At 42.6% G+C, this 218,663-nt stretch overlaps 2 protein-coding genes across 9 annotated transcripts; one reads left to right on the top strand and one right to left on the bottom strand.

The window, feature by feature from the left end:
* The first annotated feature begins 26,877 nt into the window (after window positions 1-26,877).
* DZIP1 (DAZ interacting zinc finger protein 1) lies at window positions 26,878-79,905 on the top strand. Of its 6 annotated transcripts, none has more exons than XM_030856898.3 (23): window positions 26,878-27,143; window positions 28,136-28,233; window positions 28,696-28,805; window positions 29,337-29,568; window positions 29,681-30,235; window positions 35,981-36,065; window positions 38,879-39,003; window positions 41,373-41,534; window positions 44,299-44,436; window positions 46,148-46,210; window positions 53,910-54,050; window positions 54,498-54,546; window positions 56,032-56,088; window positions 58,579-58,635; window positions 64,230-64,289; window positions 68,937-69,076; window positions 72,207-72,369; window positions 72,660-72,789; window positions 73,513-73,566; window positions 75,154-75,347; window positions 76,505-76,635; window positions 77,846-78,020; window positions 79,546-79,905. In XM_030856898.3, exons 4-23 carry the CDS (start codon window positions 29,566-29,568, stop codon window positions 79,620-79,622), a joined length of 2,559 nt encoding a protein of 852 aa, XP_030712758.2. In that variant the 5' UTR covers window positions 26,878-27,143; window positions 28,136-28,233; window positions 28,696-28,805; window positions 29,337-29,565; the 3' UTR covers window positions 79,623-79,905. The 6 variants fall into 6 exon arrangements, with proteins under 6 accessions (XP_030712758.2, XP_030712757.2, XP_060143746.1 ...); XM_030856897.3 differs by having other exon boundaries at window positions 38,876-39,003; XM_060287763.2 differs by having other exon boundaries at window positions 28,592-28,805; window positions 38,876-39,003.
* Window positions 79,906-82,742: 2,837 nt separating this feature from the next.
* On the bottom strand, window positions 82,743-182,566 carry CLDN10 (claudin 10). 3 transcript variants are annotated; one of them, XM_030856624.3, is made up of 5 exons: window positions 182,353-182,566; window positions 98,316-98,477; window positions 98,146-98,227; window positions 84,272-84,379; window positions 82,743-83,043 (listed from the first exon to the last, which is right to left on the bottom strand). In XM_030856624.3, the coding sequence occupies exons 1-5, from the start codon at window positions 182,564-182,566 to the stop codon at window positions 82,923-82,925; spliced, it is 687 nt and encodes a 228-aa protein (XP_030712484.1). In that variant the 3' UTR covers window positions 82,743-82,922. The 3 variants fall into 3 exon arrangements, with proteins under 3 accessions (XP_030712484.1, XP_030712483.1, XP_060144027.1); XM_030856623.3 differs by lacking the exon at window positions 182,353-182,566 and adding an exon at window positions 104,731-104,969; XM_060288044.2 differs by lacking the exons at window positions 84,272-84,379; window positions 182,353-182,566 and adding an exon at window positions 104,731-104,969.
* Between the last annotated feature and the right edge of the window lie 36,097 nt (window positions 182,567-218,663).

Raw genomic sequence — 218,663 nt, 5'->3', positions numbered from 1 at the left:
CCCGCGCGCTGGGTCGGCGAGGAGGAGGATGTCAGCAATCCGAGGTTTTCCAGCGTGCTGTTTGGGAAAAGGTGAATCCGCCGCTTCCGCAGTGAGAAGCCAAACCTGGCCCCAGGAAGTCTGTGGGGGTGGATCGGGGAACAGGACAAGTGGCAGAGCCTACTACCTCCCTCAGAGAGTCTCGGAACCTACACGGACCGCCCTGAAGAGCGGTGGCGAAACGATCAGGAGAAGCTCGGGCTCAGTAAAGTAGGGTGAGCCGATGGAGCCGGGAGCATGTCAGGACAACCAGGTACATTAGGGACCTAAGGGAGGTAAGTGAGAATGGCATGGAAGATTGGGACCCATTCCCTGACTGTCCAGTGGACCAGCGTGTCCAGAAAAAGAGCAATTCTGGAAGATTCTGTGCAGAAGAAACCAGGGAAGCACAGCAGCTAAGAGAGCAAAGGGCTCTTGAGAGTGCAGCCAACGTCAACTATAAGGAAAAAAAGAGAGACGTGTTAGGACGGATCTTGTATCTTGTGCTCAACAGAGGAAACTCAACAAGGTAAAATTCAAGTTACACAATTTGGCATTAAACTTGTTCACCGCCACTTCCTCCGGCGTCCTCAACGCAACGCACACTATGCACCAGCGATGTTTCACATGGGATGAAACAGTAATGCCTTTCTGTGTTAAGCGCTGTCAAGGGCAAACTTATTACTTTACCAGTGAGTATGCATTTGCTATCTTGGTGCTACTGCACACTTTAGAACTCATGAATGATAAATGGCACAGTGAATTCGTTATTTCCTAAAAATACACTCAGGAGGGTAAAAGCTTTCTAAGCTTTTATTCCAGAGGGAAGTAAGCAAAGGAAATGGTTTGGAGAAAGGGAAAACAAACAAAAAACTGAGTCCCTTAGTAGTTGTGGTGGAAAGCAGTGTAACATAATGTGAAGAGCAGAGGATTCAGATCCAAGAAATGTAGTTCCCCACCACAGTTGTTATCTAGGTTATCTTCATCTGTAAAGTGGGTATGATACTGATGGCCTCAAAGGTTTGTTTTGAGGTTTCATGAAGTGGGTAAAAATGCTTGTAAATTATAAAGTATTATACAAATGTTACTTATCCTTCTAACAAGAGCAAATCATGAGACTCCTCTTTGGATTTTTTTTTTTTTTGGTTTGTCCTTTTCCTTATCGACTATCACAAGGTGGTGTTAGTGAAAAAACAGCAATGATTTCAGTGTCTACAAGTAGTGAAGACATCATCCAGATGAGGTACCGTTGCCAAGGCAGCCAACATTGCTGATCAAAATGGAGAAAGTATTGTAAACAAATACTACTACACCATGAATTATCACCAGAATGCTGCCTGTGATTCTGGTCCTAAGGAATAAGCAGTGCTAAAGAAGTTCTAAGGATGGAAATTAAAAATGATTAACGAGAGGACAGACCTTGTGCTATAGATAATAAAAATAACAAGGGCCTTCATTGTTGAGTGATTTTGGAAATTCATTGATCAAATTGCATAGCCATGAATCCTAAAGTCTTAAAACTAGGATTTACAAAGTATCTCTTGAAAGAGATAATTTTACAACAAAGAAGGAAACATTTTAAACAGCAATAAGTGTACAGTGTTAAAATTATCCTTATATGTATAAAATGCTTAGGAATGTTTTCTCCAATGTTCATCTGGGCATAGTTTTCACCTGATCACTCTTGCCAATAAAACCAAAGTAATCCAGTGATTGTAGAGAAAATTATAAATATTGTTTGCATTTATCAACATTTATGCAGTCCTTTTTATTTTTATTTATTTATTTTTAAAATATTTTATGTATGTATGTATTTGTTTATTTGGCTGCACCGGGTCTTAGTTGCAGCACACGGGATCTTTAGTTGTGGCATGTGTGTGAGATCTACTTCCCTGGCCAGGGATCAAACCCAGGCCCCCTGCATTGGGAGCGCAGAGTCTTAGCCACTGGACCACCAGGGAAGTCCTGCAGTCCTTTTAAAATTAAGCATAAACACCATACTGTAATTGATAGAACCTATTCATTATGATAGTAAAAGACAAAATAATGGTAGAATATTTAAATTGCACTATATGCAAAACCAGCAATATTATATAATTTATAATATATAAAAATATATTGATCTAAGTTTATTGACCAGAAAAATAATTTTGGTAGAGAGTAGTGGACAGATCTAGAACACATTTTTTGGAGGAAAGGAGATCAGATTTCCTGATGGATTAGCTCTGGGGAGAAGTAAATGTTCAAAAGCAAATATGATATTTATAACATCTTTTTGCACCACATTAAAAACAAAATAGGTAACATTATAAAGAACATAATGAATGCTGAAGTATACATCCTTCTGCATTTATCCTTATGAACTTGTGCTTTCATTTCTATAAAAGGGATTTCTAAAAGTGGGATTGCTTTGTCAAAGAATGTGTACACTTAACAATTTAAGATGAGGACGTCCCTGGCGGTCCAGTGGTTAAGACTCTGTGCTTCCACTGAAGGGGGCACGGTTGGATCCCTGATCAGGGAACTAAGATCCCCCCCATGCCGTGCTATGCAGTCAAAAAATTAAAAATAAATAAATAAATAAAAATTTAAGATGATTGTCAGATTATTTTCCCTAAAAGTCAGGGTAATTTGTATTCCTAACAACTATTTATCTCCTCACATACTCACCATCACTAGATATAACTGATTTTCATAGTTCTTGACAAGCTGATGGTAAAAAATCTCCCTTCTAAGTCAAGTTTACTACTTGATTGCAGGGATTTGGGAGATCTGATCAAACTTTGGTGTTCTCATGTAAAAATTTGGCTTTAAAACCATGTCCTGTCTTCTGTCTGCTTGTCCACCCATTTATGTTAGTAGGCTTCTGGCCACATCAGTCTCTGCTTCCTTCATCACATCATTTTCTCTTGCTTTTGACCTTCTTCTGTCTTGTAAGGATCTTTGTAATTAATTATTTAGGGCCCACTTGGATAATCCAGGATATTCTCTCCCTGCAAGATCCTCAATTTAGTCACATCTGCAAAATCCCTTTTGCCATAAAAGAGAACATTGCTGGGGGATCAGAATGTCGATATCTTCAGCAGGAACACTATTCAGCTTAACATGGTACTCCCCCCACTTAAGGAGATAGACCTTAAGTCCCCTCTCCCTTGAATGTGGGCTGGACTTAATGACTAACTTTTAAAGACTAGAGTGTGGAAAGCGGAGAGTGGAGTAACTTTACAGTGGAGAAACTGGCAAACACTACCTTGGCCAGGTGGTCAAGGTAAACATTACCAATATTAAGTTATATTGATCCCATGTAACCCCCTGATATGAGGTTCTGAGAAGGACACTTCACTTCTGTGATGTTCTTTCCATTCTATAACCTAGTCTAAATATGAAAAAAATTCACATAAACCAAAATTGAGGGACAGTCTATAAAATACCTGATCAGTACTCCTCAAAACTTAACAGACCAGAGGAAACTAAGGAGACATGATGACTGACAGGTCTGTCTTAAACCACATCCAGAAATAAAAAATGGATGTTACTGGGAAAACTACTGAAGTCCAGATAAAGTCTCAAGTTTAGTTAATAGTAATGGGCCATTATTAACTTTCTTAGTTTTGACAAATGTACAGTGATTGTATGTAAGATGTTGGCAATAGGAGAATAAATGAGGAGTGTTTAGGACTGCTCTGTAGTATCCTTGCAGCTTTACTCTAAAATTATTTCAAAAATAAAAGTTTACTTAATTGTAAAGGGCCTGAGTATTTTTAAATCAACTGTAATGAGTTTTTCTGCATCTGAACTTCCTTTTCCTTGAAGGAGAAAGAGAATTAGTACTTTACAGAAATAGTTTCTTAGTTGTCTGAAACCAGCTCCTCTCTTTTCTTTCCTGTTTTTCCTCTTTTCCCTTCACTTGGGAAATTGTTGATTACTTGATTTAAAATCTGTTATGTACACACTCTAGGAATATTCTAGTCCAGATAATCAAAATATCTATAAGAAAAAGTTCATTAACTGTACTTTTTGTTTTTAAAATATGAACAAGTACATGTAAATGATAGCCTGTGTTAAAATAATTATTAGATAAATTTTTGAAGCATAACTTAAAGATTCTTTAACATTGGTTCTGGAATACAAGGTTTTAAATTGTATTTTTTTTTTTGGCCGTACCCAGGCCTCTCACTGTTGTGGCCTCTCCCGTTGCAGAGCACAGGCTCCGGACGCGCAGGCTCAGCGGCAATGGCTCACGGGCCCAGCCACTCCACGGCATGTGGGATCTTCCCAGACCGGGGCACAAACCCGTGTCCCCTGCATCGGCAGGCAGACTCTCAACCACTGCGCCACCAGGGAAGCCCTAAATTGTATTTTTAAAGGTTCATGTACTATTTCTGATAAATAGGTGAATCTTTGGACAATTGGGATGAGTTAATATTGATTTAAAGACAGCTCTATGTCCATCCTCATGTTCACTGCAGCATTATTTACAACAGTCAAGACATGGAAACAACCTAAGTGTCCATCAGCAGATGAATGGATAAAGAAAATGTGGTATATATATACACACACAATCGACTAGTATTCATCTATGAAAAAGAAGGAAATCCTGCCATTTGAGACAACATGAATGGACCCTGAGGTCATTATGTTAAGTGAAATATCAGACAGAAAAAGACAAATACTACACGATCTCACTTATATATGGAATCTAAAAAACCAAACCCATAGATACAACAAACAGGGAATTCCCTAGTGGTCCAGTGGTTAGGACTCCTCAGTTCCACTGCTGGGGGCCCAGGTTCAATCCCTGTTCAGGAACTAAGATCCCGCAAGCCACGTGGTATGGCCAAAAAAAAAAAAGACCAAAGAACAAACTAGTGGCTGCCAGAGATGTGGGAAGGGGAGGGTTGCGAAATAGATGAAGGTGGTCAAAAGGTACAAACTTCCAGTTATGAGATAAATAAGTCCTGGGGATGTAATGTACAGCATGGTGACTATAGTTAACAACACTGTATTGTATATTTGAAAGCTGCTAAGAGAGTACACTTAAAAGTTCTCATTATAAAGAAGAAAATTGTAAATATATATGGTGATGAAAGTTAACTAAACTTACTGTGGTAATCATTTTGCAACATACACATATACCAAATCATTATGTTGAGCACCTAAAACTAATACAATGCTATATGTCAAATTATATCTCAATAAAAAAAGAGACAGGGGCTTCCCTGGTGGCGCAGTGGTTGAGAGTCCGCCTGCCGATGCAGGGGACACGGGTTCGTGCTCCGACCCGGGAGCATCCCACATGCCGCGGAGCGGCTGGGCCCGTGAGCCATGGCCGCTGAGCCTGCGCGTCCGGAGCCTGTGCTCCGCAACGGGAGAGGCCACAACAGTGAGAGGCCCACGTACCACAAAAAAAAAAAAAAAAAAGAGAGAGAGACAGGGACTTCCCTGGTGGCGCAGTGGTTAAGAATCCACCTGCCAACGCAGGGGACACGTGCACAAGCCCTGGTCCGTGAAGATCCCACATGCCGCAGAGCAACTAAGCCCGCGAGCCACAGCTACTGAGCCTGCGCTCTAGAGCCCAAGAGCCACAACTACTGAAGCCCGCGCACCTAGAGCCCGTGCTCCGCAACAAGAGAAGCCACCGCAATGAGAAGCCCGTGCACCACAATGAAGAGTAGTCCCCACTTGCCACAACGAGAGAAAGCCCATGCACAGCAACAAAGACCTAATGCAGTCAAAAAATAAATAAATGAATAAAAATTGTTTTTTAATGCCAACCAAAAAGTACTGAGCTAGGTTATCAGGTATGATGCATTAAAAAAAAGAGAGAGCTCTAGGTCTCCTCCAGATTTTATTTTTAAATATTTATTGATTTATTTATTTATTTGGCTGCACCAGGTCTTAGTTGCAGCATACGGGATCTTTTTCAGCTGTGGCATGTGGGCTCTTAGTTGCAGCATGCGGGATCTAGTTCCCTGACCAGGGATTGAACCTGGGCCCCCTGCATTGGGAGTGTGGAGTCAACCACTGGACCACCAGGGAAGTCCCTGTCTTCTCGAGATTTTACTACAATATTATATTTTATATACAATGGGTAAACTCTTCAAAATTGAAACCTTCTAAATTTCTAAGTTAACTAAATGAAATCATAATAACCAGTCTTGAAAAAGATTTCTTAAGAAATTTCAATAACATAAATCATAAGGGCTTAGTCCTTATTTTCCAGATTCTTACATCTAAATCCAAATATATAACTAATTGCATTAAATTTAAATGTTATAAACACAGTAATTAAAAGAGTGTCAATATGGATATTAAAAAAAATAACATGAATCAACTATAAACGGTCTACAACAAAGGTAAAACTTCACACTGTGGTCAATTAATTTCAACAAGGATGCCAAGACAGTTTAATGGAAAAAATATAGTCACTCCAACAAATGGTGTTGGGACAACTGGATATTTACATGCAAAAGAGTTAAATTGGACCCTTTCCTTAGACCATATACAGAGAATAACTCAAATTACATACACCTAAATGTAAAATCTAAAGCTGTAAAACTCTTACAAGAAAACAGGAGTAAATCTTCCTAATCTTGGGTTGAATAAAACCTTCTTAAAGACAACACCAAAAGCACAAGCACAGAGGAAAAATTAGATAAAGCGAATTCCATGAAAATTTAGAAATTTTGTGCTTCAAAGAACACCATCAAGAAAATGAAGACAGTGCACAGAATTGGAGATTCATTGCAAATCGTATTTGGTAAAGGACTTTATCCAGAATATATAAAGAACTCTTAGAACTCAGGAATAAAAAGACAACCCAATTTTAAAAATGGGCAAAGGATCTGAATAGGCATTTTTTCCAAAGAAGATATAAAAATGACCAATAAGTACATGGTTAGCCACCAGGGAAATGCAAATCAGCATGACAACTTCATACCCACTAGGATGGCTGTAATAGAGATGAGCATTAGCAAGAGTTGGTGAGGGTATGGAAAAATGGGAACACTCACATATTGCTATAGGGAATGTAAAATGGGACAGCCACTTTTAGAAAAGAGTTAGACATCAAAATGTTAAACACAGAGTTACCATGTGACCCAGCAATTCCACTCCTAGGTATATAGTGTAGGGAAATGAAAACATGTTCACACAAAACGTTGTATACAAACATTCCTAGCTATTATATGTTCATAATAGTCAAAACGTGGCAACAGTCCAGGTGTCCAACAAGAGAATGGGCAAACTGTACTAAAAATCATAAAATACTATTTGGCTATAAAAAAGGAATGAAGTATTGATGCATGCTACAACCTGGATTAACCTTGAAAAAGATTATGCTAAGTGAAGGAAGCTGGTCACAAAAGGCCACAAATTGTGTGCTTCCGTGTATGTGAAATGCCCAGGATAGGTAATTCCATACAGGCAGACAAATGAGTGGTAGCCTGGGGCTTGGAGTAAGTATGAATACTAATGGGTATAGGGTTTCTTCTTGGGATGATGAAATTCTAAAATTAGGTAGTGGTAAAGTTTGCACATATCTGTGAATATACCAAAAGCCACTGAGTTACAGACTTTCAATGGGTGAATTTTATCTCACGTGAATTATCACTTTAAAAAAAATTTTAAGGACTTCCCTGGTGGCACAGTGGTTAAGAATCCGCCTGCCAATGCAGGGGACATGGGTGTGACTCCTAGTCTGGGAAGATCCCACATGCTGCAGAGCAACTAAGCCCGTGCGCCACAACTACTGAGCCTGTGCTCTAGAACCGGCGAGCCACAACTACTTAAGCCCGCACGCCCAGAGCCCATGCTCCGCAACAAGTGAAGCCCGCGCACCACAACAAAGAGTAGCCCCCGTTCGCCACAACTAGAAAAAGTCTGTATTCAGCAACGAAGACCCAACGCAGCCTAAAATAAATAAATGAATTTTTTAAAATTACATTCGATGCTTAAAAAAATATTTTTCAAGTAAAGGAATGGAAACACATTTATCATGCAGACAGTCATCAAAAGAAAGCTGGAGTAGGTACCTAAAATAATCAAACCGATAGAAACGGAAGGTAGAATAGTGGTTGCCAAGGGCATGGGGGAGGAAGAAGTGGGGAGTTGTCCAAGAGGTATAGAGTTTCAGTTTTACATGATGAAAAAGTTCTAGAGATCTGTTGCACAACAATGTGAATATACTTGACACTACTGAACTACACACTTAAAAAATGGTTAAGATGGTAAATTTTTTACCACAATTTAAAACTTTTTTTTAGATCTCAGCACAGCTGCAGAAAAACACATCTAGAAAAAGAAAGAAAGCTGGAGTGACCAATGACATTAGTATCAAAGTAGAATTCAAAGCAAAGAAAGAAAAATTATAAGGGATAAAAAGGGACATTACAAAATGATGAAAGGAAAATAGATAACTGAGAACCTGCTGTATAGCACAGGGAACTCCACTCAGCGCTCTGTGGTGACCTAAATGGGAAGGAAATCCAAAACAGAGGGGATATATGTATGCGTACAGCTGATTCACTTTGCTGTACAGCAGAAACTAACACAACATTGTAAAGCAACTATACTCCAATTTTTTTTAAAAAAGTCATGAAGGGATCGAGTCACCAAGAAGACATAACAATTCTACATGAAATACTCCTAACAACAGAGCTTCAAAATATATAAGCAAAAACTAGCAGAACTGAAAGGAGAAAGAGACATTCACAATTTTAGTTGGAGAGGTCAATACTCTGAGTAATACATAGAATGAGTAGACAAAATCAGAAAGGAGGGCTTCCCTGGTGGTGCAGTGGTTGGGAGTCCGCCTCCTGATGCGGGGGACATGGGTTCGTGCCCCGGTCCAGAAGGATCCCATATGCCGCAGAGCGGCTGGGCCCGTGAGCCATGGCCGCTGAGCCTGCACGTCCGGAGCCTGTGCTCCGCGGCGGGAGAGGCCACAGCAGTGAGAGGCCCGCGTACCACAAAAAAAAAAAAAAAAAAAAAAAAAAAAAAAATCAGTACACAAAATGATCATCAGGCAACTCAATTTAATTGACATTTATAGAACAGCTCACCCAATACACTTTCATTAAGTGCACATGAAACATTCACCAAGATAGGTCATAAAACAAACCTTAACCAATTTAAAAGAATTGAAATTATAAAAGAATTAGAAGAATTTAAATTACATAAGGTATGTTCTGTGATCCACGATACAATTAACCTAGAAATCAATTAACAGAAAAGTAGTAGGAAAATCTCCAAATACTTGGAAACAACACACTTTTAAGTACTCCACGGGTCCAAAAGGAAGTCTCAAGGGATACTAGAAAAGATTTTGACTCAAAGAAGAATGAAAATACAACATACCAAACTTTCTGGGTAACAGGTAAAGCACACAAGGTCCAGCGCAGGTCCTGTACAGCTTTCTACAAGTAGTGAGCAACGTATCCAAGCTGTTGTAACTTGCCATAGCATACTAGGTCTTGTGTTTGCCCAGGGATGGAAAGAAAGACCTTGAATCCAGACGTGACATGTTATTTACATCTCCATTGGCTACAGCTAGTGACATGACTCCACATAACTTGAGAGGGATGCCGAAGTTTGTTGGGGCACCCAGCTAATCAATGAGTCCTAGTATATCCATTACGTGAGCAGGACTAACAAGGTTACATGGACCAGGGCAGTAATGGCAAAGGTGGAAGGAAGTGGTAGGATTTGGAATATATTTTGGAGGAAGAGCCCTGATAGATGTCGGGGTGTAAGAAGGGGGGAAGGCAGGAAGGAGGCCTAATTTATGAAAACGAGTAAGTCACTTTAGGAGCCCGACAGAGGAAACAGCAAGGGCAAAGGCTTTGAAATGGAAACAATCTTATGGTGTTTTAGGAATAGAATGCTGAAATGTAATAAACTTAGGGGACAGTAGTATGACATGAGGTCAGGAGGTAGGCAGGAACCAGATCATAGAGTGCCATTTAGGCTGTTAAGGGAGTTTCTTATCTTATTCCATTGTAAATAGGAAGTCACTGGAGGATTTTAAACAAAGGGCTGACATTATTAGATTTAGATTTAAGAGCAATCATGCCAGCTCCTGTATGAACAAAAAGATCTTAGAGGGATAAGCTGTGAGCCAGGTAGGAGGCTGTTGCTGTAGGCCAGGTGAAAGATGACGGTAGCTTGAACTATGGTAACAAGAGATGGAGATGGAGAGAAGCAAACAAATTTGGCATGTATTTTGGTGGTAATAAATGGGATAGATTGGAGTAGGACCAAGTGAGTAATCAGGTTACCTTCATTCAGTTAATTACTGCTTAATTGCAATACCAAAGTATAGCCAAAATATTTTCGATAGCTATTTAGTCTCTGGAAAGACCAACTGGCAATCAGATGCAAACTGTTCACTTGTTGAACCTCTGTTTACAAATTCATAGCAATTATGTGGAAACTAAAACGAGAAAACAAGCAAACAAAAGAACCTTGCTGGAGCCTAAGCAAACATAAGTATTTCCATGGACTAGAAACACCACAAAATCATGTGTAAGCAGAAGCCAGGGGAATGCTAGCCACTGTTTTTGATCTAGGAAGGGACCAAAAGTAATCCAGAGATAGTCTCCTTGTTCTCCTGGGTCCTTGACACCACCAGCAGCAGCTCTGTTACAGCTGCTTGTTTACATGGAATTGTAGAAACCTACGAATGGGGAATCAAGCTGCTCCTGGCTGGCTCTGCAATTTCAGTCTGGAACTGCCAGTATAGGACAGAGTAAGCATAGAGAAAGAAAAAGGGACACACAAGGAAGCAAACAAACAAAACCTGACTTTTCCAAATGGAACTGCAAACTACAACTGCAAAACATATCAAGAATTCTAATGCTAAAAAAGACAGGCAACAAATCAACTGAAATTGAACTCACTTAAGAGGAAGTTAATTGAATAGACTAAGGAGGCTTACAGACATACATAAAGAAATCACATCCATACTTACGAGAAAGAATGGAGGACTTCCCTGGTGGTGCAGTGATTAAGAATCCACCTGCCAATGCAGGGGACACGGGTTCAATCCCTGGTTTAGGAAGATCCCACATGCCTCGGTGCAACTAAGCCCATGAGCCACAATTACTGAAGCCTGCGTTCTAGAGCCTGTGAGCCACAACTACTTAAGCCTGTAGGCCTAGAGCCCGTGCTCCGCAAAGAGAAGCCACCGCAATGAGAAGCCTGCACACTGCAATGAAGAGTAGCCCCCGCTCGCTGCAGCTAGAGAAAGCCTGCGCTCAGCAATGAAGACCAAACGTAGCCAAAAAAATAAATTAATAAAAAAAAAGAATGGAATAAAAATGGCATAAATGGAACAGGTGGTTGTAAAAAGTAATTGTATTAATTGCCTAGGGCTGCCATAATAAATTACCACACACTGGGTGGCTTTATTACGAACCAGGTTGGTTTGCCCACTCACAGAAAGCCAAAACGCTGACACTACTAGGTTTGCCACAAATAATGCATTTGTTCGCAAGCAACCAAGCGAGGAGAGAGAGAACGAATCTCAGACCTGCCTCCCCAAAGGCAAGGAGCTGAGGTATTTTGGGGATAGAGAAGTAGAGTGGTCAGAGGCACGGGGATCGTAGGGAAAGGTGATTGGAAATAAGAAAAAGGTAAGGTAATCATCGTTTTGCACAGGTGTAACTAAGCTATAGGCTTCTTCACTGGGACGCATTTTCAGAAAATGGCGGCCTGTGCATGTTCTGAGGGTGGAGTTTTAGGCCCTGTGACGTCAAAAGTTCACCTAGCAGGGACTTCCCTAGTGGCACAGTGGTTAAGAATCCGCCTGCCAATGCAGGGGACACGGGTTCGAGCCCTGGTCGGGGAAGATACCACATGCCGCAGAGCAACTAAGCGCATGTGCCACAACTACTGAGCCTGTGCTCTAGAGCCCCCAAGCCACAACTACTGAGCCCACGTGCCACAACTATTGAAGCCTGAGCACCTAGAGCCCGTGCTCCCCAACAAGAGAAGCCACAGCAATGAGAAGCCTGCGCACCACAACGAAGAGCAGCCCCCCCCCCCCGCTCACCAAGAGTAGCCCCCACTCACCGCAACTAGAGAAAGCCCGCACACAGCAATGAAGACCCAATGCAGCCAAAAATAAATAAATAAATAATTTTTAAAAATTTCACCTAGCGGACACTGGCACATGCCCTGCTGGAGGGTGGGTGGTCCTAACCAGTCTTAACCGGCTGGACCTAGAACTAGACACAGCTGACTCCAAGTTCCTGAAAAACAACTCAGGCAAACACCTTGTTTAGGCTACGTGCCGCTTGGAGGGCATGCAAGGTTTTTGTAGCAACAATTAAGATGGCCTTGGTCAACGAAGGCAGGTTACAGGTGTAATGGATTTCACCCGTGGCTTCACTTAAAAACAACAAATTTATTCTCTCAGAGCTCTGGAAACTAGAAGACCAAAATCAAGGTGTTGACAGGACCACACTCTCTCTCTGAAGGCTCTAGAAAAGACTCCTTCATTGCTTTTTCCTCATTTCTGATGGCTACCAGCACTCCCTGGCGTTCCTTAGCTTGTAGTTGCAGCATTCTACTCTCTGCCTCCATCTTTGCACGGCATTCTTCTGTGTGTCCTCTCCTTTTCTTCTTGACAAATTACATCTGCAAAGACCCTCTTTCCAAATAGGGCACAGCGTGAGATCTGAGTGGACATGAATTTTGGAGTGATGAGCATGATTTAACCCACAACAATAATTAATAAATAATCTTTGAAATTAAAAGCAGTCCGTAAAATTAAAAAAAGCTTAACACACCATATGTACACACACACACAGCCTAATAGATGGAATAAGCTCTAGAACACAAAGTGAGAGAATTAATATTAGAAGACATTAAAAAACATATCACTATCAGAAACTCTTAGACCAAGCACACACACAACCCTTAGTAAGGACTGGAAACCCTTAGAAAAATATTAGAAAATCTGAGCAAAAATTTAACAAGCTTTATCTAACTCTGTATCTAACAGCTCTATATATGGAGATGATGATCTGTCTAGTAAATAGGAAATTTTTTTACGAGGACTCATGAAACATTTTCAAAAATCTACCAAATACTCATCCACAGAGGCAGTTTTACAAATTCCCAAGAATCATTATTATACGTTTTAAGTTCTCTGACCATAATGCAATTAAATTGAAAGTCAACAATAAACCGATTTTTCCAAGTCCTGGAAACAAAAAATGTATCCGTAAACTACTCATGGTAAAAAAAAAAAATCATTACGAAAAACTACATGATAATGAAAATGCTACATTATCATAATTTGTGGAATACTGCTAAAGCAAATATTGGGGTGGCCAAAAAGTTCATTCGGGTTTTCAGACGATGTTATGGGAAAACCCAAACGAACTTTCTGGCCAACCCAATATTTAGAGGGAAATTCAGAGCCTTAAATGCTTTCAGTTAAAAACCAAAAAAAAAAAAAAAAAAAAGGAGAAAAGAGGAGTTGTACTTAGCTCAGGATGCTAGAAACACTACAGAACAATAATTAAGAAACAGAAAGAAAGAACTAATGAAAAAATGAGCAGAAATTTCTGTGATGGGAGTGGTGAAGAAATATGAAGGATCCAAACCAAAAAGCTAGATATTGAAAGACATTAAAAAATGGACAAAAATAGAGCAAGCTTAAAAAAAGAGAAAAGATGTATATTAGCATTTAAAAGGGGGCACACAACTACAAATATGGTAGAGATGTTTTAATGTGTAAAATAAAACATTGAGTGTCTTTATGCCAATAAATTTGAAAATAGAGATGAAAAGAAAAACAGGATGCCTGAATAAGCCAAGAGCTAGTAAAGAAAATAAATTAGTAATTGTGCATCCCAACCTAAGAACAGCTACCTGGCCCTCACAGATTCGTAATCCCTATCTTATACAAAATATTTCAGAGTATATTTTTTTTCATTAAAATCTCTCCAACTCAGTTTAAAAGGCTTGATGCTAAACCTGGAGAGAAAAGAAAACCATGAAGTTAATTATGAGGGTAGATAAAGCAATCTTAAATGGAATATTCCCAAATCCAATTCATCACTTTAAAAAAAAGATAACCAAGAAGAAGTTATCCAGAGATACAAAACTAGATCAACACTGAAACATCTTTTAATGAAATACATCAAATTAACAGGTGGATGAAAAATCATTTGAACAGATTCAATTCTTAGATAAAATATAGCACTCATTCAGGTTTAAAAGGAAAAATCTCAGCAAAAAAAAAAAAAAAGGAAGCAAACTGCTTTAACTTGGTAATTGGCATTTATCAAAACTTCTATTTTGAGAATCATAGTGTCAGATCAGTATCTCCTTCTTTCCCTCTTGGAAATCACCCAAAGCCACAACAACAAACAAGAAACAGAAAAGCAAGTTACAACGTCAACAAAATGTAGGAGACTGTTGAAACTCCAGTTCCCAAAGTAAGTGGGAGAGATGCCACACAGGAGAGGAATCAGAGAGAGGATGCCTGCTAATGTTCATCTCAAAAAAAGACAGCAAGATACTTCTCCAAGTGTTACCAACCTGGGTTCTTGGACTCTTTAATCAATAAAAATTGATAAAAGGCCAGACTAGGAATTCAGGTGAGGCTTTATTGGGACTTGGGCTGCAGCATGAGAGAGTGAAAGCAAGTAACAGGTGCCCCTGCTCCACTCCCCAAGTGGAGTGGAGCAGGGGCAGATAGCGTGAGGGTGAAGGTGGATCAGGGGGTTGGGTCGAGGGAGGGGTGACGTAGGTGGTGTGCCCACCCCCTTGGTGATGCTGTATGCAGGGGTCATGCGTGGTACCCTGCTTTTGCTCCTGGTACCTCACAAGTGGCCGCTGGGTTTTGGCCTTTTTGTATCTTACTGTTCATACTTTACCCCAACTGTACCATGCATGCAGTTATTTTTAGTCCCTTAGAGTTTCTTTGTATTCGGTTGCTCGCTAAGACATTTGTCCAGGTGCAAGCATTCCAGTAAAGGTTCCCAGGTCCCAGATCCCAGCCTGTCTCAAAAAGTTAGAGGCATGCTCTGTAGTGAAAAACCCGAATATCTTATTTGCAACAAGAAGAATGTGATGCACTGGTTAGGGACAGAATCTACTTAGGACACACTTTGGTTCCAAGAAGCACAAAGTATGGGTCTGAAAGATGATTCACTTATTTATCAATTATCATCTCCAGGAAGCCATTTACTCCATGGCAGAAGAAGAGAGAAACTTGACATGATGAGCAGCTTTGTGGCTACCCGTCTCCATTTGCAGAGAAGAAATAAAAGCTAGATTAATTTATACAAAAACTTGGATCATAAGAAAAATTATGACTAATAGGGAGCACAGCCCAATCTCCTCCTCTGTACAAACTTTCTACAAAAGCAGTTTTAGAAAAACATCACCTTATCCAAAAGTAAGTACAGTTAACCCTTGAACAACGTGAGTTTAAACTGCATGGGTCCTCATATACTTTGGTATTTTTCAATAATAAATACTACAGTACTACTTGACCCGTGGTCGGTTGAATCTGCAGAAGTGGAGGAACCGTGCATATGCAAGGCCAACTGTAAGTTGTACTCAGATTAACTCTCTTCATTGTTCAAAGGTCAACTGTAATCAAAAACAACGGAATCAAATAGCCAATAAGCACCAGAAAAGATACTCAACACGACTGGTCATCAGGGAAATGCAGATTAAAACTATAATGAGATCCCACTACATACCCACCAGAAGGGCTTAACAATGAAAAACGATTGACAATACCGAGTGTTGCAAGCATTTGGAACAACTGAAACTCTCATACATTGCTGGTGGGACTATGAAATGGTACTACCACTTTGAAAACTGGTAATGTGTTAAAAAGCTAAACCTGTATCTACTTGATGAGCTAGCAATTCTACTCCTAGGTATTGATCTTAGAGAAATGAAAACATATGTCCACAAAAAGCCTTGTACAATAATGTTCATTGCAACTTTATTTATAATAGCCACAAACTGAAAATACCTCCTCCATCAAAAGGACAGTGGATTAAAAAAAGCTGTGATAAATTCATTCATATCGAATTAATGATTTTTAAAATGCAAACACATTGTATACTATGTGCAACTTTTTCTGATACGAGGAGCATTCTTTTAATATACAGTTTCAAGTCCTCTTTTATTCTTGGAAAATTTTCTTATATGCTGATTCATTTATTCTTTTCCCTTATTTTCATTTTCTACCATGGGAACTCTGAAATGTGTATATGAATTGCATATTTTTGCCTGTCCTTCACGTCAAGTCTTTTTCTGCCAATCCTTATTTTAATAAACATTTAGAATGGGTCAGTCATTTCTAAACGTTCAATGCTATCAGACAATTGAGCAAAACTTACTTAAGAATAAAGGCCACAGATCAGCAGTTTTAGATATGCAAGAATATTGTTCCTATTAGTCATTTCTGAAGAAGTTTTTTTCTGGATTCATATATCATTATATTTGCCTCCAAGAAAAATAGTCTCATGGGGGCTGCGCTTATAATTAAATCTTTGCCCACCCACTTTGTCACAATCCTAAATTTCAAACCCTCTACCAGATCTGGGTGGATTCATGACTATCAGGGCCCCAGTACAATGATCAAAATTTCATTTAAAAAGAAATGTTTTTAAACATATTTGTTTTTTCTAACTTTTTATTTTAACATACATTAACACTTAAATGTTACAAGGCTATTTTTCCCTTCCTCCACAGTCTCTAGAATTATTTTAAATTCATTTAATGAGACCTGGTTCTGGGAACTGCAGCACCCAACTTCCACAATAAGGAGGTAGTTGAGCGGGAAGAAGCTGGTGCTTGATGACTTTGTGGGCCCACCAAAACAGACCCACACTGCCTCTCTCTGGATTTCCTTTAAAGACAAATTTATATTCTATTTTTTAAAAAGTTACAAAGCTAGTACAAAATATCCTCATAGACGCTTCACCCAGGGTCCCCAACTTGTATATTTGCTTCATCATTCTCCCATTCTCTCTCTGTCTTTCTGTGTCTCTCTCTCTTCTGATCTATCTGGAAGTTGCAGGCATGATGCCGTTTCCCTAAATACTTAAGTGTGTATTTCCTAAAAACAAAAACATTCTCTTACATAACACAATACAGCTATCAAAACTGGGAAAATAGGGGGCTTCCCTGGTGGCGCAGTGGTTGCGAGTCCGCCTGCCGATGCAGGGGACACAGGTTCGTGCCCCGGTCCAGGAGGATCCCGCATGCCGCGGAGCAGCTGGGCCTGTGAGCCATGGCCGCTGAGCTTGCGCGTCCAGAGCCTGTGCTCCGCAACGGGAGAGGCCACAACAGTGAGAGGCCCTCATACCGCAGAAAAAGAAAAAAACTGGGAAAATAATATTGATACAATATTCAATACTTTTGGTAACAGATTCTATCAAAATTTTGCCATTTTCCCTAATAATATCCTTAATAGAAAAGGAAAATCCTAGATCATGAATTATATTCAGTTGTCATATCTTTTAAATTCCCTTAATTTGGAACAATACCTCAATCTTTCCTTGTCTCTTCTGACCTTGTCACTTTTTACGAGTACAGGCCAGCTATTTTGCAGAACGTCGCTCAATTTGGGTTTGCAAATCACTTACAGCAATTTTTTTTTGTACTTGATCTTCCATAAAAGAGGGACATTTTCATTTTCTTAATGAACTTAAAAGGATATTTAAACACATTGGGATGCACTTAATTACTAGATCCTTTCAGAACAGCAACACAGAATGCCTTCTCGGACAGGTTGTTCCATGTCCTACCAAAAATTCAGGTAATCTTATCTCGTCCAGGCTATCCTTGGCCTTCTTCAGGGTGTTCTGATTAGTTTTGCTTTGTTTTTTATCACCTCTTCCCCTGATGGTCTATTGGATCTATTACTGTCATCTCTATCATTGAGCTCAAAGGGCAGCCTGACATGACCATACATCTTAGCTTGGGTGTGGGCAAAATTTTTACCCAGTTACGTCAGCTAAAAAACACTGAATTTGTTACAAAGGCTCTTTCTTGGAAAGCTAGGAAGAAAAGCAAACATTTCCCCCCAAAAGACAGAAAATACATCAACCTAGACATGCTGAAATATTTTGAGCAATCTCATTCTTGCATAATTAAAGTATAGCCATAGATTGGTCTGGATGATAGAAGTTATCCATCAAACAGCTGTGTCCCTTCTCTTTGCCTTAGTGCTATGATGGATGAGTTGCCGCATCAAGCCGCTCCTATGCAAAATTTAAAATTTTATCCTTCTTTGTAGGTCCCGAGTAGCTCTTCCCATCCCTGGTTAACCTTATAGTTCTATAGTAAATTGGATTATTGTTCCCATTATTTGCTTTCCTATAAAAGGATTTACATTCCTGCCTGTAGCCCTGTGACTTTGTGACCTTCTCTGAGCACAGTATACTTCCCTGCCCTATTCTCATTGCGTTTTATAATGTGATTTGCTTCGGCTAATTGAATGTGAGTAAAAGTGACGTGCTTCCCAGCAGAGATTTCAAGAGCCAATGTATGACTTGGCTATTCTGGCAAAAGAAAAGCACGTCCCAGCTAGGGACGTGGGTGCTGTAAGGAGGCCACACGGAGCAAAACCACAACAAACATACAACTCATACGAAACATAAACCGTAGACCTTTCTATCATGAATATGATATTTTGGGGTTGTTTCTTTCTTCAGCATAATCTGGTGAAAGCCAGCTGATACCATTTCTGCTCGCCAGCCACTCTGGAATTACTAGACCGTATATTGGTTCCTGAGATCCATCGTGCCCACTTGGAAAAAAGATTTGATGTGTATGCCTGAGAAAGGGAGATTCTTTTAAAGGGATCAGGGCTAAGGATCAGAAGCAGTTCTTGAATCCTGCTTCCCCTTACCGTTCCAAGTGAAGATAAGATTAGAAGGCAGGAGGAAAAGAGAGGAGGTAAGAGTGAGCAATGGCATGTATCCCTTTAAGGACAGAGAAATTCCTGTGAAAGTGTTTGGTTTTCTATCCTGTTCTAAGCAACAATGACTGTGTTGTCTTATGGAGCTGGTTAGGATCCTAGAATCTGAATGAAGAAAGCTAAGATCGCAGAATCCAAATGGAGAAACTATAGGTGAGGGGCAAAGTGCCTCCCTGGGAGAGAGAAATCCAGATTATTCAAAGGGCTCTAAAGGTGCTGTCTTTTGTTCTGCCTTGTGTGTATCTTCAAATCTTGAATCTTTAGGGAGAGAGAACATTTTGAAGAAAGCACCAGGATGCCCTTCCTAAAGGCCGGATCAGAGAGTAGGTAATAAAGGGGGGAGAGTTGATGTTCTTCATGCTAGATACGTGTATCTTTCACTCTTCCTCTCGGAATAGCTTCCTTTTGGGAATTGACACTCCCCACTCCTGGCAGTTTTGTACCACTGATGGGTTTCTCCATCACAGCTCCTTTTGCTGCCACCTCCACCAGAGGGACCCATCAGAAACATGACCTAAACTAAGTAGGTTCATCACATTCTCTCTCACAGGAATTTGAATCTTGAGCAGAATTTCAAAGGGCTCAAGGTAGATGGGGCTGAATTTTCTTTGTGGCAGTGAGATTGCCCCGAGTTACGTAGAACCCTGGTCCGGGGTTACCCCATGCCTGAGTTACACAGAACCCTGGAGCTCAGCTGGTCACTGTCTTTCATGAGGGCTGATTGTTCACTTTCTCCTTTGATATTATGAGCTATCCAATATCCTGTCAATAACCCCATCCCTTTCAGTTAACAGAATCATTTTCTGTTGTTGACAAGCGAAGAAACTTAACTAATACGGAAATTGGTGCCTGAGAACAAGGGCTCTTGGGAAAATGTGGCATGTTTGGAATTACTTGTTTGGCTAATATGAGGTAAAAGAATGAGACTCCCATTAACATTCACTGGAACAGTTTGTCCACTGAGGTTGAGGCTAAGTAGTGGTTGCCACTGACCAATTTAAAGGGATGAAGAATGCTGGACAACTAGGCATACTGAACTTTTTTCATCTTATGTATAACTTAAAACAAGAGAAAAAGATCAAATCTCAAAACTTCCCCTTGGCAATATTCCAGTTCTTTCTGTGACTTTGATGAAAAGAATCAATTTTTATCTAAAGCTGTAAGACTGTGGACACACAAAACCAAACCCAGAAACGGATTTTATGAGTTGGGTTCACAGTTGTCCTAAGTCTTTTCCTGTGAAGGTTGGAGAACTGATCAGAAGACAGTGGATCCTGACAAATGGAAAGGGTAACAGGTAAGAGGATATGTAAGACTGAATGCAGTGGTTCTCAAAGTGGGGTCCCCAGACTAGTGGCATCAACTGGGAACTTGTTAGAGATGCAAAATTTCTAGCTTCAGCCCAGACCTACTAAATCAGAAACTCTAGGAGTGGGCACAGCTATCTGTGTTCTATCTTCCAGCAGACTCTGATGAAAGTTTGAGAGCAACTGGGGTGGAGGATTTGAAGTCCTCAAACCAGCCTGAAATAACTCCTCACTCTGCTTTCTTTGGCCAAGGAAGCTTTACCACCTTTGTAGGTGAGAACTGATTAGTCCCCTCTCAGGAGCCAAGCCACACTATTGCTATGGCAACTAGAATACAACAAACTTAGCATGGCCTGGGGGGTGGGGAGCATGGGTGAGACAATCCCAAACATCGGTACGGAAGAGTTAGAAACCTAGACATTGTAGGAATTTGCTAATGTATATCTGCCCCAAATTGAGAGAATATGTGTGGGAATAGATTTTTTTTAATAAATTTATTTATTTTATTTATTTATTTTTGTCTGTGTTGCGTCTTTGTTGCGGTGCGTGGGCTTCTCATTGCAGTGGCTTCTCTTGTTGTGGAGCACGGGCTCTAGGAGCGCAGGCTTCCGTAGTTGTGGCACATGGGCTCAGTAGTTGTGGCTCGCAGGCTGTAGAGCGTGGGCTCAGTAGTTGTGGCGCACGGGCTTAGCCGCTCTGCGACATGTGGGATCTTCCTAGACCAGGGCTTGAACCCGTGTCCCCTGCATTGGTAGGCGGATTTTTAACCACTGCGCCACCAGGCAAGTCCTGTGGGAATAGATTTTGAGGTTTCTAGATCAAGGAGCACGGTCCCTATTTTGGATCAGGATGAATGTATAGGTAGATATGGACCCTTCCCAGAGGTTGTGTATGCAGTGTACGACAAGTTGGGGGAAAGACGTCAACATAAATGTTCACTGAACTTTGTCCCACAATCCATTACATTCTCAAAGTCAGAAATCCCTTAACAAGTAGAGGAAGGAATTGAAAGACTTCCAGGAAAAGGGAATAAAGGATTGGATAGTTTATGCTCATCTAGTCCAGGCACCTCCTCACCACATCTTTGATATAAATGTTTATTTTAATAATAAAAAGGGTATCAGTAATGGTTTTACTGTAGGAAGTCGAAGCCTCTCTAGGTAGTTAAAGCTGCAAGGTATTTGCACCCAATTAGATACTTGCAAAATCATGCAAAGGGCTAGAGCAGTGTGGGGTGGGGAGCGGCACCACTGGGACTGTGAAGCTCAGGAGTTTGATCCTCTGATAAAAAAGGCAGCGCAGTCACTGCTGTTTCAACAGCCACTTGACATGTTGAAGGTGATGAGACATGGAATTCAGCTGCTGCCTTTACCCATTGACACTCTGATGCTCATGACCTTGCTAGCCGGCAAAAATTACAGCAGGAAAATCTCTTCTCTTTTCTGTCGTTCAAATCATTCAAGAGTGTGTCTTGGACTTCCCTGGTGGTGCAGTGGTTAGGAATCTGCCTGCCAATGCAGGGGACACAGGTTCGAGCTCTGGTCGGGGAAGATCCCACATGCCGTGGAACAACTAAGCCCGTGCACCACAACTACTGAGCCTGCGCTCTAGAGTCTGTGAGCCACAAGTACTGAGCCCGCGTGCCACAACTACTGAAGCCTGTATGCCTAGAGCCCGTGCTCCGCAACAAAGAGAAGCCACCGCAATGAGAAGCCCGCGCACCCCAACGAAGAGCAGCCCCTGCTCGCCAGAACTAGAGAAAGCCCGCGCGCAGCAACAAAGACCCAACGCAGCCAAAAATAAATAAATTTATTTTTTTTAAAAAAGTGTGTCTAATTGGCAGAAACCAACTGCTTCCAGAATATGAGCTGGAAAGGAGTCTGGTCAGCACGGTTGTTAGCTTCCTCGCTTCTCAGGGCAGGAAGATACATTAAAGGAAGAGGGCTTGAAAGTGCAGTGAACTACAATTCTGTATCCATCTCCTAAGGGAAGTGACTGCTCTTTACAAAAAGCCCTCTCTAGACTTGGAACGCTGGGTGCAAGAGCTGCCATTGAAATGGACTCCCAGATCTCAGGGGGGACGGGAGGAGCCCAAGATGCTTGGGCCCATGTAGAGGCTGTTAACTACCAGAGGTAAAGCCAGCTTGGTAATCCTACCATGGTCATATCAATCAGATTCTGATAAAAACAGTCTGACTCTCCCCCATAAATTAATCAGGGGCTTCAAAGTGTGGCATTTCATCAAACCACAAGTTCTTATCTGGTTTGTAGGGCCCCTCCCATCCTACTACAAACACCAGGACTGAGCCACCTTCCATGAGAGTTAGGTTTGGGTTTTGGTTTTGGTTTTTGAACCCATCTTTCGGACCCTAGTCAGTTCAAGGCAACACGTAAATGGTTCAATTGAATTGTAAATTGAAACTGTCATCAAGTCATTTTCTCTACTTAAGCCACCAGGGAACAATCAAAGAAAGGGAGGTTTTGGTATTGGTTGCGGTGTAGTTTCAAAATACGGCCTCAAAACCTTTGATGCATCCTGCCTTCAAAAGGCAAACCTGATTCCCCTCCCCTTGGGTGTCGGTCAAACTTAGGGACTCACTTCTAATGAGCAAATTTCCCTCTAAGCCCCATTTTCACTGCATCCCACAAATTTTAATAAGTTGTATTATTATTTAGTTCCAAATATTCTAAAATTTCTCTTGAGAGTTCTTCTCTGAAGAAGCGTGTTGGTTAATCTCCAAATATTTGGGGATTTTCCAGCTATCTTTCTGCTACTGATTTCTAGTTTAATTTTACTGTGGTCTGAGAACATATGTTGTATGATTTCTATTCTTTTACATTTGTTAAGATACGTTTGATGGCCCAGAATGTAGTCTATCTTTCTGAACGTTCCATGCAAATTTGAGAAGAACGTGTATTCTCCTGTTGTTGGATGGAGTATTCTATAATTGCCAATTAGATCAGGTTGATTGATAGTACTATTTGGGTGAATTTTGTCCTAACTGATCTATTAATTGTTAAAGAGGGACGTTGAAGTGTCCAAGTATAATTGTGGATTTGTCTATTTCTCTTTCCAGTTCTGTTTTGCCTCATTTATTTTCATACTCCTTTCTTGAGTACATACATGTTAAGGATTATGTCTTCTTGGAACACTGACCCCTTCAACGTTATACAGTATTCCTCTTAGTTCCTAATCATTTTCCTTGTTCTGAGGTCTGCTTTGTCCGAAACTAATACAGCTGCTCCAGATTTCCTTTGATTAGTGATGTATCTTTTTCTATCCCTTTTAAACCATCTAAGTCTTTATATTTGAAGTGAGTTTCTTATATGTAACATACTGTTGGGTCTAATTTTTTTTAATCCACTCTGACAATCTTTTAATCGGTTTATTTAGACCATTCACATCTAAAATGATTATTGATATAATTGGGCTAATGGCTTCCATGTTTGTAACTGTTTTCTATTCATTCTTTCTTCCTTCCTTCCTTTCTTTTCTTTTCACCCTCTTTTCCTGCCTTTTCTGGTTTTAATGGAGCAGTTTATAACATTCCATTTATCTCCTCTCTTAACATATTAATCATACTCCTCTTTTTAATTTTTTAATGGTTGCCCTAGAGTTTGCAATATACATTTACAGCCGCCTGCCAGCAGCATCCTATTTTAAGTTACTCAAAGGAAGCTGAGGCTGAGAAGCCAGATTTGAATTTAGAATTCTTGCACTCAGCCAAGCTCCCAGGCAGCAACTCTTCTCTTTTGTATCCTGGCACCATCCCGACCAGAGAGAGGCCTTGTGTGCCTAAGGGTTATATTTGCCGAACCATATACCTGCGCTATTCAGTACTTCTAAATAGTCTGCTGACTGCGGCCACCCCATGTAGCTAACCATGAGCAATACAGTCCGTCTTTGAGAAGACAGACTTGGAGAAGCAGCCCATACAGGCTCTGAAAGTTGGCGTGGATGGTTTGTGCAGGAAGTTCCAAGGTTCTATGAAGTATGGGCTAGAATGGGAGAGCACAGGCTATGGGAGGACCAGGTCCATTAGCTTCTTGGGCTTTTCTAAAGGGCCAGGCCAGAGTGGAAGCCCTCTTGCCTTAAAAGGCAGTATGGACCCTGACACTCATCTGACTCATGTTTACACAATTTGTGCTTGCTACTCAATTTTTCAAAAGTAAATAATATACTGTCTATATAATATGTAAACAATATAATGTGTCAACTGTATGAAAAAGGGAATGATTTAACCCAAAAGTTAGGACAACTGTTAAGTAGGAGGATGGAAAGGGATATGATTGGGGAGGTACAAAGAGGAGTTTCCAAAATGCTAGGAATGGTTTAAACTGGGGGGGTGGGTATACAAATGTTCACTTGATTATTCTTTAAACTGTACATATATATCTTACACACTTTTCTGTATACTATATATGATATAATAATTATAACTAAAAGACATTAGCCAGGTGATCAAAAACGAAGGGCAGAAACAACATGTATTGTCTGATTTGATACCTTTTAATTACTTTGATTCGAAGTCCACGTTGAATATCTAATCTTTGTTTTACTCCTATAAGACCTGGTAATGTTTAATAATAAATAGATACCATGCTAGCCACCATCCCCAACTGCCTGCCTCAATGTAATTTTCCTTTTGTCACACTTGCTGTTTTCAAACAGGAGAAATGAAAACAAAAATTTGAAATAAATTCAGATATAACACTTTAATTTACTAACTACACAAAATGATCAATAGTAACCAATATTTCTATTTTCCTTTTTTAGGATCATTTCTGTCTTCAAAACCACATACTTATTTGAGCACTTACTATGTGCTCAGTGTGCTAGAACACATCAGGTTCTCATAGTCTGATGCAGGAGACAGATACCTAAATAACTTTAAATTTTTAAATTACCACAGCAACACCCTGCTCAGCTGTGATAACTGGTATAAAAGGTTTGAAAGGGTCAAGAATGTATGATTGCGCTTCCCTGGTGGCCCAGTGGTTAAGAATCTGCCTACCAATGCAAGGGACACAGGTTCGAGCCCTGGTCCGGGAAGATCCCACATGCCGCGGAGCAACTAAGCTTGTGCTCCACAACTACGGAGCCTGAGCTCTAGAGCCCGCAAGCCACAACTACTGAGCCCACATGCCACAGCTACTGAAGCCCGAGTGCCTAGAGCCCGTGCTCCGCAACAAGAGAAGCCTCGACAATGAGAAGCCCATGCACTGCAACAGAGTAGCCCCCGCTCACCGCAACGAGAGAAAGCCCGTGCACCGCAACGAAGACCCAACACAGCCAAAAATAAATAAATAAATAAATAAAATTAAAAAAAAAAAAAGAATGTATGATTGCTGTTATGCCAATGCCAAGGTCAACTGGTTCATCTTATTTCTTCCAATTCTGCATATGTGGCATACTGGTAACACAAATGGTGTATTATCAAATAATGTTAATTAAGTAATTCCTCTAAGGCACGCACACACACACCACAAAGGGCTACAGACTATATAGATTTTGCAAAGCAGTGGCCACACCTCCCTCACATTGCCTGAAATTTCTATCTAGAAATCCTTACCCACACTACTTTAGAGCAGTTTTATGGGATCCTGGATCTTTCCAATTTAAGCATTAAATTGAAATTGGACAAATTTTTAAAAACCTGTTAAGGTTGTCCTAGGTCTTATGATTTTAATTAAAAACTAAAACAAGAAAGGAATTCAACATAAATACTTTTTGAGCTATTACTATTTTTGATGCCTTGTGCTAAATAAAGTAGCCGATAAAGTTAATTCAGTCAAAGAGAAACACAAGGAAAGGCATTTTACAGTAACACATCATCCAACAAAAATTCTGAAGTTACTCCTTTCTAAGTGAAGAACTATTTTGCTACAACAGACAGTAAGATTTTGCAAAAGATGCACTCAAATTTCTCAATCTGGGTCAACCTCGTGGTTGTGAAAATATGTGCATACTTTCTGGATTACGCATTATATGGAATTTTGCCCCATTGTTAGACCGTGTGTTCCAGTTTTAGGTTAAAAAACAGTTACCTTACTCTTGACCCCGGACGTCCCCTCTCCCCCACCGACAAACTTTCTGCCAACAGAGATCCACGACTTTCGTCCTAAAATGGGCATAACCAAAAGAGACACGGAATCTAGATGGATTTAAATCCTTGTGTGCTTCGGCACATGGTCTTTAATCCTGTTTTCCCCGTCACTCAAGCGCAAGGCTGCATGAGATAGCCCTATAAGGTCTCTTGCATCTGCAGACTTCTGCGATTAAAATGCATCTCTTAGAAGGAATTCACAAAACGCCCCTGCCTCTATGGGAAATTAGATAGCTGGGCGTTAGGCTAACCGCAGGGTAGGAGTAAATCTGGTTTCTCTTTGAAAAGTCTTCCTGGGGCGAGCATCCCACGCCAGCAACAGAGCGCGCCCAGGCACCACGTGTCTGCACCAACAGCGGGATTGGCGGAGCGCATTTTCGCGCGGCGGTCTAGACGCGCACGGTCCCGCCCAGCTGCCGGAGGAGCCGGGAAGCAGAGAGAAGAGGCCGGAGGGAGATCGCAGATGGGAGGGGGCGGGAGGGGGGTGGGGGATCCCGAGGCGCCCGTGGCCGGGAATCTGGGAGGGCCTGGAGAGGCGCCAGGCGGTTAGCCTCGCCACAACTTGCCCAGAACAGACAGGCCTCACTCTGCGTCCTGGAAGAAGGAGCTGGCCCGCCGCTTCCCTCCCGGCTGCTCCTCGGCCTCCACAGGCCCGCCCGCGCTAGCAGCGCCCCTGGAGCCTGCGTCCGCAGCTTCGCCCCTGTCCGCCTGCAGCGCCCGGCGCCCGCCCAGAAGCGCGCAGCTGGGGTGAGTCGAGGTCAGGGATGCGCCAGGCGCCCAGGGGAGGCCGGGGCCTCTGGGTGCCCGCGAAGCCGGGCCCTCCTTCCTCTTTTCCCGCTGCGAGCCGAGGCGCTGCAGACCCCGCTGGCCTGGCTGCCGCAGCCCCCCACTCCCCCGTTTGCTTGCCTTCTAAGGGGCGGCGCCGGGACCCCACTGGAGCCTGCGTTCCCCGGCCTTTGTCTTTGTGGGTTCGGCGGTCGTCCCCATGGTGCGCCTGGGGCGGGAGGCGCTGCGCCCGGCTGGGGGCCCTGCAGAGGGAACGGGAAAGCGTGCCCCTTCTTTCCTGTTCCGGCCATCTTGCGACTCAGATTCAGCGGAGGGGCGAAGGTGGCCAGCGGCGCGGCGCTCGCGGCCGGGCGGAGTGGTGGCGGCGAACGGAGATGGGCGCCTCGAGCCCCGCGCGCCTCCTCCCCAGAATGCAGTGGGAGCGCGCGGATAGACCCCCAAGTTTCAAGGGCTTGGACCCAGAGCCCGGGGGCACAGGAAATGTGAGGGAACAGGGGTCAGGAGCTGACGTTTCCTAAGCGCCTAATTCATTCGGATCGTTTTTTTTTTTTTAATTTATTTAATTAATTTATTTTTGTCTGGGTCTTTGTTGCTGCCCCTGGGCTTTCTCTAGTTGCGGCCCGCAGGGGCTGGTCTTCCTTGTGGTGCGCGGGCTTCTCATTGCGGTGGCTTCTCTTGTTGGGGAGCACGGGCTCTAGGCACTCAGGCTTCAATAGTTGCAGCATGCAGGCCCAGTAATTGTGGCCCACGGGCTCTAGAGCACAGGCTCAGTAGTTGTGGCGCACGGGCACGTGGGATCTTCCCGGACCAGGGCTCGAACCCGTGTCCCCTGCATTGGCAAGTGGATTCTTAACCACTGAGCCACGGGGGAAGCCCCTCATTTGGATCATTCTTTATCCACTTGTCCTTTTGGCAAATTCTTAACGCGCCTCTCCGTGCCTGATCTATGCCAGGTGCTGGGGATATAACGGTGAGCAAGAGAGACCACGGCCCTTGTTCCCGCTGATCCTGCAGCCCAGTGGATGGAGTCCAGGGTACATAGACCTGCCAGGTCGGTATCCTGACGTCTATTTCACAGACTGGGAAACTGAAGCCTAGGGCTGCCGTAACTTGTAGGTCAGGCAGCAAGTAAATGGAAGAATCAGACTTTGAAGCTAGATCTTTAAGACTGTCATGCTGGCTGTAGTTAATCGATAATAGCTCTTTTTCTTTCAAAATCCCGTTCAAAATTATTTGGATGCACGGCTTCTATGAAGTCTAATGAAGTGTGTGCTTAGTTTCTGGATGCTTTCCTGTGGGCTTATTTCTAGTTCTCAGTGTCTAGAAAGGGCTAGAAATGTTTGACATTACAAGTTTGCTTCCAGTTACTCTGAACTGTATTTTCGTTTCTTCTGTTCTTTGGGTGTTAGGAGAGACAAAAATTTTCCTGATGGTTGGTCCAAGCAGGGACTCCCCGGTGGACTGAGGAATGGCTGGCTTTTCCTCAGTTCATCCATCTCTATGGTAACCACAGGCAGCTCCCAGAAGACCTCGAGAATGAGAGGCCTGAGGTCTACGAGTTGCTGCTAGAAATAGTTCAGCCTCTCCAGAAAACTGAATGCAGCTGCCACACAAGTTTGTAAGGTAAATACCAGGGCCCTGTAAAGTTCCCCCTCCATATAATTGTCTTTATCTTCACATTTTGAAAAAAAGTATCCTTTTGGAAAGACAAGTAAGGTATTACATATTTGGGGAAGTTCTTTGGTTTGAAATTCTATCCGAATGTTATATCTAGGTGGCCAACCCATTCAGTGAGTTTGGAAAAATGTATATGCCCGGGTAATCAACAAGACAATCAAAATAGAGAACATTTTTTTATTATACCCCAAAGTGTCTTCGTGCCCTTTTGCAGTAGGCCCCCCTCCATCCCATTTAATTTTACATAGATTTGTTGCTTCACGTTTTCTGAGTTGTGCGTGAAAGAGGAGGATGAATGGTTCTTTCTAATCTCAAAAACCTAAGGCGAGGATCAGAGGCTGGCAGCTAGGATGTGGCTCCCCGCGCCTAGACTTGCAAGGTGGTGCCCCGCGAGCCGGCGCTCAGGAAGTGTGCCCTCTCGAGGTGGACCGGTGTGTCCTCGGCTGGCTCACGACGAGTTCTTCTTTGGCCCCGCAGGGCCCTGGGCGCACGCTGACCGCGCGCTGGCCGGCTCGCACTTTGCTCCAGGTCCGCGCCCGTGGCGCTGCCATAACAACGGCCTAGACGCCCAGGCCTTAGGCCGCCGCCGCCGCCGGGACCCGGCCTTCTCCCCGCTCCGAGGGGTGGGGCGGTGGCGGCCCGGGCCGGGTAGACGGGACTACCCCCTCCTCCGAAGCCGGCAGAGGCGGCGGATTTGCTTCCAAGCATGGTAAGAGGCGGCAAGCCGGGGATGCCCGCCTGCCGATGCCGGGCTGGGGCGGCGGGGACTCCACGGAACTCCCAGCCCCCTCCGCCTCCCCCATTCTCTCTCCTTCCCGCAGCCCTTTCAGAAGCACGTCTACTACCCGCTCGCCAACAGCCTGGAGAGACCCGCCTCCGAAGCCGCCGCGGCGGGCGGGGCCGCCATGGCCTGCGGCCCCGCCAGCGCGGCTTCGGGCCCCCTGCCCTTCTTCCAGTTCCGCCCGCGGCTGGAGAACGTGGACTGGCGGCGGCTGAGCGCCATCGACGTGGACAAGGTGGCAGGCGCCGTGGACGTGCTCACGCTGCAGGAGAACATCATGAACATCACCTTCTGCAAGCTGGAGGACGAGAAGTGCCCGCACTGCCAGTCTGGGGTGGACCCGGTGCTGCTGAAGCTCATCCGCCTGGCGCAGCTCACCATCGAGTACCTGCTGCACTCGCAGGAGTTCCTCACCTCGCAGCTGCACAACCTGGAGGAGCGGCTGCGCCTGAGCCTGGCCGAGTGCGAGCAGAGCAAGAAGCTCCTCACCAAGCAGGCCGGCGAGATCAAGTTACTCAAGGAAGAGTGTAAACGCAGGAAAAAGTTGATCTCCACCCAGCAGCTGATGATTGAGGCCAAAGCCAGCTATTACCAGGTGAGAAGCTGCCTTGTGATTACCCAATAAAACCCTCAATTCCTACTGGCTGGGATATTGAGAGTCCTTTCCTACAGCACTGCCTTTTTTTTTTTTTTTTTTTGATTTGTACTCTAAATTAGAAGAAACAGCATATATTTAAGCGAAAGAGTAATTTTAACCAACAGATAACGTGGTTCATTACCTTGTGTAGACTAACATAGGGTTAATAATTAAGTAACGTTGACTGCGGTGCTTTATTGAATTATCTAAAAGCTGGTTGTTTAAGAAACTGTTTCTTCCTCCTAATCGGTGTAATGAAAAATAAACCAGGTACAAATTGCTGTTGAGCTGCGGCCCCAAATGATATGGAATGCTTAAATTTGTGGATTTTTTTTCCTCATTTTTAAATTTTGAAATATTTTTAAATTTACAGAAAGATTACAAATCAGTGCAAAAACTTCCTTACACCAATTATTAACATTTGCCACATTGGCTTTATTTTCTCTGTCTCTGTTTCATACTATTACCTTTGAACCATTTGGCAGTGAGTCGCAGACTCTTAAGTATTTCAATGTGTCTATTTCCTAAGCAGGAGAATACTTGCTGATATAACAATGCTACTTAAAAATGTTTTAAATTTTGCCTTTTTGTTCTTAATCTCCCAACTGTTAGGGGTTAGACATTGAACCCAAGATAAATATTGTCATTTTTGTGTGTAACAGAAATCAGCATATTTATCTTTTTTATTGGTTAGGTAGAAGAAGCAAAGGATGTTTGATGAAGATATCAAAGTAAGCAATAGACTGACAAGATTGATTTCACACCCCTACATTCCAGTCATTTTGACTAAATAGGACTTAAAAGGCCTCAGTGGATTTAGGTAATGGTGGAGCCAAAGCAGGAGTGAATGTGGAGAACTGGGTGTAGGGCTCAGAAAACAGTGAGGTTAATAGTGCTTAAGACTGACCCAACAGGAGCCTTGAGAGAAGTGTACTTAAACTAGGTGAACAGTTGGGAAAGAATGCTGTTAGAAAGTCTTAATGTTCAGCCTTGGGTATACAACCTTTAGGTATAGTCATCCAATGATACCTGATGTTGCTAATTGCCTATATGTTTCATAAATGCTATTTAAAAACTAAATATTTATAAATAGTGCTGAGATGGCTCTTTAAATGTCATTATCGTAAAATGGATAGAATAGGTTCTGTTTAAAACATTAAAGAAAGCTTACCTGGCTTTGGTATTATTCAGTGAAACATTAAAACCTGTAACATAAAAATTGTATGTTTATAAACTTTGTTTGCGTTCTTTTGGTTATCATAAAAATAGCTGTTCGTAAGTAAAGATTTTCAAATGCGAATGATAATATGAGGATTAAAAAAGTAATGGCTCACTTTTATCAAATGAGTGACACCTGCCAACTCTTGGCCACTCAGACTCTGAATGGCGGTGGTAGCTGTACGGTGTGCCCAGGTGTGGCCAAGAAGAGATAGGAATGACCACACCACCTTTTCCTACTTAGTGTAGTACACGTATACTCTGCCCTCTATTAAGTGACTTGCCATTGTCTCTTTATGGAGTTCTTGAGCAGTGAGAGCTTTTAGGGTGACAACTCCGGAGTTAGACTACCTGGGTTTGAATTCCACCTATTCCTCTGTGCAAGTCTTTTAACTTCTAAACCTCAGTTTCCTCATCTGGAAAATGAGAACATTAGTAGTAGGGTTGCTCTGAGAATCCCGTGAGATAATGCAGGTATAGCACGAGGAAAGCTCAGTAAATAGCTTGCAACAAGTGGATGTTGATTTCTGCAGTGGCTTCCCTGTAGTGAGCTGTGGCTACCTGTGACCTATCTCTTTATGAACCCTCAGACCAGAAGGCCAGAGGTCACAGTGCTGAGCTGCTGTGAGAATCAGTGTTTCAGGGAGGGGTAGTCAAAGACTGCTGCTAAGAATAGTTGGGATGTAAGCTAGCAGGGATTCCACGGTGTTATAACCTTTGTTACAGATTTGTAAGCTAGGGATATTTGGCCTATAGTAAAATTTATGGGAAGTCAATTGATTTTGTTTAAATAGTTATTTGACTTTAGTCTGCAGTGTGAATTTTTATTTAAATAGAAACCTCCAACAGCCGGGGAAGTTTGATGGCCATGTGTAAAGGCCAGTGTGTACCAGTGATCTGGCTATCAAATTATTTTTAAAACTTTAAAAATTAAAAAATTCCAGTGGATTATAATAGGACTTAGACTCTAAGAAGACCTTTCATTTTCACAGCTGGAAGACTCAGATTCCTCCCCACACTTCAGCAACACAGATAGATTTTGGAATCTGTCAGTGAATTTCTGTCCCTTGTTCCAATTATTGAGCCCCTTGGAGTTGGAGATGAGTGTTGGGGAGTAGAAAAAGCATGCATTTTGCTGTCAGAGAGACATGGGTCAAACTGTGCAACCAATAAGGCTGCAACTTAACTTTCCTGAGCTTTGATTTCTTCATGGATAAAGTGGTTGCCGTGGAAATTTTTAAAGATAGTGATGTAACAGGGCCTAGCTCTTAGTGGGCATAGTGAAAATCTTTATCTCCTATTCTCCGTCATTGTCTTTGAGAGGTCTTAAAAAACATCTGGAGGAATCAAAAACCTCTATCCTACTCATTTAGGTAAAGGAACCCTGAGTTCTTGTGTTAATTCCATTACACTAAGTATTTTTAAATTTTTAATGATTTTGGATAGAAGTGGTATTAAGACATTTACATGTTTTACATAGCATACAACCTACATGTAGCCAACATTCTGAAACCAAGTACACTGAACATAATTTGACATATTATATCCCTGAGGTTGTCATGGAAAGAGTATCAGATTCCTTTCTATGAATAGTTCATAGTACCTAATTTTTCTTAATTCATTATGTCACTTTCTGTCCTAAAGATGCTTTAAGGGAACTCCTTTGAAAAAGCAGTTTATATCATTCATCTGTATATCAAACATATTTATCATATATTTAAAACTATTTTTTTAAGAAAATGCAAAGGGTTATAGGATAAAGTTTTTACAGCATTTTTTAAAGTTTTATAATTATCTTATTAATGGAGAAATTTGATTCTACATGATGTAGAATTCCTTCCCACCTTCTTACCCTGAAAGGGAACTTTATTATTTCTAAGGCAGAATCTTTGTGCAATAAGTAGGATTCCTGAACCTCCTGCTGTTTTTCATAGTGAAGAATGATCTGACTTTTATTAAGTTTCTAATTACTGTAAGATCTATTATAAAGTATGTTTTAATCCCAGTGATGGTAGATCAGATAGTTTTGGCTTTGGGGCCTGATAGACCAGTTGTTTCAGGTTTCACTAATCCATTCATTTTTTAAAAACTGACTAGTATTCCATGGTGTACATGAATCAGAGTCTGTTAACCTTTTACTTTTGTAGAATATCTTGCCTGGAACCCGTATCTGGCTCTTATGAATAATGCTGCTATAAACATTCACTTGCAGGTTTTTGTGTGAACTTAAGTTTTTTTCTTTTAGAGCAATTTTAGTTTCATTGAGGGGAAGGTACAAAAAGTTTCCATATATCTCCTGCCCCTACACATGCATAGCTTGCCCCATTATCAACAGACCTAAGTATTTCATTTTGGGGGGTGCTAATGTAAATGTTATTACATTTTTAATTTCAGATTCCACTTGTTCATTACTGGTATATAGGAAAGCAGTTGACTTTTGTATATTAACCTCGTATCCTGCAACTTTGCTATACCTGGTTATTAGTTCCAGGAGTTTTTTGGCAGTCCTTTTGGATTTTTTACACAGACGATTATGTCATCTGCAAACAAAGACAGTTCTGTGTCTTCCTTCCCAGTCTGTATATCTTTTAATTTTTTTCTTGCCTTATTACATTAGCAAGGACTTAAAGTGCAATGTTGAAAAGCACACTCAGGGGCAGTGGTTTGCCCTGTATCCTCCCCTCTCTTACAGATCCAAGAAGAGTTGTGGATTTTTCAGCCTGTTCGGCTTTTTCCTTGTTGTTAGGATGGAGTGGCGATTTTCAAGCTCCTTACATGCAGATCCAGAAACCAGAAGTCTATTAACTTTGTTTTGGTATTTTTGTCGTAGAAGTTTCTCATGTTGATGTAGTCAAAATGTCAGTCTTTTCTTTTTGGAGTATGAGCCCCTTCTTACCCTGAGCTCATGAGTCTTCTGTATTATTGCAGTAGTTAAAATACGTATTTTCTATTTTGAGAGATTAAAAGTTACACTTCCGTGTTTCCTCTTCCTTTCCTTTCTCCAGTGCTGTGTGTAGCCCAAGTGCCACACTTACACCCGAGCCAGTGTGGGCAGTCCCTAAACTGTTGTGAGGAAACCAGAACAGTCCTCATGAGCAGAGAAGTCGTAAAAGATGCTGTAAAGATCCTCTGAAATGTAATGCTGAGAAATATGCCATCATGTTAATTTTCTGGGAAGTTAGAACCTAAAGTTTTCTGATGCAATTATACTGATTAAGAGTAAGGCAAAAGCTGAATAGGAGAACATGTAAATAGCACAATAGAGATGAAACAGCAAAATCCAGACTGAGTAACGCTGCAGGACAAATGTTCAGTGTCTTCAGCAAAAGAATTATAAGGAAAAGGAGCTTGGAGGCTCAGCCTATAGACAAAAACAGAATTAAGAGACAAAACAACCAGTTGCAGGATATGACCTTATTTGTATCCTGATTCACAACAAACTGCAAAAATGTTTTCTAAGACAATGTGTGAATTATTGGGGAAAAAATAAACAAACGGTTGGATATTTGTTGATAAATAAGAAATTTTCACATTTTAAAAGGTGGGATAATATTATGATTGTGTTAAAAGAAAGTCCTTTTGGAGATAGATTCTGAAATATTGACAAATGAAATATACAGTATCCAGGACTTACTTCAGAGTAATCCAGGGGGGAGGATATAGATGAAACAAGTTGAATTTTTTGCTTAAAAATTGTGTTAAAGTAGAGAATAGAGATACAGGTAGGATTGATTTTTTTTTTTCCCCAGTAAATTCATTTTAGGAGGCCAAATATTTCTAAGCATGTGCTCAATGATTTTTTAATGCTGGTCTGTAGAGATAAAGCTATGAATAAGAGAGAAAAGAGTTCATGCTCTCAGGAAGCTGACATGCTAGAACCTAGAGGGATTAGGCAGGAGACAATAAGCAAGTGAAGTAAATAAACCTGAAAATATTAACTGGTGAGATGTACAATGATGAAAACAAGACAGTGTGATGGGACAGTGCCTGTCAGGAGGCTCATGCAGGAAGATTTGCTGAGGACGTGCAGCTCAGCCCGAGCGTGGAAGATGCTCTGTAAATGACACCTTGAATGGGAAGGTCTGGGGAAGATTCAGGCAGGGAACCAGCCAATGCAAAGGGTCTGAAGCTGGCTTGCTTGAGGGACAGGAAGAGGCTGGCATGACTGGAGTGTCATGAACAAGTTGATGCTGGCGGGCTGTGAACCACCAGTCTTAACAGGGGCAGCATCAGGGGTTCCCAAAACCACCAAGATGGGCTACTTTAACTGTCAAGAGATGGCTTTCACTGTCCTGTGTTCAGTTTGGGAAGAACACCCTGGTCTTGTATGTCTTTTTAGTTATGCTTTCAGTATCACCTGCCAGGGTGGTAACATTTGGGGGAAATCCCCCAAGAGATAATGCTTCAGGGACCCAAATTTTAATTCAAATTAGGTGGAAGGGCACTTGTTACAGACACTTGGATTTGTTGCTCTCTCCTTTTCAGTGCCGTTTTTGTGACAAGGCCTTTATGAACCAAGCTTTTCTACAAAGTCATATTCAGCGCCGCCACCCTGAAGATTCTCATCTTGGTAAGTCGTGAGCGCTACCTCAAAGATCTGTTCTCTTTCTGGTGCCTTTTTCTTTTTTCAGTGAGACATGGTCCAAAGCATCTCTCAGTCCTTTTAAAAGAAAGCGTCATGGTCCTTGTTCACTCAGTTAGTATTGAGCCCCTACTGTGTGCCATGCACTGCCTTAGGGCTCGGGGATACCATCATAAGCAAGACAGACCCTGTCTGGCTCTCTTACACCCTAATGGGAGGGATGGAGGATTCACATTTAAACAAATGAATGAATGATTCTTTTCAAATGGTGGCAAGTGCAATGAAGAACATAAAGTAGGAGAATGGGATGGAGAGTGACTCCTAGTGACTCTTCATTAAGGAGGCGCTATTTGATCAGAAACCAGAATGGTGCTGGGGTCCCAGCCTGCAGGAAATTTGGGAAATGTATATCCCGGGCAAGGGGAACTCGCACTGTGAGGGTGTGTGAGGAAAAGGCAGGGCACGGCATGTTTGGGGAACAGATAGAAGGTTGGTGGAGCAGGGTGAGCCAGGCAGTGGTGGGTTAGGAGGGACTAGGTCACATAGGGCCTTGAACGCCCTGGGTGGGCATGTGGGTGACTTAATAAGCGTAATGGGAAGCCACTGGAGGATTTTAAGTTGCGGGGACATGATCTGATCTGTACCTTAAAATGACCCCTCTAGCTGCAGTTGGGGAACAGACTGTAGGGGCAGAGGTGGAAGCAGCTGGGAAGGTGAGGAGGCTGCATGATAGCCCAGGTGAGAGAAGATGGCAACTGGACCAGGGCGGCACCAGGGAAGGTGGGAGAAGTGGAGACGGAGAAGGTTTATTCTGAACGCAGAGGCCACAGAGATGTGACTCAACATGAGAGCAAGAGATGAAGCAAAGATGATCCTGGGCTTTTGTCCTATACATTTGGGTGAATGGCTGTCACGTTTCCTGAGGGACAGACCAGGAGTGGAGCAGATAGATTGAGGGAGGAAGGAGAATGGAGAATTTGTGTTGGCCGCGGGTACAACTAAGTCACACGTACAGTTGCCATGCAAGTGGAGATGCTGAGGGTCTGGAGGTCAAAGTGAAGGCCCAGGCTGGAGATAAAACCTGGGAGTCGTTAGCAGAACTGGGCTGGATGAGATCACTTAGAGAAGAGAAGATGGCTAGGGCCAGCCCCACACTAGGAGTTCAGGAGGAGCCCCTGAGGGAGTGAGAAATCACAGTGATGGAGGCAGGAGGGAGTCTGGGAAGTGTGTTGTCATGGAAACCAAGGGGCATGAGTGTTTCAAGAAGGAGACAGTTACACCGAATGATCTTGTGGCACAGAGGAAGAGGAAGACCTAGAATTGACCATTATTGTCACAGTGACTGTTGGTGACCTTGACATGTGACATAATTCAGTGAATTATTGGGGATGAAAGCTGGATTGGAGTGAGCTGGGAATCAGGCAAGGAAGTGGTCATGTCCATTACAGACATTTATTTCAGTAACGTTTGCTGGGAAGGAAAGCTGGGACAGGAGGCAGTGCCTGGAGGGAAATATGAGACCAAGGGGAAATTTTTGTCTTGTTTGAGGTGGGAGATACTAAGATGTGTTTGGGTGCCAGTGTGAATTAACCAGTGTATCGAGGGGGAAATTGAAGAAGCAGGAGATGGGAGGCTTACCATGGAACCAGGTTTCCTACTAATTTAAATGTTCTCAGGAGCAAAGAATGCAAGGTCTGTTTCTCCATGAGCAGATCAAAGCATTCTGCTGATTGCCACAGTAATCCACAGAAGTTCTCATTACAATCTTAAATGTTCTCGGTATCTAGACGTGTGTACTTCTAGCTTGTTACTCAGTGCCTGCTTTCCCCTCCCTTTTGGGCCAGTTTGTTTCCATTCCTGCCTATTTCAGATAAATAGATTTATTCAGGAAACAGCTAAACTTTGCATAAACAATACGAACAGCATAAAATTCCACTTATAAGCCATGGACCGCTGATACAATTTAGCAATGTATTGGAGAAATTGGGAAGATTAAGTATTTTAATTAACCTACCATTCTTCAGTGTGAAACTGACCTTCTTTCTCTTCTGTTTCAGTATCTTATTCTATCGCATACTCGTTTCAGAGAGTATTTCAGACTCTGAAATGAGTATTATTTCTTCAGGTCATCTTTGAGATTCTGACTTTCTACCTTGGTTTCCATACCTTTCATGTCTACACTCACAGACACATGTATATCCATTCAGTCATGTGTACATCTGCATGTAAGTACATGTACATAAGTATTCTTCCCTTCACTTGTTGCTCCCTTTAACGACTTTTCAGTAGTTCGTTTTTGCCCCATGGATGGGTTATGGCCCAAGTTTGCATTTTGAATGCCAGCCTCTGCTTATCTTAGCACAGATGAGGTTCTCAGGAGAGTTCGGTGGGAGCCAGAAGGATGGTGACCGTAGAGATTTCAATACTGTGGTACCTGCCGTGGAAGCTTTTGCTTCCCTTCTCTGACTGAGACAGGCATCTTGAAGAAGAGCCCAGGATTATTCCTTGTACCGTTTTTGCTCCCTGAACGGGCTCTCACCCTATCTATGTAGGATAATCCAACCTCAATCTAGTGGCTGAAAGAATCTGCTAAAAATAATTCAGCGCTCAATAATATGAAGGACTGAAAATAAATATTGAATAGTAGAGAGTAAAAGTTGGCTCATGCGGCATGAAAAAAGTAATATCCCAAGAAAAAGCAGTTTCCTTTGTCTTTGTCTTATCGGTAGGATGTACCCCAAAAGTTTTCAGATAGGTTTTCTAAGAGATGGTATTTTAACGAGGTATTTCTGTTGCAGCAGAGTATAAGACAAGGGCACAGACTGACAAGCTCCAGAATGAGATCGACATGTTGAAGGAGCAGCTGCAGCTCACCAGGTCTCAGCTAGAGGCTGCACAGCATGCCCATGTAGTCAGATTCTCTAAGGTATGCTAAATTCAGAAACACTTATATGTTGGGAAGGATTGGGGTTAATTCCTTGTAAATGTTTGGTAGAATTCACTAGTGAAACCGTCTGGTCCTGAGCTTTTCTTTTTTGGGAGTTTTTTGATTACTGATTCAATCTCCTTACTCATTATTCATCTGTTCAGATTTTCTCTTTCTTCATGATTCAATCTTGGTAGGTTGCATGTCTCTAGGAATTTATTTCTTCTAGATTGTCCAATTGGTTGGCATGCAATTGTTCATAGTAGGCTATCATGATCCTTTGTAATTCTGTAGTATCAGTTGTAATGTCTCCTCTTTCATGTATAATTTCATTTATTTGAGTCCTCTTTCTTTTCTTTATTAGTCTAGCTAAAGGTTTGTCAATTTTGTTTATCTTTTCAAAAAATCAACTCTTAGTTTTTTAAATCTTTTCTATTGTCTTCTTATCCTGTGTTTCATTTATTTCTGCTCTAACCTTTATCATTTCCTTCCTTCTGCTAATTGGGACTTAGTTTGTTCTTTTTTTCTGGTTCTTTGAGGTTTAATGTTAGGTTGCTTATTTGAGATCTATCTTTGTTCTTCATGTAGGCGTTTATAGCTATAAACTTTCCTTTTAGAGCTGCTTTTAATGCATCCCATAAGTTTCGTTATGTTGTGTTTCCATTTTATTTGTCTCAAGATGTTTTTGATTCCCCTTTTGATTTTTCCTTTGATCCGTTAGTCGTTCAGGAATGTGTGTTTAATTTCCAGTTATTTGTGAATTTCAATATTTCCTTCTGTTACTGTTTTCTAGTTTCATAACATTGTGGTCAGAAAAAATACTTGATATAAAGTGAGTCTTCCTGAATTTGTTAATACTTGTTTTATGACCTAATATATGATCTATCCTGGAGGATATTCTGTATGTACTTGAGATGGATGTGTATTCTGCTGTTATTGGGTAGGATGTTCTGCATATCCCTTTTAGGTCCATTTCGTCTATAGTATTGTTCAACTCCTGTGTTTCCTTATTGATTTTCTGTCTGGATTACCCATTGTTGAGAGTGGGGTATTAAAATCCCCCTACTATTATTGTATTGTTGTTTATTTCTCCTTCTCATTCTGTTGGTATTTGCTTTATATATTTTAGGTGCTCCAATGCTTCATGCATATATATTTACAGTTGTTATAGTTTCTTGATGAATTGACCTCTTTATCATTATGTAATGACCTTTTTTTGTCACTTGAGAACTTCCTTTTTTTTTTTTTTTTGCGGTACGCGGGCCTCTCACTGTTGTGGCCTCTCCCGTTGCGGAGCACAGGCTCCAGACACACAGGCTCAACGGCCATGGCTCATGGGCCCAGCCGCTCCGCGGCATGTGGGATCTTCCCGGACCGGGGCACGAACCCGTGTCCCCTGCATCAGCAGGCGGACTCTCAACCACTGCGCCACCAGGGAAGCCCCTTCCGTTTTTAATGTAGGTGCTTACAGTTATAAATTTCCCTCTGAGCACTGATTTGTCTGCTTCCCTTTTTTGGTACGTTGTGCTTTAATTTTTATTCATCCTAAAGTATTTTTGAATTTCCCTAGTGAGGTTTTCTTTGACCCATTGGCTGTTTAAGAGTATATTGTTTAATTTTCATACATTTGTGAATTTTCCAGTTTTCCTTTTGTTAGTGATTTCTGGCCTCATTCTGTTGTGGTTAGAGGAGATACTTTGCATGATATCAACCTTTTAAAATTGAACATCATTTTAAGGCCTAACATATAGTCTATCCTGGTGAATCTTCCATGTGCATTTAACAAGAATGTATATTCTGCTGTTGTTGGGTGCGGTGTTCTGTATGTTTGTTAGGTGGAGTATATTTGTAGTGTAGTTCAGGTCCCCAATTAGGAGAATAAAAATACACAACAGAAGGTCATCCGGAAATCAAAGGCTGATCGGACCAGACCTTGAATTTAGCTTATATAAAAATGTATTTGTGTTTATTAAGGGTGAGATGGGGCCACGCTACCCAAATTGGTATGGTATCAAGAAAGGTTCTTCTCAATAGACTTTTAAAGTATGTTTACATTTTACATATGATTGCATGCCTACTCTACAAGTTCACAGATCATAGAACTTTTGAGACTTTGGGCCTCTGTGTTTGTGCTTTAAGGAATGTAAGGACAAAAGGATGCTGTGTGCTGCCTTTGGTTTAGAAAAATCATTGTGCACAGACCTGCCATTATATGCAGTGTTTTTGCAACCAAGACAAACAGAAGAAGCCTAACTGAAATTTGCAAGTCTAGCTGACCCATCTGAGGTGAAACTATGTCTGTTTATTTACATTTCTGCATACTTGCTTCATACCAGAGCTTTGAAAGCCATGTATTAAATCAATTTCAGGAATATGAAATGCAGAAAACAAAAGAGGAAGAATTTCTGAAGTTATTTGATAGATGGAAGGAAGAAGAAAAGGAGAAACTAGCTGATGAAATGGAAAAAGTCAAGGAAATGTTTATGAAGGAGTTTAAAGAACTAACTTCTAAGAATTCAGCGTTAGAATATGTAAGTATTGGGAGTTCCCTGGTGGTCCAGTGGTTAGGACTCTGAGCTTCCCATGCTGGGGGCACAGGTTTGATCACTGGTTGGGGAACTAAGATCCCACAAGCCACGTGGCTCCACCCGAAAATACCCACAAAAAACGTTGAAAATAGGTAAGTATTAAACCTCGGAGTCTTCCTAGCAATGTTAGAGTTGTGGCCTTGAGAGGTGGCATTAGAGTGGCAGTGTGGCCCATGGATCCAGAAGTTCCTTTGTTGTGCCGTGGCCCAGACACCGCTCCTCCCTGAGAGTCTTGGGAGCTCAAGGCGTACGGAAGAGACAGCAAGTCAGAAGAGTCGTTTCCTTGAGAGTGGGAGCTTTGACCCCAAACCCCAGTGCAGGACACTTGGTACATTTTAGATGGATCAGAGAAGAAGGTCCCTCTTTCTTAGCTGGTTAGGTTTAGATAGCCCCAAACAATAACTCCCTCCCTGAGTTTTAGAGCTTTCCAAAGGAACTTTCCAGAAAGACTGACAGAGATTGCCAATGTGGGAGAAGGAAGCTGACCCAGAAAGACAGAGGGAGAGCCTTTGCCAGGCCCCTTCCTCACCCCAGTCCTAGCAGGTTTGAGTGAGCTGGATGTCGCTAAAGGCAACCTCCACTTCCCCGTGGGAGCAGCCCAGGTCACAGTGAAGCAAAGGAGGCAAGGGAAGAGTCTGGAGCTCCCTCTAGGGGCCAACATGTTTATAAACTAAAATAGAGGGATAGTTTTGGAATACTGCTAAGATCCTTCTCTAAAACGGCCTGAACCCTCTCACAGGGATGGGCAAACTATGACCTGTGACCCAGACCTGACAAACCACCTGATTTTGTATGGCTCTCAAGCTAAGAGAGCTTTTTACACTTTTAAGTGGTTGAAAAAGTCAAAAGAAGAAATATTTCACGACACGTGAAAATGATATGAAGTTTACCTTTCAGTGTCCACAAGTGAAGGTTTTTTGGAACACAGCCATACTCTTTCCTCCACACTTTGTCTCTGGAGCTTTTGTGCTGGAGCCATGGAGTTGAGAGGTTATGACCAAGATCTTCCGTGTCTCCCAAAGTCAAATACTATCTGGCTCTTTACAGAAAAAGTTTGCCAGCCGCTGTCACGTCTTTACAAAGCAAATGTGGCACGAGGTTAACAACTGGTGAAGGGGAAATGGCTCGAACCCATGTCCCCTGCATTGGCAGGCAGATTCTTAACCACTGTACCACTAGAGAAGCCCCATCTATTTTCTTCAAATGGCTTTTTTGAGATGTTTACATATCATACAATTCACCCACTTAAACTGTACAGTTCAGTGGTTTTTACTATGTTCACAGAGTTATGCAACCATCATCACAGTCATTTTAGAACATTTCATCACCCAAAGGAGAAGCCTTGTACCCACTGGCACTCCCTCCCACCCCTGGCAACCACAGGTCTACTTTCTGTCTCTATGCATCTGCCTGTGCTGGACAGTTCATATAAATTAAATCATATAAAATGTGATCTTTTGTGAGTGGCTTCTTTTCACTTAGTATAATGTTTTCAAGATTCATCCACACTGTAGTATGTATCAATATATTTTTTTAATTGCCGAATGATATTTCATTGTATCGATACACCACATTTTATTGATCCATTATTCGATGGACATTTGGGTGGTTTGCCCACTTTGGCTATAGAGCGTTTTAAAAATTATTATTAATAATAGACTATTTTTTGGAATAGTTTTAGGTTTACTGAACAAATAGTACAGAAAGTTCCATATAAATACCCCTCTCCTAACCCTGTACACAGTTTTCCACATTACTAACGTCTTAAATTGGTATCATACATTTGTTACAATTAATGAGCCAATACTGGTACATTAGTATTAACTAAAGTCCATACTTCATTCAGATTTCTTTTGCTTTTACCTAACATCCTTTTTCTGCCCTAGGGTCCTATCCAGGATACCTAAGTACATTTAGTTGTTTCTCTAGGCTCAGGCTTGTTTTTGATGACCTTGACAGTTTTAAGGTGTACTTTTCAGGTATATTGTAGGATGCCCCTCTGTTGGAATTTACCTGATATTCTTCTCATGGTTCGACAGGGTTTATGGGTTTTGGGGAAGAAGTCCTCAGAGATAAAGTACAATTTTCACACGTCATTTCAAGGGTACATACCATCTACATGGTTTATGACTGTTGGTGTTGACCTTGATCACCTGGCTGAGGTAGTATTTGTCAGGTTTCTCCCCACCCCACTGCCCCCCATTCCATACTGTGCTCTTTGGAAGGAAGTCACCTTGTGCAGCCCAGACTTAAGCGGTAGGGGACAATGCTCCCCCATCCTTTTGTTTTTGAAGTTAACATATTACCTTCTGAGGGTATTTACTGCCAGTAACTTTGGGAATAACCTATAAGCAAAGGGTAACATTAAAACCTTATGTCCCTAGTGGTCCCTGGAAGATGCTGGCCTCCTCACATCCTGAGAATCAGCTGCACCCAGTTCCTCTGTTTCTGGCACTGTTGCCTGCCCATTAAAGTTTTAAAGATCGATTATCTGAGATTAGAAAGTTTAGGTTTTCCTTTCCCTTTCTCTCCCAGTGCACGTTCTTTTGTTGGAGGTAATGAAACGGGAAAACCACTGGGAATGAGAAGCAGGAGAGGCCCGGTGAACGTCCAGGAGGATAGTCAGGTGCTCCCCAATTTTGTTCTCTGTGTCAGTCGTATAAAAGTGTGAACATCTCTACCAGTGATTCTGAATTTTATTTTGTAGCAATTGTCAGAAATCCAGAAGTCCAATATGCAGATCAAGTGTAACATAGGCACATTAAAAGATGCACATGAGCTTAAAGAAGAACGTCCTCAGCATCCCCAGGATTTCCAAAATGTGATGCAACTTCTTGATAGTCAGGTATGTAAAAGTGGGTGACTACTTCAGCAGAGACCTGATCTTTCTTGGTGAGGTAATTTACAGTAAGCACCATCTACAAAAAAGTGCCTCTTTCAGTGACGATGAAGGTGACTGATTCTTTTCTCCTTATCTCCTAACACATGTGTAATTCAGAATAGGTGTTCATTCGATACTTACTGATTGACTAATAGATGTGGATACAGAACAGTTGGCAAAGTTGTTTAGTTTTTCCTTGACTAATATCTATTTGAATTGGTTCATATTACCTTAGTAGTTATTTTTCATATTTCAGATGTAGACCCCCTTTCAAAAGGCATAGAAAGGCATATTGAAGCCCTGACGTTTTAGAGCTTAAATATATGGCCGCCTTGGCAAACTGATGGTCTTTTACATTTATCAAATAAATTACAATCATTTGGAAGTGGACCTCAGTAATCAGGACAGCCTTTGTCCTGGCTATTTTGATCACGCTGATTTAGGGGAACTTTTTTTTTTTTTTTAGCCAGGAAACATAGAGATTAAAGCTTATGGATTGAGGATTTTTTCAGAAAGCAATATTATGTCATTTTAAAAGGTAAATGTGTTTTTGAACATGGACTACTGCCACTGCTTCTTGTCTTGCCTCTCTCCCCTCAATCTACCTTTCGTGTTATAGCCAGGGTGATCATGTCACCATCCTGTCTAAAATCCTTCAATGGCTCCCCATCTTTCACAGAACAAAGTCTAGGACCCTTAGCCAGCATTCAGAGTCCCTGGGCATCTGGTCCTGCCATCTCCCACCATTCTTGCCTTTACCTTGACGCCCCAGTAGCCCCAAAGAGCTCCTGGTTCCCAGGACGAGGCAATCTGATTTTGCTTTTTCAGCTTTCTTTGTTATGCACCTTCCAGTTTTCAGGCCCTGACACTTATTCAGCTGGGATGGCATGTCTTCTGGAGAGTCCTCCAGGAGTTCTGGGTTATTGCACTGCCACAGTCCTCCAAGCTGGACCTGATCACGTGCACATTATGTGGGAACCCTCCATTGTATGTCCACCGTTCTTCCGGGCAGGGCAAGCAGGTCCTGTCTCTTAGTTCTCTCCCAGCCTGCCAGCGGCTGCCCAGCGAGGTGCCTGGTATGCGGTAGGGGACCAGGAATTGGGTCCTGAACTGAACTGTTGGCATTTGCTCCCAGCAGGCTGCTGTCTCAGTAGTTGAAGGACCCAGTTATGAAATCCTCAGGTCCCACCTAAATTTCTTTTGTCTCCTTCCTGTGAGCTCTATCAGTTCAGAACCTATGGACCCAGAAACGTTGATGTTTCCTTTTAGCTTCTGAGGTTAACAAACTAGCACCTGTTTTTTTAAATTAAGTTTTATTGGAACACAGCCATACTATTATGTACCGTCTATGACTTCATTTACATATTACTTATGGCTGTTCTCCTACCTAGTGGTAGTGACTGAGTCATCTGGCCCCCAGAGTCTAATATATTTTCTATTAACCCCTTAACAGAAAATGGTTGCTGAACCTTGCCTCAGAGTATAAGATTAAAACCAAGTGCAAGTGTGTTTAAACATTTTTGACTGTATTTATTTACTTTTTTAAATGCCTGCTAAAATTTTACCAAATAGGTGGTTGGGTTTCATAGGTACTCACTAAAAAGGAAGCTTCCGTTTGGAGTAGATGTCATTGTTACAGTTACACTAAATTACTCTTGTTTTACTAATTTTGTAGGAAAGCAAGTGGACAGCTCGAGTTCAGGCTCTTCATCAAGAACACAAGAAAGAGAAGAGCCGGGTAAGATTAAGAAACCAACGACCTATAAAAAGTGGGTCTTTCTGAAAAGAATATTTGCTTTTCTCTATAATAAAGGTAATGTTTATCCACTTAAGACATTTGTGGAGAAATATATAACAAAAATTAAAATTACTCATCATTCCAATACCATAGATAACCAGTGTTACTGCTTTGTTATAATTTCTTTCAATCTTTTTCCTATGCTGTAAATGTTGCGTTTCTATAAGTATAGAAACCCATGCATATAATATGTCTCACAGATTTTGAATTTTGCTTTATATCTATAACTTTATACATTTTTCATTTAATATATCATAAACAGTTTCCTGTGTTTTAAAATATTATTCAAAATCATGATTTTTTAATGGCTCCATGATGATCTCATGGCTGTATCATCAGTTATTTAATCATTTCTCCATTGTTGAATACATGTTTCTAATTTTTAAACATTACAGAGTGGCAGTCTAAATAAGTGTTGAATACAGGCACACCTTATTTTATTGCACTTTGCAGATAATTGCGTTTTTTACAAATTGAAGGTTTGTGGCAACCCTGCATTGTCAGATGATGCATTTTTTAGCAATAAAGTTTTTTGTTTTTAATTTTTATTTATTTTCTCTTTGGCTGTGTTGGGTCTTTGTTGCTGCACGTGGGCTTTTCTCTAGTTGCGGCAAGCAGGGGCTACTCTTGGTTGCGGTGTGCAGGCTTCTCATTGCGGTGGCTTCTCTTGTTGAGCACCAGCTCTAGGCACATGGGCTTCAGTAGTTGTGGCACACAGGCTCAGTAGTTGTGGCTCGCGGGCTCTAGAGTGTAGGCTCAGTAGTTGTGGTGCGTGGGCTTAGTTGCTCCGTGACATGTGGGATCTTCCCGGACCAGGGCTCAAACCCGTGTCCCCTGCATTGGCAGGTGGATTCTTAACTACTGAGCCACCAGGGAAGCCTGCAATAAAGTATTTTAAATTAAGACATATACATTGTTTATTTTAAGACATAACGCTATTGCACACTTAATAGACCACAGTGTAGTGTAAACGTAACTTTTGTATGCACTAGGAAACCAAAAAATTCACGTGATTCGCTTTACTGCTGTGATCTGGAACTGAACACACAGTATCTCTGAGGTCTGCCTATAAAAAGAAGGATTGTTCACATTAAAGTCATTTTAATGAAAACAAAAATGAATTGTAACACCTATTCCTTTTCCGCTGAGTACATCAGAAATTTAAGTGTTAAAATGCTTTTTACAGGGCTTCCCTGATGGCGCAGTGGTTGAGAGTCCGCCTGCCGATGCAGGGGACGCGGGTTCGTGCCCTGGTCCGGGAAGATCCCACATGCCGCGGAGCGGCTGGGCCCGTGAGCCATGGCCGCTGAGCCTGCGCGCCCGGAGCCTGTGCTCCGCAGCGGGAGAGGCTACAACAGTGAGAGGCCCGCGTACCACAAAAAAAAAAAAATGCTTTTACAATAGTGTAAAAAATGTAAAGTAGATTTATTTGGGATTTTAAGACAGGAAAACATCTGTTGATTTTTTCACTTTAAATTGTATGTGTTTTGTAGCCCTTTGTATCCCCTTTTGGGCAAACAACGTAGACTGGGTGGCTCATAAGCAACAGAAATGTATTTCTCATAGTTCTGGTGCTCCAGGAATTGGACAGAGAGCTTGTTAAAGGGGAGTAGTGTCTGGGCTGTGTGTAGATATAACGCCCATGTTTCTTTCTCCAGTCTAAGCCACCCTTCTGAGCTCCAGACGAAGTAGCCAGCTCTGTACTTGACATCTCCACTGCTTCTTACATGTAGCGTGTCCAAAGTGAAGCTCTTGGATTTGTCCCCAGAGGTGTCTTGCTTTTGGCTGATGGTACCCTAGTCCACTCAGATGCACTCCCTCAGCCCCCAGTTCCACGCTATCAGCAGGTCCTGCCGAGTATCTCATATACATGTTCTTCTGGACATTTCTGTTGCTTCCACCCTCCGCTGAGCTCCCACCATTTCCGAGAGGGCCCAGTAACTGGCTTCCCAATTCCAGCCTTTTGCTCGTGTAATCTGCTCTCTGCAGAGCAGCCGAAATAATCTGGCTGTCGGCCACCACCGTGGCCTCATCCTGAACCTCTCTCTGAACCGACTCTCTTTAGCTACGGTGGCCTTCTGGTAATTTGTAGAACGTGTGGCCTTTTTCTCCTTTTACATTTGTTTTCGCTGCTGGGAGGTCCTTCCACTTTTTTAAAAAAAAAAAATTTTTTTAATTTAATTTAATTTTTTTTTATACAGCAGATTCTTATTAGTCATCAGTTTTATACACATCAGTGTATACATGTCAATCCCAATCACCCAATTCATCACACCACCCCCACCCCTGCCTCTTTCCCCCCTTGGTGTCCATACGTTTATTCTTTACATCTGTGTCTCAATTTCTGCCCTGCAAACCGGTTCATCTGTACCATTTTTTCTAGGTTCCATATATATGCATTAATATATGATATTTGTTTTTCTCTTTCTGACTTACTTCACTCTGTATGACAGTCTCTAGGTCCATCCACATCTCTACAAATGACCCAATTTCGTTCCTTTTTATGGCTGAGTAATATTCCATTGTATATATGTACCACATCTTCTTTATCCATTCATCTGTTGATGGGCATTTAGGTTGCTTCCATGACCTGGCTATTGTAAATAGTGCTGCAATGAACATTGGGGTGCATGTGTCTTTTTGAATTATGGTTTTCTCAGGGTATATGCCCGGTAGTGGGATTGCTGCATCATACGGTAATTCTATTTTTAGTTTTTAAGGACCCTCCGTACTGTTTCCACTTGTTCTTTATGTGGCTGTCTCCTTCCCCTCTGATTTGGTTTTCTCTGTTGTGTAGCAAATTACCACAGATTTATTATCTCCCAGTTTCCATGGGATAGGAGTCCAGGCACGGCTTGGCTGGGTTGTCTGCTCGGGGTCTCACAAGCTGCATTCAAGGTGTCAGCTGCGCTGTGGTCTCATCTGGGGCTCCGGGGCCCCTCCCAAGCCCGTTCAGATGATTGGCGATGTGCAGTTCCTTACGGTTAGCCATGGGAGGGAGACCCCCGGCTCCGCCGTTCACAGGCTGGCTGTGACGTCTTCAAGGCCAGTAGGAGAGCATCTCTCTTGCCTTCATTCTCCTCCTTCAAGAGACCTGAAGTCACCCCAAGACCACTCCATCCAGGGAGGTGGTCCCCTCCCGTTATTATCCTCAGCGCTTCACAAGTGTGGCTCTCAGCACTGTTTTAAATACTTTGTTTACTTGTTTATTGTCTGTCTCTTCAACCAGATCACTAGCCCTGTGAGGGAGGGGCTCTGTTTTCTCCTCTGTTGTATTCTCAGCATCCGATAACGTGTCTAAAATGCGGTTGGTGCTTGTTAAACATTTGCTGAAGGAATGCAGAAGGTCGATAGGTGGCCAACAAGGGGATCACACAGCCTTTTTGTGTGTGGATGGGGAGATGCTGATGGTACAGTTCAGAAGAACAGGGTGGAAAGAGGTGTGTATCGGTGTGACGTGATATTTGAAGCAGGTCCTCTTAACCTCTGCCTTGCTGCCTTACTCACCTTTCATGCTTTAGGCACTTAGCCAGGTGAGGAGGGGAACGGCCAGTGACAACTTAGAGGAGTTGCTTTTCTCTAAGAATGTTGAATCTTTCCTTCGAGATGCTGTAAGGCAGTAGTTCCTAACCAGGGACATCCTTCAGAATGACCCGAGGCTCTTCCAAAATACAGGTGTCCAGCTCTCCCCGCTGAAGGCCTGCTTCAGTAGGTAAGTCTGGAACATGCAGAGTTTGGAAACAACAGTAAGAACACCAGCAAACCCCCGACAATTGTGCTTTGGATCCATGGTTTGAACCACGGCTCTTACAGTTTGAAGTTCTATTTTTATTCTTCAGGGTGTTCTTAGAGCATTGGGGTTTAGGGACAGAATTCAGGCCTCCTTCTTAATTGGGGGTGATTTTAGTCCTCGTTCCTTTAAGCCTCTTGTGGGAACGTAAGTCGCCTTCTGGCTGGAATACAGTGTACAGTATAAGTTGTAGAGGTTTACACTTGGCCACTGTGGGTGGTCATAGAGAGGAAGACCGACTGCCAGTGGTTTGGAGGAAGGAGAGGCCTGACCTGCTTGTGAGTGAGGCCCCTCACCCCACGTGCTGGGAGCGTGGAGGTTTTGTGCCACCGCCAGGCTACGCTGCTCCCTTGTCTGTTGGTTTTGCTTGTTCAGAAGCTGCGTGCTTCTTCCTTCATTTCTCTTAAACCCTAACAGAGAGGCAGGTTCAATAAGGTTTAGTAATCTGTGCCTGAGACCAAACTATTAATTATTCCACATGATTGGTGCCTCCTGTTCCTACAATGCACATATTGTATTTCTCTGTTTAAGGGAAGTTGCGTTTGCCAACTTTTTATTGCTTTACCTAGATTCTTGGCAGTCTTTTTTTGGTTTTGTTTTTAAATAACATTGGTAGGAGTTCAAAGGGAACCACAGATAAATGATGGCATGCCCTTTTCCACCCAACAGAAGACTCTTAGAGCTTGGGAGGTTGTAGAATGGTCACGCAGTGGAAGGAGAGGAGGATGGAGTAATGTGGCTGGTAGAGAAAAAGTGGAAAACTTGAAATGGTAGAAGGTCACAAGAAATGAGCTCCAGGGCCACAGGCCTTTTGAAATAGTTTCTGGCTCTCTCTTTCTTAGACTATCACATTTTCTGGTCAATTCTCAATTCCAGTATCAAAATGATGCCATCCCTTAGTTTTTCTTACGTACCCTTTCTGCTTGGGCCCTGCAGTGAGTCCCCATATTGCTGATTCTCAGCCTCCGCCCAGAGCCCTGTACGTTTTTATTGGCTTTTCCTTCTGTTTTCCAACTCCAGATTTCCCAAACTGCTTTTGGGGGTACTCTTCCAGCAGTCTGTAAAAATGTGGGGAAGGTTCCTGACAGTGTCCTCCTGGGGGGAGATTCTTAGCATCCACTGGGATATGTAGGGTTCTTTTTAGTCCTTACTCAGGAAACCCTTTTAACTTGGTTCAACCTATTGTTTGTCCGGCCTTATGTGAGCACAGAGCGCTTCAGAGAGAAGACCCTGCAGTGTATGGATTGAGAGCATTAACTTTTTGTTGTTATTTTATTGTTTTTCTGTTCAATGTAAGTGGATTATTTTTAGAGTAATTTTACGTTCACAGCAACGTTGAGGAGAAAATACACAGCGTTCCCAGATACCCCCTGCCCACCCTGTATGCACAGCCTTCGCCATTATCAACACTCTGCACCGGAGTGGTACACTGGTTACAATTGATGAACCTACACTGACATGTCATTATCCCCCAAAGTCCACAGTTTACATTAGGGTTCCCTCTTGAGTTGTACATTCTATGGATTTTGACAAATGTATAGTGACGTGCAGCCATCATTATGGTCTCATACAGGACACTGACCTAAAAATCCTCTGTGCTCTGCCTGTTCATCCCTCCCTCCCTCCCCTCAACCCCTGATTCTTTTTACTGTCTCCATAATTTTGCCTTTTTCAGAATGTCATATAGTTGGAATCATACAGTATGTAGCCTTCTCAGATTGGCTTCTTTCACTCAACAGTATGCCTTTAAGCTTCCTCCAAGTCTTTTCATGGTTCGGTAGCTCATTTCTTTATAATGTTGAATAACATTCCATTGTTTGTATGGACCACAGCTTATGTATCTCTTCACCTACTGAAGGACACCTTGGTTGCTTCCAGGTTTTGGCAATTATGAATAAAGCTGCTATAGACATCCGTGTACAGTTTTCGTGTGGACATAGGTTTTTGGCTCCTTTGCGTAAATGCCAAGGAGTACAGTTGCTGGATCGTTTGGTAGAAGTATGTTTAGTTTTGTAAGAAACTGCCAGACTGCCTTCCACGTGGCTGTAGCGCTCTGCATCCCCACCAGCAATGGATGAGAGTTCTTGCTGCTCCGCATCCTTGTCAGCATTTGATATTGGCAAGCTCTGGATTTTGGCCATTCTGATAGGTACATTTTTGTTACTTTTTGATTTGGTGATTTCTTTCTTTCTCTCTTTTTTTTTTTTTATTTGCGGTACGTGGGCCTCTCACTGCTGTGGCCTCTCCCATTGCGGAGCACAGGCTCCGGACGTGCAGGCTCAGCAGCCATGGCTCACGGGCCCAGCCGCTCCGCGGCATGTGGGATCCTCCCGGACCGGGGCACAAACCCGTGTCCCATGCATCAGCAGGCGGACTCTCAACCACTGCGCCACCAGGGAAGCCCTTTTCTTTTTTCATTTATTTAAGTTTATTTATTTTTGGCTGTGTTGGATCTTGGTTACTGCGCGCGGGCTTTCTCTAGTTGCGCTGAATGGGGGCTACTCTTCAATGTGGTGCCCGGGCTTCTCACTGCGGTGGCTTCTCTTGTAGCGGAGCACAGGGTCTAGGCGCACGGGCTTCAGTAGTTGTGGCTCGCCGGCTCTAGAGCACAAGCTCAGTAGTTTTGACACATGGGCTTAGTTGCTCCACGGCATGTGGGATCTTCCCGGACCAGGGGTCCAGCCTGTGTCCCCTGCATTGGCAGGTGGATTCTCAACCACTGCACCACCAGGGAAGCCCGCAAGTACAGTTCATTAATGCGTTTCATGACATAGACTAAGTTTGAAAGCGTTGACTTTGAAGACAGGAAAGTTCAAGTCTGGGCTCTTCCCGCTCAAGTTGTCTGCGTTTGGGTCAGCTACTTACCTCTCTAGACTTGAGTTTCCCCATCTGAACAACGAGGTCAAAGCTTGGATCCATGAGGCTGTGGTGTGGATTCAACAAGATGAAATGCTTAACGCAACCTCTACACGTGTTGAGTGTCCGTTAAAAAAAAACCTCGCCAGTTAGGAAATGCTGCTCCAGGCACTCTCTGTGCTTCTCTCAGACACAGTTACCCCCGTTTATTTGACCTGCACATCCCTGTCTCTGTTTCCAGGCCGTAGGCTTGGAATGTCCTTAGTGCCATTTACCAAGGGTATTTTCTCTTCTGTTTAAGCAACTTCCGAAGTTGTTTTAAGAATGTTTCCTTAAATTATTGAAAACAAATTCTTCTTGAATTCTTGTCCAGTATTTGATCTTCCCTGAGGTTAAGTCTCAAAAGATGAATCTGTGCATCTTTGGATCTGTTCTCTGCTTCTCTTCCTTCTGTTCCCTCCCTCTCTCCCTTCCCCCTCCCCCTCCCCCTCCCTCCCTTCCTCTTTTCCTCTACCCCCAACGCCCTCCACCTCCCATTTCTCAGTAAATATTTATTGAGAACCTGCTAAGATCCAGAGACCGTGCTAGTTGCTGGGCATATAAAATAATTCAGGTGGGCTCTCCGGCCCAGGGAGTGCACTTTCCAGCTGGGATGATGCATGTGGATGTGTGAGAACAGTACTGCTTGGGGTTGGAGCTGCTCTGAGGGAGAAGCCTTGATCCTTATCCTTGCTCATCCCTGTGTGATTTCATGTAACGGCTCAGGTTCCCTCCGCTGTTCACATCATCAGTGTTGGCTTTCTTGGGCCATGAGCTCCCTGGGAACAGAGATGAAGCCCAGGACCAGGGCCTTCATACACGGTGATCAGAGGGTTATTCAGTGTGTAGGTAACATAGGCCAGCAAGAAGGTACGGCATGTATATACAAACTGCCAAAAGAAGAAATTTACATGCAGTTTGCAGATGAATGCCTTTCTTCATTGGTTTTTCCAGCTCCTGTCACATATAGAGAAACTTCGAACCTCAATGATAGATGATCTAAATGCAAGTAATGTGTTCTACAAGAAAAGGATAGAAGAGCTAGGGCAGAGGCTCCAGGAGCAGAAGGAGCTGATCATCACTCAGAGACAACAGGTATTTTGGAGTATATATTGGCACCGTTTTTATGTAAACAGTGCAGTTTATCTAAGAACATGTGTTTTTATTTTAGAGCACTTGTAAGATGGATAAGATAAAGAAGATAGAATATTTTTTTCCCTGTGGTTGTTTGTATAAGTAAATAAAATAATGTTTAAAGGTATTTTAAAATACCGTAGAGCAATCAGATTTATTCAGTTAGAATTCAGAATAAATGTGAAGGTAGCTAAAATTTCTTTTTGTAATTCCTTACCAAAAGAAGCAGCTGAATCCAAATGTTGCTTTTATAAAACATTTGCCTCCATGTCGTTAAAGTCCACATGTCCTGTGTCTTTGGAGGATTTAGTGAAAAGGTTCATTTACTGAGTACAGTGTCTGTCCATTATCCAGTATGTCCCTGTCTAGTTCAAACATGGATCACTGAAAGACTGTTCTTCTTTGCAGATTAAAGAGTTTACCAGTAAACCATTAAACAGTGTCAGTGAACCCAGAGGTAAGTGGACCAGGATCCCAGCGCTGGAGGCAAGGCGGGCCTCCCTAACCGTGTGCTGGACTTCAGAAGAATGTTGGGCCGCGATGGTTCATGAGTGCTAAGATGTGCTAAGCTGTGCTAACCACAACCCAGAGAGTTGAAGAATTTTAAATACCTAAACTGTCATAGAATGGTCTCGTATCCTTTTTATCAGAGTATCGTCATGCACATAATACATGCTTAGTAAGTACCTCTGGATGGATGTGCAATAAGACGCCTTATGATTAAAAGTACGGAGTCTGGGGGCAGACCGGGTTCAACTCCCATCTCTGGCACTATGTAACTTTGTGAGTCTCTGCCCCGGTTTCCTCAGCTCTAAAGCTGGAATATCGGTAGTAATTACATCATAGGCTTGTTACAAGGATGACATGGGAGAACATGTATAAAGAGCACCTGTTAAACACTCATGAGTGTTGGCTATCGTTATTAATATTAAGCTCTTAATTATCCTAAAGTGCTGTAGTGGCTTGCTGCACGATTCTGCATTGTGGTAGGCTGGGGTTAAGGGTTTGTTCCAAGTATAGTGGGGGATATACAACCTACTGATGGTAGCAGTGATAGCCATCCACCTCCGTATCATTCAAGAGCTAGTCTAGAAGGGGGGCTGGGAGCCAGAAGTGCAGGGTCTCCCAATACAGCGTAAAGCTTGTCTTTTGCCTGGTTTTCTTCCGAGTGATCCCAGTCTTGGTTCCTGTACATCTCAGGTTATTAAGGCATCTTTGTTTACTTGAGGGATGCCAACTGGGGATTGATAGTGGGTGTTATGAGCTGGGTTTCCTCCCTGTTTCTGGGGGCCATGGGAGATACGCGCATATCTCGGAAATATTGCAGGTTCAGTTCCAGACCACTGCAATTAAGCCAATAATCACAATAAAGTGAGTCACACAAATTTTTTTGGTTTCCCAGTGCATAATAAAAGTTAATGTTTATACTATACTGTAGTCTATTAAGCATACAATAGCATTATGTCTAAAAAAATGCACATACCTTAATTAAAAAATACTGTATTGCTAAAAATGCTAACCATCACCTGACAACGCAGGGTTGCCACAAACCTTCAATTGGTTAAAAATGCAGCATCTTCGAAATACAATAAAGTGCAATAAGATGAGGAATGCCTGGACATTGACCTACACACTTGTTTCCCTCGTTTTGAGATAAAGGTTTGGGAAGGGTGGTGGTTCCCTATAACTTCTCTTGGAATAGTAAGAGTTCAGGTAGTGAGGAATAACTGTATAATTACTTAGACAGCATACACATTTGAAAAATAATTTTAGAAAAAAGTTAGCTTTAAAAGATGTATGTTAAACATCTTTTTTTGGTAAGTCGCTGTATGTTGGTAAATTTCATTGCTTTTTTGGGGGGGAATATTAGGCTATGCACTAGCAAAATATAGCCCATAACTTGTGATTTTTGTTATTAATTTACTTTGTCGTGTTATTTCAGGGAATCCTTTAACCTGGCAAACTTTTGAGTCTAAGCCGACTACCCCAACTGTACCTAGTAAGTTTCTATAATAGGCTCAGGGTTCTAAAGATATTTTTAAAGTGCTAAACCGATACATAACTTCTACTTACTATTTTTAGAGACATGTCTTTGAACATCAGTGTGTTTGGAGATTATGTAATGATCTATTTTGGTTCCCAGATTTGACCTAGTTCTACAACCCAATATTGTAAATATCCGTGTGATTTGGGTTAGCCATACCTGTTACCTTACTATTACCTCATTACCTTACCTGTTAACCTTATTCGCCTAATAAAGGAACAACTAGAAGTTCTTCGGCATCGCTGCAGTTTGTACTCTTGGATTTCCCAAGGTCATACACTGTGACCACATGACTGTGTGTGGTGGCCACCACATTTTGGCATCACTGAGACCCAGTGCTGCAGGGTTTGACGCGATGGTCCCACCAGTCGCTCACTTGAAGTCAGCTCAGCACAGCTGTCTTCCGGAGCTGTCAGGATTTGGCCAGAATCCAAAAAGACATAATCTGTACAGTTCAAAATGGACAGATTGTTTTCTTAATAATAAATAGTTGAAATATTTTTGTTTCCATTCAAGAAAGCATGTGTACAGAATCTGAATAACGGGGGAGAGGGCCTGCACCAAGGCCGGGCACTGAACAACCATTCATATGGGCCCAGGACTTGTGATGATGAAAGGACATTAATGAGCGTGTTCGGGAATTTGGCACAATTGACCGGAAAGGGCTAATTGTTTTAACTGCTCAGCTGCTTCTTGAGGCCTCTTGATGTTGCTTCTGGAAGCTGAAGAGGTTGAGAGGTGCTCAGGAGGAGAGGATAGTTTAAGTGCCAGGAGTAGAGCTGAGGGGAGAACAGAAGCATTTCAGAGAAGTATGGAAATTTAAAAGACTCTCAATTATTATTGTTTATACTTTAATTATACTTAGCACAATATTGGAACAATAAAATAAAACTTTATTTACGGGCTTCCCTGGTGGCGCAGTGGTTGAGAGTCCGCCTGCCGATGCAGGGGACACGGGTTCGTGCCCCGGTCTGGGAAGATCCCACATGCCGCAGAGCGGCTGGGCCCGTGAGCCATGGCCGCTGAGCCTGTGCATCCGGAGCCTGTGCTCCGCAACGGGAGAGGCCACAACAGTGAGAGGCCTGCGTACCGCAAAAAAAAAAAAAACTTTATTTACAAAAACAGGTAGGGGCTGGTATGTCCCACAGGCTGTAGTTTACCAAACCTGGATCTAGATTAGCAAGTTGTAAATGGGTTTGAAGGCCATATTTCCAGAATTGTTAGCCGTTTACCCATAGTTAGGAGTCGAACACTTTCACACTAGCCATTGTAAAGACAAAATTGTATGCCTATAGGGTAGCTGAAATTTGTGGCCAGTATTTTTTAGAATAGGATTAGAATTAAAGATCTAATAAGCTAGGGAAAGAGTCAGTAAACTAATAGATAAATAAATAAATAGTTGAGAGAGGAACCTCAGATAGGAATTGTCAAATATTGGAAGAGAGGCTGTGGAATCTAATTTTCTGAGATAGTTTGAAGTACAGGGTGTTCAGTCTTACTTGAATCAGGTATACCCCTCTCTGGAGGCTGTGGCTGAATTAATGCCTTCTCACGGTGTCTTCCAGCCCAGTGATTGGGGTAGTCTTTTTAATTGGTTTATTGTACATGAATATTCATAGCAGCATTATTCATAATAGCTAAAAAGTGGAAACAACCCAAATGTCCATCAACTAATGAAAAGATAAATAAAACGTTATCTGTCCATACAGTGGAACATTATTTGGCCATAAAAGTACACGCTGATGCTGACGCATGCTACAACATGGATGAACCTTGAAAACACGATGCTAAGTTAAAGAAGCCGATTACAGAGGACCACATATTTAATTGTATGATTCCATTTCTATGAAAGGACCAGAATAAGCAAATCCATAGAGACAGAAAGTAGATCAGTGGTTGCCAGGGGCTGGGGGGAGGGAGAGATGGGGCTAATAGATACGGGTATTTTTGGGAGGTGTACATGTGGTGAGAATGTTCAAGAATTAGATAGTGGTTACAGCTGTGACTGTATTTTTTTAATTTAATTGAAGTATAGTTGACTTACAATGTTGTGTTTAATTTCTGCTGTACAGCAAAGTTACTCAGTTATACATAAATATTCTTTTTCATATTCTTTTCCATTATGGATTATCACAGGGTATTGGATATAGTTAATTCCCTGTGCTATACAGTATGACCTTGTTGTTTATCCATCCTATGTATAATAGTCTGCCTCTTTGACTATGTTAAAACCCACTGAGTTGTATATTTTAAGAGGGTGAATTATATTTCAATAGGCTGTTATTTAGAAATTGGTTTAGGTTAGTCGGTAATATCTTTGTCTTTTGTCCCTCATCGTCTGTATATATCTTGACTAATTCGACGAATATTTGGTTGTCATCATGTTCAGGTGCTGACGCTATAATTACAGAACGCTGTGAGCTTTTTCTTTTTATGCTTTTTCAGTGAATGCCCCAGCCCCACAGACTTTGGATGCTAAGTCAAGTCTAACAATGGCACATGGTAAGTTTCAGCAACGCCTCAGCGTTTTATGTACAGTTTCCACCCTGAGTTAGGTAACTTATTAACTGAAAGTGCTTCTGTGTGGGGTAATTATGCAAACAAAACATTTTGGTGAATGCAAAACGGTTAATGAAACTGCAGTCTTCCTATGTAATGTTACTGTGAACTGATCATACCCACCAGTCGTAAAGTATAAAACGTATCTACTGCTGGGCTCACAGGTACAGATTTTAGCTCTGGGTAGTACTTGGATCATTTATGATATTTGGGGGAAAGTCATAGGTATTGGGTAAGAGGATGACTTTCTACTAGACCAGCCAACCAGCACATGCCACAGGGCATATGTGACTGTTTTTATAACTTTCAATGTGGCAGCAAGTCACCTCTTTTAAACAAACAGTTTCAGTGATTGGTTGGAAAAAAGCTAGAAAAGACATGTGATGGAAACCAAAAGAAAAAAGTAGGAACCACTGGATGGAACTGCCGCCAGGATCCAGTTCTTGGCCCAGGCCACAGACTGGTAATTGTTACTAACATGATCCAGTAGACAGGGTGAATATTTAGGCCACAGACTGGTAATTGTTACTAACATGATCCAGTAGACAGGGTGAATATTTATAGACATGTTTTATTTTTATACAGCTAAGGTGCTAACAGTTTTTATAGTATCTTTTTCATATATTGTTTTCCTAAGATCTGCTGTACATTAAATGAATTAGGATGGGAGGGGGACCACCTTTTTCCTGTCTTACCTACAAATGCTTCTGGAATCTAATGATTACTTCGTTCCACTTTTCTTTTTAGCCTGTTAGTTAGGACTTAAATCCATGGTCCGTCGAGTTGGACTTTTTTGTCTTCATAAATATTTTGGTCCATATATCATGGCCTTTTGTAATTATCGTTTTTACTCACTGACTGACTCATGAAGTGTTTATGGCCCCTTATTTTTTTTCCTAAGATCATTTCAGGTGGATCGGTTCCCTTTGGCATGTGTTTATAATACGTACTGCATAAATTCTTCACATATTGGATGTTATTATTTACAAGTGTTTAGAACATGCAGGGTTTTTTCCTTTGAACCAGTAACAGAGATAAAGTGTGTGTTTGACCTGTAGAAATGTCTTTAATATTGAAGATATGAGAAAATTATCTCCGGCAATTATTCTCTATTCATTTTATTTAGGTCAGGTCTAAAGTCTCTCTGTTGCCTCCTTTTTTAAGGTTGATTTTTTTCCACTCTTTCTGAGATTCTGTTCCCATATAGGTCCATTACAGAGTACTGAATAGAGTTCCCTGTGCTGTTCAGTAGTAGGGTTGATTTTTACAAGGCATTGCTGGCTACTTCTTTTTTGTACCTCAACACGTGTTTTCGTTTCTTTTGTTTCCCACCTTGTTCTTGTGAGCCTCCTATCTGGCATTACACGAGGGCCATATTTTCTTCGTTTTATATTTTTGGTACTCGAAAAAGGACGCATACAGTAGGCATGTAATGCTCTCTGGGGCTGATTCTGTCAGTCCTAGAGCACTGTGTCCTGTGTGGACCCTGGCCTGAATCAGCCATGCCCCCTTGCTGGCATCTGTTGGGATTGAAATGCTCGTTTTAAATGCCAGCCAGACCTGGCACGAGGCCCACAGCCCTTGGATTGGGATCAAAGCTGATTTGTGAGCATCTCAATGGGCAGGGGCAGAGGAGGAGGCTTGGTGGTGGCCCACTGCCTGGCCACCCCCAGCTGTGGCAGCTTCCCCGGGTGCTGGGGGCAGGGGCACAGGGAGGGTTGGTCACGTATCGCACAGCATTAATTAGCCCAACTTCCTCTCTGTCTTTCCCTTTGTTCTATCTCAAAGCTTGATGAGGTCCTTTACCATGAAAAATCTCATGATTCCTCACCGGCTGAGGTTGGGTTCCCTGGGACGCAGACGCCGGGCTGGAGGTTTGCGGGTGCTCTCTGGGCAGTGCTCTCAGACAACACCTGTGAGAGAAGCAGGGTTGGGCGTTAAAGGGATGTTGATCCCATACGCAGCTGCAGCGGAGGCCTCAGCAGGTCTGACCAGGAGCTTTAGAGCTGGGGTGGGCACTTGGGAATTTTCCTGGATCGAGGCCGTCAGTTATAAGACATGGGTTGCCCCTGGGAGGGGGCACGCTCCTTTCAGCTGAGACAAAGCAAAAAGTAGGACCGAAAGGTGGCAGGAAAGCACTGGATGTGAGCTATTGGCGCAGACGAATTGTTTGGCTGAGCATAGAGTATGCAAGAGATTTGAGGGGCTTCCCTGGTGGCGCAGTGGTTGAGAGTCCGCCTGCCGATGCAGGGGACACAGGTTCGTGCCCCGGTCCGGGAAGATCCCACATGCCGCGGAACGGCTGGGCCTGTGAGCCATGGCCGCTGAGCCTGCGCGTCCGGAGCCTGTGCTCCACGACGGGAGAGGCCACAACAGTGAGAGGCCCGCGTACCACAAAAAAAAAAAAAAAAAGAGATTTGAGGGACAGGCTGGTTTAGGTTGTTCACGGCAGCCACTGAGTGCTGGGCTGAAGCTGTTTGGGTCGTCCTTGTGGCATTTTGTAGCGGCTGAACGTTCTGAGGCTGAGCATGGCAGGATTGGAGAGCTGGGCTGCAGGAAGCTTAGCCTGACCGATGCGTTCAAAGAACCTGAGCTGGGAGATCACTTGGGTATGTTAGAAACAGTCTAAGAGATTCCTCACCTAAGAATCGGGTTGTGGTGATGAAACAGAAGGAAGTGGATGTAACAGCTGTTCCATGGGATTGGTGGAAAGGCTGTGCAAGTGATTGGGGGCCGAAGGTGAGAGAAGGCTCAGAACATGATGAGCTCAGGTACTGGGTGGACGGTGGTGTCATTCAGAAAATTCCAGAAGACAAACCCAGCAGCACCCGTAGGGAAGCACTGGGGCTTCGTGGCCAAGAGTCTGGAGTTTGGAAGCAGACAGTCTGGTTTCACGGTTGACTAATGAAACTGTAGGGGCCTAGGTTTACCTTACCTGCCAAATGGGGAGAAGAGTCTTGGCTACTTCAGTGGGCTGCAGTACGCACAGAATGAAGCAAGGCCTTTGGAGCAAAAGCCGCTGAGCAAGCACTGGCTAACCGTTAGCTTCTAGGGTGGGGGTGATGAGGTCCAACAGAGTCAGCCAGTGGAGAGAGGGCTTGGTGAAAGTCTGGGAGTTTTTCTTCTGGAGGTAATGGTGGGAGACCGACATAAGGATTTTTCTGGCGGCCTTGGCAAGTTCGGAGGGGAAACTCAAGCCCCCAAGAGTTTCAGCTCTCACCCTGGAGATCTCAGCTCGGGGCAGGAACTGGAGGCTGGACCTGTGGCTTATAAAGCATGAGAATGGCAGGCCTTCCTTCCCAGTTTGGGACATCAGTCTGCTTTGGGAGCTGGGGTCTGGTCAACCTCACTTCCTCAGCCTTTATTATTATAGGAGCCCAGGTTCAGGAATCTGCCCCTCCTCCGCCCTCTGCATCGCTGCAGGAAATGTCAGATTTTGACAATTAATCCTGACTCGAGAGATAAGTCATAGGATTATCCCTGTAATATAATGATAATAAAATACATATGATGATTTTGTAAAATTTTATAAAACTTTTCCTCATAACTTTATTCTTGTCATTTTCATAAAGTACAATAAAATATAAACCATGTGAATTAAAAAAATGAGATTAGCTTAATCCTCCTAAAACCTGTTTTCAGCAGTTCAAACTAGTAGAATAGTCTGTTTGTATAACTTTATTTTTTAAATTTTTAAATTTTTTATTGAGGTATAGTTGACGTATAACATATTAATTTCAGGTGTACGATATAATGATTTGACATTTGTATATGTTGCAAAATGATCACCACAATAAGTCTAGGGCTTCCCTGGTGGCGCAGTGGTTGAGAGTCCGCCTGCCGATGCAGGGCACGCGGGTTCGCGCCCCGGTCTGGGAAGATCCCACATGCCACGGAGCGGCTGGGCCCGTGAGCCATGGCTGCTGGGCCTGCGCGTCTGGAGCCTGTGCTCCGCAACAGGAGAGGCCACGGCAGTGAGAGGCCCGCGTACCGCAAAAAAATAAGTCTAGTTAACATCCGTTGCCACACATAGGTACACTTTTTTTTTCTTTATTTGTATAACTTTAAAATCTTGATGCTGAATAACAAATATGAAAGCACCTTTTTGGTGTTCAACAGTTGTGTTACGTGTTACATGGAATTACATGCTCCTTTGTGGGGCCATGTTTACATTTCAAAATTAAAGTGGACTCCTATTTACTATAGGCTGTGTTCCGAAAGTTCATTTGAAAGTAGTTTAAAATGCATTTCTCCCATACAGTCAATGTCAGATATGTTGAGTAGATTGCTGAACAAGCTGTAAGAGCCTATTTTTAAACACCTAAATATAATACGTATTTATTTGTATATTCCTATTATATGTGTGTGTATGTGTATATTTGTATATGCCTAAAATAGAGTATCAGAAACACCCTTTAGTAAATCAAAAGCCAGACCTTCAAAGTAGGAGGTAGTAAATCCGAGGTGATACGTGCAAAGCTCTTAGGTCTGTGCCTGGCAGCCCAGTGAGCACGCAGGAATTGTTGCTATCATTAGCCTCCCCACTCGCCCACCCTGGGGTCTGGTGGCAGGATGAAATGACCCCCGTTTTGTGGGAGCAGGTGGAGAGCTCTCTGGGCAGGTGCCCCATGTCAGTCTCCAGGCTGACGATGAGGGGCCCAGGCACCTCCTAAGTCAGACTTTTGGTTGCATTTCATTCTGTGCCTAATGCCTGACTGCTGTGGTTAGTTAGACCTTCAGCTAAAACCTGGAGAACCAAGAAGGAGCTTTCCCTCTGTTGATCGGATGGGGTTTGCTTTATCTGTGCTGCCTGCGGGTTTCCTTGTGTGGGCACAGTGACATTTCCCTGGGAAGTCACCCAGAGGCCTCATCTCCGCCGGCCACTGTTCTGCGGTGGGATTGGGAAAAGCCCATCTTCGTTTCTCATCTCCTCACCTTCACCCTGGTGACTCTCTGGGAGCAGAACTAGGTCTTGAAATGTGGTTTAGGGACTCGAAGGTGTATAAGAATGGGTCTTGGTCCTACTGCTGACCCCAGGATACCTCTCCTTGCCCTTTTACCATTCTGGTCCTTCCACTTAAAGACCCTGGGGCTGGCAAGAAGTGGGAATCCCAAGGCCCTGGGAATTTTTTATCTTTGGAAATTGAATATGTTCAATAATTTTCTATCTAGCCACCTGGTCAAGATGCAAGGAAAATATTTTTAGAGATAAGTGAAGGAGATCTTTTGCAGTTGTGTTCTTGTGCCTTAAAAAAATCATGTCTGGCACTAAGTTGATGAGCAATAAATTTTAACTTTATTATTTAAAATGTAATTTCCTGAGAGTGGAGTTAACAGAAAATACGTAGCAAGGGAAGATACTATGGAAAGGCGACCAGCTTTAACTGGCTGCCTTAATATTTTTTTCCCAGTAAATTCTTGCTATTTTAGGCATGGTTAAACGATATGGAACGATATCTTTCAAAATTGTTTGAAAGGAACTAATTTTACTTTGCTGTCGTCCTATTTGTACTATTCTTATTTTTCCTCATTAATAGAACAGGCATTCTCATCGCACATACTGGAACCAATAGAAGAACTTTCAGAGGAAGAAAAAGGTAACAAAGAGGGGTTATATCTGCATCAATCACATTTAGTTGCTAAAACCCAAGCCTTGGAAGTATGGTTCAGTGGTTTTTACGGTAGTGTATCAAAATGAGGGAAGACATTTAGGTTTGGATTACATTTTCAATCCACATGTAGTATTCTGTCATCCTATTCCCCCAATGTGCTGTTATATTTTTCCCCCACTTTACTGTTTCTTAACATATGAATAAGAAATTTCCTGTGTCAGTGAACTTGAAAAAAGATTTTAAGCCTTTATGTCAATGCAGAGATTTTTTGATCAGATGACAAGTCGACACAGTTGTGTGCCAGGTTATACAAAAATATTCATATCACAGTAGTTATTTCTCATGCCCTGAATCTATGAAATGAATAGGTGAAGTGCCCATTTCAAAAATTGTTTTTAATAACAAGGAAGGCATAATGTCTAAGCCCTGAATGTGGAATATTTACATGCAGAATATCTTAATGGCAGAATTGTTTGGGGAGATAATTAAGATTATTACTGCTTCCTCATCTTATTTGGTAGTAATAATAAAACTTATTTTCTACCAACTAATCTTTGAAGCTTATGAATATTTACATTATTAAGAATATTTTCTAATGCTAGATTTATCCTAAAACAATTATGTTGGAATCAGTTTATCATAATTTTCTCCTTAGTAATAATAATGCTTTACCATATTTCGCTTCTTTAGGAGAAAACAAATTGTTAATATTTACATGGGCTCTGGTTTTGTCATTTTTGTTAGGAAGAGAAGTAAAATTATATGTTCTAGTATGTAAATTCCTGATATTTGTTATAACTGCTTATGTGTTCTCTAGACAGTTTCCAGTTTTTTTATTTGTTTGTTTGTACAAAGCTACAAATTGAGAAGGGACTACGTCAGGCATATCTATAACATCTACATGATGTGTATTTTCATTTTACTTGCATGTAACATGCTTTCTCTCTCCTACATAAGTATCATTTATTGATGTCTGAAACCCAAAATCCCTTATTCTCAGAAGAATCTATGAAATGTATTAGGAGGTTCATAGATAGGGTCCAAAATTTTGAAACTGCAATTGCAAGTCATATAGTTCACACTTATTTAAAAACGAGTCAGCTGGTTTCCAAGAGGAATCCTGATTTGTCCATCATCCCCATTTCAGTTCCAGGTTTCACCCACTGCATATTCTGCCTGTGTTTCTTTTAGAAGTCTACCTGGACCATGTAAGGCATGAGTTAGGGATCGTTGACAGCAAACACCATCATCGGCTGTTGTCACATTTAGGGAGCTGAGTTGGGAAAGAAAATAATCTTTGCCACCCTCCACGCGTTCAGACACAGCTCTGGTGAGGGACGAGAAAGTGCTGAGGACCGCTGAGAACAGCCAAGTCCCAGCGCACTGTCACAGAAACCAGTGACCGCATCTTTCTGGTGCCTCCGTGGAGCCAGCATGCTGGCAGCAGATTGATTGCCATCAATAAATTCCTCAGCTTGTGCTGAGGAAAGTGTCAGCATTTGCAGACAAAGGCCTGTGCAGATAAATCTTAGCAATGGTTTGCAAAAACAGTACAACTTTTTACCAAGAAGTAACTCACATGAGACTGTTTCTTCATCCTTACTTTCTGACAGTTGTGTCGAGACAGACTTGATCTTGCCGTTCTGTAAGATGTTAGAATGTGAGGGCCAGGAGGGATCTTAGGGGCTATTTTATTTTTCAGAAACTTGAAATATGGGGGGATTAGGAGCTTGCTCCAGGTCGTCGAGTTTAATTAGTGACAGTGCTGGAACTAAAGTCCAGGTTTTCTGTTTTCCGTAGTTTAATGCAAAGAACAAAGAGATGGAGGAAGGCAAACTGGTCCAGCCATTGCAGGACTGGCTGGGTCGCCTTTGGGGAAGTCTCTTTACCTCTGGTTTTAGAGTCCTCTTGTGAATAATGAGGAGATTGAGTACTAGATGATCAAGTCCCCTCCAACTCAGAAATTCTGTTGTGTTTTGCTTCGTTTTGCGTTTTGTGCATTTGTTTTGTTTTTTGACTACTTGCTTTGCGCTACAATTATTTGCTTACCATAAATGGTGTGTTGTAAGTCTGATGTAACTGATCACACGTGTGCGTTAGTCTGGCCATCTGCTTGGGCATGCTTTAAAATTTTTAATTGGAGGAAATGCTGATCTCTAGAATATTTTATCTTGTTGATCTTGGTGAGCAGTACGTGCTTTATTTAAAATCTTCAGCTCTGATTGTCTTTCAAGTAATTCATTTCACCTTTACATGAAAACTTTATTATTATTTTTTCCTATCCACTCTACCTTCTTTCTCTTGCTTCTGTCAGCCAGCCCCAGCCTTGTAAGAGTTCTTCCTATCAAGGGTTTTCTAATTATTCACAAATGGCTTTCCAAAGCGAGCACAAACAGGTAAAGGGAATTTGAGGACAGAGGGAAATGTTTAATCTTCCATCATTTGGGGGAACTTGGACATCAAAATGAACTTGTCTTCGGGGGTTGAGGGTGAACCCAGACCAGTCAGCAAATGAATTCAGTTACTGCCATCAAAGGCCTTGCAACTCTTCTAGACTGGCCAGTCCATCTGGGCATCACTTGACCCCTGCATGTGGCCCCATGTCCCAGAGCCTCTCTTCAAGCTGTGCTTCTGTGTCATTCCTTATATCTGAGATGCTGCCCAAAGAATTTTCTTTGCCTAATTGGGGTGGGAGGCGCATCTATTTCCATGGTAGCTCCATGACTTCCAGGTTCTCTCCTGGTACGTCCTTTTACTTTTAGCCCCAGACAGTTGCAGACTTGATGGCCATCCAGCAGCCAAAGCCAGTGACAGCTGTGGCTGCAGCTAGGCCCTCTAGATTCTGATGGATTCAGTTCCTAGGACAGAAGTGTTTGTGTGTGTGTGTGTGGTTTCAGAATAGTGGAAAAACATTGGTGGGAAAACAACAGCATGAATGCTGACAGTATAAAGTTTAAGATTACTTCTGATTTTGATGCATATAGAATCACATAAAATTTCATAATTTTGATTTAGCAAGCCACCAAAGCAAAGTATAGAAAAGCATCATCATGCAGGATTTTCCCTCCTGTTTAATGTACAGATAGTAATTTGACCAGTTTTGCCTTCAGCAAAACTGTTAATTAACGAACAGAAAGATTCTTTACTACTGGACTTGACTAGTATTTAGAAAACATCTTAACCAAAGGGCATATTTTCAAGATCTTCTGCAAATCCACATGCCATCAGAACCTAAAAATTCCATCTGCTGAGGTGGGTAAGACCATGGAACAATGGAGTATCTGTGAGGACCCGCCTGTAGCCCCAGACCTAGGCAGTGGCATCTGGTGCCCCCTCCTTTGGGCGAAGTTCTTTTGTTAGGAGAATAGACTTCAAATAATAATAGTACCATTGTCACATTCTCCCAGATCTGCCTTTGGATGTTCACGAAGGGTCTCAACTACCCAGCACTGAGCCTGTTTCCTTGAGGCTTCAGTTTCCTTTGACATAAGGACTCAGTTCTTCAAGGTCGTTGTAATCATGCCCCTTTCTCCAAACCCTCTTAAACTAGACGTCTTTTTGGTAGGGAATAAAAGGAATAAGGAAAGGAACATTAGGAGAATCTGGCCTGTTATTTTTCTTTGTTTTTAATTATAGGTTGTTTTAAGGAAAATATACTTTTCCTAAGACTTCTTTTAATTTCGTTTTCATTTTGGGAAGTATTTTGAGAGGCATAATAATCTTCACATTTTGAAATTTTATGTGAACTTAACCTCCACTAAATTTATTATATAAATTTATTATATAAAAACTTAATTATTTAAAAGACATAGGGCTTTTTCTTCATTAAATGATACCTAAACTCTAACTGAATTTAGGAGTAATGAATTCTTGAGGAAGTAGTAAGAATAATTTTAGGATTAAACATTAAACTTCCAAATAAGTTTTTTCGACTTTGCTTCTCTAGAGACCTATTTCTCACATTATTTTCTAGCTATAATTTGATTAAGTGATCAAGAAAGTCTTTAAAGATACTGAAGTTTTGAAGCAGACTTAAGGTCGTTTTTTTTTTTTTTAAATAGCATTTCTTGGGGCTTCCCTGGTGGCGCAGTGGTTGAGAGTCCGCCTGCCGATGCAGGGGACGTGGGTTCGTGCGCCGGTCCGGGAAGATCCCACATGCCTCAGAGCGGCTGGGCCCGTGAGCCATGGCCGCTGAGCCTGCGCGTCTGGAGCCTGTGCTCTGCAACGGGAGAGGCCACAACAGTGAGAGGCCCTCGTACCACAAAAAAAAAAAAAAAAAAATATATATATATATATATATATATATATATATATAGCGCATTACTTGACTCTTTATTTTTATTTATTTTTTTAACATCTTTATTGGAGTATAATTGCTTTACAGTGGTGTATTAGTTTCTACTATATAACAAAGTGAATCAGCTATACATATACATATATCCCCATAAGGTAGTTTTAAAAGCTACAGTACTTAAGCATTATATATTGTGCTGAATGACTAAACTATTCAAAAACTTTAAAACATTATAAATGCTTGCTTGCTGTTTTGAAGTTGTGTTTTGCCGTTTTCTGCTTAGAGGTTTAATGTATTTGTTTAATTCCTTTTTAATACGTTATAAAAACTTATTTCAGGAAAGGAAAATGAACAGAAATTAAATAACAAGATACATTTAAGGAAAACTTTGAAGAATAACCCTTCCCTCACTAAGGAAATAAGAACAGTCTTGGAGCAGAGCTTGGTGGAGAAACTGGAAACCTTGGGGATTAGTGCAGTAAGTTCACCCACTTTGGGAACATTTGCTGTTTTGTTTTGTCTGTTTGGCTGCACCGCGTGGCTTGCGGGATCTTAGTTCCCCGATCAGGGATCGAACCCGGGCCATGGCAGTGAAAGCGCGGAGTCCTAACCAGTGGACTGACAGGGAATTCCCTATTTTGTTTTCTAAATAAGAAAGGATCAGAGAAGAGAAGAAGGCATGTCAGTTCTGTCACATATGGAGACCGGAGGCTAATGGGACATGATGCATTAAATACTTCAGCTGGCATTCACTGGGTGCCTGGCACCTTTCAGAGAGCTTTCCAGATAGTAACTCATTTAAACATAGAAACTAATCTCTTAGGTAGGTGACAATATCATCTGTATTTTACAGAGGGGTGAAGTAACTTGCTTCAGGTCACATGTTCGTGACGAAGGAGCCAGGGTTTGCATCCAGGCAGTTGCAGGGCTGCTTGCATTCTGATGTTAACTCCGAATTACTGCCTGTTACAAAATCAGCACTTAAGTTACCCTTATTAAATGAATGGATGAATGAATTGTATTTCACGTTGTTGCCAGATTGAATCGTTCTGTACATCATGTTATATATACTCTTTGCTTTTTACATTTTTCATCGCATACATAAAATACACAAACTTAATTGAACAACCTGAATTTATATACCTGTGTGTGTATATATCACATGTGCATATATGTATGTGTATGCAAACGTATGTGTGTGCATGGAATGTGCACAGGTATGTGCACATGTACATGTGTGCATAACGTACATGCAATGCATGTATGTTTATGTGTGGCTGTGTGTATGCAGGTCTGTGTGTATTTGCACGTGTGTGGATATTGTGTATACGTGTGCGCACACAAATCTGTGTATGTATATATGTATACATGTATATACACATGTGCGTGCATTTGTATGTATCTGAATGTATGTGTGTGTGTATACACATATACGTGTGTATACAGATTTGTATGTACGTGGGGGCGGGGTTGTGTGTATGATCTGAACCACCACCCAGATCAAGAAAGAGATCCATCATTGCCAATACCCTAGAAGACTCTCTTTTGCTTTCCTTTGTCAATATAACTCCGTACTCCCCAGCCAGAGGTAATGGCTATTCTGACTTAGTTTTTTTTTGTTCTTGAACCTCATAGGAGTGGCATCTTACACTGTGTTTTATTTTGCATCACTTCTTTTGCTTATGATTTTTCCTGTAAGATTCATACTTACTGTTTCATTTAGCCGTAGTTTGTGGTATAGTATTCCATTGTATGAATATACAACATTTTTTCTATTCTCCTGTTGATGGACATTTGGATTTTCAGTTTTGGGCTCTTTTTGGCCATTACATTCTTGTGCATGTCTTTTGGTGGACATAGGCATTCCTTTCTCTTGGCTGTGTATTTAGGAATGAAATTGCTGAGTGTAAGAGTATACATGTTTAGTTTTAATAGGTGTAGCCAAATAATTTTCCAAAGTGTAAAAGTTTACACTTTCCCTGTCAGTGTGTGAGAGTTCCAGTTCCAGTCTGCATATGGTTTTTGGGTTATATATTTTATTTGGAACGTTTCCTTTTATCCTAAGATTATAAAAACACGCTATATTTTTTTCCTAATGCTTACATAGTGTTTTTGTTTGTTTACTTATTTTGTCTATCTGGGCTTTAACAATTAAGTTTGGAAACAATGAGTTAGAGATCTAACCTTATTTCCAGTTGGATCAGTTGTCTCAATATCTTTCGTTGAGTAATCCACCCTTTCCTCGTTTGTTCGAAATAGCAGTTTTATCATATAGGACATTTTTATGTACATTTGGATTTATTTTTGGACTTTCAGCGGTTCTGCCCTTTCAACTATTTTTTCTATTCCTTTGCTAACATCATACTGGTTTAATTTTAGTAACTTTGTCCTGTACCTTAGTATCTGTTATAGGTCATGCCTTTTTCATTAGTCTTATTTCAAAAGTTTCTTGGCAGTTCTTCCATATTTTGTTTTCCAGTGAACTTTAGAAACAGCTGCTGCAGTTCCAGAATAACCCCTGTGGGGATTCTGATTGGAAATGCCTTAAATTTTCTGTATTATTTAGGAAGAACTGACATTTTTACAGTATTGGGTCTTTCCATCCAGCTGCAGGGTACAGGAAGACATATTGAACACCTGCTCACACAAACAGATGGTAGATCCATAATGACAGTCGATTGTAGGATGTGAAATGAAGGAAAAGTAGAGGGGAATGAATAACTGAGGTCAGAGAAAACTTCTTCTTGGAGGTAGCAGTTGATCTGATGATGGAGATTTCTGTCCCCTGGGCTACTGGGTGGGTGTTGGAGCCACTTCCTGGGATGGGGAAGACTGAGGGGAATGGTGGGGAGGAGATGGGAGTATGTGTGTGACACTGATATTGAATAAATGAATAAATAGCTCTTTAACTGGTTTTCTTCTGTCTAGATACCCTTCAAATCCAGAAGAATTTTCTCAAATCACCTCTTAAATTATGGCATTTTCCTAATTGAAAACCTCTGAGGATTTTCACTTATCTGTGGAATAACCAACCTTTAAGCTTTTCATTTTGGCATCAGTCTCCTTTTCTGCTCTCCTCACCCATTCCTCTGTAGCATTAACCACTAGACATGCCTTGACTGTTTCTGTCCCATTGCGTGCCTTTCCCACAAGGTGATCCCACCCATCTGGAACACTCCCTCTTTTTACTTGTTTCACTCCACCCATCCTTCAGGCACAGCCCAACCTCCCCCTTAAGGCTTCTTGGCCCAGTGGGGCCTCTGACAGCCCCTCTCCCTGAATTCTTCTAGCCCTTGTGGACTCATTCAGTCCTTGTCACACACCTTGCACTGTTGGTTAATCAGTCACACACACGCCTTCCATGCATTTGGCCCTGGCCCCTACAGCCCCGTACCTTAGCCAGTCACATACAATCATACACACACGTTATGTGTCCCACTGCCCTGTGAGCTCCTTTTGGGACCGGGACCGTGTGTTATATGTCAGGGCATCCCTCACCTTACATGCAGCAGTAAGGACGAAAGGTTGGCATGGTTAATGCTGACAAATGTCCATGAAATGAAAAACATCCCAGGATAATTGATTAACTTAACATTTTATTCCTTCAGGATGTACGCGGTATTCCAAGTGACCACTTGAATAGAGTGCTAAGAACCGTAGAATCAGCAAGACATGAGCGAGAAAGACAAATACCTAACATTCAGCAAATTCGTGAATTCCTTGAAAATCAGGTCAGCCGTAAAACTGAAGAGAGAACACTACTGTCCACAGGTAAGCCTGCTACCAACTGCCATTTTATTTCTGCAGATGGGAGCAAAATAGAACAACCGTTTCATAATTTTCGATGGTTCACAAACCTTGGAACTTAATTGGCAACTCTATTATTGTTTGAACCATGAAATGTTGGGTCTTAGGTTGTGTTTTTTACATTAAAAACCCCCTGTAGTGTGGAGTCTAGACCCTTGAGACAGGCTTGTTCGTTTCAGTGCCAGCATAGACAGTATTGTAGTATTTTATTCTGCTTTTCACATCATGGAGACTCACGAATGACACTATTCCAGACAGGTACAGTGCTTCTCAAGTGGACACCCTTTCAACTGGAGAAATAGCCAAAGCAATACATCTTCCTCTCAAAAGCAGACAGTTGGTTAGACAAAAACGTGTTTTTACCGATAGGACATCTGTTCCAAAGTGAGTATTTTCAAGCCTAAAATTTTTTTATTAACGTTCATCTCAGTCAGCTCGGGCCGCCATAACAAACTACCATAGACTGGGTGGCTTAAACAACAGAAATTTATTCTCTCACACTTCTGGAGGCTGGAAGTTTGAGATCAGGGTGCTGGCACAGTCAGGTTCTGGTGAGGTTTCTCTTCCAGGACCCACAGATGGCCACCCTCTCACTGTGTCCTTACATGCCAGGGAAAGCAAGAGAGCCCTGGTCTCTCTTCATCTTCTTACAAGGACACTAATTTCTTCATGTGGGCCCCATCCTCATGACCTCATCGAAACCTAATCACCCCATCTCCAGATACCATCACACTGAGGGTTAGGGCTTCAACATATGAATTTTAGGGGGTCACAAACATTCAGCCCACAGCAATGTTTGACCCAACAGAGAATCACACTTGGAATGCTTACCCATCTCTCGTTGTCTCAGGGAGAGTTGCTGCTGCTCACCCTTTAATAAAGCAAAAATCACCAATTCCTTAGAAATATATATATATATATATATATATATATATATATTTTTTTTTTTTTTTTTTTTTTTTTTGGTACGCGGGCCTCTCACTGTTGTGGCCTCTCCCGCCATGGAGCACAGGCCCCGGACGCACAGGCTCAGCAGCCATGGCCCACGAAATCTGTTTTAAATTACATTATTCACTTACACCAGAAATATTTTTCTCTTGCTTTTAGAGTTAAGAAAAATATCACAGAAGATCATTTTCCCAGAAAGTCTTCAACTGTTGCGTGAGTACTGAGGGAGCAGGGGGTGGTGATGTTTAAAAATTCTTTTCACTGAACATTTCTTTCATTGTAAATTAGTATATTCATTGTGGTTCACTAGAGCCATAATTAGTACACATCATATTTAATCTGTGATTCCTTTGTTACATCTTTGTTCCTTTATCAGATATTACCTGGGTCAACAGTACTTATCCCGTGTGGCCGCCATTAACAAGTGGGACCACACCTGAGTCATTTCTGTTGTTTTTTCCCCCAACTGCCCACCTCCTGCCCGGTGTCTAGTAATGTTCGATAAATGTGTGATGTTGCTTTTTAATGTCTGGATCCATGATAGTGTAGCCGGATGATGTTTTAGTGTTCTAGCTCCTTGTGGAAGTTGATAATGGCCCTAGAACTTACTCTCTTAGGCTCTCTTATGATACTAAGAACCCTAGCTCAGTGTTTCCTTAACTGTGTGACACTGATTCAGTGGCTTGCCTGTTAAAAAGGCTCTGTTTTCTTATCTGTAATATGGGATGATGCTACCTTTTTCCCAGGATAGTTCTACAAATTAAATGAGAACATATGAAAAGGGCTCAGCCTCAGTACTTGGCACATGTGGGTACTCAATAAATTGTAGGTATATTATTGTTATTAATTGAGTAAAACTAATTTTATAATAATTGAATTCATCATCATTGACTTGTTCTGGCAATATCGATGCTTTATTTCTTCATTAAGGCATTTTGTATATATACTAGAGACAGAATATATTAAAGACAGTGTAAATAATAATTCACCCTTCAGAAGTACTTTTCATGTACATAATCTCATGGGAAGAGCCTTATTTCATGGGATGTAGTGTAACTGAACGTTGTATGGAATTTAGGTGCTCAATGAATTTTTTTTTTTTTTTTTTTTTTTGCGGTACGTGGGCCTCTCACTGTTGTGGCCCCTCCCGTTGCGGAGCACAGGCTCCGGACGCGCAGGCTCAGCGGCCATGGCTCACGGGCCCAGCCGCTCCGTGGCATGTGGGATCTTCCCGGACCGGGACACGAACCCATGTCCCCTGCATCGGCAGGCGGACTCTCAACCACTGAGCCACCCGGGAAGCCCTCAATGAATATTTTTTAAATGAGTGCATACCACTCTGAATTTCTGTTTCACTTTAAAATGGGGTGATAATTCACGTTATGATACGAATGAGATTACGTATTTATGTAAAAGTCCTTTGTAGGGTGCCGTGTAAAGGTAAGCCGTAAGTAGTGACACTATTTTAAAAGATGACATAGTCTTATTGCAAAAATATTTTTTTCCACTGTGAAATATTTTTCTTAGGTGTGTGAAAACCAATATTAAGAATATACAAATTTGGGCTTCAAGGAGTAATGTCCTAACTTCAGCACGTTTTGGTAGATACGCCATGTGGCTGGCAGGTCTGGATTTGAAATGACCCTTCGGCCCTTTGTGGCCCTGGCTGCCATCTTGTTCTGTGGCCACATGGGTGTCTATTACGCTCTCTGGAGAAAATTCCCACTGCTTTAAGGGACACATGGTAAATCCTGAAGCTTAGGGAAACAGCGTCCCCTGTTTGGGTTTTGATTTGTCTAGGACCCCTCCCTTCAGTTCAGAGGAAGAGCTGGACGATGGGGACCTCCTCCAGGCCTGTGTCTCGCCAGACTTACTTCCTGTGCTGTCATCTAAAAGCAACAAGAGTAGCTTTGGAAGGAACACCGTCAAAAGCGACACTGACTGGACCGAGGGAAGTGAAATTGAGGACTCTGCTATTTCTCCCAAGCCCACAGGTAAGCTTTTGTTATTGAAAATCCCTCTGGAAATTTTGTTTAGGACAGTGGTTCTCATCTGGGGGCACCAAGCACTGGGGAGTCTGAGCTGAGAAAGTGCCCGAGGAAAGAATGGGGCTAATCCAAAAGCTGCTGCCGCCTAAAGATAATGGACAGGGCTTAGCAGGTAATTGATATTCAAGTGGAAGGAGAGGAAGGGGTTGGGGACGCCTGGATGTATTCGTAACAAATATAAGGGCTGCTGAAACAAACTACCACATACTCTGTGGCTTAAACTACAGAAACTTACTGACAGGAGCTGGAAGGCCAAAATCAAGGTGGCAAGGTTGGTTCTTTTTGAGGGCTGTGAGGAGAGGATCTAGTCTGTGCTTCTGTCCTTGGCTTGTGGATGGCTATCTCCTCCCTGTGTCTGGTCACACTGACTTTCTCTGGGCGTGCATCTATGTCCAAATTTTCTGCTTTTGTAAGGGCACCAGTCGTATTGGATTAGGGTCCACCCTAATGACCTCACCTTAACTTGATTCTCTCTTTAAAGGTCCTACCTCCAAATAAGGTCACATTCTGAGGTAATGGGGGTAAGGACTTCAACATATGCATTTGGGACACGATTCAACCCCTAACACTGGGTGACCTTGAGAATAACTGTTCTAATACACTGTGCTGCCTTTTGGATATGAGGCAATCCTAAAAGAACATAAGGTCCAAGTCAGTAACTGCTGATAATTTGCTAAGGAGAAGTGACGCTGAAGGGTCATTTTTTTTTAAAAAAGAAATTCTGTTTAGTGCAATTTAAAAATTATATATTTTAAACATATCATATATAATTAATTTATTGTATATAATTTGTATATACCATGTATTTATATAATTATGTAAAATATAACTAATCATTTAAAAATAACTGGTTTTGAAAACAATATATGAATATCCCGTTCGTGCAGGCTGCCTCACTGAAATTAAAGTTTCTGACCATGTACTTGAATGAGACCATCCTTCTCTGATTTAAAAATTTTATTCTTCTAGTCTAGAGGAGCATGATTTCTTTAAAGGAAGTATTTGCAAAGCTTAGACTCTCTCAAATTGTTTGTAAGGCTATTTTGGAACTGAAGATAAATATAATTTTTTTTAACTTCACCTATTTTCTGTGGGTCCTATAGGAACCTCCATTAAAACATTAACTGGAAAAGTTGAAAAGACAGTTTCAAATCACAGAAGTGTGAATAAGCCAGTTGGTGGGCTTAATGTTGCTGAGGCGTTCATCAAAAAGGCACAAAAAGAAGATCTAAAGGTGAGATCACTTTTACTCGCTAAGCATACACAAATTCATCTTTTAATGAATATACCTTAATAATTGTATTTTTTACAGTGAAATGTAAAACAAATATAATTATTTAGTATAGTAGAGGTTGAGATTTTTACATTGTCTTGTTTTCAGTATCGTATTTCTTCCTATTCCATAGAGGATCAAAGATAGTGAAAGGATAACTGGTAATCATGTCCTATGCTTATCAAGTTTTACAGGTTTTCACAATCCCGTCACGTGTATTATTTGACGTTTGCAGATATTAGGTAGTTTGTTCACAGAAACTTGTGACTGATTAGAAACTGGGGACTTCAGATCTGAGTCTAGGAACCTTTCTGCCACCGTGGCGAGACCTGGAAGTGAAATAGGGACTTTCAGGGTTGGGAGCCAGAGTCGGTGGAGAGATGCTTCAGGTCCATGACCCAAGCACAGGGCAAAGCCAAGCTCCCCTCCCCGAGTGGAGGAGAGGCCCTGACACACTCCAAGGTCCCACACCAGGCACCAGAAGTGCTTCTGTGGACAGAGACCTGGGCAGGCTCGTCTGTGTTGATGGGGTCTGCCAGTAGTAGTTGCTCTTTTCTTAATTTTTCCCTTGAATTAGATTTCATTCCTCTCCTGCTCATGTGTGGAATCCAGAGCATTTCGTCAAACTACGTTTGTACGGTAGTGCCATTTGTGTTACACAGCCAAGAATGACAAAAAGTCACAAGAGGTCAAGAGAGAGCCACCGCGTCTTCCTTAGAAGGGGCGCCCGAGAAACACGCGCTCCTTTAGGTCAGGGCCGTTTCTGCAGGGCCCGCATGTGATGACTCCTGCAGTTAAATGTCTTAGTATCACAGAGGTAAGAGCCCCAGAGCCAGCCTAGCTGCTCCTTGGGGAGCATCCTGACTTGACTTCTACGACGTAGTGTTCCTGGAATTTGCTAAATTCATGATTGCTGAGTAGGAAACGTTCATTTCCACAGCAAGGAACAGAAAAAGAGGTGATTCCCTCTGCTTTCAAAGCACAGATTTCCAAATCCGTTTCATTTCCCCTCCAGAGATGACCAAATGACCAGATTGGGGGATCCTTTGAGGCTCCCAGCTTCTCATCCTTCAGTGTCTGCGGCTCAGTCTGGCCAACAAAGCGGTCAGGGGGCTCTAACACGCACAGTTTCTTTAGGAAACATTCATTATTCTCCACGTATCTTTTTCAGTGTGCAGATGTGGACGATAATGACTGGGACATATCATCCTTAGAGGAAGAGAAATCTTTGGGGAAAAGAATTGGAAGAGAACAGAAGGAACCTCCACCTGTGAAGAATGAATCAAATGCTACTCAAGTGCCAAGTGCCTGGGGTGCAACTAACCAGAAAGGGCCAAAGGGAGAAGGTTCGCTGCTTTGGTGTCTAGCAGAAGCCTCTATAAATATCTAAGCTATGCTAATATATTATCAGACAGAAACACTGTTGGCATAACAACGATCTTGCTTTCCTTACATTACTTTAACAAGGACTGAATGTGAACAACTTACTGATTTGTATATATTTACTAATTTTCTAAAATTTAATTTTAGGTCTAATCCTTAGTCTTTAAATTTCTAAAATATCTATTTGAAAACGCCCATATAAATAGTCTCTTCATGCAGATGCCTCAGGAAATTTAAATTTCTGATCATACACCTAAATGAGGCCACTTTTTCTGTCTTCCTGTATTCATCATCATCATAAATATTTTTATTTTCTTCCAAGGAAGATTCTTCTTGTAGCACTGTAGCCAGTGGGATGAATGACAGGTGAAACCATCCACTGCTACTGTTCCTATCCATCCCGGCTAGAGTATGGGTAATAAGTCCAGTAACTTACCTCTCAACCCATTTAATTTTTAAAATCAGAAAATATAATTTGTATTTTTTTCTATCAGAGTAATTCTTCTCCATGCCACCTCTCAGCCTTTCTTCATCTGTGCGTCCCATGAGCCATGCCTCTGAGTAACGGGCTCAGACCCCTATTTCTAGGCTCACTGACTTTAGACATGAACTGTGGAAGTTCTGCTAAGACAGAGGAGGATTTGACTCCTTCCCCACTCCCTGCACCTCTCATGCCCCCTCTTCAGGACTTTTGTTCCCACATCTGTCATTTTAACAAATACATGCACATCTCTACTTGCTCTGTCTGTCTGTAGCAGGGTCTCCTGCCTATCCCCACCCCACCCCCACCGCCCTTTGTAAGATGAGCCCTTGCTGCCTCTACCTTCACTTGACCTCTTTTCTCCACCAACGTGTCAGTCATAACACTGACCTTCTGTTCTGTCACCGTCATAAGTTTTCTGTGCTTTGTCTCAAGATCCATCCTAATCTCTGAGAAAGCAAAAGATATGTTTATGCTGTGGCGACTCTGTGAGGACACAGGGCCAAGAGGATGCCCTGAGTACATTTCCTCCCTCCGCCCCAATGTCATGGCCCTACACCCCTTAAAGAAACATTTCTGGAGTCACATGCAAGTGGAATTCTCAGCCCTCTCCTGTTTCAGTGGCTCAAGGCACTTTTGAACTAACTTCATGTTTAAGCTCATCTACCCTAGAAAACCTGGGGTACCGTTTTACCGTTTAATCCCTCCTTGGCTTGTTAATTTTATTCTCCTCTCTTTACCACTGCCAGCCTCCAGGCCGTGTGCTGAATCCTGGCAAGGGGAGGCCGGGCGGAAGCTTCCCTACGAGGGCCCCGTGAGGCTACCCCAGAGACGTGGTGGGACTGTCCGCAGCCTCCTTCACAGTTTGTAGGAGCCAGGGGTGGGGTTGCGAGCAGACTCAGACACGAGTGATGAATTACTGTCTGAAGTGGAGGATTTTTTACAGGCTGGACAGTGTGCTTGTTTCATCACTGGGGCCTCCCCTCCCCCCCTCTCTCCCTCCACAGGACCTCAGGATGAATCCAGCACATTGAAAAGCAGCTTAGTAACCGTGACGGATTGGAGTGACTCTTCAGATGTGTAACTGTCACCCCACGCATCAGGAGGCCCTTCCAGACGCCAGCACTATTGCAGAATCACAGTATTTCAGTGCTGCCTACACGACTCTGATACTCCTGCTTGGCGGTATCTCCTACAATAACAAGGAAGCTGACTCTCCAAGAACCAGAGTCCCTTTAGCGGCACCTAATGCAGTTGTTACAAAACAAACTGTCAGCAGTATTTTGAAGCATATAAAGGTGTTTAAGACTGCTGCTTAAAAATAATGTGTCGTTGAAGTCATAAAAAGTTTTTTCTTCAGAACGGTACTCTAGTGTTTAAGTGTATTTTTTTTTAACTAATCTTTAAGTGAATTTTTTTTTAAACTTCTTATAGCAGGTTTTGGTTTGACTTAGAACCTTTTTTTTATATCTTTCTTATGTATGTTGTCACGTTGGAAGTGTTTTATTATAAAGTTCTGTTAGTATCCTTAAAATTGAATTAGTGGAATCAGTGAAATCTTAAGAGTAGATTGCTTATTTTTCATATAGAAGTTTAGAGTTATAAAAATATAGCTAGGCCCACGTTAGATAACTCCATTTTCCAGAAGTACTTTTACCATATGCAGCTTTGAGCCATTGTAAGCATGTCGTTTTATTTTAGAACTTTAAATACCATTTCTGTGGCATCATCTTTACCTTGGATATTTTATGAATAAAATGTAGCCAGTTTAAATGTCAGTTAATTTATCTATAAACAGAATAGATCGAGTCAATACTGAATTCATATGTGTCTGTAGTTTTTTTCACTTTTCTTAAATGCCCAACCCATATTCTAAAGTACCTCAAAACTAACTTAATTTTATTCTTATCAATGACATTGTCAACATTCAAAAAGTTCATATAAACTGTTCTCTGCATTTTTTATACTTTGTGGTACTATCTGTACTCTGCTTCCGAAAAAAAGTTACATTTTAACTAAATGGTTTTTTGGATTTTGGATCTTTCTTCATTTTGCCAACCTTTCAAGTAAAGCCCTCCATTACATCCTTGTGACTGTGGCTGGGTTATTAGAGCTGGTTTCTGAGTTAGGCTTATCTCGTTAGAGGATTTAAGCTTGCCTTGGTAGCTGTGCCGTGCAAACACACTGACCTAAAAGTTAAAACAATGTTTTATCTGTTTCTGCCCCACCAGAGTCCTTTATACTTGTGGGCCACTCTCACCCTTTTAAAAACTTCCCACAAAGGCCAATTTTATGCAAATGTACTCACTTTATATATGTTTCTAAAAGCTCTAATAAATGCTGAATCAAATCTTCATTGTAGTAGGACAGAGATAAGCAACCTACAACAACGCCTAAGAAGAAACCCAGGCCCTTACATTCACTTACTTATTCCACAGAGATCTGTTGAGCTCCTTGTTTGTTTTTAACATGCATTATTAGTTCACTTATAGAACAACTTGGAGACACAGTTATTATAATTTTCTTGACGATGTGAGAAACAGTTATACAATAACTTGCCAAGCCATACACTTAGAAAGTGACAAAAGTAGGCTTTAAACCGGGTCTCAAAGCCAAGTCCTGGGTCTGCCAGGTCTTTAATTCCTGAGCAGAAAGGGTTGGGGAAATAGGATGCATGTCCGCTAAGGAAACCCAACAGTTATGTTGAAAAGACCGATCCTTATCTGTTTAGTCCGGTCATTTTAGATTGCACTAGAATTGGCGTGTTCGTTTTCCTTTGGGCTATCGCCTTCGACTTCTCCTCACTGACACACAACGAATGTGGTTTCTGGCTACTGACACAGTGTTTCTGTACTTTGACCCCTTCTCTCCGTAAGTTCTTCAGAAGCTAGGACAGTTCAGTACAATCAAAATATTGTCTTCACCAGTACAGCTCTGAAATTTAAAAATTTGTTTTAAACACACACTCACAAAACCCGGCCCCGCCACTGGCCTGTAGCACCTAACCTCTCTCCACGGCTTTCAGTTCATTTGTGTCCCTGGAAAAGGTATTCAAGTATTATTATGGTCTGGAAAAAAAATCATTATATATATATATATATATATATATGCACACACACACACACAGACACACACACATATATATACATATGTACATACATATATATATGTGTGTAATAAACTTGTTCTTTTTCTTTCATTGAGCACTTCCAAACAATGTGATTTTCCTTTTTAAGTCTTTCACGCTTGAGGAAAATGAAAATGTTGCGGTCACCCATGCTGTGATTAGTATTGGAAAGGGTCTGACTCATAGATTTACACAGACAACCAATTATCCAAAGCTTGAGACTGTATATTTCACACTAGACTGCCTCAGTTCAAAGTCGTGGTTTTGTCACTCGCCGCAGCAAGTCACTTCAACTCTCTGCTTTCATTTCATCCCCTGCCAGCTCAGGTTGCTACAGCACTTACCTCAGGGGGCAGTTATGAGGATGGAGTGAGTGAGGGCACACGCAGACTGAGATAACTATCGCCCTTACAGGCATGAGGTAAAGGGGCTGGCCCTAGAAATAAAACGGCGTCTGGTCAGAGATCACTGGAGCAACTTAACACGTCTTGAAAAATGCTGTCTCTCCATTACCGGTTAGTTCCACGCACACGACCTGAGCGACACACTGGAACTTGGTCCGTTATTTCCGAGCGGGGCAGGTACAATGCAGCTCCAGGCCTTCCTCTGTTGGCCCCAAGGTCGGCCATGATGGGCGTCTCCAGCTCTGCTCTTGCCGATGCCCCACCCCAGGATCTGCTCTCTGTACCGGAGAAGCCGGAGCAGTTATTTAAAGCGGACGTGCCAGGCGATGGGCAATAGCGTTTGGCCCTGTTAGCCCTTGCTGGAGCAGCCGTGGAGAAGTACGGGGGTGACAGACACCAGTACACGTTCGTTCAACCCAAACATCTGAGGAATAGTCTCAGATTGCCCCCATACTGTTTACAAGACACGACTCCTTATACACCTTCTGTTTAATACACGAAGAAAAAGAAACATAAAAAATGGAGACAAAGACTGCAAGGTCTGAATGATTAAGAAGGCTACGTTATGAATACTGGAATCTTTGGTGCTAAATACATATACATATTTTAACGATGTATAAAATATATACAAATCCTGTAAATAGCCTGTTTATTTTTTTATAGAAAGCCACAACAGAAGATGATTAGTATGTAACTATGTAAGAACATTTACATCCGATAATCAACAAGTTCTTCAAATTTGTATTTTAAAAATAGTTTGAGTGTTAATTGTAGGAGGGCCTTTATGGCAGCATTCTGTGAACAGTTCACGTTTAAAACAAGCTCAAGACACGGCTAGCGGGCAGTGCTCTTTTTAGACGTAAGCGTTTTTATCAAACTGTTTTGAAGGGTTTGTGGTTTTAAAATCTTCTCCACCGTGATACTTTGTCCGAGAAGACATGATAGATGTGGCCCCATTGTATGTGTATCCCATTCTGCAAGGCAAAACACAGTTTGGTAGATTGTCTTTTACACGTAGGTCAAACAAAAATGGGAAGAAACCATTTTGCCCCTACTTCCATCATAGCTAAGTTTGTCTCCCTGATGACTTTTAGCTTTCTTCCCTTCTCTCTCTCCCCAAGAAATATTTCAATGTCATTTCTGAACAGCTGGTGTGACCAAGAGAATCTGCAGAAGAAACTCATGGCTTCTTAATTTGTTCAGTTACTCTCCTTCAAAACTTATTTAAGGACTTCCCTGGTGGCGCTAGTGGTTAAGAATCCGCCTGCCAATGCAGGGGACGCGGGTTGAAGCCCTGGTCTGGGAAGATCCCACGTGCCGCGGAGCAACTGAGCCCGTGCGCCACAGCTACTGAGCCTGCGCTCTAGAGCCTGCGAGCCACAACTACTGAGCCCATGTGCCACAACTACTGAAGCCCACGTGCCTACAGCCCATGCTCCACAACAAGAGAAGCCACCGCAAAGAGAAGCCTGTGCACCGCAACGAAGAGTAGCCCCCGCTCGCCGCAACTAGAGAAAGCCCACGCACAGCAACGAAAACCCAACGCAGCCAAATAATAAATAAATTTATAAAAAAAGAAAAATACTTATTTAAAACTCATCTTCCTGGAAACTAGGAGACTGTGGTGACCTTAATGAGCAATTTCTGCCTATGTGAAAATTCTGATGAGGCCAAAGTGAAGAATATACCCCCAGAGTTAGACCCAGATTTCTACTTACATCAATAGCTTTGGAATGTAAGAATGTCAAGCTCTGGGTTTTTTTTAATGAACTATAATTATATTTATTCTATTCAATATAATATTTACTATATTAAATGTCATATTTAGTATATATTCCTAACCTTTCCCAATTCTGGGGGGTTTTGTTTTTGTTGTTGTTGTTGTTGTTTTGCGGTACGCGGGCCTCTCACTGTTGTGGCCTCTCCCGTTGCGGAGCACAGGCTCCGGACACGCAGGCTCAGCAGCCATGGCTCATGGGCCCAGCCGCTCCGCGGCACGTGGGGTCCTCCCGGACCGGGGCACGAACCCGTGTCCCCTGCATCGGCAGGCGGACTCTCAACCACTGCGCCACCAGGGAAGCCCCAATTCTGGGTTCTTGAAGTTTCTAAGAATCATATGAACTATCTATAATTTGTCCCACGTGTAACAATTTAGAATAGTACTGTACTTTTTAACAGGTCATTTTTGTCTCTTTTTCATACCTGGGTGCTTTGTTGTTGTCAGATATTGAAAAGCAAAATATGACACCACCAATTATGCAGAGTGAGGCTCCTGCCCATCCAATAAACAGAGCAGCTCCTAATTCATACCTGTGAAGAAGTATCACACAAGTATAAAAGCTTACTTATTTGGGGAGTAAACAGCGTTTAACACTACTAGCCAACACTTATTAAATGCTCATAATACATTTTTGCTATTGGAGCTTGTACAGGAAGTAATGACATCTGTATAATGCTTTAAACTTTTCGCAAAGCGTTTTTATAGCCATCACTTGACTATATCTTCCCAACATCCCGAAAGGAAGATGAAAGCATCGCTGTGGGCAAAGCAGGAGCAGTCAACTCAAGCTGGGGCCTCCTGGCCAATCAGCATCTTTCCTCGGGGCTCTGCCTGAAGCTCACAGAGGTTTCCATCTCTTTATTCTGTCACGCGGGCTAAACCATTAAGGCAGACTCCAGTTAGAAAAGGGAAAGTTGCCTGCCTTTGCTTTCATTTTAGTACAACTCAGTGTTTATCAAGCACCCGCTGTGTGCAGTCATGTGCAAGGTACTGAAGGGTGGCCGAACATGCCACCCCAAATGTGCCACTTTGGCAACAAGGATTATTTTGAGCTGAAAGCAACTGAGAAGAAACAGATACGGGGAAACCTCTCTGCCTTCCCCCCATTTGCCTAAAAGCAGGACATAAATTTGTAAAGCTCTTCCCTATCCCCTCTCTGCCAGGAAGGACAGAAGTTAATTCCCAGAGACACTGTACATGGTGCTCAGCCCACAAATGGCACCAGAGCGATCTATGTAACAAACTTCACTCACTCACTCTCATCTTCCATTAGTTCCCTCATCACGTGCCTTCCCATCATTTGTGCCTCTAGAAGCTCAAAGTCCTTTTCCTTTGTCTTGCCGCTTCTCTACAAATGTATTGTTCTTTTGTTAAGATGCTACATAAGCTCAAGTTCTAGCCACCCCTTTGAGTTACGCATCGCTGGGTACTCCCATGTGTATGTGTGACGCACATGTTAATGAACTCTGGTTTTCTCTTATTAATCTACCTTTTTTTCAGTCTAATTTACAGGGTCCCAGCAGAGAATCTAGGAGAGTAGAGGAAAAAATAGTTTTTCTTCTTCTACAGTGTCAGTGAAAGGTCAGTGATAGGTACAGCCTCATCTTGCTTATCACTACAATCTAGTGAGAGATGAATAAAAAATAACTATAAGTTAGTGACAGATTGCTGTGAAGCATCTCCTAGACGGCAGGCCATGTACTCTGCTCATGACTAGAACAGATGGGAAGATAAGCAAGACAGCCCCTGACTTGGAAAGATCACCATACAAATGTACAAATATCGCTACTGAGAACAACAAAGGAAATCACAGCTGAGTGCTGGAGGAAATCCTTTTAGGGGAGGAATATATATACATTTTATATATATATATATATATATATATATATGTTTCAGAGAAACAAATAAGGAATGAGGAAAGTATACCAAATCTCGGGCTTTTTCTACTTTTTTTCTTTTTTTTAAATAAAGAAGTGATTCTCAAACTCTTTGAGCCCAAAGACCGCCATCACAAGGCAAAAACTGATGGACGACATTCCCTACCTAATGGTGCTTTTCAGTGTCAAATGAAGTCAGAGTGGGAAGGGTCTGTTTGGATCATACAGAATCCACAGAGGGGCTGAGAACGGAAAGGAAGAGGTGAGAGTAAGAGGGGAAAGTCAGGGCCAAAGTCAGCTTGTCCCCCTGAACCAAGTGCAGGGCCAGGGCCAGGCTTAGGTGGCCAGCAGCTGGCGTGAGTGACCTGTGCCTGTCCTGAGCTTTGCCTCATCCTTTTCTACATGCTGTGGTGCTACGTCTGAACTCCCATCTGGGCAGGCGCAGGCAGCAGTGGTGGTGTGACAGTGTGGCCCTGGCCCCCAGCCAGCAGGAGCATTTACACAAGATGAGGGCCATGTGGTCCACGTGCCCATTTCCAGATCCGGCTTCTGAGGTACTTCACAGCCTCCATTTGCAACTGGGAATGGGTGACGTACACAGTACACGCTGCCTTGTGATCCCTTCTTTTCTCACTCTTGTGTTGCCTTCCCTGGGAAATCAAATTGAGAGCTAAAGGAAGGAACAGCTGTAAGCACCTCACCCTGCCCTGGAGAACTCATTAAGCTCTGGGAACCGAGAAACTTCTTGAACTGTTCCAATCAGACACAGTAGCAGAAACAGAAGGTTGACGTAAGTGGGGAAAAACCCCTTCGGTCTGCACAAAAACCAGCTCAAAAGAGGACTGAAGAGTGAAGGGCACAGGTGAAAGCAAAAGAGCTGGCCAGATCAAGTGTTAAACTGGTAGTTTTATAAAAGATACCTTCATTAAATATCATGTTACACATCTAAAAAGGATATCCTGGATGTCCACAACCAGCCCTTCTTGTGTGATGTTTGGATGAGATTACACAAATAAAACGAGCAGAGGGGCTGCCAAGGTGTAGGTGCCTGTCACCGGACCTCTTTAAACATCTGCAATTCCCTCAGCAAGCTGGCATCAAGTCCGTCTGCTGTCATCCTTTTACTGCAGAGACAACTAAAGGATGAGCGTAGTGAAAATTTCTACTTGGAGGACATGAATATAGGATTACAATTTAATGATACTTTCTATTTTTCTTTATTTTTCCCCCTAGAGCTTAGGCTGTTTTCTCTCCTGAAACTATGCATTAGTATTTAACTCTCAGTATAAATACTCCTGGAAGAAACAGTCTGAGACTTTTTCCAAAATATTTAGCTTTCTAAAATAGGATGCCAGTGCCAGGCATCATGGTTAAAAGTCAGTCTCTAATTATTAATAATAGTCCATTACGGGTTAGGGTGGTAGAAATCAAACCACAGCTCGGCACTATCAATTCATTTAAAAAGAGCAGGGACTTCCCTGGTGGTCCAGTGGTTGAGAATCCAGGCTCCCAATGCAGGGGGCCCGGGTTTGATCCCTGGTTAGGGAACTAGATCCCGCATGCCACAGCAAAGGTCCTGCACACGGCAACAAAGATCCAGCGGGCCACAACTACGACCCGGAGCAGCCAAATAATAAATAAATATTAAAAAAAATAAAATAAAATAAAAAGAGCAGGGGCTTCCCTGGTGGCGCAGCGGTTGGAAGTCCGCCTGCCGATGCAGGGGACGCGGGTTCGTGTCCCGGTCCGGGAGGATCCCACATGCCACGGAGCGGCTGGGCCCGTGAGCCATGGCCGCTGAGCCTGCGCGTCCGGAGCCTGTGCTCTGCCCGCAGCGGGAGAGGCCGCAGCAGTGAGAGGCCCGCGCACCGCAAAAAAAATAAATAAAATTAAAAAATAAAAAAAATAAAAAGAACATACAAATGTGTAGAAATCAGAGAATAAATTACCCAAGCAGTTCAAATGTTGGAAACTCTGTCTTTATATTCATTTAAGCATCTTGAAACTTTCTGAGGGGACTGAAGAATCATGAGTTTGGCTTGTATCAAAAACTGGTTCACTTATTCCTGTTTTTAAATATATTTTTAGATTTTCTTGAGGTCACTAACTATAGACTCTATTCCAAGGAGAATATCATTTCCTTTTGAACTTCTTATGAATTCTGTCAGAGACAAACATCTAATAAACAGAACCATTTCAGAGCTGAAGTCTTTAAGAGATTCCACGTCTATACCAATAATTTTTAACAATTTGGATGTGAGGGCTTTTGTGACTTGGTTCTTTCTCTTACAGAGACTTTTTCTTCTTCATTCTGTTGAAAGACACGTATAGCAGACTTATTCAACAGTGACTTGAATTCACACCCATCAGTGTACGTGATCTGGCAAAAATGGCCTTGTATTATTGAAAGACAGGATTGAAGGTAACATCCACTCGTTTGTTCTGGGTAACGTCTCCTTTAACATTTATCAGGAAACTCTCGTCTCTGCCTGGAAATCTTTCTTCACTTTTGGTAACAGGAAGAAGCAGACTTCAACACCTCAGATGATTAGCCAAATTTCAGATGATCTGTTGCAGGTCTGTCTTTTGTTAACAATATCCTCCTGGCCCTAGACCAGCTTTCCCACTAGGAGAGCGGCCTCTTTATTGAGCTGTTAAAATCACCAAAGTTTCTTCATTATTCTGAAAGGCTATCAATTTGCTTAGCACCAGACAGATCCAGGACCGTCAGGCTAGGGACATAACTTCGTTTTACAGATCAGAACACTGCTTTTGGAATATCTCTCAGACATTCTGCTCAATGGATAGGACTCATCAAAGCTGCCTTATTACCTTAATTCATGTATATAATTGAATGTGAATCTAGTAAACAATAGGGAAAATTTTCTCTTCTATACAGAGAAAGTAAAACACAGATTGATCACTTATTATTTTCCCAAAAAAGAACCATAAAGTTCTAAGGCATTAAAATGTACCCTGAATTACTAGATGAAGTTAATTCCTATTCACCTGGCTGTACCTGGGGCTCCCAGCTACTGGTCACATCTTCATTTCCTGTTGAGAGAGCCTGAGCTAGAACCACACCTGGCCTACATTCTGATGCATTTCATACTTCGCCTCCTATTTCAGCCTTGTAACCTGCACAGTAATCCTGAGTGAACGGATTGAGGGACACCTCTTATTTTCAGCTACTCCCTCTGTCTTTCTTGCACCCAATCCCCTGTTGTGACTTGATTTGCCATCCACGGGGAGCTGGTGTAGCCTACCCTGGTCACCAGCACAGAAATGACAGGCCAGGCATTGTGCGAACCATGTGTTTTAGGATGGATGAGAGAACACAGCTATGGTCTCAAGGATCTTACAGTCTAGTGGGGATGGTCAGACATTAAGCAAATAATTATAGTAAGCTGTGATGAAACTTAACAAGAGAAGCAGAAGAGCATGTTTTTGTAAAGTAAACATTACCTGTTCTCCCAAATCTGTATAGATGTGATCCAAGTAACAGTCCACCACAACAATAGCTACTATTACTATCAGCTCACTGTACTAGGATTTTGTTTTGTGTGCTAAGTTGTTTTGGCATGCATTATCATATTTGATCTTCATTACAATCCTGAGAGAGAGGTCTTCCTACGGTCATTCTACAAATGAAAAAAACTGAAGCTGAGGGAGATCAAATTACTTTCCTCCCCATACCTCAGCTAAGCAAATAGTAGAACCAGGATTTAAAACCCATAACTATGATCCCAGGCCCTGAGCTCTTAACCAACACTCTTTCTCCCTTTTGTGTACACCTTAGCTAAGTAAAAGATGGGATCAATGTGAAAAAACACCATCAGTACAATGCGTTTTCAGTTGTCATTTCAGAAAGATGTGTTTTCGATCTCTCTGGCTCATTGCGTTCTCAGTGGCTCTAGGGTATGGAATTTTTTCAGAATTCCCTCAGGCTGTCTTTTCACCCAGCACAAAAAGAGGTGAGCGTAATAATTAAAATCAGGGCTTGTTGGACTTGAAAAAAGAAAATGCAGCTCCTCCAAACACAAAACAAAAACTGTTTCACAAATGAAAAACTCCTCATCCTTTTAAGATCCCCAGAGAAAAGTCAGCTTGCTGAAGGTCACAGAGTTAGGTGCCAAGTCTTTTGACATCAAGGATAGTCTTTTTTCAAACACACTGTCTTACTCCTCATTTTAATCAAGGGTGGTAGCAGCCAAAACATTCCAGTTACCTTAAAACAACTAAATATGTTAAAAAAAAAAAAAGTTTAAAGTTTAGGAAGCACACCCATATATTATCAATGTTAACATTTTAAAATTGAATTCCATTGGTATACCAATCTTTTAAAGATTACCAGCAAAAAGAAACTTTCCTCAACTCATAGGCTTATATAATCCAAGGTCTATATAACTGCATGGATGGATTTTACGTAAACAAGCATTCTACAGGCATTATCTACAAACATACATTTCCCCCAAATACTCCACATTCTTTTGGGGTCCCAGGCACCGGAAGCAGGCTGTTTAGTGCCCACCGACCCGTGTATCTCCCCAGGCTGCTGCAGTCTCTCCTCTCCTTATGCAATTCACATCAGTTAACAGTTCGCTCAACGGTCTGGAAGATGCCACAAGATTTCCTACCCAAAGCTTCCTACAGGACTATGAAATAGCGGCAGCTGCCTCGCAAATGGTGGCTAGAGTAGAATGGGATAATTTAAATAATAAGCACCTACTTGCATATGGAACCTTCACAGAGAATTCTCAAATTTAGGAAACGCAAAATAAAGACTGATTTGTGTGTGTGTGTCAATTCTAAATTGCTTTTCAATGTTCGTAACAGGCACGCGTTCTTTTCTCTGGTTTATAGTTTACAACAGACATGCGCGCATTACCTTTCCGAATGTTACGAGTTATCATTAGGGTAGTTCAGAATTCTATAGACCGTATGTTAAGAACAGGTAATCACCTACCATATGCCACTGTCGGGGGTGCTGTCTATATGTTACTTTCTTTAATCCCCCTAACATTCAGAAGCAGCAGGTGCTATCCCCATTACCTAGAGGAAGCAACTGCATCTTTCCTAAGATCACAGAGGAGCCAGGGCCAGGGCCAGGAGCTGAGCAGAGAGTGAACTCGAAAACCTGCCTCTTAACCCCTCTGCCTCCTTCCCTCTCTAACCGTGTGTAAAGTGCACAGTGAGTGTCCTTACAGGAGTTCTGATTCTTGCCGATTACTCATGGAAATTTTATAAACCATCCACAGTATAACTTAATATAATATTAGTCAAAGTAAATTATAATTTAAAAGGACCACCTCCTGTTCCCAAAATTACACAGTTCAGTTCAAAAACAAATCTGTTACTGAGCAACGTCCATGCCATTGATCTCCATTCGTGTGGATAACTGGGGGTTTACTGGGCCTTGATTTTAAGTGGGAAACGATGTGCTGAGTCACAACACTCAAAGTAGGCACAGTAACATGTTCTCACGCAAACTTTGAAGTCTGAATAAACTGACACTGCAGAGGGGGGCTGTGCTCCAAGATGGGAAATTCCTAAAACAACCAGGGCTGTCCTGTGACACCTGGGGCCATGACCAGCAAGAGTCTGTGGGTGTGAAGGTGGGTTTGCACAACTGTTTGTGTTGAAGGAAGAAAATACAGATGGATTTGCAGCAAAAAAGCGTGGGTCAATTAAAAGCATACCCTAGGGCTTCCCTGGTGGTGCAGTGGTTGAGAGTCCACCTGCCGATGCAGGGGACACGGGTTCGTGCTCCGGTCCGGGAAGATCCCACATGCCACGGAGCGGCTGGGCCCGTGAGCCATGGCCGCTGAGCCTGCGCGTCCGGAGCCTGTGCTCCGCAACGGGAGAGGCCACAACAGTGAGAGGCCCGCATACAGCGCAAAAAAAAAAAAAAAAAGCCTACCCTATATGATCTTCTGAATCCTCAGCAGACTGCCTGAAAACAGTTTAGAATCGAACCTGGAGTTGGGAAGATGAACATAGGATGAGTTCTCATGAGAAGGTCTCAGGAGTGTCTATCCATTTGACAGTTTCAAATTGCTGCGTATCTCTAACTCAAAGCCGTGACGGAGATGATCAGAAATAAAGAGAAGGAATTGCACAAGCCTTGTTTTTTTAAATGGGTTCATGCTAGGTCCCTTACCTGCCTTCCACTTGAGAGTCAAGTGTCTTACAACAATTATCCTTTCCACTAGGCCTCCAACATTTCAATATACATTTCTCTGTGGCCACCCTTAATACAGCATATAAGATAATGACCTGTTACATTAATATCCCCTGCTTAAGGGTCAGTACCATTAAAACTAATTTACTAGCATTTACTGAGTGCTTACTATATGCTAGGCACATTCTAAATAGCTGAAATGTACCATCTCGTTTCATCCTCACAATAACCTCATAGTTATTGAGGACACAGGACACAAAAAGGAAAGTAATTTCTTCAAGGTTACACTACTAATAAATGGCGGAGCTGGGGTTCCCTCCCAGGCAGTCCTGATCCAAAGTCCTCTTTTTTTTTTTTTGCGGTACGCGGGCCTCTCACTGTTGTGGCCTCTCCCACTGCGGAGCGCAGGCTCCGGACGCGCAGGCTCAGCGGCCATGGCTCACGGGCCCAGCCGCTCCACGGCACGTGGGATCCTCCCGGACCGGGGCACGAACCCGTGTCCCCTGCATTGGCAGGTGGACTCTCAACCACTGCGCCACCAGGGAAGCCCCAAGGTCCTCATTTTTAACCAGTGTGTAGGCTGCCTTCCATCCCCATTCCTTTAACCAAATCTCCCCAAGCATACAGTCTTTCCACTCTAGGAGAGGTGCAGACAGACAGTTGTACACCACTGCTGACTGACCATCCCTGCTGGAAATGTCACGGAGCAGGGACTAGCTACAAGAGATGCCCAAATCAGCAAGACGTGTTCTTCACTTCGAGCTGCTCCTGACCTGGTTTGGAAGATGGACCGATAAGCAAGCGTCACTGCCCAGTAGGATTATAATCGGAGCACAAAGGGCAAAGGGAGCACGGAGGTGGGCACGTTACGCAGAATGCAAGTCCTGCAGGATATGCAGTGGTTAGCTGGGATGTGAACAAAGGGAGGGAACGGGGTGGTGGTGCTAAAAGCTGAGTCACCAGAAAGGCTGGCAAACTGGAAGGAGTCGTGACTTCATATACTGGTCAGTGAAAACAAAACACAGTTGCCAAACACTTGATTTCCAAGTATATTTTTAAGTCCTGCCAGCGTTAACAAAAGCATCAGAGCAATTCTGATGATCTGAAGTGGCCAGTGCTACCACAGAACAAAGTGAAATCACAGAGTAACACCTTCTTAATATTTAACAGTCAAATTCTGTTTTGTTCCTAACACTTGGCGCCTCTATGGAATCCCTTATCTGAGAATCTATGAGCCTTTTACCCACAATAATTCATTCTCCAAATAACCTCATGATTGCAATACGCTTAAGTACACAGACATCTATAATTCATTAAATTATAATAAGGACAGAAGAGAGAAGTTAAATATCTAGGCAAGGTCACCTAGTGAGATCGATATTCCTTTCAGTTTCACCCAGGAAAATGTGTGTAACCTAGAAACGTCCTTCTTGAATTGTCTCTTGTGCATTGAACTTGACAGATAACAAGAATGAGGGAATCTATCAGAAAGTAGACAGCTGTTTACTTCTCTAACTACTAAGTAACCACAATGATGAAAAGATTTTACCAAAGTAAAACTTAGATTCTAAAGTAGAAACTAACTGAATGCAGAGTGCTAGAGATAAATAACTCCATGGTTTTAAAATCTCTCAAAATACAAAGGCTGGAGTATGATAAGACCCAAATATGAATATCTGAGCCAAAACGTTCATGATAAATCTCATTGACTAAAAGCGAATAAATAAGATCACGATGTCCTGTTTCCTCAATTAAGGAAATTGGTTCAGTGCCCCAACTTTGCATGACTTGAAAAGAAGTTTCTTTATGCAGAACAACTCTTTAAGCCAATCAACTCTTCAGAACAGTCTATTTAAGAAAAAACAAAGCAAGACACTCAGAAGTTAGTGGTTTGGACAACAAAGCCATGGGGGGGATATGTAATTATATGTCAACACAATGATATGGTGAATCACGCTAAGGAGTGCTTGTGACCATAAGCTTGCAAGAGGATAGATTTTTTTATGTAGTAGGTTTTGCTTTAATAAAAAGGAGGAAGTTGGTTTGAAACAGCCCAAAGGGAAGAGTTGAGAAATAGTTTTAAAGGCTTTGCAGGAGCCCATCCTGGAGCCATAAAACAATCACAACTTGAATGGACGCAAGGAAGTAAAACAAAAGGAAAAAATGGAGAAATGGCAGAAACAACCACAGTCAGGTGAAGCTCTTTAAAGATTGCAGTTCTGTCAAATGATTGTAGGCAGGAAGAAAAATCTTCCCATACGAGCTGTGGGAAAGGAAGGGTTTCAGAAATAATTAGCCACTGAACACAAAGCCTACTACTGTTTGCAGCGCTACTGCCACAATCTTTATGCCAACGATACACCAGAAGCCACTCATTCTGTTCCCTGGTCAATAAAGCTCCTACAGAGTTCCCTGCACATAGTAGGAATGTGGTGGGAGCTCTGTGGATGAGCTTAGTTGTGTGTTTGTAACTTAGGCAACCGAGGTGAGTCTTATATAGGGATGTCCTCGAAATCCACAAAGAAGATTCAATGTACATGTTAGAGAATCCTTAAGAAAAACAGCAACAAAACTAGGTTCTGAGGCCTGAACTGTTTTGCAGTGCATTTTGGGACAAGTATCTGCTCACCAGAAATTTAAACTAGAGCCTGTGGCAAGCAGGTGTGCCTCATCGCCCTTCCTAAGGGCCAAACACACGCATGCGTATGCCACAGCCAGGCCATCTAGGACCGGAGGGAGCCACGCTGCTGGAGTAAGATGAATGCATGACAAGGGTGCGAAGAGGGTAAGCCTGCCTCCTTGCTCCATCCTCTCTGAGGCTTCCTCAGTCTGCTGAGATAACAGAAGGCTTTTCTGCTAATCCTGAAAGGACTAGTTCTACAGATCAGGATTTCACATACCGGGCACCATGCTAGGCAAGTAAGAGATGAAATAGATGTTTTCTGACCTCAAGGAACTTACCCTCATGCAGATCCATGAAGACACCAAAGAAATAGTCAGAACCCCCTAGAGCAGTGCCCTTATCCCAACTCTTCCAGGGCTGGCCCTGCCTTTGGCAGTGATTCTCCAACATATTCCTCTGTGTGTTCACGCACAAACTACATCAGAGGTACCACTTACTAAGTTCTAGCAAATGCCAGCTAGGAAGCCCTATCCCCTAGAATATGCCAAAATCAAAATCTCACTTTAAAAATTATGATATTTTGTAAGACCTACGGAGGGACTTCCCTGGTGGTGCAGTGGGTAAGACTCCGTGCTGCCAATGTAGGGAACAAGGGTTCAACCTCGGTCAGGGAACTAGATCCCACATGCTGCAACTAAGAGTTCGCATGCCACAGCTAAGGAGCCCTGGAGCCACAACTAAGGAGCCTGCCTGCCATAACTAAGACCCGGTGCAACCAAATAAATAAATAAATATTTTAAAAAACCCAAAAACCTATGGAATCAGTCTACTTTGTGTTGATACCCAATTTGCAGCTTATTAATCTTCCTAATTTCCATCTCCTTCTCCTCCACTAGAGGCGCTGATAAAAGGAAAACAGATGACAGCAAGTTAGTCAACTGGTTGGTTTTTATAGTTTTATTTAAATAAAGTTTGTGAATTCCTGTAGGTGTCACATGTCATCTTCATGCCTCTTTTCTACCATTGTGGGTAATTAGCATCTGATCATATTTAACAATTCTCAACAGGCGTTGATAATTCCTTGTACATAAGTCATGGCCTTTCTTTGTGCCAGGCACTGCTGGGATAGAAATGTGAGTGAGCTCTGATCTCAAGGAGCTAAACATGTTCTCAATATGCAGGTTTTCTTTTTTTTTTTTTAATAAAGTCTGTATTTTTTGGTGTGAAGGACCTGTTATTTACCAATTTGTAAGCCATGGTGCTTTTCATAATCCCTCACTCTTGTGTTTTTAATGACCTAAGGTAAATTGGCAAATTGTAGGTGTTATATTTTTAAGTCATTGCAGAAAAGAGCTAATAAAGACATCCATAAAGATAAGGTACATCTTAACTACTACACACAATTAAAAAGCAACCTTAATAATAGCTAACACAATACAGTTATTAATACAAGGCTTTTGCTCTTTTCTAATCAGTTCTAAGGGTACATATACACACTCTCTTAACTCTCACAGCAACTCTATGATTATCCTGATTTTCCAGATGAGAAAACAGAGAGAGAGCGAGAGAGTAGGCATAGACAGAAAGAGGGATGCTGGGAAGCTCACAGTGGGAATGGAATAGTTCAAAGTAGCACCAAGAATGTAGAAAAGAGGAAAACCTCTCACAGTCCATAATTACTGAACTGAGTTTAACGAAAATCTGAAAGAATAAGAAATTCCAGTGGTACTAAACTGAGTGAGGTGACTGAGCATATAGCAAGCACAGAACACAAAGGAAAGGTTTAAGTTACTGTGCATATAGATACAGATATTAGCCTCAGCCTTGTGAGAAAAGATGAAAATGATTTTTAAGAGTTTGACAAAGACATCATTAATGATTGTCAGGAAGACAGAACAGTGATGTACGAAAGGTAATCCAGAAAAGTCGGCAATGTCTTTAATAAAATAAACTGTGAGAAATATGATTTTGTGGTATATTTATGACATCAAACCCTGAAATAAAAATATCATTTAAGTATAATATTTAAATGAAAACTGATATTTCATTTAAATATCATTAAAATGGAGAACCGTCTTAGTTTTCACCCCAATGTTTGGTGCCATGCACATCGGTGCAAATCTCATTATCAAAAATCAGGAGAAAGTTTACTAATCAGAACACATTTTCTAACATAGGTAGGGGAGTGAACATCATACTGGGGTCTGAAGCAGTCATTTTTGTTTTCCATTTAATAAGATTTCACAATAAACACTACTGCACAAAAGAAACTTCTTTGATGAAAAATGTATGTGGCATACTGTCACAAAAATTACAAAATAGTAGAATATTATATATCATGCATTTTAGAGTTAAGTGTGCCAGAGTTTGGTTGCCTGGTTTGAATCATAGTTCAATCAGCCTATTAGCTTAGTCCAAGTTCCCCTGCACATATTCCTTGAATTCTTTCCCCAATTTTAAAAAAGGGGGTACAGAGAGAACCTACTTCATAAGGATGTTGTAAGACCAAAATAATAAAATAATATTTGCAATGCTCTGCTTGGTACATGGTAGGGGCTCAACATGTGTTAGCTATTATTTTCATTATACATACATTTACTATTTATGCATAAACTAAAGACAGTACTAGAAAAATCATTTCCTAAAGATTCCTAAATCCACCAGAAAAAAGTAATGGACCCTGATCAGCCATTTTAGTAATTACTCTTTTAAAATTCCATAACATTTGATCTGAAGACTGAAAGAGAATCCCCAGCCTGGATGACAGCAGTACACATGCGGCTTTCTACAGAAGTCTGTGGGAATATTCTCACAGAAGACAAAATATTTGATCTATTATTATTTCTAATTTGGTATTCCTTGGGTTTTCCCAATGCAAAGAAATAAGCCTAGAGAAGCTATAAAAAGCAACAGCCCATAATTAAAAACCAACAAACAAACTGGTCTGTAAGTGCCAAACCATTCATCCGCAGCTGTGACCGGTCGCATCTGGGTGTCTGTGCCACTCTTACGCCATTTTTTAAAGACCCTGAGTCATGTACAATCTCTTTACAAAGGTTTATCAGGTGGCACGTGTTAAGGCCGTGGTCAACAGAACAAATGTAAAAGGCTAACTAAAAACGAAAAATAGTATTTCATTCAATATCACTTAAACGTTTCTAATCTTCAGGATCACAGTCTCCGTTTTCATCTCAATGCCTGAGATTGAAGCTGGCCCAGAACATCTGGCAAATATCATTTTGGATGGACAACAATCGAGGCAAGCTCTTAGTTTTCTGCCGTCATACTTTATCCTTCTTTCCTCCCCACCTTACACCTCTCTTGCACTTTTCCTCTACGTGACTTCGTACAGTAGATGACACTTAGCATTCTAAATCCTATGCCTTGAGCTATTTAGAGACAAGACACTACGTAACCCTAATGCAGTGATTCGATGCATCTTTTGCCAATGTAGCATGTAAAACGTTTGCTCCTGAATGATGTCATCCAACATCATTTATCAGTATGTCTCACTTTCATGAGCCATGGAGGAAATTTATGTAGCTTAATTTAGAAGATGATTTTATATCCATTTCCTGTCAGCCACAAGCATACAGACTTAAGAAGAGTACTTACTTTTGCTCCACGAAGAGGGGATCAAAGAACTCTGTTGTGATTTTGTTTGCATACAGGGAACACCCGGTCATGGAGCACAGCCCTGAAGAGCATCAGAAGGAAAGGGCTGTGATTACTGGTGTTTCATGAACATCCTGAAGCACCTTGTTCGGAAGAAAGTTACTATTTACCTGACAGTATGAATACAATCCCGGCCAAACAAGCAATTTTAGCTTTGGCTTTATCTGAGCCTCCGACTTTGGTACATTTCATTCCAAACAGGGCAAATATGGAACCAAAAAAGCCCAGGCTGACGGCGGCAATCATAAGTCCTCTACATGCCTGGATATAACCTGCAATTAGAGTAGGTCATTTACATTAACATAAAACATGTGGTTGTCCAGGAAGAAACTTTCATTTTACACTGTCCTCGTGAATGAGTGTTCTGCTTTCCAAAAAAATAACCATAATGGTTAAAACATACGTTAAGCAAGAAAGAAAAGCAAGTGAATCTGTATGGAGTGCCTGTTCTATGTCACACACTTTTCAGTTTGGCACATGCATGATCCTCAGGATATATCTCTGAGTGTTATTATTCCCATATTCACAGATGAAGAAACTGAGGCGCACAACAGTTGCATAATGTGCCAGAGACGAGTTAGTAAGGGGCTGAAATGGATTCCGTCCAGCTCTGACTACAAAACCCATGCAATACTGCCTTTCACCCTGGGAAACCTCATCTGCCACTATCTCAACCCTGTTACTCCTCTGCACGTCAGACCTTTAAAACAGATGTTTTAATGGTTTTGACGTTGTAATCTTTATAATCGAGCAGAGCTCCCACAGAGTCACATCTTCTAATATTAGTGAAAGATTATAAATGAGACTGACTGGAATGTCATCATGAACCATGAGAAGTCTAAATCAAAATGTATTTTCATGACCTTTTGAAAATTTTCAGGGCACACATAATAACATTGGGTTTAAATAAGCACTGGTTGGTTCCTAGAAGAATATTTTATAATTATGAAATTAACTGTTTGCATATAAATGGACGCTTTCAAAGTATCCTGAAAGCTTGTTCTGTTGGTTTGTTTGATCATTCCTCCTACACCATTCATTTTCTTAGTCACATATTTTTATTTGCACAGCCAGGGTGATGGTAAACTTCAGCCTGGCTTTTGTCCAGACACTAACAAGTTTTAAGTTAACAGGATTTAAACTAATACATTTTTACCACATGCCGTCATTTTCATTTCAGACTGAAACAGTGCCGTATTTCAATCTGAAATAATGACAGCACATACTGGTGTGTTCATTTGTTAAGCCAATGAACGTACATATCTCTCAGGTTTACATTTGGCATTAAACTTTTTAATATGAAAAAACTCATAAGTGCCAAGATACACCAAGTCATTTATTATTGTGTTCGGGCAAAGTCAATGATAGATAATAATTCTAAGGTGATGATAATCATATATTCAGGGAATAATGGGGAAGGTGGCCTCCAGTCTATGTTTCTCAGGGAAAGAATAAAATTTTAAGTTTCAGTCCTACCCCTAGGATCCGTTGTGAAGAGTACCCAGAAGATGCTCTAATTAACTGAACAGATTTAGGTCCCTACAAATGCAGAATGCAATGACAGTGATCTTCTATTTTATAGGGTGAACTACTTCCAGACAGAAAATAATTTCCCTGATGGTAAGGCTGTCAAAAACAGCAAAAGAAACTTATTTTTAGCAAAACAGGATAATGGAGGCTTATTTTGGTAGCTATAGTAGTGCTGCAGGGCTATCTGTGTCTCTGCCGCTGAACAGTGACCCAGCTCTATTTTAAACTTCAACCCTCAAGTCCCCCAACCAGAACCCAGGGAGCAATAGAAGCATAGGGGGAGGAAGCCTGTTCCTTGCAAGATTAAAGACAGTCCTCCAGGACAACCACAACTGACTCATCATTTACCACCAGAGCTACTGGGACAGTGTGGTTTCATTATTTTTTGAGATTTGTTTTAACCTGTGGTTTTGAGGTGTTTTAGCTAACTCTTACTGCAATCCTAAACAGACAACAAAGTGTGTGTGTGATATAACTTCTATCCTATATTTAAAAAACTATTCTAGAAAACCTTATCATGCACCATAATTTGCATTATTTTAGGAATCTTACAGGCTTTACGTACAGAAAACACACGAGCCTTGCAAAAGGTTAAGTCTATGGTCTGATCACTAAGAACATAAAACACATTTTCCCAAATGGTACACAGTGGTCAGAATCCCAGGCTGATGAATTCAACCCTTAATGTGACTGGAAAAATAACAGTAGGCTTTAAACTTTAACCACTACTCATACCATTTTTTCCCCGAGTGTCTCACTCAGTTCTCCGGTCTCAGCCCTGGTACCTACAGCAGGATCAACTCTGCCCTCTCAGCACAAGAGGAGAGAGAGAGAGCAGGTTCTGATGAGGTCAGGTCTTTCCTCAGAACCAACCAGAACCCTCATTTGGTGGGGAAGGTAACTCTCTCTGATGTGGGAACAGTAGCGATAAATTGCTAACTCATCGCATGCATAAAAGAAGGGTTTGGAGTTCCCGGAGATAAACTCCACCGTCAGCCATAGATGGAATCGAGTTGTTGGTAAGCCTGAGGTCTGTAAATTAGGGGCTACCAGTCCTTAAAACACCCACAGACTCAAGCCTTGGGTGACTTCCCACAAACTCTCTCAGAGTTTATCTTTTGCAAGGCAGACCTCTACAACCTTGCTTTTTTTTTAACAGTTCCGGAGGTCAAAACTTATAAGTAACACCCTCAAGTGAAGTGGTGGTAAAAACCTAGTCAAGAAGGCCATTATTTTTGGCAGGTCTAATTTACTGACACCGTTAATAGCTAATTACCACATTAAAGTGCTGGGGCATGAACATATTTGCTCAGAAGTTCTCTGAAGTATAATTTATAGGTAACTCCTTTGGAAGAAATGGCAAACATTCCCACTAACAAAAATAGATGGCATATACTAAAAAAAAAAAAAAAAAACCTGGCTCAAAATGTTCAGCTGCAGTTCAAGGGGTGCTTTGAAAGGAATATGGGTTAGCAATAAACAGAAATCACCAGCTCATTCAACGGTGAGTTTTTCAATTAGTAAATTACTGTGACTTTAAATTAATGAATTCTGTTGGAGGAAAACTTCAAGGTGTCCCTTAAAAGTTAAAATGGTTTTCCAAATGTACCTTATTTTCCATTTCCAACTAGCAAAAATGAAAATATCCACTTGGTGGAGACAATTCCCTCGCAGTACGCCTGGTAGCTTCTGCTTGAAAGAAGGAAAAAAGGACGTGCTTTCTCAGGCTAGTAGCTTTGCGTACTTTTTGCAAATCCTTGGAGAGAAGGGTGGTATGAGGGGCAGACATGAACTCTGAATTTCACCTCTGGTTCTTCTATTTACCTGCTGTGTATCCTCGACTGTATTACCTAATCTCTCCAAGCCTGTTTTCTCATCTGTAAAACCCAAGGATAACAGCACTTCCTTCACAGGAGGAATATGAACCAAGCGTCTAGTGAATGGTAGGAAACACATCAAAGCTTCCCTTCCATAACACTAAGATTGATTCTAAGCAGAAATTACAGTTGGAATCTTAACATGGCATAACATTAAACCTGCACATTTAGCTTTTTCCTTGTAGGGAGAACTGGGGTAACAATGATACCCCCTGATGATGAGCAATCAGAGCTTTGACCTCACATAGGAGATTCAGAATAATGACTCCATCATCTGTGTCCAAGAGGCATGTTCTTCCACTTAAGACTAGATGCGAGAGCTGTGAGCCTTCTCTCTCCCTTCTTGGATTTTTCTGCTTGGTTTAAGGAGAGGACTGGCCTACTCAAGCCTGTGGTCACCACAGCCCCTGGCAACGTGGCTTTCTCCCTCCACTTCTAGTGCAATAACCAGGAAATCCACATGCAGCGTGCTGTAGGCAGGGCCTGCCTTAAGCCCAGCAACCAGCAGATGCGGCTGCCCAGAAAATACACGGCAGAGCGCGAACAAGCAGAGGGGCCTCCTCTTTGGGGGAACTGACTTACCTCCACATGAAAATGTAGCTGTGTGGTTGAACTCCCCCCAAATATTATTCTGAGAGATGATGAAAAGTAAGTTTATAACTTTGTGTTAGGCAGTGCTTTCTTAAGCCACAAAAGGCCAAGCCAGCAGGAAGAGACTGATAAATGCGATTATAATACACATTTCAATGTTCTGTATGAGAAAAGACATCACACGTTTAAAAGACAAGCCATGGGCCGAGACTGCAACATATATAATAAATCAAGGACTGATATCCAGAATTAAAAAAAAATCATTTAAACCAAGAGGAAACAAAAGAACCATGGGCATAAGATATGGACAGGCAAGTCACACACACACAAAAAGGGTCAATAAATACATGCTAAGGTGGTCAAAATCACAGTGATCAGGGAATAAAATAATAACATGATAGGATGTCACCCATTAAACTGGATGAAGAACTTGGTGGTGAGAATGTGGAGAAACAGGTATTCTCATACACTGTTGGTGGAATGTAATTGGACGATTTAAACTGAATAATAAAATGAATATTCTACTGCTCTGACAATACTATTCCTCAGTACCTACACTACAGATACACACATACGCACAAAGAGGCAAATAGAAAGGTTTTCAGTAAAGTGCTAAGAATAGTGAAAATCTAGGAAGGGTCCAATGTCCAACAATGGGTAAGTCGTTAAATAAACCAGTTTGTCCAGAGTAATGAATACCATGCAGTTGTTAAAAAGCAGTTACTTCTATATGTACTGACTCGTAAAGCTATGTTATTAATTTTAAAACAATGCAGAACAAGAGGTGAAGTCATTTACGTCTCTTAAAGTCATTTTCTAGACACACGAGCACACGCGGAAGGCCATTTTGCGAGCTGGGTTGTATACAGACGTCACGCCTCCTCTCTAGGGCTGGATGGTTGAAGGCTACGCTCTCCTTCCTCCTCATTACCCCACCTGTCCCCAAATATTGAGACCATGACGTCCATTCTCAGCTCAGACACATAAGGTGCACACTATTCTGCACCCAATAACCTTCATGGACTATTCATCTCTCCATCCCCTCCCTTGTCCCCCAGCTGTCCTGTAGAAGGAAGCATACCTATCTGGCAGGCTATCTCGGTGACAGTACAGTTACAACAGAAGAATGTGTTTAGGACAGTAACTGTCAATCCCATATTCCTGAATGTAAATCACAGAAACAAGAGCCTGCCTGTTCAAACATCTACCTGGATGTGTGCTCTGCAGCGCACAGGAAATTCAACCGTAATTCTAGGGAATCAAGAGCGTACCAGCTAATTATTGTACACACACCAGGACACAGACCCAGGTGTCACTCATCTAAAACCAGACACGTATTCCCTTATACAGAGTTTCCATCAAATACCTCCATCGAGCAGCAGTTTGCTTTTCGTGGCAAGCACCGTCTTAGGGGGATTAAATCTTGTCCTTTATTTACTCAGTTATGCAAATAAAAGCTTGCAGAGCAGTAATAAAAGAAAAAGAAAACACCTCAAATCGAGAACTAACGTAAATGACTCTCAAGTTTCTGTCGGGATCCATCTAGTCACGTGCTGTAAAATCCTGGAAGAAAGGAGCCTAGGACTTGAGCAATCAGCGTGACCGGGTTGACATCCACTGTCAACTAAAAAGAGCCAGTCTGAAACTAAAAAGAGCCAGTTTTCTTCGTGAACACCTGTTGAGACTAAAAAGAGCCAGTTTTCTTTGTGAATACCTGTTGTTCTAATACAATACAGTATAGAGCGTCGCTAGCAAGAACTACGTAGAAAACAATTTACTAAAGAACAACGCTGAGGGAGACGCTGAGAACGGGCTTGGGAGGCGCGACACAGAACTTGTCAGTCTCCCGCACAAGATTCCTGCTGGCCAGAATTCTCTACTTTCTGCGGCACAGGCTAGGGCTACTTACGTTCCTAACGTTTAGAGGCAGAGTTAAAGCCCAGCAGACTCATTTGTAGATGCGGGCCGGGGGGGTTTGGAGCGGGTGCTCCTGCAACGTTTCCTTTCCCCCCACACACACTTTTAAAAGAACTAACGAAATGGCTAAAGGGAGTTCAGAGCAAGCAGATTTCACTCTGACAAGTCCATTTTAATCAGAATCCAGCCCTTCTAGGTAGTGCTGGCTGGAGAAGACAAGCCCCCTCTCGTGACTCCGTGTCCTAACAGTCCCCAAGAGAGGGGAGTCCCACTGCCCTGTCCTCAACTCTCGAGACAACATAGCTGCTTCCCTCCATCCCCGTCGCCTGAGAGTCACCTACCCCACCCAGGCCTGTCTGCGTGCCCCTCTCTCCCGCCCCGGGGTTCTGGGCTCGGTCAGGCGCCCCCCGCGGGACAGACGTCCGGGGAAGGCGGGCCACGGGCACCGGGGACTCTCCCCGGCTCCTTCAGGCACTGAGGGGGACAGCGGGGCCGGGTTTTGGAGGAGTCCGGCCCGGGGGTCCCGCCGGGGGTCGTTGGGTCAGCGGGAGCCCCGCCGGCAGGCCGTGGAGGAGCGAGGGGCAGGGGCGGGGGGCGACGGGATGCAGACCGTCTAGAGCCAGCATGGAGGGGAAGTCCTTGCAGTTGGAGACGCCCGTGGAGTCGGTAACGCACATCTTCCAAAGGTTGGCCCAATAGGTGGCGGTGGTGATGACCGTGCCGTCGATGGTGGACACCTTCCAGTAGTCGGTGGGCAGCGTGGAGGACACCAGCACCCAGCCGGAGATGGAAACCATGAAGGCAATGATCTCCGACGCCGTGCTCGCCATGCCGCCCGCTGTAGCAGCGCTCGCTCTCGCGCACCTGCTCGGCGCCGCGACCCCCGCTAGCCCAGCCGCGCGGCTCCGCCCCCTCCGCCCCCGCCCACCCCGTCCCGCCCCGCCCCCTGCAGGCCCGGCGCTAGGGGGCGCGCGCGCGGACCCCGGGACGCGCCCTCTGGGGCAGAGAAGGCTCGCGGGGAGCTTTTACGGTCGCCACCTGGGTTCTCTCGAGCCAGCTGGCCCGGCGCCCGCGGTCTGGAGGAACGCACGCCTGCGCGTCCCTGTGGCCCCCCCTCCTCCCCGCGCCCCCATCCCCGGGGCCGAGGCACAGCCGAGATCGGCTCTCCTGTTGGACAGACTGGCAGCCGGACGTGGACAACTTGCTGGGTTCGGGCCCTCTCCCCTCCCCTCCCCTCCCCTCCCCAGCCCTACCCATTGGCAATAGCTTGGCTTCTAGGATACCTTGTAAAAGCAGAGCAGAAAAAGCCTTTTGTGTGCCCGGAAAGGACACCAACTGCTAACGCAGCCCTTGGCCCGCTGAACTCTACAGGTGTAGTGCCACGCTCTTTTGAGTGACCCAGTTCGGCTTGTCAAGGAGGGATCACTACGGTTCTGGGCTCGAAGTCGGCCTTGCGCTAAAATTCTGCAGTTCCTTTTGACCCGGCGGTATGCGGAAGGTCACTGTCAAGAGGTGCGTGGCACAAACCGACATTCAGAACAGCAGCCCATGGAGAGCACAGGCTGCGTCGGGGCCTTCTTTACAGTCCTGGTCGTGACTGTTCCAGCCACAATGCTGGCCTGCTGATACCAACGTACTACACGTAGGACGTGCATTTAAGACGTTTCTCCTGTGGGTCCCTTCCAGCTGCCAGTTCTGAGTCTCTTCTATGAGCCGATGGGCTGTCACAGCTGCTCTGTATCTTGTTTAACTCTTTTTTTACCACCTCCACCTTTTGCACCTAATTGAGGGATAAGCTCATTCCTTCATTGCTGTTTCAAAGCAAACTTAAAGATCAGGGTGTACTTTTGGCTCCAGAGTTCACACAGTTGAGCATAAATGAGAGAAAAAAGACTGACTTTATTATGGGTTTATTATTTGTCCGTTTAAAGGTCTTGCAGTTCGTGGTATTAACTTTCAGGATTTACTTCTTCCCCAAAGTAACCAAGGTCTAAAACCTCTAAATCAGATCTGCTATAATAACGCTAGTTGCTAACCCCCAAACTGCAGGGACACTTTGGTTCATTGTGAAGAGTTTCTCAATTCCCCTTTGTCACTTAAACAAAACAAAACAAAACAAAACAAAATTGGTACAGAATGAAATTAGAGGTGATTCAACATCTGTGAAGAAGAAAGGAGGTTGAATTACAGAAACACCAAAATAGATTTGGGAGGACCATTGGAGATTGTATGGTTATACTCCACACTCAACAAATCATTCTATTTCTTTTTGAACTTCTGAATTTTATTTTATTTTTTATACAGCAGGTTCTTATTAGTTATCTATTTTATACATATTTGTGTATACATGTCAATCCCAACCTCCCAATTCAACCCACCACCACCACCCGCCCCCCACCCCCCACCACTTTCCCCCCTTGGTGTCCATACGTTTGTTCTCTACATCTGTGTCTCTATTTCTGCCCTGCAAACCAGTTCATCTGTACCATTTTTCTAGGTTCCACATATATGCGTTAATATATGATATTTGTTTTTCTCTTTCTGACTTACTTCACTCTGTATGACAGTCTCTAGATCCAACCACGTCTCTACAAATGACCCAATTTCGTTCCTTTTTATGGCAGAGTAATATTCCATTGTATATATGTACCACATCTTCTTTATCCATTTGTCTGTTGAAGGGCATTTAGGTTGCTTCCATGACCTGGCTATTATAAATAGTGCTGCAATGAACATTGGGGTGAATGTGCCTTTTTGAATTATGGTAGTAGGATTGCTGGGTCATATCGTAATTCTATTTTTAGTTTTTTAAGGAACCTCCATGCTGTTCTCTATAGTGGCTGTATCAATTGACATTCCCACCAACAGTGCAAGAGGGTTCCCTTTTCTCCACACCCTCTCCAGCATTTGTTGTTGGTAGATTTTCTGATGATGTCCATTCTAACTGGTGTGAGGTGATACTTCATTGTAGTTTTGATTTGCATTTCTCTAATAATTAGTGACATTGAGCAGCTTTTCATGTGCTTCTTGACCATCTGTGTGTCTTCTTCGGAGAAACGTCTATTTAGGTCTTCAACCCACTTTTTGATTGGGTTGTTTGTTTTTTTAATATTGAGCTGCATGAGCTGTTTATATATTTTGGAGATTAATCCTTTGTCCATTGATTCGTTTGCAAATATTTCTTCCCATTCTGAGGGTTGTCTTTTCGTCTTGTTTGTAGTTTCCTTTGCTTTGCAAAAGCTTTTAAGTTTCATTAGGTCCCATTTGTTTATTTTTATTTCCATTACTCTAGGAGGTCAATCATCCTGTTTCTAGAGATAATATTCAGTTCATGCTCTCACCTTCTGGACTTAAGATTCAGTGCATGGCAAGGTGTGTGTTCTGGTTCTGTTTTGTACTGACAGCCTTTTAGCAAGTTTTTGTTTCTATTCAGCCCAAATCTGGCTGTCTTTAACATCCATCCACTACCATGATTTGCACTGAGACGACACAGGGTAAGTCCTACTTTGGGACCACGCAGCAGCTCTTGGGAAGTGTGTTTGTGTGTGCATGGCCATCTCACGGCTTGTGTGAATGGGAATACGGGTGAAGACCCGTTTGCTTAGTGGGATGCAGACATAGTTCCACTACTGTGATCCTCTTGGTCCCAGTTTGTCCTGTTGTGTCATGTTGGGTTCATGGTGGGGGGGGGTCAAGCTTAACACTAGTTTGGGAAGCACCTACCTAACCTCATCCTTCTCATCTTCCCTTCTATTCAAGTCAGTCACCTTTGAGTATTGACAACAAGTGTCCTCTATTCTTTTGTATGATTTGCCTTTTTAAAGTGCTTTTATTATCTTGGTTTCTTGTCCTCCAGCATATTTCCACTATTATTTCTGTGCCATATTTCTTTCTGAACGATATGCTTATTTCTAATCCAATTTACTATTTAGACAACACAAGAAGTCATGAACCAGGACATTCCTATGGAGTTTCCTAAAGTTAAAATTTGCACAAATGTTGGTTTTATACTTTATTTCCTGGTCTTGTTTGAGTGTCTTTGTTTGCTTGTGTCTTCCTCATGGTAGTTTCTCACTAAAATTGTTGATTCATTTTTTTGCAAGACAAAACCCTGACTTACTTTTGACACAAAAAAGTCTAGTGTTGTGACCTTGAAGACTCACACAGCTCCTAATTTATCAACAGATTGGTTGTAAATTCCATTGTTTGGAACCAAAGGTACATTGTTTCACAAAAAAGAACTGTGAAGACTGATTCGTGTTTCAGACCATTTCCCCCAAATTTAACAGATAATGTAGTTTTACCTATTGTATTTAAAATATACACAAACCCACCGTTGCAACATAGCTTCCAGAGGAAACAAATTTTGAATTCTAACTTGAACCTCCAAGAAAGACCCTCTCTCTGCTGCATCACCAGACCGTTTAAGCCAGGATCTCTGGAGGTGGCTCTGGTAGTGATTTTTCCAAAGCTTCTAAGGTACAGCCAGGTTGGAAACCACAGCACTGATCAGTTGAGACGCATGTATATGTGTATGAACAGTCAATTAAGCAAACCAGATGGTGTGTGTCATAGAGAAAAAGAATATTCATCTGTTGGTTGAAAACTTTGAGAAAAGAAATATTCTTTTACTGTAGAGATGGTAACACACAGCTTCAACTTAAAAGGGTTGAAAATACCACAAACAACCCATAAATTATGACCTGGGTGGCAGCACTATTAGTTCTTTTGCCAGCTGAAACAGACTAGGGTCGTCATGCCTGTGGACTTGATTAATTTTCTTTTATTCTCTGTCTGTTCCGTGAGGTTTGACAGCCCCAAACTTCTCTTCCCTGGCATGTACTGCATATTAACTGCAGAGAGTTACATTTAGAACCCACAAGTGCCTGACCAAAGGATGAAAAATGTTAACTTTCTTTAATACCTAAACAATATTATGTAAGGAATCAAGCATTTACTTTAGAATGTCTTACATCTTAAGCTTTTCAAAACTAGTTTAGTCAGAAGAAACCACATAATCCAACATAAGAATGTCCAGAAAAGGAAAATAGACCGAATAGATTTTTTAAAAAGATGTATAAATGACCTGTTTCACTTTAAGATTCTAGAGTCCCAAGTAACCTTTGCAGTTGATCTGCAAACCCATTTACAGAGTACCTTTCAACTGATAAATACTTCTTTATTTTCTTTAGGATTCAGCTCACTGAAATTTTTATTTAACTATTCATAAAAAACCATTCTTAATTTAAATATAAAAGTGAATACAGTTAGAAAGTTACTTCTCCAAATTATTCAAAGTAACCTCTTAATTAACAATGACTTGGCCTTTACAAAAAACTGTAGTTTTTTTCCAATATGAAAAGTACTAATGTATCTATAATAAATTTGACATGAAGACATTTACTGTCCTGAAATATATTCTGAGCCTTTGCACTTTTGAGACCTAAACCACTGAGATTTAGCATTGGAAGTTATTTCTTTGGCATTGTTATGGTTATTCCCTCACCCCAGGGTTGTTCAGGAGTGAAACCAGTTTAGCCGACTAAACCAGAGATTTGCACAAATTCTTTGAGATTCAACTCACCTGCCAAACCACACAGGTGTGCCTTTCAACAGCTCAAGGATTTTCTAAGCATCAAATTTGGTTTCAGTATACATTAGCTCCTTCCTAGATTCCAGTGAGGTGGCATGCTGACGATGAGGTGGGAAGAAACTAAAGTCCTGATAAACACGGTATTAACTAAAAAAACAACTTCTCAGGAGCCAAATATCGTTAAAGAAGACATTAACACCGATACTAAGATAGGAAAATAGCATATCTGTATTCTTGTTCCTTCATTTTCTCTAACACTCTTCGTTTATCTTAAAGCTCTACACTAATTCTATGATACTTGTAACTACTTAGCATGAAAGCTGCAGCGTAGGAGGAGTAGTTACGGGAATGGATACTCATGCTTATCATTGCATCATCGATCACATATGTGTGTATATATTTATAAAATTTTTTTGCAAATTATAAGGAAATAAACTGTCTTATTTTGACATCTGGTACCCTTTGAGGCTGTACTGCATCAGAAGATGCCATATATATCTTATGAACTTGTCTTTCATACATTCATTTGAAACACACTCATTCCCAATTCTTGTGACCGAGCAGGACCCCCTCCCCCAGAGCCTCTGCTGTCGCTCCTCTCTAAAGTACCCAGATAATAGTATCTCATGCATCTTTCCTGAGTTTTTCAGATGCTCAAAACCACCACCAAATGGAATAAATTAACTCCTTGATGATCATGAGCCCGCAGACCTACTGGTGCCTAAGGATTGATAAAGTTAGCCACTCTGTTACCTCATCATCAACCAATCAGAGAATTGTGCACGAGGTGATCACGTACCCTGTGACTCCACCCCCAACCAGGCCTTTCAAAATGCTTTGCTGAAACCCTTCCGAAGGTTTGGGGGGGTTTTTTGGGTGTAAGCCCTCAGTCTCTTTGCATGGCCCTGCAATAAAACTTTCTCTGCTTCAAACTCCGACTTTTCCACATTGTTCGGCCTCACTGTGCATTGGGCGCATGAACTTGCACTTGGTGACATTCTGAGATGTGTTAGGACTGTCTAGATTTCTCGAGCACCTGGAGAGGTAAGTTTGGGGCCCCATCAGCTCACAGCTGTCTTGGTGAATACTCCTCCAGCCTGGAAAGACTCTCACTCTGGGATGCTGGAACTTTCTAGGGCTTGCAGATGGGTTGGTTGTATTTTGCTGACCAATAAGCATCTTATGGGTATTAATTCAACCTACCCACCCAGGCTGGGCAGGAAGTAAACCTATGTGGTTTAGGCAAGTCATTTAATTGCTCTGAGTTGCACCTTCCTCATTTGAAAAATGAAGGAGTTTGTTTTTTGTTTGTTTTTGCGGTACGCGGGCCTCTCACTGCTGGGTCCTCTCCAGTTGCGGAGCACACGCTCCGGACGCGCAGGCTCAGCGGCCATGGCTCATGGGCCCAGCCGCTCCGCGGCGTGTGGGATCTTCCCGGAGCGGGGCACAAACCTGTGTCCCCTGCATCGGCAGGCGGACTCTCAACCACTGCACCACTAGGGAAGCCCTATCTTTGTTTTTTAGGAGAATGGCTTTTATAATCAGAAACATTTGAACAGGGTACCTAATGTCCTCATTTAATTTCATTTTGTGACTATATCTTGTAATAGGTGAATTGAAGTTCATTAATATGCTATTTAACAATGTCCTGAGCAATGCTAATTCATTATATCACAGTTTGTATCTAGAATATTTTTCTTAAACTGTATATATGTGTGTGCATATGTATGTATATAGATATGTGTGTATAAATATGTGTGTAGGCACACACACACACAAAACAAACAGGTCATTAGAGTACTCCTGTCTTCTCATGCTTTAGGTCCTGTACCGGGCTCTCAGCCAGTCAGAGCTAACACAGCTGACTCCAATATGAATGCTTTAATGAGCACCCATCCTTCTACCTTGCTAGCCTGAATTGGGGGAGTTCTGTGGTGTGTGTTGTTTACTGTGCATGACCTACGCTTCTTACATTTGTTTTCTGATTGAAGTTTTGACCCATATTAGCCTACAAAAGGTGTGCCCCAATTCAGATGTTAAAATGCAAGTTTGTTTTTCCCCACTAGGTATTGCCATGTTGTTTCTGGAATGGCTGTACCCCATGGCATGCTCACAGCAGTGCAGGATGGTTCTAGTTTTCTCATATTCTCCCCAAACTTATTTTCTCTAACTACATAATTGATACATTACTGTAAAACCCAAGTGTATCTATCTCCAAAGTTCATGTTCTTCTATTTAAATGATAAGTCATCCAAGTTTTGAAGACATTCGAAGACATGTTTTTAAAGATTAAACATAGAAACACTATAAATTTGCAGACATTACTGTAACCAAAGTTAAAAGATAAGTCATTATCTGAATATTTTTTGGTCCATTACTATTTATTGCTCTCCTCAGCCTCCTCTTACCTGATTATAAGAGAAAAATAGGGGTGTGGTAAGAGAGAAATTTGGCATATTGCACTGAGGTGTCAGAGAAGCAGGTATGTATGTGTGTACATGTGTTTGTGAGTGTGTGTGTATCACGTACACAAAGGGCTAAAGGAATAGAGGCTAAGAGATGAAGGTAGAAGGGAGACAAGAGTGACACGTAATAACAAAGGAAGATGTTTTCTCTGTAAAACATTGATTGGAAGTGAAGGTGATAAGGGTAGATGGCAAAGGGATTTTTAATATAAGCTTGTATGTCTGTGTGGAATGAGTGGGGAGGCGGGACCACTGACCAGCTCCTGCTTCATCGGGTCACTTTAGCCATCTCCATATATAGACATATATCTGAGCACTGGAGATTTAATGCATCTAAAGAGTAATATTAGTGCTGTTCTTGTGTGTTTGGGTTGATGAGGAAAAGGTAGAACACAATGACTGAATTAGGCATTTGGGTCATGTCAGCATGACCAACTTCTTTGCTTTTTTCGTTTTGAGTTAAATTGTCCAGGTGTTGGGAAAGAAACTTGTAACCACAATCTCCTCATCACCAAATAGTGTGTTTTAATTGCTAGGTGTGCCAAAAATGCAAGTTTTCTTGCCCACTGATTCTTGCCTTCCATTTCCTCTACCATATCCTTGAAGGCAACCCCGGCTGCCAGGGAACTTGCTGGAGGTGACTTTAAGGAAATGACTGAGAAAACAGAGGTGATCAGAGACGCTGAACATCACTGAAGCCTGGGATGAATGACCAGTTATGGGAATAGTGGCCTAAAAAAGTGACAGCCAGGAAGTTGTTTTGGCTTCTAGGGGTTGGAAGAGATTGGAGGAGCCAGTGTAAGAGGTTGGGATTCACTGCCGTGAGAAGATTAAACAGCCCGTAGAGTTCACCCAGGTTTTGCTCCTGTCTCGAAAACAGCATTATTCACTCGTTGAAACAAATCATAATGCATTTATTGAGTGCCTGTTATCCTCCAGGCATCATCCCACACAATGTAGACACGGTGAACAAAACACACAAAATCTCTGCCCTAACACGTCTGACATTCTACTGAAGGAAAGAAGTACAAGGTACAAAAAAGATTTAGTATAGCAGATGCTATATGCTAAAGAGAAAGCATAAGCCCGCAGGGAAGGGGGATGTTATGCAAAGCGTGTGGCATGGGTAGGTGGGTTACATTTTGGTTAGGTGGCCAGAGAAGCTCTCCCTGAGAAGACGACTTTTGGGTAAAGACCGGACAGAAATGAGGGAGTGAGCCATGTGTATAGTTTCAGGCAGAGCATTTCTGGATAGCGAGCGCATCTGACCTGACCAACACTGGGGAGGCTGGAGTGGCTGCAGCAGAGGGAATGAAGGGGAGGGTAGTGGGAGATGAGGACAGAGGTAACAGGGTGTCTGCGTGTGTCCACGTGTGTGTGTCCATGTGACTGTGCGTGTCTGAGTGTGTGTGTCTGCTTGTGTGGGGGGGCAGGGGTGCATGTAAATCTGGGCAGCTCGTGGACAGCCCTGTAAGTCCTCATCACAACTCTGGCTTTTACACTGAGCGTGACGGGATGACATTGGCAGGTTTTGTGAAGAGAGGGGATATCAGACTTGGGTTTTAGGATCTCTCTGAGAAGAGCCTGGAGGCAAGTCAGTGCAGAAGCAAGGACACCTGTTGGGAGGTGAGTTTAATAGTCCAGCTGAGTGATGATGGCGGCTTTGACCAGACTGGACATGGGGTGGTAGGAAACGTCAACTTTTGTCTTTTGGATCTATTTGGAGGGTAGAGTTGACAAGATTTTGCCGATGACCGGCTGAGATGTATGAATGAAAAAGAGAAGTCAAGGAAGACACCAGGGGTTTGACCTCAGCCATTGGAAGGCTAGAGTAGTTTCCTGAGATGGGGAAAGCTCTAGATGAGCAGGTTTGGGGTTAATATCAAGAGTTCATTCAGTTTTAGACACGTTGAGTTTGGGGTGCCCAGTAGACATCCAGGGGGAGAAGCCAAGAAGACAAATGAATCTACAAGTTCAGGGCAAAGGTTCAATCTTAAAATGTACACTTTGGAGTCTCCTGTGGTTAGGTGGTATTTAAACCATGGAACTAGCCAAATCCTCTCTGGCAGGAGTGTAGACAGAAAAGAAAGAGTCTAGGAGGCAGGGAAGAACCAACAAAGACTGAGATGGTACAGCCACCTAGGTCAGAGAGAAAACAGGAGAGACGGTTCTGGAAGGCATGTGAAGAAGCTGTTTAAAGAGGAAGAAACGGAGTGATGTCAGGCAATGCTGAGGATGAAGCCACGGAAGACTGAAGAAGAAAGACCACGGAGGTCCCGGAGGTCCTTGATCGGAGCTGATTTGTGGAGAATGTGGGGCAAAAACCAGATGGGAGTAGGATCAGTGGACGGTGGGAGGGAGAAATGCAGCCGGGAAGAGGAAGCAGCTCTTTAAAGAGAGGAGAGAAATGGCGCAGGGACTGGAAGGAAAGTGGGATCATGAAAGGCTGTTCTCTTTTTAAATTCTGTATTTTTTAAGATGAGAGAAATAACCACATTTTAGAGCTTCCTGTTGGCCTGTAAGGTGCCTTTGTGTGAATTCAAAAATGTTCCCTTTCCCCTGTGTGGCTGCAATCCCACACCAGGGCACGCAGCTGGGAGAGCAGAGTGTGGGCCTCGAGTCCCACACCATAAGCAGCCACTGTGCTCTCATGTGGTTAAACTCTATATGAAATAGAATTCTATAAAAATAGTTCACATGGAGCTTTTCCATCTACATTTATGTCTATTTGGCTTTGTAGTAAAATACAAATTGGTTCCAGGACCGCAGATTCCAAATCTGCAATCGCTCAAGTCTAGTAGTCTGCCCTCCATATCCGTGGATGTGCAACCCACAGATCCCGAGGGCCAACTGTCTAAGTCTTAGTTTGATGTCATTTAAAAACAATATGGTACACATATTTTACAGTTCTAGAAAATGGGAGTTAGAAAGTACTTTGAAAATTATTTAATTCAACATCTTACAGATGAGGAGACTGGAGTCCATAAATGACTTCTTAATGTATATTAAACTGTAGAATGTATATTGGAATATTGTATCAATTGGAATAATATGTTGTGTGTGTTCTTCAAACGTGTGAATTCAAAAAATGATCCAAGTTGAAGAAAAATCTGAATTATAATCAAGGTTTGAATACTTAAAAGTTGAAAACTATTGTATTTCATACAGGTTCTCCTCAGTGATATATTAGTGCCCATAAAATATTTAACAAGTATGTTACTAGGAGGGTTTTTCGTTTGTTTCAGGTTAATGCAGAGTCATCTCTACAAATGGCTTTTGAATAGTAACATGAAAAAAAGGGAAATAACAATGGAATTGTATGCTGATAATAAGGTAGACAGATAATAGACACACCTCTTTCTGTGGTTCAAAGCAATAGCTGTTTCTGTTTGATTTGGCTTTGTGAAGAGTGAGTAAAAAGATGTAAAGAACAAAGTTGATGTCATGTTTTGCCTACAATTATTATAACTGCCACGCCTCTAGGATTTCGGACATAAATCTTTCTGACAAACAAATATGCCCTAAGATGACTACTTCCCCACATATAATTCACCCATATATGTAATCCTATAGAATTAAGCGATGTTTTGTTTTCCCATCAAAAACACTACATAAGGGTTTCCCTGGTGGCGCAGTGGTTGAGAGTCCGCCTGCCGATGCAGGGGACGCGGGTTCATGCCCCAGTCCGGGAAGATCCCACATGCCGTGGAGCGGCTGGGCCCGTGAGCCATGGCCGCTGAGCCTGCGCGTCTGGAGCCTGTGCTCTGCAATGGGAGAGGCCACAACAGTGAGAGGCCCGCGCACTGCAAAAAAAAAAAAAAAGAAAAGAAAAAAAAAGAAACACTACATGAAAGATTATATTGTGATTTTTTGACATGGTAAATAAAGCATCCAGTGTAATTTGTTTAAGCAAACTGAATGATAATTGTGTTAGTTAGTTTCGAGAGTTTATATACTATAGAGGAGAAAAGGAGATAATAAAATTCCATTATTTTATACTAATTTTCAGATGCAATTGGAAGGATCAAATAAATTAAAGCATGGATGTTATAAAACTGGATGTATTATGGGTATTTGATAAATAGTTGTTGAATTTAATTAGTCAAAAAGGATAAATGGCTTAAAATATTGGATGGAATGTTAAGCATAAACTCTGAAAAATTGTCAATGTTTAATTTTTATTTGCTCTTTCAAGTAAGTTATGTTTTTATTTTATTTTATTTTTTTGCAGTACGCGGGCCTCTCACTGTTGTGGTCTCTCCCATTGCGGAGCACAGTCTCCGGACGCACAGGCTCAGCAGCCATGGCTCACGGGCCCAGCCGCTCCGCGGCATGTGGGATCTTCCCAGACCGGGGCACAAACCCGTGTCCCCTGCATCAGCAAGCGGACTCTCAACCACTGCGCCACCAGGGAAGCCCAAGTAAGTTATGTTTTTAAATGATGAAAAATCATGTCCTTTCAAATTACAATCTTGCAACAAAAATAGGGCTTTATTTTATACTTCAAATGATCAAATTAATCATCAGATAATTGTTTTTTGTTTTTAAAAACCTATTATATATACATATATATATAAATAATATACTTATCACTAAAGAATTTTTCTACAGATCGTTAGGAATCACACCATATGGAAACGCAGTGTGTTTTTTTCATTTGTTTGTTTTGCTCTGTTTGTAAGCAGAGTCGATTACCTATCATCTGCCAGGAATAGATACATGGTAACTTAACTCACAGATTAGGATCTTAAGTTTCTTTTATCCTTTTTCCTAACAGCAAATTAATTTTGACGTTCAAGATGCTTGTTTTCACTGGTTTAGGGAAAAGCCCAGCTTGGCTCTAAGTAGTGTGCATCTCCACAGTCTTACCTATTTAAAAATGATACTGTTCTTCTTTCCTCACCGCATGGAAAGCTCTAGCTGACTCAGTCTCAGGGCACAAGATTTCTCAAAAGGGTGGATTTTAGACCCCCATATAGCCTAGTGTTTGCTTTACCTAATCACTGGACAAACGTGGGGCTTTACTGATTATGACTTTTTTTTATGATGGTTATGACCATGACTCTGACTTTGCTATAACTTTTTTGATCATTTACTGAATGTCGCATACATATTTCTAGGGCATGATTATTTCTGGCTAGAAGGGCCAAAGATGAACCACATTTGTGACCACAGTTCAGAATTACATTGCCTTTTGAAGTATATACATTCAGATTCTAAATCAAATAATCCTTACATACATGAAACAGTGGAGTTTAAATGGCATCAAATCTTCCTCCTGCCCCTAATTCCTATGGTTTTAAAGTAATGAACATAGAATACCATTTTTACATATGAAAACCAGAAGGTCAAAGCAGTATTGGAAGTTTTGCGGGTTTGGGTTTTTTTAGTCATTACCCTTGGGTGCAGTTTACGGAAATAGAACTGGACTGGCATTTAAAGGACCTGGCAAGTGGGCTTCCCTGGTGGCGCAGTGGTTGAGAGTCCACCTGCCGATGCAGGGGACGCAGGTTCGTGCCCCGGTCCGGGAGGATGCCACGTGCCGCGGAGTGGCTGGGCCTGTGAGCCATGGCCACTGAGCTACGCGTCCGGAGCCTGTGCTCCTCAGTGGGAGAGGCCACAACAGTGAGAGGCCCGTGTACCGCAAAGAAGGAATGGGAGAGACAGAGAACGAGAGAAATAGGGCTGGAAAGAAGGTTCAAATACGAAGCAATAATGGCTAGTGTGATGGCGTCATTGTACACATATGGAACCAGCAGCAGAGTTAGAATCGCTGAGAAATCTTTCTCACCACTCCAGAGATTTACCCTTCAGTTCTCAAGTTTTGCTCAAGTTTTGTTCGTCTTTACCCCCGACTGCCCCACTTCCTCCTAGTTATGTTCACTTGCTTCTGTTTGCCTCTTTTAACTGGAAGCAAAGAACAGTAACCTACAGCCTGGTCACTCCCTGTCCCCAGTAGCGTTAGAAGGAAAGGCAGGGTGGATTTCGGTTTTATGTGCACACGGTCTGATTCCCTTGGGTCTATTCTAGGGCATTGGTGCCTATGTTTATTTTCATGGCTGGAATTAAGCAATTTGTAGAAGGTCCCACAGAAGGTTAATGACGGAGGACCCAGGGTTAGCATGCACAGCTGCTGATTTCTCAGCATGGGCCCTGGGCCTCCGGGCCCTGTGGCTGCCCTGCACGGCGTTCCAACTCACACACTTGTCAGCTGCAGGGGACTTCCTCTGCCCATTGTTGTGAACACGTCCAAGAGAGCCTACATACCAACACCTCGAAACTTTAAAAACACTACATATCTCTTTCAGTTCTAAACAAGAAAGTGTCATGGGGTCAGTAGACGTATTGTCTGTGTCGGTGGGGAGACGCAAGCTTCCAACAAACATGAAACGTCTCTCAAGCTCTTAAGTTAGAGATGTGATATTTTACAGGTAAAAAAGGGAGCCAACTCTAAAAATCAATATCATTTCTTGCAGCCACTAACCAGCATCTAATCTTTGTTTAGATTTTTTTCCCCCAAAAGGCTTCATGTATGCCATGTGTTTCTTATTTAGACTAGCAGTTAAAAGTAATCTTTTATAATTTAATATACATCCTGCTAGATTTCAGCGGTAAACCGTTCTTAATGGTAAATGTTTTTCAAAGGATCAAGAATATCCTTCGGAAGCTGGATAAGAACCAAAGGACTCATAGTCATTTGAGTTCAAAATAATGAGCATCTTCTTAGTTCCACAGTTTTTCTCAAAAAAAAAAAAAAAAAGAATGTGTAAATCTTGTCATGACAATATTCTGGAAAGGTAGAAAATGTAACTTCCATAAGAAATAGGACTATCTGGTAATTAGCTTTTATTCCCCATTTACCTTTATGTATAATTAACGCTCTTAAATAATGCGACAGCTTTCTTTCAGCTGCACATTTCTAATTGAATATTTTTTAAACTTTTATAAAGTCAGATTCATTTTATAAACAGATCGATTTGGCTCTGTGAGCTTTACACCAGTGAATGTGGCAGACCTTTTAAAGTCAGATACCAACTAGAAAATGATCATTTCAGAGAAGGTGTATTGAAAACTGCGTATTCCCAAATGTCTCAATAGAAATACTGAATGTGAAAACAGATTGGAAATCCAGTCCTATCACCAGGCTCCTCAGCCTTCCTTCTGTTATTGCTGTAAGATGTACGCGTGTCTTCGATGCCTTTGTACCCTCCATTTTCACATAATTGTCCCCAGACATTTTTGGTGGTTGATTGATCTGGTTTTCATCGTTGAAGAGCGATACAAAGTTTCAGAAACGTAACAAAGTTTGGCATGATTAAATGAGTATTTAAAAATCGCCTTGTTGGTCGTCTATAGAAATGAAATATAAGGGGGTTTGGGTGTTGCCATAAGGGGTAAAGCAGAACAAGGGTGTTGGCTGTATCAGGGGCAGAGGAAAAGGAGGAGTCATGGGCCCCCAAAATCCAGAAAAGAGAATGTTGGTAAAGCTGTGCTCTAGAGAAGATGAGATTGAATCTTACGGTCAGAATAGGCGGAAGCTGGACAAGATACAGCATGGGAATTTCAAGGTGAATACACACACAGACCTTGCAGTCAGATGGGGTGCATGATGAGGGGACGTTTGGCCGGTCACAAGCAGAAATCAGCATGATGACTCAAATTATAGCACTCTATGATCATAAGGAGGGTAGGTATGAGCACATATGAATTCTTAGAAATAATTTGGCAATGGGTCGGAGATTTGTAATTAAATGAAACTGGAAATAATGCTTGGTTATTGTTGCCATGTTGGTTCCCTATCAAAAATGTATGCAGGTCTTGGCAACGTCCTTTTAGACTGGTGCGTAAAGAGGGACTGTGAATTCCGTTCCTGCTCTCACTTAGCTATTTGTATGTTGCTACTAGAGGATAGAGTTGTGTCCTAAGTAATAAAACCACCAGTGACTAATCAATTAGCAAATGAAGTTTCAGTGATTCTCTACTGTTGTTGGTTTTCATTTTCAGGGGCTAGAAATCAATTAAAATGGTGGTGTTTTCCCTGGGTAAGTGTTCATTGTAACCATGCACCAGCACATTATCTGGTCTGGTAGTCGGGATCATAGAGATAGAAGCTGGAGTTTGGAATCCAAGCCAGTTACAGAAGCAAGAATAAGCTGCTATATGCATAGGACCTTCAAGTTTGGAAGTGCACAGTTCAAGTTGTACCTTAATTTATACATTTTAAGTACAGAATCTGGTTAAACGGATTTCTGTTAAATAAGGGACGCCTATAGTACATTACCACCATTGCATTTTTCTTCTATTTCTCTCCTTTTTTGGGGGGCCACACCATGCATCATATGGGATCTTAGTTCCCTGACCAGGGATCAAACCCACATCCCCTGCATTGGAAGAGTGGAGTCTTAACCGCTGGACCGCCAGGGAAGTACCTTGCATTTCCATAACCTGAATTTATGAAGCCCACCAGTACTTCAGCACGTTTGGCACATCAGTCCCCTGAGAAAGTGTCTACAAACCACAGACCCAACCTGAGGGACTAGCTGAGATCGGAAATCGCATTATCCCTTGTTCACAGTCAGACTGCTTCTCGCATGTAAGAAGAGCTGTATATACCAAGTGTTCAAAATATGAACAATTCCAGCTATGGCCAAAAAACCCAAAACAACAACAAAGAAACCCCATGATTACCTAAGAACCACCCACACACAGGGTCTGAACTATATTGCTTCACGGACATTCTTTTTTTAAATTTTTATTTATTTTTTTGGCCGCACTTCACAGCATGTGGGATCTTAGTTCCCTGACCAGGGATCAAACCCGTGCCCTTTGCAGTGGAAGCATAGAGTCTCAACCACTGGACCACCAGGGAAGCCCTTCCCTGGTCATCCTTGAAGCCAGTGGTAGAATGGAAACACACCCTAAAATGAGAAGATTGCGAACAAACGTTTTTTAATCCCATTTAATGTTGAATTTGAAAATGTCAGTTTAATTTGGTTTGGCTGCCCAAAATAGAAAAGCGTTAGCTTCAACTTATTTCTTTACTTCAGCAATAGGCTGGCTCTACTCTGAAGAAGCAAAAGGCTCTTAATTAGCACTCACACAATAGGACTCAATTCATATGCACATGCCACAGGAATAACCTTTCTGCATTAAATTACAGCAGGTGTGAAATTTAATTTTAATTTTGCTACTGGGAGCAAACAAATTTTGTGAACTACGGTACTATAGTTCATGAAAAATGTGCGCCCTCTTTTGGATAAAGAGCGTTAAGACATTTCAATGTGAACTTTAAGTCAATGGCTTAAAAATAAACATAGTTTTGTTTTAAAGACTGTGGGAAAAGAGAAGAAAGAACAGATGTGACAGACACTGCAGTGACAGCACTAATGGGGCGGCAAGGCAAAGATTTTGCGACCGTAAAGCAAAAATGGTCATCTGGAGGACCCAGAATTAGAGGTTGTCTGATAATACTGCTACTATGACTAATAATTATTATAGTTATTACTGTGAATCCAACGTCGTACGAAATGCTTTATATAATGATCACTTTCTGAAGAATTGAGAATTGATTTGGTTTCAAATCTTCAATAGTTTGACGTAAATAGTTATTTAAAAAAAAATTTACTGAAGACGTTCATAAGATTGGCAGGAATATAATGAAACATGGGTGGACCGATTGACCTACAATGTCCCTTCCAGCCTAAGATTCTACGATCCTGTAAATATCTTCTTTCTTTTGACTTTAAAAAACATTTTCTTGAATTTAATAACAAGCTATCTTGGCAGTAGATTCATATTGTTATAACAGTGTGTGGGTTTTTTCCTTTCCTATTGAGAGGAAAAAAACAAACCCAACATTTTCTGTGTGTTTTCCTGTGTAACCTTCTATGTAACAGATGCTGCTAATTGCTGGGGATATGACTGGAATTAAAAAGGGAAATACAGTTTATTTGTCATGGAGTTTAAAATCTAGTAGAGGAAACACACAGTACTCAAAGGATCCCTCCAGTGACTGTAGAATTATGAACTGAATCAGTGCTCTGGGTCAGGGAGAAAGTTCCTGAGGAAACGGGCTGGAGCTAGGGCTTGATGAATGAGGTGGAAGGCTCCTGTGTGGTGTACAAGGAGAGCCCTGCAGACGGAGCCAACAGTCTGTGTAGGGACCCATGGTGGGAGGAAATCAGAGCAAGACCAGTGTGGAGGGACCAGTCCAGCTGGGCTAGCTGCCAGCACTGCTAGACCTTGAAGACTGTGCTGGGCATTTTGTGTATTTACCCTTCACCTGCATCGCCTCTAGGCCTGAACTTTGCTCCATTCTTCAGGGCTGCCCAATGAGAGTAAGGCCCCTGCAGGTAAGACCTAGGTCTTCCATATCTTCTCATCCCACAGGGTGTGCAGGTAGTGAATGCTTAATTTATCTGACCTAAGGGTTTTCCCTTCCACCTTCTTATACCTCTACAATTACTGGAAGGCACTCAAAAATGTCAACTTGAATTACCTTTTAATGGATTGAACAAATTCATCACTTATTTATTTTTATAAATTTATTTTATTTTTGGCTGCCTTGGGTCTTCGTTGCTGCACGCGGGCTTTCTCTAGTTGCGGCGAGCGGGGGCTACTCTTCGTTGCGGTGCATGGGCTTCTCATTGCGGTGGCTTCTCTTATTGTGGAGCACAGGCCCTAGGCACGCGGGCTTCAGTAGTTGTGGCACATGGTCTCAGTAGTTGTGGCTCGCGGGCTCTAGAACACAGGTTCAGTAGTTGTGGTGCATGGGCTTATTTGCTCCGCAACATGTGGGATCTTCCCGGACCAGGGCTCGAACCCATGTCCCCTGCATTGGCAGGTGGATTCTTAACCACTGCACCACCAGGGAAGTCCCCATCACTTATTTATTGTCAAATAGTCTCAGCGAAAGCAATTCTGCAAAATAGTATTAGGAAGGTGGTATATCTAAAGACCACTGGAAGACCAAATCTTTTAAAAATCTACCTTCTTTTTTCTCAACATTTTCTTATGAAAATACATAAATATATAGCAACATTGAAAGAATTTTGCAGTGAACACCCACTGCTGTGGATTGAATTGTTTCCCCCTCCCTCAGATTTGTACGTTAAAGCCCTAACCTGCATTTGGATTTGGAGGAAGGGCTTCTCAGTGGTAATTAAAGTTAAATGAGGTCATAATGGTGAGCCCTAATCCGATAGAATTAGTGGCCTTATCAGAAGAGGAAGCACAATCTCTCTGCCATGCAAGGACACACTGAGAAGGCATCTGCAACCCAAGGGGAGAGTCCTTGATAGACACCTACCAACTGTGCTGTCACTTGACCTTGGACTTCCAGTCTCCAGGACTGTGAGACAATAACGTTTGGTTGTTTAAGCCACCCAGTCTCTGGCATTTTGTTAAGGCAGCCTAAGACAACTAATATACCTATATACTGTACCCACTACCTGGATGCTACCATTAATATTTTACTTGCTTTTCTCCCTCTTTTTTCTCTCTCTCTTCCCACCCTTCTCTCCCTCTCTCCCTCTATCCATCCTTCAATCCATATTTTTTTTTTTTTGGAGCAGTTAGAGTAAATTGTAGCTATCAGTACAATATCTTCTAAATACTTCAACACGCACATCATTAGCTAGAGATTAAAAGGTGTTTTTCTTTTGCTGTAAAATTTAAATACAATGAAATGCATACATCTTAAGTGTACATTTACTGGCTTTTGACACTGCACACATCTTTGTAAGCAAAACAAGCCCCTATTGAGATATAGAATACTACCTTCTCTCAGGAAAGTTCCCTCACACCTCTTCCCAGTCAATCCCCACCCCACCATTTTTCTTATTTTTTTCCACAGTAGATTAGTTTTGTCTGTTCTAGAACTTTATCTAAATTGAGTCAAATAGTATGCGTTCTTTTGTACAAGGCTTCTTTCATTCAGTATATTTTTAAGATTCATTTGTGTTGTTGTAAGTTTAAGCCCGCCCTCCCTCCCTCCCTTCCTTCCTTCCTTCCTTCCTTCCTCTCTTTCTCGCTTTCTTTCTCTGAACAGTATTTCATTATCTGGAGGTATCACAGTTTCTTTACACATTTTTTTCACAGATGAGCATTTGAGCTGTTTCCAGTTTTGAGTTATTACAAATAATGTGCTATGAATATTCTTGCACGTGTCTTTTTGTGAACATATGTTATCATGGGTAAATAGGATCCGAATTACTGGCTTATCGAGTAGGTATGTGTTTACTTTTGTAAGAAATTACCTGACTTCTTTTCCAAAGCGTTGTGCTATTTCACATTCCCACCAACAATGTATGGGAATTCCAGCTGCTCTACCTCTTTGCCGACGTTTGATGTTATCAGTATACAGTGATACGTCATTGTGGTTTTAATTTTCATTTCCCTGATGACTAATGATGTTGATCACACCTTTGTGTGCTTATTACCCTTCAAACATTTCTTTTGTGAAGTCTCTGTGAAAATCTTTTGACCGTTTTTTATTGGGTTATTTCTCTACTGTTGGAGTTCTTTATGTAGTCTACGTACCAGCCCTTTGACAGATATATGTTTAGTGAGTGTTTACTCTCAGTGTGTGGCTTATTAAAGTCATCTCGGATGAGCAGAAGTTTTAAATTTTGATGAAGTCTAGTACATGATATAATATGTAATATAATGTATATCCCCCTTCTCTATTACAGTCATTGCTTTTTGTGTGCTGTTTGAGACACCTTTGCCTCACCCCAAGTCATGAAGATGTGCTCCTATATTTTCCTCTAAAACTTTATGGTTTTAGCTTTTCTATTTAAGCCTATGGTCTACCTCTAATTAATATTTGTGTGTTTGGTGTGAGTTCGGGGCAAGGTTTATTTTTCATATGACTCTCCATTTACTTCAGCACCATTTGTTTAAATTCCTATTGCTTGGGTGCCTTTGTTGAAAATCAAATGCTTGGGTAAATGTAGGTCTATTTACTATCTTTTACAAAATGTAAATACTGAGCAATCAACATCCAGAGGTTTCTTTCTTAAAGATGATCTCTTTCCTTAACCTGTACATACCATAATCTGAATAAGAATTTCCTAAGGAGGATATAATGACTTCTAATAGAGTATTAGAAAAACGGAGACCCTGTAACTTTAAAGTATGAATCAGCTTCTCTCTCTTTCAGGAATCTCACATTCATACTGATCATCAGATATATTGGAATCCTTATTGGAAAATAAAGAAGGCCTTACAATGCAATATAAAGAACTAGGTTACTGCTATTATATCCTAATTTAAAGTTCACTATATTTTATTATTTAATCAAGATGGTCCATTTTCTCTTATTAGAGTCTGATGCAGTTGAATGGCAAGGGATGTTTCTAAGAAATTAGTATATGAACTTAGGTAGGTGATTTCCTTTATTTTCTATTTTTAAAGAAAGGTACGAAAGAAAATAAAACTATGTATGGGGTTGGATGTTAACTAGATGTACTGTGGTGATCATTTCACAATCTACACAAATATTGAATCATTATGTTGTATATCTGAAATTATTACACCTCAAGAAAGAAAAAAGAAAGTAATTCTTAGTTCCTATTGCACTGGGACACTGTAAAGATAAGGGCGTTCAGGGAAATACTGTAGTGAAACATATGGATAGAATAGTCAAAAATGTATAGTATGAGATAGTTGAGAAACAAGGTGTTTTCATTGAACAACCGTGTAGCAGGTATTCCCCCTTACAAGTAAAAGCTTGTAAGCAGTGTATTAGCACCCTCCTTTATGTGAGAAGATAGAGACACACTGCTGTTTAAGACTGGAGGGAACAAGGCTGTCAGTCTTTCTTAGCAGCCTCTGCTAAGCTTGCCAACCCAGGTGGATTTGCCCGCTCTGGACTCCAGTAATTCAATAGCCTCTTTCCTTCCTGGAAGGATTGCCTGACCACTTACGCCCTGCTGTGAGTCTTTGTCTCATGCCACTCATAAATGCCGTGGTTTAAGCACAAAGAATTTTAACATCCTTCACATCCCAAAATAAACAGCAGCTCTGGAAATGTCATAAGGCTTTCATTGTACAGGAAGTGGGTTGAAATAACTCACAGGGCACTGGAAACTTTCTGATTCTTCCCCCACCCTCCAGTTTTCAAGAACAGACCAATGTAAGTGATTGGAAATAACATACTCTTTCTAGTTGGGTGTTGATGGACATTAAACATCATTATATGAATGTGTCCTAATGTTTTAGTATATGAAATGTTTGCACTCCTAATATCTTTTTTTAAGTATAACAAACTCAGTGTTTTAAATAATGCAAGTGATCTTCCATAGCAATTACAGTGGATTTGACTCGAGGATAATTTACAATGTTTTCCTCACCATAATTATCAAAAACAGTCAGTACCAAATGATCAGATCTAATAAGCTAGTTTTAAGGGAGAGCTATCTCTTGCTAAACCAAGAAATAACAATGTTAAACCCAAAACTATTTGAAACGAATAACAGCACAATCAGAATCCTAATTGTATGTATTACTTGTATACGAGCCCTGGATATGACCAGGGATTTTCGCACACTTCGTGCAGAGAAGTGGGGAAAGAAAAAAGATTATCAGTGTCCTACAAAAGACTTTTGAGGAATGGAGAAGGACCACTTGCGCATGAATGTTGCCCTCATGAAGCCAAAAATAATAAAAGTTACAGGAAAGTCAGGTGACTAAATTATTCCAGCCTGGAGGCAGGCTCACCTAGAAGCTAAGAATTCTACTGTGAAATACTAGAGTTCTCAGTGCCCTTGACAGTACCAAAAAATAACGTATTAATGAGGCTAATGGTTCTTAACAATTCCTTTCAAGTCCTGTTTTCTGTGTAACGTGGTACATTCTTTTGAAAGAAGCGTGTTTATTCACTTCAATTAGTTGGAAATCTCACTCACCGTGGAAGAAAAATTTCACGAGATCTGATGGAAACATACCCAAACATGGAAAAAGGAAGCACCCCCTAATTTACTGGGTGAAGAAATAAATCTATAAGGAAAGCAAGAAGAGATTTTAATAGTTTGAGTTTCCCTCTCCTGATTATTTTGAGGACTTTGTTTTTCAATTTAGAAGTTTATAGGTATAGCATGTGTCCACAGAATCATATTCACACAAAAAGGAAAAACCTAGGTGTGGGCAGTAATATCTCACTGAATCAACCAGTTCTACATTAAAAAACCGTTGTTTCCAGCTTTGTTTCAAAAAGAAACGAAATGTCCCAAAATGGCCACCAGTCATATCTGTTGGCACTTTTTAAAATTTTCTGTAGACACCAATTCATGCTATATTCTAGCTCTGGAGATCAGTTTGTGTGTTGTCTGAAGGCCCTAGCTAATTCCTCTCTTTAACTTAACGATAAGTGTTACCAACTTATTGAATGAACTTTTTTTCCTTGCCAACTATGCATTTAATAAAATGGCCCGTTAATGCAGTCAAATCTCACTCACTAGTGTTGCTGTGGTGTCTGTTCTTGTTTCAATTGGCATGAGCTCCATACTTGACTGGTGGGGACATGTTCCCTTTGTTCAGAGTCCCCTTCACTCAACCGTGCTGTCCTTTGGGAGAAGAAAATCATCACATTCATTTCTATTTGATTCTACTTGTTACCGATATCTTCTTTGAATTCAATCTTTAGCAGATGGTTTATTCACCCAGCTCCTGGCTTCCTTTAGCTGATATCCTTCTTTGCTATACTGTATGTGAAAACCAAGAAGTGTTTGACACCAAAATGTATGATTCATTTGCATATGTTGCATTATAGAGATAGTCACACCATGGAAGAAAAAAGATTTTGAACAAAGTATGCAAAGAAGTACTTCATGTAGCCCCCAAATACTTTCAGATCATAGTACCCATCATAGAATCAGAAAGTCTAGGGCCTCCCTGGTGGCACAATGGTTAAGAATCCGCCTGCCTATGCAGGGGACACGGGTTCGAGCCCTGGTCCGGGAAAATCCCACATGCCGCAGAGCAACTAAGCCCATGTGCCACAGCTACCAAGCCTGTGCTCTAGAGCCCACGAGCCACAACTACTGAGCCCACGTGCCACAACTACTGAAGCCCGCATGCCTAGAGCCCGTGCTCTGCAACAAGAGAAGTCACCGCAATGAGAAGCCTGTGCACCACAAGTAAGAGTAGCCCAGCTCGCTGCAACTAGAGAAAGCCTGCACACAGCAACGAAGGCCCAACACAGCCAAAAATAAATAAATAAATTTATTTTAAAAAAGTCTCCAAGTTGCCACTAATCTTAGAGGGAAGTAGTTCAGCATACCTCCAATTCAACTACAGCAGCTGATGAGCAAAAAAACTTTACAGATGCCACATTCCTCTTAGAGTGAATGGCTGTAGCCAATACTGGATGAATGTGTGCTTTGCCTTCGGATACACAGAATTCCACGTGGCCATAGCGTGATATACATGGACCACAGACTTTTTTTTAGATCAGAACTTTGAAGAGAGAAGATAAACTTCCGGGTGAAGATGGTAGATGTACATATTTACATTTGTTTCCTCCTGAAACTCCACCCACAAGACAGTAAACGGATGTTTAAAAAATTATTGCATGAAACCATCAAGGTCAAAGAGGAGATAGAGGAAACGAGAGTATAAAATTTTGGAATCTGGAAATAAGATTCACAAATGGTAAGCTGCTTAACAGAACAGAAGGGGTTGGCAGTGAGGAAAGCCAGTAAACTACCCAAATTACATTGTAGAACTGCCACAATTAGACAGTCCCAGGTATCTTCGGAGGAAGGAAACGAAAGTGGGGCCGAAGACAGGAGAAGTGGTTGAAAGTTTATTTAGAGGTCTGATGCTCATATTTCCTACTCAACCCCGCTCAGTGGGGCAAATGCAAATGGGGTGTGAGATAGTGTGAGCGCACAAAGCTAGATGCAAGTCGTTTAGCCAATTGTCATTAAGTTATTCTGCAGTCAGCGATTACCCAAGAGTTTCAGTGGCTTTCAACAATAAAGGTTAATTTCTTGCTCACATTACCTGTCACTTTGGACCAGCAGACGACCCACAGAATTGAAGAAAATATTTGTAAATCTGATAAGTGTCTAGTATCCAGAATATAGAGAGAGCTCTTACAACTCAATAATAAAAAGACAAACAACCCAGTATAGAAATGTGCAAAGGATTGAGACATTTCTCCAAAGATATATAAATGGCCAAGAAACACGTGAAGTGATGCTCAACACTGTTAGTCATAAGAAAAGTGCAAATCAAAACCACAGTAAAATACCATTTCACGCCCACTAAAGATGTCTTTAATTAAAAAAAAAAACTGGAAAATAACAAATGTTGGTGAAGATGTAGAGAAATTATAACCCTCACACACTTCTGGTCAGAATATAAAATGATAGAGCCACTGTGAAGAACAGTCTGGCAGTTCCTCAAAAAGTTAAACATAGAATTACTATGTGACCCATCAGGCTCCTCTCTCAGGTATATACACAAGGGAACTGAAACCGTGTTCACACAAAAACTTACATACAAATGCTCTTAGCAGCATTGTTCATAATAACTATATGGTGAAAATAAACCAAATTTCCATCAACTGATGAATGGATAGACAAAATGTGAAACTGGGAAATTAGGAAGAAATGAAATTGTTGTTATTCACAGACTACATATGATAGTCTGTGCAGAAAATCCAAGATAATCTACAGATAAGTTATTAGTATTACTAGAAGAGGTTAACAAGTTTGTGGAATCCAAAGTCAACATTTTAAAAACTGAATTTCTATGTAAATGTAGCCAACAGTTAAAAAAATGGAATTTCTCCATTGAAAAATAAAAACAAATAACTAGAAAAAAAGTTTAAGATAAATTTCAAGATCTTTATGCAGAGAGCCTTAAAATACTACTGAATCAAATTAAAGATGAAAATAAAAGCATATGTCATCAGTCCTGCTCTGACTTCTCGTGGGACCTGGGACAAGAATACAAGGGAGGGCTGCATATCATATGTCTAAATATTTTAAAGTTATGAATGTAGCCAACAAATGGTTAAATAAAATTTCCCTGCATTGACAAATGTATGTTTACAACTACCTGGAAAGCCAGATAGTTTGGACTCTTCAGAATTCTTTGCTGGAACGTAGCCCCTCATTCACAGCCTACATGCTTTCCCCAGTCCCCCTTTCTCCTTCTACCCTGGCTCCATCTTATACCATACCAGGAAGGAGTTGCATGCGCATGTGTGGACACAGCAACCCACACTTCCAAGTTCCATCAACAGCACCTGCATCCCTTGACCACTACTTGACCATCCCTTAATCAATTCTTAGGTCTAAGGGGGTAATTGGTGCATTTCTCTGCCTTTGGGAGGACAGCCCCAGAGAAGAGGCCTGTGCATATCCTGGAAGTGGGTTTGAGGCCCTTGGAACAGGAAAATCCAAGATCTTGATACCCAGATTATAGTCTAGAAGGAGGGAGTGATGGCTCCGAGGGACACGTCCCATTGAGCCACTGGACTCTTGACTCCATGGGAAGGGGGCACAATCCACAGAGCGCCTGAAATTGGAGTCCAGGGTAGAGGCCCCATTTCTTTGAATCCGAGGATTATATTTATTTATATGTTGTGTTCATTAATGGGAAGAATCCATATTATAAAAATGGCAATTCTTTTCGATTGTTCAATAAATGCAATGCTACCCCCAATAAAAATTCTAACAGGTGGTTGGAATCGACTGACAAGTTGATTCTAAAATTTACACGGTAATGCAGAAGTCCAAAATAGCCAAGATACTCTTAAAGAAGAACAAGTTGGACTCCTTACTTTACTAGCTATCAAGACTTACTACATGTAAAGCAATTATACCCCAATAAAGATGTTAAAAAAAATAATAATAATCATCCAACCTTAAGCACAAAATAAATAAGGCTAAAAAATGGAAAGATGAAAACAAACTTATGGTTACCTAAGGGGAAATGCACGGGGGAAGGATAAATCAAAAAAACCTATTGTATAGTACAGGGAACTCTACTCAATATTCTGTAATAACCTATATGGGTAAAGAATCTGAAAAAGAGTGGATATATGTGTATGTATAACTGAATCACTTTGCTGTACACCTGAAGCTAACACAACATTGTAAATCAACTATATGACAATATAAAATAAAAAATTAAATTTAAAAAAAAAGACTACAAATCTACAGGAATTAAGATGGGGTGATATTAGTCTAATGGAAAAGAATACAGAGCCCAGAAACAGTCCTGCAAATACATAGATAGATAGATAGACATGATTTTGATTAGCAAGTCTTGCAATAAATGCTATTGGGGCAACTGGGTATCCATATGGAAAAAATAATTAAATAGCTCTCTACATCACGTGACACACAAAACAAATTCCAGGTGGATTGAATACTTTAAGTGAAGGGCAAAACAATCCAGAATGTGGGATGTTCTACAAGACAAATGGCCGGGTCTTTTCAACAAATAGATGCCATTAAAAAGCAGAGGAAACTATTACAAATTCAAAAAACTTTAAGGGAAATAGCAACCAAATGCAATTTGTGGACTTGTTTGGCATCATGGTAAATATAAAAATTAACTTTTAGGGAATTCCCTGGCGGTCCAGTGGTTAGGACTCCCCGCTTCCACTGCAGGGGGCATGGGTTCGATCCCCGGTCTGGGAACTAATATCCTGCCTGGGATACTAATATCCTGCATGCTGTGTGGCGTGGCCAAAAATAAGTAAATAAAAACCCAAAAACAACTTTTGAAAAAGCTAAAATACAATGGTAGCACCATTCTGTTGTATTGAATCTTAATTGTATTGAATCTTAATTGTATTGAATCAAGCCAAAACTAGGTCAAAATTAATTCCAGAAGACCTTCCCCCCAGCTTGTCCAACTCTTCAGAGGCCTGAGGCCAACCTGTGGCACCCAGCTCCTTCTTTCACAGAAGAAGGTATCTTACAAAATAAGATGAATTCTGTTGCTGATAGTTCTTGAGGAATTAGTCTTTCATGTTTGAACTAAATGCTTCTGTAGTTCAGGAAACTTAAAGGTATGAATGAGACAGGCTGGGACCCGAAACCTGGGACCTGGGACCCTTTGCTGCAGTGCTTCCACCTGGACAAACATCTCCTCTCCTCGAGCTACAAAATACAAAGAAACTATAAGGGACTAAAAATAACTGTCTGCATGCAGCAGTTGGGGCATATTATGAACAGTAAGTTAGAAAAAAGACCAAAAACGCAACTGCAACTTCTGAGGAGTCAGGAACAAAAGGAGGGTACCGCGCATGGTGTCTGCGCACAGCACTACCGAGGGGGTGGGCAGACCACCTAAGTCACCCCTCCAGCAAGACCCCTGAACCTGCCCCCTCCCCTCACCCTATATAAGGGAGCAGCTCACCCCCACCCCCTCCAGAGAGCTAGCAAGGGCAACTGTTACTTGTTTTTGCTCCCCCGTGCTGACAATATGAGTGATTCTAGGTTTCTTATCTTATAAAAATGGACAGTGGAGTTTAAATGTCAAGGCCACTGTTGTAGCATTAAAAGTAGTGTATTTTGAAACTTAGAGAAGTACTGTTGCACTTTAATTTTATAAAATATGACCATGAAATTATTTCTAAGCCTAGCCATATGATTAAGTAAGAAGGTATACCTTTTGGAATTTTAACCTTATTAAAAAATTTAGTGCTTTAAAATAAAAATCCTAATGCCAGTATTTGAGAACTTTTTGCCAATTCAATAAAGATAAGAAAAATTAAAATCCATTTACTGAAATAGGGAAATTTACTAATGTTGGATATTCTCTGTATGCCAGGCACTGTGCTAAGAACTTTATAAAAATTATTAAATCCAATTCTCAGAACAACTCTGTGAGGCAAATATCCCCATTTTACAGATGAGAAAACTGAGAGGAAACGAAAAATGGAACCATGACTTTGATCCAGGCAGCTCTCTTTTTTTTTTTTTTTTTTTTCCAGGCAGCTCTCTTTGGTTACAATGTCCACCATTCTTTCTATTATGCTAGTTGTTTTTGTCAGTGAAGAAATGCTTTCATTAAACTTTACTTTCTGGTATGATTAATTTTTACGATAATTTCTAACTATGATAGTCCTCTTTTTTTTTACCCCTATTTTAATATACACAAAAATGAGTTCTGTTGCTATGGGGTCATTTCATATAAAATATTTATTTAAATATTAAAAGTTGCTTAAATCATATCAAATGTAATGTACATGTAATATGCCATATGGAAAATCTATTATAGAATATTTTGCATAAAATCGATCTACACGGGCTGAAAGTTTTTATTAATCTAGAAAACTTAATCTGGTGTTATTTGTGATTTTATTAACATGGTTGTGTCTATTATCAGGCAGGTGGATGCACTCGAGCACACGGATGCACGTCCATCTATACACACGTGCGCACACACACATACACACGCACACCATTCGTCAAACTGTATTTTGAAGGAAAATAGAGTCATAATTATAAGAACAACTCTTTCTTTGCACTAGATTTTCATCTGCTTTTCTTATCTGATTTTCACAGATGATTTCCATAGACGATTTTCATATATGATTCTTATTTACTTCCGTCTTCATCTTTAAGTTCTGCCCTTTCCTCTCCTCTTCACCTAGACCCTGAGATGCTTAGAGTATCTTACAGCACATTATCTTAATTTACATTTAATGATACTGTCTTCCACTAGCCCCTTTACTGTCTTAAGACTCATCCACGTGCCTATGACAAAGAATTGTCCCTTGTGGCAGTATGGTATGCTGGAAAGAGTTACAAAGAGCTAGGAGAATGGTAGCCTGAGTCAGAAGCCTATCTCTGCCACTCACTACTGTATGGCCTTGGTAAATTTCTTCACCTCTCTAGTCTCAGTCTCCACATCTGTAAAATGGAGATAATACCTCCTGTGCCTACCTCCATGGCTAATAGGAAGGTTTGGTGTGATGAATTGCTAGATAATTAACAGCAACCTGCAGCAAAGACTGCCATATCAATTCTCCCTCTTTTGAAAAAACTAGCAGACCTCAGACTTTGATGTTCCTGCTTAAAGCTTGAAGCATAGATGCAATGGCTGTAGCAGGCATCTTGTGACCAGATGTGAGAGGAAGTCCCAGAGAGTCACAGAGACCTGGCTTCTGCCTTCTCAAGCCTCTGGACCAGCCCTGAGCCACCAACCTTCAGATTTCTTATTTGGTGAGAGAAAAACAAACCCCAGATGTTGAAGCCACCATTACCTGCGCTTTCTGTTATGTGTAAGTAAACTCAATCCCTACCTGACACACTGACCTTGGATGAGCTTATATTGGGTCCTGGGCACTGTGCTAAGCACCTGGCATGTGTTATGCTCTTTGATCTCCAGGATAGCTTCTCCCACAGGAGACTGAGAGGTAGAGAGGTTAAGCAAAGCACCCAATGTCACATGGCTTTGCTAACGGCTGTCACGTACTCACAGAGGCCTCAACAATTGATTCAGTTATTTAATTATTGTCAGAAATATGATACAAGATCACATCCTAAACCAAAACAGTTTTTTCTGGCCAACATCTCCCAACAATTCTATAGTTCTGGTCATATCAACCTGATTGTGTTACCTGGGGTCGATTTCCTGGCTACTCTGTCTCACAGAAGTGTCATCAGGAAGTTGCACTCTGAAAATCACACATTCCATATATGGCATTTTTTCCCTTCATAGTTGCAATTGGTAAGTCTAGGTTTTGCAGATGTTTCCATGTAAATAACTAGGGACATGATCTATGACAGAACTTCGGGAACTAGCTTGTCAATTTTTCGGGGCGTTAGAGTGGACCCAAAACTAACTGAGTAAAATCTTGGCCCTGCCCTCAAAGATTCTCTGTGAGGATGTGATAATGATAAAAATAATGATTCGTTGGGCTTCCCTGGTGGCGCAGTGATTGAGAGTCCGCCTGCCGATGCAGGGGACACGGGTTCGTGCCCCGGTCTGGGAAGATCCCACGTGCCGCGGAGCGGCTGGGCCCGTGAGCCATGGCCGCTGAGCCTGCGCGTCCGGAACCTGTGCTCCACAACAGGAGAGGCCGAAACAGTGAGAGGCCCGCGTACCGCAATAATAATAATAATAATAATGGTTTCTAAACATTTTTTTGAGTGCTAAGTATGTGCTAGGCATGATTCAAACCACTTTACAACCACATTACATACTCATTCTGTCCTCACAACACCTCTGTGGCAGGTAATACAATAATCTCTATTTTTCAGGTGAGGAAACCAAGACCAGGAAATGTTGTTACTTGTCCCACATTTCCAAAGTGGGACAGAGTGACGCTAATAAGTGACAGAAAAGGAATTTGAACCCTGGAAGGCTGACTCTAGGAATACAGTTGTCCCCGTATCTGAGGGGAATCTGTTCTACGACCCACACAGATACCCAAATCCAAGGATGCTCAAGGTTCGTATAAAATGGTGCAGTATTTGCATGTAACCTACGCACATCCTCCAGTGTACTTCAAATCATCTCTAGATCACTTATAATACCTAATGCAGTGTAAATACCATGTAAATAGTTGTAAATACAATGTAAATGCTATGTAAATAGTTGTGGGTACCCAGCAAATTCGAGTTTTGCTTTTTAGAACTTTCTGGAATTGTTTTTTAATATTCTCGATCTGAGATTGGTAGAATCCGCAGGTGTAGAATCCACGAATATGGAGGGCCAACTGTATGTCCTGTCTAATAAGAGACTATTCTTTGATTATCAAAGTATACACTTTATGTCTTAATTGGTAACACGGAATAGCTACAGTTCAGAGGCCCATCAGAAAACTCTCACTGCATGTTATAATTGTGGTACCAAGATAGAGTATTCATTGAGAATTTTCTGAAGAATATGAAGTGTATCTATATTCTTGGCTCACGTCAGCATCATCATTTGGGACGATGTTGCTTTGGTTCCCTTTAGGGCTGACTTTACTGTGCTTTGGTATTTTGCAGTTGACTTGTGTTGAGGGCTGGTACGAGAAAGTTTTACAAAGCTTTTGTGGTGACTGTCATGATCTTTTTGGAAGTGTTTTCTGCTCCATCACATAATGTCATTATGTGAGTGAAGGACAAACAATCCAACACAAACTGGCTAAAGCAAAATTGGAAATTATTGGCTAATGGAATTGACAAGCCTAAATGTGCTTCATGGACAGCTTGATCCATACTCACAGGATGTCGGTTCTCTCATCCCATCTCTCTTTATCTTGACCCCATTCTCGGACAAGCTGTGCTCTTGAGATCTCTCAATAGTGGCAGCAGCAGCTCAATGCTTTCTCACGTGCAAGTTCAGAATCTCTGTCCCAGAAGTCCAGGTGATCTGATTAGCTCTGATTGGGTCATGTGCTTATCTCTGCACCAATCCCTGTAGCCAGGGGCATGCATGCAGTGCATTCAATGGTTTTGTCTGAGTCACGTATTCAACCTCTGGTCGAGGGGAAAGTTGGAGTCAAATCCAGAAGATGCATGTAGATCATGGGTGAGAAGAGGATGGCCCCCCAGAGGAAAATTGTGTTTAGTTATCAGAGTAAGAGTGGATGGGAGCTAGGCAGCAAAACCAGCACACTCCGTTATAGACCTCTTTACATATTTGTGGGAGAAATTCTGGCTTGATTTTATTTTATGGACACCATAACCATTGTACCTGATAGTGTTCATCGTATGCTAAGAAGGAGACTTGACACTCTCTTTCCTGACCTCCTCCACTAACTGTAAAAGACCCATGGCATGCATGCTGTAAGCTTTATTTCATATTCCTAATATTTTCTCCTTATATTTCTTGCCTCGTCTATTCATGTTTTCTTTTCTATTATGTATTTTATAAGCTGCTTTGAAATTCTTTTGGGAAAAGACAGCATATAAAGACTTTAAAATGTTATTTTTCATATTGGATATGTTCATACTGTGTAAATGTCCAAGCTAAAGTTTCCCAATATCTTCCCAGGAAAGATTAGCACAGCTATTAATATGGTTCCTGTTTCTAATTCTACCAGAAAAAAATAGAATATATTTTAGTCTCTGCCTAGACCAATTATTCTCCACTTGTCTCGCTGATAATTTTCTCTATATAATCTCTTAAGATTCAATGTAACTATCAACTTTCTCCCCTTGGTTGCATCCTCTCCCATGGCCAGATCCCCAAGGCCAGTAGGTGTTCATGCTGCTATCATTTGTTTGTCTGTGGAAAGAGCTCCCGGAGGGCAAGGGCTGCCTCATTCATGTCTGTATCTCCAAATTCTAGCATAGCACAGGAGTTAAGTCCTCAGTAAAAGTCCATGAAAGAAAAGAAGAGAAGAAGGAAGGGAGGAAGGAAGCAAGAAAGGAAGGGAGAAAATTATCTTTTTTTTTTTTTAACATCTTTATTGGAGTATAATTGCTTCACGATACTGTGTTAGTTTCTGTTGTACAACAAAGTAAATCAGCCATGTGCATACATACATCCCCATATCCTCTCCCTCTTGCGTCTCCTTCCCACTCTCCTTATCCCACCCCTCTAGGTGATCGCAAAGCACCGAGCTGAGCTCCCTGTGCTACGCAGCTGCTTCCCACTAGCTATCTATTTTACATTTGGTAGTGTATATATGTCAATGCCACTCTCTCACTTCGTCCCAGCTTACCCTTCCCCCTCCCTGTGTCCTCAAGTCGATCCTCTACGTCTGTGTCTTTATTCCTGTCCTGCCCCTAGGTTCATCAGAACCATTTTTTTTTTAGATTCCATATATATGTGTTAGCATATGGTATTTGTTTTTCTCTTTCTGACTTACTTCACTCTGTATGACAGACTCTAGGTCCATCCCCCTCACTACAAATAGCTCAATTTCATTTCTTTTTATGGCTGAGTAATATTCCATTGTATATATGTGCCACATCTGCTTTATCCATTCATCTGTCGATGGACACTTAGGTTGCTTCCAAGTCCTGGCTATTGTAAAGAGTGCTGCAATGAACATTATGGTACATGACTCTTTTTGAATTATGGTTTACTCAGGGTATATGCCCACTAGTGGGATTGCTGGGTCATATGGTAGTTCTATTTTTAGTAGAAAATTATCTTTTAACTTAGAGAATGGCTTCATTACAAATGACTCTATGGGTGAATACTGCCTACGATTAGTAAATGTGGTTAGTCATTTATCTGGCAGAAAGAGATCTCCCCTAACCCCATCATAAATTCTGATTAATTTCTTAATTTATATAGTAAAGGATTCATAACACAAGTATGAAGACCATAAGAAGATAGGCTTCCCCTTGGCGCCCTTCTATGCCCACACAGAGATCCAAAGTTATTTTCCTAGCTGCCTGACAGGTTTTGTTGCCATCCCCAAATAAGTCCTTGAGAATGGCAGAGGGACGAGAATCTCTGTATAGCATTTGTTTGCCTAATAATAGAGGCTTTAAGGGGGTTTTAGAAATTGGTTTTCTTTTGGAATCACTTAAGTTTCCCATTTCCTGGTAAATATTTTTGGTAAAAACATTATCCTCTTGGATTTCAGAGGAAGTTAAAAAAAAAAAAAGAGAGAGAGCTTGAAAGCATTCACAAAGTAATGGGCTCCCCTAACACAGCCATTCATTTGAAGGTATGTCTCTCTAGTCAAAATCCAAATCCTCCAGTCAACACAAGCTTGAAGTCTACTGTTCCTTCTCTGTGAATCCTTTCTGCCTCAAGCTATGATCTTCAAAGTTCTCAGAGAGTTGGGCTTGCATGTTGTTTCTTATATTTTTATAATACTGTTTAATCTATCTGAAGATTTAGAATGTAATGATACTGTACAGACATCATGACGATGGGCCAACTGATACAGATGAGAAATATTCTATTATCATGAAGTTCTAGTTCTTTCCCACTGTTTATTCAACATACATTTATAGCAGTTATTTATTTGGATATCTTAGCACATATTATCTTTTTTTTTTTTCTGGTACGCAGGCCTTTCATCGTTGTGGCCTCTGCCGTTGCGGAGCACAGGCCCTGGACGCGCAGGCTCAGCGGCCATGGCTCACGGGCCCAGCCGCTCCGCGGCATGTGGGATCTTCCTGGACCGGGGCACGAACCCACGTCCCCTGCATTGGCAGGCGGACTCTCAACCACTGTGCCACCAGGGAAGCCCAGCACATATTATCTTGAATTTATAAAATAGATCTTCATTTTAAAAAACTAAAAAACAAGCCAGCTTGGGATTCTATTTTCCCCAGCTAATAGGTATTAGGAATGGGCTTATCTGACAGGTCAGTTCCTATTATTCCTGAAAGGAAAAGCTTTATATAAACACTGGTACAAAATCTTCCCCTAAATAGCCTGCCAACCCCTCCTTACCCAATACAGACGAACAACAAAAACAACAAACTCCAGGGACTTCCCTGGTGGTCCAGTGGTTAAGAATCCGCCTTCCAATGCAGGGAACACAGGTTCGATTCATGGTCGGGGAACTAATATCCCACATGCCGCCAGGCAACTAAGCCTGCACGCCACAACTACTGAGCCTGTGCACTCTGGAGCCTGCGGGCCACAGCTAGAGAGCCCGTGTGCCACAACGAACAGCCCATGTGCCGCAACTAAGACCCAACACAGCCAAAAATAAAATAACAAAAAACAAACAAACAAAACAAAACAAAAAACTCCCACCAAACTGCAGACCCTCCTTTATGTATTTTTCTTCCAGTGAGTTGAATATTTGAAAAATGTGTCAAATAGCAATATTGGACCCATTGTCTGCGTTGTGGCCACCAAGGACCACAATAACTAGAACAAGGAGCACAACATCATTTTCATAAGTAAGTTCCTTATGTGAGAACTGAGTTCTCTCAGAAAAGTGGTACATACTAGACGTAGCCTTTCAAGTCAATTTAGAGCCAAAGAAGTACAAGTTCAGTGGAGGATTCTCATTGTGGGGATTTTGTAGCACTTAGTTTTAGTGCTTACATTTCTAAGGAAAAAAAAGAACTGAGTTCCCCTCAGACAAGTGGTACATACTAGAAGTAGTCTTTTAAGTCAATTTAGAGCCAAAGAAGTACAAGATAGGTAGAGGATTGGAAACTCTGTTCTCAAGCCAGTCAAGGTCCAGGGTTTCAGCAGGTGGCGCTTGTCCCTGTGGACCAGTGTGCTCCTCCAGCCGCCATCAAAGGAACCAAGCTGGAACTACCACTTCCCCAGTGTGTGGAAGCAAAAGGAGAAGTCTGGGTGATGGGACAAAGAGAAGGCAAGCTCTGAGGTTAACCCAAGGTGTCTCAATTACCCCAGCCACTCTTCCTTAGGGAGGCTGACTCATAGCCTCACTTTATGCAGCAGGAAGACTCACATTCATGCCACAAAAAGTAGTTATTCTGTCCTTGTGTGTAACATTTTTCTTTCTGAAAGAATACTAGTAATGATTGCAAGTTGCAGCCGAGTCTCTTGCCAGCTCTTCCTCCATGGTATCTCTCAAATCTGTCTACTCTTTTCCACCTGCAGTGCCACCTCCACGTGAGTCCATGTGACATCACCTCACACCCGAGGTACTGCCTTGCCTGCACTCTTGCCCCATGCATCACCTTAAAATTCATTCCCCAAACAACTATACTCCAATAAAAATTAATTTAAAAAAATTCATTCCCCACACCATAGCCCCAGTGAGGCTCTTAACATAAACATCAAAACAGGTCACATACAAAAAAAACCAAAAAAAAAAAAAAACAGGTCACATACACCTCCTTACCTGCTTAAAACCCTTCAATGTCTTTCCAGTTCTCTTCAAGTAACACTAGATGCTTTGCCTTATTTACAAAGCCCCGTATTATCTGATCCGTAGCTCATCTTGGCCTCTATCCCCCTCACTGCTCTCTAACCACCCTCACCTACTCATAATTCCCAGAAGACCCTTCAGTTCGGTCACCTGTGTTACTTACTGCCTTGCCCTTCTTGAACCTTCTGTCTGAAACACTTAACGGGACTCTCAACAGGTCTCCATTTAAATGTTATCTCCTTAGACAGGGCACCTTACATTTAAAAAGTAGCCCAATTCCTCTACCCTGTTATCAGTGCTGTGCTGGTAAATGTTTAACAATCGGCTTTCAGGGGAATAGGAGGAATCCCTGACTGCTGGGGTTTGCTTATTTCTGTGGTGTAAATACTGCTACCATAGCCGATTTCAGGCTACCAATGTGAAGTCCTTGGGCCTGGTAAAACTTTTTTTTTTTTGCGGTACGCAGCCCTCTCACTGCTGTGGCTTCTCCCGTTGCGGAGCACAGGCTCCGGACGCGCAGGCTCAGCGGCCATGGCTCACGGGCCCAGCCGCTCCGCGGCACGTGGGATCTTCCCAGACCGGGGCACGAACCCGTGTCCCCTGCATCGGCAGGCGGACTCTCAATCACTGCGCCACCAGGGAAGCCCCCTGGTAAAACTTTTGCAATGTAACAGTCGGCACTTGCAAGCTGGTGAGAGCTGGATGCAGCCCACCACTGCATTATTCTCCCTCACACATGTCTGCTTACTTCCTTGAAGGCATCCATGGAAACCCGTAACACTGTATTTGTACGTTTGTTTTTTGGTTTGTCTCTAAAGCTTATAGACAGAGATTAGAATGTATGGTCTAAGAAGGAAGGTCTATTTCAGCCCTAGCCTAATTCTTATCAATTATAAGTTTTCAAAAAATATTTATGAATTAATGTTAAGCGCTCATTCCACACACAAGGGTTTCCAGTTTTTTTTTTAAAGCCTTTTCCTTTTCTTAGTTTTCTTAAATTAAAACAATTTTCTTATTTCAGAAAAAAAAATGTTATTTTACTGCTTTTAAAATTCAGAAGGCCAGGGACTTCCCTGGTGGTCCAGTGGTTAAGACTTTGCCTTCCATTTCAGGGGGTGTGGGTTTGATCCCTGGTCAGTGAGCTAAGATCCTACATGTTTTGTGGTCAAAAAACCGAAAAAAAAAAAAAAACACAAGAAACATAAAACAGAAGCAATATTGAAACAAATTCCATAAAGACTTTAAAAATGGTCCACATCAAAAAAAAAAAATCTAAAATTCAAAAGGCCAAAAAGGAGCTAGGGTGTCGGGCAAGGAGGGCATGGATGGAGGAAGGGCTGAGTGTAACAGGAGTTACAGGGTGTCGTATGGAATTAGTTTGTGGTTTGAAATTCTCAAGTGAAATGATTTTTAGTCTTTACGTTAGTTAGAAAACAAGCCTATCTTCAGTGTAGAGCACGTCTGCCTTTTGTTACGTAAGATGTAAGTTTCTCCTTCGCACTGTTAGTCCATGCCCAGCACGGTGCCTGGCAGAGAGTGGGTACTCACATATTTATTGAGCAATGAATAATGTAAGAGCTCTTGATTTTGAACTGTAAGGGCCATTCTACAATGGTAGGAAAGTTCCCAATCAAGTTAATAAAACTCTTATTGAGTGTGCATCAGATATCGTCAAAATATTTTAGGCACTTTCTATGTGCAGAAAGCTAGAGTTTCTACGTTCTGGTTCAGCCCTTTCTCCCAAGTAAGCCTGTAGGCACACGAAGCCCAGACACAGAAGCACCTGCTTCCAGCTCACCTGAAAGCACAGGTGGTGGAGATGGCAGAGAGAAGATAGCACCTGGTGTCTAGGGGTGGATGGGCCCCTGGGGAATTCCCAGGACAGCATCCCCTGTGGCAGAAACTAAGCTATCCAATGAAATCACCTACCTCAAAGGGAGTTAAAGCACTCACCACTGCTGCATTTGCCCATGTCTCCCCTCCAAGCTTTGTCCTGGGTTGGCCAAACACGCTGCTCCCATTTACATCAAAAATAGAAAGAGGAGGGGAGGGAGGGAGAGAGAGGAAAAGGGTGGGAGGGAGAGAAAGAGAGAGAGAGAGAAAGGAAGGAAGAGTGAATCTTTACATTAAACAGCTTTTTCTAAGTCTACTGTTGGCCTGGGTCTGAAACACCAAGAGGACTCCTCAGCTGTTTCACCTTTGCCTACTGCAGAAAACTCTAGCATGAAGGAACACTCTTCTGTGAAACCAGTTCCCTTCACATCAGCCAAGTTTCTCAATGCTTGTTTTTGTTAATAAAGAGACGTAGGTTTGAAAGGCCTCCTTGTTTCAGGCATCTTTTTTTCTCTTGCCTTTTTCTTCTCTGACATTCTGTCATCAATTTTGCTTTTTTCCACCTAAAGAAAATCCCACAATGGCTTGGACAAATGATACTAATCTGTATTTATAGTATCTCACTTCACTTAATGCTGCTGGGGGTTCTTACAGTTGACTGACTGTTGGATGTATGAAAAGATTGGACCAGGTTCTTGGAAAACTGGTTGTCAAATCCTAAATTTTGTAGCTCTTCCAAGAATCACTGAGTTTTAAAAACGATCCCTGCAGTGTAAAATGTTTTATTGTCTATAAAATTCTTATGTTTGACAAATATATCATAGAGTACTTTAACACTAGAGTTCAACTACTATACATTTTTTAGCTGACATAACCTTTCCAGCACCCTGAAAATTTTCTTATTACCCCCCTTTTTTTTACCTGCAGGCCTGAGGCCTGAATAACTTGCCCCAGGTAGCAGGCCAGTCAGTAATGGAGGGAAGTCTCCAATGAACCAGAATATCTTATCACTTTTATTTCTCTGCAACGTAATTTATGAATTTACCAACATTGAATGATTTCTTTACTGTGCAGACATCTTACATGATTATAAAAATAGTTAAATTTTCATTGTATATAAAAGACTTTTACATGTGGCTTAATATTAAGCTATGAAAATAATTTTTAAAATCCAGGGCCTAGTAAAGATTAGGATAAGGCAAAGCAGGGAAGGGCTTAACAGATAAGCAGGCAATCAAATGTTCAAGAATCAATCATGGGGCTTCCCTGGTTGAGAGTCCACCTGCCAATGCGGGGGACACGGGTTCGTGCCCCGGTCCGGGAAGATCCCACATGCTGCGGAGCGGCTGGGCCCGTGAGCCATAGCCGCTGAGCCTGCGCTTCTAGAACCTGTGCTCTGCAACGGGAGAGGCCACAGCAGTGAGAGGCCCGCGTACCGCAAAAAAAAAAAAAAGAATCAATCGTGTAGAGATAAGATCCTTACTCTTAAGAAGTTTACGATCAATCTGAGAAAACAGAGAATAAACATTCTCTAACTGATGCTAGCACAAAGAACTAGTGTCTGTGCAAAATACAAGGGTCTGCAAAATGGCAAAATAAGGATAAAATAAATATCCTTAAATATTTATTTTTAATTATTTAAATAATTCTTATTTATAAAATAAATAAGAATTTATAAACATTAAAGTGTGCTGAGAAGGGTCAGAAAAATCACAAAACTTTTCCAAAAAGATCATGGTGAATATGCACATTGATGGGGAAGGAGGAGATTGGTCAAGGCAAAACTCAAAGGTAGAAAATTTCAAATTTCAGGGGCTTCCCTGGCAGTCCAGTGGTTAAGACTCCGCGCTTCCACTGCAGGGGGCATGGGTTCATCCCTGGCGGGGGAACTAAGATCCCCGTATGCCGCGTGATGTAGCCAAAAAATAAAGAGAAAAGAAAATTTCGAATTTCATCCCCTGAGAACATCGTCACTTGTAAGCCAGACTATCCACTTCACTTCAGCTTCTCCCCCAGGAAGGGAAGGGGCACTACCGCGTTCAACGTGACTCTTCTTCATTTCAGCAGCAGGGGGCGCGCTGGAACCCCTGCAGAGGGTTAGGAGCGCTTGCCCGTTGTTAACATTTTAGGAATTTTGCGAGGCCATTGACAACATGTCATCAGAAGTCTGCAATCTGCCAGGGTGGGAGTGTTTACACCACAGAAATTGGCAAATGCTACAAATCAGCCCCTCATGCCCACTCCACCCACCAGTTGTTAGACATGTACCGGCCCACCTTGAAGACTGGCATTTTACAGTCAGCGAGCTCTTAGTGTAGTCGTGTGAGGAGGAAAAAGGAGATCCATGGGAGGGAGCAGGGAAAATGAGTGAGGATTCAGAGTCGGGGGTAAAAAAGAAAAAGGTGGAGGAAACCGCGTTCAGGAAGAGTGAGGGAGCGAGCTGGGCATCAACAGGACAGAGACGTGTTCAGAGGCGAGTGGAATCACCTACGTTATACCTTTAGGTGACCGTAGGGTGGCTTAGCGCTTTGTATTATGTGAGTGCTGAATTAAGGTTTTTTTAAAAACATCTGGTTATATTGTGCCCCACTCCTAGCATTTTTATGAAGCTAGAAGTATTGTGGCTTTGCTGGGCGGCCTGACCATTTGTTTCTCTGCTCATTGCAGCAGGTCCAGAACAATTCTTTTTTTTTTTTTTTTTTGCGGTACGCGGGGCTCTCACTGCTATGGCCTCTCCCGTTGCGGAGCACAGGCTCCGGACGCACAGCCTCAGCGGCCATGGCTCACGGGCCCAGCCGCTCCGCGGCATGTGGGATCCTCCCGGACCGGGGCACAAACCCACGTCCCCTGCATCGGCAGGCGGACTCTCAACCACTGCGCCACCAGGAAAGCCCCAGAACAATTCTTAAAGAATTGGGGCCCTGCCTGCAAACATTCCCGCTCTTCACTGTGCATGAAGGTAGCAATGATTCATCACGCTCGGTTTTCTCGGGAGACGTCAGCTCTGTCCCCAGATTCCCTGTGAGGCATAGAGGCCCACAGTTGACCGGCCACATAGTGTTCTGACCCTCACACACTTGCCATATCTGTACAGACCTAGCACGTTCAACACCACATTCATGGCCTCTCCACACCTGCCTCTTCTCCTGCAATCCAAGGCTTGTGCATTGTTATCTAAGCAGTTACCCCAAATAAAAAGTTGGGCATCATCCCAGGTTTCTCTTTCTCCCTTGTCACGCATGTCTGATCCAGCTGACAATACCTTTAGAATCTGTTTCCAATTGCCACTGAGACTGCCTTACGTCAAGTCCTCATTGCTTGTTCCCTAGAGTCCCACAAAACCTTCCTAATTATCTGGGGTCTGTGCCCTTAGCCTCCCCATCCTTCAATCTATGCTCCATATTAGAGACATGTTTAGAAAGCACAAATCTGATCATGTCATTTCCCTGTTCCTCCAAAAGTGTTCTAGAATTTTCATGATAAAGTTCTAACTCCTCACATTAGCCCACAAGGCCTCATGAAACAAGACTTATCTCCTGCTCTGGCCTCATTCCTATGACTCCTCCAAAACCACCCTTCAGTCCAGCTCCTCAGACCTCTTTAGATATGCCCTGCTGTTCCTACCTCAGGGCATCTGCACATTCTATGCCTTCACACTGGAACTCCCATACGACTCCCACAGTCCCTCCACCTACTTTGTTATTTAACGAACTCCTACCAATCCTTCAGAACACAGCTCAAAATCACCTCTAAAAGGAAATCTTCTATGACACCCAGATTGATTCCCAGGTCTCTCTCCTGTGCTCTCTGATCCTGTGGAACCTGAGTACATTTCAATGACTCTTCCTGTCACACAGTTGGGAACCTATCTGCTTCCCTTACTACATGTCAGGAATCACGTCCTCTTTGGCCTTGAGTCCCCTTTGCCCAGAACTTAGCTGATGCTTGACACAGGATCGCATAATTGTTAGTTGTGGACCTGATTTTCCTCGTAGCTGAGGCAGGCAGCTTGAGAACGCAGGGGTTAGATATGATGCAGGCAGTAACACGATATGGGGGGTAATATGTATTTGGCTCCAAAGGGTTGGAAAAAGGGTTGGAAAGACAAATGTTTCATGGTGGATTGCCTTATCAACAGTACTGATGCAGAGAAGAGATTTAGAGTGAAGGAAAAGCTGGATTTGGCCACAAGGACATTAATGGAGGCCTTAGGTCAGGTCGCTACAGAGGAACAACATGAATGGGACAGAGGGATGGGAATTGGAGCAGAAACCTAACGAGCATTTGTTAGTTCTGGGTGTTCGACACGCTTTACATGCATCATTTCACATCATCCTCACAACCACTCTATGAAATAGATTTATCCCTGAAAAACTAAAAGTAAAAAATAAAAAGAATTACCAATAAGGAAGCTAAAACTCAAGGTGACGGATGCAATTACCAATAAGGAAGCTAAAACTCAAGGTTCAAATGACAGATGCAACCCTTTCAATGGTTGAGCTAGATTTAAACTGATTTACTCCCTCATAAAACCACGCACTTCCCCCTGCCCCATACTCCTTACTGAAGTAGAAAAGGATGTAGGAATAAAGGTGGCAGAATTTAACTTCAACCTCATTCTTCCCTCAACTCAAAAACGTTTATCCATGGAAGGTGGCAGGAAATTAGGATAATAGCTAAAATTCACAACTGGATCAATGGAATATTTTTTTTTCCAACAGAGAAACTTAGGTTATTTAAAAGGCAAACACATCTTTCTATACTTCTGTTTAATTTCTATGAAAAGTTGTGTTCTTTGGGATAATTCTAACACTGTGTTGAGGCTTTGCAAATACATGTGACAGAATAGCATCAGGGTCCAAGGGCCAAGGTGAGAAAATAAAGAGCTACGTCCCACTGTTCTCTGTTCAGACCTGCCCCCATGCCTCACGGCCCACTGAAAAACTCCGTTCCAAGAGCTCTGCTGCCCTCAGACACCTCGCTCTTCACATCATTGTGAGAGGAGGACACGGAGAGAGAAGGGACATCGCCTTCTGGGGGGATGCTGAGTTTGTAGATTGGAACCCTCCCTTTCCCCTCGCCTCCCTTTTGGGGAGAGAGGGGATTTTACCTGGTACTTCCTGCAATCTTTTTACAAGGTTGGCGGAACCTCGAACATGTCTCTCATCAAGCTGAGACTGATGACTGTCTCTTACCAGAAAGTTGCTGAGCTGGATGGTCTGAGTGCAGAACGCTGATGGGATATGAAAAAAGATGGGGACCCTGGAGAGAGTGTGACCGTGGGGCTGCCTCAATGCCTGCTGTCTGGTGTGACAAGGGAAGGTGAGTTCCCATGGGCCAAGTGATAAGAAAGCAATGTTTCTTTGCCTCAAAAAAAAAAAAAAGTTCACTTTAGCAAGGTGTTCTTATTTCTGGATAAAACAGTGAAGAAATCAGCTGTGCTGCTAAAGAGGCTGAGCTAGACTTGGCCCACCGCCCCTGTCCTCACCAACAGGACCAGGCCTACCTTCCCCTTTACTGAGCACAGAAGGGCCACCATGAGTGAGGATGCGCGTATGTGGCCTTCCATATCTTAACAAAATGAACTGCACTCTATTCCCCTCTTCAATAACACCCCAGCAGGTTAGGCTCTGGTTAACTAGTTTCCCCTGAGGGTGGACCTTGTTAAGAAGAACGGAGTGTGCTGGCATGTTTCAGAATGGTTCCTTTGCCCCTCTCCCTGCTGGAAGCACAAGAGGATTTTTCCCCAGTGTGTGCTGGGGGAAGCTGGTTGACTTCTTGGAGGTAAATCTCAAAATATTGTGGGGCTGGGAATTCCCTGGCGGGCCAGTTGTTAAGGCTCCGCGCTTTCACTACCATAGGCTCAGGTTGATCCCTGGTCGGGGAACTAAGATCCCACAATCCACGCTACACAACCAAAAAAATAATTTATATATATATATGTATGTGTATATATACACACATACATATATATATATAGTGAGGCCCTGTTATTACTGGGCCCCCCTGGAGTGTTTTTTTTTTTAATTTTAGCGAAGTGTGGTCGATTTACAATGTTTTGTTAATTTCTGCTGTATAGCAAAGTGACTCAGTTATATGTTCATTATGGTTTATCACAGGATATTGAATATAGTTCCCTGTGCTATACAGTAGGACCTTGCTGTTTATCCATCCTATATATATATTAGTTTGCATTTGCTAATCCCAAATGCCCAGTCCTTCCCTCCCTGACCCCTTCTCCCCCTTGGCAACCACAAGTCTGTTTTCTATGTATGTGAGTCTTTTTCTGTTTCATAGATATGTTTATTTGTGTCGTATTTTAGATTCCATATATAAGTGGTATCATATGTATTTGTCTTTCTCTTTCTGGCTTACTTCATTTAGTATGATAATCTCTAAGTCCATCCATGTTGCTGCAAATGGCATTATTTCATTCTTTTTTATGGCTGAGTAATATTCCATTATATATATATATATATACACACACACACACACACACACACACACCACATCTTCTTTAACCATTCATCTGTTGATGGACATTTAGGTTGCTTCCATGTCTTGCCTATTGTAAATAGCGCTGCTATGAACATACCCCCTGGACTGCACTGAGTATGCCTGCACTGAGCCCCCAGCAATTGTCAGGGACAGTTCTGGATCTCCTCCCTGAGCACACGTTCTACTCTGCTTCTACTTGGGGAGTATCTAATGAGGATTTGAGTTTGGCATTGTGGGTCCTGTGAGAATTCAATTAAATAATAATGGGGCAGGGGCAGGGGGATGCTATGATGCTAGGAGATGAGAGCTGCATTGTGAGTTTGAAAGAAGTACTTGCCTCAGAGCATGACTTTGAGCTTTTAGATCATTTCTCAGGAAGAGCCTGACTCCGTAACTCTGAGTGCCCTAAAGATCTCTAACGAAGAATCTCCGCTTTTGTTTGATTACATCCAGAAGTTAATAGATTGTAAACTTTTCTCTTGGTTGGTTTTTTAAAATCAGCTTATTCTGTTTCTCTCTTTGTGTGGTTTTTTAATATGGTCAAGTTCAATATCATCTCAATTTAAGTTCATCATCATTTTGAGACATTCCTTTCCTTCTCTTCTTCAATTTTTTTCAAGAATTCCCTTGTCTAGAATTCATTCAGTGGCCTGCTTTCTTTTGAGAGAGGAATGTTTAGCAACTATTCTTTGGCTGCAGAAACGCTGAACAAGTTTTTTTTTTTTTTAATAAATTTATTTATTTAGGGCTGCATTGGGTCTTCATTGCTGTGCGCGGGCTTTCTCCAGTTGCGGAGAGTGGGGGTTACCCTTCTTTGCGGTGCACGGGCTTCTCACTGTGGTGGCTTCTCTTGTTCGGAGCACAGGCTCTAAGCGCGTGGGCTTCAGTAGTTGTGGCACTCGGGCTCAGTAGCTGTGACTTGCGGGCTCTAGAGCGCAGGCTCAGTAGCTGTGGCGCACGGGCTTAGTTGCTCCGCAGCACGTGGGATCTTCCCAGACCAGGGCTCGAACCTGTGTTCCCTGCATTGGCAGGCGGATTCTTAGCCACTGCGCCACCAAGGAAGTCCCTGAACAAGTTTTAAACACTTGGATTTCCTGGCTGGCACTGATCCCTTGCCTTGTTACATAAAGGGACCCCCCCCTACATCCTTGAAATTCCAGGGGAATATTTGTGTTGAAGTTTCACTGTTCTAGGATTATTGGGTAAGGTAGATATGGATGAGTAATTGCTATGCAGTTCAAAGATGATGCAAACAGCAGTATTATTTACAGCAAGCAGGAATATGTCTGCTGAGAGCAGAGGGTGATGGGCAGGCCTGCCGCCCTCATTGGGTGGCTGGTCTGTCCTTTGCAGGATCACAGCTCGCTTCCTGCCAGGGCTATGGTGGTTGGCACAGAGCTTTGGCACCAAGGCCAGAGACCCCTTCTCTCTTAAATCCGGCCGCATCACTTCAGATTCCTGGCACATGTTTTGGAGGACTCCTCTTTCTGTTTGTCTCAGGGCTACTTTGCCCTAGGAGTCCGCAGTTTAAAATAAAAGCTTGACATAAAAAAGAACAAAATGTTGCCATTTGCAGCAACGTAGATGGACGTGGAGGGCATTATGGTAAGTGAGATAACTCAGACAGAGAAAGAAAAATACTGTAGAATATCACTTATATGTGTAATATAAGAAATACAACAAACTAGTGAATATAACAAAGAAGAAGCAGACTCACAGATTTAGAGACCAAACTAGTGGTTACCAGTGGGGAGGGAGTGGGGGGAGGAGCATTATAGGGGTACAGGATTGAGAGGTACAAACTATTAGGTATAAAATAAGCTATAAGGATATATTGTACAACACAGGGAATATAGCCAATATTTTATAATAACTACAAATGGAGTATAACCTCTAAAAGTTGTGAATCACTATATTGTTTACCTGTAAACAGTCACTATATTGTTTACCTGTAACTCATATAATACTGTACATCAACTATATACACGTCAATAAAAAAATAAAATAAAATTAAGAGACTTGACCCTGCCCCAGTGGTAAAATGCAATATTCAACCTAAACAGAAATTAAATGTTGCCACCTAATGTGTTAGTAATTATTAATATGCTCAGTAATAATTCATATGATAAATTGGTTAATTATAGAATTCATTGTCAATGATAACACTTCCCAATTAACTTGTTTCAGGTGCTTACTCTGTGTTGCACTTTATTGGTTTGTATAGACTCATTTAATCCTCACAACAACCCTATGAGATGGGAACCATTGTTAACCCTGTTTTTTCAGGTGAGGAGACTTGAGCAAGGAGATTTCAAGAAACTTGTACAGAGTCCCAGAGTCAGGAAGCAGGGGAGCTAGGATGGAATTTGAGTGGTCGTTTTTCTGACTCAGGCAGGCTGACTCCAGAGCCTGCCCCTGAGTATGTGTCCCAAGGTTTATCCCATAAAACACACTACAGACGATGCAATGAGAAAAACGAAAGGGGGTGTTGTTATGGACAGAATGTTTGTGTCCCCTGTCAGCTACAAACTGGCATTTTCCATTGCCACTTGCCACCTACCTCTACAAGGATTAAATCATGTGTTGCTGCAGCCGCTGACCTTCAACACCCACTGAAAGGAGTTCAGGTGGAGAACAGAAATGAGGAACTCTGTGCGCTGGGAAAAACTGGCAGAACAGGTCTTCAGATAGATATTTTCAGAAGCCAATTTTATGAGCCCAATTCTTATATCTCCTCTTACCTAGAAAAGCACTAAAATCCTTCATGGTGAAGTCTGCTCCTCGTAACCTTCATGAGACTAGCAGAAACCTTTTACAAAAAACATGTGCTTGATGGCATGTATTCCCCGTTCACCAAAATCACATATATACTGGCCTTCCCCCCACCTCTCTGGAGCAGTTTCTCTGAGCTATCTGAAATGCTGTCTCCTGGGCTGCAGTCCTCATTTTGCCCCAAGTAAAACTTGACTCACAACTCTCACGATGTGCGTTTTTTTAAGTCGACAGTTATTACGCTCAAATTCATATGTTGAAGCCCTAACCCTCAGTGTGATGGTGTTTGGAGAGGGGTCTTTGAGAGGTAATTAGGTTTAGATGAGGCTTGTCTCTTCTCTCTCTGCCCTGTGAGAACACAGCAAGAAGGTGGTCATCTACAAACTGTGAAGAGGGCCCTCACCAGGAACCCAAGTTGCCAGCACCTTGATTTTGAACTTCCCAACCTCCAGAATTGGGAGAAATAAATGTCTGTTGTTTAAGCCATCCGTCTATGTTTTTTTTTTTTTTAATAGCAGTTCAAGCTAATACAGGAGGATGCTCTTTAAGCAAATCTATTTAGAAAATGCTCTGTACTTACTCCATGTCTTAAAGGACTCACAATGTCTATTAGGAAATCAAAGGCTGTGAAAAGTCCTGCAGTAAAGAAAGCTATTTAAATTTGTTTAACCAATTGCTTCTCAAGCTTTTTTTGACTATGGAACACCCCCATACACACTTATGAATCCTTCACAAAATACACTTGAAAGGGGCTACAGGTGAGACTGCATGCTTGTTTCCAGGTGGGAGTGAGAAGCTTGTGTAAGGGAGGCTCGGTAGGTGAGCCCAAGAGAAGTGAAGCAATGCAGGCAGAGCAGAGGGCTGCTTCCAAGAGGACGGTGAGAGGCACTGCAGGGAGAAGAATAACCCGGATAGTGTAGAACACGGAGAAGATCTATGATGAGGACGGTGGTCTTTGCGTAAATCTGGTGAGCGCTAACTGTCAAGGGGAAAGTTTAGGGCCTGCCCTGCACAGAGAACTTGATTTTCAGAAGAGAAAGGATATTCCAGCGTTGTGTTAATTTGAATATAGGAGGAGAAGATAACAAATGACACTCAGAATTAGTGTCATCCGCTGGAAAGAGCCATATATGCTGTCCCTTAGAAATATAATGCAGGCTGATTCCTAAAGTTGTCTTAACTTCTTTCTAGGAAATTACAAGATGTGAACTCAAATGGAAGACCCAGCTGAGCAAGAAAGCAAGATCTTATTTGTCCATAGCAGGACCCAATAAATCTTTGCTGAATATATTTAAAGGACAAAAGGGGAGGATTAATTGCACAATTTGGATTTTGTGCAAATAAAATATCTACACTAAATATTTCATTAAATATTGGCATATATTTCATAAATATAAAATATTTGCATTAAAATTAAATGTTTCATTATTATTGAATAGTTAGATATTTTTAATAGTTTACACTTATTGCAGGGTAGGGGTGGAGGGGAGAAGGGGAGATCGCTGGCAGAAAGATGGCAAATTGCACAGAAAACCATCACTTTGCTGTGTGATTTCATACTGAGATTTCAGTCTGCTGTTGGGCTCGACTAGATGGCCTTAAAATTCCATCCAAATCTCACATCCTGATTCCTTGTTCTTCAGAACAGGCTAGAGCAAGTTTGGAAAAGAAACTGTTTTATTTAGAGGTAGGAACACTTAATACAATTCAGATAGTATATCTGTAATGGGTATTTAACGCATAGATCAATTGTGCAAGTAGAATAGATTTGCGTTTTTCTTAAGCAGAAGAATATAAAGACATACGGACCTCCATTATTTAACATTTAAAATGTTGATATAGTACACGTAAGCCTCCGTACACGGGCTTCCCATGTTCTCTTAACATTTGAAGTTTGTTCAACATAAATATTTTTTTCTGGAAATTGGAATGTATTGAGCTTTATCACATGTTACACAGGGGAAACAGGCTATTTTCAATTTTCGTGTTCATATATTCACCTGTAATCGCAAATTGCATACAACTGATGTTTTCTCTTGTGTAAATGCTGTGTGGAGTTAGCACATGTCATGATTATAGTGCCATCTATTGGTGAAATGTATTACAACATCCATGGGGTGGCAAGACAACTGAGCTGCTTGGGGACAGGGAAAGGATAAAAGGACAGATTAGACACTGATTATATAGTTAGGAATGGGGTTGAATCTACCATGAGACAATTAGAAATTCAAACACTGAAAAGGTATTTGATGATATTAAAGAATTATTGCTAATTATTTTTAGGTGTGATGTTTGTATTGTGGTTATGTTAAAGCATCCTTAACTTTTAAGAGATTTGGGCCCATGTCTGGTCCACTATCTGTTTCTTATGGCCCGTGAGCTAAGAACAGTTTTTACATTTTTAAAAGGTTGAAAGAATCCAAAGAAGAACATTTTGTGTCACAGGAGAATTATATGAAATTCGAGCTTCATTGTCCAGAAATAAGGTCTCACTGGAGCATAAGGTCTCTGGAGCGTAGCCACGCTCATTGGCTGACATTTGTCTAAGGCCACATTTGTGCTACACCAGCAGAGCTGAGGAGCTGCAGAGACCACAGGTCGGCAAAGCCTGGAAATGTACTGCCTGGCCCTTTGCAGAAAAACTCCGCCCAACCTGCCCTAGAGCTTGCCTACTCTAAGCGTGGCCTGTGGACCAGCAGCCTCGGCTTTGCCTGGGAGGCTGTTAGGAACGGGAATCTTGGTCTCTACCCCAGACCTACTGACTCAGAATCTTCAGATCCCAGGTGAGTCCTACTCACATTAAAGTTTGAGAAGCTCTGGTTTAGAGGGCCCTGCTCGGGTCATCTTCTGGTTGCACCCTCCCCAAGGTGCAGGCAGCTAGAGAGGACAAGGGGGTACATCCACCTGGAGACACCCCCCCCCAGGCCATGCTCTGAGCACCTAAACCCTAGAATCCCTGCTCCAAGCACCAATGCAGGCCTTCTTCCTTCCTGGGGCCCATCTCCTAGCCCGACAGGTGGTCAAGATACAGCTGTTTACGGGGTGGGAAGAGGGTGGCCTGAGCTTGGACGTGAAGGCTGCTTGAGCAGCAGATTCCTCACGGCACAAAGCGGGTCAGAGGGAGGCAAGAGCAGAGGGAGGGCTGGGGGCTGGGGCAGTGCTCTCTCTGCTGTCCTACCTTCCGGCTTCGAGCTCCAGAGTCCAGGGATCCCAGCCTGCTGGGTAGTTACGAAGGTGCACTTGACAATTTGTTAGCTGGATTTGTAACTTTTCAACATATGGCCTTTCACTTATACTCTTGACCCGGGGCCCACAGAGGTGAGTGGCAGGTCTGTTCTAAGTGTGTTCAGAGGACCTCTGCATCAGAATTTGCCGGGTTGTTTGTTAAAAATTCAAATTCCCAGGCCCCATTTGTGTGACCCCCTGGATCAGAATCCTTGGGGCCAGAGCCTGGGAATCTGCATTCTAACCACTCCCCTGGTGATTCGGACCCACAGCAGAGTTACAGGAGCACTTGTAACGGGGGAGCGTGGAGAGGCGCCGCCCCGAGTGGAAGCATCAGGGAGAAGAGAGGGAGATCGCCAGGTCAGAGGAAGGTGCTGACCACGAGCTCACACTGCTTCCTGCTTCTCTCATGAGTTCTGCTCGTAACCTGGCCTGACCCCACCCCTGGGAGACGGCTGCAGGGAGAAGCTGCCAGAACAGGACAAGGGTGTCCTCCTGCCAACGTGGGGCTCTCGGGGGCTGCCCTGCAGAAGGAAGTATCCGAGTCAAGGCGCAATAGGGAGCAAAGGGGCTGCGGGCCCCTGGAGGGACCACACGGACTCCACCGGGGAGTCAAATCTCTGGGCAGGTGAGACCTCCTGGGCCCTGCAGGGGACATGGGAGGAGCTGGGGCAGACTGTGTGGTCCCACCGGCCTGGGCTCAGGGGTTGCATCTGTCACTTACAAGTTGTGTGATCTTGAGCAATGTCATTAAGCTCTGTAGGTTTGTTTCCTTGTCTGTAAGATGGGGATCCTTTGGGCTTCGCTGGTGGCGCAGTGGTTGAGAGTCCGCCTGCCGATGCAGCGGACACGGGTTCGTGCCCCGGTCCGGGAGGATCCCACATGCCGTGGAGCGGCTGGGCCCGTGAGCCATGGCCGCTGAGCCTGCGCGTCTGGAGCCTGTGCTCCGCAACGGGAGAGGCCGCAGCAGTGAGAGGCCCGCGTACCGCAAAACAACAACAGCAACAAAAAGGATGGGGATCCTAACAGCTTCTAGGCTTGTGTTAGAATTAAACATGATGATTACGTAAAAACACACCCTGTGACACAGAGCAGAATAAGGGGCGGCAGCTGATTTGGGAGAAGCTTGTTACCTTACACCTCTGCACTTCCTGATGCTTGATATCACAGGCACTTGTCACTGGTCATAAGACCAGTTTCTCAAACCCCAGGCACAGGAGCAGCCCTGTGACAGAGCCGGCCTTGGCCAGTGGCCTAGAGCTCCCTGAGCTTCCCTGCCCCGGAACAAGTCCTGAAGTGACTGCCGAGCTGCTCATCGCGTACAGTTCCCGGGGTACCCCTCCCAGCAAACCACACCTTGGGACTCACGCTCAGGTTTGTTATGAACTAATGCTGGGCTTGTATGAAACCTCCAGGGACAGCTTGCTATACTGAAAACCACCGCCGGGGGGCAGCAGAATCCAGACGTCCAGGTGAGGAGCGTGGAAGGGCCGCGGACTGAGGCGCCCGAAGGACACACAGGGGGCGAGAGGGATGGAGGGCCTTAGCCTCGCCCTCCTCCCTCACCTCGCCCTCCGGACACAGAAGCGCACACTGCTGCTCCTGCAGAAGCTCCTGATCACTTTTACTGTCTCCTCGTCCAGGTACAGTCCTTTATATCTTCAGTATGGCTGAGGCCAGGGGTTTGCAAACTTGGCTGCAAATTCGAACCACCTGGGGAGCGCTGTAGACTCCCAGCGCTGAAGCCTTATCTCAATTCAATCAGAATCTCAGGGAAGGGGAGGCAGGAATCGACACTTTAAAACACCACTGGTGATTCCATCCTGCAGCCAAGTTTGAGAACCACTGTTGGAGACAAAATATCTCATTTCTTCCCAAGTGGCACCTGCTTTCATTGCTAGACGCCTCCTCCAAGAAGCCTTCCTAACTAATCACCCTTCTCCTCCATCTGTCCACGGCTCTGTCTGCAGTTGGGGCCAGCACTTTCCATATCTGAATGCCCTCCAGGTCACCTGGGGATATTGTTAATCTGCAGATTCGGACTCAGGAGGTCCAGGTGGGGCTGAGAGTCTGCATTGCTAGGCAGCTCCCAGGGGCTGCCCCCCTGCTGGTGCAGGGCCCACTCGTGGCAGGGTCTGTAGGACAGCAGCCTCTGTCTGCACAGGCGCCTTTGCGATTGTTCTTGGGCTGTTTCGGGCTCCTTTTCCGCCTTCCCTGCCACGAGGGGAGAGCGGCAGGTTTCCAGCTCTTTTCCATCCTGCCTGTCATCCCACTCGGGCCCATGGTGTGAACACAGACCTGCACACACACGGAAATCTCACCAATGACTGCTGAATGAATAAATGAGCGAACGTGGTGAGAACAGCTCTGAACTTGGAGTCTGAGACCTGCTCTGCCTCCTACAAACTATGAGAATTGATCAAGAGACGGCCTCTCGGAGACTCAGTGACTTCACCTGTTCAATTTCTGTAATTTCATTGTGGGGAGCAAATGAGATGCATGTGTGGAAGCTCCTTTTCATCCACACAGTAGCGTCCTCCTTTCCCTCCCTCTCTCTTGTCGCTCTTGTCTAGGGCTCCAGTCCCATGTCTGATCCCGTGTCTGTCCTGTCTGTTCCCCAGTCTCCACGTCTCCACCCCCGATTCAGACCTCCTTCCTGAGTTCCGTACGTCTAACCATATACATGTGCGAGGCACGTTCTGTCTCAGAGATTGGCTGGAGGATCTGATGGGGCCACGGAGGTCATCTCCTCCCAACTTGTAGTAACTCAGCAGGGAGCTGGGGCAGCAGATTGAGTAGTGCCTGTTATGGGTTGAGTTGTGTCCCCTACCCCCAAATTCAGACACAGAATTCCTCATCCTCAGTCCTTCAGAATGTGACCTTGAGGTGTTGCAGATGTAATTAAGGTGAGGTCATTAGGGCGGGTCCTAATCCAGCTGGTATGATTGGTGTCCTTATGAGAAGGGGACGTTTGGACACAGGGAGAACACCAGCGGAAGCTGCAGGCAGACATGGTGGTCCTGTGTCTCCAAGCCAAGGAACACCAGAGATTGTCAACACATCTCCAGAAACGAGGAGAGAGGCAGGGAACAGACTGTCCTCACAGCCCCCAGAGGCAGCCACCCCTTCCCACACCTTGATTTTGGAGTTCTGGCCTCCAGAACCGTGAGAGAATGAATTTCTGTTGTTTAAGCCGCCCAAGCTTAAACCTGCCGCGTGTGCTCCAGAGAACAGCCTCCACACAGGTCTGTCCCACCCTTATGCCACCCCCATCTTTATCCCCTCGACCACCAGAACGATCCTCCCAAAAGGCAAATCCCATCAGGGTTCACCCCCCTCAGGACGCTTTGCCAGTCTTTTTTTTTTTCTTTTCCTTTTTGTAGTACGCGGGCCTCTCACTCTTGTGGCCTCTCCCGCTGCGGAGCACAGGCTCTGGACGCGCAGGCTCAGGCCATGGCTCACGGGCCCAGCCGCTCTGCGGCATGTGGGATCTTCCCGGACCGGGGCACGAACCCGTGTCCCCTGCATCCCCGTGTCCCCTGTATTGGCAGGCGAACTCTCAACAACTGCGCCACCAGGGAAGCCCCGTTACTCCCTTTTTATTTCTCTTTCCTCCACTAGTGGGCGAGCCCCTGGAGGGCAGGAGTTTGTGTCCTCCAAAGCTTAGCAGCCTGGCACAGAGCAACCCTTGAGCAGGTTTTGTGGAACAAGTTCATCAGTGATTCTCAGAGTGTGGTCCCTGGACCAACAGCAGCAGCATGACCTGTGAACTTGTCACAAGTGCAAACTTCCAGACACTCTCCAGACCTGTGGAGTCAGACTCCAGGGTGGGGCCCCTGGCTTCACAAACCCTCCAGGTGATCCTGGTGCACACTCAAGGTCAAGCTCCGCTGAGTTTTAAAAATGAGAACTTCAGGAAATAGGGTGTCAGTGGAATTTGCTGTTACTATTCAGCCTAGACTTAGACATCACAGGGTGGTGCCTGGTTGAGAGAAGAGCTCTCCCCTGGTCCCTCGTCACTGGGAATCACCGGGCATTACGGCCGCCTGGGACGCCCGCTGCCCATCTCTTCCTCAGCCCGTGTTGTACTCTATCCCCTCCCCATGGTGTTGTTAATATACACGAAGGTCTCAGGAGTGTCCTGAGCAGAAACCCAATGGCCAGGGAGCCCCGGATGCTAAGCGCCATGGTCGGTGCAGTCAGGCCCCACGGTGTAGTCGTGGCACCGGCTTTCTCATCCTCACTCTTAAATTAAATACAGTTTGTCAAAAATAAACAAAAACAAAACAAAACAAAGCCCACGTCGAAACAGAACTCAAAGCTACAAAGAATAGATTGCTTATTGAAGATGTGGGCAGGAAGGGGGAGGAACAAAGTGGGCGGATTGTGGGGTAAATGTCTTAAACTATATTGAAGTCATTATTGAACGGTAACCAAATAGTTTACGAAGTAAATTTCTTCTTTTAGAGACCTTAGAGTTGATAAATGCAGAGGAATAATAGAATTGGAATATTGCTGTTTTGCAACCTCTAATGAAATGATGTATGAAGGCAAATGGTTTTCAATGCCTGCTAAATGATTAGCTGAAGCACTGATGGAAAGTTTGCAATGAATGGACCAGGCTGTGATACCTGAACCCACCAATGATTCTTAATGCGGTTTCATGAGCCTCTTGGTGAGATGCAGTGAGAGCTCACGACACCAAAACAAGCAAAACAAAACGTGAATATGATGAAGTCAGCCTAGCTCTAACTGCCAGCTTATAGGAAATACGTCCCCATAGGGATATAGCAGAGCATGGGCTCTAGGCGCATGGGCTTCAGCAGTTGTGGCATACGGGCTCAGTAGCTGTGGCTTGCGGGCTCAGTAGTTGTGGCTTGTGGGCTCTAGAGCGCAGGCTCAGTAGCTGTGGAGCATGGGCTTAGTTGCTCCACAGCATGTGGGATCTCCCCGGACCAGGGATCGAACCCATGTCCCCTGCACTGGCAGGCGGATTCTTAACCACTGTGCCGCCAGGGAAGCCCGTGACTATGCTTTTTAAAGCCCACGTATTTTCAGATATAGACTGAAATATTTGTGGGTAAAATAATTTTGATATCTGACACTTGCTTCAAAATAACTCAGCAGGGGTAGGAGTAGGGGTGAGGAGTAGAGAGGGTATAGAAAAAACAAGGGTTGTCATGTGTTGATAATTGTTGAAGAATAGAAGATGAGAACATGGGGGTTGATTATACTATTTTCTCTACTTTTATATATTATTTCCATTACAAATTTTTTACAAGTACATGTTTTTTTTTAAATGCTTACTTCTCCATTGACATATTTTTAAGGCACCAGTCAAAACCTATTCCTTGTTTGTCTGTTGCCAATATATTTTCATTTGCCTCCTAAACTATATGTTTTTTAACTCTCTTTATCTATCTTGAGGAGGGCTCTCATTTAAGTCATACTTACTTGTAGTGATTTTTAAAATTTTCTTGAAATGCATGTTCTGTAGCATAAGTAAGCTTCAATATATCTTCATCACCTTGTGATAAAATGCAGGTACCCCCTACTTTGACAAACAAGGCCCACCATAATCAAACTCCATCCTACATGTCAGACAAACTCTTCCAAAGTATAGAAGAGAGGAAATACTTTAAAACCCATTTTATGAGGCCAATATTACCCTAATACCAAAACCAGACAAAACATCACAAAAAAAGAAAACTGCAGACAAATATTCATATTCAATGTATACAAAAATTCTTAACAGAATACAAGCAAGTCAAATCCAGCAACATATAAGAAGAATGATACACTTCAACATGGCAAATTTTATGTAATATATATTTTACCACAGTGAAAAAATAGTAAAATAATAAAAATAATTATACACCATGACTAAATGGGATTTATCTCAGGGATGCAAGGATGATTTAACATCAGAAAATCAACCAGTGTCATACATCACATCGCAAAAATCACATGATCATCGCAGTAGGTGCAGGGAAAGCATTTGACAAAATTCAAGTTCATGGACCTTCAGATTGAGAACACCCATTCTGGAAAGTCTCTAAACATAGCACATGACAAATAATAGTGAAGAAACACCCCAGGGCTAGAAGGTGGATTTAAGGGGCGCTACTGGGATAAAAATGTTCTTTTGAATCTACTGCAAAGAGTTTTCTTGAAACTGCCTTGATCATGAGCAATTAACAGTGTGAATGATTTATCTAAGATCTAAGAGGAGTACAGAGTGTAAACTCCTATAGGATAAGTGTGTGTATTCCTCCTATGCTACAGGCATAATTATTCCCCTCTAGGGGGGCATGAGTATCTTTGTGGTACCATAATTAAAGGGCCTTTGAGTGGCTTGGAGATTTAGGGCGAGTGGTTTAGACTTAGAATTAACACTAGCTGTGTGATCATAGGTCAGTTATTTAAACTATAAGTCTCAGGATTTTCTTTTAAATTTATTTATTTTGGCTGTGACGGGTCTTAGTTGTGGAATGCGGGACCTTTTAGTTGTGGCATGCGGGCTCATAGTTTCGGCATGCTGACTTTTAGTTGCAATCATGCATGCAGGATCTAGTTCCCCAACCAGGGATCGAACCCAGGCCCCCTACATTGGGAGCGCAGAGTCCTACCCACTGGGCCACCAGGGAAGTCCCCCAGGATTCTTTTAATAGTTTTTATTCATATCTGAAGTTAGGATTCTAAGACCATAGAGGAGAATTAAAAAAAATAATACCTATGAAGTATTTAGTGCCTGGGCCATGGAAGTATTCATCATGATAAACAACATCCAAGATGGTGTAAATCATGGGTCTGTGTTGAGACAATTATGTCTGCCTCTTAGATAGATAGATGTCAGGCTAGAGGACTTCATAACAGCAAGTTAAAATGACTAATATTCTTGTTAAGGACTGGCCTTGCTGCTCGAATAACCTTGAAAACTGAAGAAAAGATTGGCCAGAGAATGAAATTTAATTTGGACAAGTTCAGCAGTTGTGCATTTAAAGTAAACACATAAATGGCACAAAGAAAAGACAGCACTGGCCAGATGTTGCCAAAAAAGAGGGTTTTTCAGGGCAAGGCCTCAGCCTGCATTTTGGGTCCTTGACAAAGGGTGATTTTGTTCACATAGGGGCAGAGCTTAAACTTACTTCAGCTCTGGCTAAATGCTAGAAATAATGTCACACCACTGAATCTGTGTAAATGGTTTCAAAAACTGCTTAAAGATATAACTATTAGTCAAGGGTGCAAACTCAAATGTTTCCATGGGTAACATAACTGAAGGAGGCCCCATGGGCTGTTGCAGAGAGAAGGGGGCCTGTCATCGGAGGGCATGTCCTGTCTAAAAGCGTTTATATTCAAAATGTTTCAGAAGCATCAACCAGCCAGACAAACAGGTTGTGGAGGCCTCAGTCCCGCGCAAGCAGCTTATAATCTCTGATCAGTGGAACAAGCATAAATTAGGTGTTTCTCTTTTGTATCCCTGAACGCATAGGTGGTCTTTTCCCTTCCAATCAGATAAATACTTGGCAGGAACTGAACTGCTAAAAGCTCTGAATTGTAGCATCGCAGAATCCTTGGAGTTGCTTGTCTTTTCCTCATTTCCGGTTGCTTCCAGTTCCCTTCACAAATTCTTCCCCCCCCCTTTTTGTTTTCTAGCTAACACTCAGCTGCTATTTAGAATAAGATGGTATTTGACCAACTTTTTTTTTTTTTTTTGGTCTTCTTTTCTAAGCACTTAATGCCTCAAACACTTCAATGTGTTCTGGCCCAAGAGCGCCCTCCTCTGTCAAGCAGTCACCAGGCCCTGATTTCTTTTCCCTTCCTTCCATCTTCGGAGTGGCTCCCAACCACCTGTGCCAAAGGGGCGCATGTGACAGAACCATCTCCAGCCCTCGGTGCTATTGACTACTCATCTGGAACTCTTGGTTTCCTTTGATAGCAAATTCTTTGCCTGTATGAAAGTTATTTACTTCTGAACAATATTCAGAGAATGGTCAAAGAAAATCAATTACAGTATTAATAAAATTTAAACACTTTTCTTTACAGGCTGATGAACAAAGTAAGCAGAAGTGATATAGGAACTGTAATCTAAAAGCAACTCAGCAATGTAGCATTAGAGGGTAATTTTTAAAAAGGTAAAGTCATGACACTCATGCAAATAATAAATGATCATTATTAATTCATGACATATTTATTATTAACTATTATTAATTCATGGTGGAATCAGTAAGATATTACAATTAGTTTTTATAGTCTCTCCCTGACAAATTCCTTTCTATCGCGATCATTTGCACTGCTGTGAACAGGAGTCATTTGTATCACTATTAGTTTTCTGCAAGTTAACTCTACCTTAACAGAGTTGTAAAATAGCCTAGTGAAAGACAAAAGTGCTCAACTCTAGAGGATAAAACAACCCTGCAAACATCATAATCCGGCATTCCACTGAAGAGATGTTCTGTGGCCTGTCTTGCCCTTCCAGCATCTTTCACAGCTTTTCCCGTCAGTGGTGATCATTTTATTAACATCTCTCCATCTCGTCTTCATCCCTATCCCGTGCTTCCTCCCCCAACCCACAAGGAATCCTAGGCTTGGATAAATGGTGTCTGTGTGTATTATGGACTGTGTGAAAATGTTGGGAAGCTTGTAAACATTTTACAAGGATGTGGAGAGGGAAAAAAAAGGCTGACCTAGTAATAGAGGTTTAGGGAGATGAGGCTGATAAACACTCATCCAGAAAGGATGGTTATTATATAAATGGCATTTGAGGGCTGTTCCCCAAGCCCCCGTGTCTTAGTCAGCTTGGGCCGCTATAAAAAAGTATCACAGACTGGAAGACTTACAAACAACAGAAATGTATTTCTCACAGTTCTGAAGGCTGGCTGTCTGAGATAGGGGTACCAACATGGTCGGATTCTGGTGAGGACCCTCTTCATGGTAACAGACTGTCAACTCCCCACTGTGTCCCAACATGGTGGAGACAGAGGGGGAGAGCTCTCTGGGGTCCCTTTTATAAAGGCACTGATCACCTCCCAAAGGCCCCATCTCCTAACACCATCACATTGGGGGTTAGAATTTCAACATATGAATTTGGGTGTGGGGGGACACAAACATTCAGTCCATTTTACCCCCCATTTCCTCCTCTTCCCACTCGAACATAAGCTCCATGAGAGCAAGGACTTTTTTTGGCCTCATTTTCTTTTTTTTTTTAAATTGAAGTACAGTTAATATACAATATTATGTAAGTTACAGGTATACAATATAGTGATTCACAATTTTAAAGGTTATACTCCATTTATAGTTATTATAAAATATTACCTATATTCCCTGTGTTGTGCAATATATCCTTGTAGCTTCTTTTATACATAATAGTTTGTACCTCTTAACCCCCTACCTCTATATCACCCCTCCCCGCTTCTCTCTCCCCACTGGTAACCACTAGTTTGTTCTCTCTATTCATGAGTCTGTTTCTTTTTTGTTATATTCAATAGTTTGTTGTATTTTTAGATTCCACATATAAATGATATATAATATTTGTTTTTCTCAGTCTGACTTATTTCACTTAGCATAATGCCCTCCAAGTCCATCCATGTTGTTGCAAATGACAAAATTTCCTTCTTTTTTATGGCTGAGTAGTATTCCATTGCGTGTATATATGTACCACATTTCCTTATCCATTCATCTGTTGATAGACACTTAGGTTACTTTTATATCTTGGCAATTGTAAATAATGCTGCTATGAACATTGGGGTGTGTGTGTGTGTTTGTTTCTTTCGGATGTATACTCAGGACTAGACTTGCTGGGTCATGTGATAGTTCTAGTTTTAGTTTTTTGAGGACTCTCCATACTATTTTCCATAATGTCTGCACCAAGTTACGTTCCTGCCAACAGTGTAGAGGGTTCCCTTTTTTCCACATCCTCACAAACATTTATTTTGTTCTTTTTCATGATCACCATTCTGACAGGTGTGAGGTGAGATCTCATTGTCATTTTGATTTGCATTTCCCTGATGATTAGTGATGTTGAGCATCTTTTCATGTGCCTGTTGGCCATCTCCATGTACCCTTTGAAAAAATGTCTATTCAGTTCTTCTGCCTCTTTTTTAATCTGGTTGTTTGTTTCTTTGGTTTTTTTTGATGTTGAGTTGTATGAGCTTTTTATGTATTTTAGATAATAACCTCTTATCAGTCATATCATTTGCAATTATTTTCTCCCATTCAGTAGGTTGTCTTTTTGTTTTGTCCATGATATTCTTTGTTGTGCAAAAGCTTTTGAGTTTAATTAGGTCCCATTTGTTTATTTTTGCTTCTATTTCCTTGCTTTAGGAGACAGATCCAAAAAAATATTGCTATGATTTATGTCAAAGAGTGTTCTGCCTATGTTTTCCTCTAGGAGTTTTATGGTTTCCGGTCTTACATTTAGGTCTTTAATCCATTTTGAGCTTATTTTTACATATGGTGTTAGTGAATCTTTGCCTTGTTTTCTATTGTGTCTCCAGTGCCTAAACAATGAATAGTACATGAAGGGGCTCCATTAGTATCTGTAGAGTGAATGAATGAGGAAATGAATGTTTCTTCTTCTCTGGATAAAAGAAATGTTGGCTCCAGTGCTAAAGACCAAAGAAAGAGAACTTCCTTGTTTCATCAGTGACTCTTGCAATCCCTGGCTTTCCTCTAATGTACTTCATTCATCCATCCAGCTAGTGTCTTTTACTGAATCTGCCTTGTTTTCCTAGTACTCTGCTACTTGTTGGTATTATAAAGATGAAAAGGATAAGATATGAGCTCTCAAAAACCATGCAATCTCAGTTCCAAGAGGAGATTTGGAGCAAAGGTAAGAGAAAGGAATCGATGCATATCAAATGTGAAAAGTAGAACTAGCAGGGTTTCTGAATAGGGAGGAATTAGAACAATAGTAAGTGAGGTGAATTATGACTGGACAAAGGTAAACTGTCCATCATAGGAAAGATCAAGGAATGGGGAGGTCTAATTATATGCCCTCACTCCCAAGAGTCCAGGACCATGGGTAAGTCTGAGTTCCCAGCTATAAGAAGCTAATATGTAATAGGAAAAATGAAACAAATGTTTGGGTTATAGTAAGAAACAAAGTAGTGAGAGGGAAAGTCTAATAACCTATGAGGTGGATCCAAAGGAGGAAACATTTTCTCTCTGTCTTCCACATCTTTGTGTCATATCTGATACGTATAAGCTGCTGCTGTGAAAAAAAAGGCAACTGGATATTGGAGCCTGTCCTTCTAGATCTGTGGTCTAGCGGGGGAGATAGAGCCCATCCATCCATAACCAGTGCTGTGCCTTGGCTGACTTACTCTGGCTCCTATCAGGTCTCGAGAGCCAATTGCTAAGCCAGTTTTTAAACACAGCCATTTTAAAAAGGTCAAATTTACAATTAAATAAATCATATGGAAAACAAAGGTAATAAATCTTCAAAACATATCACATCCTAAATTATCTGTGCTCTTGCGGATCTTAGGTTGACTATGTCTGTATAATTGTGGGCTAGTGTGCATATCTTCCCAACTCCTCATTCAGTGACATAACATTAGTAGCTTGAAATTGCCGTAGTAGAAGGTTTTACACCATTGACACCACAGAAATTGGCAAATGCTACAAATTGGGACTTTGCTCATCCTTTTGTTTTCTAGATTTAAGAAAATGATGTAGAAAATGTTTAAAATGTAGATTAAACTGAAAAGGATGTCATGTCTAAGCCATTACATTGTGAATAGCACAAAAAATTTGAGGAAATATTCTTCCAATATTCAAAACTATTATCCAAAGAAGTTACTTGTGTCGTTGACTATCAGGTGATATACCAACATGCTTCTTCGTTGTTTTGCTTTTACATGACTTGTTATGTATCAGGCAATGATCATGTAGGAATTACACTTGTTCATCAGTTGCAACAATTAGCTGGCCATGAATACAAAAATTCAGCTAAAAGCATTCTTTGAGAATCAATTGGCTACATGTAATTTATGATAAAGAATACTGTGCATCTTATTACTATTTGTAAATTGTGTGCTATGTATTCTTTATATCAGTAAAAATCTATCATAAACATACATATGTATTTACATGTACATGCATGTGCATATGTGTATATGCATCTATATCATTATATCTCTATTTATACTCATATTTTTTTTGGAGCACTGGTTGTTAACATTTACCACTGTCCAAAACCAAAAAACAGAGTGGACAGTAACAAATGCCATAAGGGAGTTGCAAGAGGCTGTGGAAGCAGATTCCCTGGGAAACGGGGAAGCTATCATGGGCTTCATGAAGGGGATGAGAGCCAATAGAGTCTGGAGGCAGAAGAACTCAAGGGTACCATTTCCTCAGAGGCCCTTGGCTTTGCTGGTCCGTGAGGGGAGAAGAGAGGTGCCTTTCTAGTAACAAGGGGGCCACTGCCTGCCTGAAGCTATCACTGTTGTCTGTTTTCTGGAAACCAGAATGAGACACAGGCTCTGAGGACCACAAAAGGTTGTATAAGAAGACAGGATGAGCTCAGGAATCATCAAAGCCTCTAGAAATAGGAATGTTCATCTCCTTCTGTGGCTCCAGGGACTGGTCAGTACAGAGCAAACTGTAGAGAGAATGGCCTAGTCCCACTAGCAGAAAAAGTCCACTAGCCATTGATTTCTGTAAAGGGGCATTTTTCTTTAACTGGACTTGGAGGCTTGGAATTCAAACTTTATTGCAAAGTAGGGGGTAGAATTAGGCCCCCAAATGTCCTTTTGCATTACATGTAATTATTACATATCCTATAGAGTTGGACAGCATCTTTGCCCTCAATATCTATTCATATTCACAAATTTTCGTGGGAGTCAAGTTTTCTGAAAGGCACTAGGACACTAACATCATCCCCCAGACCCCACTTCCATTTTTCCATCCTCACACACCACCTGCTGTACTACCGTCTCCACTGAACCTCTAAGATGAGGCCAGAGTGTAGAAAGGACAGCACTTCCCTTCCCACTCTGCCATCAACCCCATAAAACGGAGGAGAGAGAAGAAGGGGAGCCTGAGCAGCGATATGGTCTCAGCATCAATTTTCTTCAAATTGTTGGAGGGGACAAGGTCTTGGTCCAATGTGGCACCAACATCAAAAGGTAGCCTGACTTGGCCATCCTGACTGTGGGTGTATTTTGTGGGAAACACCTACCCATAGGTGAATTGAAATTGTCTCCGTCTTGGGACCCTTGGGACAAGTGTATCTGCAGGTGACACAGGGAGGGAGGGAAGAGGAGACAGGGTGGACGCAGAGGCCAGCAGTGGTGGAATATGACCTTGAGGAGAAATGAGGGCACTGGATTTCTAGGTGGGAGGAGCTTGTGCACAGTGATGTTGTTGGGAGAGGTATGCCTGGGAGTCTTTTCTAGAAGCTATGTTTGCACAGAATGCATAGCTTTTACTCTCCTTGTGTGTTTACTTAGAGGAAAGGCTGATGGAGTTTGAGATGGAGCCATGGTGGTGCTGGTGGTGGTGGGACTTGCGCCCTATTGAGAAGAACCTGAGTTCTCCCCTGAGACAATAACAAGCACGAAATGAGATCATTACGAGCACTGCCAGGAAGCTCGGATGTATTCAGGGCATCGGCCCACGGAAAAGTCTGGAGTTTCTGCCTGGATTCCATTTGCACTGGGGCAGAAATGTGAAGATACAGCATTTGTTCCCATAGACTGACGTAGTGTAGAGCGCAACTGTTACGCATAGAAAAGAATAAAATGAAAAGTATGAGATATAAGACAGGATTGGATTCTATCTTATACTCAAAATGTATTAAAGACCTAAATGTAAGACCGGAAACCATAAAACTCCTAGAGGAAAACATAGGCAGAACACTCTTTGCAGATATTGAAAAATCCTTGCATCCCTGGGATAAATCCCACTTGATCATAGTTTATGATCCTTTTAATGTAATGTTGGATTCAGATTGCTAGTATTTTGTTGAGGATTTTTGTGTCTATGTTCATCAGTGATATTGGCCTGTAATTTTCTCTTTTTTTTGTGGTATTTTTGTCTGCTTTTGGTATCAGGGTGATGCCATTTGCAGCAACATGGATGGACCTAGAGATTGTCATACTGAGTGAAGTAAGTCAGACAGAGAAAGACAGAATCGTAGGATATGGCTTATATGTGAAATCTAAAAACAAAACAAAACAATGAACTTATTTAGAAAACAGAAACTGACTCACAGACTTAGAGAACGAACTTATGGTTACCAAAGGGGAAGGGTGTGGAGGAGGGAGGGACTGCGGGTTTGAATTGACATGTACACACTGCTGTATTTATAATGGACAGCCAACAAGGACCTACTGTGCCGCACGTGGAACTCTACTCAATGTTATGTGACAGCCTAAATGGGAAAATAATTTGAAAAAGAATACATGTATAACTGAATCATTTTGCTGTACACCTGAAACTAAAACAACATTGTTAACCAACTGTATTCCAATATAAAATAAAAAGATAAGAAAAAAAACTAAAAAAAAAGATTACAGGCTGATTAAGGGAAGAATCCAGATTTAGGATTCTTAGGAAGAGAAGGCCTGTCAATTAAGTTAATAATGGAAGATAATTACAAATATTTTAAGAAGCTAGTGAAGCACAGTTGAGCAGTCGGGTGTGTGTGGTCAGGGAACAGGGAACGAAGAGAAAATCCTGACAGGAAGAATATTCAGGAAGGAAATAACTAACTGTTGGAAAATGATTTCCACTCCTCATCTCAACTATTTGAGTTAAAAGAAAGTAAGACCCGTGAAAGAACAACTACTTCCAAAGCAGTCATCCTCGGACATGCTTTGTATCGCAGATAACCCGGGTGGTACCAGGCTATCTTGAGAAGGTTCTGGCGTGTGATCTGGTCTGTTTGCAGTGAATGGTGCTTTGTGCTCACCCTGCCCTTTTTACCCAGCTGCTTATAACGTGCAGAAAGTAAGCCCTCAGAGAAACGGCCCCGCCGCCCAGCCCCTCTGCAGAGTCTATCGGATGAAGAGACGCAGAGCTCTGTTTTCTGCTGGCTGTGGTCACGCATGGCTGGAGGATTCATGGACAAGACCAACCGCTCCATCTGTATCTCAGAGTCACTGATTACCAAGAGAAGGACTCAGCCCAGAACCACGCAGAGGATAGAAAGTCCTCAGAGAGTGAGTCTGTTAGAGTAATCCGAACAATCAGAGCCATTCTTACCACATTCTGATTTCTCCGTTGCCCCTTTCAAATACAAGCCATTTTCTAAGGCCCAAAGGGAACACTGTGAACGGCGCCTAAGATTTTTCATAATGTTAACATCTGAATGAAAGGACCAGATGTGACCTTAGAATGAAGGCAATGACCAGGGAGAAGGGCAGGGGTCAAGGGAAGGCCCCAAATTTCAAAAGGGTACATTTCAGAAATTGCCATTGGTATGCTTGGTAGCAAACCCCAGATAAATTCTAGAATGGATAATTAAAGGGATGGTTTTAGAGCTCTTAGTAAAGCAAGAAGCTCCCAGTAGGAAGCGTATGATTCCCTAAGAGCAAGAAACATCATATTAGACAATTTCTCTTTTGACGAGTTTACTAGGATGCTTCAAAACTTCTATCGTGCTGTGCTGCTGGACAAGAAGGAGAGACACGGGGCTGGTCACCATGCAGACAGACTCAGTGATGGTACCAAGGATGGTGAACCACGCCCTATGGGCCCATCCTCGCTCCCATTCACTCACCTCAATAAAAAAACTCACTAATTCGACATACACCTTATAGAGCATGGACTTTATGGAGTTTATCTTCTGGGAAAGAGATAGGAAGAAATTGTTCAATCCCTGTCCTCATGGGGCTTATAACCTAGAGGTGGGAAAGGACAAGGACACAAGTAACCACAATCCAAGCCAGAAAAACAAAATCACAGAAAGAAAAGTACAAAGCGCTATGGGGGGATCAATGGAGACAAAGGTCCTATCTGGTTGGAAGGTTGAAAAGGCTTTGCATGGGAGATGGCACTGGAGGTGGAGCTGGAAGGAGGAGAGAGATGCGGGTGATGAAGAAAGGCATTTGCCCCACACGGTGTGAGCAGAGGCACAGACTAGGGAAAAGGTTAAGCACAAAGTCCAGGTTGATGGAAGCAGGGGGACGAGAAAGGCAAGTCAGGACTGCTGTGACGCATTCCTCTCGCTGGGAAGCGGCCGTGGGGAGTCCTTCCATCAGGTGTTTGGATTCAGGAGTCACACCGTCTGGCATGAATCTTGCCATGGCCACCACCTTCGCCAAGAAATTAAGTTACGAAACTTCTCCAAGCGCTTGTTACTCCACCTGTAGACCAGGCCTGGTTACAGCAACGCCCCACGCTGAGGGTCACTGGGGAGTAGGCGAGGTTCTGTGTCAATTCTGTGCCTGGCGCGGCGGGAGCGCTCTCTAAATGGGCTGAATGAAGCCCAGAATTAAACTGGAGGAAGCTCTGTTTTGCAAGTGTGATCTGGCAGTGCTGGATAGCCTTGATTAGAGCAAGTTCAAAGAGCGGAAAACGTCTTCCTGATATTTGATCCCAATCTATGGAAAGCCATAGGCTGAGCCACAGAAAAGGCAGACCTCCCCGCAGGGAGATGGGAGGGTGGGCAGGCAGATTCTGCAGAATTTGGCAACTGAGAGGGTGTGGGATCAGCAGTTTGGGAAAGCAAGGAGGAGAAACGTGTGCAGCATCCTCTTGGGTTTGGAGATCTGGGGACAAGTGTGGGACTGGGTGGAAGATGTCTGTACCTCTATGGGAGGAATTCCACAGAGATCACAGGGAGTGTGCTGAAGGCTTTTGGGTGACGCTAAACTGGGAGGTTGGTGAATACAAAGATGACCAAATCAGGATTCGAAACAGTCTTGAAGGCTAGAATTTGCGTTGGAGAAAACAACCACAATAATAGCAAACTCATTTATTAGCTTATTTAATCTTTTTCATAAGGGAGATATTATTATCATGCTCATTTTACAGGTAGGGAAACTGTTGAAAGTCAGGTTTCAAGGTCTGTGCTCTAGAGGGAAGAAAGAAGGAAACTGATCTTTATGGATCAGTGTGCCAGACACGAAGTTTCACCCAAGGGAATACTTAGGAAGCTGGAAGACCTGGAAGGAGCTCAGATGATTTAAAGTAGGACCTGGGAGATGAAGATGACAGTGTGATGAAACGTTATTTCTAGGTGCTCCATAGGCCTGTGAGAGGCATTTGAGCACGAGGCAGAGAGCTAAATTTTCTGTGCTGACCCCCGATCCATGTGAATTATTTCCTACTATGGCGTGAGGAGCAGGGATCTTCAACTGTTTCTGTTCAGTGGGTCCACATTCCTGTCTGCGATAATCTTGGTCTCTAAGTCTGTCTTTTGACTCTGATAACTATGGTGTGGGATATGTGGGAGATGTCTACATGGTGAAGTTGCATGTGTGAGTGTGACGTGTAGAGGCGTCTGCAGGGTGAGAGTTTGTATAGACGTGTAGTTAGCTGTAGAACCAGCTGCGTCTGTGTACATGCGTGTGCCCACGTGGTGTGAACACTCTGGTGTGAATCTGTGTTATGATTCTAGTGTAATTGGAGCACAAGCTGCATGGCTCACCACCTTGGTCAAAGGCACACCCCACCCTCACCCCCAGCACTCCCAGGAGGGATTAACGAAGGAGCAGGAAGCAGAAGCAGAAAGAGCCCTGCAGAGCAGAGGCTGGGGTACTGCTCACTAAGAACCTGCTGACCCCACTATATGAAGAGCGTAAGAGCTGCAGCTGGAACAGGAATTTCCCTGCAGAGGGCGCTAAGGTCTCTCAGACTCCAAACCCTCCCAGTACTGACTTGAATCTGGGATAGAGGGAGTCAGTAGGATAACGTGGGTATTTTCCCAGATGATATAAATGGATTCCAGATAATTCTCTCATAGCGCCTGCAGGCCCCTCTTTGTGGCTCCATCACCTACCAAGACCACCGCCAACTGCATTCTCTTTATCAATTGGGCTGTGGATGTGATTCCTGCTTCGCTCCTTCCCTCGCCCTCTCCCATCCCCCCCAGTTCTCACAGCTTGCAGAACAGTCCTTCCCGAGGCACAGGGTGGGAGAAGAGCATGTTCTGGTGAGGAAGCAGAACTCAGAGCAGAGGAAATGGGTGAGCCAGAGGGCAGACCAGCCAGGTCTGGAGCTCAGAGTTGAGAGCAGGCATTGGGTCAGGACTGAATGGCCAAGCAAGCTGGAATTAGCGGGTAGGACAGTCATAAGACAGTTGTACTGCCTGGAACCCAGATATCAGCCAGCAGAACAAAGTGAGAGTCTGAGGTCCAGGTTTCAGCAGGAGAATGGGCATCAGCTGATCTCCAGGAGCTGGGAGGCTGAGCAAAGCAGGAATAGCACAGAGCCAGGGCACAGGGCCAAGGAAGGGTCCTGACCCCTGCAATAGAGAATCAGCTTCGTGGAGAGTCCTACAGAGCAGGCTGAAATCCCCAAACACGACTGGCTGGAGGTTTGCAGGTTGGGCGTAAATGAGAGCATCTGCTGCAGTCAGACAGGGAGAAAATAGCCTTCTGTTTCCTCTGCCCACCTTGCCACATTTTGTGTTGTCACATTTTGTGCTCTGGAGAAAATCTGTCTCCCAGTAGGGTGACTGGTCTGCTTATTATACATGGACTATATTTGGTTTGTATAAATGAAAAATATTGATCCAAAGATATCCAATTAAAGGCAGGATTTGTCCTCTTGTATTCCCCCCAGCCCAGCAGCACTTAGCTCTATGCCTGGACTTAGAAGCAGTCATTCCTTCCCTGGGAAGGGTTAGGGGGCACATCCCTTGAGTTTGCTTAGGACCTTTAAAAATATCAGTTCAAGATAGAGAATTGCATATTTACTACATTGATTCTAACATACATTAATATATTGATTTAAATATAATAACATTAATATAACATATGTATTATGACTTTTACTACTTTAACTTCTAGGCTATGAACATCTCCAGGGCAGAGACAGGTCTTTTTATTGCCTTGTTCCCAAGCAACCAGCATGGAGCCCATGAGTTGTCCAAAAATATTTAAGTCAATATGCAAATCAGGAATACTGATGTTTAACTATTTCTTTTTCTTTTTATATATTCACAGAATCTCAGATCTCAAACTGGTTATGACTTTAGAGATTACCCAGTGTGTCTTCCCAACCAATGCAGGAATTATTTCTACCACCTTTTTAGTAGAGGATCATCAGCCTCCTCTAGATACTTCTAGTCAGTTCTTTGTGGGACAGCCTGTTCCGTTGTTGGGCAACTCTGATAGAAATTGCTTCTTCAGAGAGCCCCTAACTCTGATTCCCTCGTAACGTCTACCCAGGGGTGGTACTCATCTTCTTCCCGTTCCTCCATCCCTCTCACACCCTTACCCACCATATTCTTTTCCTTTTTCCAGGTGAAACAATTGCCCACGTGAATTTATTTCACGACCTCCCATCTTCCTAGTTACCCTCCTCTCACATCAATGAATGTGGTTTGTATTCACATTCCTTAAGATATGGTGCCCAAGACCAGCACTGTGCAATTTGACTATGGAATATGCGGGAGTGAGGGGCTATTACCCTTCCAATTTGGACATTCTTATGCTATTATCGGCACTTCGGATTGCATTAATCTTCAGGGCTGCTACCTTTTCCTGTTGTTTTTTACTAAACGTCTAAGAAGCACAGCTTGTTTTTTTTTTTAATTAAATTCAGTCTAACTATTCTCTCTCATTCTATCCAATCGATTTTTAAAGCCAAACATTAAGTTGAGAATCTGACTGCTTGAGATCTTTGTATGTATTGGAAAATACTGTCCTGGGAGAAGGGATGGAACTTAGGGTGGGACCTACTCTATAGCCAGCTTCCCCTTCCACTGCCCCCAAGTCTCTGGGCAGGAACCTCGGAGCACCCGTGACCCCTTCATCCCTCATGAGTCACCAAGTTACTCGGTCTTATCAGTTCTACCTCTAAGTACCTTCCTTGTCTGTTCCCACTGTTGCCCTCACATGAGGTTCAGGTTCTCACATGAAATACTGCAGGATCTTTCTGAAATGCAAGTCCCGTCAGGGATTCTCTGCTCAAAATGTTTCAACGGCTTTCCGGCTCCTCTAAGACAAAGTCGAAATCCCCTCATAGAGCTTACAGGTCCCTTTGCAAGTCCCCCTCCATGTGCACCTGCACCCCATCTTGACGTCCTCCCGCACGTCCACGTGGAGTTTTTCCAATGTGCTCGCTGGTCCCCGAGGCGCTCGGCTCCTTTCTGCTTGGAGGTCTTTGCTCGTACGTGCCAGGCCCTGCTCTGAACGCTCTACACAAATTAACTCACTTCATCTTCACCCCCACCCTCTGAAGTAGATAATATTACTCCCATTTTACAGATGGGGGAGCTCATATGTTAAGCATTTTGCCTGGTGTCACGCAGTTAATAAGTTGTAGAGCAGGATGAGTCCCGTGACCCGAAATGCCCCCCCTTTCTTCCTCCTGGGTGAACTTCTACCCATCTTTCAAGACAGTTCAAGCACTGGCTTTTCTGGGAAGTCTGCCTATGCCCTGAACTTAACCCCAGATAGCACTTATCGTTCTGGGATAATCGTTTGCGAAATGATCATTGCCCTCTAAGCAGCACATCCACAGAGATAGACCCCTGTGCTTTCCTCACTGAGCCCCCAGAAACTGTATTCTGTGCTGGGAATCTAATGAATGCTTTGATGAAAGGAACTCATTAATGAATAAGTGACTTAACTACTTACAGGGTTCCTTCTGTAGTTGTAATATGGCGTCATAGCCATTTACCAAATTGTTAATTTTGGGTCATCAGTTTTTCCTATAATGTGTACAAAAATCTACCCAAAGCTTAATTGTACATCAATTCTTAATTTTCTTAAGAAAGAATTAAAGAATTAAAAAATTCTTAATTTTCCCCTGAAATTCAGATCAGTTATCCTGGCTTTGTCTAAGAGCAATACTGTTTTCTGAAGTGCTCTGGAATTACTTAAAAACGCACAGCGGCAGTATGTTTTAAAACTACCAACCCCAGTTTGCTCTTTGCTCAGGTGTCCTTTGAGTTCATCCCCTTGAGGATGCGAGTTAGTCTGTAAGGGAATGGAGCAGAGGAGACTCAGGAGCGCCAGCTTGCCGCACGTGCGGTCGGACGGGCAATGAGCGAGAGAGGAGCAGTGGGCCCGGAGAGAAATACGCCTGAGCCTTTTCTACGCATCATCATCATCTTATAGATAAGAAAGGGAAACAAAGTGAATTTAAGTGACTTATCCAAGGGCACACAAGAAATTAACGGCAGAGCTAGGACTTAAACACAGGTTTGGGGCTGGTACAGAATGCTGAACATTTCCCCAAAAGCTCTATAGACGACCATACAAAGTTATAAATACGTTCTCCTGTTGAGTCTCAGATATTTTGTCTGTAAAATGGGGATTATACCATCTTTTGGATAAATACGATAATATATGTGAAAGCACTTTGTAAAATGCAAATATGATTCGAATCAATATATTAAACTGTCTGTCACAAAATTTTTCCCAGTTCTTAGGGCCAGGAATATTTGAGTAAACTTTGTCCATTTTTTGACTGCCCAGCATACAAACGCACCTTAGTTCTGGTGAAGCTCTATCTCCCACCATGGAGCCTGAAATGGGCCTTTTCTCCTCATCTCCAGCAGATGCAACATATGATTGACAAAATGAAGAGGCCCACGTCTGTGGTGAGAACCTGACTTCTAGATGCAGTGTGGTCTTGCCTTATAAGGTACAGTAAATCCTAACCTGTAGGATAAGCATAAACTGTAGTCTAATGAGCACAATAGCCTTTGCTTTGTTATAAATATGACATAAGACATGCAACAAGGCATCAGAGTCATCCTTCTATTAGGTTCTGGATTCCAGGAAGCAGCTACTGCAGTCCTGGCTGGAAACAAATAGATGGAGCGGAAGTAACGGTCACCTTCCTGCCACTGAGATGTGAGCTCTCCAGGCATTGAAATCTGTATTCATAAGAATGATTGCTGTCCTTTATGGTGTGCGTCTCGCCTGTGTTATCTCGTTTCATCGCCATTTAACAAGTAAGAAAACTGAAGCACAGGGAGATTAAGACCCTTAGTTAGTAAATGGTGAGTCCATCACACTCAAAGTCTAGACTCAAAGATTCAGACTCTAAGCAGAATTTCTCACCCTTTTATGTGCATGGGGGACACCTGGAGATGTTGTTAAAGTGCAGATTCTGATTCTGTGGGTCTGTGGTGGGGCCTGAGAATCTGCATGTCTAGCAAGCTCCCAAGTGATACGGATGCTGCTGGTCTGAGGACCACACTTCAAGAAGCAAGGTTCTAAATCATTCTTGAAAAGTGCACTTGAAGCACTTTGAAAAGTGCTTCTTGAATCTCACCATAAAAAACACTCATGGCTCTTCAACTATGCACTTCCCTAGGGCTTCTCCTTTTGCCAGAGCTTGGTGACATGAGAGGAGAGTCCCTATGCCTCTATTAAAGGCTGATTTCTTCTTCCATTTGTTCAACCCACAAACCTTTATTGAGAGCCTGCCTGGAGCCAGCCATATGGTGGGTGCTGAGGATACCAGGATAAGTAAGATAAGGTCCTGGCCTCTAAGAGAGGAGCTACTGATGGACACAGGCTGTCCTGAAAACCTCTGAACACCCTGCAGCAGACTGACTTAGGACCAGGTCCACTTGTGGGCTGCCTGGGCTCTGGTACCATCCTCACCGCCACAAGGTGTGGGCATGTTTCAGCACGTGGGTCCAATCCTCTTGGCACAGAGACAACTTTCTGGCGGCTCCTCCTGTCCAGAGTCTACTGTGAAAATACAATTCACCTACCTTGGGTCATTGATTGTGTCAGTAAACATAAAACTATGCCATTTTTTTGTTGGGATAAGAACGCACTAAATGTTTCTTACACTTCTTTTGGGGTGAGAACTGCCAAAGACAGAACTTGAGTTTTTCTACATGCTTTTAGATAACTTTACATGCATTTGGATCACAACAAGAAAATCACTCTGAATGAAAATTAACCTTAGGTTTATTTAACAAAATTAAGTCTCAGAAAGCAATCAGAAGTTTAGCAAATGGACACCTATCTTGAGATTAAAGGTAAATGCCTTCTAAGGCTGCAGAGATCTATCAAATGTGTTATTTTGAAAATATTTCTGAAACATCTTAATTATTCAAGTCCATTTTCCCTCACTGAGGCTGTAATTAGTTTTCATTTCTTATTACTGTTGTTTGAAATTTAAATGTACTCCTGTTATTTAGTCATAGACTAAGGTACACATTTCAACCAGGAAGAAATCTAAGGTTATGACATCAGGTGATTCCCACCTGTTCCCTATGTGAGAATAAACATCCACAGAAACCTCTTTTCTTTAGCAAATGCCATTCCTTTCCCCCCATCCTTATGGCCTGGCTGTTAAGGGGACGGGGCGAGAGGTGAAGGATAGGCAGGTGAGGAGAGGTCCACCTTTACTAAGTGTCATATGGTCGTTTGAGATCATTCAGACCTATCTCCACTCAGATGCAGATAAGATTCTATACTGTCAGGATCCAGGAAGCCAGCAAGATAATAGATAAGTGGAGAAAAAGAGGGACAATTCTCAGGAGGAATAATGTTAGAGGACCCTATTACAGTCATCATTCTTCAGTGAACTTCTATGGCGAAGTGGTGAAGGATTGTAAAGCTCTTGAGTGAACTTCAAGTTGAAACGGGCTTTAAGGGACTCCTGGCATCCAGCTCTTTCAATATAAGGAGGAAGAAAGTTATGAATGAGGCACAGAGAGTTTCATTACCAAAGTCAAGGTCTTAAGACTAGTTAATAAAAAAGTCAGAACTTGAAGCTCCATCTGCTGAATTACCATCCAGTCATCTTCCTTTTTCCTGCCTGAGTACCCATCCTATATCATGCCAGCCTTCGTCCAGGAATACAATCTTGCCCTCATCACAAACTATCTGTCTCCTTATTATTTTGTTCATTCAGTCATTTTGCAAATATGTATCCAGAGCCCATTGTGTGCCTGGAGCACAAGGAGAACATCACAGACCAGGTCCTGCCCTCGAGGCGACCATGACTCAGCTTTACTCTCTCCTTGGAGCAATGCTTTCTGCATCCAGCCTTCCCCGACAGAAATTACTGCTGCTCTCCCTGTGAGAGATGCTTTGCTTTCGCAGTTAAAACTCTCTACTAACATCGAGAGGAGAGAAAAACACAACACAACAAAACAAGAGACACAGCCTAGAGTGCATATTCCATCTAAAGACAGTGAATTGCTTTTGAAATTGAGTCAAGAAGTTTTCAGTCCACAATGAGGATTGAATTACAAGTGTCCCTATGGTGTTGTCCTGAAATGGATTCCACAGAACTATAGTTGAAGGGGGCCTGTGTTTTTCACAACTGGAAATGCCCCTTGCCCAAAGAAATGCTGGCTTACACCAAATCTTTTAAGGTTGTAGTCACTACTAATGTAAATGGGTTCCTAAAAAACTGTAGCTATACTGGGTCATCTAAGAGGGTTAGTTAGCAACAAGAAGGTATGACTTTGACAGTGACGTTTTGTAACCAGCAAGGAAAAAAAAATCTAGCAGTTTAAAAAGATTTTCTGTTGTTCTTTCTTAGAGGAGGCTTAATGTGGCCTAAGTCTAAGAAGATTTGTCTCAAATTGACAATGTAGGCTTAAATCAATTTATTATTTTAAAACACACTATAACCATTTTCATTCCCCTTTGGCTTCTGAGTTCTTTTCTTAATTTGGAATTATTGTGATAATTGAGAGCCTACTGGCATAGAAAGCTTCCCAACACCCCACTGTTGTGTTTTCAAATAAGAATAAAGGAAAAGCAACCGGCCTCATCAGCAATGACTCCGTGTGAATGAGGACATCCAAACTGGTGAGTGTCCATTTTCTTGGAAATATGAATCAGTGTTCCTGATGTTGAATATAGATTTCTGTAGTAACCTGTATCTTTGCTAAAGATTTTGATTCAGGATGAAGGAAGTAGAAAGATTATGTTAAATGAATTTTACAAATTCTAATTGAAGCATTGTCAGTGGACAAGGTTTTCCAAATTACCTCTCGTGTGCAGGGTACAGAGCAGACATAGAATACATTATTTTTACTACTGAGAAACAAAATCAAGAGGATAAAGTTTTAAGGTGGAAGGTTATTTGGACCACTGTCAACACTGTTCATTAATTAGCCCACTTTGGAGCTAAGGTTGAACACCTATTTTTCACAATAACTCGGTTTCATTAAGGAATAGAGAATGAAGGGTAATAACACCATACATATATATAAATATATATATATAAATATATATATATATATATATAGAATGAACCCAGTAGAGAACAAAAAAATACACTTAGCCGCATGACGTAACTTCTACCTGCTGCCTCAAGGTGGGAATGGGCCAAGAGGTCTGTGGAATGACAACAGTGTCCCCATAATACTCTTCTCTTTTTACAATTTTCCCTGAACCTAGGGAAACCTTCCGTAGTAGAAGGAGAATTTTGAAATATCCTAAAATAAGTTTAGAAGCTGGGACTGAAGAGAGAGTAGCACTGATTCCTCTAATGGGTGCTCAGGAAAGTCCATGTTACTTGGAGGCCTAACTGAGGTGTCCAAGCTTGAACACTTCCCTTTATTGTCATTAGACTCTCCTGGATTTAACTAAATATCCTCTCTTCATCCTTTGGCACGCACTGTGGACTAATGACGTGAATACTTGACACAAAATCCCATAAAATATGATGCTTTAGTAACTTCCTAGTTAAAATTTGATCTCATTTCCTTTATTGGGGCCAGGGTACAGTGTTGCCATTTTATTGTGAAAAGTCTATATATTATAAAACACCAGGGGCAATTTTTAATGTTATAAACCCACAACCTGCAGCTGATTTGTAAACATAATCAAATAGGCAGAAAGCGGGGGCAGGTAGTGATTCTTATAATGACATACAAGCAAATAGCAAATAATTGTTGCCCTGGAGGTATCCTGTTGTGTGAAAATGGCTTTTTTTGAAGTATAGTTGATTTAAATATTATATCGGTTTCAGGTGTACAATATAATGATTTGATATTCTTATACATGATACTGAAAATGCCCTTACAATTTTTCCCTCTTTAAAATACACAGTTTCTAATAGTTTCTAGTATGCCTAACATTGAAAGCTTGTCTACATACTTTTTTTTTTTTTTTTTTTTTGCGGTACGCGGGCCTCTCACTGCTGTGACCTCTCCCGCTGTGGAGCACAGGCTCCGGACGCGCGGGCTCAGCAGCCATGGCTCACGGGCCCAGCCGCTCCGCGGCACGTGGGATCTTCCCGGACCGGGGCACAAACCCGTGTTCCCTGCATCGGCAGGGGGACTCTAAACCACTGCGCCACCAGGGAAGCCCTCTTAACTACTTTTTAAAATTTTCTTGCTCTGCTGTATTATCACTAAACACGATTTTTTTAAAAAATATGGAAACCCCTTTAAAAACCCCTACATCTCTCAACACTGTCCATCTTCTCATATGTTTCTATCACTGTGAATATACACACGTATGTGTATGGATTTCATGCTAGAATGGCCTGAGGAAGTATAGGGACTTAGGATAACATGTGATCAGGACTTCCCTGGCGGTCCAGTGGTTAAGACTCTGTGCTTCCACTGCAGGGGCATGGGTTCCATCCCTGGTCAGGAAACTAAGATCCCGCATGCCGCGCGGTGAGGCCACAAAAACAAAACAGTACAACGTATGATCTACTGACGGCGTGTGTTTACCATATGTATATATATGGTGTCCTCCATGACACAAGGCAAATCAAAACCTGTTGTAAAACAAGCCAGTCACTTCTGCCCTTTCCTTTGGAGTCGATTATTCGCATTAGGTATTTCTAAAAGATCCATGCAGTTATTTGCCATATGAAAGACATGATTTAATTCTTTCAGTCAGCATTCATACACCCCGTCCCTCCTAGGCAAATCTTGGCACTTGGATTAAGTAGTCAGAGTTAACAGCCAACTGTATACAACTCTTCAGCACAGTGAGGGGAAAAGTGACATTTTACCTCCACCCCAAACAAAGCTATTATATTTACCTTCTACTTTGAAGATAGTAAAGTGCGGTCGACAATGGAAAGAACCCAACGCGTTACCTGCGCAGTTCATCCACAGACCCTGGTAAACCCAAGTGGCCGTTATCACCGAGGATGCTCGGGTAGTTACTTTCCACTCATTGGATGCGGTGGCAGCGACGAGAGCGCCAAAGCCCCCGACGCCAAACACCAGAGCCGAGATCTGTGCCCTGGACATGTCGCTCAGGCGTCTCCAGGGACACTGTCCAGACAGATCGCTGCGGTGGTCTAGGCATGCAGCGGACACAACCCGCTTGGACCAGTGTTGCAGCAAGTTAATGCGGGCAGGTGACAGTACTTCATGCTCGGGTGGCCTGAGGAAGGACCAGAACTTAGGATAAAGTCTGATTTACCGATGGCATTTTAAAGGTAGCCTAAGACGATCTTTCTAACTTCCTACACAGATATTTACTAAAAGTTTGTAGATGGATTCTGAAGGTTTTGAGTTCGCAGATTTTTTTCCTGCCACATAGTTAATGTTTAATTTTCTGTTAGCCTGAAGCTTAATGAACCATGCAGGGACCAGATATTACAAAGTACAAATTATACAGTAACAGTTAAGGCTTCTTTGACCCATTGCTTTAGTCTTGCGTGCTTCTGAATCTTATATAAATGGAATCATAGTGCGGCTTTCTTCTGTAACCAATTTTTTCACACATTATGTTTGTGAAATTCATCTGTGTTCAGCAATGTAGCTATGGCTCATTAATTAGTACAGCAGAATATAGTATTTCATTAAATGAATTTTGCTGGGTTACACATTCATTTTGACTCAGTACTTTGAAGATATAATTCTATTTTCATTTGGCTTCCATTGTTGTTTTTGAGAAATCGAGCGTCTGATGTGTCATTTCTTTGGAGGTTAACCTGTATTTTCTCTTTGGTTTTAAGATTGTCTTTGTCTTTGGTTTTGGCAGTTTCACTAATTTTCTAAGTGTGGATTTAAAAAAAAAATCTTATTTGGGATTTACTGAACTTTTTGAAACTGATGATTCATTGCTTTCATCAATTCTGGACAACCATTAGTCCCTTCCTTCTCCAGATATCACCTCTGTCCCTATCCTTTCTTTATCTCCTTCTGTGACTCTGACAAGCTCTATTTTTTTAGTTGGTCCTATGTCTCAAAATCTCTTTAACATTATTTACTTCTTTATTGCTCCATGATGAATTCTGGGAATTTTTTCAGACATATGTTCTAATTTTTAAATTTTTTCTTCAACTATATATAATCTGCTGTTAACCCATCCAGAGTTTCTAATTTCTATTACTCTCCTTTTTAAAATAATTCTGGAAGTTCCATTTTATTCTTTTTCAAATCTTCCTGTTTCTTTTTCTAATCTCTTGTTCTTTAGTCATAATTCAAAGGCCATATTTTATTTTTTTAATTTTTTATTTTATTTATTTATTTTAACATCTTTATTGGAGTATAATTGCTCTACAATGGTGTGTTAGTTTCTGCTTTATAACAAAGTGAATCAGCCATACATATACATGTATCCCCATATCTCCTCCCTCTTGCGTCTCCCTCCCACCCTCCCTATCCCACCCCTCTAGGTGGTCACAAAGCACCGAGCTGACTGTGCTATGCAGCTGCTTCCCACTAGCTATCTATTTTACGTTTGGTAGTGTATATATGTCCATGCCACTCTCTCACTTCATCCCAGCTTACCCTTCCCGCTCCCCCTGTCCTCAAGTCCATTCTCTACTAGGTCTGTGTCTTTATTCCCGTCCTGCCCCTAGGTTCTTCATAACCCCCTCCTTTTTTTTTAAGATTCCATATATATGTGTTAGCATATGGGATTTGTTTTTCTCTTTCTGACTTACTTCACTCTGTATGACAGGCTCTATGTCCACCCATCTCACTACAAATAACTCAATTTCGTTTCTTTTTACGGCCGAGTACTATTCCATTGTATATATGTGCCACTCTTCTTTATCCATTCATCTGTCGATGGGCACTTAGGTTGCTTCCATGTTCTGGCTATTGTAAATAGAGCTGCAATGAACATTGTGGTACATGACTGTTTTTGAATTATGGTTTGCTCAGGGTATATGCCCAGTAGTGGGATTGCTGGGTCATATGGTAGTTCTATTTTTAGTTTTTTAAGGAACCTCCATACTGTTCTCCATAGTGGCTGTAACAATTTACATCCCCACCAACAGTGCAAGAGGGTTGCCTTTTCTCCACGCCCTCTCCAGCATTTATTGTTTGTAGATTTTTTGACCATGGCCATTCTGACTGGTGTGAGGTGATACCTCATTTTAGTTTTGATTTGCATTTCTCTAATGATTAGTGATGTTGAGCATCCTTTCATGTCTTTGTTGGCAATTTGTATATCTTCTTTGGAGAAATGTCTATTTAGGTCTTCTGCCCATTTTTGGATTAGGTTGTTTGTTTTTCTGATATTGAGCTGCATGAGCTGCTTATAAATTTTGGAGTTTAATCCTCTCTCAGTTGCTTTGTTTGCAAATATTTTCTCCCATTCTGAGGGTTGATTTTTTGTCTTGTTTATGGTTTCCTTTGCTGTGCAAAAGCTTTGAAGTTTCATTAGGTTCCATTTGTTTATTTTTGTTTTTATTTCCATTTCTCTAGGAGATGGGTCAAAAAGGATCTTACAGTGATTTATGTCAAAGAGTGTTCTGGCTATGTTTTCCTCTAAGAGTTTTATAATGTCTGGCCTTACATTTAGGTGTTTAATCCATTTTGAATTTATTTTTGTGTACGGTGTTAGGGAGTATTCTAATTTCATTCTTTTACATGTAGCTGTCCAATTTTCCTAGCACCACTTATTGAAGAGGCTGTCTTTTCTCTGTGGTATATTCTTGCCTCCTTTATCAAAAATAAGGTGACCATATGTGCATGGGTTTATCTCTGGGCTTTCTATCCTGTTCCATTGACCTATATTTCTGTTTTTGTGCCAGTACCATACTGTCTCAATTACTGTAGCTTTGTAGTATAGTCTGAAGTCTGGGAGCCTGATTCCTCCAGCTCCATTTTTCTTTCTCAAGATTGCTTTGGCTATTCCGGGTCTTTTGCGTTTCCATACAAATTGTGAAATTTTTTGTTCTAGTTCTGTGAAAAATGCCATTGGTAGTTTGATAAAGATTGAATCTGTAGATTGCTTTGGGTAGTATAGTCATTTTCACAGTGTTGATTCTTCCAATCCAAGAACATAGTATATCTCTCCATCTGTTTGTATCTTTCATCAGTGTCTTATAGTTTTCTGCATACCAGTCTTTTGTCTCCTTAGGTAGGTTTAATTCCTAGGTATTTTATTCTTTTTGTTGCAGTGGTCAATGGGAGTGTTTCCTTAATTTCTCTTTCAGATTTTTCATCATTAGTGTGTAGGAATGCAAGAGATTTCTGAGCATTAATTTTGTATCCTGCTACTTTACCAAATTCATTGATTAGCTCTAGTAGTTTTCTGGTAGCCTCTTTAGGATTCTCCTATGTATAGTATCATATCATCTGCAAACAGTGACAGCTTTACTTCTTTTCCAATTTGGATTCCTTTTATTTCTTTTTCTTCTCTGATTGCTGTGGCTAAAACTTCCAAAACTATGTTGAATAATAGTGGTGAGAGTGGACAACCTTGTCTTGTTCCTGATCTTAGAGGAAATGATTTCAGTTTTTCACCATTGAGAACAATGTTGGCTGTGGGTTTGTCATATATGGCCTTTATTATGTTGAGGTAAGTTCACCCTGTGCCTACTTTCTGGAGGGTTTTTATCATAAATGGGTGTTGAATTTTCTCAAAAGCTTTTTCTGCATCTATTGAGATGATCATATGGTTTTTCTCCTTCAGTTTGTTAATGTGGTGTATCACATTGATTGATTTGCACATATTGAAGAATCTTTGCATTCCTAGGATAAACCCCACTTGATCATGGTGTATGATCCTTTTAATGTGGTGTTGGGTTCTGTTTGCTAATATTTTGTTGAGGATTTTTGCATCTATGTTCATCAGTGATATTGGCCTGTAGTTTTCTTTCTTTGTGACATCTTAGTCTGGGTTTGGTATCAGGGTAATGGTGGCCTTGTAGAATGAGTTTGGGAATGTTCCTCCCTCTGCTATATTTTGGAAGAGTTTGAGAAGGATAGGTGTTAGCTCTTCTCTAAATGTTTGATAGAATTCGCCTGTGAAGCCATCTTGTCCTGGGCTTTTGTTTGTTGGAAGAGTTGTAATCACAGTCTCAATTTCAGTGCTTGAGATTGGTCTGTTTATATTTTCTATTTCTTCCTGGTTCAGTCTTGGAAGGTTGTGCTTTTCTAAGAATTTGTCCATTTCTTCCAGGTTGTCCATTTCATTGGCGTATAGTTGCTTGTAGTAATCTCTCATGATCCTTTGTATTTCTGCAGTGTCAGTTGTTCCTTCTCCTTTTTCGTTTCTAATTCTATTGATTTGAGTCTTCTCCCTTTTTTTGCTAATGAATCTGGCTAATGGTTTATCAATTTTGTTTATCTTCTCAAAGAACCAGCTTTTAGTTTTATTGATCTTTGCTATTGTTTTCTTCATTTCTTTTTCATTTATTTCTGATCTGATCTTTATGATTGTTTTCCTTCTGCTAACTTTAGGGTTTTTCTGTTCTTCTTTCTCTAAGTGCTTTAGGTGTAAGGGTAGGTTGTTTACTTGAGATATTTCTTATTTCTTGAGGTAGGGCTGTATTGCTATAAACTTCCCTCTTAGAACTGCTGTTGCTGCATCCCATAGGTTTTGGGTGGTCATTGTCATTTATTTCTAGGTATTTTTTGATTTCCTCTTTGATTTCTTCAGTGATCTCTTGGTTATTAAGTAGTGTATTGTTTAGCATCCATGTGTTTGTACTTTTTACAGATTTTTTCCTGTAATTGATATCTAGTCTCATAGCGTTGTGGTCAGAAAAGATACTTGATACGATTTCAATTTTCTTATATTTATCAAGGCTTGATTTGTGACCCAAGATATGATCTGTCCTGGAGAATGTTCCATAAGCACTTGAGAAGAAAGTGTTATTCTGTTGTTTTTGGATGGAATGTCCTATAAATATCAATTAAGTCCATCTTGTTTAATGTATCATTTAAAGCTTGTGTTTCCTTATTTATTTTCATTTTGGATGATCTGTCCATTGTTGAAAGTGGGGTGTTAAAGTCCCCTACGATTACTGTGTTACTGTCGATTTCCCCTTTTATGGCTGTTAGCATTTGTCTTATGTATTGAGGTGCTCCTATGTTGGGTGAATAAATATTTACAGTTGTTATATCTTCTTCTTGGATTGACCCCTTGATCATTATGTAGTGTCCTTCTTTGTCTCTTGTAATAGTCTTTATTTTAAAGTCTATTTTGTCTGATATGAGAATTGTTACTCCAGCTTTCTTTTGATTTCCATTTGCATGGAATATCTTTTTCCATCCCCTCACTTTCAGTCTGTATGTGTCCCTAGGTCTGAAGTGGGTCTCTTTTAGACAGCATATATGTGGGTCTTGTGTTTGTATCCATTCAGCCAGTCTATGTCTTTTGGTTGGAGCATTTAATCCATTTACATTTAAGGCAATTATTGATATGTATGTTCCTATTACCATTTTCTTAATTGTTTTGTGTCTGTTATTGTAGGTCTTTTCCTTCTCTTGTGTTTCCTGCCTAGAGAAATTCCTTTAGCATTTGTTGTAAAGCTGATTTGGTGGTGCTGAATTCTCTTAGCTTTTGCTTGTCTGTAAAGGTTTTAATTTCTCCGTGGAATCTGAATGAGATAGTTGCTGGGTAGAGTAATCTTTGTTGTAGGTTTTCCCCTTTCATCACTTTAAATATGTCCTGCCACTCCCTTCTGGCTTGCAGAGTTTCTGCTGAAAGATCAGTTTTTAACCTTATGGGGATTCCCTCATATGTTATTTGTTGTTTTTCCCTTGCTGCTTTTAATATTTTTTCTCTGTATTTAATTTTTGATAGTTTGGTTAATATGTGTCTTGGCGTGTTTCTCCTTGGATTTATCCTGTATGGGACTCTGCACTTCCTGGCCTTGATTAACTATTTCCTTTCCCATATTAGGGAAATTTTCAACTACATAATCTCTTCAAATATTTTCTCAGTCCCTTTCTTTTTCTCTTCTTCTGGAACCCCTATAATTCGAAAGTTTGGTGTGTTTAATGTTGTCCCAGAGGTCTCTGTGACTGTCCTCAATTCTTTTCATTCTTTTTTCTTTATTCTGCTCTAGGGTAGTTATTTCCACTATTTTATTTTCCAGGTCACTTATCTGTTCTTCTGCCTCATTTATTCTGCTATTGATTCCATCTAGAGAATTTTTAATTTCATTTATTGTGTTGTTCATCATTGTTTGTTTGCTCTTCAGTTCTTCTAGGTCCTTGTTAAACATTTCTTGTATATTCTCCATTTTATTTCCAAGATTTTGGATCATCTTTACTATCATTACTCTGAATTCTTTTTCAGGTAGACTGCCTATTTCCTCCTCATTTGTTTGGTCTGGTGGGTTTTTGCCTTGCTCTTTCATCTGCTTTGTGTTTCTCTATTTTCTCATTTTGCTTAACTTACTGTGTTTGGGGTCTCCTTTTCACAGGCTGTGGGTTTGTGGTTCCCGTTGTTTTTGGTGTCTGCCCCCAGTGGCTAAGCTTGTTTCGGTGGGCTGTGTGGGCTTCCTGGTAGAGGGGACTGGTGCCTGTGTTCTGGTGGATGAGGCTGGATCTTATCTTTCTGATGGGTAGGACCACATCCAGTGGTGTGTTTTGGGGTGTCTGTGACCTTCTTATGATTTTAGGCAGCCTCTCTGCTAATGGGTGGGGTTGTGTTCCTGTCTTGCTAGTTGTTTGGCATGGGGTGTCCAGCACTGGAGCTTGCTGGACGTTGAGTGGAGCTGGGTCTTAGCGTTGAGATGGAGATCTCTGGGAGAGCTTTTACTGTTTGTTATTACATGGAGCTGGGAGGTCTCTGGTGGACCAATGTCCTGAACTTGGCTCTCCCACCTCAGAGGCACAGGCCTGACACCTGGCTGGAGCACCAAGACCCTGTCAGCCACATGGCTCAGAAGAAAGGGAGAAAGAAAGAAAGAAAGAAAGAAAGAGAGAAAGAGAGAGAAAGAAAGAAAGAAAGAAAGAAAAGAAAGTTATTTAAAAAATTATTAAAAATACGATGTTTTTAAGTAATAAAAGAAAGAAGAGAGCAACCAAACCAAAAAACAAATCCACCAGTGATAACAAGTGCTAAAAACTATACTAAAAAAAAAATAAATGGACAGAGAGAACCCTAGGACAAATGGTAAAATCAAAGCTATATAGACAAACTCACACAAAGAAGCATACACATACACATTCACACATACACACTATATATATATATGTACAAAAATAAAAAGGAACACAACAACCAAATCTATAAACAAATCTACCAGTGATAATAAACTCTAAATACTAAACTAAGATAAACATAAAACCAGAAACAAATTAGATGCAGAAAGGAAACCCCAAGTCTACAGTTATTCCCAAAGTCCACCGCCTCAATTTTGGGATGATTCATTGTCTATTCAGGTATTCCACAGATGCAGGGTACATCAAGTTGATTTTGGAGATTTAATCCGCTGCTCCTGAGGCTGCTGGGAGAAATTTCCCTTTCTTTTCTTTGTTCGCACAGCTCCCGGGGCTCAGCTTTGGATTTGGCCCCGCCTCTGCGTGTAGGTCTCCTGAGGGCGTCTGTTCCCCGCCCAGACAGGATGGGGTTAAAGGAGCCGCTGATTCAGGGGCTCTGGCTCACTCAGGCCAGGGGGAGGGAAGGGTACGGATACGGGGTGAGCCTGCGGCGGCAGAGGCCAGCATGATGTTGCAACAGCCTGAGGCATGCCGTGTGTTCTCCCGGGGAAGTTGTCCCTGGATCCCGGGACCCTGGCAGTGGCGGGCTGCACAGGCTCCCCGGAAGAGGGGTGTGGAGAGTGACCTGTGCTCGTACACAGGCTTCTTGGTGGCGGCAGCAGCAGCCTTAGTGTCCCATGCCTGTCTCTGGGGTCCGCGCTGATAGCCACGGCTCGCATCCGTCTCTGGAGCTCGTTTAGGCAGTGCTCTGAATTCCCTCTCCTCGCACACCAGGAATCAATCGTCTCTTGCCTCTTAGGCATTTCCAGACTTTTTCCCGGACTCCCTCCCGGCTAGCTGTGGCTCACTAGCCCACTTCAGGCTGTGTTCATGCAGCCAACCCCAGTCCTCTCCCTGAGGTCTGACCTCTGAAGCCCGAGCCTCAGCTCCCAGCCCCCGACCGCCCCGGCAGGTGAGCAGACAAGCCTCTCGGGCTGGAGAGTGCTGGTCAGCACCGATCCTCTGTGCAGGAATCTCTCCGCTTTGCCCCCTGCACCCCTTGTTGCTGCACTCTCCTCTGTGTCTCCAAAGCTTACCCCGCCCCCGCCACGCACCGTCTGTGCCAGTGAAGGGGCTTCTTGGTGTGTGAAAACCTTTCCTCCTTCACAGCTCCCTCCCCGAGCGGCAGGTACTGTCCCTATTCTTTTGTCTCTGTTTTTTCTTTTGCGCTACCCAGGTACGTGGGGAGTTTCTTGCCTTTTGGGAGGTCTGAGGTCTTCTGCCACCGTTCAGTAGGTGTTTTGTAGGAGTTCTTCCACATGTAGGTGTATTTCTGATGTATTTTTGGGGAGGAAGATGATCTCCACGTCTTACTCCTCCGCCATCTTGAAGGTCTCCATATTTTATTTTTTAAGTATTAAAGATGCTTACTTTATATTCTGTATCTCATTATTCTCATATCTGTAGTTTTTGATGGTTGGATTGATTATATTTTTTCCTATAATTCCTAAAAGTTTGACTCTCTTACTTTTAAGAGAGCTCATGTTCCTTGCAACTTTATTCATGGAAATGAAAGGGAGGGAAGGAGAGAGGGAGGAAGGAGAGAGGGAAGGAAGGGAGAGGAAAAAGGATGCACACATCTTAACTTGGAAGAGCAATGTACTAAGACTTCATAGGAGGCAGAAACTCTAGGTGGGTCAGGGGAGGGGATACAGACAATGAGCAAGGTAGGTTGGAGTGTGCCCTCTGCTGGTAGCTGCTGAGTGGTGCAGAGAACACCAAATCCAGATGGAGCCTTAGGCCGCCCTCTTCAGGGCAATGTGCTGACTTGTCTCCGAGGACAAGATGTTCCTTCTTTTTAGCAGGCAGGTGGCAGTGTGCGGGGAAGATAAGGTAGAAACAGGAAATACTGGGCTTCTGACAGGAGATTATCATTTGATTGTGGAAAATAGGAATTCAGTCACTTTCCTCCACCCTCCCCAACACCAATAAAAGCCGAAAACTTGGAGCTATTTGTGAATCCAGGGGTGAGGGAATTCACAGGACACAGGATATTCAGTGCGAAAACCTAGACCATCTGGGCACATCAAAAGGGTTGGTCAGTCTGAGCTCAGTAGCCTCATTTTTCTGGGAATAACAACAATAGATGATATTTATTTAGCACTTTTTTCTGTGCTCAACATGTCTTATGTCATAATCTTCACATCGACTCAGGAGGGAATTATTTGTGATATAATAAAATTTATTAGCCTGTAAGAGTTCAGATTCTGCCCTCTCCCCCCGCCAAAGAAAACCCTGTAAATGCAGCTCTACTCACAACAGTCCACTGCCATCCCTCTAGTCGAGTGTTCCATGATTTAAACTGGCTATTTTCAATGTTTCTGTCTTCGCAAACTTAATTCTTTCCCTTTTTTCTATGATTAATTACAATGGATTCTTCCTTCCACCCCCATCTGCAATTGTTTTTGAATTCTAGGAAGCTTTGCAAAAGGTCAAAAACAGGGCTTCCCTGGTGACGCAGTGGTTGAGAGTCCGCCTGCTGATGCAGGGGACACGGGTTCGTGTCCCGGTCCGGGAAGATCCCACATGCCGCGGAGCGGCTGGGCCCGTGAGCCATGGCCGCTGAGCCGGCGCGTCTGGAGCCTGTGCTCCGCGACGGGAGAGGCCATAACAGTGAGACGCCCGCGTAAGGCAAAAAAAAAAAAAAAAAAGATCAAAAACATTTAAGATTTGGTATCTCTTGGTAATTTTGACAGTGGGATAGTGAACAAAATTTGGCTGAATTCTTCCGGAGAAATCACCTCTTCTTTTTCCCCCAGGGAGAGGTGAACTAGGTAAGTGTTTATGCCCAAAACATTTGCAGACTCGCCCAGTGTTTCTCTCGGTTTTCTTTCTCATATTCTAATCCTCTGATTCTTTATGTCAGAAAGGAGACTTAAATATGTATTTACATCTGAAAAAAATCAAAACGCATAAAATTCTGGCAGGAAAATAAGAGACTAATAACTACTTATAGATAGAATTGTTTATCTAATTTTTATTGCTAGTTATTACACGTTTGGAAGAATGTTTGACAACATTCTAATTAAGCCCTGGAATCAAGATATTGACCAAAAGAGGTGAACATTAATGTTTCTAAGTTTTAAGGAATCTTGGTTAACATTTCATTTGAATGATATAAGAAAATACGTGGTTTTCCATTTTGAATTGCTGGTTTCCATCTTAAATGTAGAGCCAGGCATATCTTTTCTGGGAATTCTCATAGTGTGAAGAAGAAAAATACAGTATAACGTACTAAGAAGGAGTAAACTGCCTGACTGTTTATCAGGCAGTCTTTTTTTTTTTTTTTTTTTAAGGAGAGCTCTTTCCCCAAAAAACATACAACTACTTTCTAAATGAAGCTAGATATGAATCGAGATTAGGTAACACAGCAAAATTTGCAGAAATCTGATATTCCAGGATTCCCCTCATTTGGGATAAATTCATTTATTATTTTCCTCCCTCCCTCTCTCTTCTCCCTTCCATCTTCTTGTCTGTTTTTTCCGTTCCTTTCTTACTTTCATTTCTGATTTTAGGTGCAGTTGGTTGGGTTTATCACACACCTCGGTTTATAACATAACAGCCTCTTTGCACTGTGGGAAGCTGCTCTCTTGTTTGATTCCTTTTGTCCCTCGTCTCCACTTCCATTTTCCTCTCTTCCATAAACAAACCACTGTCCTCTGGTGTTTATTGTGCCTTCTGTATTCTTTTAAAAAGGTACATGGTTGTTTGATGTGCAGGTTTTATTGATTTATAAAAGTGTAGTGTATAAAATATATTGTTCTGTTAATGTATCTCACTGTTGCTTTTTTTTTTTTTTTTTTTTTTTTTTGCGGTACGCGGGCCTCTCACTGCTGTGGCCTCTCCTGTTGCGGAGCACAGGCTCCAGACACACAGGCTCAGTGGCCATGGCTCACGGGCCCAGCCGCTCCACAACATGTGGGATCTTCCCGGACCGGAGCACGAACCCGCGTCCCCTGCATCGGCAGGTGGACTCTCAACAACTGCGCCACCAGGGAAGCCCTCACTGTTGCTTTTTGTCGACACTGTACTTTTAAGACTCTTATATGTTGTTCAGAGCACATGTGGTGATTTTAACCTAATATCACAATGTCAAAATGTAGGCAACTTACCTTCAAATGGTTCAGAAAAATAAGTATATATAAAGCAAAGGTGGCAAGACGTTGTTGATAACTGATGACCCTGGATGAGGTGTCTGCGTGTTCTTTGCACTCTACGTTCAACTTCTCTGGTTGAAAAATTTCAAAATAAAATGTTGGGGGAGAAGAAATAGGAAATCATAGAAACATTAACCATGCACAATGAGAACTGTGTGTAAAAAGGTTTCCATATCCTCAGAAGCATCAGTCAGTTTCCCAGGCAGGAGTGGAGACTGCATTTCGCGACCACGTGGGGCAGCCCCCTGCTTCCCTGAGGTGAGCAGAGTCCCGTGCGGATTTACTCTCCTGGGAGGTTGGAGTCCTGGCTTCTTTTTTCTGATGTCTCCATGTCTGTCTCCTCCACACTCAGGGCTGCTCTCTGGGGCCTGGGCAGAACCAGGCCTGTGTGGACCAGGACTTTCCCCAGGTGTGCAGCTCCCAGGTTTTTCCAGCCCAACTGTGGCCACCTTTTCCTTACCCGTCTCTTCCTGTTGGTGGCTTCCTCCATCATCAGCAACCCCTCCTTTGTCTTCTTCCCCCCAAACCCAAGCTGCTCTCAGCAGGGCACCTGCTGTCATTTGAGGTCAGTGCGGATTTCAGTCTGTGTGTGCCTCCCAAGGATAAACGTCTTTAAACTCAGTGACTGATGGTTTAAAGTGCCCCCACTTACCTCCATCACTCTAAACAGTGTTTGCTATGTAAATACAACTTTAAGACAGTCCCCGGCCTCTTTTCCAACAAATTGTTGTCCCTTAGCCCCTCCTACATAGAAATTCTGGGTTCTCAACACCTTAGCCCTTACCTGTACTTGTTATGTAGGAATTACCTGGATGTGATGTTAGCCTCCAAGGGTACCACTGAGGTGAGGTACCCCAGCAGTCATGGATCAGAAAGACTCATGGTCCAAAAGGTGCACAGGCTTAGGGGATGGGGTGTAAGGGGGGAACAAGGACCACTCTGCCTGAATCCCAGATCATAAAAATTTCACATGTCCTGTCTCTCTTCTCTCTCTCCCTCCCTCTCCCTCTCCCTTTTTCTGCTGCATCGCCTCCTGGCAGCACGCATGTGAGGACCAGTATTGCATGTTGAGCAAGCAGACCCAAAAGACAGCAGGCATGGGGGCCAACACACCACCTGCTCTATCAGAGAGACTCAGGTGTGCACACCTGGCCACAGCTGGAGCTTGCCAGTTAGCCTGCCTAGCTCTTGGCGCTTTAATTCACTTTTCTTGGGCAGAGCACATACGGAAGCAGGTGGCATATACTGGGCATTGCCAACATGTGGTTGGCGTCAGCATGACCCAGCTGCCAGCTTAGGGCAAGCACGGTGACTTGGTCTCTCCATCTTTCTATCTATGAAGAATATTGTTTGTCCCATTACATATTCCTTTTATCATACTTATCTTTTGCATGCCTTTCAGATGATAACTTACTTATTAGCTATATTTAATATATCCTATTAGGTTTGCTTATATTGCATAAGCTACTTGCTTACCTACTCTCTATACTTAACACTTGGGCGTTTCATCCGTTCTGCCTGTTTTTCTTGTCTTCTACAGCAGAATTGATTATTGCCAAAGAATACAGCAAAAGTACTTGAGAAGGAGACAAGCTTTGGTTTCTATGAAAGGAATTCCCAGCACTCACAGTCATGTAGCAGAGGTTTGGGGAAAACAAGTCACCTTCATATTGTCCTGAAATCAACCTAGGCAGGGAAAGTCAGTCATAATTTCCCCAGAGGAGTCATGGAACACTCTCAGATGTACATCTAAGGATGAGTAAATGGGTAATGAGCTTTGATAGTAATGTCTTATATTTCACATTTATTGAAGTGGGGAATAGATATACATATATGGAGAGAGAGATCTGTTTTCACAATGCTAGATACTTCTGAACAGTGTAACTATCAGAATACCTCATGCGTGTTTTTTTTTAATTAATTTCTTTATTTTTTTGGCCGTGTCAGGTCTTAGTTGCAGCACGTGGGATCTTCATTGAGGCGTGTGGGATCTTTTGTTGCAGCTTGCGGGCTTCTCTCTAGTTGTGGTGCATGGGCTCTCTCGCTGAGGCATGCGAGCTCAGTAGTTGTGGCGCATGGGTTTAGTTGCCCAGCGGCATGTGGGATCTTAGTTAGCCCGCCAGGGATGGAACCCGCGTCCCCTTCGTTGGAAGATGGATTCTTTACCACCGGACCACCAGGGAAGTCCCCACCTCATGCACGTTTGTACTTCTCTCTTTGCATCAAGCTGGAAAAAGAGCCATCAGTACTTCATTCATAATAAAATGCTCTTTGCAACCCCTTCTTGGTCCTGCAATCCTCCCTATTTCCATTTCTATTAACGCGTACACTTCTTGCTCCTGCCAGGAGTGAGTTAAAATAGGAACATGAATTTCTTTGAGCATATGTGACTTAATGTTACTCCGCTTAAACAAAAGTAAAGAAGAGAAGAGAAAACAGCTAGAGAGCTCTGTTGTCACCCCAAATAAAGCAGTCACGTGTCCCAAATACAGTGGACGTAATGTTGATTTCGACAGTTGCCTAGTTTGGCCACGAGATGGCGCCATGCACCAGTAAGACGCAATGGCTACTACGGTGCAGGCTGCTGTGCCGGCTTGCGGCCCATGGAGGGATGGTGACCCTGAGAAGGGACAAAAACAATACGACAAACCTTAGGAAGCGAGTGAAGGCTGAGGACGTGGAGACGGTGCAGAGCAGAAGTGGGGAAAGTACACTTTGAAATCAAATAGTTGCTTCCCAGTCCCAGCTCCCCAACCTTCCTTTTCTCATATATATATATTTGAGATTTATTATGAGGAACTGATTCAGAAGTCCCATAATCTGTCCCCCCTGAAAACTGGAGACCCAGGAAAGCCAGTGGTGTAATTCAGTTCAAGTCTGAAAGCCTGAGAGCCAAGGGAGCTGACGGTGTAAATCCCAGTCCAAGGGCAGGAGAAGATGAGATTGGATGTTGCCTCCAGCAGTGAGAGAGCAAAAAAAGGAGTGAATTCCTCTGTCTTCCGCCCTGCTTCTATTCAGGCCCTTAACAGGTTGGGGGGTGGCAACCCACACTGGGGAGGGCAATCTACTTTAAAGAGTCCACTGATTCAAATGCTCATCGTCCTCACAGACTCACCCAGAAACAATGGTGAATCTGGGCACTCTGCAGACAGTCAAGCTGACATCATATTAGGAGACCCATGATGTAGATATGTTTCGGCATTGGTGATATTAACTCAATCACAGGTTTCTCCACAGTAAATTTACTATTTCCCTTCTAGCTTACTAGGGGTTTTGTGGGGATATACTTTGAGTCTATGCCAATATCCTGTTTCTCATATTTTTGCCTATTAATTTTAGCAGTATTCTTACCTGCAACTATTATTACTGTGATGTTTACCTCAAGGTAATTTTTAAAATTTCTGCCACCCCTTCTGTACTTGTTAATTGGGATCTAAAAGAGTCTTCTGCTCACTTCTAAGTGAGAATGGGTAGGACAGTGTACTGGCTGTTGGCTCTGTGGTTTGTGGTGATGATTCGTGGTCACCTTTGTCCAGTAGAAATATTGGGAGGTGGATGGAAAGGCATCAGCCTTCTGACCATGAAGAAAAGAATTATTTTTCATATTGTTTTCCAAATGTTATGTGATTACTTACATTGTCATTAATTTAATAATAACACTTTCACAGTAAAATAGACCATAACATGACTGGTTATCTTCTGAGTGACTATATTCATTAAGTCAGAAAGAAAAGAGTGTGGGTAGGGTAGAAATGACATGAAAGTTTCTCATTCAATTTCCCCTGCATGTGAGAAGCAGAGAAAGGACAGACTTCTCAAGCTCAGTGTGAATGATATGATGACTTTTATGAACCTGGTAGCTTTAGATCATCTAACAAAGCCTTTTCATGGACTTGGCTGGAGGCTCAGGAGATGCTTTTGACTCAAGAAAAATACTTTGATTTGAAAGGGGTTTTGGTTACTATTTTTTCTTTATACGAGCAGAAAACACCACCTTTCCTCTCCTACAGAAAACTGCACTCTGTAGGTAGAGAAATAAGGGCAGGATCTTTTATCCGACGAATTCCAAGTATTTTAGGGTTGGGAACTCACAATCCTTCCTTACAGGCAGGCACGGGAGAGAGAACTATTAGTCTTTGTGTAAAAACCAAGGGAAGGAGGGCACAATTACAATAAGAAAGAACGAGCTGGCCTCTGCAGACAGGTGGGCTGATGGCTGGGACATCGGACAGTTGCAGCCCTCACTGCTAAGGTTTGCTGCCAGTGACTCATGCAAGTTCATTCCAGAGCCCTCTCTCCACTGCCCTCACTTCTCAGGGTTTGCTCTCCAAATCCCTAGATTCCCCTCATTCAAAAACTAGCCTGGAAATACCCTACCTTGATCTTCAATCATTTCCTTGATTACACTTTGACCCTGAACGAGCCTTGCATCAACAAACGACAAAGGAGTGAAAATGAACTTTATATCTTGCGTTATCCTTTTGCCATCTGACTATGAATATTTCCCAACACAAACAAGACCAGATTCTTTCTTCGGAGTGGGTGGACTGTTGAAGGAGGGAAGCAGAGAGAGGATTGAAGACTGAGGGTCCTGATGGGTCTGTCCACTCAAATACTGTTGAGTTCATTTCCTGGTCTCTGCAGCACTGCACTGGGCAGGGATATTCTAATTCAGTTAACTCAAGAGCTGTAATAAACTCAAAAGGGAATTTATTTCAGTGCAGAAGGGAAATAGCTAAAGTTTTGGACAACTTGTCTTTTCCCAGATTCTAAAAGGGAAATCACTTAAAGAACTGGGCTTTTTGCAGAAAGATCCCTTCGTGGGAACTCCCCAGGGTCCACACCATTCCTCTTGCCCCTGGTTTTTTATTGAGGGCCCTTGTTCAACTCTCTTCACGTGAATCTCTACCCATCACCTTCAGGAGACCCGTCCTCGTAGGAAAACCTCATCCCCAGGAGGGTCTCATCACCTGCGTCAGGCTCCATTCCCCTGGTCAGTCGCCAAGTCTCAAGTCTAAATCACTCCGTTTAGAGTGACAGGGGCGTTTGCTGGGGCTCAGGTCAGTAGGGTGGGGCGTCTGAAGGAGAAAACATTTGATGCTGCTGGCTCCTGGGTCTCGTGTGAGCCTGGGTCTCCCAGACAACGGATTTTCTTCCAGAATCCCACCTGAGAGGTTCCTGAGTGTCTGTTTCTTTAAGTCTCTGACCTGATAGAACAAGAAGGTCTATAAACCTCACCTGGCTTCTATCAGGAGGGGAGGCACAAGTTTCCAAGAGTAAATAATCACTTTTCAAGGGAACGATGCAGACTGCACTCACATCTAGGAAACCAATAATTTTCTTAGCTAGTCCACTGCTTCTCCCTTATCTAGGTCTCTGGGAGATGTCAGTACACCGTTACTGGGCAGAAGGGGGTCTGATTGCTTCCGGTTCTAGTACTGACCCTCCCGAGTCAGACCCCAACAGGAGTCCTTCCGCCCCGTGATGCTCGTACCAACAGAATGAGACTTAGTTTGGTTCAGAAGGAGAGGAGAGCTTTATTCTTTGATTAGATCATGGAGAGATAGGAGCTCATGGTCTAGAGTACACGTTCGCCGCCCCAAACCAGCAGGGCTGCTTTTCCGGGCTCCTGTCGGCGGGGAGGGGGCGGGGCTCTCGAGGGGCGGGGCTCTCGAGGGGCGGGCTCAGCCGCGCTGCTCACGGCTCCAGCTCGCAGTGCCGTGCGCAGCGGCTCTGCACACGGGCCGCCGAGTGAGGCGTCGGCGGCCATCTTGCACGGCAGACTCCGGTCTGAAGGATTGGCAGCGAGGCCTCTGCACGGGACGACCTGGGAGCAAGTGAAACTCGACTAAGCACAAAGGGAGAGAAAAAAGGTAAGATTTTATTTTACGACCCAGATTCTGTGTTTCCTCCCCGGGACTTGTTGATGGGCTTTGCCGGTGACATGTCCCTCCTCTGGCTTCCGTCCTGCGCCTCGTTCCTGAGGGGTGCTGAGGGGCGCAGGTTCGGCTCCTGGAGCTGTTTCCTGCTGAGTGTGAGGTCGTCAGGCCCCGGGGGGAGGAGCAGGACGTCTCCCGCCGCCTGTAGCCGTGTCTGGTGGCCCCCCGGCGCCCCAGCCCTAACTGTTGCGTCCGTGAGTGACCGCCGTCTGGAGCTTTATAGATCCGGAGGGTCATTAAGGGGCCCAGGAAAGGCCCAGCCCCAGCGGCGCGAGGGTGGCCGGCGTTTCCCCGGCTCCAGAAGTGTTCACCAGGTCAGGCGGCCTGGTTTCTGCAGCCAAGCGGCCTTCCCAGTGGTCTGTGCGCGCCTCCTCCAATTAGGCCGCGTGCGTCCACGTGAAAACAGCTCCACGTGCTGCCCGGTGCACAGACCCCCGCCCGCCTCCTCCCCGGGGAAGCTAAGGATGATCCGGGGCAACTCGGTCCCCCAGGACCATACCGGCCAGTGAGTCGGCGGACTTTTGTCACATCTGGAAGTCCGGGCCGGTCTCGCTGGCCGCTGTGGCCAGGGTGGCTGTTAGCTTTTTTATGATGTCAGTGTTGTATATGGTTCCCCCGGCCAAGGTCACTAGCTCCCCTCTGAGCACAGTTGATTCCTACAATTAGTCGTCTGCTCTTTTGAGACAGACTTTTGTTGATTTTCGGAAGAGAAGCTTTAGGTCAGAGAAGGGTTCGCACGAGTAATCAGGGGGGTCCGTTTCCCCAGGTTGTCCCTCTGGAGGTTGAGGCTCCGGGGCCCCCTTCACGCGAGTGTCATGTCCCCGTGGAGTGACGCCCAGCGGCTTCCGGGCGGGTGGGTGCGTAGCATCACCAAGTGGGGTCCGTTCCTCTTAGGAGTCGCTGGTATCGCGGGGCTGCAGCTTTTCCAGGTTTTCAGATACACGTGGTCCTGTGGCCGGAAGGGGTGGGGGGCAGGTCGGAGGGTGCGGGCAGCACCTGGTTACCACGGTGTCTCCTACCTGGAGGACACACTCGAGTCGTTCCATTTCATGGACGTCACACTCGAGTCGTTCCAGTTCAAGGAGGCTCCTGCGCTTGGGGAGTGGCTTTACTGAAGGTGAGCTCAACTGCACTTGACTTTAAATTATCCCTTGGGGCTAACGGAATGTGGAGCAGCTCAATTGGGAGTAATTTAATCCAAATTTTTTGAGTCCCCTGGCATAGCTTGACCAAGGTTCCTTCTAAGGGTTGATTGGACCGCTCTACTTTCCCTGGTGATTGGGGTTTCCAGGCTTAGTGAAAAGTCCATTTTATGCCCAGGGCACTTGTTATCCCCTTTGTCACTTGAGACAGGAATGCTGGGCCATTCGCACTTTGTGAGGATCCTGGGAGCCCAAACCTGGGGATTATCTCTTTTAGTGATACTTTAGCCACTTCGGCTAATGTTTCAGTTCTAGTGGGGAACCCTTCTACCCACCGTGAACACGTGCCCGCTAGCACCTAGAGATACCTGAAGTTGCCCTGTGCTCTCGGCATGACAGTGAGATCAGTCTGCCATTCTTCTCCAGAATATGTCCCTCTGGTCTGAATGGGCTTTATCTGGGGGGCTCTGGGGGGTCTGGTGTTTGGAATGTTCATTGTGCAGATGGTGCGCGTCTCAACTATCAGACTGACTATACTTTTTATGCCGGGTGTTATCATGAGCTCAACTAACCAGTTATATAGAGCTTCCCGCCTGTAGTGAGTTCCTTGATGAGACTATCTGATGGCTTGACAAACTGCAGTTTGGGGAAAGAAGTATTGCTCATGTTCATTAAGTAGCCCCCCAAGGCCTCCTAGATCTCCGTTACCAAACTGAATTAGGGTCAGCTTGCCTTCGCACAATAAAGCCAGTTTACTGACACCAAGTTGTGATGAAGAAAGGTGTGGCATTTATTACAGGTGCAGATAAAGAGCACAAGTGGCTAACGCTCAGAAAGCTGGGGTTCCCAGTGGATTTCTGGGAAATCATATTCATTTTAACATCTTTATTGGAGTGTAATTGCTTTACAGTGGTGTGTGAGTTTCTGCTTTATATCAAAGTAAATCAGCTACACGTGTATGTATATCCTCATATCTCCTCCCTCTTGCGTCTCCCTCCCACCCTCCCTATCCCACCCCTCTAGGTGGTCACAAAGCACTGAGCTGATCTCCCTGTGCTATGCGGCTGCTTCCCACTAGCCATCCATTTTACATTTGGTAGTGTATATATGTCACTGCTGTTCTCTCACTTCGTTCCAGCTTACCCTTCCCACCCCCCCCCCGTGTCCTCAAGTCCATTTTCTACGCCTGCGTCTTTATTCAGGGAAGGGTTTTTAAAGGCAAGGTGAGGGAGAGATTCGCAGGGTACATGATCAGCTGGTGCACAATCCTCTGGTTGATGGTGAGGTAACGGGGTGTCACGGGAGTTAACATCAATTCTCTGGCCCCAGGTGGTCTGGGGGCCATGTGCTCATGGTCATCATGCAATTAATTTCTTCCATCTGGTGGGGGTTCTAGTATCAGAAAACAACTTAGGGATGTGCATCAGACAGTGTAATTTATGTCCTTCACGGAGGAAATAATGATTCTGTGACTGCTACATGGCTGATCTATTGTTTAAATTTTTTTTTTTTTTTTACTACATGTTCACAGTCTTTCAATCTTTAATTCTTGAGCCAGCCTTTTGTGACTCAAGGGAGGCCTGGGAGACTAAAGCTTTTCTACAAACAAGAGGCAGGCAGAGGACATGGAGAGGAGGGCGGGCGTCTATCCTGGAAGGCTCCATAGGGTCTTGCTCGGTTACATATTGAAGCCCCACTTCTGGGCTTTGTGTGCTGCTTCCTTTGTATAGACTGGGGAGTAGCTGGATGGATCTGGCCTCTTAGGTGTGAGGGTAATTACCAAGTTACTGGTTCTAGGGCCACCCTTTTGGTGGCTGCTTCTGCTTGTCGTTTCCCTTTATAATCTCCACATTCCCTGTTTGATGACCCCTACAGTGAGTCACTGTCACTTTTCCCAGAAGAACGAGCTGCTTTTAGGAGTCTCAGTATGTTTAAGCCATGTTTTACCTGCTTATTCTCTGCAGTAAGCATACCCCTTTCTTTCCAAATAGCCCCGTGTGTGTGTAGGATGGCATATGCATACCGGGAGTCTGTGTAAACATTTAAGATGTTCCCTGTCCCGAGCTCCAGTGCTCAGGTGAGTGCTATCATCTCACCTTTTGGGCTGAAGTCCCTGGGGTTAGGCTTCGTGCCTCTATGACTCGGGTCTGGGAGGTCACTGTGGGTCCCACCAGCCTTTTTCCCTCTCTTATGAAGCTGCTCCTATCTGTGAACCATTCCTCTTCTGTGTTTGGGAGAGGCTCACTTCCTAGGTCGGGCGGCTGGAATAGATCATGTCTGTGGTTTCTGTACAGTCAGGCTCCAGAGGCCCTGTTTCTGTGGGTAACAGGGTAGTCGGATTTAGCGTGTGACAGGTTTTTATGGTAACCACTGGGTTATCTAAAAGCATAGCCTGAACTTGACCTTCAGGGGATAACCATTCTCTTCCCTTAGAACTTATTAAAGCCTGAACCTGACATGGGGTCCATGGAGTGACTGGCTGACCAAACGTTAACTTTTCAGCCTCCTTTAGCAGAGTTGTAGTAGCTGCTGCTGCCCGTAGGCAAGGAGGCCATCCCTTAGCAGTCTGATCTAATTGTTTAGAGAAATAAGCAACCACTGAGTAAGGGGTCCCAGTCTTGAGCTAATACCCCGAGGGTGATTCCCCTTCTCTCATGAATGTAAAGGTCCTAAGGTTTAGCTGAATCTGGGAGGGCCAGGGCAGGGACCCAAAGTAATTGCTTTTTCAATTATTGAAAGGCCCTTGACATTCTGAATTCCATTCAAAAGGATCACATCATAGCATGCATCAGTATGTCTATCTTGCCAAACAGTGTTCCATTGCATGTAATACCACATTTTTTTTATCCACTCATCAGCTGATGTACACTTGGTTTCCCCCACCCCCAATACACTTTTTTTGTTTTTATGAATAGTGCTGCTATAACATTTGTATCTAAGTGGATATACGTTTTCATTTACCTTGGGTAGGTAACTAGGAGTAGAATTGCTGGGTTATATGGTAACTTTGCAGCTGTACCATCTTACATTCCCACCAGCAATGTATGAGGGTTCCAGTTTCTCCACATCCTCTTTAACACTCGTTATTGTCTTTTTAGTTATAGTGTTGAACCATTTAAGATCAGTAAACAAGTGCAGAAAGAAGTCTTATGACATCTCCCCCATGTTTGTAAGCTCTGTGCCTGGCCTAATGGTCGTGCACCTAGAAGGCACTCCCTAAACATCTGTTCAATGAAAGAAAATGAAAAAAAAACAAAAAACCAAACCTTTTATTTGTATGTTGCCTTAGATTTTAGGTTTTTACAAAGTGCATGCACAAATTCTACGGCTCAAAATAACACTATAGGAAGTAGGAAGAGTGGGGATTTCCCATTTTAGACCTGAGACATTTAGGTAATAAGTGAAGCATCTAGATCGCTGGTCCCCTGGCTTCATATCCAGTCTTTTCTGTACAATTTAACACTGATTTTTTCAATATGTCTTTTAAACACCTTATTAGTTAATTCAGAAAAGAATGCTGAGAAGTTTCAAAAGATCTTAGTTTAAAAAAAGACAGCAGAAGCTGAAGGGACTGAGTGTATTTGGCCGTTTGGAGACAGCTAATTATGGTCCTGAGATAGTTGTGGCGACTGGAGAGAACAGTTTGGGGAAGCCTGACAAAGGAAGTCACTAGACGTCCAACTTTAGCAAGAAATCTCTTCATCTTTTGAAGTAGAACTAGTAGTTGAGCATTTGCAGGGCTGGAAAATGTAGGGAATGTCAAAGAGAGCTCTAAATCAGGTGAGGACTGATTATGTAGGTTGTAGATTGCATTATCTGAGAAAGAGCTAACACCAGAAAGTAGGTAATCGAAAAATTACAATTTTCAGGGAGTTCGCTGGTGGTATAGTGGTTAGGACTCGGTGCTTTCACCGCTGTGGCCCGGGTTCAATCCCTGGTCAGGGAACTAAGATCCCACGTGCTCCCACATGCTCCCACATGCTGCGTGGTGTGGCCAAAAAAAAAAAAAAGTAGTATAATAAACCCCCATCATGCCTATCAGTTGAAAATTATCAACATTTTGCCATTCTTATATGTTTGATTTATAAAAAATGTTTGAATACATTAAGGCATTTTTGGGGGGGGGTTGTGTTGGGTCTTTGCTGCTGCACAGGGGCTTTTCTCTAGTTGTGGCGAGCAGGAGCTACTCTTCTTTGTGGTGTGCAGGCTTCTCATTGTGGTGGCTTCTCTTGTTGTGGAGCACAGGTTCTAGGCGCGCGGGCTTCAGTAGTTGTGGCTCATAGGCTCTAGAGTGCAGACTCAGTAGTTGTGGTGTACGGGCTTAGTTGCTCCGCGACATGTGAGATCTTCCCGGACTAGGGATCGAACCTGTGTCCCTTGTGTTGGCAGGCAGATTCTTAACCACTGCACCACCAGGGAAGTCCCTTTTAAGGCATTCTTTAAATGTCATTTCCCTCCAGCTTTATTAAGGTATAACTGACCATCAAAACTTGTACATATTTAAGATGTACAATCTTACGACTTGATTTACGTATACACTGAGAAATATTCACCACAACCAAGCCAGTCAACATAACCATTTCACACCTTAACCATTTTCTTTTTCTATGTTGAGAACACTTAAGATCTACTCTCTCAGCAAATTAAAATACACAGTACAATATTGTCTATTAAAGCCACATTGCTGTACACCAGTTCTGCAGAACGTATTCATCTTGCATAACTGAAGCTAAAAGCCATTATTAATAACACTATTTTAACCGAGGTATATGGGTAAGTATTAAAGAATAATAATGGGATCTTGTTATAAGCATCAAGAACTTTGATCTTCCTTCATTTAGGGTGAAAGGGAAGAGAAACTGCTGAGCTGGTAAGATAGCCACACAAATAACTAAACACTTATGAGTGGAAGCCCAAGATTTTGTTCATTCAGTCCTACAGTCATTCATTCAAACCATGTATTCTAGGTAATTTCCACACACACTGTCCATCCACCAGTGAGACAGACCATACTGGACTCACACTTGAGTCCAAATCAGGATTCATTATTTACGAATTCAAAGACTTTGGACAAGTGCTGTCCTTGAGCCTCATTTTTCTCATCTGTACAATAGGGATAATAATACCTTCTTGAACAGGGCATTGTTAGAGTTAAAATGGAAGTAAGGTCCCCAGAAATGCGCATGACCTGTTTTCTGTAATATGTGCCATTGTTATTTATCTAGGCTCTGAGCATGCGATGAAAGAAATCATATGACAGTCTCTCTCTCCCAGTATTCCCCTTTCCCAATCTTCAAGGGCAGCAAAAAGCTTACAGAGGTCCCTCGCACAATGTAACATGTGAGATGCCAAAAGGCTGTCCCCAGTGACATCATGCATTCATCTTCCAAAATCATCTGAGCTCACCTAATCTTCTACCTTTCTTTAAGTCTTTGTAGCTCTACAAACATAATCTGGGCTAAATCCTGCTTTGTGTTGGCCTCAGGCTGTGTTGTCAAACCCAAGTTCCCGTACCCAAGGCACAGTGATGCCAGATAAACCGAAGTGTCCAAGTTCTGAGCAGAGAAAGGTTTATCCTCCTTGATGGATTTCAGGGGAGGATTTTTAAAGGCAAGGTGGGGGAGAGAGTCCAGGGTACTAACTTGCGAATTATCTTTTATTCAGCCGACTTGCCGAGGACTTAAACCCTGTAGCTCAGAGATAGCTCCTTGGGTCTGCTCCCAGGAGGTAATGGAGGAGGCAGGATATATAGGAGTTTTTGCAACAAAAACCAGGTAGTCAGAGCATCAAAAGATTACTGTTAATTAAAGAAGACCAGACATCTGAAGTTAATGAATTTAGCACTTTTTTTTTTTTTTTTCCCTTGGCCGTTCTGTGGGGCTTGTGGGATCTTAGTTCCCTGACCAGGGATTGAACCTGTGTCCACAACAGTGAAAGTGCAGAGCCTTAACACTGGACCGCCAGGGAATTCCCTAGTGTTTTCCTATGTATGTGAAGATGCAAGAGTCTGGGCTTATTGAAATCACTCCTTTGACATGCACATCAACGATCTAGGACCAGTATCCTCTTTTTCTCCATCCTGAATCCGCTCAGGGTGCACACTTGGGGGTGGCTGCAGTGGCTGAGGGTTTGATGCCCCAATATTCTTAGTTTACTGATATGGCAGGCGGCATTCTTCCACAGTACAGCAGTCAGCTCGTGCACTGTCCTCTGATTGGTTGACGGTGAGTTAACACAGTGGTGTCACAGGGGTTATCAACATCAGTCCTTAGGCTCCAGCAGGTCTGGAGGCTACCTGCTCATGGTCATCATGCAGTTAACTTCTTCCATCTGCGAGAGGTTTTAGTATCTGCCAAACAACTGAGGAATGTGTGCCAGACGCTATCTGTGTCCTTTGGGGAGGAACTAAAGGTTCTGTGACTGTAACGTGGCTGACCTATTGTTTAAATTTTTTTTGTTATTACATGTTCACATTCTTTCAGTGGTTAATTTCGGAACCAGCCTTTTGTAACTCAGGGGAGGCCTGGGAGACTAAAGCTTTTCTACAAACGAGACAGGCAGAGGACATAAGGGTGTGGGTGTGTGTGTCTGTCCCAGGAAGGCCCCACAGGGTCCTGCTTGGTTACAGCTGGAGAACCTCCTACGAACCGTTGTTTGGTCGTGATGAGGGCGGGCTGCTAATGCCTTGTGCCATCTTTCTCCTGGTCTTCCCTGAAGACGGGGTGTTTCAGAGCAGCAGAGGAGAGCAGAGTCTGCGCCTCCCCTCTCTCCACCTTCTGGGTCGGTGCCTGGTCTCAGAGTAAGCACTTTGGTAGAGTTTGCAGCCAGGTGCGAGTAAGTGGGCGTTTGGGTGCCGACCCGCTGTGCTGCGCAGTTGGCTTACCCGTCTCCATCAACTGCTCTGGCCCCTCGCCTCGTACCTCCCTGTGGCTCCAGGCAGATTCCGCCTGGCCGCCCCTTCGTCCCGCCGCCCCACACCCGGCTCCCAGCAGCTGAGGCAGCGGCGCGTAGCGGACGCCCCCGAGGCGACCCCGGGAGGCAGGGACCGGTGGGCCGTGGGCGCTCCCCTCCCAGAAGCAGGTGGTCCTTGGGCTCCCGCCCAGCGGACCAGCGAGGCGGCCCGGTATCCAGCATCCCCGCCGGCGCCTCCAGGAGCGGCCAGTGTCCCGGACGGTGCCGTCTAGCCCGCTGCAGGAGGCGAACCTCTGCTCCTGCGTGTTCTTACGGTGCGCGCTCCGCCTGAACTGCAACATCCCGCCGCTGGGGGGCCAGTGCCTGACGCCACCGGCGCCTTTGGCGGGCGGAGGACGGCTTTTTGCTGTCGGTGGGACTTCCCCACGCCGGCCACTTGGTCTCGGCCTGCGCCCGGGAACACTGGGCGGGCGGGAGCAGGGCCGGGGAAGGGGGACCCGGAGACCTGGTGGCTTGGGCACCGGTCTCCCTGCTTTGCCGCCCCGCCAGCCTGCAGCGTCCGGGAGCAGGGCGAGCAGGAGGGGGGAAGTAGAGAACCGAGGCTGCCCAGGAGGAGTCACTGCCCAGTGGGAGAACAGGCTGGACCCCGCGCACTCCACCCTTATCCCGCTTGACCAGTACTGCTCAGGAATTCGCAGTTCTGAACTAAAACTGCACGCTTCCCCCCCCCCCCCGCCCCCCCAAGCAAGCAGCTTATGAACAGCTTCCTTTATCTAATTAGCGCCCTGCACTGTTGCCGTCTTCCAATAATGCCCTCACCTTTTCCCGTCTTCCTTATGTGGCAGCTGCGTTCCACCTCCACCTGGTCCCTCTGTCCTTGTGTCTATGACCACGTCTCTCTGCCTCCCTCTCTCCGTGTGCGTCTCTCACTGTATGTCCTGGTACCTACTGGTAGCAAATTACCTGTGGGTAAAAATCACTCTTTTGTATTTAATGAACGGGGACACTGTTGTTGAACATGTTTTGCATTTGCCTGGGACTCGCAGCCACGACTGGAATGTGTATTATATATGACCAGCCCTTTCCTTATTGTTAATGTTTCATTTCCACCTTTGAGGACCACTCAGGGGATGGGGTCCCTGGAGCCTGTGGGGTCTTATCCAGATCACTGGCCTTCAGAGAAGCAGTGCATGGTCTTGATGCAGGTGGTCCTGCCCAGGAGTCCTAGGGTCCTGAAACTGACAGGTCCCTAAACTGGGAGGAAACCTACAGATGGAAAATGGCTCAGAGAGCTGAAGCTTTTAACTAAAGTTTTCCATCTGGTAGCTGGAACTACTGACTAGGTGGACTGTAATTACACTTGGGTGATTATTAGATTTTTTGTTACTGGACCCTAACCCATTCATCTTTCCCAAATTCTGATATTTCCTTTTATTATGGGACAGCCTATGGGATCCCCAGGGGATGGGAGCTCCAGTGCTTGTTTTGACTGTGGTGTATTCAGTGTGTGTAGCTACCTCTCTTGGTCATATGGTGGCCCTTAGGGAGAGAGGGGCCTAGAAGGAATATGGGGGGGTGGTTAACGTAAATAATAGCAAAGTGGGCAAACTTCAGGCAGGGCAAGGAACACTTGAAGCATCTTCTGTTTGTGGATTTTCAAAGTGTGTATGCATGGAAATGGGAAGGTGAAGACTTCTCACTGATTTTGGTAGGCACCCATTTCCAGTTTTCCCTCTGGAGGGGAAGGAGCTGAAGGCACTGAAGCAGAGAGGTTGCGTAAGTTGCCTACCATCACGCAGCTAGTGAGTGGTGGTGCAGGATCCCAAACCAGGCAGTCTGGCTCCCGAGCCCTTGTTCACCCTGTATGTAACTGCTCTACTGAGCTGCTTCGATGTGGATACTTGTTCTTAAATGCAGGGAAAAGGCGATTCCAAACACACCTTTGTTTTTGTAGACAGGAGTTTCTCAAGGGAAGTTCTTAAAGTTCTTGTTGTTGGAGATGATGCAAGTGAAACATCTCTGTTACCAAGCTTTAGGGTGGCTGTTCTTAAAGTATGGCGCTCAGACCTGCAGCGTCCTCGTCACCGGGGAGCTTGTTAGAAATGCAAATTGCCCCGCACTCATTCTAAACCAATTTTGTAAAATTAGAAACTCTGGGGGGTGGTGTTTAAACAAGTGCTCCAGGTGATTCTGATGGAAGGTTGAGGCTGGCCACTGCTTCAAGCCACTCCTTCCATTGGCATTGTTATTTCAGTATTAACTTTTAAAAAGGGGTTAGATGTTGACCATGATTACCATCTGTCTGTAAAGTCTGAGGTACCTTAGTGATTTCCTTGTGTCCCCCTCTCACTGCCCCGGGAAAGCTGAAATGAGCCCAGCCAGCAAGTGCTGCCCAGAGATGAGGCCCATTTTGTAGAGAAAAACTGAGTTTTCATCTTTTCATTGGGTATTTGCTTTTCTCAAATTTCATCTGTTTTCTAAACTTGTAAATGATGCCAGTAACTAGCTTACTGACTTTTATACTAATGACCTTGTAACCGAAAGTGGGGTCGGGCTGCTCGCCGCTCAAAAACCAATAAAGAGGCAAGGTTGGTGGAAAGGAAAGTTTGCTTTATTTCGGATGCTGTCATGGGGGGGAGGGCAGATGCCTGTCCGAAGGCCGACTCCCCCCTCCCCACCCTGACATTCAGTGGGCAAGAGGTTTCATAGACAGATGGAGAGGGCTGCATGCAGAAATAGCACGGTCAGCTCTGACAGGCATCTTGAAATTGGTCACTGGTGGTCTGACCAGCGTCATCTTGATTGTTTTAAGTACAGTTAATCTTCAGTCCCAGGGTTGGTTTGTTCCCATTTCTTCGAGGCCAGTTCTTGGAATTGTGGCAACTTATGTCATGGCTACAGCCTGGTCATCATGTAGTTAACCTCTTCTACCTGGTGAGGGTTTCAGTATCTATAAGACAGCTCACAGGTTACAGCTCAGAATATGATCTTAGCCCTTGAGGAGGCACTAAAGGTCCTTGAATTTGCTTACTGACTAAACTGTTGTTTTGTCCTGGTTGACTGTTTTCCTTTGCTTCTGTATTTTCTCACTTTTCTGATTAAACTTATGCTTTGGCTAAAGTTTTTCCACAGACAAAAGGCAGGCAGAGGACACAGGGGGAAGGACCATAGGGTCCTGCTCCATTTCAGCTTCACTGGGGTTTTAGTGTTTTCACAGCTCAGTTTGGACTTAAGGTCTAAGAGGAGTCATACATTATGGCTAGTGGTAATTGTGAACTTTAGAAAAGAATATATATTTTTCTATTTCTATAAGAAATTAGAACTATAAAAGAAGAAAGGAATAAGGATTTCTTTCTGTTAGCCAAGTACACTGATATTTTGGTTGTTTCTTAGTCTTTCCCCTAGAAATCTTTACGCACATCTGCACACAGCCACATCTTTTCTATAAAACAAAACAATTTTGAATCCTGAATCCTTCTTAATTTTCTGTGGTTTACATTTATTTATGGGCATTACATAATCTTTGAAACATGGTATTGCAATTTATGCAGTCTTTCATTTTTGTTTAACACAGTTTATTTCTAATTATGATGTGATGCATATCCGTGACCATGTACTTTGGTGCATTTTTCCTTTTTCTGAATTCCTAGAAGCAGACTAACTGGTGAAAGGCCAAATTGTTTTCCATCAGGTTTGGACAGAATTGCCCTCTTAATAGCTGTTTGTGTGCTTATTTCATTGTCAACTTTGAGTACCTGAATTACATTTTTTCTCAGTCTAAAGTCTAAAATAATGTCAGACAGTTTTAATTTGAATTTATTTGATTTATAGAGATGGAAGTTTTTGTGTATATTGACCAATCTATTTGTCATTTTTGAATTGTCTCTAATGGGTTTTTTCCTATGAGGCATTTATATTTTTGAAATAACTTGCAGTAGTGCTTACAATATTTTGCCAGATTTTCATTTGTATTGTAATTTAGTTTAGAGGTTTTAAATTATATATCATTAATTATATTGAGCTTTTTTTTCCTCCTGTTGCTTTTGTACTGTGTCTTTTTTAAGATCCCAGCATCATCTAAATCTCCATAAGCATTTTATTGTAGCTCTTTTATCACTCCTTATCTAACAATAAAGGCAGCTAGAAATTCTTATAGTATTTGATATAAGTAAGCTAGGCCCTGTTTTTTCCGAAACATCCCATTTCCCCATCATGGATTATTGACTAATTCTTCCTTTCCCCCGTCATTGAAAGTAAGGGGCACAGTTTATAACTGTGTCCAGCTAGGTACTAGATTGTCCAGTCTGCTGAGACTCTCCTTTGTTATGTCCCCACTGTCCTGCACTGCAGGCCTCTGGGGTGTGCTCTGCACTTCTTTCCCACCCTCATCTCGGAGGCCAGCAGGTTGGGGGTTAGTGCAGGACCTGTCCCAAGAGATGAGGGTTGAACAGTGTCTTGGGCCAGATGCACTTGGCCCATCAGGGAGTGGTTAAATCCTGGCTCTCCCGATGCTGGCCACACCTCAGTCAGTGAACTGTCACCTTGCAAAGGGAATGCAGTTGTGGAAACTGCCACTGGTGTCAAGACAAACTCTCTGGAGACTCTTATCTCAGAAAGATGATGACATAAGGGGGAATGCAAACTGGCTGAGTGCTGTGATGTTTTAGAGAGGTTGGTCCTATTAGGCCCTCTGTAACTAGTGATCATGAGTGCATAGAAATGTTTAATTTCAAACTAGGATTCTTTGCACTATTTTCAGAATACCACTTGTATTAATCTTGTTCTTCGTTAACAGTCAGAAATCCAAATGATGTAGATGGAGACTGGGTGAGCTTTCAAGGGCATTTTCTCTGGCCTTGACCTCTTCCCCTTTCCTAACCATTTAGTTTGATGAGTTTTGGTAATTTTATATAATAACTACAGCCCCAAGCAAATGTAGAACAGCCTGAAGGTGTATTATAATTTTCTACTGTGTCTTTATGACAAAATAAACAGTGTAACAAATTTATCTCCTGTAGTTTATTCTTGGTTTTTTGGGTCTTTATAGTCCTGCATCTGGTCAGCCTGAGAGGTGTCAACTAATGTCCACTCAGATGTGTCAAGTGGATAATTTGCCTTTCTGAGTCTTCCGGGGTCCCCAGATCTTGTTAACTCCCTTCCTTTGGTTGACCTGAAACAAACAGACTGTCAGATATTTCTCCAGGAAAATGAGTTTATTCGGGATCAGCAGAGAGTTGCAATTCAAGGTCTGCCACCATGGAGTCACGTGCAAGTCCCCAAAGGGCAAGGGAAGAAGAACTCTTACACATAGCAAAAGGAAGTTGGGAGGGCTGTAGAAAAGAGTTTTTCACTGGCTGAGTCTTTACTGGGAAAGAAGAGGAGTCTGTCTTCTTCCCAACAGGCTCTACTATTGTTGTGACTTCATCTATTAAAGTTGGGCCCACATGGGGTTACTCAAGAGCGCTGTCGTGGCGAAGGCTGCTCTTTGTTTCGTGGAACTCTGTCCTGTTCAGAGCATCGCTGATCCTCTCAGTTGATCCCTCAGCAGCCTTGGGAGGTGTCATCTCCATGTGTTCTCCCCATTTGCCAGAGGTCAATACTGAGACATTATGTGGCTAGTCCAAGGTCATAACAACCAGAAAGTGGCAAAGTCTAGACTCTGACACAGGAAGATTTCTACCTGAGGCACATCGAGTGGAATTTTTTTTCTCATTTAATTAAAAAAAATAGTGGTGAAATGCACACAACATAAAATTTACCATCTGAACTACTTTTAAGCATTTGGTCCAGTGTTGTTATATATATTCACATCATTGTGCAATCAATTTCCAGAACTCTTTTCATCCTGCCTTAGTGTGTCATTAAACACTAACTCCCCACTCTCCTTCCTTACCGCCCCTGGCAACCACAGTGCCACTTTGTTTCTCTCTGAATTTGACTGCTCTGAGTACCTTCATGTAAGTAGAATCATACAGTTTCTGTCCTTTGTGACTACACCATTTTACATCCCCACCATCAGTGTGCAAGGGTTCCAGTTTCTCCACATCCTTGCCAAACCTTCTTTTCTCCTTTTTTTTCTCCCATAGTAGCCCTCCTAATATGTGTGAAGTGGTATCTCATTGTGGTTTTGATTTGCATTTCCCTATTATTGATTTTGAGCATCTTTTCCTGTGCAAGCAGAATTTTAAAGAGGGCCTTTCAGGGTAAGTCCTAGTGTTAATTCCCTGAGTGTTCTCTGTAGGAAATAACTGTAAGATACATGGCCCAACACGTTTCAAACCTGTTTATTGGTAAAGCTCACAGATTTATACTTTTGGTTTTGGAAGTAAATTGAGACCTAGAGATATTAAGGGTCATGGAGATGCTGAACTGGAGTGGAGGAGGAGATCGGGGGGACAGTTGAGGCCCTGAGGCCTCAGTACCACTGCTGGGACTAGAAACCAGTCTTCTGACTCCTGGACTGGGGTGCTTTAGAGGTGCCAACCTACCAGGGTTAGCAAAATCTGAAGCTCAGTCTCTCTTATTGCTTCTTTAATAATTCATAGGCATTCACTTATTCAACAAATGATTCTTGAGCGTCTCCTCTGTATCTATATTATGCTGGGAATGACACAATAAATAAGAGGATAGTGATCTCTGCCTTCATGGGTGGCTATTGTCTGGCCTAGGAAATTTCCTTACCCTGTAAAATCAGTAAAATGGTGTTAATCTTTGGGATACCTCTGCATATTAAATCATTTAAATAATGCATAATGGATTTGAATAGGTTTTGGGGGCGATCCTCTGTACAGTTGTTTTTTCCTTTTATAATTAATAAGTAATTTGCAGAGAGATAATTTGATATTATGTCAATATTGTGCCCCACATCAAAGTTTCACCCATTAGCTTTTTCTTCAGTGGATAATTTTCTGCATCCATTGTTCCTTCTGTATTTCTTTGCATTTAATTATACAAGATATTTCCCTTCTCTCCTGTTTATGCAGCAGTAAAAATTCATCGATTCTTTTATTTTTTTAATTAAAAATTTTTTTTTCTAATTAATTTTGGCTGTGTTGGGTCTTTGTTGCTGCACACAGGCTTTCTCTAGTTGCGGCGAGCGGGGGCTTCTCTTTGTTGTGGTGCGCAGGCTTTTCACTGCAGTGGCTTCTCGTTGCGGAGCATGGGCTCTGGGCATGCAGGCTTCAGTAGTTGTGGCACGCGGGTTCAGTAGTTGTGGCTTGCGGGCTCTAGAGTGCAGGCTCAGTAGTTGTGGCGCACGGGCTTAGTTGCTCCACAGCATGTGGGATCTTCCCGGACCAGGGCTCGAACCCGTGTCCCCTGCATTGGCAGGTGGCTTCTTAACCACTGCGCCACCAGGGAAGTCCCTGTTATCTAATGGGTTATAATTTTTCATGGTAGGTGTAGGGCCATTGATAAAGGTGAAGAAGGTGAAGAGTGCTAGGTACTGTTGCTTCCTTGCAGCGCCCAGAGTCTTGGAATATTACCTGTATGTAAACACACATACAGGCATGGCTGTCCTGAGTGCCTGTGGGTAACATGAGGGAAGACAGCTTGGGAACCCACCTACAGAGCGCAAGTGAGGAGTGGTGGCCAGGTGAACTCACTAGGTATTACCACCTGCACTTTTGTTGGCAGGATCTGATCCCTTTATTTTTTTTGAAGAAGGACTTAGTATCTTTTTAAATTGAAGTATAGTTGATTTACAATGTTGTGTTAGTTTCAGGTATATAGCAAAGATTCAGTTATGCATATATATTTTTTTCAGATTCTTTTCCATTATAGGTTATTACAAGATATTGAGTACAGTTCCCTGTGCTATACAGTAGGTCCTTGTTGTTTATCTATTTTATATATAGTAGTGTGTATCTGTTAATCCCAAACTCCTAATTTATCTCTCCCCCAGTTTCCCCTTTGGTAACCATAAGTTTCTTTTGTGTATCTGTGAGTCTGCTTGTTTTGTAAATAAGGTCACTTGCATCATAGTTTAGATTACACATGTAAGTGATATCATATGGTATTTGTCTTTCCCTGCCTGACTTATTTCACTTAGTATGATCTCTAGCTCCATCCATGTTGCTGCAAATGGCATTATTTCATTCTTTTTTATGGCTGAGTAATCCATTGTATATATATACCACATCTTCTTTATCCATTCATTTATCGATGGACATTTAAGTTGTTTCCATGTCTTGGCTATTGTAAATAGTGTTGCTATGATCATCGGGGTGCATGTATCTTTTTGAATTAGAGTTTCCGTCTTTTCCGGATAGATGCCCAGGAGTGGTATTGCTGGATCATATGGTAACTCTATTTTTAGTTTTTTTTTTTGCGGTATGCGGGCCTTTCACTGTTGTGGCCTCTCCCGTTGCAGAGCACAGGCTCTGGACACGCAGGCTTAGTGGCCATGGCTCACAGGCCCAGCCGCTCCGCGGCATGTGGGATCCTCCCGGACCGGGTCACAAACCCGTGACCCCTGCATCGGCAGGCGGACTCTCAACCACTGCGCCACCAGGGAAGCCCATATTTTTAGTTTCTTAAGGAACCTCCATGCTGTTTTCCATACTGGCTGTACCCATTTACATTCCCACCAACAGTATAGAAGGGTTCTCTTTCCTCTGCACCCTCTCCAGCATTTATTATTTGTAGACTTTTTGATCATGGCCTTTCTGACCGGTGTGAGGTGATACCTCACTGTAGTTTTGATTTGCATTTCTCTAATAGTAATATTGAGCTTCTTTTCATGTGCCTGTTGGCCAATGTATGTCTTTTTTGGAGAAATGTCTATTTAGGTCTTCTGCCCATTTTTTGATTGGGTTGTTTTTTTTGATACTGAGCTATACGAGCTGTTTGTATATTTTGGAAATTAATACTTTGTTGGTCAAAACATCATTTGCAAATATGCTCTCCCAGTCCATAGGTTTTCTTTCATTTTGTTTGTTGTTTCCTTTGCTGTGCAAAAGCTTTTAAGTTTATTTAGGTCCCATTTGCATATTTTTGGTTTTATTTTCATTACTCTAGGAGGTAGATCAAAAAAAGACATTGCTGCAGTTTATGTCAGAGTGCTGCCTATGTTTTCCTCTAAAAGTTTTACAGTGTCTGGCCTTATGTTTAGGTCTTTAATCCATTTTGAGTTTATTTTTGTATGTGGTGTTAGAGAATGTTCTAATTTCATTCTTTTACATGTAGCTGTCCAGATTTCCCAGCACCACTTATTGAAGAGAATGTCTTTTCCCCATTGTATATTTTTGCCTATATTCTTTGTTCTAGATTAACTGACCATGAGTAGTGTGTGGGTTTATTTCAAGACCTGATCCCCCCTTTAAACTATATACAGGCTGGACTTGCCTATTCCATGAGCACTCCATTCTTTCTTTTCTTGTGACCAGGGAACTAACAGTGAGAAAACAGACCACCTACAAATACTCATAGTCAGGGCAGGCTACATATTTTAAAGGTCCCAGTGCAAAATGGAAAAAGCGGGGTCCATTGTTTAGAAATTATTTCAAGATAGCAACAACAGGACACTAACCAAGTATGGTTCAGTTTAACAAATGAGAGGCGGTCAGGGTATTACAGAAATATGAGTTACCTAGGATGAGGATCTTAAGGGTGGCTTCCTAGAAGAGGTGAAAACTGGGCTGACCCTAGAGAGTGAGGCTATCTCCCCTACATGGACCTTCTTCTCTTTTTTTAGACCACAGGGTATTGAGGAGGATCACTTAGTCATTCTGACTTAAATGTCAGTCACCAAGAGTTTTCTGCCACAGTACATTTTAATTATCTACCTCTGGAGTTGTGACACATGCCGTGGGGGGGCATGGAGAGGTACTGTCCAGACCTCCCTTCAAGGACTTGTTGCCCCAGCTGCTGGATGTGCTGCTAGTGGGCAGTCTTTAGCCATCAGCTCCTCTGGGGGCAGCCTCTATGCAGTGACCCATCAAGGTGGAGGTATAAGGGCCTGGCCATTGGACATGTCAGGAAACACTGAAGGGCCGTCTTCATTCCAGAGCCCCCACGGGGTCATCTAAAGTCATTGGCCAGTGTTCCAGCTTGATTTCTCCCTCTGCCCTAACTTGTTTCTTCCCTCTCGCTTCTGCAAGTATTGGTCCCAAGGGCACCCCTAATAAACATCCCAACACTAAACTCCATCTGGGTCTGTATCCCAGAGAACCAACTTGCAGCATGTATCAGAAAACATTCTAGTACTTGGGGAGGATTTTTATTTGAAAATTACTGGTTACACATATAACATTTTAGAATCACCAAGTAAAATACAAAATGGTGGAAACAAGGACTTTGTGGGTAAATGTGGTTACCTTTGGTTTAAAATCCTCAATCTAATGTTGTCTGACCAAAATGAAATTACCTATTAATAACAAAAGAAAACTATTGGGACTTCCCTGGTGGCACAGTGGTTAAGAATCTGCCTGCCAATGCAGGGGACACGGGTTCAAGCCCTGGTCCGGGAAGATCCCACATGCCACGGAGCAACTAGACCCGTGAGCCACAGCTATGGAACCTGCGCTCTGCAGTCCACGAGCTCACATGCCACAACTAAAGCCCGCGCGCACCTAGAGCCTGTGCTCCGCAACAAGAGGAGCTGCCACTCTCTGCAACTAGAGAAAGCCTGCACGCAGCAACGAAGACCCAACGCAGCCAAAGTTAAAAATAAATAAATAAATAAAGTTATTAAAAAAAAAAACTATTATGTTGAACCATATGAAACTGCCATTTTATAAGTTAAAAAAAGGTTGAATGTTAGCAGTTCCACATGGTTCAATCTAATAGAAAAAGT

The sequence above is a fragment of the Globicephala melas genome, chromosome 18, assembly GCF_963455315.2.
Source record: "Globicephala melas chromosome 18, mGloMel1.2, whole genome shotgun sequence".
NCBI classification, from domain to species: Eukaryota; Metazoa; Chordata; class Mammalia; order Artiodactyla; family Delphinidae; genus Globicephala; species Globicephala melas.
This window is presented reverse-complemented; position numbering and strand designations above follow the sequence as displayed.

Coding starts and splice junctions, on each gene's coding strand:
- DZIP1 (XM_060287765.2), top strand. Junction 54,051..54,497: donor TCATCACTCAGAGACAACAG/GTATTTTGGAGT, acceptor TCTTCTTTGCAG/ATTAAAGAGTTTACCAGTAA. Junction 54,547..56,031: donor CAGTGTCAGTGAACCCAGAG/GTAAGTGGACCA, acceptor GTGTTATTTCAG/GGAATCCTTTAACCTGGCAA.
- CLDN10 (XM_030856623.3), bottom strand. CDS start 104,950: ATGGCGAGCACGGCGTCGGAGATCATTGCCTTCATGGTTTCCATCTCC. Junction 98,228..98,315: donor GATTGTATTCATACTGTCAG/GTAAATAGTAAC, acceptor GATGCTCTTCAG/GGCTGTGCTCCATGACCGGG. Junction 84,380..98,145: donor CCCCTCTTCGTGGAGCAAAA/GTAAGTACTCTT, acceptor ACTTCTTCACAG/GTATGAATTAGGAGCTGCTC.